The sequence below is a fragment of the Trichoplusia ni genome, chromosome 11 (genome assembly GCF_003590095.1).
Source record: "Trichoplusia ni isolate ovarian cell line Hi5 chromosome 11, tn1, whole genome shotgun sequence".
Taxonomy (NCBI): domain Eukaryota; kingdom Metazoa; phylum Arthropoda; class Insecta; order Lepidoptera; family Noctuidae; genus Trichoplusia; species Trichoplusia ni.
Genome location: NC_039488.1, coordinates 3,784,038 through 4,051,469, shown reverse-complemented (window position 1 = coordinate 4,051,469; position 267,432 = coordinate 3,784,038). Strand labels below are relative to the sequence as shown.

Genomic DNA, 267,432 nt, shown 5'->3' with positions numbered 1-267,432 from the left:
AGTGTTAGTTAAATTAGAAGTAAATTCTCAAATTTTATAGCCAGTTTCTACGTTATCTAGTACTGATAAATATCATCATACATTTAGTGAATGGTTGTAGATTTTACGCGGAAAACGTTCACGTATTAAACCCACATCATATCAGTAAGAATTGCGATTACACGAGCGATCTTGTACCAGATGCTGGCGCCGTTTAATAATTGCTAGCAAAAAAAACGAATTGATATATTGTCCACACCCACACCCTAACCACTACGTTCGATGTTTTATTAACGAAATTAAATAAATTTATGCGTTGACTCGGTAATTTGAACCCGGTATTTATTTTAAAAAGAAACAATTATGTGATGACCCTGTGTTCAAAGCCGAGAAAAGAGTTCCAATTTCAAGTTTATGAGATCATCAAATCATTTGTACCTAAATTCTACCAAAATGGCCGAACCTAGATAAAAAACTTGGATAAAATTGTATAGAGCCTGAAGTTTAAACAGCATACCCGTAATTAAGATAACTTAATTATACCGCGGTAATTAATGAAAAATATTATTTCGTTACGTTTTTCCCACAACCTGCGTAAATTTTAAAGTTCTGTTTTTCGTTGGAATTAAATGGAAATATGTAATTTAATAATCAAATTGTTAGTCTTTAGACTACGAGGCTATGGCCATGAGGTATGCTTCGGAGAGCGTGCGGTGTGGAGCGGCCGGCACAGTCATTAGGGAGAGAGCGTTCGTCAGGCGCCAAACCGACAATTACGACGAGCGACACACCGTGATATAAATATTAAAGAAAAATACCCCACTGTTAATAAAGATGAGGTGTTCGTGCCTCGCATACACGCGGACACTCAAAGACTTGCAAATGTTGCCAAAATAACACCAAGTGACCGCCGCCGATGTAAAATATACAAATTTCACACGAACTGTCGCTTAATTTTATACGTGATAGATTAGGGAGCAGCAAAAATGCTAAACACAGCGTTATAATTGCTTGTGACGTAGAATACAAACTGTACACAGGGTTCTTGTCAACATTCTATTTTTCTATGTTGTAAGTAAATACAAATAAAGCGATGGAAATGTTTCTCTATGTTGTGTTACAACTTAGCTTTTGTTTGTAGATAGATTGGAAGCTATGATTGAAAATTATAGTAAAACAAACTTTGCTTGTGGTTTTGCCCGTCTGCTGTCGATTATAGCTGCAAGAACATTGCGCGCCTTAGCTTAACTTTAACGAAATCGGATAAAATTGGCCTATGTGAATTCCCGTTTAGGCGAGAAGAGGTAACAAAACACACAAGCACACACATACACACACACTTTCGCATGCAACAAAAAATTGTATTATTGGAATAAGTTATAAATAAACTTTTTTTATAAATATAACATGCAGAAATAGATTTATACATAGTTCTTTATGTGACATTTACAATGTTTGTCACAAAGTTAGATGGCACGGTGGGCAACACGAAGGACACATTGTATTTGTTCATTTAAAGTCGAATCCTTTAACTGGAAACGGAAATGTTGGTAGTGAAAAAGCTTTTACGAGACCATCCTTATTTACTTTGCGTTATAGTAGACATAATTGTAAATAGATAGAGTATTCTATTTTGCACACCATATGACTGATTTAACAAACATTTTATATAGGTATAACAAATGTAGGTATATGGTGCAACAATGGGCGGTTTTAACCCTATTATAAATCATGTAATGACAATCTTTGGATGGACTTCATATGTGTACAGCGATTCTACTTCATAGAGCAATATTTGTCCATGTGGTCCGCGGTGCAGAGTTATAATTTATGTTAAAGAAAGAGTAAACATGAGATATTGCAATATGACTGGCAGGTTGACAAAAGTTCCATAAATTAATGGAATATTAAATAAAATATAGAATACATGATAAAGGCCAACTGCAAAAGCCGTTAATTAAAAAAAAACACTTAAAAATTGAATGCTCCGTGTTTCTTATTAAACTAAACCATACTCCGAACGACGTTCTTTTGTTAAAAAAGAATGTTAAGAAAAGACGTCCTGACCTTTGTAAACAGTTCGAAGGTTTTGAAATATATTTTCGTTTTATCTGTAATTTTGTAAAACGAGACCACTGGGGATACAATACTTTGCAAGAACATTACATAATAACGATTAGATAGTACTTTATGGTACTTAGCTTAACAAAATATGCCTTATGACACACGGGTACTGACTTTGTTGGCAGACTTTAAACTGCGGACATATTATGCAGAAATGTTATGTCCTATGATATTATTCAGGCATCAAAAGGATGAAATTGCTTTGAATAAATGACTACGCTCTATGTACATACATAAAAAGCTAAGAAGTTTATGTCTAACTTGTATTGTGACAAGGATTTCTACCCTTTTTGATGGTAAGTTCAAAAACAGAGCCATAGAGTTTTTATTTCAGTAATTTATGATTTTTTGGCATGTCAATAATGTTATAAAAGTACCGAGCTCAAAATAATGCAACATGGTTGATACGAAAAATGTAACTAGGTATAATCTTTTCTTTTAGGTTCTTTAGACGTGAATTTTACTATAAATATTAAGTACCTAAATAGTAATTCTCAATCAACTAAGGTACATCTGTAGCCTATCACAATAAACATAATTTATTGAATACTCCCTAGACCCTAAAAGTTTCACAAAAAGTACTCCTGAAAAAATAACTCAAACATTTAAAATGTTCTCGATCGCCGATCCTTACCGCAAATAAAATTTATTACAACTTTTGAATAACTAAGTTAATTTATATCTACTGAAATAACGTACTACATGAATAATGTAATGTAAAGAAAATAATATTCATTCTCCTTTGACATGATAAAGTAAAAAAGCCTGAATTAGACATATTCAACTGAAATGTCGTAATATTTAGGGCCTTCACCAAACCTTGATACACTCATAGATGTTATATTAAAACTTAAGACCAATATCGAAACAAGATACCTCATAAATAAAACATTTTATTAGGTACTCAAAGGTAGGGTTTCACAGTACGTTTTTACTGGTAGACTTCCCATGTACTCAAAGTATGCAAGCCTAGCCTTTTCCAAACTACGGTGGTGTCGTTTTCTAGTCCAACTGGATACTCCTAAGTACCAGTGTTTTACAAGGAGCAACTGCCAATCTGACCTCTTCGACCCAGTTACCTACAACAAGATACCTATTAATAAGAACCAATCGGGTTGAGACTTTTAGGTCTCTAACTACCCGTAGCGACTGACAAAATTGTGTTAATAACAGCCGGAAACTATAACTTAACGTGCCTTCCGAAACACGAAACTCTGTAATATGATATACGAACTCATAATTGATAAACTCTTTCGATCAGTATTTGTATTGTTTAATTTTCATACAAATCATGAGTCACACGTTACATTTATTGCTTGGGTATACGCAGTATATGGTACCAATTTGTATCTAGTCCTCCCGAAGACTGTCACATCATCTTAAATTGAGAATTAATTCAAAAAGCTTACCGGCCAGTGTCACATTTTACAGAATAAAGTTCCTCTTTAGTAACCTAACTCTGGCAAGAATTACCGGTAATAGCCGACTACAGTAAAGGCAGACAAAGTTTCCTTCAACTTGTCCATTGTAAAAATGTCTTTACATACTACTAAATTCAATTGAACTGTATAAACTTTAAGTCTGAAACGCTAAGACCGTTTCTTGCCTGCTTAATGTCTGACCTTATCTGCGTGACTTGTTAGCGGGTGTAATACTTTTCTCGTGGACATAAAATAGAGGAAAATAGTCAATGAGTTTCCTGTGGAATCCACTAGTCGCAGTTGGTTAAAAGATAATGACGAAAGAGGCCTGAGAGTGATGACGGGTGACGGCTGGGTGATCCTTTTATGATCCTGTACAACTCATACATGTTCTTAGTTTTATATTATCACATAATATGTATGGAAGTTATAATTATAACCGATGGAAAGCGATTCAACGATTAGTAGACGTTATTATAATCAAGTTACCAAGTTTGATTTTGCCTTTCAATTCAAGATAATTAGTATAGCCGTGAAACGCTACAAATAGTGAAACAGACTTCAACATATTATAAATGGGAGTTTTTATTGTTCTGAGCTTCAAGATCGAAAATTGTTGTTTCATACCTCGGAAACATTTTATAATCATCATTCGAGCAACAGCACACCAGGACTTTTTAATTAATGAGGCCGACGCTCTTTACACGTCGACCTCGAAACATCACGAGAAATGACCCACCGGCACACACTACTGGCTGGTGGAAGCCCGCGGTCGGTGTATGAGGGATTGCAACGCTTTGCCGTACACCGACACAGAAACGCGGATGCCGTAGGACGGCGGTTCAGGTTTAGTCAGTCAGAGACTGACACTACCCATTTCCTAGTGGCTGTCCATGCGGATTCCCCCGCCTTAACAAAAGAAAAAAAGGACTTTTTAATTAATGCCCCAAGACACTTTTTAATTTTGATTTACAAGTTTTTTTCGTTGTATCAGCTTCGTTAAACAACGGACTGACCGTTGATAATGAGGTTGATGTCGACAGGAAAAGTTAATTCACAAGCATTATTTAATATTTTCAAATGTTGTATTTCCCTATGTTGCATAATTTTGCAAGGAAACATGTACTATTATATTTTAAAATGACATCACTTTTATATTAATTATGAATATTTAAAGCCAAGAGCGCGACACGCATTCGATAGGTATTTGTTTCATGGCTTTAATTAAAAATATTTTCAGTACATTGCTCTCTAAATATCAAATAGGGTGAACTATTATACCAACATTCAGATCTATACCACCACATCTGACTGTATGATACCAACATATAGTCAAGGAAATGAGTATAATAAAACAATGCCTCACAAGTTCCTGGGTTAGTTAAACAACATAAATAAAAATTAACTATCTTTGCGCCCAAAATAGATGTGACATGAAAAAAGAAAATTGGAAACAAATGAATAAATATATTCAATTGGTATTTCACAACAACTTCAGGTAGTAATGACAACAGAAAACTAAATTTCAAATGTAAGTTATTAATTAAGCTTTAAGCATTCAATCTTCCATCATTAAGTCGTTTTTCATTGTGAAAGAATGCGTTAGGACGGAAACGGAAGTTTTAGGGAATCGAATACCTGGGTAAAACCGGCCAGAGAGACTATGTTCTGTAATAATTTCCGCTTGAAACAAATACAGTGAATCATACTCAAAATTGACACAAGTATGATTTTCCCTAAACATTGTTTTGCAATTTGACCTCAACATCCCACGTTTTTCCCCATGGATAATAGTGGTCTTATTTGTGCTAGCTAAGGAATGAATGACACGTAATTCGTGTTCCCGAATTGTACTCAACTTGGACCCGTTCACCCGGTTAAGCTGAGGGCCGGCAGTAATCTTTGTGGAGACAATATTATTGGGCAGTCATGATAGAATATTGAAACTTTAATATGTAATATTTCTGTATGAACCGTGGTTACGTTCTTTATAAAGGCATTTTGTTTAAATATCCTTGTTTCTGTTGTGACGTAACATTTCTTCTTCTTTTCCAAAAACGTTTCCAGTACTAACGCTGTTGAATCCCTCCAATAAGTACTGAACTGACACGTCACTTGTCGAATAATAAAATATCAATTCTATTCTACTGCTCAAAGCGGCAAAAAGTCCTCTGATTATAACAAGCCAATTTTAAAACTAGTTCTTTACACAAATAAACACATACTGAATCCAAAACACGTAACAGACCATTTTCTCCCCTCTAGGGCAAATAAAAACAGTTAAAAAGTCTACAAGCCCACACGATTCGATGTACTTGTCAGAAACCGCTTAGTTCAAAGGAAGTGATCGTTCGATTGGCAAAGGAACGTTAACTTATACATGATAAGTCAGATACCCTTACCTGATGCGAATGCCAACTTAACTCTACCCTCAGTAATCAAGTTTTCCACCCTTACGATCCACGCATTACTCTAAGCTCTAAAAGGAGTTGCCGTTGTTAGAGCGAGATGCTACCACGTGCTGTATTGTGCGTCTGTCTTACACGATGGAAACTGTCCAACTTATCATATTTTTAGTACAAGCACTGTAGCTCACGAATAATTATCTTTTAATGTGTCAATCATAGTGCTAGTAGGGTCGTATAAACAGTTTCATATATTAAATATATTGTATAGTAGCTGTTGCTCACGGGAACATAAAATCTAGTTAAAACAATTGCTTTAACTCTGGTAATAAACTACCTGTGTACCAACTTTCGTCAAAATCCGTCCAGTGGTTTTTGCGTGAAAGAAGAACAAAAATTCATTCAAACTTTTGCGTTTGTAATATTAGTAGGATGTACTTGTATTCAATTCATGTACAAAATTGTATTTTTTTACAAATGAAGTCATTATACATGTGAATAGATTATACAAATAGGACAATGTAGAAAATAATGAACACCTATAAAAGAAGAGACAGAGTTTCGTTTTACAATTCTTAATTGCAAGAATATTAATAAAACTGGTCCTATCCTTGCAGGACCATACTCTGTATCGCAAATCTTAAAGCAGATTAAGTTAAATCCAGAAAAGAAAACGAGTCAAAATGGATAAAGTACATTGCATTAAGTCTAAGCCTGCGCTAAGAGTAACTGTATAGATCTGGTTTAAAAGCTGGAATTTCCAAACACTTTTTCATAAGCCCCCTATAATAAAATTAAGGTACTGAAAAATCATTGAAAATAAACAATTAAGTAAGTTTTAACTTCGAAGATGTTTGGCTCATAACCTTTCAGAAGTATGTGACTATTTTATTTAACATATAAGTAGGGGTAAATAGCACATTATCCTATTTGGTTAACCTTTACAAGTTTTGGATGTAAATTAAATATAAACCTTAAATACCATAGGTAGGCTTTAGCCACATTACTGCATATTTGTAGTTACTTATGTTAAAGGTGGACAGTTATTGCAGCGCTCCGCCCGCCCGCCCATCGGCCGCCCAGAAGGCTCTCGCGGGTATATAAAGCTCGCGCGCGCCTTCAGCGGCACATCGCAACACAACCACCGTCGATCACGAGCTCTCCCATCCCCCGAAGATATCACAGGTTCGTAATTCTAAATTTTTTATATTATATTATTTCATACATTTTCTTCATTAGGTAATTTTTTTCTGTGTTTTTCATTAAAATATTTTACTGCTTTTTTTTGTGACTTTTGGTCAGTTCTATATTATTAAAACATCTATTATATTTACAAGGTATAACCCTAGATATGCAATCAAAATACATTCTAACTGTATAAAAATCCTAATACTTTTATCATTTAAAAACATTAAAAAAGTTTGAGGTCCTATTTAAACTTTCAGACCTGATAAAGTGCACGAATATAATTTTAAAAGTAACTGTAGTATCTCTAACTGAAATTATTATTAACAGTTTTATCATGGTTCTTGTACTTAACAGCCGTGTATTGAAATAAGTTTTTTTTTTAAATCGGGTTATATTAAAAAAAATATCATCGAAAGTAGTAGAAAATCTCACATACCGACTAACCAAATCACTAAAATTAATTCTATTTATTTCACTAAAAAAATCTTATTTTATTTACTAATACACCTTTGAACATAATTCGCATGTAAATAAAATTTATCTATTTTCGTATTTCTAAAATATTGTGCTTTTCTAAAGCTACACCGCAATAGGTACCTGAATAAACAGTGCAATATCAGTAATACTCGTTACATATATCAATGATTCTTTCCACATCGTTAGACTATCACTCGTGTAGAAATTGCTCTCATATCCGTTGCTTTATGGCATTCGGTCCATTTTATAATAACACTCCTTTCTCATTTCAAACTTCTATGCGATAATATAAATACTGCGATGGAAATATTGCATTTTATATTATATTTAAATTCGAAAGCAAATGATGAATAATTGTGTGAAATAAAATATACATTTGCTTCTAAAAGTATACGTCACTTCCTAATTTGAAAGTTAATCAATAAAATATGCTGCCTATCTTGAAACAAATAACAATTGACGGGGATGATCAAGGGAATTGCAAAGATCACCATTTAATTTAGGTCTCGACGTATTTATTTTATACTTTAAATTGATAAACAAAGACACTTTGTTCTTTACAAAATTAAATGTTATTTACTTTTGTAATTTGATTAAAACCTCTTTACAGACAGTTCCTACTTTTAAACTCCGTAAAAAACTCGTCAGTAGGATTCGAACTAAATTCAATATTTTCAATTTGAGAATCGGATTACCAGCACTTTAATTTAGCTTACCCATATAGCAACTAATGAGAACATAGCTGTGAAAATATTGTTAATCTTTCCTAGGTTCCTAATAACTAATATCGGTTTTATACTCGGCATCATTTCTCTTAATACGTCTTTCACTTTAACCTCATGAATGGCTCCTGAGGCGGTCAAAGAAGGTGTTATCTTCCGTTTTGTTTAAGTCTCTCGGGTACGCCCGGTTGATACCTGTCTTAGAATTGTGCAAAGCCAACGTGCCATGCTCCCTTTCAAGAAAAATATAAGCTTCCATTATATTGGATAATACATAGCTATTCATTAAGAGCTTAAAATGGTCTAAAAAGTCGTACGTACGGGTACATCATATTTGTGAGCTCTTTTAAATCAACATTTGTATTTAAAACAAAAGAAAAACGAAAGTTGATTATCACTTTTACCATAAAAAACATCAGCTAAATAATAATATAAATGAAAGCTAAATAATATTATTAAGTATCTCGTCTAATAATACAACGCTTTTATATCAAACCCGAAAAGAATGCGGCTATAATTCCTACACATTTCTATATTTGGATTAAAAATTGGTTTAACCCAATCGAGGGCCTGATTACTTGCACGTGTAACAAATTCCCACAACATACCGTGACCAGCTTAAGCGAGAACCGATCAAAACTCATGCGGAATTAAATGAAAGACAGTATGATTGATTCTGGTCTTTTCATAGCCTCTGTGTGACGTGATGAAGATACATTCACGCAATAAAAACTGACAGTTTCGCGTGTATCGAGTATGGACTGTCAGTTTAGTTTTGTCATACATTTTATATGCCGTCAGGGCGTCAGAAAACAGTCGACTATCGATTATACGAGCACTTCTTACATCTGATAATACACTTTATATGATTAGTAGGCCGTGCGTTGATGTCTTTAAAATAACGATGTTTTAAATTTACTTATCATCTGATAATCGATATAATGAGGATAAAAGACTAGTAATTAAAAGTTTTATAATTAATTTCGGGAGACAATAGTAGGGATGCAAACTCAAAAGTTTATTAAAGACCTCTTACCCACAAAAGTATTAAAAATATTTTAGATATAATATTAATTAAGTTTACAAGATAAGCATAAATGTTTTCGGCACGCAACGAAAAAGATATCACGCAAGAGAAACATATATTGTCTGTACAATTTCATAAAGCCGCTACCTTTTCCAGCTTTAATTAAGTACGTAATTTAAATTAACCGCCTTCATTTATATTATTTAGATAAAAGAAAACCGTTACGTATAGATATACTCAGCTTATAAAAAGGTTTAATCACAGTTTAACGGGCTAATCCAATGAATGAAAATGGTTTCAAAGCGCCGTTTAATGCTTTTTTATGTATTGTGATGCAATTTTAAATAACTAGCTGGGATATTGAACATAATATTTGAACTTTATACAAGTCGTAGTATATTTCTATAAATCCCGTTATAAAATATTTATTCTCCCCTAAAGCAATTTGAACGCGAACGGAGACTAATATATTTCAACCTTCGCCTTATGTGAAAACTACAAGTATATTCCTTAAGATACAGTATTGCCGTATGACGTCTTAGAAGTACAAAATAACAGGAAGACACAACATTATTTGAACTCATCAACATTAAACAATTCCATAAACTTTATGAAATATTACATAAAATAAAACCTTCTGAACTTCGAACTGAACATTTCGTACATAATTGTCGGTATACTGGTGTGCTATACATATATAAACACATTGAGGAACAAGTAATATATTAAGAGGATATTTTCCTTTACGAAATATTGGTTCTTCATATAACCGTTTGAGCGCTACTGTCCAGTAACGTCAATCGAAATAGGTTATATCATCAATATCGCGTATAGGTTGCTTAACTCACATTTATACTCGCATTTTAATTTTGGTATGTTTTAAATAGTTAACGTACAAAAACGTTCAAAGCTCTAAAAAGGTTTAATGCCTGCTTAATTGATCGATAGTTTTAACAGTTTGCAATTGTTGTAGATCAATTGCAATGATGCGTGGTGCTGGAGGAGCGTTGGCTGTTGCTGTCGCAGCCCTACTTGTCTGCTGCAGTGCTGATCCCCACCAGGTAAGTCCAATTCAACCCGTAAATTCCTCTTTTCAACCTCTATTTACCCCAAACAACGGTTTTTCACCACTCTAACACTAATGAGCTCTCTGCTGTAACAACACATATCTTTTAAGTGTACATTTACGCGACGCAAGCTAATTTATCCCAGAATGACGTCACTACTTACCCGTGTTGACCCGTCGCCATCATTGAAAGTGTTCCCCACATTGACTCAGTACGAAAGGTTTATTTTAAAAGGCTCACGAATCGAATAAACACGCAATAAATAGAATACAAAGAGGATTTATTTATAAATTTTCGTGACACAATCCTATCGAAATTGGCGATCGGTTTGAAACAATCTCTCTGTGGACAACACATGGAAGAGATAAGGATTGGTCCCGGGTGTAACAATAAATGATAACATAATATACTCTCAATTTTTCCAATCATGCTTTCAATTCGCCGTATTGTACTTATTATTTCCTGACAGTTGCCCAAAAACACAATAGAAAATTATTGGTTATTTATTTCGTTTGGATATTTATACTTTATTCGGACACATTGCCTTTGACCCACTGTCGTACAGACGTACCTTATTGTGAATCATTTCAATATTAATAAACAGCCTTGTAATTAGTACACCACCTATTTATTTGTCTACACTAAAACCTATTTCTTTGATGATAACGAATACAGAAAAAAAAGCTTGTAATAAATTCAAATTATATCCAGCTTTTACTATTTCATAAAATTTGAAGGCTTGTGAAGTTTAATTACTGTTGTACTTATTTTGTTTATCCATTTCTAATTTCAAAAAAGAGTTTTACAGTCTAAAAATACGTTTTACTCATTAAAGAAAATATGAAATACATTTTCTTTTTAAAGAATCGAAAGTGACATTACTGATGGTCTTAAAGATTTTTGAAGCTGTTACTTAAGGCAGTCATTTAGTCCAGTGACCCGTTATAAATATCACAATTTATCGAAATTACACAAAATTGTTAAAATCGAAATGACTCTCGCTTATTTTGTTGGTAGCACGAAATTCTGGACTTAAACGCAGATTTTAACTTTATCCCACAATCATAGCGATGGAATATAAATTGAGAAGATCTGATTGGCTGTTTCGTAGGAAATGTAATAACTACTAAAGCTTCCAATTATACAATTATAATCCCTTAATCAGTCACCTCGAAATGTCTTCTCAAATTTAGAATTCAATTGTTTATTGTCAGTGACTGAAGCTAAGTTCTATTTAATCACTTTAAGATATGAACGAAAGAAGAGGACTGCGCTTTATTTTCAAATCCATAACTTTAGTTTATTCTTTTCTAAAGCCACGTTCTATCATTAATAACGATCAATAATAGTAGTAGATATTTAAAATCCGAACTGTCATTTGTCATAACATCTATACCTATTGATGTTAATGAAAAAATGATGTAGGGAAAATCCCTCGACCACCTTCAAAATGTTAACTTTATATTACGTTTATATTATCATAATATATGTACCGACTCCGGTAATGGAAATGTGTGTTTAACATTCCAAAATAATCACTCTATTCCAACGAAGTTGATGGCTTTATATGCAAAGTTTACTCAAGGTATAATCACTGTTGAATCTTCAGCTGGCCCAGAAGTGGCATTCATGTTGGAATAATGATCAACCATACAAACCCCTTGTTAATATTTCCTTTGAATATCTTTGATTTAAATTCTTACTATGTTGACTACAATAGTTTCAAGAATCTTATTCAAATTCAAACGTCTTAATTTCTCATTGCCAATTTATTACAACGTAACAGTCATAGCCTCTGGTTAAATAAACAGAATACAAGGCTCTGTTGATTTTATACTCGGGTGCGATCTCAACGTTCAGACCTCAATTCACATGAACACAATATTTCTTAGTAATTCTGGGTGATGTAACAAGTTCTATTCCAACAGGATCAGGATGTAAGTGGCACCGATCACAATTCTGCTGAACGTTACGACGCCAACGGTAAGTCAGCACTTAAATATCATTCAATATTCAATTTGTACGCACACGGTATGCTAACACGGTGATTCAATACTTTACCTGGCACTAGAGCAAACTTGAACAACCACAAGAGACTTGAGAGAAACACAATCAATGTTGGATCGACATTCGTAATTTGTAAATTAAATTGACAAATGAGAATCAAGCTACGTTTGTTCGAAATTGCATGTGATCCATTTATTGATTGTGTTAGCACACCCAATATTCACACACCAATTTGTGCACTATCATCAGACTGCAATTTAAAAACCACATGATGTTCAGATTTACCACACCTTTCTGATTAATTATTTTATTTTAAACCCTACGTCAGATTTGATATGACCGGATTAGAACCCTAATCAAAAGACGTTTCACATGCACCGAAAATCCCTGCACAGTTACGTATATAAACCACCCAGAGTACTATTTTGTACAGTACGTCGAAATGCACTTAGTTTGTAAATAAACCCCTTTGTGCACCAGTACCATTCAGGTGATGGGACACAGCACCATCCACTAAATTGTCTGCACAACGTTGATCACGACGCTTTTGTACACGGTGCATACTTGTTAATGCACATTACTGGTAAGTACATTTTTTTGTAAATGCACATAATCGAATGTTTTTATTCATTAGCAATACACGATTGCCTATCGTTTACATTGCTTGACATTGTTACAGAATTTAAACAAAAAGAAGATTTCGAAGATTACATCCGCTTTCTGATGCAATATGAAAACAGTTTCGCGGATCGCAATGGTCTGAATGGTCTCGGAGGCCACTCTATGCTTGGCAGGAACACCAACACCAACGGACTCGGTGGTAGCTCCCTGTTGGGTAGAAACCTTGGCAACCTCGGTGGCAGCTCCTTAATTGGTAGAGAATTAAGGTTTGGAGGCCAAGGCAGGAACACCCATGGATTAGGAGGATCAACTCTCCTGGGCAGGAGCACCCTTAACGGTATTGGTGGTTCTACACTTCTGGGCCGAAACATCGAAGAAAGTAAAAGATTCGTCGACTCCCTTGGCGGCAGCAACTTTGTTCGTAACTTGGATTCTATCGGTGGAGGTAATTTTGTAAGGAACTTGGACTCCATCGGAGGTAGCAACTTCGTGAAGAAGAACCTTGACCAGCTGGGTGGCCCGAACTTAGTCAAGAGGAACCTCGACTCCTTGGGCGGAGGCAACTTCGTGCGTAACCTCGACTCCATCGGAGGGGGGAACTTTGTCCGTGAGCTGGACTCCATAGGAGGCTCTAACTTTGTCTAAATGCCTATCAATCACTATCTTAGTCATTCTACCCCTGTAATGTTTTCTCATACAACGTATAAATTGTGATACCTCTAAGTAAATTTTATTTATTGAAAAATTGTCATGGTTTATCATTCGGTGTTGATGTTTTCAAATAAATACTTTGCAACTTATAACTCGTATTTATTACCCGCGTATTGATATCGGCGACATTTTCGGGAACTATAGATTCGATAGATAGGAAAAAAAGTACAATGAAACACTGTGCATACTCGGGCGTATCATTAGTATTGAGCAGGTAAGATTATCGACTAGTCCATATTGCGTTTTGTCATTTTCTATAACATGATTTCTGCTTCCATAATGTTGGGTCACATACGAATAGCCCACAAGAGCGCTGCGCTAGATGCGCTGGGCAGCGGGAACTTAGTCCGCGAGGTGCGAGAGATTCGGCACACTGGCTACATGCCGTACCTCATCTCCAGGAGATTCGACTACGCCAGGTCAGTAACAATACTCATTTATATTGTCTCGTATCATTATCATATTCTCATTGTAGTAAAAAGGACTTGTTGAACATAACTTGTTGGACTTTCCTAGGTTACGCCAAATTTATGATTCGAACAATATCTGTTTTTGCCAATTTTTTCCTCCGCTTCTGTGCATTGTAATAATCCGTCATCCGCCATCAAATACAAACATCCTATATTACTTATTTTCATCTCAATTTATAGAAAATTCATTATAATTAAAAAGATGACATCATAAGATGAATATACCATGTTATGTAACAAACTACGCAGTCATTATCTGAGTCAATCGCCAATTAAGTGGGAAACAGCACGGGCCGCCCCGTCGCGATGCATAGTACAACGTGATGGGGTGCACGAGAATAAGAACTTCATTATGGCGTAACTACATCGTTTCTATAACATAATTATACGCCTACAACATAATTTTCTGAATTCGCAGATAATTTGAGTACAGTAAGAATATCATATGAACATGAGTTTCATAACAGAAGATGCATTTCGATTAACTTGATATAACTCTATCTAATTTGTGTCAGAATTTCACACGGCTGCTAAAACAAGCAGTTTTTTTTTTACATTTAAACAATATTATATTTAATAACGTTACACTCCGCAACATTTAGACGCCGTCTAGTCTTAAACTTGCACAGCTTGTATTTTGAGTACAAAATAACTCATGAACGTACATATAAATACCTAAATGCAATACATAATATAAATAAATTACACAAATGTGTGTGCTTATCCCACGACCTCCGGGTCAGCAGTCAGGGCAACTAACTACTAGACCAACAGGCTGTCGCAATATGACCATTGCATCTGTACATTTGGAACATAAACTATTATTGTGACATTTACTTTCATTCATTGATCACTGTCAGGGAAATAGGGAGACAAAAAGTTGTAGAACGTCACGAAGCAACATGTTGGTGTTGAAAACTTCAATATTATTGAAGGATGTGTATTAATACTGGAATAACAAGACTTAAGTAAGTGTATGATGCAACGGTTTACTCACGAGTATTTATCGGGATTACCCGACAAGTTCGGATCCAAGCGGAGCCTTTAATCACGAACCCCACGGTGTCGGGGTATACCGTTGCATCATTCAAATATGATTCATCAAAGTCGTAAAGTTAGTTCCTATTTGCAGAAAAAATTATTTCATTTCATTTCACTGTAAATGCTTAATGAAGTGTTTGGTCTCAGCCCGTACGGCGGCAAGCGCGAGCCCTGGCCGGTGGCTCCCATCGAGTACGCCGGATATTACGGAGATGGCCTCCCTAAGCGCAATTTCGATGAAATCGACCGGTGAGGCAGACATTCCTACATTTATTACTCTTATACTTTTTGTAAACAAGTCCAAGATAAACTTTAGTTTCGTCAGAAGGTTACTTATCCTACAAATATGTATTATAAATGCGAAAGTTTGTTTGTATGTATGTGTAGATGTGTGTAGGTTTGTTCCTTTTTCCTTCCTGTTCCTGTTCCTCCTCTTTCACCCAAAAACCACTGAACGGCTTTAGACGAAACGACACTTGGAACACAAATAGTTTATAACCAGGATTAACACAGGATAGTTTTTATCCCAATTTTATGTTACCGTGTTATCATTTTTGATCTGCAACGGGCGGGAACGTTACCGCAACAACTAGTTAAAACTAAATCCGGATGTGTTTATGTTTGCGCGGTTACCCGACTTAATCTCTAATTGTTTCATTATGTCTAGCTTGAAATATTTCAGCATTAGATCCTTCTTAAACAGTTACTTGAAATTACACGTTTAATATGTTCTCAACTTGTTAGCATAGTGTAACATAACATTCATACATTCTTTATGAAGCTTAGGGCTTTTATTCGTTGGCTTTTGTCTGTGACTGGACTACAGGCAAAATCCCTCACATTAATTTACCTCTCACGAGGGTGCCGTATGTGGATATAGCTTAATCATTTTAAGCAGTACTTAATTTAAATCTTTGGTGATGTAACAACGCGAGGAGATCACAAGATTAAAATGCAGTAATTCGCATGAAAAAAATAATACAATTTCTGCTACGATCGTAATCTAGAAGTTAACTAAAAAATTCGTGTTCTCGCCTTGTATTATACATATTCTATTTAATACTATCCCTTAATTCTTTCCAATAAAGCCAAGCTTATTTATCTTTAATTATTTTTCAGGATAATTTCCTTTAACATCCGACGAACAAATTAATTTACATCACTAAATATTTACGTTAAACACAAGATAATATGTTCAAGCACTGACCGCTTTTATTTCACGTACTTGGTTTTTTAAAACGAGATAAAGTGGGGCTGTTGTAGACATTTCATTTCGTACAAGACTCAAAAGCAGGCTTTATAATTACAACCGCAATCGTGCGTAGGTACTTTTCCATGTAAATACACCAATTTTTGTTTTCTAAGCTGATGAAATTTATATTTTTTCTTGAAAATAGCGAAGTCTCGAGAAACGTACGTTGACGTTTTAGTAATATACGAGGATCAAAGCACATTTTAATGACTAAGAGTTCTGACTAAGTGTGTTCTACGATTCTTAGAAAAAGTAGTTTCGTGAATTTCAAAGGTTCACTGAAAGTAAAATATTTTGACAGGAAGAAAACTTTGCACCTTGAAAATTGCGAACGATTTATTCATTTATCTCAAAATTACATTTATTATTAAACATGACATGTCTAAGGTTTGTTTACCTCGTCAGGTCTGGCCTGGACACGTTCGTGAAGAAGCGCAACTTCGACGAGATCGACCGCTCCTCCATGCCGTTCCCCTTCGCCACGAAGCGCTTCTACCACCTGTACGGAACCAACTACCTAGACCTTGATACCCCTGTGTAAGCAGTGATCACAGACTACTCACTGAGTCTCACTGTACTAAAACAACTCAAAGCTCTTTTCTACTTTGCTATTGTTAGAGCCATGTTAACCTAAACCAACACAGATTTCAAAAGTAAATTCGTTCAATCCTACGAAAGTTCCTGAGAATAGAATGGATGCTAATGTATGTCTCATTTCAGTTCGAGCTTGGATAAGAAGAGGTACAGGCAAGACTACCCCATGGACGAGATCGACCTGTCCCACCTGCCCCTCGGCTCCAAGCGGTCTCAGGACAGCTACCCTCTCGTTCCCCGCAATCTATTTTAAACAACTGAATCTCACCGTCCGAACAAATAACAATCTCATGTAATAGAATACTCCGGAACTCTGTGATTAACTAATAAAACATTCTAGTCAATGTTACAGTAATTGTCTTCTCTTTAACTTTCCACAAGTCTTTAGTTATTTTTTGTCTAAAAAAAGTTTTAACGAGATCACGAAGACTTTTAACAAAAGTTCCCTTGACCAAACTTGATAACGCTTGCTAAAGTCTCATGCTAGTAGACATCTCATAAATTATGTTCCGAGGATAAACCGTTTATTAAATTATTTGATATTATACATTTCTCGAATGTTATATACTCTTAGATACTAAATATTAAAATTTAAGGAGGGAGAGGTTTAGATCCTTATCTAAATGTTATATCAGTCTTAAATTGAAAATCTTTTAGAATATAAAGTTAATAAAATTTTACCTGTGAATTGTTTCTTATTGATATCGTATCATGTACTAACTTTCGTTTTAGTTTGTCTTGAGTATTTATGATTATAGAAGAAATAAAAATATTATGAATGTTAAACACGGTTTCTTTTTATTATTTTATCATAAATAAAAATAAAATCTGGAAAGTAAGTTCTTGATTACACAGTTCGTTATGTATTGAAAAAATAAATAATAAAAGTGTAATATTGAAATGGAAGTAAAACTAATTATTTCAATATGTAGCAAGGTCGTCAGATGGACTCGCTATGGAACAACAATAATTATTTTACTTCGGGATCATCTTAAAACTCCTAAGATATTATACTTAAATGATTTTAGAGCCACTTGGTTTGAAATTGAATACTTGTAACGTTTAAAGTATTTGTTTTGATTAGCAACTACCATCTATACTTACTAATATATAAAGCTGAAGAGTTTGTTTGTTTGAAAACGCTAGTCTCAGGAACTACTGATCCAAATTGAAAAATATTTTTGTGTTGAATAGACCATTCATCGAGTAAGGCTTTAGGCTATAAACCATCACGCTGCGACTAATAGGAGCGAAGATACAAAGAAAAATGTGAAAAAAATAGGGCAGGTATAAATCATAACTTATGTCTCCTACCCACGGGGACGAAGTCGCGGGCAACAGCTAGTTTTAAATAAAGATCGAAAGTAAACGCTACTTTATAACAATATACCTACATTTCCGTTAAAAATCATTATAGCGAGTCAACCTTAAAAGAAAGACATGAAATCGCTGACTTTCTTTTAAAATGTTATAAGACTACAATTCCGTTATACTTTTAGGGATTATTGTTTTACATTTTTTGCGTAACTCTAAGACTTAGTGATAATTTCTGCCCGTTTTTTTTCTCTTTTGATGATATCCTTCAGATTTATGTTCCTTCAAAAGAATGTAGCTTTATATAGGTGAAAGCAAAAGACGTTAAAAAGCCTACGAAGATAACAAAAGTCCAAACTTACCCTCTTGACGATACCTATTTAGTAAAATAAATGGTATAGATATTTTCAAAAAGTCGAACGTAGACGAAGTGTGGCAAAGTTGAATTTAGGACGAACAATTAAAATGTTTTAATAAACATTCACTGTGCCTGAACGTTCTAAACTTACTTATCATGAAACTAGCGTACGTAAGTGTATTATATTTCACTTCGACGCTACCTTACACGGCGGGAAATTAGATTCTTGTAGAGAGACTAAACTTCTTATTAAACGGTTGATGTACAAGCTGATGACACAGCTCAACCTCTGACGTGACACAACCTTAAAAAAATATTTGGTGGACTAGTTCGTCATGAGCAAGACTAACCTTCCTTCCCTTCACTCTGCAGCAAGTTTTATTTACCTTCTTATATTGACATGAGTTAGAAAAGACACACCTGGATGAAAACCAATTTAATTCAATTGCTGGACATAGGCCTCCCGTGAAGTTAAATCACATCACCCGATTCTCCGCCTCATTCAGTCCATGCGAGCTACCTTTTTTAAGGCATCAGTCGGTTGGGAGCGTCCTACACTGCGTCTTTCGACTACTTACCGTCTCCACTCAAGGTCTCGTCGGCTCCAGCAGCCCTCGGTCCTTCGACAGACATGGCCAGGCTACTGGCACTATAGCCGTGATCACTCAAACCGTGATTAATCTGTAACCTGAATGGGTCGATATCTATATAATATTCTTTACCCAATTCACAATACTTAGTAAAGAGAAGATTTGAAGACGGAAAATAGATAAATAGACATAGGTGTGTACGTGAGTTTCATGTATGGGAGTTTTAACTGAAACAACAAGCTTCACAGCTTTTCAAAGCATGTCTTTAAACCATTTCATATTTTGGTATTAACCTGTACCTGATAATATTGACTGCACGGATAGCCGAGTGGATGAAGTCACCACGTTGAACCGACTATGTCGCATCCCCGCATCAAGTTTTTGTGTGATCTACTAATGCTTTTCCTGAGTTTGGATGTCTTTGTGCTTGTGACTTGAATGTTAGTGAAACTCCCTGCGATATAAGGATTAAATTCCTTACTGCAGGAGTAGTTTAAAAAAGCCCTTAATGTCTGTCCATACAATGAGATACTCGTCCAAACAGTAACGGAAGTAGATTAAGTGAATCGAAGCTCATAAAGGGAGGTGCGGCGAGATTACGACTACGAATAGCTGATGACTAACGTTTCTAAGTAATTAAAGTTGTGATGTGCTGAAAGACAATCCAACTAAAGAATCTAAACGGTGACAAACAACCACTATGGCCTCATTCGATTTTAAATGGGAGATCGAGAATTAAGTCGACACAACCCGCACATATGCATGTGTAGGTATTGTTGGATGTTACTGTGCTTACTATTTTACGATATGGGTAAGGTTTATAGCAGTGATAGCCGCATGGTTTGACGAAGACCTACCAAGACCATGGTCGCAGGTTTGCATCAGTTTCTTTTTGAATTCAACACTGTGTTACTGTGTAACACGCACATGAAAAGCAATAATTGAAAAATCGAGAGGAAACAGCACAACTGAGGTTTTTTCAGTATCTTAAGGTACATCAGAAGCGAGTGACTTTAACTCTGACACCAGGTAAACTAACATTAACTAGCAAAGAAAGAAAGGGATATTATGTAATCAAATCAATCTATAATTCTTCTTTTTCAATTTAAAAATAAACACATTATTTTTGCTTTTTCTTAGAGTAAAAGTCTAGAGTCGTTCTTTACAAAAGATTGGTAAATATGGTTGTAAGTGGGAAGTTGGGATGGCCACTGACTTAAGACATACGAATCTGTTATTATAAGTATAGTCGCAAGTGTACTCGTTAATTTAATAAGCAAAATCTGGTAATAACCGTAAAATGTTCCACCTTTAGCTGTGAAAACGGTAAGATTTGTCATAGTTTCTTACTAACTGATTACGTTAAAATTCTATGTATATATAAATGAGTTTATTTCTGCTACGATATTCACAATAGTGTTTGCTATTTGTTTCAAAGCCGCTAGAATGAAGGGCCTGACTATCGCAATCGCTGTGACTATCTTTAGTCTAGTAGAGTGTACGCCAATTAAATTTAATACTCCGCCGCCGGTAAGTCTGTCTTTACATCTCTATAACTCCACGGGCCTATCTAAGATTATACGTTTATGGCGCAGAGAGGTGTCTCGTTGCCGCAAATAGGTATTTTAGGCAAAGCGGAAGGAGTGGTTGGATGATTGCCCGACCGACAAAACGCACTATCACTCCCATGCCTATCACACGGGCGACATTTAGCTAGTTAGATGTTTGTACTGAACCTAAGGCGGAGCGCTAGGGTTTCTGATATTTCTATCATCTGACACATTCTACCAATGACATTTCGTATCGATTCGAATGCACTTGCCGGGCAGACTGGCTGTTTTATTTACATTGTTTATTTTAGCTGCTTTTTATATGGTGGGTATTTTTTTGACAGATTTTTTACGAATACGATGACGAAGGCGACGAACCCAAGAAGCCAGGTAAACTGATTTAATAAGCTCAAAATGTCAAATTATTTCACTATGAACTTCCATGTTTAATTTTTAGCAACAAATGTAATAGGCAGTATATAATGTTGTTTCTTTTTTAATTCCGTAGATGAAAACACTCTTTGGTATCAACAATATCCGAAACCGGGAGAGCATCCCTTCGATGAAATAGACTTGTCATCGATGCCTGGACTTGATGGCCAGCATAGAAGACAGATGCTCAACTCCCACATAAAAACGTAATTACATTGTTTGCATGTTCTGAGCTCGGGTGTCTTTATGCATGTGATTATAAATCATATGAAATCTTTTGCGCCAGAGGAACCAAAACCTTGGTGCAGCAGTGACTGCACGGATAGCCGAGTGGTTGAGGTCACCAAGCCAAACCCACTATGCGCGTCGTGTCGCGGGTTCGATCCCCGCGTAAATCAAGCATTTGTGTGATCTGAGTGTGGGTGTCATTGTGCATGTGATTTGTAAGTCTGTGAAACCCCCCGCGACACAAGGATTCAATTCCTTAGGGCGAGAGTCGTTTTAAAAAAAAAGAAAAAAAATGTGGTCTTTTTATTGAATAAGCTAAGAAAAAAACAATTTGCAAAAAAACACTCATTAAATTTATGATTGTACTAACGTTGCCTTATATTTCTCGTATACTATCTAGCTATCACCGTTGACGAGATACAACCTGGTGACCTCATCCAACATATGAATCGGTACAGACGTGCATGTGTAGCAATACATACGTGATGCAAACGCGCGTGTGTTTCGATACATACGCGCTGGCATTTTGCGTTTCTAGGCGAAACCACGTCATCATGCAAGATAGCGTCTGTCGAGACCGCATTGATTGTTTGCGCTTTGTTATTAATTTTAAAAAAGGATTAAGAAAAATCAACACAGGCCCTAAGTGTTGCGAGTCCGACTCTCGCTAGACCCTTTTCCTATGGCACCCTCAAAATACGGTTTTTAATTGTCTTATAATACCCATACTATACTAAAGGCCGATTTTTCAATCGCCAGATAACTTTTATTCGACGAACATGTTTGACGTTTTGACAGCTTTCGCATAGAAAATATGTCAAACAGCCATATTTATTCCTCAGATAAAAGTTATCAGACGATTGAAAAATCGGGCCTAAGACACATTTTTTTTGTTGCAGGATCTGGTCGGGAAAAATACCATATAGGAACCAAGGTTTATTGTGATGTAATGTTCTAAATAAATCAATAATTTATCTTATAAAATCGTTTATAATAAAGACGTTTCAAATTGAATACTTGTTTCTTTATAAAACATGTTCATTTTATCACTAAAACACTGGTATTATAATTTAACTACTCGACTAATTGAGAATTCGAGAAATTAATGATTGAATTAATTACTAACTACTTAATAAAAAGGGATAATTATAAGATCCCTGTTGTTCTGGCCCGCGCTATGGTCTACTCTCAGTGCATCAAACTAAAACAATCAAAGGTATTTAACATGGCAGCGGTCACTTTGGGCTTTCAAAAGCAAGTAAATAGACGCTTAATGTTAAATTTAAAGTTTTAACTTAAATATGATTTTACCTGAGATGTGGAGCTTCTTTTGAGTACGATAAAGTAAGTATATGTACCAATTTTAGTCGCGTTGAGTACGAATGGTTAAGGAATAAATAAATTTCACGAATGTTATCTTACTTTCCTTATCATTGTGTTATCAACAAGAATCCGGAACGAATATAATAAGCATTGTGGTTCATTGTAAAAAAATTCTAGAGATTAACGTCGCTAGTCTGGCGACAGAGAATAGAAGACTTAGTAAAATCGACTTTTACACATACTTTTTTTTAAAACTGCCTTGCTAACTATTGATTATAATTCGAAGAACTTACAATAAAATGAAGACCGTCCTTTTTGATTAATCCACTCTAAACGTCCGGCGTACATTACGGGATCAAAAATTTCTCACTGAATTTAATTAATTCTCATTTTAGTGATAGGTTCACCGGACTACGTGTGAAACTAGGGGTACCCTTGGGTTCAATACTCGGCCCATTTTTGTTTTTCGTTTATACTTACCATTCTTGTTAAAAGGCATGTGTGACGTTGTGCTGTTTGCAGACGACATTTCTTTAATATTTACAGTAAACAGAAATAGAAATGACTTCAACGAAGTATTTGGTGCACTCACTTGGGTTACACATTGGTTTTCAGTTAACAATTTAGTTTTAAATGCCAAAAAAAAACAAATGTACCAAATGATGGCAAATATTGAGAATCTTGAGCTAAATATTGTTACAGAGTAGTAGTAGAGTTTACATACTAATGTTTCATGCCGGACGCAATCGAATGCCTTTGAAAGGTCACAGAACACCCCAATAGTATTCTGAGAGCTATCCTCAGCTTTGGAGACGTGTTTCAGTAAAGCTACACCGGCGTCGGTGGTCGAACGTCCCTTTGTAAACCCGTATTGCGCGCTATGTAAGAGGGTCTTGCGATTAAAATAATGTAGGAGTTCTTTTAATATCAATTTTACAAAAATCTTGCTGAACGCAGGTAAAATGCAAATAAATATATGAATATGAATACGAATATGAAAAAATTGTCCAACCGTAACTTCTACTATCTGTTTTAAATAACGGTATGACTTTACTGTGCTTCAAGTCCGCGAAGTCACCTACGTCCACGCATATATAAAAGACTAGCTGTCGCCCGCGACTTCGTCCCCGTGGGTAGAAGATAATAATATGTCAGTTATGATTTATACCTGCCCTGTTTTTTTCACATTTTCCATTGTATCTTCGCTCCTATTAGTCGCAGCGTGATGGTTTATAGCCTAAAGCCTTCCTCGATGAATGATCTATTCAACACAAAAATATTTTTTCCATTTGGACCAGTAGTTCCTGAGATTAGCGCGTTCAAACAAACAAACAAACAAACTCTTCAGCTTTATATATTAAGTAGAGAAGTATAGATAACAGCTCAAGAGGGTGCTACAATATTTATTATGTTACAAAGGAGTTTTACAGAGAAGCCCCAAAGATCTTCGGTTTTCTTTTGACTAAGGCCCGATTTTTCAATCGTCAGATAACTTTTATTTGAGGAATAAATATGGCCGTTTGATATATTTTCTATACAAAAGCTGTCAAAATGTCAAACGTATTCGTCGAATAAAAGTTATCTGGCGATTGAAAAATCGGCCCTTAGTGATTTAAAAGCATTGGTTCTATCTAATGGGGTCCCAAAGTCGAAACTGAAAGTAGAATCACAACTGGTCACACAATATATAACGTAATAAGTTTTCTGCGGGAATATCCGCGAAAAAGTTATTGAAAATAACGGCGATTTTATTAGCTTCAGTAACTAATTCGTTGTTTCATAATATCTCTAAGCTATTGTCTCGTTTCGTAGCCTTAACAGTTTCTCGATTAATTATATTACACGTGGCTTTTAATTTATTTCAAGAGTTTGAGTCTTTTACCTATCAGTCTAGGAACTCTACATTTTTTTCTTATTATCCCACTGCAGTTCTAAGACCTCCCGCAGATGCTTTCCACTCTGTCCGGTCTATTGCTTTTCGCTTCCATTTTTTGTGGTTTGTATCCAGTTCACCAGTTTCCAGTTAACAAATTGCAATGGATAAAAACGCAAGTGTATTTGCCCAGACAATAATTGTAATTGAAGCAATCGATTAATTAGAACAATCTAGTAAGTAACCATAAAAATTTTCATCATTAGCTATGGAAACAAAATCATAACATTTGTCATACTTTATTAGTTACTGATTAAGATTAATATAAATTAGCCTCTTCGTGCCAGAGGAGTCACAACCGTGCTTTGCTCTATTAGTTGTACATACATTCGCAATCATGAAGGGTTATATGATCGTGGTTCTTGTCATCGCAGCACTCGCAGCACAAGTCAACTGCCACCTCCTGCACGCGGTAAGTAAGACCCCATCAACAAGAGTCTTCATTTTTCTATTCCTTCTTTTACAAAATTAATGCCTTCTCTTACGAAAGTGAGTGCTGCAATATTAATACTTTGTACTTTACTGAATCAAGTAATTTCATTTTCAGAAAAAAATCAAGGAAGCTCTGAAGAAAGCCAAGGGTAAGAAGAGTCCTTCTTTAATAATGTTATTTATTTAACTTCCCTTGTATTTTCAGCGTTGTTTCAAACTACATATTTAAGTGGACAAAATGTTAACACGCTAACAGTAAGAAACCAGCCTACGAGTGACTCACGGCTGGGCACAGGCTTCTTACCTTGTGACAAGGTTTTAGTGTTGATCAGTACGCTAGCTCACCGCGCTTTGGCTTGTTCCTATCTTATTGGTGTTTACTAATAATTAAGAAAATATACATAGTTTTGAAAACCATGGTAGAGGTACGAGGAACAAATCCGCACATAGAAACGCAAAGCCACCCCGATAAATTTCTATTGCTAATAGTCACACACTAATAAGTATTGTATAGGTTATAAAATTATATGTACAAAAACATAATGTTTTTTTTCGTTTCAGACCTAAAACCCGAACCTATTAAAAGGTGAGATAAACGTTCAGAAGTTCATTATAATCATTCCTAAGTACCTGAAATATCAAAATCGTGAGAAAGAGTTGACGCTACACACCGTGAAGCTATCTCTGTCTTCTATAACTGCAGTGGTCGTGCTATTTCAGTTCATTATTGTCTATAGTACCTGTATTATTAATGGACACTCATATCTATGCTTTACTTGAGTTGGATATGCTTGTTCGTGGTAGCTTAATTTGCAGCTCGCATTCGACCGCTGTCGATTTTCCAAAGTCGACTTGTCCAAATAAAGCATTAAGCGTGCGGAATTAAACTAAAAAGAGGTTACAGCTGTTATAGACGATAGACGTTGTGTATTGATCATCTTTTTTCCACAAACAAATTGGTCTTACCTTCTTCAACTGGGAGTAGTATGTTCATTTGTAATGACAGTAGCCAAATTGTTTCAGCTTGAACGCTACCGCCGAGGAACTAACTGCTGAGGCTCTAACCAAAGAGGCTCTGACCTCCGAAGATTTTACGTCTGAAGATTTTACTTCCGAAGATTTTACCTCCGAGGCTTTCACCTCCGAAAATTTTACCTCCGAGGATCAAAAAACCGACGATCTTGACCTGGCTAAAAAACTTGAAGAATTACTAAAAAAGTGAGTCATTATGCTGGGGTCCTGCCATCGGTAAGCCTGTTGCATTTGTAAAAAAAGGAGAAGACTGGTCTACTTCTGTCTTCTACAACTGCAACAATCTTACTTAAAGGTTTTGACTGCACAGATGGCCGAGTGGTTGAGGTCACCACGCCAAACTTACACGCAACGTGTCGCGGGTTCGATCCCCGCTTGTCCTGTGTTTGGTTGTCCTTGTATATGCGACTCGAATGGTTGTGAGACCCACCGTGACACAAGGATAGTGTTGTATGGTGTATGATAGTGATAGGCCTTGCTTTGTTTGTACAGAAACCAAGATTTGTATACAAACATACATTATTAAATGATGTAACGGTTTACTCACGCGTATTTATCGGGGTAGCCCGACTAGTTTCGGACCCAACCGGAGTCCTTAATCATGAGCAGACGCGGCGGGATCGCGCCGCGTCTGCTCTGGGTCCGAAACTAAAACATTTAATAATGAATCAGTCTCACGATAGTTATTATAAAAAAAAACATACATTATCCAAATACTTGTTTGTTTTACTATAAAAAATATAATTGCAGGTTGAAAGATGCCAAAACTAAACTGGACCTTGACTGGAAGACATTATCTAAGGAATTACTTAAAATGTGAGTCAAAGTACAGAAGTTTTACTACCACTACTTAAGTACGGCTGTTGGAAGCCCTGTGTAATTTATTATTTTTGCATGGATAACTTCTTAGTAGAGTAAACCTGAAGCTTTATTCAGATATAAATAAATTTTAATATACTTCCATATAACTGTTCCACTCTGATAACTTGTTAATGAGATAACTTATTACTTATGTCGAGAGTCTTAAAGTAATAAGTAATAATACTAACAATATATTAAATAGGAACAAAATTTATTTAACAGTTCTACTCCTTCGCAATACTATTTAAACATTGTTACAGGTTAAAAGATGCCGCAAAGGATCTGAATCTGGACTGGCTAAAACTACTAGAGGAATTACTAAAGAAGTGAGTCAAATAACAAAAAACCTGTAATCACCAAATAAAGAACGACGTACTACGTTAAACTTATTCCAAACTAGCTGTCCGGCGAAAAACGTACCGCCTAACAGTTGATGATAACAATGCAGCACATGCATTTTGTTGTTAATTCCTCATTTCTTTATCGTTTAAAAATTCCCCGGACTTAAATAAAATTAGACTAAAATAAGCAAAATCCGTTCAGCCGTTCTCGAGTTTTAGCGAGACTAACGAACAACAATTCATTGATATATGTATATAAGAAGATTTAAATTAGTTTTCTATTCCTTTATAAGCATAGAGAAAGTATTGAATCGCTATGCACCTTTGTAATACCATAATCAATATTTTTCAGATTGAAACCCATCTTAGGTAACTAAAGACCAAGCTCTTCTAGAAACAACATGTCATCTTTACTGGACTTGACAAGAGCGGCGACATTGGAAACTACACCATACCCTAAAAAATATATTATTAAACATTGCAATGAAAATTAACTAGTTTTTCATTTTCTCGAATAAAACATCAAAAATATCCTACGAGATCATTCAGCGCATAAGTTACCACTTAGATAACTTACACTCAATATAAATCACGATCCGCGATCAAAATCCATCAAAATTAAATGATCTCGCAAGATCAGACAATAGACCAACAAACATTCTATTATTTGACGTTTGACGTTATGATAACGACCCAAAGACGTTAAGATCAATGGCTTAATAACATAAATCCCACTGAAAACCAAGACTTTTGGTCAATTACATATATCAGTCAGTCGTCAGTTATAGTATAGACGGTGAAGTAAAGAATTACTACAAAGTTTTTTTAAAGCTCGTAGTTCGTAGTTTTTATATTTACATTGGTTACGCATCGGTTTTACTCAAGAGATATGGGCACAGAGGTAATCATTGAAATGCCTCTTTATCTTAGTCCAACTTATAAATCGAGTTAATTTATAAAACTTATAAATTAACTCGATCACATATCAACTTGCACAAAGGAACGGACGGCACAATCCAACCAGGACACTCGTGAATCTCAACCTCTATAGTAAAACCTCTTTACTTTAGTATAGAATTTAAGAACTAATATTTTTTAGAACTAATAATTGTCATTCATTCATAGGCTATTATAAATATAGATTCAGAATCGGAGCCCTGTGCGTCATCTTGAAATTCTCATTCCCGGGTGATTCTCCAGAAAAAATAACACAAATTAACATCGTCATTATCCTCACCAACTGGTATAAGTAACTGTAGTACTAAATTGTTTAAATTTTTAAGTCATCTATTAGTAGCCTGAGTACTTTACGAACTTGGATAAAAATAATATAGATTACATCAATCTGCAGTATCAAAAGTGTGGTGAGGACGATGACGTTTTTAACTTGTTTTACTTTTTTCCGGAGAATCACCCTCCCATCCTTTACTACTTTATCATTATAATAAAACTGTTGGGTTGAATTGTTGATTGCAAGAATGCGTTGATTGCTCATACTCATGCAATTTATCTACAGTACTCTGAAAACTGGAAGGAAAACAAGGCAATAACGTGACATGATTTTTTTAGAGATCCCAAACATGATTTACGAACGTATTCCAGATTCCTTTATTATCAAATAAATATGAAACGCGAGTCTTGACAAATTGCTAGATTACGAGTATTATCTATACTTATTACTTTATTTTTTATTCGTTTATGGTAAACTCATTTTCAATACGCCATAATAACAGACTGAAAAGGCTTACTCTTGTATTTTAGATTTCATATGTTTAGAAATAAATACTTTTACTGACTCGCTTTTGAGATGCCAGAGATGTACGAAATGATATTTATAAACAATTGAAATGAATGTTTTTAAAACCTCCGAATATAATATTGTTTATAGTTGATCAACACGACAAAATAACGGTTCACAACCCAAGCTACTTAATATGCATCTTAAATTCAAAGTTGTTTCAAAAGACTGGCGATATGATCTTTCGCTATCAATCATAAATTCAACGGATAGATTGGATTTAGGCCCGCATAAATAAAGTCGACAAATTGCCAAGCTCTCGAGTTTACTAAACTTTATTTAACAATACATGAGCCTCCAACTTTCAATGGAAATGTCGAATGCAAACGCGAAAATTAGAAGTGAAGCGACACGAGTAGTCTCAAGATATGGCTCGATATAAACGGATAAATTTAATTGGTTTTTGATTATAAAACTACGAAGTATTTTTGCTTAGCGATAAGTTTAATGCCCACTATTACATTATTTCGGTACATGGGTTTTGTTTATGAGTTAATTTGATTGTTTACGTTACATGTCATCCTCTTCAAGTATTCGGTTAACACTCAAGAAATTAGACACGTGTAAGATAGCGTCAAAAAGCAGAATTTCGAATTTGAAAACAAACCATTCTTTTTTACAATCATTCTTACTTTCTACAAGCTTTCATAACTAACCTAGTTGTAGGAATATGTTTCTAATTCCTGAAAACTCGAAATCAATTGAAATTAAATCAAAATTAATTTATTAAATATAGGCTACTAAGTTGCAATTTAAATGCGTCACGAAAGAAAACAAATGGACTTACAATTGAACCTTAACCGTTTCCTAAGTTCTCTATCGGTGCAGAATAAAAGGTGCAACAAACTCAACAACAGCTTAAAAACAAAAAAGTCTTAAACGAATTTCACAATGACGTTTATTCTGATAGTTAATGTTACCACCAATTTCTGTTATACTATGTGCCCAGTTCAGTTACTACTCCGGTATTTCTACCGGGAATAACTGTTGTTCCTTGCGCAAACGTTTTGCACTTTCTATTACCCACGTTTGCTCTGAAAAGTGCTTTTTGTTTTGAGCCAATATGAATCACTAAAATACACTTACTCGAAAGTTGCATTGTTTGGAAAACCTTTTTGATTCCGTAAGTCTTTGTATAAAATACATGGTACAAAACATTCTGGTTCTCTTAAGTTTCCTTGACATGTTTTGTTGTTATATATTTCTAGCTAAGTATTTTTTATCGCAACTGAGTAGGCCATGGCCTTTCTTGAATGTTCAAGGTTTTCCCATTAAATAGTCATAAAGCTATATGCCATTTTTTTATTTATTTAATTTAAAACATTACATAGTTGGTGATTCAATACAATAGCCCACAAAACCAGTTCAGCATCCCTCCAGACAGATTAACTTTTACATTAAATATTGGTATGGATCTGATCAGATTTTACAATTAATGCATAAAGCTAAATTTGAAATGAAAAGAAACTAGAAGAATATATCATAACTTTTACATTCCCCAAATACAATTAGTTTATTCGAACTCTGACTGTCAAACTCTGACTACCCTGAGAAGAAATGTCGATACAATCAATCTCTAAAGTCAAAATAATTGTCTTTAAGAGCTGTGTAAACAAATACATTTATTTATTTTATAAGGCACCTTGTATGTGCTATCTAGGAGACAAGCGAGGAGCTGTGCCGCCGTTCTATTCTTAACAAGCACATTACGCGCATGGATAGACATTTGTGCCAGCGTCACCTGCATCCTTCACCTTTTTTTGTAACTTTATCCTTCTTACTATAATCAGACAAAAAAGCAATGTAAGATAACAAGATTTGTCGTTTTTTTGGGCTAAATGCTTCGAAAAGATAATTCAAACAAACCTAAAGTCGGTGTTATAACTATAAGCGGAGAAGGCAATCTTCTAGTTCTTCCAAAAGATTAGCTTTATGTTCTAATACGTATTGCATTATCAATATAGTACGAGTTCATATAAAATTTTATCTTAATTAGAAACCCGGTAAGGGACCAAAGAGTAGCAATATTTGATTGCAGACGGAGAATGGGACAGGAGAAACTAAATATTTCTGGAAAAACCTTATCTTATATGAGTTCAAGGGATGAATAGAAAACTCAGGGAGTTTTCGGGAGTTGCATGCGTTTGCCTACATAAAAATTCTTTAACACAATTAGTTAATGAATCTTAAGAATTTTAATGTAATCTTTATATTTTGTCTTGTTAAACATCTAAATCTTAATAAAAAGTCTGTTTCTATTCACCCCTAAAATATCTCTATTCACCCCGTTTTACCGCAGTTGTAATTGCATTTGTGGTAGCAATTGTTTACGAAATGTTACTCCATGCATTCCTATTCCTCTAGAAAAATGTATACATGAGATGATTTTTAATAATGAGATGACTTTTATTAAATCCAAACTATCCAGAAAACGATATTACAAAATATCAGATTATTTAAATGATAAAAATGCTTGGGATTGAACTGCTCGCTTATACAGCTATCATTGTTTGTGTAAATAATTATTGACATGTTTTGTGTTTTTGCATATAATCTTATACAGTTGTGATATTTTTTGTGCTTTTGCGTGAATTTATTTTTGCTAATATTAATTATTATTTAATTTAATAATATGCAACTCATTTGCGTTTTTTTTTAATCTTTTTTAAAACATTTGTCTGGACTTTAAAAGAGACCCCGACCCCTGAGTTTGTTTCGACATTTCTTCTCAGGGTAGTCAGCTAGGAAATGTCGGCTCCATCGTTTTAAAAAAAGACGTAAAAGTGATAAAATATCCTATTTGCAAAATAAAATCATTTCATTTCATTTCGTTCCAAGGAGAAAAAATAGTAGTTTTTCATAATAAACGAAGGAATGTAATGTACTTAGTTAATAACCAGTAATCTGATTCGATTCGCTAATATTTCACACTCCAAACGTTATCAGTAAATGAAAATCTTAATCTTAGATGTAATGTACTAATCGCGACATTTCTCTATTAATAGGCAATAGAGCTAGGTATTATATAACAACAATTCTCGCTTTTTTGTAGCTGTTATGGTTGAGCAGACTTGTACGGATAACAAGTCCCATATTGGCAGGTTGAATATGAAATAAACTAAGTTATATAGAGATGATAGCCGTTTTATTTGATTAAACTTGAGTGTGCATAAATTAGCATTACATCAGTCCTTAATAAAATGTTAATCGAAAGGCCTATCAGTCTGATTGGATGTTTGAAAAAAACTTTAGTCAGTTAATTTGTTTTTCTTTATAATAATAACCACGCATAAAAAAAGACGCGGCAGAAAAGAAGCAGAAATTTCAACGTAGAGAGGAACGTGGATTTCAAACGATAAATAGTTCAATTAGGATAAAGTTTTGTTTATAAGTTCTTACTTTTTTAATAACAATACTCTCCGGCTCGCCATTGGTTTGCGTTTGGGTGTACAATGTGTCGCATCTCATCTTTGCCAATGCGGTGAAAGAGTCGATTGCCTTGGTCATCATGGCCTGTCCTGCGGCAGGAGCGCGGGGCGTATACCGCGTCATGCAAATATTAATGACATCATTCGTCGTGCTCTTGTCACTGCTGGTGTACCTGCCGTTTTAGAACCCAATGGTTTGGTACGCAACGATGGTAAGAGACCTGACGGAATGTCATTGCTGCCTTGGAAATTGGGTCGGCCTTTGGTGTGGGACGCGACATGCGTCGACACCCTCGCGCCATCCCATGTTCTAAGTTCAGCGGTCTCGCCGGGCGCTGCTGCTGGAGCCGCGGAAGCCCTAAAACGGCGGAAATATAATAACCTTGTTGGTAATTATATTTTTGAGCCGTTTGGGGTCGAAACGTTCGGGACATGGGGACCAGGTGCACGAGTTCTTTATAAAGAACTCGCAAAGCGTTTGGTCGACTCTACACGTGATCAGAAGGCTGGTCTATATTTTGCCCAAAGAATTAGCATTGCCATACAACGTGGCAATGCAGCCAGCCTTCTGGGCACGTTTCCCGACTTTGGCAGGGATTTTTTTTTTTTTTTTTTTTTAATTTATTTAAGAACTTTGTCGCTTGGCGACAACACCGTTCTAATTGTTACAAGGAGCTTAAATCTACGACACAAAAATAAAATAAAAAAGAACAAATACCTACGACACGAAAATAAAAAATAAAAAAAACAACAATTAACTTCTACCTAACGCCCTGTCCAATATCTTATATAAAGTTTTTGACTCTTCGGAGAATGGACAAGCCAAAACACTATTTACAAAGCCCACACAGCAACCAAAGTTATTTCGCCTATAGGCTTCACCCCGGACACATTCCACCAAGATGTGTTGCACATCCTCTACTGTGCCACAGTCAGGACAGTTGGGCGACGGGACCTTTTTCATGAGGTGTGCAAACTTTCTCGATGGAACATGTCCAGAACGAAGCCTAAGGGCAGTCGTCACTATTCTCCTGGTAACCAGATCGGAGTCAAACCACGGAAAGGAAGATATCCGTGGATTAACAGTCCGATACCAAATGCCCTTATATTTAGAGCGGTCCTCGAAGTATTCCTGCCATAAACGTAAACATGCTAATCTAAGGGTAGCAAAAAAATCAGAATATAGCGGAAGAATATTCAAAAGAATACCTTCCGTTATAGCTTGTTTTGCCAAAAAATCAACCTCCTCATTGCCCCTCACACAAACATGCGACGGAATCCACTGTAGCCGGATTTCGATAAAAGGCTGCAGATCCAAAATTAACTTATAAATATCATACGCTACAGGTAAACCACCAGCATGCGATGTATGGCGAAGCAAATGCTGCAAGGCACTCTTAGAATCAGTCAGAATGACCACCTTACTAAGCTGACAGGATTTAATGTATGAAAGAGCTTCCGCTATTGCAACTAATTCAATATGCATTATCGAAACATTTGAACTAATTTTGAATTTAGCACCAATTCTGACCATTGAATCTAAAAATGCCGCGCCACCTATAGACTGCTCCTTAGATCCATCAGTAAAAATTTTGTAAAAATCAGAATAATTATTATTTATAAAAGACACACAAATACTGTTTAGATGATATTGATTATAACTACGCTTAGGACGATCTATGGCAGGAATACTTGGGTGGATTACATCTAGTAAGTCTATATTACTTACCCAAGTATCTAAGGAAAACATTTGGACTTGGTTACTAGAATAAACATAAATATCACGATAATGTGATACAAAGGAGGATGTAAGTAAAGGTGGTTTTTTATTCGCCCAGTAACTAGACTGACAGTGTGCAGTAAGGTCATTTATAATACAAATAGTTTTGTTATTAGTCACTGATTTAGTCTTTAGAACAAACTTTGATGCTAGGTACCTACGGCGAATAAATAAAGGCGGGATACACAATTCACTTTCCATAACATGTATGGGGGTACTTCGTATAAATCCACCAACAACGCGTAACAACTGATTTTGTATCTTGTCCAACTTACTCAAATTACTATTACTAGAATTATCATACAAAAAACTACCGTAATCAATTCTGCTACGGATAATAGAAATATATAATCGCCTTAAATGCTTTTGATGGAGCCCCCACCCTGGACCAGCTAACACTTTGAAGATATTAACATACTGAAGAATCTTTTGCACTGTTTCATTAATATGTTTACCCCATTTTAAAGACCTATCTAACCACATGCCTAAATACTTGACATGATCAACAAGGCCAATTCTTTGATTGTTTATTGAAAGACTAATATTTTCCGTGAATCGACCTTTTTTAAAAACACAAACTTTAGTTTTTGTAGGTGAAATAGAAAGGCCCAAATCATTAACGAGATTATTAAATACGACTAATGCTGACTGCAATTCATTTGCAGCTGAATGAATATTTCCATTAGACGAATACAATACAAAGTCATCTGCATATTGGGAAATATTAACATTATGAGAAGTTTTGCATATTTTAATCGTAAGTATATTAAATAAAAGCGGAGATAAGGGATCGCCTTGAGCTAAGCCACGATCAGTAGACCGACATAATTCACCCGCATAGGTAGAGACTTTTAAATTTCGTTGCCCAAGAAACGACCACAAATAGGTGCAAAATTTTGAACCAGCTCCCATTTCATCCAAAATACGAAGTAAACAAGATACATCGACGTTGTTATAAGCACCATCGATGTCAATAAAACTAGCAACTGTACTCATATTTTTAGAAAACCCGAGCTGTATGTGAGACACAAGCCTAACCAAATTATCAAGGCAGGACTGCCCTTTACGAAAACCCACAACATCATCTGAAAACATACGGTTTTTCTCAAAATACCATTCAAGCCTTTTGTTCAAGATTGTATGAAATATTTTACAAATGCAAGAAATAAGAGATATTGGACGTAGGGACGAACGTCCACTACCTCCAAGCTTTGGGATAGGGATAACCTTAATATCACGCCATTGTGCTGGAACAAAACCTAAAGAAAAACATTGATTATAAATAGAGAGTAAAAGTTGTTTGGCATTTGAGGGAAGATGAAAAACCATAGAGAAGGATATTTCATCACATCCAGGAGCAGTATCCTTTTTTTTCAAAGAATTTTCAAACTCCTGCATAGTAATGTCAGCCTCCAACTGCCTATTACTAGATAAAAACATAGGGCGAGGTAAACTAACAGAATCAGGAGTAAGAGATTGAAGGAGGGTCTCAACCATATCTCTATCCGCAGTAAAATTCCGATTCCGCTGACCTTTCAACCACCGCATCTTCCGCCACATTTCTGAAGAGGTAGTCGTCTCATCTATAGATAAGCAGAATTCTTGCCAGGACTTACATTTTGCAGCCCGAATGAGTTTTTGAGCAACACGAATTTTTTCTTTAAGAATTATTAAATTTGAAGCTGAAGGGCACCGCCGCAAATTTGCCAAAGCTAATCTCCGCTCAGCCACAGCCTTAGATAAATCTGCTGACCAGTAGGGTTTAGGAGAAAAATTAACACAGATACCCTTCGGAGTTTTTACAAATGGAATGTGACTATCTGCAGCTTTTTGTATGGAGTCCAGAAAGACGTCATACTTTCCCTGGGGGCTATCAGGAATACAGTGATCAGATAAATAATTACTGATGAAATTTGTATAAGAAGGCCAATTTGCTTTTTTGAAATTTCTTTTCTTAGAAAACTCTTTATCTGAAGAAAACTTGCACGATAATTTAACTATTAAATGGTCACTACCTAAGGACTCATTCGTCGTATTCCACGTAAATAACAAGGCTAAATCAGAGGAAACAAAGGAAATGTCTGGGGAAGACTGCTGTAAGCACCCATCAACCATCTTAACCCTAGTAGGTCTGCCATCATTAAGATATATAAAACTGTGTTCTAACATGGAATCATAAATTTGACTTCCCCTTATGTCGGTTTTGTACGACCAGCTATTGTGATGGCCATTAAAATCTCCTAATATAATGGACTTTGATTGAGCTGAAGAAAAAATAAAATCCCAGTCACTCTGAGTTGTTTGAACACTAGAAGGACAATAAACGGAAAAAACGTTTTCTATATGACGACAATTTAAAATCTTTATGTGCAAAAGCTCGATTCCAGGATTGGAACTTCGAGTAGAACAAAAAATAGCCTGAACAGAATTATGTACTAATATGGCTACACCACCATACCCGTCAATTCTATCATTGCGAAATGTCTGGTAACCACGAATTCTAAAAGCAGAATCGGGCTCCAGCCACGTTTCTGAAAGGACGGCTATGTGAACTTTTTCGAGAGCAAGAAGTGCATCTAAAGAGGTTACTTTAGGCCTCAAACTTTGACAGTTCCATTGAATTAAGGACAGATTATTAAGAACTCTATCCATTATTTACAAAAAGGTCGTTAAACGAAAACTCGGAGAAAAAACTTATTAGCTTCGGAAACCATTCTAAACACACTAGAAACAATGAATTGATTTTAACAGATAAAGATTCTTTGCCTAAGAAAATATCCTTTAACTTAATAATTAATTGCATTAAACCCGAAGAGTCTTTCTTTTGCCTCTTAGGTGGCGCCTTCGGAGGAGGAGGAGCAACCGAGCACTCTGACTGCGATGTCAAAAAATTATCCCAATTTATTTTTGGCTCTTCTGGAAGTCCCCGCTTAGGGCCTTTCTGAACAGGCTTTTTCCGCTTCGGCTCCTTATTGGATGAAGGTCCAGATCGAGCTACTTCACTATAAGACTTTTTGGATTTTGTCAGAGAGCTACTTTGGTCTTTATCTACCGGTATAACCGACGTAGGCTCACAATATTGTGTTTCCACAAAACCACCATTCAAATCCTCTGAATCTTCGAGTTTTATTATGTCCCTTTGTTGCGGCTCGGCCTGGGCTAGAATAGCAATTGCCTTGCTGAAGGTGCAATTCTCCTGTGACATTATCTCCCTGATCCTATTTTCTCTGCTGTAAGCAGGGCATAATCTGTCGAGTGCCATATGATTTCCACTGCAATTCACACATTTGTACGACTCAGCAGAACAATTTTCATGATTGCCAGAACACTTTGGGCAAACAATACTCTTAGCCTGACACATTCTCATTAAATGCCCAAACTTCCAACATCTTGAACATTGGGTCACAGGAAACTTAAAACGGTCAACTCTTACTTTTAGGTCATAAATCGATATATACTCTGGTATTTGATTTCCTTTAAAAGTTATCCGAATTGACTCACTTGGAACCCACTGCGCCTCTGTCTTGTCATTCACATTTTTTCGTCTGTTAAGCCTTTTAACAAAAATAATTTCAAAATTACCATCACATGACAATTTTTTCTTTAATTCTTCCTCCGTTATATCCAGTTCAATGCCTTTTATTATGCCAAAAGACAGCCCCACTTCCGAAGTCTTCTGGCAAAACCAATCCTTCTTCAATAAAGCTGCACAATTGATGAAAAAGTCTGCACTAGGTTCGTCTTGGAACGTAACCAACATTTTGTAGCTGTTGATATACTTCACCTGCTCAACATGGGCTACCTTATTCTCCAAGAACCATCGTGCTAAGCCAAATTGTTTTGGCAAGGGAGTTTTACTGGAAACGCTTACTTTCTTATTGTCAGTCTGCACCGCTTTTCGACCAACCTTACTGCGTCTAATTGTCTTCCAACTGTCTTCCGACGAACATTCTTCCCGAATCCTTTTCCTTCCTTTCATGCTTTCTGTCTCTTCCATTGCAATAATTCTCTCTTCTTCCTCCTCTTCTAAGAAATTGCTGCTGGAGGCATATTGTTCGGTTTCGTTGAGTGACATTCTCAAAATTTGTTAGCGGACGCAGAACTAACCAGGCGGTCAGTTCTGCGCCAAAGGTAAATCTCGGCAATAACTGCTCGAGGCAGCAATCGCCACTAAACAATTCACCTGTTTCCAATAAAATTATAATAAATACGAAAAAACATTCACAGAAACGTCCGCCCTTGTCAACAACGACACCTGTCAATGTTGGCAGGGATGAGGATATCTTTTTTGACGCTTTGTAAATAATGCATATTTTTCTTTTTATATTATATAGCTTTCAAAATGTAAATATTAGTTTAGTTTAGTTCATAGTTATGAAGAATAATATCTTAAATAGTTTGTGCACAGTTCTTACTTAAGTGTACGTATTTCGGTTGTAAATGTTTTAGTTATAGTAACTTATAGATATATGTAATTGGGCTTCGGATATAAAAATAAATAAATAATTTGACGTTAAAAAATAGGTTAACATAAATCTTATTCATATACAAGATATCTTTAATGCAAGATGCAGTAGTTTCGTATTCCTTTTCAATTCATGGAGATCAGCTGATTTCGTGGATGGAGATGGAGAGCGAGAGCGGCGTGTCTCTCTTATGACTGCATTGACATTACTTTGAAAGCCTATGGAGTAAATAAAAGCGCTGTTAGAGGAAATCAAGTTACGGCGAGGGACCTTTCATGCACGTATGCGATGAGTGGCGGTTATTAGATCTGCAACACATACCACCATAAGAGGTTAAGAGGTCTTCAGTCAATGTTTCTGATCCTCTTACTTTTTCTTCTCGGCAACAGGATCAGTCTACCGTCCTGTCTAGTATACACAAATTTTGATATTAAAAGTTCATTTTTGAATAACAGCTGCATATTAGCGATTTTCATGTCTTAAATTTTCGTATCGATTAATCCCCAGTCATGATACTAAGAGATTACTGTTTCCGATCGTCTATTGTTATTTTGATAATAAAAAATATTCTCTCATCTTCATAAAATTATTCTCAGAATAAAATGTGTTCGTTCAAGAAAAATACAGGCACTGACCTTTATATAGCACTTACATCTACAAATAGTGATTACCAATTAAATATTTTCCATAAAACTAAAAGAACTCTAGATTTTACCTTCCTTTTCACTAGATCCACTAAACCACCACTTCCATAAAATTGACGTCTGGGTATTTTGCTTATAATACTATAACTTCAACGCCATTTCAGTTATCTTTAAAAGATATCTGAGTCTGTATACATCAGAGCAATACTAAGAGCCTGCGAACATTAATGAACAGTTGAAAAGCGTTTCATAACAGCGCCTATCTATTGTACTTTACAAAACATAAAATAAGTAGGTATTCATCTAAAATTTGACGTCTTCATACTTCTTCAGGCCACGGCTTGTTAAGAAAGAGCTTTACTACGTAAATCACAATGGATTATGATTCAGTCTGCTGAGATTTCAATGTTTCCATTTTCATTTAAAATGTTTACGTCGAAATGTTTGTAACGCTCTAAGAATTCATATAAAATTCTCTCAGTTTAAACGTTTCCTTTAAATTGGTGCTTCCCTTCTTAACTGAAGAGAAAATATCAAAACATGAAAGTTTTGGGTCCGTTAATCAATAAATATTTTTAATATTTCAATAATTCTTTAAAAAACAATGTACACGTTGTAGAACGATCTACATTACACATATGTAATGTGTAATGTATTTTTGCGTGTAATGTGTTTAAAACTTTATGTCTTCGAAGTCGATCAAATAATAAACTTGAAAATCCTTCCCGGACACTGAGACCTTCGCAGCAAAAAACAATGTCGCCCCACAAATTTATGATCGTATCAGACGTAGCTCGACATTAATCTTTACTTTTAATTAATCAACGAAAAAAATATTTGATACCGGCGAATGGTGATAAACGGATGGACACATCACTACGAGTTCAATAGGATTCTATTACTGAATAGGTTCGGAACTCTAAAACCAGACACAAAGCCTTCACCTGTACCATACATACCTACATTCCATTGAATATTAACAATATAACTAAAACAGATGAATATTAATACCTTACATCAAACAATTAATTTTCACGGTCAAATTACAGGATTATCTGAAGCGAGCCCTTTGTTCGCTGTAATCGAACGTTACTCAATTGTTTTCAATTATATGCATCAGCAATTGGATACAAACGTCCTTATATAGGTAGCCGGGTATAGCCAATGCATTGTCATTGTAACGCACTGACGTATTGATCGCTAAATCGTCTATTATCTGCAGAATAATTAATCGATGCGATCTTAATCGAATCGAATTTAATGAGTTTACGCCATTTGGACTGTTACAATTATCTCTCTCGCTTTAGTGATTCGTCTTTTGCGCTAATATTAGAATTACTTTAACATATACAACCTCATTTATTACATTTGAAACCTATACATACATTACGTTTAATATTAGGTTCCGGATTTAATAGGAGCTGATTTTTTTAGATCAGTTTCTATTGTAACTTTAACTAAAATTTATATAAAACAAATGAGTGAGTTTAATAAAGGTTTTATAACATGGAAAATACTGTATTATTTAAAATAAAAAAAAAACGAAAGGAAACGCTTTAACACATTTAACCTAATAACTACCTATAACTGAAGAGGTCTATCACTGTTCCAATAATTTTTTGGCAATGCTCACATTAAAGCAATAAAAAATAAAAAAACAAAACTGTTACTGATGTTCTAATAAGATATCGACACTGATCGACACGCTAGAAGAAGAACCCCAAAAAAAAACTAAACACAATCAAACCGCCATGAATGTTCACGATCCCTCAATTATAAGCGTAATTATACTTTTAATGAGGCTCTTGTTACCGCGTTCAACAGGCAGCTTTATAACGGAGAGATCTTAGTGTGGTTTTAATTACAGCTCACAAGAAAATGTTTATGTTAGCACCTTGGGGCCTACCAACATGTTTCAAAGTAATAATGGTGCAGGTGTGAAAAAGAGACGCCGCTGTACGAAGTGTAGTACGCTGTCTCGTTTCCGCAAATGCAAAATGATCATCTCTATCAAATCGTGAGGAATCTTGTATTTTAGAGAACTTAATGCTATCGTAATTAAACGATTTCGAATATTGAGATAATCATCTTGTGCAATGAAGGATCTTGTAGGATTACTGAATTAATTATTTGGCAAATAATTGCGTGATTAGAGATTGTTATCTTATCTGTATCAATTGTACCTAGTTATTATCGCTTACAACCATGTTATTGTAGATTGTAGTTATAACAGCTGTGTAATAGTGACAGCACATTGTATGCTGGGGTGCCACATCACGTTTCCACAATTGCAATATTATGACTTTATTAGGTGGTCAGTCTTAAGGTAACCTTGAGGCTGGTGCCAAGTTGACCCAGACAGTGATTTGAGATACGAATAAAATGTATGAAATAGAGTCTCAACAGTAATATACACACTTGTTTTTATTAATATTAAGACCAATTGCGTTGTACAAGAAGAAAAGTAATTTTAGACATCTGACTTTGTACGGTCGAATTCTCACAAGTTTTTCGCTAGCGTAGATGTTTGTAATTAACTTTTCTTGAGTATAAAGATATGTTTCTGAATTCATACAAGCCAAATAGTAAGTATACTCATTTAATTAAGTAGGGTTCCGTACGTAAAGGTTAAAAATGGAACCTGATTTCAAAAGTTCCTCTTTCGGTACCTTTGTCCGTTGGTCTATTATCAGACCGTATTTCAGTAAGCGTCATAGCTAGATCGTTGTATTTTTACATGGTGTTTTTCTGTTGCCGCTATAACGAAACATAGAAAGAAACATAGGCACATATTAAGACTTTAAAACACATATACAGGGATCAAACTAATAATACTCCTCTTTAAAAAAATAACATTATATTAAGCATCAGTCGCTACGCCTACGATCAGAAGGGTGATCGTTTTGTCTTCTTTATGCCTGTATGAACTACCGTACATCCTTCTGTGTACCAGTTATTTATATGTATATTCAAGTAAATCCCTATATGAAGATTCATATTGTGGGTCGATACTCGACAACCTTATTGTGGAAAGTATTAAGATTGTTTTCGCTATTCAAAGTTCAAGCAACAAATGACGTTCAAAGTCAACAAAAAAAATGTGGATTTATGAACTCCGGCCAGATGCAACTTATGGTTTGTTTATATTCCAGGACTATACCAGAGCCGTATTGTTAAATGTATTAAGTTTTTGCCTGTCTATACATATCATGACACAGACTAATTAGGTGAATCACGACTTCAGTATGTTTGTCAAAATTTATTCAGTTCATCAAGCAATTGAAATTGCTACAAACTTTTTCTAGAACATTATAATAGCTTTGATTCTAATCGGGTATTTGACTAAATCTAATAATATAACTCGTTTTAGACCATCACACAGATTTTATAGCATAATTTGTCGCATTTTTTTTTCTATCAAGTCATTCAAAATTAGAGAACATTAAGATAATGAAAATAAATGACATTAGGGCTAAAAACATAACTTGCTAGTAAAAATTTTACTGGTAAGTGACGTCACACGCGATTTTAAATGACTACATCACATTATCTTTTGTTTATATCTTGATATATTTTTTATAATAATATTATTTTTGTAAATACTCTACTCATTTCATAATTTAATTTACAGATAAAGCCAGGAACTAAAAGCTTTGCAAGTACCTCGACATATGAAGACAAGTGTCCTAATTCTTGGTATTCCAAGGATCCCGCATCCAACTGCAGAATAAACTTGTACGTAATACAGCAAGGGATTCCAAGTTCTTAGTAAGTTTTGAGTAGTCGTACAACTTACTTACCAGTGTCCACATTACATATTAAAGCACAAGGGAGACTAACTGGAGGAGCATTGACCTACATTTTGCAACTCATTAGACAAATGCAAAGACAACTAAGTCACTCTTCGTGTCGTTGTCTTGTGACTTGTGGTTTTATTTGTTCTTATATTACAAAGCTGAAGAGTTTGTTTGTTTGTACGCGTAAATACTGGAACTATTGGTCCGATTTGAAAAAATCTTTCAGTGTTTGATAAGCCATTTATTGAGAAAGGCTAAACGATGTATACGATCACGCATTAATTGGAGCAGAGCAATAATGAAATACATATATGTTCAACAATAGGGAGAAGATGTATGCACTCTAATCCAGTAAACCCGATTTAGAAAAATCCTTAAAAATAATGACCACACGGACGAAGTAGCGTGCAACAGCTAGTATTTTTAATGATGTATGCATCTTTCCATGTTAAACATGCATAGTAGGTACATAAAAAATGATAGGGCTTTCTCTTAGACACGTTTAAATTGACCATTGTGTTGCTATCTAGGAGAACGAACACTGGACTTCCCTGGGCCCTGGCTAACACGCTCTGCCTTCACCTCATCGAACTCTTTTCTAAGCTATTTTTTCAGCCTAGTATTGTCAATATAATAGAAAAAACAGAGCTTCAGATCATTCCTCAAGTTTACGATAATTTTAAGGTAGTTTTCCACATATTTTTCAGCTATTCCTTGTTCAAGGTCCTAAATTAAAAATTATTCAATCAAGGTTTTCGTCACGTTCAAGTGTATTGGATTGGAAAGGTAAGTATTGTACATTTCAAAAGGTTTACCTTTGTACAAAATTTTAATTAATTTTCTTTACAAAGTTTACATTTTGTTACAAGAAAATTAAAGCGTTCAGGGTTATAGGTAACTCGACGCAGTGGCAGAAGAGCTAAAATTAGATAAACACAAATCAAAGTGTGCGGATATAGCGATAGCCCTCAATCCTTCCTCTTTTGTTTAAACTTCGAATTGTCTTTAGTTCTATAATAAAAAAAAAACACTTTTCAATTGGATTTTTGTTAACACAGCCGTGAAGAGCCAGAAAAAAGCATTATTCAATGTCACGTCTCAAATGTTGCCAACGGAAAATCCACATACGTTTCGATGTGAAAATTTGACATTTTACAGATGAAAAATGCACGGAAATTTCATCACGTAGTAATCTATCTTCACCTGGTCAGTGTGACGTACGTTCACGCTATCTCGGACACGTACAGTGACATACAGAAATGTTCCACACGAAGACAAAACAAAAAAAAATGCATTTTTTAATGCGTCAACTGCAGGCAATGCTTGTTACCTTGTTGCGACTGTAGCAATGTACAGAGATGTAAAATAACAAGATGTGAAAGAATAGACTTGACAAATAATAAGTAGTTAGTAACATTTTGTTATACTTTTAAATAAAAGAAGTGCAACGTTTCCATGCGTTCAAGAATGCATCCGGGAGTTTCTTTATTTTAATGTAACTCTGAATGCCAAAAAACGAAGAGTGATCGTCATCTTTGCGAGCGACATCGACTATTTATTTCCAAAGAAAAACAATTGCAAGTGAAAGCTGGTAAGTATTTAAAGAGCAGCATTTAAATGAGCTTTGCATCAGAGCCGTGCCTTTTCTAGTGTCTATATTTCTGCTTGAAAGGATTCAACCACTTGTAACTTGTTGTTCCGGACAAGTGCGGAGATGCGAATAGAACATGCTATAAACCCACGGGCTAAAACGTCATTTTTTTCCAACCCAACGAATTCAATCGAACAAGTCCACTTTAAACTGTATTTTTATTCAAATACTCATTCCTTAGCGATCGAATCTTGAATGTTACCATAAGAATGTGTTTTAAAACCAATAAAGATGTGTTTTTTATTTTTGTTTTTGTCATTCAAATAATACCAAACTTTTTCTTTTAAACAGTCAATAAGTAAGGGATAAACGTAAGTAAATACACACTTACAGTCAGTTTTAAATATTCACGTGTCAATAAAATATGGACACGGCAACAAACAACCGAATAAGACGCGAATTTATTATGTTAAAGTATTCCTTAGAGTCGCAAACACCCTTAATTTTATTTATTAGGTTTCGACTCACTCATGGCAGGGAAACTCCGATCCTTTAAGTTTAGTATACGTGAGAGGGATATACGAATAATGTTTTCAAATTCAAGGGACAAAATGCCAATCAAGTTGTTATCCCTGTACGTCGTAATACTGCAATTTACATGGTTATTTTATCAGGAAATGGCAAAGAGAACATATTCGTTACCGTTCTAAATTTTTAAATAAAAAAGGAGTGGCAAACTTATTTCATTATTTTTTTCTTTTACATACCATATGGAAAAATCTAAGAGAGGCCTTTGCCCTGCAGTGGGACAGCAATGGCTGAAGAAAAACATATATATCATATGACATGCGTAACTTTATTATGCCAATAACATGTCATTTAAAAAATATATCGATCTTTGACAGAGCGATTTCGGAGCGATTAGGATTCCAGAATTATGGACAAACTACTTTACTCTTTCCCACATTACAGGAGCGTTAAGTCTAGCACAGTGGTTCCCAAACTTATTTTGTGAATAAATATTTTTTTAGCGCCCCCATTTTTTCACCTGTTTAAAAACCACTATAACTTGAAGTTAAGTTAATTAATTATTGGGACCTATATAATATGCATATTAACGGAGAATTCTAAACGAAACTTTTATTATAACCCGCAACTTGAAACCTGACCGCAGTTGGTAACATACAATCACAACGTCCCCATTTTCTTTCTGGGTCTCTTACCGCCCCGCATGAGACCTGCAGCGCCCACAAGGGGGCGTTATCGCCCACTTTGGGAAAGACTGGTCTAGCACATCAGAATATGTACAATTTTTCATAAAATAAATTATAAGGCATTATTAAGAATTTCGTAAATATTAGCACTTTACAGATTAAGTAATTGAATCGGAGTAAACTCGGTTTACTTTAATATAAACTACATGAAGACATGGTTTCCAATACACGCGCTAAGTTAATTCTACGGTCGCATACTGAGTAAAGTTTGCTTGATATCAACTCAGTGATAACTTGATTATGTATCGACAGGATGTGGCTCTACGTTCAAGGAATTTAAGGCTAATGCAAGGCAGGCTTTAATAATTTGCATCGGAAAATAGAATTAGTATAGCGATAAAAGATGCGATGATCCAATATAACTTTTATTTTTCTTTGAAATTATTTCGAACGGCGATTTATATGAAATGCGACTTCGTCCAAGTGGTTAGAAGATCTTGAACCGTTTTCGCAGCTCACGCAATGGAAGCCATCAAAGATGAATAATTTTCCCATTTTTTCCACATTTTAGATTGTATCTCCGCTCCTATTATTCGCAGCGTGATGTTATATAGGTAGCCTATAGCCGTCCTTGATAAATGATCTATTCAACACATAATTTTTCAATTCGAACCAGTAGTTCCTGAGATTAACGCGTTCAAACAAACAAACTCTTCAGCTTTATATATTAGTAAGTATAAGTATATATAGATTAGTATAGATATATAGATATAGATCAATAGGCAAAAGGTAAGTACTAGGTTAGCTAGCTAGGTTAGGCTATTACGTACAAAAGGCCATTTAGTTTTATGATCATGTGTTTACACAAACGTACGTAAGTCAATCAAAGTGAAATAATATTAAACTTAAGAAACCGTAAAATGAATGACGAATAAAAGCATCGAATAAACATCATCAATTGATTTTGAAATGGCCATATTGCAGGCGGTGTACAATAAACAATCAAATTGACCAATAAAGCCAGCCAATATAGCAGTAATAGACATTCAGCATCAAACAACATTATTAAAAAAGTTTACTGTGCACCCCACAGTATAACAAGAACGCAAAAGGAAAATATTCCCTTGAAGGTCAAGAAACTTGAACACATGTGTGACACTTCCTAAATAATTGAACAGCCGGCGAACTAAACTAACAGTTAAATTGATTATAGGCAACGAACCCTACAAGTTCATGTAATCACTCAGAATAATTTCAACTCAGAGCTCCCCCTATTTACCTGTTATAATTAATTGTCGAAATTTAACCACTTTCAGTTTTCGTTGGCGATGTCAACAATACGGTGCCTGTATTGTGTACTCTTAGGTACCTAATTAGCTACCTCTATATAGTTTAAGGTGGGTCTAAGGACTAGAGTAGAGTAGCTATGCTTAGATGAAGCACGGAACCTGACATATGACGTCATAAAGCCTGACTCCAGATGTGGGACTCGTACATACATATAGCACAATAGGTTAATACACCGACATATAAGCTTCATATTTGTTTACGTTTTTTACTTCTTCACCCGCAACATCTGGACTAATTTTGAAAATATTTGTTTTGGATGTCAAAAAAGCTATTCAGGCTGCACTTAATATTTTAAGACGTTAGTAAGATTAAAATATTTTTTTTAAATAACAAAGTATATAAATTTAAGGCACAGATGAGTTGCAAATTTAGGAAAAGAAGCTGAAGAAGAAAGTAGGTGACCGACATTAATTCTACACTACTTTAACTCCCTAAATAAAATACGTAAGTGCCCAAAACAATTTTTCGCAATGCCTGCACAATGTAAGAGTCATTCTAATTCTTTGTTTCTCGTCGATATTTTTACAACAAAGAATACAGAATGAATCGCTGGCAAAAAAAACCTTAAAAATGTGTCCTGAAAGCAGTAAAAACACACTAATGCCCTATAGAAAAATGAAGTTAATATGTTTTTTCCTAACAGAAAAGACATCTCCTGGTCAAAACATGAACTTAATAGCGAAAGGTTTTGATACTAGATGGCAATAGTAGCGTGTAAATAATGTGTAAACCTTCCTTTCAACTATTTCCGAACGCAAACAAAGTTGGCATTGGCATTTAACAGTGTAAACCAACTTATTTTCGAAGCTTATAAAAGCAACATTAAACATTTGGTCATCTCTGTCTAACCGACGGCAAATAGAACTCCAGTAGCGACACTGCATTCTGAAACTCATGCCAAGTTTCTAATACCTCATTGGTTGAATTTAGTAGGGTTATAGCAAATGGCATCGCGTGAAAATGACAGCTTGTTCTGTGAACGATAAAATTATTTTTATTGAAATAATATAGGTTGCTGCTCCATAATTTTATAAATATTATTTAAACCAATAATAGTTAAAAACGATTAAAATAAAGTGTTTATTAATTTCATGCTAAATAAGAAAATAAGCTATTTTTCTCATCTATCAGATGTTCAGTGACTGATCTTGTGTTATCATTATTTTGTGTATATTGTTGTAAGTGCTGCAAAAAAGTGCAAAAATGACGGAAAGTAATCCAGTAGTCATGGCTTCTGCTAATGGTTTAATAGACAAATCCAAAGAACTCCAAAAGGAGATTCTTATGGAAAAGCTGAGGTCCAAAACATCACAGTTCAAAAACTTAACAGAGACGTCTAAAGGCGTGCGGCTAGCTTTGCTGGTTTGTAACTTTTTTAATAACAATATAATTATTATGTAAATCACATCAGTAATCAGGAATTTCATATGCAGTGTTTTGAGTGTTTTCCAAACAACTTGAAAATTAGAAGAACAACAATTTGATAGAAAATTCTTTGATTAAAAGTCTTATAACAGGTTTGGAGTTGGTAAAAAAAAGATTATAAAACAAATATTCTTATAAACAACAGTCAACTGCTATTCCACTAAGCTTTTAATTACAAGCAGAATTTATTATTCTCCACCTATGTGTGTTAAACCAAATTTGCATAGATTCAAGTATGATTTTCTAAAAAGTACTTTCTGCAAATCATGACCCGTGACTAATATTCAATTTGAATACAGCCATTATTTACTATTCAAATTATGTCAAGAAACCAATACCTAATAATGTTTTGCTTCAATGAAATCATATCCTTCTAATATGTATGCACAACAAGCCCTCTGCCCTAACTAAAATCAGGCCGAGGCACAGTCCTGCATGCTGCTGAAAAGTTCATATTGCATGAAGCTCCTCATTAATTAATACTTTATACCTGCAACATCCTAACAGATGATATTTTATAATTAATAACAGTATACTGCCATGGTGTAACTAAAATACTATTATGCCAAGGAAATAAAAATCGATCGATCTGTTGTGAATTTTTAATATCTTGAATAGTTTTGGAAATTCGCAAACACAGATTTTTTATTTTTGTTTGTAGTACATTTTAGGAGTACAGATACATAAAATGTAATTATTACTACTTACATTTACTTTTTATATACAAACACATAACATGTTACCAATTTTATGATTAGGAATGAAATGAATTGATTAATAACTTATTCCAATCATTGACTATTAAAAACTAGCCAGAAGTAGAAAAAATAATGTGCTAATAACATGTGCAGGTACATAACCCTATTCAAAAATGTATACATCCACCTGTGCCAACAAATTTATACAACACAGAAAGGATTCCAATATTGCTTTCTCTCTTTTATCTTCTTAGTCCTACTACTTCCTCCTTTAAAAATCTACAATAACTACACCAGATACTCAATAGCTTTCCTTGTTCATAAACAAAAAGAACTCTTTAAAATATAATTCCATAGAATATTCAACTATAAATGGCATTTCAATATTATCAAAAAAAAGTAATTAAATCTCAATAGTTTATAAGAGTAGAACTTGTTGAAATGACAGTATCAGCAGAATATTTACATAATAACACCACACCACCATAATTTCTCCATGAGCTCCAATAAATTTCATTAAAAAATGGATAGACTACACAGATAGAAAGCTTTTGAAACAAAAAATTCATAATATTATGTGTTATCTATTTTAAGGAAATACCATATAGTAACATTATATTTAATTTTATAAAACACCATTTTTCGCTTTTCCAGGACAAAAGATGGGGTATAGATAGTGCTGATCGAATGATATTACAGAAGTGCCTTGACAGTTTACAGCACTGTATTAAAGTTAGTTCCCTACAGAGTCTGATTGAAAGGCTGGAGTGCTTGTCCCGACAACTGGGGTTTGTATGCTTTATTTATGTTATGTTGGTAACTCTGAACTTATTTACATTGAATATTATATAACAATTAATGTTAAGAAGCTCTAGACAGCGCTGTTTGAAGTCAAACCCGGTGGCCATTGACTAATAAACACTTCTACCAAAAAAATTAGGAAACTTATATCTTATTCCTAAAATTGTAACAGAAAGTAGTTAATCATACTAAAGGCGAAATGTCATTTTATTTTTATTTTTACTTACTTTAGTTACAATATTTATATCACCAAAGGTAAAACCCACATTCTTTGTTTACTGATATAAATATATTGTAATTACATTTCTGTCTATTATATTAATGAAGACATCTTGTGTGTTATTCTTATGAATTACAGTCAACCTGGAACTTCATAGCATAATATTGAATTATAACAAAAATCTTTGGAAATCGATTGCTTATAATAATAGCATAATATTTATATGTTTTGTTGAAAAACATCCAAGGAATCCAAATTTTAGAAATAGATTGTAATTATTTTTGGTATTGTTAAAATGTGCTTCTATCTATCTCCTTAAACCTCAAAAATTTGAGCATGCAGAACAAGCAATGAATTCAATTGATTTCCTTTTTATATTTCAAAACTTTGTGAAATATTTAGTTAAATTAAAAATATGTATACAGGGTGAGTCTGGTTTGAATGAAGGTATCTTTAAATGTCTAGATCTGTAGTTCCTTGAAGCTATTTTATTATTATTTTCAAGCTTAATTTATGTTGAAAGTTCTAGCTGATTATGTATTATATAAACTTAATTACTGTAACAGGTTGTTTTCAAACTTTAAAAGAGCAGTATTTTATTTATTTCAGACTGAAATTCGTAGTGGGCACATCAGGAGTAAACCTATTCATATCATCGGATATGTTTTATTTAGAAATTTTAGTTGAATCATCTGGGTCTGTAAAAGATGTTAAAATTCACCATGAAGGAAAAGTGAGTACAAATAAAAATTTATGGGAGAAGGTATCGGTTTTATTTCCTTTATTCTTCATTAAATACTTATTATTTAATATGTTTATTACCTGTTTAACAGATTGAGCAACAGAGTTGTGAGGAGCTGGTGGCTTGTATATCTCGCGGGGACTTTGCCGACTTTACAGCTCAGCTCGAAGGCTTGACCGCTGTGTATCAACTTAATGCTGAAAAAAAAGTATCCACTCCATCAATTCCTGTTATCGGTGACGTCCGCAGGGTGTGTAGAGTGAGCACTGCCTGGGCAATGTTGTTCCCTAATTCTTTTTTTTTTTGTTATTTTTTGGTTACTTATTTTTTTACTTTTTTTCTAAATCCAACATTGCCTTGGCAGTGCTGACCTTAGACACCCTGTTGGCAGTTTATTACATACGTAACTTAATTAGTCTTTACAAGATGTTTTTATATTCAAATTATCTTACAGATTAAATGCAAAGCATTCAGTGCTTTGCAGAGCTTAGAAGAGGACTTGTGTACTATGAGGCAACTACAAAGCTTCATTAAAGATCCGTGGGCACAAGTCCACAAAAGTCCTATTGGGTTCTTACAGAAGCGGAGAGGAGGTCAGTACTCTTTTAGTCTTCTGATTATTAAAAAAAGAAAGGCAAGCAAAAAAAAAATCTGTAGTAGAGTCCACACCAACTAAATACACATTAACTCATTTCAGGCCACGCAATGCGACTCACATACTTCGTATCACCATACGAACTCTTGGATAAAGACAAAGGACTACAGCCACTGACAGTAGAACTGCTAACATTAGGCAAGCCATCAGCGTCTAGCGGTCTTGCTTCACTGGTTACCCCTTCTTACACACCAATCGGTCATTCAGCAACCGTACTTCTAGAAGGTTCTACGCCTAATAAGCTGCAATTATCGCCTATTATAACTGGTGGACAACGGCCTGGGAAGGGGTAAGTCTTGAAACAAAATGTGCACTTTCGGCCCAAATATTACATTTATGTGGTATTGTTCACCTCGGAGATCAGACATGTTCTGTATTAGAATCGGCTAGCGAGACACTTTAGGATATATCTTACAATATGTGTGTGCATGAAAAGCAAAGCGTCTTTCTTCCTGCAAACTGCATAGTTTTACCATGTCACTCACAGTTTGACTATAAAGATTCAATATTGTGAGATATACAGCCACGTGAGCTAAGCTCTATATGTATAGCTCAAAAATTAAAAGATATGACTCACATGACTATAATGTATTTTTTTGTCTAAACAGAAATCCTGTGTATGCTCAACTGGTACCTCAAAACAGTGCAATGCTGCCAGCCTGCTTTACGCTAAAGCTATCACAACCCACACCGCTGTGCGCCGGTCTTGCGAAACTCATACAAGCCACTACCGATGTATGTACAATTTCCTGAACCACATAGATCCTAATCAGTATTGTAATAATCCCGCTATTCAAAATAATATTTACATATTTACGTAGTTGACTGCCCTAAAATAACTTCCAAGTTACATTACAAAACAAACTGTCTTAATTTTAGAACCTTTGAATATCCAATTATTATATAAACTTATAATATTTGTATTGCTTGAGATACAAATCCCATACAGTGTGCCATATATATCATTGTATGGATCTTTTAAATATAAACAACATAGTATGCAAATGAACTAGGAATAGCCCTAATGAATATTAGTCTTTCAAGAAGGAACACTAGGCAAGAAGAACATTCTCTTTCCATTTAAGGTCTAGCTTCTGTCGCTATTATAGTCTTGATCTTTTCAGGTGGAAGTAGCGGGTGACTGGGCGAACGCTAAGCCTATGTTGGGATTAGTTGCTCAACAAGCTTATAATAAATTAACCCCTGGCAAAGTAATAGAATTGAACCTCAGCAAAGGACTGTTTGTGGTGAGTTATTCAGTTTGTGATATCATGTATGTAGGTGGCAAACATTACATTACATATCTATTGCATGTTGCTGAATTAATGTTTAAAAGATATTGTGATTGTGACAAGATCCTAAGATGTTCTTCCAGAATTAGTCTATATGGAGATAAAACTACCCCATAAAAGTATAATCAGCCGATAAGTCAGCTCAATTTTCTTTCTGAGAAATTGTACGGCGTTCTAGAAAAAGCCATGCTCAGAACAGGTTAGGCTTTTCCAAAATACTTTGTACAGTCAGCAACAAAAGCAATTACCTACACAAGTTACGTTTGGAAAGTAATACAGGGTGGTTTCCTAACACGCTGTGTATTGTTTGATGCAGTACCTACCAGAGCAGACGCAGTGCTACTTCCCGTGCGAGACTCGCGGGCTGGAGGGCTGCCTGGTCACCAGCATTCCCTTCTCGCACCCGTCGCACGTGGCGCCGCTGCTCGCCTGTCTGCGACAACAGGCGCTCTTCAACACGCTTATAGCTAGCTGTGTTCGCATGCAGTCTAAGCAATGTCAGTTTTTTATTTATATTTTTCGACTGTTCATTTTAGGGTATGTGAAAACTAATACTCGTATCAACTTAATCAAGGGTTCAATGTTTTCTTTTAACTTGTTCTGAAACTTATTAATTCAAAGTGACATCAAAAATGAATAACTTATATTTAGTATCACTATGAACCTTGAACCGTTTTTAGCGTATGCTAATTAAATATGTGTGGTACTTGTGTAGTCGTGGAGCTGGAGAGCGTGCTGATGTTCGAGGTGAGCGCGTTGTCATGGCAACACATCTCGATCTCGCTGGAGCACCCGGGCGACGAGAGCATGGCCACGGTGGAGCTGGAGCTGGGCGAGCCGGCCGCGCCGCGCGCCGCGCTGTGCACGCTGGCCGCGCCCGCCAGCGAACACGTCGACGAGTACATCACGCGCGTGCTGCAGAAGACGCACTCCATACCCATCACGCTGAGGTCATACATATTACATGTATAACAAAATATCTTAGTCATAGCTGTTCTAAAGCCGGTCTGAACTGTTCCTCAGAAAATGTTAGAAGCTCTCCCTTGGTTTTAATCGGTAAAAGACCTTACTTTTACAAGACTGGAACATGTCAAAGAAGATTTACCAAGTTCAAAAAATGTTAATTCTTCAAAAATCCAACTTTACAGTCAATCTTACACAGAGACCTTCTTTTAAGTAAATAATGTCGAAGAAAATCTTAATACCGAAAAAAACAAAAACTCCTTGCACTTAACTTGTAGATTAAATTGGATATTACCGGCAAATGTTATGACAATATTTTCAAATGCAGGGCACTCATCAAGATATGGGAACGCGAAGCAGCCAGCAAACAATTAAATGGCGGTTACTCAGCTCTGGAGCCAAATTTTAGCTGTGGCCTCGGAGGGCTCGACCCGGGTGGTGACCATGTGAAGCAAGAGCCGGGCTCCATGCACTCGCGGCCTATGTTCCCCTCCAGCGTCAACCATCCGCACCAAGGCGGTAAGATCAGCTACTCAAGATCTGAAATGCTATTTCATTTCTGTATTTATATCTCTTATCCCCTGTATTTTGACGGACTTGTTGGTCTATTGGTTAGTGATCCTGAATGCTATACTGGAGGTGGTGGGTTCGATTCCCACCCAGGATAAATGTTTATGTGATGAGCATGATCATTTGTTCTGTGTCTGAGTGTAATTTATCTATATTATGTGTGTATTTAGAAATATAAAAGTATGTTTATCAGTTGTCTAGTACTCAATACAAGCTCTGCTTAGTTTGAGACTAGATGGCGTTGTGTGAAAGTTGTGGAATATTATTATATAATTTCTTCTTAAATCTTCATTCAAAAAATCTTAATAAATGTCATATGTTGTATCATCCGTACAGGGGCATATCTTTCTGAGCAACAACATCATCTATCAGTCATGTGCCAAGATCCAAACGCGAGCGAAGTAAAACCGCAACAAGAAGAGCGAAAATCTAAAAAAAGAAAATCTGACGATGTTTGGTCTTCGAGTCAGAAAAAAGGCAAGCAGGGTATCACGGAAATGATGGACACTGATAGCGAGAGTGAAAATTCCGATGAATATGTTAACGAGGATGAGAATACTGTTAATAGTAATTCTACGAACGATGATATCGAAGGGCGGGAGTCGTCGGTGTCACAAAACGAGTTCGCCTCGGACATGGAGCTGTCGGCTATGGACGCGACGGACGCGCTCGGAACCAACGACAACAGGACGTCGTCCGATATGGACAACTCGAACGATGGAGACGTCGACGATATTATCCGGTAAGTCATTTTTATAGATATCAACTACAAATAGAGAATTTACCTACCGGCCTTAGAGTACAATGATAACTCTCAATTAATTTTGCTCTACTTTGAACGAATATACTGTAACCTTTCTTTTTGCCTTGTTACAGGAATTCTTTTCAGAAGTCTGATCACAAAAGGCAAAAACTTAAAAATAAAGATTCAGAATTACGAACGGGCAGGAGCTCGTCCCTCCTATTGGACCTAACCGAAGGGAAGGCTTATATGCCGTCATCGGTAAGCATTACTCCAATAGGTAGTACAGCGAACCCTCCGAATGCAGGTACCGGCTCAAGTATTACTTCGATGCTATGCCTGGACAGGCGGCCGGGTATTGAAATAATACCCATTACTTCAGCTGCACCCGCTGCTTTACCCAGCTCCATTACAATAACTCCGATTACGTCAACCCAAATGAAGAGCTTAGATGACAGAATCAGGTCTGAGAAGAAGTCAAGCAAGTCGGGGGAAGAGCGCAGCAAGGAGAAGAAAAAAAAGCGAAGGAGAGACGATTCAATGGGCCCCCCTGAAAAAGTCCCACCCAAACAAGATCCCCTCACCAAACCAGTTTCAGTCAGTATTAAGCCCACTGATGGGTCCCCTTTACGCTCAACTTCCCCAAACTCGCTTATTAGGAAATTTAGCCCAAGTCCAACACATGGTAGGTCGGTATCAATTACCAAATCACCGAGTCCTAGCACTGTAAAAGGTATGGGTAAGCCGTCGGGGACATCTAGTCACCACAGTAGCCCAAGGCATTCACCAGTTCAAAATAGTCCTAAACATTTACCTGGTTACTCGAGTCCAAAAAACCACAGCATCTCGTCCCCTAAGCATAGTTCTTCGGGGTCGGGAAAGCCTAGCATGTCAGCACTCAAATCAGCAACTAGCGGATCCCCCTCAGGTAAATCGGGAACGACAGGGTACGATCTTACAAAAAAGATATCGAAAGATAGCTATGGTTCTAGCTCAATGACTTCTAGAGATAAAGAAAAGAAACATTCCAGCTTGTCTTTTTCTAGTTCCGATAGGAGTAGTCCGAAGTTAAAAAACCCAATCAAACTTAAACAGTTAGAAATTACTCCCATTTCTTGTGATAGTCCCGTTACTGAGCCATTAATATCCCCTCCGAATATAGAAGTAAACAAGTCGAATGCTCCCAGTCAAGCTCGTAACAGAAAAGGTTCTCTTAGCGCTGTGATAGATAAACTAAAGTCTGCCCAGCACTGCGGCACAGATTCCGAAATAAGTTCGAAATCTAGTAGCTCTTCCAGTAATGCTAAGTTTTCAGATCCAAAACAAAGTATGACCGGCAGCAGTGGAAAACTTAACGATAGCAAAAATCAAGAATATATGGTCAAGCCGAGCTCCGACGGCATGAAGATAACAATTAATAAGACCAGAACAAAAGACTCTTCGAGCAGTAGTTCCAAACTGAATTATAGTAGCTCAAGCTCGAAACAATCGTCGCCACAGCTCACTCCACCGAGCCAGGGCTCTCCCAAAACCCACACCGGTTTAAAACCAGGCGTCATAAGTGGACCTGCTTCTAAAAAAACTCAAGTTATGCAATCTTCCAAGTCAAGCAATGCTACGTCAGGTTCGACACCCCCTAAAGCAAATATGAGCCCTTCCGATTCGTCCGGCTCTAGTAATCCAAATATGCCGAAAGTGCCTTATTCTAAATCATCAAGCACAAGTAGTACAGGTATCAATTTATCCAAATCAGCTTCTAAATCTAGTTCTGGGTCTCCTAAAAGCAGCAGCACGGACCTAGCTAAAATAATGAGAGATAGGGAACGAGAAAAAGCCAGAACTAAACTAATGAGTAATTCAGAGAAGTCCATTTTTTCTTCTAAATCAGAACGTCACTCTAGTCCTAGCGGGTCTAGAGACGAAGTAGACGGTGACAGGTTCAAGACATCCAAGGATGCAAACTTTCTTGTAGAAGGCCTAATCAAACCTCTGGATACTAGCAAGTTTCAAATTCCCAAGCTAAAAAATCAAAACACCCCTGATAAAAACAGTCCTGCGGCTCAATACGACAATCGATCTTTGGTCAATGATTTTGCTCGGTCTCTGGAGCAAAGCAAATACCAGTTTCAACACTTTGATAATCCAAGTGCCAGACCGGGCGATTCCCTACAAAAGTCAGCATACCCTTTAAACGTGCCTAAACCATTACTAAATATGGGCAGCATGAGTCCCAAAACAATCCCTCCTGTTAAAAATGAACAGTCTGATAGGCCCTTAGAATTTTCCAAAGCAATGGCCGACAGTATATCGAAAGGGGAAAGCCCACAACGAAATAAGGATGACTTAAAAGATGGTTACCCAGCATCATACCCAATCTTGCCCCTGGACTTTAAAACTGAAATGGCAAAGGGATTTGCCGCTCCAAAAGGCAGCTCTGAAGACAGAAAAGGCGCCGACTCTTGTATGAAGCCTCCGGCGAGCGGGTCTGTGGCGCGCAGTGGGGCCACAACGCCGCAGGAAGCGGCTGAGATGTTACTGGATTTTTCATCGTCGTCGGGCAGCAAAGTGTCGGGCATGGTGGCCGTGCGGCCCGTGTATCCGTCCTCGCCCGCGCTCGCGCTGCAGCTGGCCAAAAGCCCCGCGCCATCGCCGCTAGTAGCGCCCTCACCACACTCTAACTCGCCCTGCATCACCGACGATGAACTTATGGACGAAGCGCTCGTTGGCCCGGGAAAATAAATACAACCAGACTCACACCGGGGCCTCGCCGTGCCCGCGTCGATGGCTGCTGTTAGAGCGACAATTCTATAACAGCCTACAAATTATATATTCAACGAACCAAGTTATTATACGACTTCTTGTGTAATTTTTTCATCAATAATTATTTATCAAGTAAATTATTCTTAAACTTTCTCTCTATTTGTATTTTATTGTAAAACTAGTTTCTAATTTAAAATGAGTTTTTATTATAATTAATGACCTCAGATATTAATTTAATAAGTAAGAAGTTTGTGATTAAATATATTTCAATATCATATTTGTGTCATACTTTACATATTGATGTAAAAAGATGATTTACGATTCCATCTATTGTTGTTAACGAAAATAACACTTAAAACAATGGCCATGAATATAATACAATTTAGTGTACAATATTTGTTTCCTAATTTAAGTAAATAACCAGATTACAGTTATTGTAAATAATTAAATTAATGTCTAAAATGATACTGAATTAATCTTGTTGGTAAGGCATTTGTGCTTATAGATTTTGTAGAAATAAATTGAAAATCGATCAGTATTTTCGTATTTTTATTTAATAAATAATATAAATAAATTACAATAAGTTACACATAATGTATCAAAATTAATATCTATAGAATCTAAGAGAGCTTGGGCGATAATATGAGTAGTAGGGGTAAAAGTTTTGATATCTCCTGTACGGCGAGAAGGGGTACCTTTGATATTGTCTTCGGATAGTAAACCGTCGCCTCGGGGGCATCCTTTGTCTCTTCCTAAACACGAGTGGAATTGGGGCGAATCCTGCGGCGGTCTCCATAATTTCATCTTTAATCCTGTCACCTAGGATGTTGTCAACATATCTGTCGCCAGATAGATAGTCTTCATCGTCAGTTTTGATTGCGTTCTGGGAGTCTAAGGTGTCTTCGTCTAACGGCGTTAATTCTTCTTCAATAAGTAAGTCAATTTCACCATCGCCATAGCTTTTTATGTTATTACCAGTGCCAATTATGGGCATAAACTCTTCATTCGTTTCCACTTCACTTTCAAGTAGTCCAGTTTGGGTTGTATTTTCTTCTGGCTTAATGTCCTTATTTTCCGGTAAAGATTTTTCATTTTCCCCCGTAATTATATCTTGTAGAACGGATTTTGCAGTAACACAACTTATGCCTAATATTAGAGATAAAATTACAGACGCCTTCATTTTTTTCTGAAACAATATTTTGTATTTTAGAATGTCTACTAAACAAGTTCAAATGAGAAATAATGTTAGTAACGAAGACTTATATTATAGAAAATCCAGGTCAAAGAAAGGTGTATGGTGAGGCACTAATAACGTTTGTCAATAAAATATTATGAGACAAACTTTCGGAATTCCTAAAAATACCCAAAATCTAAACAAGATTGTTCCTATTTAAATTTCCAAGAAAGCATGACTCCAACGGATTAGCACTTGAAGTGGGTAATGATCAGTAAACTTTTTTCAGCTGGAAAAACCTATTCATAAATGTAATTAACTTTTACGCTGCGGCAAGTAAAACCACACCTCACCTCACTTCTTTAGACTTATGAATATCAACCTCAATTATAGACAATTAATTTAAAAGTTAGACCACTTACCTAATATCTTTGACGACATGGTTTCCATAGCGGCCTATGCACTCTAGTTTCCTCTGGGTTCTTTCTTCTCTGAGCTCTTAGTTCGTTGCGCTTTCTCAGTGCCTTCATGGCGAATCGTGGTAAAAATGGATTTTGAGCTTCCGCTGTTTCCATCATTTCATCAGCACCTGCAGCAGCCGCGGTTATCTCATTTCGAATATCCTTTGGACCTTCCAAAGACTTTGAATCAGTGACGATAATTAAAGTAACAGTGAATAATAGAATTAAAAAGATCCTGCAACTGAACATCTTGATGCCAGTTAAACTTGTCGTGTCAGGTAAATTCGGAGGCTGACTGTTGCAGTGATGGCTAATCCCTCTATATCCAATGCTGAGCGCGTGTTCATGTTTTATAGGGACGGTAATTAACATCGGATGACACACATCTGGTGCATCTGTTTACCCTATGGCGTTATTTTAGGAAATGTAACGGATCATTTGGCCGCTTCCAATTATCGCGTCCTCGACTCACATTCATAGGCTGGTACCCAACAGTAAGACCTACATTATCGTTACGGATATACAACCTGCGTAGTCAATGATTCACTTCTTTCCCCCCACGTTAACGTAACATGTTTATTTTAATACATTCACATATTCAGTGTAAACAAATAAGAAAGCCGGCCAGAATTTGTCATATTACAAACACCCATCACAATGGGTTATCAGCGCTTGACACAGTTTTATAATTCAACAATGATTTAAGTATTGTTGTCATTGCGAATTTAATAACAGAAAAGTAAGAATCGAAAAATATTATGTAAATATCTGAATAATTCATTCAATTTCAATTAATGTAGGTACATACTTAAGTAGTAATTTAAAACCGTAAACACGTTTAACGTCATATGGGAGTGGTTACTGGTATCAATAGGTGTGGATCCAGTAATCATTACGTAGGTATTCATTTAACAGGCCAACACCGTGAACTTCCCGTCGGTAACGCTACTGCGTAACACAATGACGTAGCTGTCAACACTGCAACAAAATAGTTAAATACCAACTGATTGTAGGTATTAGATTCTGTGGCAAACGATCTCAAGTCGTACCCTTTAATTAAAGGGAAGATTGTTTTTTTTTTGTATAGTCAAGCTAATAATTATTCATAATAAAAATCGTATGTTCGCTGGGAACTTAATAGATCTGGACATGGGAGTTAAATATTAGGCACGCAAGGCAATCTGCATTCATGTCTCTTTTAAAATAAAATAATGAAACTGATGTAACACTATGAATTTGAACATTGGTTTACATATCAGTCATTGTCAAGGTGGCCATGATTCATTAGGTCATGACGCAGTATCAACAATTTTAAAACACAAACAACATGCTAAAGGCCTGTACACACGGCGTAAGTTAAACGCGGCGACGCACGCGTGAATTTATCTCGTTTGTTTATCTAATACTAGTACGTAAGCATGCGTCTTCGGCCCGTGTGCATAGGACTTAATGAATAGACCTATTTTAATAAACTTTCAATTAAAGTTGTTGATCTGAAACTTTGAGATGTTTACACTTAGTAGGCAACTAAGTAGGTACTCACTGCATACAAACATAATTATAATAGTAGGTAATTTGTACAATTCTAGCAAAAATATTGCGCAAGCATTTAAATATAGTATTATGACATATTAAAATGCCTAATAATAAACAACAGGAAAAACCCCTCGGGGCTAGTCGTTCTCTCTCTCCATGGGAATAACGCATGACCAGAGGGTACATTAGTATGCTTTTTCAAACCTTGATATAAATAAAAAATGTGTCTGAAGGTATATGTAGGAGCATACAGCCGCAGGGCAGCTTGTGGTGAGCTGTTTGTGAGTAGCGACTCAATGGACGCCCCCGTGCACGCCTTTAAAAAGGACCGGGTCTCTTCTCATGACGTTAACCCGTGTATGGAAAGAGAACAACAGGAAAATAAAGCTTAATGTGTATCATTCAGAGCTATGCGATGCTAACTTTGGTATTGTAATTTGAGCACCCGTTGTAAATGTAACAGACTCATTGAACTAAATTGTACGTGGCATGAAAGACGTCAGGCGTAGACGTAGACCAACCTACCAACAGGATTGTGCGAAAGTGTTACCGCCGCCATCTGGGTTTTAGTAAGTAAAACTGACACTCCCTTCCGCTCGACCCAAAGCGTGAGGAGTTATTTGACAAATTCCCATCCGAAAGAAATCCCCCAAAGGTCCATCACTTCACCTTCATTATAGAAAATATAAGACGTATAATGAACGTATCGAAATGAAAAGGACGAAAAATGAGGACAAAGGCGACCAGGTAATAGCTGATTTGATTTAAATTAAAATTCGTAGCGAAGATCCAAAAAATCACTTTAAAACGTCTTTAGGTCAATTTTATTAAAAAGTTAGTCTTTTACTATGGTGACTAGTAGGTACGGTGGGACAATCTCAGTCCGATATTTTGTAGTTTATCTACGGACAAGATGGTAGGCCTTGTAAGCTTGTAATCTTTACAAACCCGCCAACTATATGTGAGGATAAATGGCTAACTACACTGTGATAAGCGAAAACTAACATTAAAATGAGGTCGTTTACTCCATTTGCTTAAACGTTTTGTCCGATTTTTTTGCACTTTAAAAAGGAAGGAAAATGATTCGACCTTAACACTCTAGGCCTTGTCCTTAGGTAGGTACCTAAATAAATGCTCTTTTATTTTAAATTTATGTTTATCCAAAAAGTAGGTTTCAAGTCGGCAAGTTTAGTCAATTCTGCGAATACTTGTCTATTAAATATTTTAAGTCAGGATTTTTTTTAAAGACTCCCGCTGTAAGTAATTTATTCATTACGAGGCGAGGGTTTTAAAAACATTCAAATCACATGCACAAACACAACCAGACTCAAGACAAGCATTTGAGGATCTAACAAATGCTTGTCCTACGTGAGGATCGAACCCGCGACAAGTCGCACTCAGCGGATTTGGCGTAGTGAACTCAACCACTCGGTTACCGTGCGTTTTCTTCATCTATACGCAACTTAAGTAATAAATACATAAGCACTAAGCTCCTACTCCGCTCTTTATATTTTCCTACGAATTTTCTATTCTGCCAACACAGTAATCGGAAATCCACCTTCAATACAATGAATTTCCAATTTTTCAATTAAAAGAACTGCTAAAAAGAATACGAATAGTCTCAAATTCAATCCAATTTCCATTCATTCGGATTATTGCGGTGTAAATGAAAATACCGAACATATTTTTTCCTACGCAGGGATCGAAGCTACAACATGTCACGTAGTAGTAATATGAAAGAATTAAAAAAATTAAGAGAAAATTTGAAGGCATTCAAGTTACGCTCATTTAACCCTTATCCTTATCTTTATAAAGCGCATGACAAAATTTCGTCACAATGATGATTCACCCATCAAATGAAAAATTGCACAATAATTTGGTACAATTACCTACTGTCACAGGAGAACTTTGACAAAAACGGCTAATTTAATATTACTTTATTTTTTACTAAGTATAAATAGTAAAATTGTAGAACTTAGTTTTACGTAGTAAAGTAATTTTTAGCAGGCTGAAATTTTCAGAGTAGCTTCAAACCCGATGACAATGTTATTCACTACTATAAAAAAGGCTGGACCGATTTTGATAAAATTTTAATGGAGTGACATTTAAAAGCGAGGGCTTTTCGATTTTTTATTATTTAATGTGAATTACCGTCCTAATAGCACCTTTTTTATTAAATGTATTATCCTTTAATGCTAATGATTTTATTCAGGGCGTTTTATTGTAGTGCAAAGACCTCCACAAGTACAATAACTCGAACGCTCTTTGTTGAATCGTGTATCAGGCCAGTTTTTTAGTGAACCATTTTTTTGTTTTTATTATTCTTGGATGAAAGAGAGATTCCACTCTACGCCTTTTGTTGAGTCGTCAATCTGCCACAAACATAATCATTATTACATCAAGACGTGTCGTGACGTGACGTGACGTGTGACGTGACGTGACGTGACGTGTGAAATTGAAAATAATTAACACAGAAATCCGGATAAAACCTAAACTATGTGTTAATCCAAGTTAAACTGTGTACTAAATTATTTGAAAGAGTAACACACATCCGTATTATAGCATATTATTATATACGCTACGCGCCTTTAGTAGGTAAGTAGTATTATGTAGCTTTGATAACCATTCAAGAGAGACATTCAAAGTTTCAATATACAACTTGAAACTACATTTTGTTGTAGTTGCAAAAAGCATTTTAATTTGTATTCTTCGTTACCTTTATGTCTAACTAATGATAAATACCTAAGCTATCCCCGGTATCAAAGGTTTCCTTAATGTCAGCAGTTACTTAAATGTAGAGGCTATATAGCTAGGTCATTGCAAAACAAAACTCTATAAAAGTATTAAAACCTTTTAATCAAATAAAAAATTTCTTATTGAATTAATATATCAACTCTTCATTTTGCTAAGAATGATGAAAATTATTAAATTGTGGTGTCTTCTTATTTTAGCGTTTTTATAATAAAAGCAGGATAAGATCACATGTTCCCTACTATTTTTTTTCTTTTATTAATTATCGATCATATATTATTTAAAACAAGTGTTTTATAATTAAATTAAGTAATATAATATAACTTTATACTTTTATAACCATTTCGACAAGGGTTTTTTTTCTAAATATTATTATAAAGTCTTTCGTCCATCTCAAAAATATATATCTAATTATTTTCTTTGTTCTTTAGTAAAACAATAGTGATAAAAATAATAAGCTGAGAGAAAGTTCGAATATATTTACATGACCTAGTTATTCACTAGTGCACAATACTAACTAGGTTTGTAGACTGTGAACAGCAAATAAAAGCATTAATAAATTAAACAAAAGCCTTCGCGAATTGGTCTCCCTCCAAAGCTTCCACTAGCGACATCTATTATAGGAGGAGATGAACTAAAATAAACCTAATAGACGTACTCTCACATTTTCACTTTCCTTTCATAGTCTCTGATAGGAGATGTCGCTAGCTTACGATTCTTAACATTAGATTGCCGAACTTTTTTACCGGACTACCTTATAAAGAATACAAAAAAGTTGCGAAGTTATATTAAACTTATGCCATAAGTTGCCTTAATTGTTCTCGCTGTATGTAGAGTTCAGGAACTGCTACAGATATCTGAAAACTTTAAATCTCTTATCTAATTTAGCAAAGATTGTAATTCAGGCAAAAAAATGTTAGTTATTGCATTCAAAGTTGAAATAAAAGAAAAGTATGAAAAAGTGTCCAATTAATACTAAAAATTCGATGAAAATAAATTTTTGATAGGTATTTTTCGTCAGCTCATAGCTGCTGGTATTCAGATTCCCTTCATTAAGGCTTCTGTAAGTCGAGCGCCTATTCAAGGCTTTTGTCGCTCATTGATTGATGTTGACGTAAGTGTCGGGCTGAAGGGGCAAGCAGCGCTCGCCACTCGAGCTCTCTGGACGGCCGCCTGCCGACCGAGCACGCAGCACACATCAGTCGGTCGGCGCTTCGCCCGCTAGGCACAGGTCTTCGTCGCGCCCACACCGCCAACGCTTCCACAGTTACGCACGAATTGATATTGATCGCTTTCATTCACAATGTTATGAACCAAGAACCAACACAAGTATTCATAACTTCACGAAACAAACTGGCCTTATTGGTGCTAAACTTTTAACGCAATATGTTTTTAAGAGACATTAAATATATTTATTAATAAAATCATCTCATTTCAAGTGATAAATTAAGGAACATTTTAGAACAATATTATTTTATAGCAGTTTTTTGTTGTTTGTGAATACAATTTCAACATGAAGGATAAGAAAAAAAGGTAAGTTTTGCATTCGGACTCTTTAGTGGTTACTTTAGTATGGTTAGGTTGAGTGAAAGTGGGAGTTGAAGAGTTTTATTTGTATTTCAAAGAATGTGGTAATTTAACCTAAAAAGCTGTTAGCGGCATAATTATACGCTATAAGTTTAAAAGCAAAGGCTCCGGAGGTTTTGCAAGTGATATTGAATGTTGACAAAAAAAAGAGAAACACGGTTGCCAACATTAAGTCGTAAAACTTTCATCACAATAACACTGTCGTTGTTCGGCTCTTTCTTAATTCATATTCAAGTCAAAGCGCTTAATTAGTTTTATTAATTGAAAAGGTCTCTTGGTATCTACATAAGTACTTTCTACGCGTATATTTAAGTGAATTTCGTTTGTAAAAGTAAAAGATCTAAACTCAATTCTGACAAAATATTTCTAGTAGACAAAATATTAAAAAAAAATAAAAATATGAGATTTTGTAAAGAAATATCTGTCGGTAACAAGTAATTCGTGAAAAGAATTCGTTATAATCAATGAAAAAACTGATCTGAACAAAATAGAGCAATATGTGAAATTCATAAAAACATTTCAGTAGGTACCAGTACATTTCAGTAGTTTGTTAAGGCCTTACGATTTGTCATAATGGCCTTACCTTATACTATTTGCTTACCGAAGCCTTTTTACACTTTGCAGTTGCAATTAATGTCAAATAATAATAAATAAGCACGCGACACACGCGCTCTTACTTTTTCTTTTCTAAAGTAGAGTCTTTAGAAATCTTGAAAAAGTATTATTCTGTTCATAACGTAATAGAACATGCAAGGCTTTCAATTGTTGAACTAAACTTGCTCTACAACTTCTTCAAAACATTTCCAGCCAGGACAAAAGAAAATCATAGTCGTTTATTGCGAATATATGTGCAAAGTAAATGTAGAGTCTTTTCATTGACTCGAGAAACAATAGCTAGTTGTCCCTATTAACATAGTTATGAGTGATGGAACTCGATACTTCTTTTGTTTTGCATCGTTTAATGATCGATAAACTTGATTCGAAAAATCCGACCTTTGTACGAGTGTTTGAAACAAACAGTCGAAATTTATACCAATTAATTAAACGAGTTTTTACCACCTTTCCAAAATGTTTCCATTAAGTAATCGCTCATAAAAAAGCTTAATCATATTTTTAAATTAATTCGATAATATTGGGTATTAAACTACGTAAAACTTCAAAATTGTATTTATTGCACGAATGGTTCCAAGAAAAATATTTTTGAATGATTAATTCGCAATATTAAAACCGGTAGCACGGTCTGGTGACCAGATTCTGGTTCCAGAGTGGTTCGTGACTCCGTGCAGGTAGATTTTTAACCAAACAATGATCCCAGACATCCATTGTGTGTTGTTTAACATGGGTTATGTGAACACACATGTATAGTTACATATAGGTATGGTTCTATGGGGTGTTATGAAAGAAAAAAGTTGATTCCACTTGTTTATAAATTTATTTTAAAATTAAATCATCCCGTAATCGCAAAAAATAAACTGAATGACAAATCATATTATCATATCAGTTAGGTACAGACTACAGTCGACGCCAAATCAAATTTTCCTGGTTGGTATATGACTAAATATATTATTTTTAAGATTTTTTTTTGGTATTTTAAGACTTAACTACGACTTCATTTAGTAACTAGCTGATATGACAAAGAATCCTTTTCTAAATCATTTTATGTCGACCTCCCAAGTCTCAGCATAGAAACTAGACATGATTTATGTTCGCTAGTTACTCAGAATAATAAGTAGTTAGGCATGAGTGTAAGTATGTATAAGTGGTAACATTATTGTAACACAGCACTTAGAACGAGTTACGATGACTATTGTTCTGTGTGTTGGTTTTTTTTTTCATATAGGTACAAGTCAGGACAAGTTGGAATATAAATGCGAATACAACAGATCAGATTCATAGATATACCTTACCAATTAAAATTAATAATAATGAACTAAGAATAATAAAAATGAGGTTATCCCTGAATTGCTTAGCGAATATAAATCTATGCTTCTTTTAGGAATTAGAATCCATTTTATATGTTTTCGTCAGGCATTCCTTCTTGTTTTTAGAATTCCTACCTACCACTTTCTTTTAAAGCAAGACTGTTGTTGAACAGAAATGGAGCTCTATAATACTCTACAAAATGTAGACTGTCTCACTTTAAGTTACGCCTCAATGAAATGGACCTAAAACAACGCAACAACAGGGTTATATGTTTGACGTGTCTCTCCGTCTGTTTGTCTGTTTGTATGTAGCTGCATAACTCCCAAATGGATTAAACTTCCTCAATTTAGCTTGTTTCGTACTAAAGGTAAATTTTTGAGCGATGTTAGACAACAAAAATTAAAAGGTTTTTAAAAATTATACGGGCTGAAGGTGGGGTCCCAATTGGGTCATTCTTATAACCGAATGGCGACTCAAATGAAATCTTAATGAAATAGATTATTGATGACTTAATCAATTGCGTTCTTAGCTGCATTTGTTGATAAATTGTGCTAAGAAAATGGGATACAGAAACCAATTGTCAAGTGAGAGGATCAATTAGTAGATACATCTGAGTTTTTGATTTCTTTCTAAAAAATATTTTATTTGTCACGTCTGTTATCATCAGGGTTTTTTTTGTTAAATGATCTTGCCAGTTGGACAAAACTGAATTGTAATAGAGAGCAATACCAATCAATACGTCATCTAGGAGATAGGATTCGTCCAGTATGTAATAAACTAACATGTTGCACACCACACGTGAAATATCTAACGTTTCATGAGTATCACATTCTTGAGTGTAATCTTGAATTCCGTTTTAATAGTCCGATTTTATAAATCCGTGCGTACCTTATCTTGATAGTGATTTCAAAGAATTTTATCATTACGTATTAAGTTAGTCGTCATTTCCGCAAATCGGGATTTCAAGGACAGTTACCTTACAATCTAATTATTGTCGAGTATCTGTCATCTATCGAGTATTTTCCGTAATATTATCAGATAATCTGTTGCAGTAGATTTACCATTTTTTTAAATAGGTAAGATAGCGTTTTCTTATGTTTTTAATTTTAGGGTTCCTTACCAAATGAGTAAAAACGGAATCGTATTACTAAGTCCACTGTCTGTCACCACCACCAGACATAGACGGCTGAAATTTTCACAGATGATTTATTTCTGTTGCTACTATAACAGCAAGAAATTTAAATAATGTACGTTGGTAATGCCATAAATGTTGTGAATAACCAATTTTTATTGGAAATTTTCTTTCGGCATCCCATTTGTACAGAACCATCAGTATCGCGACTCGCACTTGATCGGTTTTCTTCTGTATACTTATTCATGTCTTTTGTGTACGACAGAATTATTTTCGCGACATCGGCGTCGGCACCACATTGACCTAAATATATTTCCTATGTCGAATATTTTTGTCCTTGAGTTAGGTCAAACGAAAACATCGATTATGGAAATCACACACTTCATCCTCAAGATAACAGTTATCAGAATATATAAATTTAACTAGCTGTTCCCCGACTTGTAGCTGACTTCGTCCGCGTGGTTAGAATATATAAGTTAGGAATTTTTGAACGAAAGCCCTCGAAGATTAATATTTTTCCCCGTTTTTGCAACATTTTCCATTGTATCTTTGCTCCTATTAGTTGCAGCATGATGTTATATAGCCTAAAACCTTCCTCGATTAATGGTCTATTGAACACAAAAATATTTTTTCAATTTGAACCAAAAGTTCCTGAGATTAGCGCGTTCAAACAAACAAACAAACTCTTCAGCTTTATATATTAGTATAGATATGAGACTGATGCCCTTTTGATACATAGAGGTTGGACATCTTTTATTTATTTAATAACGGTTTACTCGCGCGTATTTCTTGGGATAGCAAGACTAGTTTCGGACGATCCCGATATCCAAAGACCTTAATCATTATTATATTATATTACTAGTTGTTGCCCGCGACTTCGTCTGCGTGGTTAGAAGATATAAGTTATGACTTTTTCTTCTCTCCTATTGGTCGCAGCGTGATGATATATAGCCTAAAACCTTCCTCGATGAATGGTCTATTCAACACAAAAATATTTTTTCAATTTGGACCAGTAGTTCCTAAGATTAGCGCGTTCAAACAATCAAACAAACAAACAAACTCTTCAGCTTTATATATTAGTATATAGATGCCAACGATATCTTGGCTACATTTCATCGATTTTTAATTTCTCGCGCGGAGATTTTAATATTACAATAACTCATTACCTATTAACTTTTTTGGTGTAGTGTAAAAGGCAATTTTGTTCTATATTACACGCATAATATATCTAACTTGGATTAGGACTTATTTATTTGGATAAGGATTAATACTGTATTGTTAAAAATAGGTTCGTGAATAACCCATAATTTTACTGTATTAAGAAAACACATAAAAATGGTTATTGTGGGTTATCCTTGGAAGATAGACATATACCACCGCGGACTTTTTTGTAGATCTATTAAAGAGGTACAAACCCGCCATACATTGTTTTGTTGTAACTCAAAAGGTTTTGGCAGCGTTCTCGAGGAAAGCTCTCGAATGGCTTAATTTTTTCCGACATGTTTAACTAATATCGTCAGTTTACACAAAACCTAAACTTATACACTAAAACCTTCCTCAAGAATTGCTCTATCTATTGTTGAAAACCGCATAAAAATCCGTTCAGTACTTTTCTAGTTTATCGCGAACAGACAGACAGACAGACGCGGCGGGGGACTTTGTTTTATAATATGTAAGGATAAGGATATTAACCTGAGTCAGTGGCGTGGTTGCGAGTCGAACTGTAAATAATAGGGATAATTAGCGTTTTTTGATATTAGACAAAAAAAATATAACGCAATTTTACTGTGATATCTTCTGCGTATTCACGAGTTCACTTATGCGGAAGGGAGAAGACCGGGTTTTGGTGCGTCATTTCCGATAGACGTATGTTTGCAGCGAATCGCGATAGGCTGCGTTGATTGAGGATAAGATAATATATAGGTACTAGGTACTATTCCTTGAACTTGTCGTAACTTGTAAGGAAGCTTTCCTAAACATAAAAACTAAAAAGAGAGTTCTATCATACTACAGAGTAAATGCCTCTTAATTCTCCCTGCTCTTCTTTCGTAATCTCTTTAAAGATCTTTAATCTTTATTAAATGATGCTTCATCATCACTATTGATGATATTGGGACGTAATCATTAAGCCATGATTTGCAAATATGTAATACGTCTAGGTAATACAGGATCGATCTAGCTCGAGCATAAAAATCCAAGCAGAAAGGCATGAAACAGTCTTATTAGTAGGTACTTAGAAAACTGTTTAGTGATGCCTTTGCCTTGAGCAAGTTTTTAGTTATTATTCTATTCATGAATTGGTGTTCCCAAATTTATTTATTGTATTAAATATGACCCTTTTAAAACATTTTAAATTTATAGAAATCGTACCTTCTTAAATACAAATTTGTTTTTTTTAAACATTGAGGAAAAATAAAGCACATCCTTATAACCATTTTACTGGCCGTTGCCACAGCAACAAAAATATTATGATTAAAAAACCTCGCACTGCTTTAACCTTGTGAAGACGACAAAAAGTTAAGCGAGAACATACTCGGAAATTATTTGTAAACGTTTTTTGTCTAAAGCGTCTTTAATATAACATGTGATTATACGAAACAAGAGGGATGACGACATCTTTTACGAGACACAAGGTATACAATATTACCTAGGTACAGACACAACATTAACATATGAATACAACTTCATACAAAATACTTATAATAAGCAAAATTAATCGCGAAATTAAACGTGACAGTCATTTAGATTAAAGGTCATAAATGGCGCTTATCAAAGTTTCCGGGTGTCGTGTTTCAAACCGACCCAATAAATTAAGTAGATCATCACTCGACTATATAAATGGATGTGAATTTAGTTTCATACAGTACAGCAAGAACGAAAATCTACTAACCGGTTTTAAATCATAACATACTTTTTAGTCGCTAATGTTAGTATTTTTTTTCAATTTGCTTTTTAACTTTCGAACATTGAAATTCGAAATATGTTTTTTCTTTGGAATCCACGTTTTCACACAATTCCCTCCTTTATCTGTCAGTGTTGTCTTAGAATAATAAAAAAAAATACTTTTAAAAAGTCACATTGACACATTGCTTGCGATGCACGATGGGAATTAACCTCAAAATATTTTTCCTTATTTTTTATGGAGTCTGATTGTTATATTCATGTCGTTAAATCAGTGATGAAATATTATATTTTTTTTGACCTCTTGCTAATTTATTTTCACTTGCCAAATCAGGACTATTAACTTATCGATGCGTGGGATGTACATAAACAATCTAATCATAAATTACAATAGATTATTGTCACCATAGAGTCATAGGCGTCTGTACTGTTATTGTAAACCTCTGTACACAATTACGTCAGCCAGCGATCAGACTTCACACAATGGTTTGGTAGTATTCAAATTAAATGAATCCGACAATGTGGTTACAGTTGCGAAACCCAAACCCTACCTATATGTAATATGTTGTTACAGCTCATATAAAAGTTAATGAGAAAATTTTATTGCGCGGTTTGGCGGCAAAATCGATAGCACTGCCGCGGCCGCTTATATCACGTTTTCCAAGCAATCATATGATAAACATTAATCTTAGTATACATAATATATTGTATATCTACTGCATTTATTATTGATTCTACATAGAATTCAAATAACTTCGTTCGTAGCGGTCCTTTCCTTAGGTTTGTTCATTAAACTTTCATGGCATAATTTTGGCTTTCATGATACCTACCTGAATAGGTGAATAATCGCGCAGACAAACATAATTAGTTCTCTAGAAAACTTATTTAAGTACTTCAATATCGACTTTTCGTATAAATATTAAATACGGTTACGTTTTTTGTCATAAATTTCTTCGTATTTCACAAATTGCATGTGAAAACTGTTTGCTATCTAAAGGTCAGCTTAAGCGTGACGTCAGACATTTTAGCTCTTACGTCACTACTTATCCTACTACATCTATCCGTTTAAAATAATCTTTAACAAGTTCAAGTATACTCTTTAATACTAAATATTTTCAAGAGTATAAAATTCACTCAGACTCTGAAAAAATAATTTCACATAATTGCATAAGTTACTGAATGGCTTGAGTTTGTGCATGAAGCATGGTGTAATTATAACAAAAACTTCTACTTTCACAAAGTATTTAAACCATTAATTTCTAAATTTTTGCATATTCTTTCCACCAGGAATACTGAATTTGTATTATATCATTTCAATATGTATCTATATTCTTCTTATCGATCCCAATTAAACTATATCAACTCAAAATTTCGATATAAATCAAAAGATTAATACCCATCTTTTGATTAATGGTAATCCGTCTATTAATCACAACGCACTCTTCAAGGCAATACTAACTTGCCTCATAATTATGAAAAAGTTTAAGATAAACCTCGATTACAGTAATGCCTAACAATAATAAATCATTCACAATTAGGTAAGGTAAACAATAAACCCCGTTTGGATACGCGGCAAAGTAATAAATTAAAAAAAAAAAACTATTATCCATTGCAGCGTACATACACACTGTTACACAATGATAAATATGAAATAAATAAGACATTGTTCTTTTATACTCTTTTCTGACTTAATATTTAATTACTTTTATAATTATTTTAATCATTCAAACACAATGCAAACATAAACTCTTTAGAGTTTTACAGGCCATCGCTATCATCGACTGCACTGGTAATAAAACACATCTTAAACTAAAAGAAGAAAATGTATTGTTCTTTTGTTTTTAATTGCCTACTAACAGGTAACGATTAACGAAACACGATAGAAACTTAGATATAGTAAACCATAACACATTATTTCCCAAGCATGTAATATATAGGAAGACTTAACAGGCAATTATACGTAACTGTCTATATCAATGCAGTTATTATTTTACTACGTCCAATACAGACACGTCACCATACAAACATAACTAACTCAGTGCAGTTAGCAACGAACAAGGTTAAGGGTTACATAGATTACAATGTATTTATTTACATCGCGCCAGTCTCAACACAGTCCAACGGGACTAAGACGTGACTATCCCTAGTGTCAAGTAAATGGCTATCACCATTTGTGGATATGCCATCCATTATAAACGAAAATTCAGAATCGTTAAAATACAAAGGTGAGTCCATGTGGCAATTCTATTTTCGAATTCTGTATCGATCTTCTGTCATAGCAGTGTGATGCCGTTGGGCACAAATAAGGTGGTTTATTCATCGAGTGATATTAACTCGTAATATATGAAAGCTTTGATAAATAAGTTGTAAACAGCATTGATTCCGAATGTCCCCGTTCAATTTGATTATTATTGGTCGCAAGAAAGACTTCGCTTGTAATACATTGAAACTGGTCTTGTCTATAGATGTTCTGTTGTGTAGTATAAGGATATTGTTATTAGGAGTCATCGGTTCAATCACATGTTTGTATCAATGACTAGGATACATTTTGTATAACAACGGATTTTGTTCGAACTTCGACCAAATCAGTTCGTATTAAGGTAGGGTTTTCACTAAACAAACTAAAAGGTAGAGAATACTTTTTTTCTCTTAAATTTATAATTTTATTCAAAAATATTCAAACAAGAAATTTAGAAATGTTCTGCCTCCGTCTACGCCATTAGAATTTTGCTTAGATGGGATAGAAGTAATTCTACGTAACGGCCTTTAACAAATTCGCTTGTGTTTGTGAAGTTTTAACAATCCATACCATAACTATTATTATACATTTAAAAGAATCTATGTATGTACGCTTTCAAGGCTAAACGGCTATGTAAATAACAAAAAAGAAGAAAGGGTAGATTTCCATTCGCTGCGATGTAATAAGCTTGATCTATGCGGGCGGGTCCGCGGGCAAAGTCTAGCTAATTATGTGCCTTATAATTACTGCGAAGAATAAAAATATAGTTAGAGGCGTATCAAAAACATCGTTAACCATTAAGTACTGTAATCAATTGGCTTCAAATGTTTTGTTCGCTACTGAGAGTGATAAATTGATTTATTTCATTTGTAGCTATATTTCAACATATTTGAATAGATCATTACGTTGTTTTTTATATAATAAATAAATACAAAAAAAAACAACTAAGTTCTTAATTTTTTTTTTCTGAAAATACTATTTGAGTAAGGGTAGATAAATTACGTTTTCTACAATCAACAATCATTAGATATCATCATAATCATTTAATTGCTAATGTGGAAAATTACATAAAGATTGAAAAATCATTTAATTGCTAATGTGGAAAATTACATAAAGATTGAAAATCATATCAAATTGAAACTTTAATATTATCAAAATGAGACAATACTAACGTTACACACCTTTAGAAAATAAAGTTTTCTCAATTCCCTATCATAATAAGTATCGCGAGTGGAGACACCGACATACAAACAGCTGCTGCTGATGCTTTCGCATTTATAATATTAGTGCGATGTACTGAATGATTTTAATCAGCACGCTTTTGTTTTGTACGATGATTTGCATACAATAGCGACATTAAAAACTCTTTCTAAAACGAATGACACTTCCAATGATTTAAAACAATAAAAACGTTTTAAAATACTTAAGTTACTTTAATGCTAGTCTCATAAACTACCTAAATTAGTAATCGTTTATTACTGTATCCATGGGGAATGTCAAATATTTGTTAAACATGCTAAATTAGTTAGAGTTACAAACGAGGCGTAAAATTCAACTTTAATGAAAGTAAGTGAAACTAATTGCGTCTTAATGAGTAAAAGTAGAGATTGAAGAATGATTTTTGATAAGCGTAGATGGATAAAGTAAATATTTCACAATAATTACCCCTTTTTATCTAGCCTTATGTGCCCCTCAGCTGGGCAAAAACCTCCCCAAAATTAATATAACAAGTATGTTATTAACTCCTTGTCGTACTTCGTACGCACGAATTGCTTGTGTTTGTTATGTTAGTAACTTATAATTTAATTTTGTGCATCATATTTATAAAGACACCTCTCATTATTAAAAAGTTTTCAAAGTGTCAGATGAACAGTCATTTACTTAGCTGTTAGGCTTTGGAGCAACCAGTGAATTTAAAATCTATTTCTTCTTCTTTTTCTTGTTCTTCCCTCCTTTACGATAATTACGATTCTTATCACGATCGACTTGCTAAGATTTTTCAATTTTGTTATTACAGTGATGGAGCCCACGAGGCTATGTTGGCCGAGGGCCAGGTGCCCCAGATCGTCAGCAAGGAGAGCAAGAAGCAGGACGAGTACGAAGCCCTGCAGAGCTTCCTGCGCAGCATCAGCTCCACAGCCACGCTGCCACCCTACGTGAAGGGCGAGACCTACTCTTCCACTAAAGGAGTATTCAATCAGGTCAGAACTTTATATTAACACTAAACATTGAACTCAAAAAAGACGATACTGAGGCAGACACAGGCAGCGGTGGCGATAATGCGTTACATCAGGGGATCCAAAGAGGGCTTACGTTATGGCTTTGAAATGAAGACTTAAAGTTGCGATGAGCGACGCACTCTTCATAATTAAATGTGGTGTCTTAAGCTAATATCCATGACTGGTATTTTATTTATTTTACTTTTTAGAAGCAGTGGTAAGACCTCTGGATCCATTATTACCAACTAGTCATCCGCGGATCATGAGAGAGAGAGCATGTTGTATTGATTGTCCAATAGATTGCAGTAAAAACTCTTTTAAAGAAATAAAAAAGTTTAAGTTTTATCTGAAATATTAATTGACAACTGCAATTGAGCTTATTATGTATTCCACACTGACTCTAGAAAAAAATGTCTATTCACCGAAAACCGGATAAAATGTGTCCTTGGCACACATTACTACTACGTACAAATTAGAACATTATTTTAAACTTTAGGAATAAAAGCGAGTAGTGGATTGCTTGACCTTTTCCTCCTTTTACTGCTACATTGCTTTTATTTGCCAACTATGAGAACACTCAGCTTTGATACACAACATAGTATCACGCGCTAAAAAAGTGTATTCAAGTTGTATTCGGACTTTAATGCGTGATAATCACTGATTACTATTTAACTTCGGACCAATGTCCAAAGTCTCAATCAGATACTCCTTGTTTAAAAACTTTTCAACGGACGATATAACCGTTGATCCAGGTTCAAAGTCCAGAGCTGTCAAAATAAAGGCCACCAACAATGTTGCCACACTCACTATGCAAATTCTAATTACAATCTGTCGGCTGACCTCTGGACGAGTGACCTTACAGTTGCTTTATTTGCATATCCACACAGAACTATCCCAACATATCAGACATTACAACACCAGCTAATATTAACCAGTTTTTTGACACTGGCCTTAAGTATGTCAGTGCCAAAAACTAGTTAACATAATAAAACAATAGAACGTCGTGATAGATACCAAGGGATATAAAAAACCGTTTACATAAATGAATGACTAAAGGATAATCGGCATTTATATCGCTATAAAAGTCGGATGTAAATAGATTCCAACATGGCGCAATTGCTTTACGAAAACAAGGAGAAATCCGTATCATCCATCCATTTGCAACACTGCATCACTATGCTGAACCTGTGAACGGTGGGTCTACTACCAATTCTTAAAGATTGTTCTTGGCATCAGGACGCATAGAGCTCTATCTTATTTCCACACTAGACCAGTTTTACTTTTCAGTTCATAGTTGACCCACAGAAACGTGAAATACGTGAAAATAATTCAGTGGAACCAAACTTTAATTTAGTAATGCGGGGGATTCCTCATGGGCACTTAGGGTGAAGGAGCGGGTAGCATCAAACTCTCTCTGACAAAAGCTAAACCATGCCTCCGGATTTTGGTGTCGGCAAAGCACCGACACCAAAATACGGAGAGTGCACTTTAAATCACAAAACTTAAGCAATCTAATAACTTATGCAATCTCTATTTATTTATGTACGCACAAAAAACCGAGAAGGCACTTTGATTGAAGATTTGAAAGAACGTAGTAGATTTCTTTAATTAAATTAAAAATTATCATGAATCAAGATGATTTTCATGAATTTTGATTGAACACGAATAGATGTTTTTATTGTCTATTTAATACTAAGAATCAGGGCCGGATTAACCACCTCGGGGCCCCTAGGCACAGTTCATTTCGGGCCCCCCTTTTTTATACCACAGCAACGCAATTTTGGAATTTTTACAATCCCCCTTTTTTCATTTTTTAATCGGGAGTGCTGGGCACTGGCCTAAAGTACCTTATGGATAATACGGCACTGCTAAGAATCACGATGAAAAGATTCTTTTACGAATTTTCACTGTTTTTACCTACGGGTAAAAGAATTGACCGGATAAGCTAATATAGAAGATATATCTCTGTACGTTTGCATATTAGAAAATAGGCACTTTAACATTTCGAGATGGAACTATTAAAAATAATCTTTGATGTTACAAACTGGTGTTACATAATTATATCAAACGGATTTTTAAGACTTCAAAACCTACTAATTTATATTACAAGTACTTGTTTCTTTTATACAAGACGCAGATATCTCGTGACTAAAGAATAGTGACCTACATTTTAATAGTTTGGATCGATAGGCTACGGACGACTTATACGTGAAATGTTTACAAAAGCTTGCAGTCCTCGATCAATAAAGGTTATTTAAATAAATAACTTATGATGGTGGTAGATTAAAGGTATCGACTGGTTATATAGGTCCTTAGGGGACCTACTACCAACACTAAACGTAATATTGTATTTATGGAAGAGAGACGCCTTTCTACACAGTTTAAAGCACTGTCGCCGATCCACTATGGACTTAGTAATAGGACCCCAATTCTTCCTTCCTTAACAAAAAAAAAAACAAATTAAGGAAACTCTACCAATCTAATCCAACTAAGTTTTTAATTCGACTTTATTCAAGGAAACTGACCTATAAATACCATTCCTCTTTTTTAATGGCCGTGGCTTGTGGTGCTATGCGGATAAATTCGCTTAATACTTCCCGCCAACGACACAGCGGTTGACATTCAACGAGAATGTGTCCATAGACTAAACAATTCGCACTAAGCACGCGTAGCGAACGAGACTTTAAACCATGTCAATTCTTAAAACCCGTGTATAATCACAATTTCTGAACATCTGTACAAATATCACGTGACCGAATTTAAGTTGGTATTATTTATCTTCGGAGTTTTATGTCTGTTTTGCACAATCTTGTGCAATTTTTTGTTCCCATGAATAATATAAATACGTGTCTCCCGTCATAAAATATATAAGTAAGATATCAACATTATGATTGATGTGATTTTATACTGACTTAAGTAAGTCTTATGGCAATTTTTATATTTTACTAGGAAAATGTTTATTTTCATAATGAGGTATAAAAAAAATATCGTTCCTTGTGCATATATCTACGTAAGTACACAATCCCAACAGAATTTCTAGAAGTTGTGAAGTTTGTAGGGCAGGCACACACTGGAAGCGTGTTGACTGACAGGCGACCCACATTCAAGCCATTAAGTCATTAGTTTAATTAGAAAACCTTCTTCTACTTTTGTCGTATATCGACGACGCTGCAAATGTTAGGAAACTCCATTTTCTCCCCAATTAAATAAATTGCTTGTTACGAGGAAATAATTTACCTATACTACCTACTATTAGTGTAGCAAGATCAGAACCGGATCTTAAGGAATTACTGAAAGTTGAAGAGAGATGGCGCTCTACGCTGTCACTCTCCCACAACCATCATAATATTACCTGAAGACGTGGTGGTAGACCCTCTGAAAGTATCAAATATGTTTACGTACCATCACATTATACTATTACCTTGCCATGTAAAAGGCCCCGTAATTGGCAACATTACATGTATCATATTATAGGTCATTATGTGCGGAACATAGTCGCAGACAAGGGCATGCGTAGCAGACTAAGGCTTTGTAATACGTTACAAGAGAACGATACACATTACGCTCCAAGCTGAAATTGGTATTTCAGTTTTCACACAAATATTTTGGCGACTCTCATCGTTAACCGTCACGAACTAGTAATATCAATTTTGGACGTTTTTTCATACATATTTAGCATTGACGGCTGAACAAGCTATATTTAGACGAGGCAAATTACTAGCTCGTAAATTTCTTATCATGTAAACTAAACCAATAGATGTTAATGATTTAGATAAAGGGGGTCAATAACAATTCTTTGCAATGAAAAACTCGGTTTAATCCATGTTTAATCTCTAATAGCGTGACATTGCAAACACGGGCTTAAGTTCCGACATGACAATGCTAATGTTTATATCCGCGGTAGCATAAAATTTCTTACGTAGGTTTCCTTATGCAGTGATTTGTTCATCGCGGTAATTTCTGTAGCGTCTGAGGTCCTTGGTACAGAGTACGAAGAAGAACTACGGTGGTTTTATCCGGTAGGAGTCCATTCCACCTCATTGAAGCCTAATGTCCTTTCTACACCCTGTGGTCAAGCCGGGGAAGTCCAAGAGGATTTTTCCGTGTTAAAATGTTGTAGTTGCAGTTCCAGTAGTCTGTTCTCGCCTGAAAACTGTCGAAGTAGTGTGAATCGCCTTGCTTCCACAACTACAGAGGTGGTGATAGTATTTCTGACCTGATAATAAGGGAACAGGGGTCCTGTCCAAAAGTAATATTATGATGGATGTGCAAGAGAAATACCACTCTACGCTGAGTATAATAAAATAGAATATTCCTTATTGCACACCACATAAGAAGGAAAGAATCCGTCATGCACTTCTACTTTTCTTCGAGTGCCGATAGCTCCAAGAACAAATTGAAATGAAAAACACTTTCTTACATAACGTACCTTTGTTTTACACCATTATGATATAACTGAAGAGAATTAAAAACACCACATACCAATATGTCTTTATTCCCTATATTTGTAAATACGCTGCGATGACAAGAGTTACATGACATGCTTTCTCATATCATTACAATCAAAACCTTTATCAGAAACTTATCAGTCCTTCAGACGTAAGAGAGAAGAAACGTTCTTCACACGATAGACAAGAAATGCATGATTATAACAATATAAGAAGTCATTCATATCTGTTTGATCAAAAATCTGAATGGTAGATAAAACAGGACTTGTGGAGAGTCCGCAAGATAAAGATAACAATAAATGATGGAATCAATCTTGTTACGGACATGGGGACACGTGATTAGACTACGTTTAGATTAAGACTATACATACGTATCTAAATTGATAAACGAATGACGTAGAGTGTGACGTTCGCATCCTACCTACCCATCGTAATATGGACATACAGAAACCTGTTTTTTTGCTGTATTGGTCTTGGATCACGTTTGATCCCTATTTTGTTCAGGAAAACACTATCATTGATGAAACACCTACAGGTACAACTCAAGAATTCTCTCATGTTATATTGGTGGAGGCATTAAAGACTCCAAAATGTCGGCAAAAACTAATAAAATGAAAAAAATGATTTCGGCTTTGCTCGTCACCGCTTGCAAAGTACTAATTAAAAATTATTGTTAGGTAACTGGTGGAACATAACATAGCTCGTTAAATTGCGGGCCCCGGCTGTTATTCATATATCTTTGATAGTCGTTACCGAAGAAGCTAGAAAGTCTGACAAACAGTCCAAGTAGTATGGTGTTGCCCAGGTAACTGGGTTGAGGAGGTCAGATAGGCAGTCGCTCCTTATAAAACACTGGTAGTTAGCTGAAGCCGGTTAAACTGGAAGCCGTCCCCAACATAGTTGGGAAAAGGCTAGGCCGATGATGATGGTGAAACATAACAAATTAAATAATCATATTTAAGATTCTAATTTATTCCTAAGTATTTATAGATTGTGTCACAAAAAATACTGTAAAACTCAGTCCTTGAAACCGACGTGAATATTTTTGGACCACAGCAAATAATATACGAGTTTACAATTCACATTTATTGATTTTTAACAATACCTACTTAATCAAAACTTCAGACCAACGTGAAAAAAATGTTAATATACATAGCACGGTCTTTGCACGATCTAAACTTGATGAAATTAACTATCAATGTTTGTTTAGTAAACTTCTAAAAACTTTAAAATTCGATAAAAAATTATATAATAATTAAGCATCAAAGAGTCTTCTTATCTTTTATAGAATTCACATATATTTTCTGTATCGTTTGTAAAATGGTCTTTCAAAATTCTAATGTCAAGCACCACAACGTATTTAAACGTATCGTTTTTTCCTTGGTTTATTGTGTAATTTTAAAGCACAATTTAAACTAGGCCCATCCGCCAAAGTGTTAAATAACATGCAAAATATGATAACCAGCTAATGGAAATTAGTATTAAGCTGGGAGGTCCAAAACATTTTGGCAATAAACCATTACTGCCTTGCTGAGGAATTCGTTCTCATCTGAGATCTAAAGTTGCTGTCACTACCAGCAAGGCTTTTTTACATATTATAAAACTGCGTCATTCTGTAACTTGGGTAAATATGTAATAAATGTACTTTTTAGATACCGCTTGTTAGATACTTACCTTCGATAAATTCATTTATTTGTTACTTACATCCACTCTTCTCCTTTTGCTGTGCCTTATAAGGTCTACAATCGTTACCCACTCAATTTTAACACCATCAATCAATCAAGAACTTTATTGCATTCCATTATGTTACAAGGCTGGTGGGTAAAATTAAGAGAAACAATTATGGACCCTGTCGGGAACAGCAAAATTAGTTTATATAGAGGACGAAGAGCGCTTTCTAATTAATATAGAAATAAAGGAAGAGAATCAATCATTATACATTGTGGAGTGCAAACCAGTTTAAAAATCACGCAAGTTTTGGAAACAAGATCTGTGAATAACATGGTCTATTTGTTGCAGTGCCTAATAACATGTGCGGTGCTAATCCTGGCGGCGGGGGCTGGTCACCCCATCGGCTTCTCCGCCGTCGCTCTACCCCAACTCAGGGTCGAGAACAGCTCCATGAGAATAGATGATGAAATGGGATCATGGATCGGTAAGTTTCATGTCTTTGGCCTTCTTAGAACATAACGTATTGTGTTAGTCTGAACTTGATACGAAGATTGAACGGTATTTTTCGGCATTAGCATAATAACGTATGAATGTATAGGTGTGAACGAAAAAGTGAGTGGACGAAATGCGATATACAATTTGTATGTTTGATTTCAGCATAGCCGCTAGACTAATACAGTTTTTATTTTAGCTCAAAAATGTAGAACATGATTCGGTGTACCTTTTGTTTCTTAAAACACTTCACAAGAGAACAATAATTCAATAGAGTTTAGGTACAAATAAATCTTATAGTGTTCACGTTGTCACGTGTTTTAATCTCTTGGACAGGCTGTCACGTGAGGTTTATATAATATGTGACACTTTTGCATGTGCGATTATATGTAGATTTATACATTAAATCTATTTTTAGCCTTGAAATTGCTGCGATCTATACGCATAAAAAGTGATTACTGGCCTTTACTACTAGTTATTCTGAATAAGCGTAGCCATCTTGGAATCGTTAATAAAATAGGTACACTTGTAATTATGACGCAATATATGAAATCTGTTTCACATAACCTAGGCTGTCATATATTTATATTAGTAATTAATCTACACAATGTCATCATGGGAATAAATATTCACTCACATATTCATAAATTACATGTTGACGTAATGAACAATATGCAACCTTCTCATAACATGAAAACTAACTAAACGTGATGACTAAAAAATTAAAGTTCAATAATAATCACGTATAACCAGAAATGTTCTGAGGCACCACCTCCATTTAAAATAATAATATACAAATTGTTCAACAGCATTGCTTACAAGAATATTCTCCTATACAACGAGTGTATGATACCCAAGTAAAGTCCTCATAAACGCAGTCGTGGCAAAACCATTATATTTTATAACAACGTTTCATAAGCTAAATAGGTAGAAATCTGTATCATCTGTAGAATAGGTATATTATGTTGATAAAGCAAGCAAAATAATAAAAACCATATCTAACACATTTATAAATAAATTTTCTAAAGACACAGTGACCGACGCCGACGCTACATTTGCAAGTCATCGTCACATCCTGTTCTCCTCACAGATTACGATTAGTGGTTATGTGACCAAGTTATGGCGTAATTCTCGTCATGTTTTAATAAGTTACTAATCATTGTCCACTTAGGCTATCTGTATCAGCTATGAATAGTACTTTTCGCCAGCTGACAGTCATGACTAAGCGTCATTCAGAAAATGTGATAGAGTATCATGATTTAGTGATAAGAGCGAAGATTTTACGATATCTGTAAATTTGATCAATTATGACATGTCAAAATATTGTGATATCATGTTTAGTAAGGAGTTCAGGACTGAATCGCAATACCTACCTACTCAATGACAAGACATGATCTGAGTTTTATCACCATATGAAATCGATAAATAATTAGTTGGGATTACTAATCTTTTTGATTTTATAGCCTGATGTGTGGTCGTACGTATGGTCTTCGTTCAATTCTAAGATAACAAGATCCTGCATAATTCTTCTAACAAGAAATCTAGGAAATACAAATTCGTTTTTCATATTCCTAGCTTTTTATGTCTTTACAACTGTTAGTTGAGATACGAAACAGTTTGCTGTTTTCATTGCATAACCATTTACGTAATTCTCACTATCGAATCTGCCAATTTTTCTAAGTACGATTTTAAAGTATAAATAGAAAGCAACGTAGTAATTTTTTTTTCCACATGACGTCTTTACATGTCAGTCTAGAAAGATTTTGGCAGAGAAACTACAAAATATGTGACGAATACATGTCATGATGTACTTATATATATATTGTTCTAAAAACAGAATTGTTAGAAGACTCAAAAACAAAACTAGTAAACTAATTCGATTTTCCAACTAGTTTACCTACAAAAGATGATACATCACTGGGATATTTGGATGCGTGTCCAACTACCCACCTATAGACTGAAATAGAGTTCTAAATGTTTCTATTCCACTGAGTAGAGTCGGTCACCAGTAATCCATTCCTAATTAATTAGTTCCTCACAAAATCGATTAAGTCCGTTAGGGTCATTTAATTTAAATCAAAGAACCTGAATTTATAGAGCAAAAAATTCGGTGCCAAGGGCAAACCCACTCGACCTTACTAGGTAAATTTTGCACGCTTTGCATTTATAACTAATTATAAATTTAATGTTCTTAATTTACCTCATATGTCTATAAAAAGTCCTCATGTTCAGAGGAATTAATTATTCCAAAGAAGGCATTCTCAATAAAAAATCCTAGCTATGATGTGGTAGATTATTATCTACCAATAAATTTCCATAAATTTTAATTTTACTATGAAAACATCAAAACTATTCGTGGTCAGAACCAAAAGAATAATTATTAATAAAAATGCAATGAAACAACGGTTGTTGATAACTAAGTATTTTTCCACACATGGATATTAACGTGAACACTCCTTAGACGTAAAGTTATTTAAAAAGACAATACATATAGACACGTACGTTCGATAACTTTTAAAAGACAACTTAAAATACAGAATTATCCCACACTTTCCATGATATCTTAATATCTTATTTAATTAATTTTAAAATGTATTATCCTTATATCTCTTTGTAACAAATATTGTGTCAGATGGTTTTCCTGACATCATCAAATTTCAAACCGTACAGGAACAAACAGAAAAGTGCGTGCGCTCTTAAAATCAATTTCGTGAAAGTCCATTTAGCATATTACCGAATAAAACGTCGATAAAAACAATAGTTGTTCAGACAAACAATGATTTGGCGGGAAATGCGCCAATGCCTGAAACGGTACCACATCGCGTGCATATTTCAGGCACGTGCTAAATGTTAACACAAACAAAACCAAGTGCGGCAAATTTTATTGACTCGTAAAACCACTTACCTCAATACAGTGATGAACTCGTATTGAAAAATGTATATCAAGACGCGAAGTACAAACATTCAATATTTAAATATCGAAAACAGGAGTTATAAATACACTTTAGCTTACTTCGCTGACAGTGTCACAATTTTGTAATTGAATATTTAAATTACATTGTTGAAACAATGAGTCTTCATCTGCTACATTTTGTACAAAGTATGTTTCCAATATTGAGATTACGTGTGAAGTAATTACCAACTTCAAGACGTTTTAAGCAAGGCTTTCCATATTCTACATATTCTAATTTCTAATGCTCTCGTTATATAATTAAGCATAATATTAGATATTTAATGTTTTCATCTAGAAAATCGAAGCGAACAATTGAAAAAAACGTACTACATTAAAATTTACGTCATATAGTTTTGTACACGTAAATAGGGATTCGCCGGGGAGTGCATTGGGGCCATCATTCGTTTGATGACCATAAAATATATTAAAATATACAGGATGGAAGAGACATGTTTATTTATACACGAAATCAGAACAAGTCTTATTGAAAAAATGAACGAACTTACTTTAAACATAGTTGTAAACTGCTAAATCGTATTCGAAGCAAGTCCACGTCTAAATAATTAACAGTAATATTAAAACAAATACTATTTAAATTGGTGTGGACACTTAACAATTAACAGTCATTAAAAACAATCAACTAAGAATAATTATATTGAAAAAACGTGTGGACTGTAGCAGTGATGTACCTATCGACAATATGTAATATGATACAGACACATGGTAACTACAGGCACATAAAACTGTAGATATTGATGTCATTTGATGTAGGATGTGTGCTAACTAGGTGTGGTCAAAAATGATCCCTCAGGAACATAAATACGGATAAAGATAGTCTTGTGTTTTGATCTTGGGCCCTGCTTCTGCTATCTTACAATGGCCGATGAATTGTTTTACGTGAAAGAGAAACATCTATACATACACGCGTTAACAATTGTCAATGCTTCAGCTAAAGTTTTCAGGAGTACCATTGAGTTTGGTATCATTTATTATTTAAATCAATCAACATTACATGAAATCACTTTTGTAGCAAACATAAAAAAGCAACTACAACAACGAGGTCCGACGCCAGTGGTCACCTAGCAGACTGCAACTATTACATACAATATTTTGTAGAATCTTTCTGAATAAACCAACACGCTATTTCTATTTGATACTTAATAGAGACTGGACTATTCTTTAAGTAGTGCTTATCAACATCACGTTGGAGACCTAGGTCGCCTAAGTGAAATGATCTGCTTACTACTGGAGAGTTTTATCTGTTCAGTTCACAGCACCATTGACCCTAAACGTATGCTGACTCTCTCCACCTGCCACATGAACTTTAATCTTCACATAGATAAATAAAATGCAATGTCAACAAACTATAAGTTGTTTATTACGTTGATCATCTCAACTAAATTGTGGGTCCCGGCTGTTATTCCTACATCTTTGACAGTCGTTACAGGTAGTCAGAAGCTTGAAAAAGTCTGACAGCCAGTCTAACCAAGGGGTATCGTGTTGCCCAGGTAACTGGGTTAAGGAGGTCAGATAGGCAGTCGCTCCTTGTAAAACACTGGTACTTAGCTGAAACCGGTTGGACTGGTAGCCGACCCCAAAATAGTTGGGAAAAGGCTAGGCCAGGCATCTCTACTGAATAGGTTAAACATTCTGTAATGGTGTACGTTTATTAGAATAATGATCTCATGATTGCATTTCAACTAAATTACTATCAACTTTGTTAATACTTACTGCACAAACTGATGATTACGAAAAGCATTAATTTACATGCAAAGTACTAACTGCTATATTTAATTGCCTAAGTTATCTCCCAACACGATGTACGGCAGACGGTTGTTGGTGACAGTATAAATGAAGATGCATCGCAACCTTGCTTCGAATTACAGCCCCGGTAGCAATAAGACGATCAATTTTCATTAACTATTGCCACGTGGGTATTTTCCGATAAGTTGAGCAATAAAAATTCTCAAATCAAAACAACAATCAATCACTGCAAAGCGCTTAAATAAGCGACGGTGTGTCGGTCGTATGATTTGAATTTCAATTCGAATGCCGTTGCATTCGAAACGCTCTTGTTTTTTCCTCCGCAAGAATGATTGATAAGGATACGGTATTCAGCAATTTGAGATGTTTTATGTACACTCGACGCGCGACAAAGCAAGAAAACATTAAACGAACACTGCAATTGTTGATACTCGGGCGGACGTCACGAGTATTCAATGGAGTTTCAACATTTAAACGAGACGTGACGGACAAAGGCGTTCGCAATAAATATAGTCCTACAAGACTGTGCGAAGAAGTGCAACATGCGCGTCAAATGTAACCAACGATCGTAAATTAATCGTTCAGTAGAACCCCAAACATCATCATTTCAGTTTATAAGACCCACGCGTTTTGAAAACAAATAGTTACGAATAGGAGAACGAGTAAATATTGTGCAAGACGAGTGCTAATCTTAGATTGAACACATGTGCATTAAAACCCAAAAACATGTGCTCATAGTTTAATGGTTAAGTAGGTAATACAATAAGCTCCTACCGTTAGATTAGTTGATAGTTCATTTTCGCTCTCGCTGTGAGGTAATCAATCTTGAAAGATTGATTGATTTAACAACAAATACCTAGATTGGTTAAATCAATACGTTATACTTAGATAAAGACACTTAATAATTCTATCATTCTCTCATTAATTCTATCACTCTATAATTTAATATTTTTTTACCCGCAGACATCCATTGTAAAATCCGTTCAAGAATTCTATATATAATTATGTATTTACGTTTTATAAGTCTCAATGATTTTATCTACAATCAGACCAGACCCTCCGTGTTTAGAAGATGAGTCAAGTACCATACAATTCTTACACAAGTTTCTTCACTGTTGTGTAATATGTATTCAAATTAAAAACTCTACACTCTAAAACTATATTCACATGGGTATAAATTGAAAGGCGTTTTGTTACTAATGTGATTTGACTACATCAGGGAATTAAAGAGCAAAGTTCAACATTGCGACCTCTAAAGCCATTCGAGTGCGGTGTGCGCATATGTTTATTTATTATGTAAACACTATGTTTATGTATTAAGCATTTAAGATGTAAGGTTTTGTAAAATATCGCATCGAGGCATTTTTGGATCAACATGGAAACTGAGCTGGAAAATGTTGTATTAGGCATTGACCTGACGAGAAGGAAACGACAAGGAAATTTCTATTCTTCCCTAATATCATACGACGTATCATTGAGGAAGACTCAATACTCAATACTCAATACATTTATTGCATTCCACAATGTGAACTTAGGTGGTAGGTACACAAGATACATTAGGTTTGGAGCATTGTGGGCCCTGTCGGGCATAACAAAAATAAGAATTTGGAGGAGGGCTATTAATAACATTTTCAGTTTTACAAATTAATAATAATATAGGTAAAGTATTTCTACAATTCTTATCTACATTTGGTTTTGGTATTCATATCTACATTTCTATGAATTTAAATTATAAATATATTTTATTATTATTCTATATAAATTAACACTATTTATTTATTTCTGTTTTAATTATTTACTTTATCACTTAAATATTCTTTTTGGGTTTATATTATTATATGGTATATATTTTATATTCTTTTTAGGTTTTGTATGTGAACATATTTATGTGCCAATATTAAAAGTTCGGCATTCTCACACCTAACATTTATTGTATGTTTCTCGCAGCAAGTATCCACTCCGCCGCCACTCCCCTGGGCTCAATGCTGTCGGGGCCAATCATGGAGGCTATAGGAAGGAGGCGCACTCTACAAGCCTGCACCCTGCCGCTCATCGTCGGCTGGATAATAATAGGCACAGCAACACATCACGCTTTACTTCTACTCGGTAGAATTGTGTGTGGCTTCGCCGTAGGCATCATGGCGGCTCCTTCACAGGTATTTCAAATACACTCAGATTTTATATTATCATCATTACAAGCTTAAGTGGAGCCTTCATAGCTTCACGTTTCGTTCGTTACACAACTGAGATATAGGATTTATAATGGTCTAGACACTTTGCAACTCCTGTCATACTGGCACTATTGACCATGATCACAAAAAAATGATATTAAGATTAAATCGAATAGACATTTATCTGTAGCATCAATATAACCTTAGTGTAAAGATGTAATGCTGAAGTACAGGATCGTAAACTATGTGATGTTTAAAGTACTATTCAGTTAAGAAGACTTTCGTAATAAGTGTTGCATTTTCTTGTAGGTTTATTTGGGTGAAATTTCGGAGCCAAGATTACGAGGTTTGCTGATAGGCACACCGTTCGTGGCGTACTCTCTGGGCGTGCTGTACGTGTACGCGCTGGGCGGGGCGCTGCCGTGGCGGTCCGTCGCCCACCTGTCCACAGTGCTACCAGCCCTAGCATTTGTCGCCCTGTGCCTATCACCAGAGAGCCCCACGTGGCTGGCACGGCGGGGCCGCTTCCACGACGCTATGGCTGCGATGGCACGGCTGCGGGGTGACCCTGACACTGTAAGCAACTACCACCATATTTTTAACCGTTGAGATATCCTTGTTGACTACTGTCACTTGGTAGAAAGTGTATGTGCATTGAAGCTCACGCCCTTAAATCACACGTCAAGCCCAGAAGCCCTAACCCTATTGCATGGAAAAATCCAAAGAAGGGAAAGGAAGTAGGGAAATGCCGACCTTTATGGTACTTTTTGCTGGACTCTAGAAAAGCTTGCACAATCTATTCTGCTATCTGAAAACCTGACTCTCCTATCTTACATATCTCTACGTTATAAATGACACGTCAATATGAAGGATAAGCAGCGCATTTTTACGCGTAGGTATGGTACGATTCTGTCTGGATTAATCAAGATTAGTGCTTTGGATAAGACAGTCTAGTCCCGTCTATCGTACTCGTAGCATGACATTTAATAATATTATACTCCATCGTTTTATAATTGATAACCAAGTTATCGAGGGTGATATGTGGTGACGAAATACGCCGAAATATGTGAACACGCAAGTCACGTCATTGTAGATTACAGACATGTTATGTTGTACTTATGGCGTATCGTCAATCAATTATCGCTGGTTTACTCCACTTTGCTTTCGTCATTCGTCTGAACAATGGAATTATTTATCTCGTTGTAATTTTTTGTAAATAATCCTGTTAATTCTAATGATTATCAAATATGTTAAGTAATATTACGGAAGTTTTTTTTTCATTAAATGTGTCGTGCAACTACGCCTAGCTTTGTTCATGTAGTTCTAAATGTTAAACGATGTTGTTTATTAATTAATAGGGTAGATGACGGTTTAAAACATTAGTATGCGAAGTTACGAGTCCATCTTAAAAAGGCATCATGTCATCTCCGGGCGGATGACATGTCAGTAAAACCATCAACAAATTGTTCAACATGACGAATGAGGGACAAAATCACAACATCGAGAGGATATTTATCGTAAATCAGAATCGTTTCAATGGTTCAAAGGAAATATTGACAATTTTAAATTTAAAATGTTACACTTTAGTGAAATGTAAAGGTCATTCCTTATAAGGATGGAGTATGCAAAACAATGGCATATATAGACAAAACCAAGGTTCCCCCGCTTCTGATTGGTCAACACGATGATATTTCGATTTGAGACAAGGTTTATAGCTTAAATCTGTGATTTTGAAACTGATCATTTGGTTTGCTAAAGTGAACTACTTAGGCAAACGAACACAATTTAGAGTTTTGGCCAGTCGATGTTTCTTTGGAACGGTACATCAGTTGTACCTTTTAATACCGTAAAAAAATCAACGCGTATATAACATACATATAACTGACACCATATAAAAACAAGTACCTTTTCCTTAGTTCTTCTCCAAGGACAATTTGAAACAAATGCCCGTCTACTCTCATCAACTATGCAAACTAAAAACACAACAAAAGCTGGACAGACTCACCTAAGAGAACAACACGAAAACAGTTTCATTTAAAATTAATAGCTAGCGGAATAGTTCATTGACCAGCTTCTGAAGTTAAAAACGGAATATATTTAAATTCCGTGAGGATCGTCATAATAACTGCTGAGCACGATCTGCCTCAGTTTGATTTGCCCGCGGCTAGATACACATCTGAGTGTTCGAGAAGTTTTTTGTTCAACTGATGAACAAATGAAGATTCTTGGTAATTTTTGATAGGTATAAGTAGGTAGGTAATTAATGTATATCTGTTTTTCACTTTGTAAAGCTTTGCTAGCTGAGCGGCTTAACCAATTTTTATGATATTTGGCATGACTAAGCTGGAACTTTTTTATCCAGCTATTTACTTGGGCAACTCAGCATGGAAAATAATAGATATTGCAAAACCGCAGAACTAGTATTCGGTAATTCCACTTATCCGAAAATATATACTTAGTTATTAAGTTTTAACCGTCCTCTGTAAACATCGATACATTGCAGATACGCGGAGTTTGCCTACGTATGGTAATCTACCACACGCAATGTCCGCCTACCGTGGATTAGCAACATCTTAAGATATTTATTATGAGATACATAAGTATTAAACATTTCGGTTCTTTTATTTCAAAATAACACAAACAAGCAACAAGGAATCCAGGTTTAAAACAGCTTTTTATTTCCAAATTATCTAAACCTTTAATAGAATTGAAACTCGCCTTTAAATTACACAACGAGCGTGTTTATAATGTTGTTGTCAAAAGCTTCGTACATGTGATGCCCGTTCCTTTAAAATGGCCCCTTAATGAGCTCAACGAGGAAGGAGGCATACGACAATTGATATGTCATTTTCTCGAACATGTGCTACACAAACAAATTCAAGCAATAAGCCCGCTGTATGCCTTGTTAAAATCTGTTAATTGTTGTTGTGCCGCTAATTTATTGCTCCGACTTCAGTTAATTATTAAGTGGGTGTTATTAATAACGCGAGGAGCTCGTGGCTAAGCTATCAAATCGTTAACAGTATAAGCTGTATTGATAATGTAGGTCCGGGTGACCAACTGTCATAACGAGTTATGTGTTTCGGAAGGCACGTTAAAGGGGCCTGACTGTTAGTTTTACATCTTGTCCGTCGTTAATAAAAAGTAGTTACTAGCTAGAAAGTGTGACAACCAGCCTTACCTACAAAAGGTAGGTGCTGATGTTCAGTAAACAATGCGATAAAATACTTCATCTTAAATCCACTTCACGTGTCGTTCGTGTCACTCCTTTATGATCAAGACTTAACCTGACTGTAAGTTGTTACTGGCCCACAACTGGTCAAATACCCGTTTCGTACCTAACGACTTTTTTCAATCGCTTTTTAAAATATCCATAGTTTTCCCATCTGTAATTTTTAGGTGTAAGTATAATGTCAAAAACTAATGAGCCTATATTTACAGGCACAACGTGAACTGCATGAGCTGATATCAGCGCGGGAGAAGGAAAAGGCACGCGGTGAAGAGAAAATCAACTTCTTAGAGACCGTGACGCGGGCACCAGTATTAAAACCTCTTTTGTTGATCAACGCATTTAATATACTACAGATATTATCCGGCAGCTATGTAGTCATATTCTATGCTGTAGATATTGTGAGGGATTCAGGAGGCTCACTTCAACCAACGGTGAGTGTTCTTCTAACTTGCAATTTTTTTTCAGCAGGTATAGCCAGCAACAGAATTCAGTCCGAGCAAGTGACATATATAGCATGTTCACTATATAGGGTGAAACTTATTTCATAACCTAACAGTATAACAGCAGCTCATATAATTTTTTAAGATTCGTCTGTGTTAACCAACTTCTCATGTTGACTGTACTGTTGTATTAATGTAAGTACAACTAAAAATTTGTCTATGCTCATTTAATTTTACATAAATGACAATAACTTTAAATGAACTAAAGCCCGGAAAAGACTGAGGGACAAAATTTCCCACAACATGAACCTGTAGACTGATTCTACGTAACACTGCAAAACTTGAAATGAAATTTATTCTGCAAATAGGATATATCATCATGATTATATGTATTTTTTTGAGAACGCTGGAGTCGACATTTCCCATCTAACCATCCCTGAGAAGAAATGTGCGGCTCTCTTGTGTTGTGTATCAGAGCCTGTCCTTGTATTGTCGGTATCGTGAGGTGCGTGTTGTGTGTCAGATGGCGGCGAACGCGAGCGCGCTGGTGCGGCTGTGCGTGACGGTGGTGGCGTGCATGCTGCTGCTGCGCGTGACGCGGCGCGCGCTGGTGCTGGTGTCGGGCGCGGGCACGGCGCTGTGCACGCTGGCGCTGGCGGCGCTGCTGAGCGGCGGGCCCGGCGCCGGCCTCGCGCCGCCCGCGCTCGTGCTCGGCTACGTCGCCTTCAACACGCTCGGCTTCTTCCTCCTCCCCGGACTCATGATCGGGGAACTCCTCCCCACTAAGGTCCGCGGCCTCTGCGGCGGGTACATCTTCTGCCTCTTCAACGCCGTGCTCTTCGGTTTCACGAAACTTTACCCGGTCATGAAAAACAGCATAGGCATCGCTGGAGTTTTTGCGCTTTTTGGTTGCTCTTCCCTACTAGCGACTATAGTTCTGTTCCTCCTACTTCCCGAGACTAAAGGCAAGTCTCTTCTTCAAATAGAACAGTATTATCAAAAACCGAATATATTATGGATATCGCGCAAGAAAAACTCAACGGAGAGCCAAAGGGTTTGAAGCGCATTATAAATTATTTTGTTGTACTTAAGCGCGCGTCTGACTAACAGTTTAGCGGACGCTATGTTGCTATACAGATGTATACAAGTTGGCACTACGCACTATTTTCATAAGTACTACTATTATATAAATATGACCACTGCATGTTATTGGAAATATGTATAGAAATATTTAAATTTGTTTAATATCTGTGATAAATAATCATTTCAATACACCAAAAACGAGAATTTTAAGATATAAGCAAGTATTCATGTCCAAAAACAATAAGCAATCGATTTGAGTAATAAATCCATGAGGACAAATAAAACAACTAAAAAGTTTGTACGATATTTTATAATAAAATTAAATTGCTGTTATGAGTATACACTATTGTTACAAGTAAATACATATATACATTTATTATACATAATATAATTAAGACTCGGTAATGGTGTCTGAGAGGCGCGAAGTAACTTATCTCAACAAAACAAATACAATAAAAACAAGTAGCTGTAAGTAAATCTCATTAAAACGGCTATTCCGTATACAAAACGATTGCCTTTTATTATATTTTTATAAACTTGTAGTGAAACCAAAAACAACAGCGGTTGGTATTAAATACCATTTTAATATAGCAATGAGAGATTTTTATCTGTGATCTTTGTAATGGACCGCTTATGAGATGTACTCGCAAACGTTTATAGAATTAGTAATGTTCAATATTCAACATGATACTATATGTACAATAGGCTCGAAGGTAAACAATAGAATTACTTTAATGCCACCATCAAATACAAATTGTCGTAACGTCTGCGAGATATGTTAATTTACTATAGTATAGACTAAGGTCTGTTATTTTTCTATCACCATGTAGAAAATTCCAAATTGTGATATAAATAAACCAATTACGTAATAATTATTATTTTTTTATTACTTCCTTTATAAATCCGCCCTGTAATTAAATTATAGGAAACACTCGAATGTTTTGAGATGAGGTAAGTCACGCGACCTTTCCAAACGAAATGTCAATATAACGATATATAAGTAATAATCATTGTATATAGAAAATAATCAGTTGGCTAGAAGGGCAGGTGAGGTTAGGTAATCCAAATAAAGACCATTATAAAAACAAAACACCGAACACTATAATTAGACAGGGTCTATAATACTTGTCTGCTTACTGCAAGAGATAGCCGGAACGAAGATATTTAAAACATTAGTCAGAATCAGAGTCTGTGGTGAAATTCATTGACGCATTTGTTTTTTACAAAAAAAATGATAAATCGTTGTTTGTTGATCTACATCTACTAAAAACTGGTTCAAACTCAAATTTTTTTTTTTTATTATTAATACTACACTATTGATTCATTTTTGTTGCTGCCAGTACCTGGCTCTACCGTGTCTAGTCTATGGTGTTCACGAGGCTTCCGGCAGTCGCTGGTACAGGTGTGGTCTCGACGCGCAGCCCGGACACACGTGCAGTGTTGTAGAGACCACGCTCTCGCACTCCCAGCAGTAAAACTCATGACAGCGAGTACAACGATATACCTGGAAATTAAAAAATATACATATTTTCTTAGTCTGTACTCACAATTTAGTTAAATGCCTGTTAAGCGCCATTTCGAAGTAGACCAAAGAGGTTTATATTGTGTGCAATTAACATAGTAGGATGTAGGATTAGGAACTAGGAGGTAGTTTGAAATTTTATCGTTATTATAGCTCGTTTTAAATGTAATAACATACTTAACCAAACCAAATTACTTGTAAGTTGTGGATGACAGTAGACATATTTTTTAAATAAATAAATCTTTTTGAAAACTTACCTGTTTATCTAGGTCTGTGAAGTTTCTTAAGCAAGCAAAACAGTATTGTGCTTGACCCTCGTTTGGCATTTCTTCATAGGGATCGACAGGAAACAAGTGATGATATGATCTAAAATGAACAAATATTTATTTTTTATATAAATTTATAACATCAACTTAATGCTTGATCTATGTTCGGTAAAACGATTGGAATACTATGACGCAGACATATTGCGCACTGATGAGATGGACTCTTTACCTGGCTAGATGCGGGGCCGATGCTAAGGTGAGGCCACACGTGCGGCACTGCGCGGGCAGCGAGCAGTACTTGCTGCGACACTGAGGACACAGGTGACCCTCACCGCCGACACCCTCGCCTTCCTCTAAATGACTGGAAATAAACAAATGTAAGAGTAAGCAGAAAATATTGAAATTTGGGTATGAAACTCTTTAAACCCACTGAACGCGACGTGTCGCGGGTTCGATCCTCGCGTAGGACAAGCATTTGTGTGATCCTCAAATGCTGGACCCGAGTCTGGGTATCTTTGCGCATGTGACCCCAAGTGACACAAGGATTGAATACATAAATGCGGGAGACGCATTCTTAAAAAAGCATCTTGTATCTTCGCCTTGTATCGCGACTATCGTTTATAGTTTTAACTACTGAGTAGTGTGTCCCATGGGCATTGAACCTAAAATTCGAATTATTTCTGATTGGGATGTGCTGGCTTTTTTAATATCATATACTTTATCAAATATATTTAAAGTACATACCACATGCAGACGGTGATGGGTGGGTCAGCGTTAGTCCCGGGGTCGGTCTGGTTGGTCGGCGGCGCGGAGTGCGGAAAGCCCATCTTGACGAGGCCGGCGTCCAACGCGCGCGCCCGCGGCGGCGGACTGGTCGAGTCCAGTAACAGGGAGCGGTAGTGCACGTCGTCTAGTACCACCTTATTGGCAAAACATTATTTTAATACATCAATTTACTTTCAATAGCAGAAAAGTTTATGCAGTATTTGTCAGGACCTACAGTCAGCTCTTATAGCTTACCCCATATTCTCCACCCGTGTCTTGACATAATTTCTTACAAATTCTTACTTCTGCTGCTAGACCAATTACAGAACAACGAATTCCTTCAGTTTTTAGTGCCTGCAAGAACAATATGAACTTTATTATATAAAAGTTCTTTCATATTTTAATTTTATTTATACTTATTGATTGCTGCTTACCTGTATGGTGGTAGTAATATCGCTGGGATCACAAGTAGTAAGAGAGGCAAATAATACAAGAAGTTCCCTTGAGGCATGTGCAGGTAGGGGTTTAAGGATACGATTGGCCAACTCCAGAGTGTTTTGTAAAGATGGCTCCCCACTCAGAGCCATTTCTGTCAATCTTAAAAAGAAATCCGAACAGAAATTTTTAAGTAAATACCTACTTATTAATTATTTTTTTAATTAATTCATATTTTATACATACCCTTGTAATGACTTAATATGCTTTCTTACATTGCCTGAAAGCTCAGTCAATTTTTCTGCTCTTTTATTTTTCATTAATAGTAAACCAAGTTGACTTAAAGGGTTCTGATCAAAATATTCTTCAACAAACTTTTCTAGAAGCTGAAATTAAGAAATGTATCAAAGCATTTACTCTCATATCAAGCCAAAACCTCTAAAAACAATATACATAATCTTCAAAGGTCTCATCACTCAATAAAAAATGTAAGATGATGATGAAAGAAGGTTATCAAAAACATGTTTGGACATGTTGGATGATGTCAGTATCATTAAACTGGTACTATCTTGCAGCATGAGGAATGAATATCATAAGAAATTTGAATCTGTCAAATTATACTCATTAGTGTCATTCTATCAAAAGCTGGCCCATTGTAGAAATGTAAACAATGGATTTTATAAACATTTTAAAATCAGATTTAGACACAGACATACTTGCTGGCTTATACAAATTTAAGTCGAAATTGTTTCTTTTAGCATAAGTGCTTTTCATGAGAGTCTTTATTTTTGTTATTGGGTAATTGATTGTACAGACATTTGACTAGCATCAACTACTTTCAACCCTTACCTTCAGTGTACAGAGAAACCTCGATGGTTTAAGATCCTGCGAGTTCATAGCCTCAGAACAATCTACAGCGACAAGTACGTGCCTCATCATGCCCAGCCTCACTGGACCTCGACGAGGCACCACAGCCTTCCGCGCCGCCTTCTGTGCGAACTCCGCCACCAGTCCTTCCACCAAACCATCTTCATCTTCTTTGATAGCTTCCCTGATTACATTAATATTTATATGTAAGGGAGTTTCGGCGCAGGCTATTATACTTTTATAATAAAATTCAAAACTTACCAAGTCTTTTCATAACCTGTTTCCCACCGGTATTCTTTAGCATCCTGCTCGTCGTCAGCCATTTTATTTTTATAACTTTAAAGAGCTTCTTTAAAACTGGCTTTATTCACTAAGCTGAAATAGTTTCAATGTTTATATCGATCAAGTTTTATGTTATATTTACTTTCTTTCAATCTGCAACAGTCCAGCAGATGCACTCACAGATTGTTGACAAAACAACTGTCATGTGTCATGAGTGTCATGTTACTGTCAGTGTGACAACAAAACATGTCATAGTGAAGCTTACCATAGCCTATACTATTGGTCCATGGTCAAGCTAGCCGAAAAGTGCGTATATTGTCGATGGCTCATAAAGGTAACCATACCACATCATACATGTTTTTATGTTTGCTCATTAACAATCAGAACACAATCTTGAATATTTGATACAATCAAAATGGCCTCTTGGGCAATATATAATCATAATTTTAATAACGATCTTTTAAGTGTATCAAAAAGGTTTAATATTTAGTTTTTTTTTAATTATTAAGTTTTTACAAATCCATTTCATGTACATACATTGAATTCAGTTTAATCATAAAATTAGCATTTCATAATTACAAAGCACATACCTATTAGTATTGTCGCACTACGCTAGACAAATTAATAAAATAATAGGAAAAACATGACGCCCATTCACAGCGCTAGTAAGCCTTTGGAGTTTTTAAAACAATTCTGATTAATTTACTCGTCGTAATAGTCTATTCGTACATTTTATCTTTACATGAAAGGCAAATTACCTTTTCCTACAAAATTTATGAACCAATCGCAAATATTTTCTTTATGTAACCTTCTGTAGGGGCACCAAGCTATCACGAAACAAGAAATCCACGAATATCACGAAAAGAAATTTTAGAACTAGTTAGCTCGTATAGTTGTGAAATTGTTCAAATTATGGCGTTCAGTTGATGACTTTCATGTCCTAAATGTATTAATAAAGGTCGTATATTCTGCATTGCCTTGATTCCTGAACAGTCTGACAAATGGTCAAAATTAAATAATCTTTTTTAATTTTTATCTTAGCTCTATTCCATTGTTTCCATTAAAACAATTTGTAGAGAAGTCTTTAGTTCCCTTGTTTTCACAGATCATTTAATACTTACGTATGATACGTCTCAAACTCGTCACAAACCTGTTGTGACAAGTTTTATATTAGTGCTCCTATTTATTGTACCTTAATTTAAATGTATCTTTTATTTATGTTCTGGCCAGTGATGAAACAAACAATACTGAATGGATGTAAATAAGCAATAAAATAATTTGAAAATTGATTTATAAACAAATGTACAAAATCTTTGATCCTAGTTTGTTCATAAAAATATGACATGAAGATAATGCAGAAGTACAATGATACTTCAATGATTACAAGGTTATTATAGAACTCTTGAAATTACACATTCATTTAAGAAATTTATTACTGGATCTTACTAACATAAACATGCAAAAATATTTGAAAGTATAGTGTAAGTTCTTACAATATCTTCTAGTTGCAAAATAATCATGAGATTTTCATACAAGATGGCCGACACTCACTTAATTAAGCATAAAATTATCATTCATTTAGTATTCTGTTTAGATAATGCTGATATTTTACAAATAAATAAAATGAGACTTACGAGTTACCATTAATTCTAGTATGTAAACAGCAATTAGAACAAATGGCTTAATGTTTATTGGAATCTCTATATTAATAAAATCAAATGTACTGTTGAATCATTCATACTCAATTCATAGGTAATACTAGACGAAAATGAATATTTCAACAATAGCACTTCATGAACTAGCTCCATAGCAATGTTGCAGAAAGCTATTGCATACCAATGGCAGCATATGAAATAACTCAGTCCATTTTCACAAGTACCAATCTTGATTGCACGTTTCTGAATTACATCCAATTCTAATAGAGACTGCTGCAAATACAAAGTGTTCACATGTAGCTTTCTGCAACATAGCATGTTGATAGCAAATAGTCCAATTGTGTATTGATGTTAAACAGTGTCACTCAGTGGCAGCCATCGCACGTGCCTGCGCTCGAACTCTTTTGTCATATTCTAATCGATTTTGACTGAAAAGAAAAACAAACTTGAGGTTAAAAGTTTGCTATTTGAAAATATATACCTATTAATTCTCTTCAAACAGCAAAGTAGATCATTTTAAAATAATTATAGCTACAAACCAGTAGATTGTGTAAGCCTCAGCCTGTGCTGGATCTTTTACATTTGGTTCATTGAGTAGATCTTGAATTCCAAGGAGAATCTGTTTTATTGTGATTGCTGGACGCCAATCTTTTTCTTCATCTAATAGTGAAAGGCAGACCGTCCCAGAAGGATACACATTGGGATGGAAAAGTGGAGGTTCAAATTTGCATTTCGGTGGACTTGAAGGGTAGTCATCTTTGAAAATCATACGCAGTTTATATAAACCTCCTTCCCAGGGCGTCTGTAAATCATATACAATATGTAAAAAATAAGTTGGCTCCAGCTAAAAAATTAAGTTCAAAGAGAAAGACATAGATTTCAACAGCAACTAGAAATTAAAACATTTGCTAAAAAGTTCTAGAAATACTAACCCCCTTCTTTCCAGGAATCGCACATTCCCAGGTCATGAGATTTAACGATCCATCAGGATTTTTCATAGGTCGAGCGACGAAACCCTGCAACACGTAATATTTTCTGTCACATACTTTACTTTGAATAAACAACGGTGAAATCCATAACAAAAGTCATGTCGCTTACAAAGGGATGGTCCTTGCGCCAGGCTTTTCTTTCCTCAGCCAAACGTGCACTTGCTATACCAGACATTGTCTCGAACTAAAGCGCGAAATTTGTGAGAAACTGGTTGATGTTTACACTTGGCCCACAACCACGAAATTTCCTCACTTATTAGTGATAAATATAAAGAAATAATACGAAAAAATAAATTATACGGCGCGAAGCGTCCCACGAAGTGATTAAGTTCACAGATAAAATAGAATTTAATAGAATACTAAAAACTAGAGAGCAAAAGTGTTTCTTCTAAGTTCGTTAGTCGATGTTACCGTTGTGCACAAACGAAGTTGTTATTATCGTTTTGAAGCCTTAACTACATTTTAGAAGATCCATATCATATTCTTCAAACAATCGATTTTGGGCGATCGCATTAAGAGAACAAAATGTATCATAGAATTCATTTTTTTACGCACAAAAATCGATCATTCAAAGCGAGACATACTATTATCAGAGTCAAATCTAGTCGATAAGATCGACTAGGATTGACTCTATTAGTTAGTTTAACTACTCTATCCAATTTTATTTAATATCTTTTGATGCTTTAATAATTTAAAACATATTGTCGATACAGTAAATATGTTCGATAATAGGTATTTAAATAAATCAAAAGCTATCGATCGTGTTGCAAAATATTGAGTATTGAATAATAGCAGCTGGTACAGCCCGTAACTGGTTGGGATACCAAAACTCACCAACTGGCGACACCATTCATGTCTAGCCGCTCCCTAATTAACCAACGTCAACTTATCTACCTTGTTAAATTGTCTTTTCTCATTAAATATTGTCTATTGTCTTCATTAAATATTGTTTTATTATAGAAACACACATCTATACGTTTCCGCATGATCGGTCTCCTTCTGTATGCTCTTAAAAATGTTTCTGATAGTAGCTTTCTCCGATCTGTAGTTCAATATAGGAAAATAATAATAATTTTATTGAAGTTTATCATCTCCAGAGTACCTAAGGTCTAGCAATAGTAGGTGGGGAACCGTTTTATTTTGCAGGTAATAGCAGTTTGTCTGCAGCACTGGGTTACGTATACTTTAATGTCCATATAAAGGGGAAAAGTCAGGGGATACCTATCTCTTACATCATCAAACTAGGAAAGGTAACATCACTTTATAACAAACTGGACTGTTGTTATCTCGAATCCATTTTTTTAGGTTTCTAAAGCTCAGGCCACTGTCTAGTAATGGTGCTGATTTCAGCATTCACTTGTAACAGAACATCGAGCATTCGCCGTGTTTTTAAGTGTCGAACAGAACAACGAGCCGTTGTCAATTCAGACATCTTCATTCATCTGATGATCTGACTCCTCAGGATGCTCATGAAAACGTTTATAGATTGCTATGAACGTTTTTATGAGCATTCTAGATCATCAGCTCGAAGCAATGCTCACTTAAAGATTCTCGTATTTTTATATGACGTAACGTTCACACAAATGCTCATCACAAGTGAATTCTCAAGTTTATCAGCATCTTAAGAAAAGTATGCTTGTACTTGACCCACCGGGATTGTTTAGAATCATAACAATAGGGATGTGCTTAATAAAAAAGTTAAGTTTGTCGGACAGATTTCCCAAAATATTGGATTTAATACGTATTTTTAACTCGACTATTTATTTTACCTCACAGAAAATTAAAGTAATGCAGTGATTTAAAATGTCGTGTGACGTCACTTACCAGTACGCTTTTTCCTAGTAAGTGATGTTACTAGCCCCCACCATATATTTTCATCATCATAAGTGGTTTTATTCCTTCCTTAATTTTAATGATGTGATTAAGTGTTTTTTTTTTCTGATATTTAGATAATTTCAAGTTTAGAAAAATGACTCAAACGAGTCCCAGTCACAGCTATTATTTTAATTTGTCATTTATTTTATAATTGTGTTTTTTTTTCTTCAAATGGAAGGCGTTGAGCATGATTGTGGATGACCAAAGAAACTATGGATGGATTGTGTAAAAGACGATAATATTGCTTACCTAACAGTGCTTCTTGTGAGATGACGTCAGATAGAAAGGTATAAAAAAATACTTGTTGCGCCGACTCCAAATGAAACAGTTGGGATAAGGGCAGGGGAATGATCAATTATTATGTATCTTATTAAAAAATGGTCCAGCATAGGACCAGCGTAGGGTATGAAATGGATGCATAACAACATATGCATCCATTTCATACCCTACCTGCGTATACTCAGCCTCTGAGCAGATTGCAATACACAGGTTTTAGATTAATACAGTACCTATTGCAGATTGCAGTCAGCCCCTAATGGCTATAAATGAATATAATTGTTATTAAACGTTATTGCTTTACAAAAAATATGTTTCCTATAAAACCAAGTAAGGATGGTTTACGGTGGGGTATCTACGAATAAGTGGTTCCGCTGAACAAATATTTTTTAGCTCATTTTCGAATATAGCACGTTCTAAATCAAAGTAGAGTATAATATAGGTACAACTGCAAGGGCGATCGCAAGGTTAATCGATCGAGGTGCGCTGGGCCCCAGATAGGCACTTATATTTTATACATGCAGAAGGAAATAAGACAGGCCTTAATAATTTGTGAACTGATTTAAATCATCGATAGGGAAAACATGCGGTAGTAACTTGATCGCTCGATCGGTACCTAAATTTAAGAACATTTATATTTACCATCATGTAAACGAAAGCACACCGTAAATGTATTTCGAGTTTGTAAGGTACACGGTACATTAAATATAAATATTAGAAAACTTAGAACTTTGAAAACTTTAGGGGCCATTTAGAACACCCATGCTGGTCTTGTAGCAGAATCCTCAAATAAAAAATATATCTATATCAGAAGACCTGAAAATACCCCGTTCTTTGAATATTATAAACATTCTTACATTAGGAAATACAAGCGTAAGGGTGCGTATATCGTATAAATTAAGAAAAGTAAACAAATAACTGAAAATTACTCCGAAATGAAAAATGTCGGTGAAATTTGGTGGTAAAGCATGATTGTCGGCCAAACGGAGGGCAAACTACAAAACTGCTAGTATGTTATAGTTTGCTGTATTCGGTAAAACTTTGTGATTGGTCCGTATTAAAAAATGCTATTCTGTGATTGGTTGTATTATAGAATGTAGACAAAGAAAACAGGAATTGTCGGCGAACGCTAGGTGGCAGCCCATGCGTGTCGGCGAAAGGTTTTTTATCCTCATTAAACATTCGATTGTTGATGTGATTTGTTCCGTTTTGCGTTGTATTCTCTGAAAAGTTTCATTATTTTTAGAAAAAAATATTGTTTTGGTGAGTGACATTGTCTTGATTCATAATTTATTATAAATAGTGTTGAATTTAATATTAATAAAATCATAAGTTATTGCTTGTTTACTTATTTAATAGGCCACAAGCGTCTATATTTATCGCTACGATGGCTGTGTAATTCAATGAGCGTTGATTTGTGTCATCAGTCATGGGAGTTCAGATAAACTATTTTAGATAGAAAATTTACCCCCTATCGTAATCTTTTAATAGTGAAAGTTTGTTCTGTGTCTATCAATAAACAGAGACGTACAATAAAAGTGAATACATATTTTAATGATTATGTAGATTGTGAGTTGGCGGGAATATTGCCGGTGTACTAATATTAAGGTTATCTAAGATTGATTATTGGTTTATGAGTATGTATTCTCAAAATAATGTGATGCATTAGTAACTGTAGCGTGCATGTTGTATGTTTAACAGTTGACGCATCACCAAAAGCACTATGACTTCCGTGGAAGAAGGCGAGACGCCGCCTGAAGAGGTCCCGGCGGGAAACCCAGAAGAATTGGCTAAAAACCCAACAGCTCTTAAAGGTAAGCCTATTTTTGCGATACTTAAAGTCCCTAGTATTTATATAATTATAACCTCGAAAGTATAGATAGTAAGCATTTTCGGGCATTGTTTGTTTATATCGCCTGTCTCATGATAACCTTTTTCTAATCCATAATGGTAATTTTAATGTGTCATTGGTTATTGTTTCCGTCACTAAAATAATTATACATATTTGGCATTATTCGTAAATCATAGAATTTTGAAACATGCATCATAATAATGTGAAACTAAAAGCCATGTTTTTAATATTGCAAGGAATTGCAGTAACAATTTCCAAATATTAAGTTGTTAATTGCTCCGTCCCATATTTTCCTTCAAATTGACAAATTAACTTCTTATTACTCCATTAAACCAAACTTAATATGAAATGCTTCTTCTTCATTCATCTTTGGGTTAGCCTTGGAACACTCATTGCTGATATTGGCATATATCTTATTTAGGAAAATTAAAATATTAAGTGTCAAGTAAATTGATTCCGTAGCAAATAGGTTATTTATGAAATTGATGTGACTAATTGTTGTTTTAATGTAAATTGCAGTGTTGCACAACCTTAAAATATTATGGACCTTTTGTTTGTATTTACTTGAACACTTGTTTTGCAGAGGCTCATGAGAAAATGGCAGCCCTGGATGTTTTGGTATGTGGCCAGTGTCACTCAGCATTCCATTTTGTTGAAGAATTTAAAGAACATAAAGATGCCAATAATTGCACTGGGAAGTCTCCAGTTAGAGATAGTGTAAGTACGACTTAACATCTTGTTTTTTTAAGCTTGATAAGATGAGTATTCTTCTTGGATCCCAGAATATGAATGGTAGATTTCTGAAGAGTGCAGAAAAATTTGATTGCTCAGACATCCTAATTCCTATCCCAATACCTTGTTATATAAATTAGAACCTACTACAGCTCAGTATTGTAGTGTAATTCAAGCAGCAAATGATGATGTTATGTCTTGTTACAGAATGAAAGTAAAGCCCAAGTCTGGGCCTTTCTCCTATGGAAGTGTTCATCAGTTCGTGATGGATCTACAGTGAATACTGACAATAGTTGGAAGCTGTACCAGCAGTGGTGTCGCATGGCGGAAGCGCAGCGGACAGCCTGGATCACAGCTGGGTCAAATGTCCAGTCCCTGTCTAAATTTGCTCATGCTAAAGTGGTCAGTATTACTTTTCCCTACATGATAAAACCAGCGCGTCAAGTTATGATCAATAAAACCATTCACCTTTCAAATACAGATGGAAGTAAAAACTGAAGATCAACTTGTTCCCATTCAAACACCAGTTCCACAGGAAGTCAAGAGACGTGGCAGGCCAAGGAAAACACCTAAACCTGTAAGTCATTTCAGCATTGTAACAATCATTGGTGACTGACTTGACCCCATCACTCGAAGCACTCATTACTAACTCATCTTACAGGAGGATTCTGAAACTCAGCCCTCTGGGGAAGAAAGTGATGATATTGTTAAAGCTAGCCCTGGGCTGAAGAGCTTAAATAAAGTACCAATACCAAACCAAAACATAACCAAAACTAAGGTACTCTCACTCTGTATAAGTCTACTGTATATAAGCTTTTTAGAACTTCTATTTTAATATTATAATTCAATTGGTTTATTTATCCTGAATCCACCTGAAGTTATCACTAGTTTTGTTAGTCATTGTCGCATGCATTAATATATTTGTTGTGTCGTAGAGTGTTACGCCTTGCTCCTTTATTTTCTATGCTTGCAGCTCATGGATGTCAGAAATTGAATTACATAAGTTAAAAAAAAAATATCTAACAGAATAAGGCCCGATTTTTCAATCGTCAGATACTTTTATCTGAGGATTAAATATGGCCGTTTGAAATATTTTCTATACAAAATCTGTCAAAACGTCAAACTTATTCGTCAAATAAAAGTTATCTGGCGATTGAAAAATCGGCCCTTATTTATGAATATTTATTTTTAGGAGTCAAATGATAATGTACGGAATGCTCAAGAGCGTGTGCCGCCTGAAGAGCGTATCGCGAGACGTACAGAACGGCAAGGCGACTCTACAGAGGCTGGCGAGTATGTCGTGGAGAAGATCTTGGCCAAGCGATTCAACCCTCGCAAGAAACAATACGAATATTTGCTGAAGTGGGAGGGTTATCCACAGTGAGTTATTTAAAAATTAAAAATACTACTCCCGCATTGAAGAATTTAATCCTTGTGTCACGTCATTCACAAACATTTATATCACATGCACAAAGACACCCAGACTGAGGAAAAGCATTCTTAAATCAAAAAAATGGTTGTGATACGCGGTGATCGAACCTGCTATATGTCCCGCTCAGTGGGTTTCACGTTCAATTTTTTCTAGAATATTTGCTGGAATTCAAAGTAATTAACGAAGAAATTCTTCACTAACTAGTAAAATAACCATTAGTCTGGTTTGTATCCCATTTATGGATCAATAAAATGTTTTTATTAACTTTTGCAGTGAACAGAATACATGGGAGCCAGTAGAAAATATGGAAACTTGTAAACATCTTTTGGATGCATTTGAGAGGCAGCTCGCACGACAGAAGGAATTGAAGGCACTCCGCGCACAGCAGCAACAGCAACATCCTGTACAAGTAATTATAGACCTTAATTCCCCTGGTTTAAATCAAAATGCCAAGCAACTGTTCTTCTAAAAATATCTTCGGAAATACTAATGATGCAAAGGTTTATCCATGCGTATTTATCATATGTCCTTAAGGGCTTAGCCCAGAAATTAGTCGGGCAGAGCCGACAAAGCGCGTGAGCAATCAGCTGTTTCATTTGATGGTAAATCTAAAGTCACTATAAAATATTCAGAACTATTGCATATCAAGTCTTGCAAACAAATGATTATGTTCCATCTTCATTCTACAATACTGAAATATGAGATATTTATTAGGATTATTTATTTATTTTGATGGATCCCCATTTCGGAGTTTCTACTGTGTGTCACAGTTGAAATAACAACAATACCACAAATAAATATCAAGATTAGGCAAAGGTAGTTATAATTATTTTGTGCTGTATGTGTATCTTTGTGGTCTAACCCAATATAAACCAATTAGTTTTCTTCATCCTACTTCTACAGAACCCTGTGTATCGCGATTCCGACTCTCTTGAATAGTTTTACCTTTTTATCTATGACATGAGAATTTTATTTGCTAGGTGAACCAAATAAGTACACCATTGCCACAGGTCGTCAAGCAGGTGGTCAAGAAGGAGAGTCCTGCTATCACACCATCTGGGTAAGAGAACTTATCTATTTATTTAATTAATATGTTTATAAAAATTATTAATTCCTAGTCCCTCAGTACATCGGTCATATTGTATCTATTGAAGAAACATTAATTATTTTCATCTCAGTCGTCAAATCTTAGAACAATTAAACTATAATAGTCCAAACTGCTGTATAATTGTTATCATCAAACTGAGGCTTAATTTTAAACTTAACATATTTTTGAGTTTTAGCTTGAATGCACGCATATGCGTTCGATTAAAGTTATTAATGATTAATGTTGGTTTATGGGTCTAGAAAAGACCTAAACAGTCATATAAACTTGCGAACTCTGTTTTTGTAGTCGCCTTCAACGCACGAGTAAGGTTCGAGCGCTAGACCAGGTGAAGGCCTGGTGTGGAGCTGACGACGGCGAACCGGCTGCCAAGAAAGTCAAGAAGGAGCTCTCCAGTGAAGACGAAGACTACTCCGACCCTGACTCCACCAAAGGTAACCGGTAATCTTTGGAAACAGCTAGCACAGCCATTGTTACATGTCATTATTTATTACTTTTGATGTTGTTGTATTTAAAAGATTTGCTCTACATTTGGGTTGACTGATCATAGTAATTGGGAATGTTTAGGTGCTTCTTATTCTGTTTTTGTTTCAATAGATTTTTAGAAAAAAAATTTTTAAGTAATGAAGTATTTAAATCACATAGCAAGGCCCAGTACTAATAATAATAAATATCGTAAGTAAATATTTCAGCCGACAGGAAAGTGCTGAATGGACAATCATCACCCAAGTCCACTCTGGACCCTGAGCTGGTGAAATCACTCGGCCTCGGTGGGAAAGGCATGCCGAACATTAAGGGTGTCATTAAAGTTGACCCTAAACATATGCCTAACCTTACTACAGGTATTTGATTGTTTGGTATGATGAGATAATCACTAACGTGTGCCGCGATGTATGTGCTGGCTTTGCTGCTAACAATAACTAGTAGTAAATTGTATCTCTTTCTAACAGGTGTCTATATCATGTCGAAGAGTTCAGGGATTATGAAGATTGATTCGCCGGGCAAATTAGGACCGGGTCTAAACATAGATCAGGATGTCATTCGGAAACAAATTTTAGCTGCCAAGCAGGTATTATTATTGAAATTCATTATGTTCTTATTACGATTGTTTGATTGCTAAACCTAATAATTTTAATTGCAGAAAAAGTTGGAGGAAACCAAGAAGACTTCCCCTGTGCGTACGCCAATGACGTCACAGGTAAGATCAACTAGCTATGAGTTAATAAACCCTGTGTTGTTTAGCATATTATAACCTGTAAAATATCATTTAGATCAAAAAGACTTATGGCTCTGGAGGACAACAAGTGACGGAGAAGACCATAATAACGCCTTCTGGACAAAAGATAATTCAGCGCACCATACAAAGACCATCAGGACATGGTGTTGAAGGGAAATCACCTGTTACAATACTTAACAAGAAACTTGCTCAGGTATGAGACAACTACTTTACTTGCAATTGTATTATTTGATTTATGGGCTTAATAGATTAGAATTATAGATGACAGCAGTAAATCATAGGTATGCGAGTGCGACGGTTACTTTACTTGCATCAATATCTTTTTTGATGAAACAGGTCAGGGGAGATCATAATTTTTTTTTTCTTGATTTTCTCAAGTCTTTGTATAAAATTACGCTTGAACGGGTTAAAGGTTGAACAATTATTTTTCTGGCTCTGCATATGTTTAGCTTAAGTGAATAATTAGAAACATTTTTACTCATGAGACACGCAAACCTATTCCGCCTAATGGGAGAAATTGTTTACATCCTGCGCACGACATTTTCATACAAAACTTTGCATTAAACCAAACATGTTAATAAAATTACTAACCATAAATAGCTTTGCTATATATATATGTACAGCTTTCACTAACATACTTGACTAAATAATGGTGAATATTAAACGACATATTGACTGTACAGGGCGACAGTTTACTGCGGCGTGGCGGGTCGGGGCGGGGTCGCGGTCGCGGAGGGTATTCCGTCGCCACTGCCGCTGGCAACATCGTTCGCATCCGGGACAAAGTGCCCGTCGCTTTAGAGTTTGACCAGGTTAGAAATATGTTCTTTCGCTATTTTGGGCTACGTAACCTGCTTTGTAGGTAAAGAAAAGGAAACAATATTTTGAATGTTATGAAATATAAATTAATACTTTAAACAGATAAGCATAAAGATTATAGTGCTTATTTTTTATTAAGGTCAAGCTGTGTAAGAATAACATGATTGTAAGGGCAATATTTATTTATTTATTTTTTTACTTGGAATTACTGATACATTGTCTGAATTGAGAAATTGACCTATGCACATGAAGTTATTTAATGCTCACAATAATATACGCGTCGCCGCGCCGCAGAAAACGATCGCCATAAAAGTACTGACTTTTATAGGGTCCGTTAGTGCCGAGGCAAAAAAACATTTATATTCGCACCAAGAGCAATCTGTAGGTTGAATTAGAGATGTGCGAGCGACGCGCAGATTATAGTGTAGCGAGATAGAGCTGAGCGGTAACGCTGGTGGTCCCGCAGTCGGACGCGTCGTCGGACACGTCGGACGGCATCGAGGACCCGTTCCCGGACCCGGCGTCGCTGGGCCCGCTGCCCACGCCGTCGCCGCCGCGCGAGCTCACGCTGTGCCCGCGCTCGGGCAAGCGCCTGGCGCGCGCGGAGGGCGAGCCCACGCCGCCGCCCACGCCCTCGCCGCCGCCCACGCCGCCGCCGCAGCCCGAGCCGCCGCAGGAGCCGCTCGCCACCATGCTCATGAAGGTACGTACTCGAGGGCTGATGCGAGTGACCTATTGTAGATAATCCTGTTTCGTAATTTTTTATGCTGTTAGAGAACACCTTACAAAATTTTCCGACTGACTTTATAATTAGGTAATTATATTTATTCTGTTTGTCAGGTGGAAATGTCCCCTGGAGGTACAACAGGTATGCTGGTTCAAGGTGATGGTGCTCAACCCTCACTTCCGGTGCTCACCGATGAGGACGGCGTAAGTGTTATTTAATTATTTCATTTGCCTTTAAATAATTATAATACTTTTTATAACGTTGTTCCCTCGTTGTTATAGACGGAAGTGAAGGTAGAAGCCAGCGCCGTGAAACAGTTGCTAGAAGGAGGCGTAGGCGTGGACGACGGCGAAGAGGTCGGTCTGCTACATGCCGGACATACACCCATCATGATCCGAGGAGAGGATGGTGTTTTATATCAGGTAAATGTTATTTTAGTTACATTAAAGTTTTTGAAAGACTTCAAGCTATAATTAATTTAATTTTTAGTTTCCAATGTACCCTTGTAGATTTTTAATTAAGTACACATTTATTTCTAAAAGGTCGCTGGTGAGAACGAGGCAGGCCAAACATTGCTCGTGGCAGCTGAAGGAGTGGAGGGCGCCGTGGAAGGCGTAGAAGGCGCTGTTGAAGGAGACGGAGATGTTATGTATGTCACCAGGGAGGATGGTCAGGTCAGACATCACCTCAATATTCGAGGTTTTTCTAATTTAATAAAATACTGAATCCCACACGAAAACAATGCGGAAGGAACGAGCCGCGTGTTTGTTTTTCTTTTCGTAATAAATTAACAACAAGATATTGAAACTGGGACAAGTTTATAAATGGAGGAATAGCGTGTGCGTGCTCATATTAGTATAGCTCGCTGTGTGTGTGTGCTGCAGGTGCTGGCCATCGACCCGGCGCAGCTGGCGCAGCTCATGCCGGGCGGCGAGCCCGCGCCCGCGCTGCAGCAGGTGGCCGTGCAGGTGGAGGGCGAGCCCGGCGAGGACGCCACGCAGGTCATCGCGCAGCTGCTGCAGGCCGACCTGCCCTCGCCAGGTACTGCTGCACACCAACCATCCTACTTACTTATCACCTGGAAACCCAATCTTATAACATTCTCAATAATATATTTCCATTATTTTATGGTTACATCAACCCTTTCTTCATAAATCTTTTTTCAAAAGACATGTCGTGACATGTTTGCCATAGGAATATTCTCAAAATCAAAGAAGAAGGTTTTAAATGTGTTTTTTTTTAAACATCATCTTTAAATATACATATATTTTTTAATAACTAGTATACAATTCCTTAGACGAATTTTAATTATCTGTCAGCTATACTACAAAGGAGCATCTAATGTTGTCCCGAAACTACTTTACAAATTCAAATTATTTATATTGTGTCTATTGCAGGTGGAACAAGAAGAGTAGTACTTATGTTGCCTGATGGCAGTTTGACTATGACTGAACTTGATAAGGAGCAGTATGAATCAATAACGGAGGCCAGCAAAGCTCAAGAGTAATTAATATAATATAATAAAAATAACACTATGAGATGTTTTTAGAAGAGTCTATCATGTATAGATCAAATCTTAGGTTTCCAAAATGTCTGTCAAATAACTCTGTTCTGGTAGCCTGGCTTACAATATCTATGGGTATTGTAAAATGTGCTTCTTCGTTTTACTTAATGATTATACTGTTTTAGCAACATACATATATTTAATTTATAATAATGTTTGTGTGAACGAGAAATGTAAATAGTAGCAGGTTGGGATGAGTGATAAAGCATTATAATTGTAATGTACAATAAATTGATATGCAGACCATCTTATTGAAAGTGTTTTAACCCCTGGCCGAAAAAGAGATGTTTGAAAAGGCCTTAATTACTAAAATTTTCAGCTATAAAGAAATTTCAGCTATTGAAGCACCTCTTGTTGACACTATTATAAAGGTTTTTATTTATATCGTAAAAGGAATAATTTTGTAATCTTCTGGCGTTAGACAGCAGCACTACTGTAAATCGATAACATTTTTATTTTCAAGTCATTAAGATACGAAAATTATTGTAGCTGCATATTTGTGATGTGATGAATAGAAACATCCTATAGACTGACTTAAGCCAGAAAAAAAATGTTTCGAATATTTCAAATGTAAAGATGAACAAACAAAGTGAGTTTTCGACTGTTAAGTTTTGAAGCTAGTTTCGCCTGTTGTTCTTAATTTTATAATAAAAGTTCTTCGTGCGATTGTAGATATATAATAATGAAAAAATAAGTTATTGGATATTGTCAACCTGCTGTGGGGTTAATCTGTTCCATTGTATAAATATTTTGCGTATGATAGGTTCAGGTATCTCAGCCTAAAAGAAGACTGTTGCAACACTGTAAATATTATAATTACACTATGTGATGTTCATTATAGAATATAATTTAAAGATTTATGATAACCTCAATTTTGACTGAAAGTATCATCGAAACAGGTTCCATAAAGCATTTCATACATTACTTTAAACTTTTTCGCAAGTGTTTTCTTCCATTACACGTAAAAAAAATGTATTCGTAATTAGAATAACTATTATGATTCATTGAATTACAAACACAAAGCACCTGATTTTATAAATAAAATTCAAGAAATACACTCAAGTGATTCATACATCCATAAGGATTTTGTATGGTTGTTGTCTTGCTATGAATAACAACAAATAATAAACCGACGACTTTAGTGTTTTGTGATTGTAATACATGATATAATTAGGTACCAAAATATTGGTAATAATTATGAAAATCTATTGAATAGATAATTTAGGAGGCACCTAATCAAATGTGTCCTTTTTATGACAATTTAAAGAAATTCTTTGCATGACCTAATCCTACTCAAGTGGTCGATTGAAATCCAAAATTATTAAACTACTCATTTGGTCCTACAGAACAGTTCAGAATTCTATTACTAGGATGAAACAACGACATATTGATAAATTTAGTCTCTTATTCTTTCTCTACAATTCTCAGAATTCAATCAGACTGTCTCAATGCATACTTCTTTTTTAATAATGACGACAAATTTTAATGTCATAAAAATTAATTTTCAAGCTGCTATGCTGCCTAAAGAACTTGTAAATAGTAAATATGTTTAAAACCGAATGACGAAAGTTTTATTTTGAAATTAAACTGTTGATGAAGTATTGTTACGGTTCTCTATACGCGCAGGCATAAACGTTAATAGAGACATTATTATATATACGCAATAGAATGAGGCTGTGTTTCCTCAAACGAAGCGTAGCTTGGAATTTTTTTAGGAACCATTAGAATCACATCTAAACAAAGGATTCTTATGGTTTCGTACATAACCTCACAAAATGCCATTGATGATACAATCCAATTGCTTTTAAAAAAACATCCCAGGTTCAACATAAAACTCAGTCTAATGCTGAAATTGCTAGGATTGACAACATGAAATTTAATTAATATGTACAATACTACACGGTCTTAGTAAATTTAGACGTAATAATGCACCTTCATTGTAAATAGAATAATCTTTACGGGACTTCACTTATAAAAAATAAACTCTTGTTATCAGTATCGATGCATGTAAAAAAAAATTGATGTGTTAAATATACAACCCCTATGATCAAATTAGGTCAAAAAATTCAACTGAAGCGAAGTGACTGAACAAGCCTACTTAAAGACTACTCAGCCAAGTTGTTTAATTTTCACTATTTTAGCTTATATTATTATGATAAATTAAATAGTCTTAAACATATGGCATTTATATTATTTCAATACCCTATCTTCCATTTAATAATAAACTGTATGGACTGTCCAATATCATATTCAGATTCAGGAACTGCTGTAAATTATGTTGCACATTTTTGATTGTACAGAGCGCGACGAGTCGCTGATTCTGTCCCCGCGCAAAACAAGTATTTGTGTGATCCACGAATGCCTGTCCTGACTCAAGACTCCCGCGTAAGGGTGTCTGTGCATGTAAATCCACCCGCCGAGGGAGTCGTTTTTGTTTTATTCAAATATCGGATACCTTTTAATTCGAATCACAGCCGCAATAATTCCGACGCCGACGCATCTAAATGAGAAAATAAACAAAAATTGTTTATTTTATGTCTATCAATGCATGCCACCCTCCTCCCTTACTTTTACCAATTGAATTAAACCGTTATTCGTCATAGGAGCTATAATAATAATGGTATCCCTCCCCGTAACTAGTAGGCATAGATTCAGAATTACATTGATTGAATTAGAATTACATGTGATTCTTTATCTAAGCTAGTAGGTATTTCAGAATGTACTCTGTGCCGTAACTGTCAGAATGACAATAACTAAACGTCAATGACGTCAGGTCGAAGTAAACTAAAGTTGTTGTCAAAATACTCTGAACTTTCTTAAAGAAAACATTTCACAACAGCAATTAAACCACAGAATAGTTTTATGAGTTTTATAATATAAAACTACTCTGTCGATATATTATGTAAAACCAAGTTCTCAAGAGTATAAGTAAATACTGCACAGAATTTTTAAATTACCCAAAGAAAATATTGCTAATAAAATGATATTGGAGTAAAAATGGAAAGTAATATTAATTGTATTTTCCATTTCGAAGATTCGAATGCCAACCGCAAAATACTTTTTGAAGAGGCTTTATTAAATGCTAAGAATGGAAAAGTTTTGTACATATTATCTGAAGAACTAAATGAACTACCAGAATTATCTCAAGATTTGACTTCTCTCAACAAACACTTTATGAAGATGATCACATTTATGTACGTGAAAAGTTTAGATTTATTGTTAGAGAGTGTTTCGTCTTTACACAACTGGCAAAGTGTACCTACAACTATCATACTGGATGATTTAAGTGCTTACTGTAATAAAAGTAATTTACAAAATGCTAGTGGCATTGTTGCTTTGTTAATAAATACATCAGAAGTGTGTTCTAAGGTACTGAGCACCTCTTGTAAGCTACATATTGCAGTATCAAAAGCTAAAGTAGGTGAAGAATATTGTAACACATTGTATGACTTGTACAGTTGAAGTCATAGAATAAACATTGCTTTTGTATACCTGCCGCAGTGAGAGTTTTATTTCAATTGTATAAGCAACTGTTTTCTCCCAACACAATTAATTTATTGGCAATGTTTAAGGTCTTGTGAGGCAGAGCTGTTAAACTGCAAACCAGTAGGTTTATTCTCCATTTGTTTACATATTGAAGTGAAGATAAACAAACTTGTTATTTTGCTTAATAAAAACAACCAGTCTAAAACAACAATAAAAACTTAAACATACCACTATCCCAATTTTATCGGTCTTTTATGTAAGAAAACTACAGAATAGCATATTCGATGGAAACCATAATAGCGAAAAAGGAAACTTGGATTTTCCACATTATTAAAAATACTCACTCATCATGCCTAAACTATAAATCATATATCATTAATTCAATAAAACATCAATTATACAAATAATCTATAGGATAAAGATCTTTATTTACAAGGGAAGAATGTTTCACATAAATACACAGGAATGAATAGTTTATGAATAGTACAAATATATTATCACATCACCTAAATTTAAGTACAATGTAAAGCAAAAAGAATACGAAAATTGCAAATAGAAATAAATAAAATATGTAATAATTGTGATTTCCTTTGCCCAGTCTCAGAACACGGCCCATTGTTTTGCCAAGGAAGCCTGAACTCCTGTCCACATCATCATCAAGTCCACGCAGCAGTTTCTCTTGATACCGCACTTCATTGCCCAGCTCAATAGATATATCTTTTAGAGAAGATATCTTTCCACTCAGCTCTTCCGCCATACGTTCATTTTCGTATTCCAGGGCATCTTCTGTGGCCACTCTTGGAACTGGTTGATAGTTATACCCGTCTCGGGCGCGCCTCATGTTGCTTCGTCCCGCCGTTTTGATGATTTTTTATAATTAATTTGTATATATTCGATTAAGAACAAGTTAAGTAATAATGTACACTAACTCTTGTCACTTGCGTTTTCGAGATTTTATTACAAATATATGTAGAATTGACTCTTTGACGTCACTGTTACTGATTTTTTATAAAAAATAAACTCCGTTTGTTCTTTTATACAAAGGGTATTTCCTATTTCATCAGAAAATCCAAAATTAGTTGAATTACTGTATGGATTCGTTGGACTTGTAAAACATGAACTGACATTGACAGTTGACAAATCATCAATATGCGTTCAGTAATACGCGTTTATGCTGGAAGCAGAAATCTCATAATAATAGCACACTATAAAATCGAGACTTTTGGACTGTGATAAAAGGAAAAAAAAGTGAATGTATGCATCTCATTGCTCACTAAAAGATTGAAATTAAAAACATGCATATTAATAATTATGATATTGGCCCTCTGAGCAAGTTGTTGTCTCGTCATGGTCGTACGGGAACGGGAATGAGGCAAAACCCGAGGGCACAGTTTAGCTGAACCAAATCTGCTGTTTCGTACCTGGAAATATAATTAAGAAATTTATCTGGTAGTCTATGTAGGAGCGCATTGCAGCCACAGGACAGCTTATGGCAAGCTACTTGCGAGTGGCGATACAATGGAATCTGAATTCCCAGGGGGTCGCTCTTGAGGTGACACCCTAGTCTTTCTTGCTTTTAATGGCTGGCTAGAGGGTAGCTAGTACTATATGCTCAGGGGTGAGTGTCTTATCGCGTAAATGCGAGAAACGCAGCTACTCGTCTGTGACCCACAAAATTAAATTGAAATCCGCTATGACTTAGCCTATCATGGTGGAAACTTAGGGCCCATTTTTGAGCCGGCGAATCATTACTTGGCAATTAAATTATACTTTTTAATAGACTACTTTCTTGTGTCAGAAACATAGTCTGTTAAAATTTCGATGGTATCTTTTAGTGATATGGAAGAGTAGCTGCAAAGTATTAATGCATGGATGGACTATTTATTATAATTTGCTTTATCCTCAGGCTAACACGCTATCTCATTTATGCTAAAGGCGGTTATTCTAAAAGGTTAAATAAATATCCCAAAGTACATAAACATTTTATTCAGTAGGTATATGTACAATTTTATGATCTTCATTTTAAAACAAAGATAATCTTACATAAATTTCAGAAAGGCATACAGACTACCATGTATTTTGGGGAATGTATTGCACAACATTTTAAATACTAGCTTAATTGTAACTTCACATCTACGAAATTATCTGTATTAACATAATATTTTTAATTTAAGATCAATGAATATAATATTTGATAAACTTCAGATTCAAAATGAGTTGCCTTTTTACAGGACAATGCATGAAACCATTTCATAACCATCACATGGCACAAATCTACAATAATGTGTTATGTCTACGATATCACAATAAATGGATATAAACCGTAAAAACCCCAAAACATACAGTGTTTGTACTAAACAATGAAAAACGTCAAAACTGTCACAAATGTTATCCATTACATACACATTTTATGTACATAATTTTACACTAGCATAATAAAACTGTACATTGAACTAATCAATAAATCAGTCAATTAGTATAATACAACAATACACTCGATACCTAACACACCTCGGTAATGTAACAAAACAGTCATTTATCTTCAGATATAGATACAGTCTAGCTAAACAACATGTATGGGATCAACATTAAGAATGCAATTATGTGTTACTGTAACAGGATATATTTATTTACTTGTAATAATATTAAGTATCAGCTCTAACTTCATTGTCTAATGATCACTTAAATTCCAAGCCATTTTGTCGTTTATGATTCTTGTGTAAATGTGAAAAAGTACTGAAAATAATATGAACAATACGGGGAAACCTACATGTATTAAAGTTTTTATTTTATTTAGCCTCTAAGCACAGCTTGGAATATAATATTATTACCTTAATATTATACAGAATTGAAAGTTTACTTTGTCAACAGGGATCCTTAATTGATAACTGTTCTGAAGAAATGAGCAATATAGATTTTTATCATAAAAATTATACAACTATCACAAGTGTACAAAGACAGCTATGTAACTATAATAAACATTAAACAATGGCTTCACATTAATATTAATACAATAATGACGTTCAGTGATTTTTTGATAAAAAAAGGCTTTTCATGAAGAGTCACAGACTACGGGGAAAAGTCAAAAACGTTTCGTTCACCAGTAATAACGATCGTGCGGAGTGACCGGCGCGGTCCGCGGAGATTCATCCGGCGCGGAGGCGGCGCCCGGCGCGGACACAGTGACGCCCGGCGCGGACACAGCGGCGCCTGGCGCGGCGGCGCCTAGCGCGCGCGGCGTCAGATGTGCACGGGCACGTGCAGCAGCAGCGCGTCGCGGCGCGGGAACTCCAGCGCGCACATCTCGCACTTGTAGACGGCGGGCTCGGGCGCGGGCTGGATGGCGCGCAGGTCGTCGGCCGGGCGGCGCGGCGGGCGGCGCACGCGCGCGCTGGCCCGCTCGGCCGCGTGCAGCGCGCGGGGCCGCGCCGCCGAGCGCCGCCGCCGCCGCCGCCGCGCCGCCACGCGCGCCGCCTCCGCCTCCGACGCGCCCGAGCCCGAGCCGCGCGAGGCGGGCGACGCGGGCGAGGCGCGCGAGGCGGGCGAGGCGCGCGACGCGGGCGAGGCGGAGCGCGAGCCGCCGGCCGGGGAGGGGGACGCCTGCTCCCACTCGCGCGGAGTGCTCGGTGACTGCTCGCTCTTCAGTTTCCGCCGCCGCTTATACTTTCGTGGACCCGTCTGAAATTGTATGATAATGTCAATACTTTACCAACGCACACGGCAGTACGAGAAATCTAATTATTTGCTTTATAATACAAGCTACCAAGAACAATGAACACTTACTTGTGGCTGTCTTTTGAGCGCCGTATTAGCGTCACAATGCTGTATTAAATGTTGCACCAGTTCAGCACTGGAATGCAGGGTACGGCCGCAAACGACGCAACAATAAGCAGGCCCACCTGTTACACAATTTCAAAATTAAACGGTATAATATAAATGAACGCAGACCCAAGTTTCATTGTTGGGCTTATTAATCAAAACATAAAAATTGCATGTATGAACATAACATACCATTGGCCCGTCTGTCGGGCGCAGAATGGTGAGAACGAACGTGTTCTCGAAGCACTACACGCTGGTTAAACGCGCGAGGACACACAGCGCATGCGTATGGCTTCTCTCCTGTTACAATAATAGATAAGAAATAAACTCTTGCTTAGACTATGCACTAATTTATATTAGAACAAAATAGTAAAGTTATTATGATCAAGTGTATTTGTTACCTGTATGTATCCGCTCATGCTTCCGCAGCGTCCCGCCGTCAGCGAAGGCTTTCCAACAAAACCGACACGCATAAGGTCGCTCACCGGTGTGGATCCGGATGTGAATCTGCTGAGAGCTTCGCGATCCAAACACTTTGCCTAAGCAACAGTTAGAATCACGTTTAATATAGATAATAATTAGCGTATATAATTAAAATTTATGATAAAACGGGACCTCTTGTCACGTTATCTTGAAAAACTTGTAAAGGCTCGGCTCTCGAATATTCGAAAGATTTAAAGACAAAACCGAGAGTCGCTTTGCATATGAAGAGCATTTGTTTGAAAAACTAACATTAAACGCTATGAATAAAGTATGTATATATACTCTTTCTTTCCATCCATGCATAAGATATAATATGAACACTCACCGCAGACTCTACAGGGAAATTGTCGCAAATTATTTGAAGATGCAGTGTTGTTTCTACCTCTTGCCATTCTTTTTAACCTGCAATCAAAAGTAAGTTGTAATGTTAAATATTAGTCGAATAAAATACCTGAAAACTAACAAGTGCTTATGTTGTTTGATGGACTAACAATTGTTTTTAATTCAGATACCGAAGTGACTTTCTTTTTTGGTTAAATTTTTCACATAGCAAATAAAGCACACTGCCCACGGAGGCGTAGCTTCTTAGACGCGTATTCGTCATTTTACGTGCGCTATTAGTGTGCGCTTGCTTGCCGCTTCCAAACAAAACTTGTCCCGCTCGCGTGCAGTGACCGGGACGTACATCAAGTGGGAGCACGTGTGTGCACGTACACGTTTATAAACAATGTATAGTTTAGAAACATAAATATAAGCGAAATACCCTAGTTTTTAAGTATCACAATTATTAAAAACGGCTGAGATTTTATAGTTGTAAATTGCATTGTCTGCCTGTTTGAAGCTACCTTGAAAATTTCAGCCTTGCTAGCATATCGGGAAGTTCCGCAAAATTCAATCGGAATGACAAACAACGAACAAATTGAGTGTATAAAAACGTTGGAAAATGGCGATAACGGCTACGAAATTTGTACCAACTATTAGAAAAGGTATGCATATGGCTCAGTAGGACGTGGAGCGGTACCTGGCGGCGGCGGGCGCGCGCGGGCGCTCGGCGTGGCCCTCGGCGTGCGCCAGCAGCTGCAGCGCGTCCGTGAAGCTGTCGCCGCACACCTCGCAAGTGTGCTCCGCCCACGTGCTGCTGCTGCTGTCGTGCCGCTTGTAACTGCCCACACAAACGACATATTAGTAAACTAAATTTACATACTCGTCGATCTTTCAGTATCTTGCGGTTAGCCTGAGCGCAGGCTTTGACTTGTTCACTGGACTTATTGAATACAAGACGTTGTTTTTATAGAAGCATTTCTGTTTGAGTCTGAGCCCAGAAACCAGGGCCAAAATTCCGATATTTAAAATTCCCGTTTAATTAATAGAAATTGGATTAAAATGACACTATTGGGGTTCCTCTCAGCATTTTGTCAACACAATAATTCGAAATTCCAATGATTATGTTTGTTTGGGGCTGGATATGACACATGATTTCGTTCAGCGTGTGTACCTGTGCGCGGCGGCCACATGCCTGCGCAGCAGGTCGGCCCGCTGGAAGGCCACGCCGCAGTCCTGGCAGAACAGCTCGGGCCCGCGCATGGTGTCGTACACGGCGCGCTCGCCGCCGCCCGCGCCGCCCGACAGCGGCGACAGGCGGAACTCCATGTCGTCACCTGACACAAAGATACCAACATCAAATACATGCAGAATCGGATATTTTATTAACAGTGTGTGTTTTGGATTATACTTTCAGGATATTTGTAAAAAGAAATAAGATGGACTTTGATATGTAGTGTGAAAAAAACTTATTGACCATGAATAACATAATAAACGATTTCGGGAAAATAGTAAAATAGCTCATCATACTTCTATCTACATAATAGTAAACATCATTTGATCGGCCTTTTGGTATAGTGGTTAAATTCCCATGTATATTGTATTTTTAAGTCATGGGTTCAATTCCCACCCAGGATAGATGTTTGTTGTGACTATGATGATCATTTGTTCTGTGTCTCGCTGGGTATCACTATCTATATTTTGATAAATATACAAGTATATTTATCTGTTATCAAGTACTCCTAACACAAGTTTGGCGTTATTAGATGGCGTTATGTGAAAGTAGTGGAACATTGCAATGCTAGTTACCGGAGTCGGAGTCGTCGTATCGCACGGGCGGGTCGGGCTGGTCGCCGCGCGGCGGCAGGTGCGGGTGTCGCTGCAGCATGTGCGCGGCCAGCGCCTCGCGCGACCAGCACAGCTCGCTGCACGAGCTGCACTCCACCGGGGAGTCGCCGCCGTGGACCTACATACCAATTTACTATTATAGACTAGACTAGTACATTTTAGGGACCATTTTTTTCGTTATCTGTATGAACAAAATATTTTTTGCTAACTTAAAATTGAAAGCATATGTTACAAATGTTAATCAATCTTATGCTGCTATTGTCATTAGAAGTGAATTATGTTTGATATTTTAAACTAATTTTTTTTTTCTATTTGTCTATGAGGTAAACATAAATATGTATGTATTTTAACCAGCCAACACTAGTAACAAGAAACTCCAGTATGTTGTAAATTAAAATTATATCTTGATTGCACAGTTAGGTTATAAATAAAAAAAGGACATTTAGATTGGCTAACCCTGGCGTGTGACTGTAGCGCCTTCTCCCTGGCGAAGCCGACGCCGCAGTGCCTGCAGACGAAGGGCCGGCTGGGGTCGGCGGGCGGCGGCGGCGGCTCGGGCGGGCTGGGCGCGGACGCGGGCGACGGCGAGCGCGCGCGGGCCGGCCGCGCGGGGCTGCGTGCGCGCCGCGACCACTGCTGCGTGCGGGCTGACGTCATGTTCTCCCACATGCCGTTCTAGCACATACAGAACATGAAGAACATCTCTTATATATAAAAATGAATTGCTCAATACTCAATACTTTATTGTAGTTACAGGTGGTAATTCTAGGTATGAACAATTATGGACCCTGTAGAGAGCATTATGGTAGGAGAGAGGAAGAGCTCTGTTTGTTAGTCTCGCTAAAACTTGAGAACGGCTGAAATAATTAGGCTTATTTTAGTCTTGAAATATTCGTAGCAGTCCAGGGAAGTTTTAAACGGTGAGAAAATATGGAAAAATATTTAGACAAAAAAGAACAAAAGCTACGTAATAAAAGTGAATAATAATAACCACGAGAGCCGCGGGAAACGGCTACGATTGGAAAAAGTTAAAACATTAACTGATAAATAAAATTTCAGAACTATTCAGGATAATATCGAAAATAATAACTTTATTAATGGAAGAATACAAGTATTTACCTCTTCAACAGGCTCAGGATTCTTTTTCCGTCGACCTCGCTTCTTCTTTGGTTTTACAATTTGGTTATTGTCTAAAACGTCTTCTGTAACAATAAGGAAGAGGTGGAGGATTATTCCTCAATTCAACTGTAAAATACTAGCTAAGGCATAAATTTGTCATCATCTTCCATACCTTTCTATCGGCCGTCTTCTCACAAGAAACTCTCTTTACAGCCATATCGTCTTTCACACAATCCATCCATCGTTTCTTTGGTCAATCAAAGGCATAAATTAATATTAGGTACTAATCAGCATTAAGTTCTAACAACTCACCATAGTCTATGGAATCAGGATTGTCTGGCACATATGCATGGACTTTGAGATGGTTCATGAGATCACACTTGCGCACGTACCGCACGCCGCAGAGGTTGCACGCGTGCGGCCGGTCGTTCTGGTGAGCCACCATATGGTTCATAAGCGCTGCTTTCTTACGGAAACGCCGTGAACAGAAGTCGCAAGGCCATGGTCGCATTGCAGTGTATTCATCCTAATGATTAAAAAAGGTATTTCAGTATAAAGCTGAAATGCTTTAATGAAACAAGCAATATTGTAATTGGTGCTCATCCTTCTGCATATAAGCCTACCTAATTGTGTAATAATTATATTTATTTAACAAAAACATCAAATTCAAAGGTAGTTTTAAAGTTTTACTAGATATATTTTGAATACTAACTTGATCTGTTGGTAATGGAACATCAACATCATTTTCTTCTTTTAAGACCAAATCTGGATATGTTAGCTGTTCCATAGGAACTTCCACCCTGAAATTGCTAATAATTAAATTGTGTATTGCACGTATTAATAAACAAGATAATTTACACATACATCATAAAATGAAAGAACATAATTTTGCATTGATTGATTGATTATTAGCCTCGATTGCAGACAAACTAACGATCATAGCCATTGGTTGTCAATAATGCAGATCAAAACACCAAGAAGAGAAGTTGTCAATTGATATACATCAATTTATACATATTAAGATCACATATTTCTACTAAACTGTCACAAGCATACAATGTCTTAGTATTTAAAAAGTCTCTATCTCACCTTTCCTGGCCACCAGGAATCACCCAGTCATCAGTGATCACCTCTTCCGTGACACACTCCACATTAGGATCATCTGCTAGTTCAGCTGTCTCCGTGTAACTCACTACATCTTGTGCTAAGAACATTAAGTTTTCTGCGGCCATTTGATCTGTACTCGTCATCATTTCCTCTGAAGTCTGTGTGTAGATTTGATTCTCAACCTTAAGCTAACAAACAAATTTTAATATAATAAGAAGCATAATTTATTGAAATTAATTCTAATTATTTTTCATAATATGTTATAATTCTACTTTCTAATACTATTTCATCAGCAAACAGTGAACAATTGACTAATTATTTTTTTCTTTATAACTAAGTATGGCAGATAGAGCATATCATTACAACTAATTACTAAATTTTTTTTTTTTTATATAAGTTGCAGTTATTCTACAACTATATTAAAATGTTTCAATGTCTACTGTCTATTCTACTCTTCTGAGATCTGTGTAATATGTAGACAGAATACTCATGTCCCAAATGATCATCTCACCATGTTGGAATAAGATGTGACCTGTGCATTATCTAAGCCTGATATCTCCTCCTCCGTTTCAGCTGTTGGACTGTGCTGAAAACCAAATATTTTCTTCAGTATTGAAGAAAACAAAAGAAATATGTAAGAAGAAAATAAAAGATAGTATGTAACTACTCTTAACTTAAGAATTATGAAAATAAAAATAAACATTAGTGTGGACTTTCATAAGAATATTATTCATGCATCACCATTCCAAGAACCCCAAAAGAGTTAAAAGACAAAAAAAGAGTTAGAAAACAAATATTTCAGCTACACTAAAAGTAGAATTCTCAATTCATGCTGAATTAACCATCAACCCAATTTATTTAGATAATCATACTACAATGCATTACTAGCATCTTCAAGTGTCTTATGTCCCAGCAGGTAACACACTAAAGACATCAGTGTAGTATAGGTGATAAACATGCAACCAATTAAAATATAATAGTCTATAAGCCATTGCTAGATATGGACTTAATTATTGGGTATTAAAAAAGAACTAGTTTTACCTTCACTTCTACTTCTTCCTCCCACTGGAGGTTGAAGTCTTCTGCTTCGGTATCCATGATCTATTGCCGTTTTTCAATCCATTGAGACATGAAAAGTTATCCAGGAGACCTGAGCAAAAACAACATTATATAAATTTATTTATAAAGACTTTGGCAACAACTAGCATTTTTTGTCTATTAGATGCACATATTTGAGTTTTTTATCCTTGTATGGACTTTGTAAGATATGCAATTAACAGGTACTTAATAATTTTTAATGTCATAATCTCATACATTCATATCTATTTACTAATATGAGTGATTAAACCCGTACAAAACATATATAGTAAAACAAGTAAAACAACATGCGGGTACAGGGAACAGAATTAGACATTCCTGTCATTATTTCTAGGTACATCATAAAACAGCCTTGAATCAAAACATCAACATAACCTTATCATCGATTAACATATTTCTATTAAAGTATTTAACGAAATGACCAACCATAATTATAAAATATGCCACAATGCTAAAGTCGATCTAATAATAAAATACTGAAAGCCGAAACAAAAATGGTGTCAAGTTGGGAGTAAATATATGTAAAAAAAAGATTAGGTTATACTGTCAAATTAGAAGGTTATACACAAGAATCATTAAAAAATAGCATTATTTATACTTCGATAAAGAAAATTAACACTTAAACAGCTAGAAACATCACGTTCGACACTATAATCATAGCTATTTTACATATCTATACGTTTACATGACGCAATCATAGAACTTATCGATAGTTCATCATCGATGAAAACAATAATATAACCAAAGTCATTACAATTTTTTGAAAAGAGCTCACCTGGGATATGATCCGCATTTATAGATTTAATATTTTAAGCTATAAATTACACTCATAAGGCAAATATTTTCTATTGTTTGGTTATCAGACAAATGGCTATCTTCCATTTCCTTCCATTCCAACCACACCATAGACAAACAAACGCTCCCCGTCCAATTTACCCCAAAAAAATTAATTAAAATTTGGAAATCACCGTCAATGAATTATTTACTCCTTTTTTAATTTATGTATTGCTTTCGTTTAATTAGCCTAAAACTAAATGAAAAGTTTGGTCAATTGTAAAATAAAGCACCTTGGCAACACCATTTACTGGAACAGTGCAGCATTGCATTGCAGCATTGCAATCAGAAGGTAAGAAAAAAAACCTTCGCTTTTTGTTTAATTAATTTAATTGTTTAGTTAATTATCAACAAGTCGTTGAAGTCTTTATAACATTGTTAACTTGTTAATGTACAACTATACCCACATAGAAGTTTAGAACGCATCTGCCATGATGTCAACACAAGAGTAGAATTTTGTTTGACAGTGCTGTGACACTTATATCTTGCTTGTTGTTATCAATTTGTGCTTTCGTGTACATCATTAAAATATTCTTATTACCTATTTTTAAGCTGTTAATATACGGGATAAATAGACGAAAAATATGGCTCAAGAACTAAAAGAACTCTGTCAGCTCTTATTTCCTGATTCAACTGAAGGTATGTTATTGATATGTATTTCAACTGCCGGGCCCGGCATACCTTAAACATAAATTAGGTTCTAAAATGAAAATATAGGGAAATCTATCTTGAATAATTTAATGTTTCATGAAAACCAGGCCAACTTTTCCAAAGTAAAAATGACTAAACAAAATGCTCTATAAAATTGCACGTCTGAAGATTTTTTTCATGTTATTTGATTTCATAGAATATTTAATTATAAGACATTAATGCCAAATTAATTATTGCATGGCAAATATCACAATTATATTATCGCAAATGTCATATTTATACACTTTCAGAAACGGCAGAATATTTCAGTGACATTACTGACTACATTAAGAACTTGGGCGCCCAGAATTGGGAACATATTCGTAAAGAGCCAGAAAGGCTAACTGAAGAGATGAAACAGTTAACTGAACAGACACAGGAGCTAGCCTTCACTAACTATAAGACATTTGTTGAGACTGCAGAGATTTCACATACTATAATCAATGATTTAGCAAAATCTAAAGAATCCCTTTCATTATTCCTTGAAAACACACCACTGTTCTTACAAGAATGTGAAAAATTCTCACAAATTGCTGGCAACATTGTCAAAGAGAAGAGGTAAATAACTTTTTGAATCTCAGTAAAATATATCCAGCACTGCCAACAGAGCAAAATTTTAAAATTCTTTAATGATGATTTCCACTATTTATAATATGAATGGAATATCATCAATGAGCTCTTGTAATATCATATCAAGACTACCATTTTCTTAAACTGAATGAGTGAGAATTTTTAACTGAAGGTTTAAAATTATTTTTATATTGTTTCAGCCGTTACAGTTCTATCCGCAATCAAAGTGATAAACTGTTGGAGCTACTGGAATTGCCTTCTCTAATGAGAGAGGCGTTGAACGCTGAAGACTATGAAAGTGCATTAGATATCTTCACCTTTGTCCGTAATTTGTCCAAACGATATTCTGAAATACCAATAGTTCAGGTACTGATTTTCTATATTGTAATTTCAAGATTCTTAAGAAATTATTGAATAATAATGAATTTAAGAAACCAATAAAATAATTTAATTGTGCATGGAAAACTCCATGGTCGGCCTAGAAGTGGTGGCAGGATGATCTAAATACTTAACTCATTGGCTAGTTCCAAGAAACCTGGGAAACAGAATTGTGGAAGGATTGGCCAGCAGTGGGACACAGTAGGCAAGATAAAAAGTGTAAGACATCAATTTAAAATTTAAAATCAACCACCAATAGTCATCATCTGTCTGGTCTAACCAGATGCTAATAAGTACCAGTTTTTTATGAAGAGCAGCAGCCTATCTGTCCTGCTCATCACAGTTACTTGGGCAGCAGGAAACCCCTCAATAAGCATTTTTTGTTTCAGAACACCACTGCAGAAATAATGACATTGTGGTTTGAAACTTTATATCATCTTTTCAATCAATTGCGATATGATTTGCCTCTACCTCAGTGTTTACAAGTTAGTAATACTTGAAAAAGGTTACAAACAAATAAGTTTTTATTAGAAATTAAGTAGACTTTTTTGATTATATCTTTTTCTGACAGATTTTAGGCTATCTCCGTAGAGCAAATACAGTATATAGGTCAACAGATGATGATGAAGGCAGTATATACAATGTTGGTGGAAAAATAAATAGTTCACAATCTGCAAATGATGGCCTGCATGTGCACTTTCTAAAAGCAAGAAATGCTTGGTTTGAAAAAGCTTTAGAGGATGCGAAAAATGCAGAAAGTATGTATACCAACTACTAACAAGGTTAATTATGTCTTTTATACTCATGTTCCATAATAACTATACATATACCCTATATATTTTTCTTCTAGCACCGGAGAGAATATTAAGAAGAATTGTCGAATTACACAGAATTCATTTATTCAATGTTTTGACTCAACACAAGTCAATTTTTCTGTCTGATTCTCAAGAGTCGAAAACTAAAGATGACGAATTAAGTGGGACTAGCGCATTGTCGTGCTGGTTGAAGTTGAAGGTAAATAAAGTAAATTTAAATTAATTGTGATCACACATTGTCAGCCTTAGTTCAGCACACCTGGACATGCCTTCCTTGTTTTCCTCTGTCTCTGGTCTTAATCTAAACTTTTCTACATTAAAAAGCTATGATAATATATATCTTTATATTTTATTTCTCAGGTTGAAATGTTGGCTCAAATATTAAACCAAGATTTGCCCAAAGAAGACGAGGCTAGTTTCGAGTCTCTTCTTAATCAGTGTATGTACCTTTGCCTTTCATTTGGAAGAGTTGGAGCAGACATGAGATGTGTGCTGACACCATTGTTCAGAAATAATATCCTTAACCAGTTTCACAGTGGACTTGAGAAAGCAGACTCTCAATTTGAAAACCAAATGCGGTCATATAAAGTCCCCAGCATTAAGAATGTTCCAAGACCAATAAATGAAAGTGTATCAACGGGGCCGCCGGAAAACCTATTGGATTACTATCCTTTAGCTGAGTACTGCAATGGTTTACTGACTGTCCTCAACTCCATGAGAGTGACTGCCCCATTAAATATTGTGAAGGAAGTATATAATGCCTTCAGAGAATCACTCAATAAAGCTGTTCAAGTACTTCTGGCATTCTACTACAGAGAGCAACAGAGCTTTACTGATATTGAAAAACAGAACTTTGTTTCGCTATGCGTTTGTTTTACTGAAGACTTGGTCCCTTATATAGCGAAGTGTCTATCTCAATCATTCCCATCCACACAAGTAGCTGAACTGCTAGGTGTAACATTAACTGTTTTACAAGAGAGTAATATTTTACATGTAGACCAAACTATTGTTTGCGAACCACTTAGTTGCATAACGGGTGTAACTGTTAATTAGTATGTTATCAGTATTTTATTTTAGTGTAAATATATTTATGTAAATTGTATAACAAATAAAATAAACATGTTACAAAATTATAAAAATGTTTATTTTTATAAAAAAAGTGATTACACTGTATAAAAGAAATTAAGGCGTGGCCTTCTTAACAACTACGTAACTAACTAACAAGAACAATAAAGTGGAGTGGCAAAAAGGAATGGTTAATTATATTATCGTAAGTAATAACAAATATTTATTAACAAAACTTAACTCGCTTAACCCTAGATTTGCCTTCATCATTCCGAGATACCTCAAAGAAATGCGTGACCTTATCAATCTGACCTAGTGACTCAATAAATTCTCTATCGTGTGTAATTATAATGAACATGAAGTTTTTCTGCATCATTCGTTCTTGTACGATTTCACCGAGAGCCATACATAGACTTTTAATGTTGTCTTGATCTAAATTTGTTGTTGGCTCATCTAAAGCCAGGACACCAAACCTGAAACATATAAATAGTATTGTTTGTGAAACTTGAAAAGAACGGAATGACTCGCAAGCTTTCCTTATTCCCACGTAGCGTCATGTGTTAAGCGATACCACACGTTATAATGACGAAGATACGGTTTTGAATCATATGACACTAAAACTAGTCTGTCAACCACTGCAATCTCGATGTCAATGGGCTTTAAGAAATAGTATCTACTGGCTAACAATATCGCAATCTCATTTTAAATCTGTTACACGCATTTTAAATGGAGTACTTTTTCAAAGTAGTATCCGATTCAATAAAAGTGAGCAACATTTGTTTTCCTCACCTGGAACTAAACGTTTCTGCCAGAGCCAGTCTTATTATGAGACAAGCTAGAACTTTCTGACCTGCACTGCACCTTCCCCGCATGTCAATTTCAATTCCATTTTTACATTGGACAACTCTGCAAATATTTTTAGTTTGAGTTTAATTAGAATAAAGCACTTACTTTATTATTGCAGTAGAGGAAGCGTGTAGGCCGCGTATTGTATCGTCACGCGTCTACATCTGTAGAATGTTTGAATCTAATGTTGCGGTAGGTCCCCAGTACTTGATAATGAAGAGGCACAATAAATATTACCTGTATTCATATTTCCTCCTTTCTGATTCCATACTCATGCTGCCTTCAGCCTTAATAGCTATATAATCTATGTCGTTACCACTGTAGATTTTACTCCAAAGTTCCCTAGAAAATAAAAAAAAAACAAGTTTAAAAATAGAGATGCCTCTTGGAGTTTATAATAATAATATAATAATATATCCTGGGACAACTCACACACGGTTATCTGATCCCAAGCTAAGCAGAGCTTGTGTTATGGTAACCAGACAACTGATAAACTTACTTACATATTTCTAAATACATACATATTATAGATAAATTACACCCAGACACCAGAACAAATGATCATGCTCATCACACAACATTTGTCCTGGGCGGGAATCGAACCCACGACCTCCGGTATAGCAGCCAGGGTCACTAACCACTAGACAAACAGGCCCGTCGAAGTTTGTTTAAGTTTTTATAATATTTATCACACAAACAAATATTCCTCATTTTTAAAGAAACAATTGATACATTAAATTATCTTTTACTTACTTTATGATAAGGTTAATGCTTTCCATTTTCTTTTTGTGATACTCCATAAGACATTTCTCTAATGCAACAGAGTAGTCTTTTACGTCCTTGTCTAACATTTTTGTGACTTGCAGCTCATAGTACTTTTCTTTATATTTTTTTTCTGTATCTTTACCAAGAGCAGTCTTCAGATCCATTTTGTATTTCTTCAAAATTTCCTATAATTCAAAATTGAAACTCATTTCAATCTCAGTTGATACTCCTCAGTAAATATTAGATATTGTACCTTATGGGTTTTAAAATGTGCAATTTTAATGATATAATAAATTGGTCACGCCTGTAGGGATTAATGAACTAATTCAATTATAACAGTGTTTTACTCTCTTGATTAGGGCACTGGTCCTTCTATAAATGTATGCAGTAAAACATATAACCTTTTTGAAGTTAAAAAAAACTAGCTAAGTAAACTTACGTGTAGTTCATCTAATATACCATCGGTTTTAGCTTTCTCATTGGAAAGTTTCCTGTGCTTCACCAGCAACGAATCCTTCTCACTCAGATCATCTCTGTTAAGTGTACTTAATTTTTCATTTATTACCGCTTCTTCTTTCTTAAAATCAGCTATATTCTTTTGTACTTCTCTTAGTCTGACAGTGTCGTCCAATTCGCGTTTATAAATCTGAAATTTAGAAATATTATTCCTATTGGTTCGATGTTATAGAACAGTAGTTTATAGATAGGCTGAGAATAGACAGTAACTGCTACAATGAACAATATCTCCAGGCCTGTGCTGAAGCCTAAAAACTAGTCCTGAACAAACTTTAAAGTGCTCTATGATGTGGTCTAAAACGGTACTTTTATTCAGTAGTGGAACTCGGTTGAAATCATAATTCGACTCATGACCCCGCCGCTGCGCCGCTTCTTGCTTAGGAACGGTTGGGCCAAAACTAGTCAGACAATCCCGACAAATACGTGTGAGTAATCCGGTATCAAAACTGAATTTGTAAATTATGGGTTGATTTCAATATATTTACTAATTTAAATACACAAAATTAGTAAATTTTAATGCAATACTGTGTGAGTTTTTGCTCGAGATAAGCAGAACTAACGCAATTGACAATTTGAAATTGAATTTGTAAGAAACGATTTAGAGTTGACCCATTTTCAATCCCAATCGATATTTTTTTAGGGTCAAGACTGTTAATTTGTTTACTAAAACAATTAATCAGTATACAATGTTATAAAAACATTGCAGAAGAGAGCTGTTTTGTGATTGTATATTAGAAATATTGTACTTAATTTATTTTACCTACCTTTTCCTTACTAATCTCATCTTTCAAACATTCGATTCTCTTCGACGTCGCCTGTCTGTCGCTCTGTATTTGTTTAAGTTTCTCCTCACATTCCTTTATTGCCTCTTCCTTTTTAGTTTTCTCAAGTGGAATGTTTTTATCAATATGTTGTTTGATTTCGTGATTGATTGACTTAACTTTGTCGAACGCGATCGATACTTTCATAATTTCATTATTTTTTATTTCTATACTAGCCCTGGAACCAAAATAAAATTGTTGAACAGTTTTTGTACAATTATGTGCTTTATAGACGCCTCGTAAGAGAGACCGAAGACCCCTCTATTCGGGTGCCATTTTTTGTGATTCTTACCTTTGTGAGTGGTCAGTATTACTAAGGATCAATACAGACCAAATTTTTCGTAGGTTTTTAACAGTTACCTATCTACTGGTTACTGGCAAGAGTTGGTTTGATGTGATCTAATTAACAATCTGCCCTATTAAATAATAGTAATAAAAAATCAAAACAATACCTATTATTTTTTACAACCTCTGCTTTGGCCTGCACTTTCTCTTTAAGAGCCTCTTCGAGTGGTGCAATACCAACTTTCAACTCATTAATTTCCTCAATTAACTTCTCCCTGTCTGATTCCAACTGTTTCTTTGTCTCTTGAAGGTTGTAAATTTCTTGAACCTGCGGATATGAGTTGTTGAAATGATGGGCTTACAAACTGTTGGGACACCGTTCAACGCCGTGTAGTGCGTTGTCACTCTTTAACTACAACAATATTACTTTGCGATGTCGCTGTAGGCAGTCTGGCCGTTTACCTTACCTTTTTCTGTAGATTAAGACACTCTTCTTTGAGTGTGTTCTTCTTTGTACTTAGATCTTGTACCTTCTTATTGTGCACATTGAGTTTTTTCTGAGCTTCCTTGATTTTTGCTCTTAATGTTGATATTTTTTGTTTGAGATCAGCTTGCCGAGTGGAAGCTTCATCCAAAGTGATGTCTGACTCTACCTCTGAACACTGTTCTTTGATTGTTTCGAACTGCGAAGTACAGAATTATAATTTAACGGAAATTATGTCTTTAACCAAGCTTTTTTTCTTCTCAATGGTTTAGGATGATAAAGTTCTGATAAGTTACAACAATTAAAAAAAATGTTAGTTGTGAATGTAACCTGTATCTTACCTCTTTGGTTAATGTTCTAACTTCTTGGTTGTATCTGTCTAATAGAGGCATGTCTCCTTGTATTTGCTTTACTGTTAACAGTTTTTGTTCAGGTTCTAATAAAGACATTGATAGTCCATCAATTTCTTCTGTGAGTTTATTGATTTTCTGAAATGTTATATTAAAATAATAAATAAATAAATATAAATAAATAAATAAATGCGGACAATATCACATACATTGTTCTGAACCCAAAGTAAGTTGCTAAAGCACTTGTGTTATGGAATTCAGATACAACGAAGGTACCACAAACACCCAGACCCGAGACAATGTAGAAATGTGAATTTTTACATTGACCCGACCGGGGATCGAACCCGGGACCTCAGAGCTAGCGACACCTTGAAACCGGTGCATACGCCACTCGACCACGGAGGTCGTCTTATATTAAATATTGGTATCTCTTGTATTGTCATGGGTCAATAGCAGTTGAAGTCATAATTTTGTTTAACATACCGTTTCAACATCAACAAGGCGCTTTTCCAATTGTGGTTTCTCATTTTCCTTGAAGGTTTTAATTTTTTCATTCAATGATTTCATACTTAGCAGGTCCTCTTTCTTTGCTGACTCTCTTTGAAGCTGTTCAGATACTTTCTCTAGTTGACTAGGCACATTCATGACTTTTGTATTGAGTTGGCTTATTAAATCTGAAACCTACAAATTAGCAGACAATATTCAGTAAACATACAATTGCATTTCATTCTATTTCAAAGTAATCACACCCATATTGGCATCAAAAGGAAGTCTAATAGTAAAACATACCTCAGTTTCACTATCAAATCCACGGTTACATAAGGGACAACAACTATTCGATTTAAGTTGTGATTCGTATTTCTTGATGACGAACATTGATGACTGTAGAACATTACGATCATCCTGTAATTAATACATGTTAGGTATATTATACCGATAGACCATAAGACATTGATTTGTTCGTACTTTACGATTTTTAATTGCAGTTGTTGGGACTGCACAGCTATGTCCCCATTCGCTTCTGCCACCAAAGCCAACAATACGAACTTGCGCACTAATATTTCTTATATAATTATAAGGTATTAGGACAAGCATTGGCAGATCGCAAATTTGGTTGTCCTATGCAGGAATAGAACCCTCAACACACTGTCGTGTCACATACAGTAACCAGTATGTCACTCTGCTAGCGCGTTTTTTTTCTAAGCGTGTAACTTTATTTATATTATTACGATTATAAATGTTAAAGTATCTTTTTCTGTTTCGCTTTCACGCCAAAACAACTGAAGCGATTGTAATGAAATTTAGTACACAGATAGTCTGGTGCCTAGGCTACCGTTTAACTGAAAAAAATTGTTTTAAAGGGGCTTTTTTTTTAGGCCACTCCAGACTACTAATGAAATATTATGTGCATTGTGCACAATGGTTTTCGGTATCCATGATTTTAAGGGAAGGGAACCGAAACCACGGCGCGCTGTAAATTGAATTCCAAGCGGACGGAATCGCGGGACAAATCTAGTCACACATACTTTTAACCTTAAAGATGGAGGGATAAGCAGTATTGAAAAGTAGTTACTTGTAGTTTTTCCACAGTTGTGTTGATCTTAGCTAGAGTGTTTTCATAAGATTGCGTGCCACAAGCCTCGTACAACTTTTCTTCATCTTTCTCTTGTTGTTTGCTGCGTTCCATTAACGTACTACGAACATGCTTTCGTTCCTCTTCAAGCTTTGTTACCTAAATAAAAGAAAGGCTATACTTTATTTGTGTGACGATAGTTATTTTTTAATTAAATAAATAAAACATAAAAGCAGGCTACATAGTAATCTTTAGGCGAGACAGTTGATATTTGAATAGTATATAACTGGACTAAGAATGGAACCTTGTGGAAATCCAACCAACCAATACAATAATAATGATGAATGATCAATTGGTTATGAGTACAAGACAATTTATTTATGTTAATCCCGTTAATTCAAATATACAAAGGCAGGAACCCTTGCTGTTTCAAAAAATATCATAAATATTTTGCTTATTGTATTTACTGTATTGCGTCGTGATCACCTGAATCGAAAGCTTTCGATACGTCTTATTATATATTATACAATTTAATAATAACAATGATAATTGCGCCAGTAATATTAATAAAATATTATAACTTACAGAAGTCTTCTTGTCATTTAGGTCTTGTTTTAACGTATTCACTTCCGAATTTAACGCAACTTCTAGTTTGTTAAGAGAAAGAGCGTAATCTTTTTCAGGCATGTTTCCTAAGAGTTCAGTCAGTGTCGATCTATGCTTGTTTTTTAATAATGTAAACTGTTTTTCCTTCTGTTTAAGCATTTCTTCTTTTACCTCACGCTCCTTTAATTTAGTACTCTGTTTTTGTAACTTAGCAATCTGGGAAACAAAACATTAATGTTAAGATTTTGTAAAATAAGTTAACTATTTCACGTATACAAGACTTGGACGTATAATGACAGGTAGTGGATATAAAAGTAATATTATTACTAATTTTATTAATTTTCTTATATTTATTTAAATACTTATTTTCTATAATACCTTTTTGTCGATCTCATCCAGTTCATGTTCGTGTTTTTCTAGAACTTTTTCTTCTTCGTTAATTTGGTGTTGACATTCCTCAGTGTTTAATTCCTTCTCAGCTTTTTCCAATTCCCTGTATTTAGTAATTATTAGTATTTTAAACTTTTGTACACATAAAGAGGTACCTTCATATGAAAACACGCCGGCAGGCTACTTACTCTTCTGCCACTTTGTATTTTTTTTCTGCAGCTTCCAATCGAACTTTCGACTCATTGGCTGCAACAATTTCCTTCTCCAATTTTACAACTTCCCTTTTATTTTTGACCACATCAGCTTCTTTGCTGGATATTTGTTGATTATGACGAGACTGAAACCAAAACAAAATATAATGGATTGCAGATTGGGTTAACATTAATTGGCAGTTTAGCAAAACAATACTTTAAGTATGATTATTATAAAAAATATGAAATTATGATTATTAATATGGATAATGATTCTAAATATAATTTAGTAAAAAGTAGTACTTACGAGAGCTACGCGGCTTTCGTCAATTAACTGTTGTTTCTGTATCTCTTCTTTGTCAGCTAATGCCTTGAGCTCACTGCGTTCTTGTTCCAGATTTTTTATTGTTTTTGTTACTGCACTCATTGCTACCTCAGCTTCTTTCTGGGAGGCAACTGTAGATATATCTTCAACTCCTGAAGATATAAGGAAGATTATTTTGCATACTTTCTACAACTGAACCAATTTTAACAGATTTTGCAACTAGAAAATACAATCGGGCAGAGCCGCGTGCAAAAGCTAATCTTTGACTTACCGGCTAATTTAGCGACATCCACAATCATCTTATTCCTTTCCACAATTTTCTTTTCATTCTGACTCTCCAACAAAGCAAACTTTTCAAGTTTCAGTTTGAAGGCATCTTTTTCATTTGCAACAGTTTCTTCTTCTGTATTGAAATAAGATATTTTGGTGCATGACTCCTCAAGCTCCTTTTGTTTGGCCTTTACTGTACTCTCATAGTTACCTGTAATTCAAATGGATTAGTTTTTAATCCAATTTTTGAGCAATAGAATTAAAAATCGTTATAGTAAAATCTTACGAATCTTTTCCTTCAGTTCCGGCAAAGAACCTTCGAAAATATTTTTAATTTCTTTCTTTAATTCTTGTTCTCGTAATTGTCCTTGTTCTAATCTGGGAAAAAGTAGCTTGTATGTATTAGCGATTCGCATTGTCACTCACATGTTACCAGTTGTGTATCGAAATACCCATGCGCGTATTTGAAGTAATGAAAGTCGTTAGGGATTGCGTAAAAAACCCTGAATGCCCTGATCTAAATCCTGAACTCCCGCCAGTACGCGTGTAGATGCTTCGACGCACAACAATCACTGTTGTGAGTAGCAGTCGCAAAAGCAATTACAATTTTAAGTCTCTTTGTATAACCTACCTTACTTTTAATTTCTCTAGTTTTAAATCATATGTTGTGAGTTCACTTTCCAATGTTTTTATCTTCATTAGTTTATCTTCAACAGGTTTCAGATCCTTCTTAATTTCACACAGTTTAATTTCAGTTTCTGATATCTTTGTTTCAGTATTAATGACATCCATTTTCTTGTTCTCTAAATCTTTCTTTAGTTCTTCAAGATGACTAACTCTATCTTCTACAAATCAAGAAATCTTATATGTATTTAAGAAATTATACAAAAAATATATAAGACCAAATCAAAATCATCATCCAATATGATAAGACTTACCAAGTTTATCAATTTCTACAGCATATCCCTTTCTGATCTTTTTTAGTTTGTCAAAACAATTACTATATTTGTCTGAATCAAAGATTTCATCAAATCGTTCTTTGACTTTCTTGCCTTCATCTAGCGGCCAGCCAGATTCTTCTTGATGGCAAAATATAACAGCATTTAATATGGCTCTAGATACACCTAAAAGTTAATTTATAATGTTATATCAATTTTTTGGTATTTGCATGGGCTCTGGTTTACACCAGGACATTTTAAAGCAGTACTTCTGCAGTTGTTTATTCGAGATTGCATACAAATAAATGTGGAGCTAAAACTCTCTTCCACAATAAAAACAGTTTTACTTTAAAAAGGTGATGCAAGGCTCAAGGTTATTAAAGGTTGCAAGTTTATTAACAATTTGCAGATGTTTGACATCTGCAAATTGTTAATGAAACTGTGGTTCTGTCTTTTTGATGAACTACATAGACAGAGATCTAATGTCATGAATGAATGTAACATAAGGTTCCAGTCATTAAACTATTTTTATTTAACTGTGATGATTAGGATGAAAACAATCATTGGCCTAGCCTTTTCCCAACTATGTTGGGGTCGGCTACCAGTCTAACCGGTTTCAGCTAAGTACCAGTGTTTTACAAGGAGCAACTGCCTATCTGACCTCCTCAACCCAGTTACCTGGGCGACAAGATAATTAGGGTGAAAACAATATGATATGTAAATGATTTGTGGATTAAAAATGTATGAGTTACCTGTCCTAAGCCTTCTTCTTTAAGCAGATATCAAGTTAAACTTGGTCTGATGCCAGAAGAGTTGAAGACATGGTTATGCATGTGATGAATGAAGCATTTAAAAAGAAACATGAATGTTAATGTACTGATAAATTTATGTAATTATTAATATTGAAAAAGTAATACAAATACATATTTGTTATTTAATATTACACTGTTTGCGGCATGAGAAATATTTGGATTTTTTGTTTGATTCTGGTTAGTAATGATATTCAATAATGTGAAAAAAAACTAAGTAGAGAGATAAGATTATTTTATTTTAACTATTATTATTTTGGATTATGTTATTTTATTAATATTATGTATTTGTCAGATAAAATCATTTTCTTTTCATTCACGGGCTAACTTCATGAGAAGAGACCCGGTCCTTTTTAAAGGCGTGAATGGGGACACAGGTCCAACGCACAGAGGCCTTCTTGAGAACTTTAATATACAATGTGATGGGGCATCTACTAGGGATAATTCACCTCCGCTCTATGGAAGAACAGAGATGAAGAATCCAAAGTAGATGCAAAACTATTGCAATATGTATGTAAAACTAAATAGGCTATTATATAAATGAGACATGTTAAGTGGACCAGATAAAATCATTATTATTACTATTTCTTATTGATTTATGAGTATCATTAAAATTATACTGATTTAGGGAAAATAAGATATTCTACACAACTAAGTCTAGTTTTAGTTTCAATATTAGACTAAATATTATTTATTATACTGAAAGAATGATTGTATTAGTGATATTATAATTACAAAAAAAATAATGTAAGAACATACCAAGTTCATCATGAAGTACTGCATCCAAATCAGCGCATCTTTTAGATATATCCTTGGTTTTACCATTTTCATCAGTAATGGACAGCAAGGAGTCTAGTGTCCGGAAGGAAGCCTTCTTCTTTTGTAATACAACCTTCATAGACCTTGTTACTTCCATGTTCCTGCTTTTGGAATTTAGGAGCTGAAAGAAAAATATTATTAAAAAGTAAAATACTTGTTATATTACATTTAAAATACTTTGCAAAGTAAAAATAATCATTTATATTATTTGTATAATGTTTTGGGTTCCCATTTAAATTAGTAGATACTCTGTATTTATTTATAGGGCGTAATCGGGTGAAGTAACACAGAGAAGTTTTCGAGATAAGTTTCCATAAATTGATGTCATTACCTTAAGCTTTATTTGCGCCAAAACTTCAGTCGTTCTGTTTACTTTAGGGTCATGTACAAAACAGTCGTTGTGTCCCATTCCCGGTGGCATTTGTGACGTGATGGCATAACGCAGAGCTTCTATGATAGTGGTTTTACCACATCCATTCTGCCCCAATATTAAAGTTAGAGGACTTTCAAAAGATATCCCCTGTTCATCACTATCATCCGGGCCAAAACTTCGAATGCCGCGTATCTTCAGAGATTTAACAACTGCCATTGTTGCTAATCAATTCTACTTATGCTAGAAACAGTATCTTTCGCGCCTTGAAAAATATAGATCTTGCCAAGCGGCGAATAGTTTATTTCTCAGTATATGACAGGTTAGAACTCAGTATCGCCCTCAGTAACCGTAAATTTTAGATTTAGAATGACATTTCGTTCAAAAGTCCTAGTGTTGTCAAAATATTTAGATCGTGTTGAGTATGACCACCCTACATCCAAGTTTATCGATGCATTTGATACCAGTCGGTGGTTTTTTATTTCATGAATAAAATTCACCGTCTCTAAGTAGTCAAACCATTTTATTCACTCTCTTGGTGAGAAAAGTTAAACCCTAATACAACATTTTGAAGTTCTCCACCGCATTTCTCTCTGTTATGTCCATGGGCCTTTTTGCATGTTTCTTATTTAAGCCGTGTGAAATGGTTGCAATGTTTTATTCAAATCATGTTAGCTATATGACATTTCGATACATGAGATAATTAATACAAGCATGTAAAAAACGCATTGTCTGACAATCTTTTCCTTTTTGCATAATTATTTCAAAATCATGTGAATTAAAACATGCTGTTCAGTGTTATCCTATAAAACAAACCAAATAAATCACATCGCAGTTAAATTCATCATTACGTCATAAATAATAATTGAATTTAAATTTAACCGTACCAAAATTAATTAAATTTAAAATTTCTCAATGTCTCGATTTTCGGGTTATCTCGATTGCCGAAATGTAAAATCGATTTTAATTTCACGCCGCGGCTACACGCTCTGCTGTCAGCTTCTCTTGTGGTTGTGAGATCTGTCATTGACTCATTGTTTGTCAAGAGCGTTTTATTTATTTTCTATTTTGTATTGTCCTGCGAAATATAATCCCGTTTTTAATATAATCCTTTTGGAATATTGAGTGTTTTCTTTTTATTTATTAGTTGAGACGGACAATTTAGTGTTTTTAAGACAGCTTGCATTCACAGTGCATCAAGGAGAAATCGTGAATTCACACATTGATTCCCACTTTGTGCGCTTATTTGTGTAGAATTAGTTCATGTAAGTATACTTGTACAATACTTATATGTTGATCAGTTGTGATGATCATTGATGTTTTATTTATATAAGAGGTTTGTTTTAATGATAGTAAGAGTCAAGTGTCACCATGTCACTATAATATAAAGTTTGCATAACTCGCGTCCTTGTTGTCAATAAACAGTTACAATAGCCTTGTAATCCCAGCTATGTATAAATGACCATATTGATGTACAAGACCACAAAAGGCATTGCTATACATTGTAATATTTTTTTGACCTTGTTGATAGTTTCCTACTTATGCTGATGAATCATTCGTAAACCAGTCATTTCTTGGTCAATGTTTTATATAAAACTATGTATATTTATATTAAAATAGATAATTATACACACTCTTAAGGTATGTATTTATGACACAAATATATGCATTCCTGTTCACTGTTGTGTTAGGTATGCAAATCCCTTGTTTATATTTTTATTTACTATGTAAATAACTTACATAATAAGTAATTATAAACAATCACACAACATACCTTTCAAAAAATGTATATAAATGCTGTATCAATGTTCCAAAGTATTTTTTTAATAAAAGTTAAACTTTCAGGAAGATTATCATCATTCAACATGGCATCGACTACAGTTATTGAAACTGTGACTATAACAAGACCACTAAAGGTAAGAAATGAACCTAATTTTTAATTTTTCCATATCTGTTTTATAAAACCAGCAGCAAGGTAAATAAAATAAAAACTTCTTTTAAACCATACTTGCTGTGAATGAGACCTTCACAGCCCCAACTTTATTCAACTAAAAACAGTGATAACATAATTGGAATTGTTAGAATTATAGTTTTGTTGTTTTGACATGAACTTGTCATGATAACCTGCAACCTCATTGACAGATATGTTTGCAGCTTAATTTGTTTTTAATGACTATAGTAGTATGGCATAGGTCTATTCCCACGAAGATACCTTGAGCAGTCTTAGCAACTGCAAAGATCTCTGCTGCTCCAAAGCTGCTCTAATTTATAAAAACCCAGGTGTTCCATTAGTAAATAAAGTCTTAGAATTATAAACAGAAGGAAGTAAGAGAACAAGTTGCATTGGTACTTGCCTGTATTGCGATAGAACTTCCACCTAATGCATGGAAATACATTCATAAAGATTAAGTACTTAAGTAGGCAATAGTCTTTATAAATATTGTAAATAGTTCATGTTTGTATTAAACAAAAAACATGAATATTAATAGGCTGCATTTATTACAACCATAGCCCTATAATAATTAGAAAAAAAGAAAAATAGTCAAATGAATGTCTATTGTTTATGGTGTGGTTTAGTAGTCAAAGTTCTTTTCGTTGGTATAGTAAATGAAATACACCTATATTTAATAATATTAATATATTGATTCACTTTGTTTTGAGAAACCGTATTACATAATAAATTATACAATGCTTGTGGTTCTTTCATGGCTCTAGTAATTCAGTGATATTATATTTCCTTCTTTATAACCATGACACACTTACACATATTATTTTAAAACTTCTAGACATATTATGCATTAAACAAAGTAAGTAAATAAGTAACATTATATAAACAAACTATAAGCCAATCAAAACATAAACATTTTTATGCCCTGACTCATAAAATTATAGCAGTCATTGCTTCAATTCTGGTGTTACAACACCACCCACAAAAATAATTACATATAATGTTATTATTAAAATCTATATCTGAATTCCATTTCGCATTATGAACAAATAGTATTTCAGTATAGTGCATCCTACCTTTTATTCCTTTTTGTTCTATTGAAAATATTCTACATGGGCCAAATGATACATTGGACTCTCCCTGTATGCTGTATGATTTTCTTTGCCACCTCAGTATGCAGAATTACAGATTCAGGGCCTTAAAACAGAAAAACGATTGTTTAAAAGTGTTAAGGATTAAAAAAACTTTACTCTCAATAAAAATATTTACTTTACACATTGCTCGTATCTCAATAGATCTTTTATTAAGTAGTTGTTTATTTAACTTCACGGTTCTGCACGAAATAGAACATAAAATCCTATATACATGTTACGTAAATAACAGTTTGTTGTGCATTGCAATATTGCAAAGTGGATTATTCGCTGGTGCCGAGCTCTTATTAAATATTTATCATCCTTGATCCAATTTAAAATGCTTATACTCTACATATCTATGCGAAAGCCGACAAGTGCACGAAGCCTAGAATTGGATTAGCGAACGTAGTTTGTACTGTTAGTGAAGATTGGTATCGTGATGCAAACGCACGGCAACTTGACAGCGAGCTACCTGTGGCAGCCAGGTGAATTCGCTCGCCGTATGTTAGGAGAACGACCCTCGCCGGTACCACCGACGAGAGAACTGTGGCCTCCTCCGCAGCAACCTTTAAGCATCAGTACTCTCCAACTTGCTTACTTACAAGATGAGCCCTTACCGCGACGAGCAGCGACGCTTCCTTGTCAAATATACTCTGGACCAACTACAGCCGACACAGAGTACAGTAAACCACGAGTGTGTACCGTTGGAACTAATACTGAACCGCCGCCTACGATACTCAACAGGCTGAGACAATTAATGAAACGCCAACAGACGGAGACAGACAAGACAATCTCTGCGACTTGCCCTCCAACTGGACGATTAACTGCCGTGCCTAGGGAAACTACTTTCGATGTAAAAGAAGAAGAAAATTCAGCACGACGCGCTTACAATGGTTTAAAAAAGGCGATATCAGGAGTGAAATATCGAGTCGCTCCTGGTTCTGAAGCCGTGGACAGTCCAAAAATCGTTTATCATGTTCCTAAGCCGGGGGATCGAATGACTTCAACCTTTGGGGCCGAAGAGAAGAAAAGCAGATGGTGCAAAGTTCCGTCTCGCACATCGTGTTCTCGTAGATTACGAGCATTTAGCGAATGGTGCAGGCGTCGTCCACGGCGGCCACCCCGGCGGCAGCCGCAGCCGCCTCGACTACAAATCACTCAGGTGTGATGAAGAACACTCGTAGTCGGATTAAAGGCATAATACGCTAAGTGCTTTGTTACATTAATCGTGGAAAAATAAAAATACAACTACTGAAAAATATAATAAAACGATAGAATTGAGCGCTAAGCGATAATTGTGAACGTTTTGTAGAATGATAGTGTTTTAAGTAGAGTTTTTGGCTAATAAATGTTTTTCCATTATCTGTGTTTTGTTGGCGCACGAGCGGGCGGTGGACGCAAGGGGTAGCAAGGGAAGGCCGGGCGGGCGGCAGTCCCGTGTTAGGCGCCGCACCGCCCGGTCTTGCCGCCCAAGTACCGAATCCCGCCCTCATAGTGTCCCACGTTTATAGTCGATTATATCTCAAAGCAAACCCCGCTTTAATGTTAAAAGTGATTCATTATTTATATTAAAAAGAGGTTTTGTGGTAAATATATACAAAGTGATGTTTTTGTGCGAGGCACGAAACCGGCGCGACCCAATGCGCAAACCTCACAAATGATACCGAAAACTGGGACGATTTTTTTTACGTTTTATGTATTTAATGAGTTTTCCATCGGTTGTGTGTTTGTTAAAAAATGCTCACCGACCCATACTCTATTTTTTAGGCTGCCTATTTAATAAATCATAAATATTAGTTTATTTTGGATAGCTGGTCTCACATGCACTGCCTATATTTACATAAAAACCCCATATGCCTAATATATAATGCCTACATTTTATCGATCTAAAGAATATTATAAAGCCAATTAACAATGACAATATCTTTAATTGACTTATATTTTCAAGGTCTATTCAGGTAGCTTACAACCACGTTCTTCTTATCGCATGATATTTTAATTAAACTAATGAATAAATTTATCATCAAATATTGATTAGCAATTTCAACTTTCAATTTCAAATTCACTAATTTTTTATTATTAAAAGTAGAATTTGTTGATGGCGAAAAATCTCTAAATCGTTGACCAAACTTGGTAACTATGGCAATATTCCAGATATACATACTTTTGTAGCTAGTGCGTAGTTAATATTAGACGTATCATATAAATAAAACTAGCTGTTGCCCGCGACTTCGTCCGCGTGGTTAAAAGATATAAGTTATGATTTATACTTGCCCTGTTTTTTTATCTTTTTTTATTGTATCTTCGCTCCTATTAGTCGCACCGCCATGGTATATAGCCTAAAACTTCCTCAATGAATGGTCTATTCAATACTGTAATATTTTATCAGTTTGAACCAGTAGCTCCAGAGATTAGCGCCTTGAAACAAACAAACTCTTCAGCTTTATTTATTAGTATAGAGTATAGATATAAAATTCTTGTGAGACAGTGTTAGTTACTATACTTCTGCTAAATAGCTTGACCAATTGTCATTAAGATTTATAAGCATTATGTAGTAGGTGTGAAATTGGCTACTATCTATTGTCTTTGCCCTAAAGATAAGGCTAACATACAATTTATCCCTAGCTAGTTTTTTTAGACCAAGAATGTCCTAGAATATTCTATGGCCAAATAATATTTGCAGGGTCATCTAGTACCGTTATAAAAAGCTTTTTATCTACCTCTAAAACGATTTTTCTAAAGCATAATTTTAATCACATAACGATTTACTTTTCAACTGCTTCAAATTAGTAAAACCACGTATGTATTTGTAAATTGGCTAGAAACTCTACGCCGAATACTAGGTGGCTTGCAAGAACTTTAAGAATTCGTACAGAGAATGACATTAAGGCAAGCATTTGTAATTGGTAGAGAAGTCTTTACAATCACTATAAACAGTATTACAGCGTATACAAAAACTAATCGTTTATATGCCAATGTAGGTGTATAGCAATAGATAGTAGATATTATGTATCAAATTTGCCACATTTATAATGAGAAAGAACATCAGCAGAAGTCAAATTCTCATGGTATATTTTTATGAATCGAATGCTTTGTGACTCATCAATAACGTTGTTACAAAACAGTAATGGTTGGAAGTAAAATACACAAATCATAACTTTATTTTTGTTCGAAGAATCTTTCGGCCCAACTTGCTTCCGGAGAAACCTAAAAAAACAAACATGTTCCTTAGATAATCATTATTTATTTCCTATTGTTTGGCTTAACGAATCTAAATAGACCGCTAGCATGCATTTCTTGTAATATTTGAGTTTATTTTATCGCTATTTATAGCTGACGAGCCACCTGTTTCATTTGTCTTTATCTATTTCATATGAATACCACAGTCCAAACGAAAACAAAGATATTTAATATGATCATTGAATACGTGTAAGGTAATCGGTTACACTTCCGTGTCCAATGACATTTGTTCTTGGTTCGGAATGACGACATCTTTGATGCCACAACATTAATTATAAACCGTATTTATCGTATGATTTTCGTAGTAATCCCGCTTTTTTATATAAATTATTTAGTCGCCATTAAGTTAGCTGGAAAAGAAAAATGCATTATAATCTTGTTGACAAAAAGGATTATTTTGTCAAGCATCATGCAATGAATTTGGTGTATAATCTTTTTGGTTATTATTTTTCATAAATTGAAATACCACTGTTTGCATTTGAATTAAAAAAATAGAGATACAATAGGCATTAGCATTGTTTTATAGTCAGTGTCAGCACAGTTAAGTAACGACAAAAAGCCATTGTATTAACAAGCACAGAACCAAAATGTCTAAAACAGAACAAACTGTCATCAACAAAGCATTTAAATGTTTTAAAGAAAAAAATAAGGACTTTGCAACAACAAATGGGAACACTGCCATCATTATTAAACTTAGCAGAAGCTTTTCTTGCCGATTCTTCTCCTGTGGAGAGACATTTTGAAACCGAGCATCTAGACTTACTGTTATGACGTTTTAAAAAAGTGCCTGTAGAATGGCCTATTTGAAGAAAGAACTTTTTGATGTTGCTTCCCGATTACAGTCCATAGTACCTCTCACTGTATAGTCTAAAATATTTACTCTCTACTCGGAGCCAAAGATTACTTTGCTCTTCCTTTATCTCACCGTCATCGCGTCAGTATTTGTCGTACTCAATTATGTAGATCAGAAAATTGGAAAAAAAATATTTTTCAAATTTACTTGAAAAGTAACTTAATAATGAGGCGAGGAATGTACAAAAAATCTTCGTAAATTTGTGCTGAATCTTATCCATCATAATTTTGTATTGGTTGCCGTAAGATCCATGACCGAAACTATAATAGCGATCCAAGATATGAGCAATCGCTTATGAAGGGCAATACGTAAAAAAAACCTGTTTTAGTTAAGTTACACAATAGTTGTAAAATTTGACGATAACTGAGGCTACATGACACAGTGCCTATATTATTTGTAAATATTTATTACTGTATGACAAAGTATACGAATGTTATTGTCCTGCGTCACTGACGTTTACTAGCGACCCCCTTCACCTCTCTCTTCCCTCTAAAACGGGCTGTGGGTGTTCTGACCTATATACAGACAAAGCAATGAGGAAGGACTATCATTTGCACTGTATGCACAATGTTAATGAAGATGACGTGTGAATTCCAACATATTTTTTCTTAATATGTTTTCGAATCCCAAATACGTATTCTATTTTGTGAATTGAGACAGGGACGACCACAAGGGGTAGTTCCCGGCCTCCGTCCGCTTGAACCCATTAATCAGAAGTTAGGCGGGCGATCGTACCCGATCCCTTTCAATTCTTTCCTTTGACACAATCAATCAATTGTTTACTTAACCGCAGGGACTGAGACCATTTTCCCGCGTACTGTCTGCTACTCAATAACCAGAGATTTATGGGTATTTCCTATTTGTCAACGATTTAATTGCCTATAGAAAAAATTGGTGGATTTTCGTGAAAAAAAAGCAGACGAATATTCAGAACGTGATCTTTTTGGAGTTTATTGAAACGAAGTATCATATAATACAATACTAGTTTAAAGTCGGAAGTTATAAAAATACTAGCACAGTGTGTTATTGAAGTGAACGTAATTCGACTTGTGAAGCGAAGAACCTCTGTGATTACTGGAAGAAGTGTTATGTGTTGAGTTGTGCGCGGTATCGCGTGCTGTGGTGGCGGGCCGGTAGCGAGCGCATGCAGGGGCGCGCGGGCGCAGGCCCGGGCGGGCTCCGCTCAAACCCGCGCGCCCTCCCGCCGCCTGTCCTACCACCACCACCCCAGTTTGCCACTGAGCAAGACGAGATGCCTGCCAATCAGATTGCACAGGTTTGAAGAATATACACCGCTATGAACGTACTGGTAGTGAAACTTTCTAATTTACGAACCGCAAAATAAGCAGCAGCTAAGTGCCACCTATCACATTAGAGACAGACTCTAATGTGATAGGTGGCAATGAAATTTTATCTTCAGACATGAAAAGTTAGATGATTTTTATCAGAAACTATACAGGAAGCTGTTCTCCTTAATTTACAAATATCAGTGACGTAATATTTCACAATACCGAAAAGACTTTAATAACCATTACCATATATAGTAGTCACCAAATAAACACATACATATTTAAGTTGAACTTTCGATGTGAACCCTGACCCAGATGCAAAGGACTTGATGCAGTTATTTGTTACGTATGCACTGATACCAAACTATTTTAAACAAAATGTCGACAATTGGCTTGATTTGCGCTTTTGATAGCACTTACATTAATGAACGCAACCGCAACGCAAATAAAATTTTATGACAAGTATAATACATTTTGCTCTTGTTGCTGTTTTGGCATCTCCCTATTACCTCGCCATAACTTAAAACTCGCTAATGCTGTCAATACTATTGCTGAAGGGTTAAAGAAAGCAAAAGCAGATATTCTTCTTGCCATATCCGTGTCCGAACACCCACCTAATATTTAACGTAGTTTCTACGGATTGTGCTTGAAGTATAGTCGTCAGTCAGTACCAAACCAAACATTGGTTTTGTTCTTTTCCCCTTTGCTTGGGACGGAAGTACCGTATGTACTTATAGCATTATAAATGAATGAATGAAATCCCTCTTGATGACAAATGCTTCCGTTTGGTTTGAACAGTTGATTAATAGGACATGTTGACCCTTTTCATTTGTAATCGCTTTCGTTAATACGGGGAACACGTGTAAAGGTTTCACGTTTAATTGTACTTAGGTTAGGGGTTAAGATACATATTTTTTTTTTAAGCATAACTACAAGTTTTTGGCAACGATTTCTTTGCCGCTCTTTTACTTTCAAATGTTTCGATCATTTTTGTATCCGAAAATAGAATTTTCCAAAAAACGCCTGACACCTTAAAGGGCATTTGAATCAAACAGAATTAGGTAGCTCCCTACATCAGTATCGCATGCGATAGGTACTTAGGTTTAAAATGCTTGAGGCAATAGAGGAGTTATAAGAGCGTCGCGTGAAGTGTGCTTAGGGAGTCCGAGAGGCGGATCGACGCCGTGTCTAACAGCTGATGGCGGTCCCCGCGGCCCCGAGCGCCGTCGGGGATTGCGATCGATGACCGCACCCCGCGCCTCCTCACGCTCCCCTCACCTCTAGACACCGTCAGACGGGTGCGTCTCACTTTCCCGCTTTTCTTTCCTTCAAATAGGTACACATAGACATACGTAGGCTAGGTAACTACGTCGCCGCTCACCCATGCCGCGTGTTTTGACTTCTACTTATAGCGTTTCATTTCGACGCGCCGCGCTTCTTCCATTGAGTTCTTTTGAGGCGATGTCTTTAGATGAAGGAGTAAAAAAACAGTATTTTTTAACTTCATTTAGGGAATATACAGAAAAGAATTTTCGCTTACCATGTCGTTGACATTTTTTGCACACTTTTTTTAGGTATTGTTTTTTTGTTATATCTATTTATTTTCATTACATATTGGTGAGCTACATTGAAAACAGTTCTTAATAAGCTCACGTTAAAAGAAAACGTTTGCTTTATCTGGTGAAAGACTGGATGATGTATCCAAACTACCAGAGAAAGCTGCTGGTTTTACACGAGTTTAGCTTAAAACCGTTCGCTTAAATTGAGGTTGATTTCTATAATAAATAATTAAGAAATGCCCTATAGGTACCTTACCTTAGCGTATGACAGTAAGTCGTACAAATCAAATAAATAAACACGTAGACGAAAATGTCTTCAATAAATCAAGTCCGTGTATAGTCCCCTCTTAAAGACATTCGTTCCCCTAATACAAAGGCGGTGCTTTTGTCTGTTCTCTCCACGTTTGACGTATATATGTGCATTGTGCATGCTGTCTCTGTGAGGGTGCAGCGTCATATGTAGGTGTATTAGGTATGACACTCTTGTCATATTTATAAGGATCTATTTGCTTATAGCACTTGCCAACAAGTTTAAGGATAGGGAAACCAAACTAGAGAACTTAACCTAACTTAAAAAGATAGACATTGTATACAATGCTATAAATATTTGTCAGATATACCAAATAATCGTCCGCTCCTTGTAAAACACTGGTACTTAGCTAAATCCGGTTAGACCAGAAGCTAACCCCGACATAGTTGGAAAAGGACTTATTTCCTAAAACAAAAAATCTATCTTTACAGGTGATCGCGTTAATATGCGGGTTATTGGTGGTAATACTGATGGTGTTGGGGCTGGCGTCGGCGGACTGGCTGATGGCGGCCGGCTGGCGGCAGGGGCTCTTCATGCACTGTATAGACCCCGAGGCCCCCACGCCGCTGCCCTTCGATATCACTGCTCAACCCGGCTGCTATGCCGCTAGGCCCGCACCTTATATTAAGTAAGTCTATACTTTTATAAACAACTAGCGACCTGCCCCGGCTTCGCACGGGTGGACATTTATTTTTTAGGCTTATTTTCCGGCATAAAATATAGCCTATACGGATTCGGAAGAATCGCTCTAAATAATCTTCTAATATATAAAATTCCCGTGTCACGATGTTAGTTACCGTACTCCTCCGAAACGGCTTAACCGATTTTTATGAATTTTTTTATACATATTGGGTAGGTCTGAGAATCGAACAACATCTATTTTTCATACCCCTAAGTGACAAGGGTTGCCCACACAAAATTTTTATTTTTTATATTTTGGATGAAATTTTTTGTTTTTATTTTTTTATAATGTACCCTCAAAAAATACATACAAATAAAATTAATTTATTAGGCAAAACAACGTTTGCTGGGTCAGCTAGTGGTAAAAGAAATTTTTGTAATTGGTCCAGTAGTTTTTGAGCCTATTGAGTACAAACATACAAAAATAAAAAGGTTTGATCTTTATAATATTAGTATAGATGACAATCATCTGTTCCTAATACCTTTTGCTTATTGGTTATTGATTGTTGCTGTTTATGTGGAATGATGCCGCTCAAGGCTTTGTAGTGAAACGGTCTTATTTTCAGGTGCTGGTGTGAAAGTTTTGATTTGAGAGTAAATATTGATATAACTGTTTTATGATTACGCACTGAAAAAGAAATGTTCTAGTAATCTCACTAGCGAAGCTGTTTGTAACAATAAATATACCGGGGTTTAAACCATACTTAGCATGTTAACAGAAAATAAGATATAGAAACATTGAAATCGTTCTACGATTAGCCGAAATCCTGCTGACGTCGGCTAATAAAATACATGAAACAAAAGCAAGACATAACCTCAACCTGAAACTCCCAAGTATGGTTAACCTCAAATACGCGCAAAATTTGGTGAACCATTTGAGTTCATACAATCTAAAATTTAATATAGTTTACCTTTGAGCTATATCGTGCCCATCGTCAATAGAATTAAAATTCATTGATTGTAGTTTTCGTCTGAAACGTATAATGTAGAATTATGGTGTAATTGAAACGAAAACATTTAGGTAAGCACATAAACATTTCTGAATCATTTATAGCTTGTTGACAGGCAAACTTAATGGTTAAGGTAGTTAGTTTCTTTGTATAAATATTGTAGTTAATAATTCACGAACGTTTTGGATGTAAACGACCTTTAAAGGTACCTTAATTTGTAACTGTTACTGCATCAATAAAACATCGTAAACATGTCGCTGGTAAATGAAAGTTATAAGTAAAGTGGACAATTATCATCTGTTTGTCTTATTCTTATTGGATCTTTCAGAAATTGGAGTTAAGACTCTCTGATAAACATATACGCGGTATAATATATATCTTTTCCTTACTTAGTGCTGTTGTTAAACGATTCTAATGGATTGCATCCCTTCATATCAACAAGAACTCAGCAACTTCATCATCATTTGTTTATACTTTATAGCACATAAATACATACTCGTACAATATGCTCTTCAGCCTTCATTATCATCTTCCTATATTTACTTAGCTTAGCAGTAACTAAGCATACAAGATTCAAAATGCTGAGTTCCAGTAAAGATGTTTTTTGTTCAGGGCGGCGGCTGGTCTGTGCGTGGCGACGCTGGCGGCGGACGTGTGCGGCGCGCTGCTGACGGGGCTCGGTCTGCGCTCCGCTGACCACCGCACCAAGTTCCGTTACTACCGGTTCGCAGTGCTCGCCATGTCGCTAGCCCGTACGTCAATACATCATGCTTATTTAACAGTTTTTTTAAGGGAATGTAAGAGGGCGTTTCCTCTGACGCTGAACTAGGTGGAGTGAAGGAAAGAGAATTGTGAATTGACCAATGACAGAGTTCGATTTCTTCACTCGACTTCTCCTTCCTTGGAAACACCCACTAAGCCGACTTAACGACTAATGATTATTGTTTTGTTTTTCCAGTAATGTGCATTTTAATAGCACTCGTCATCTACCCAGTTTGCTTCGCAGCTGAGTTAAACCTGGGTGAGTGGAATTTCGATTTTTGCTATATGTTATGTTGTTGTTAATTATGACGAGACGAGAGCTTTTTTTAAACGAGTCCCGCACTAAGCCATTTAATTCTTATGTCGCGGGGGTTTCTGTCTAGTCCACCTTCTCGATAATTTGAATAATTCTGATTGTGCATTTGTCTGTAGTATTTACGTGAGAGTAAATGTATATAATTATTTTTTACAGGTAATAGGTCAGTATGGGAGTTTGGTTGGGCATACGGCGTAGGTTGGGGCGCAGCTATCTTTCTGTTCGGCGCTGTGGTGTTGCTGCTGTGTGACAAGGAGAGCGAGGAGCTCTACTACAAGGAGCGAAAAGTAAGTTTTGTTGTCTTTAATTCAAAATATAAGTATACTGAAACTTCTCTCTTATCATTATTCAAGACAATTGCCTTTGATTTCTTGGTATATACTCCACTGGTATATGACATTGGATGTTGACGAATGAGCACGTAGTAAAGCGGCGTGTGTGCAGGTGGTGAGTGCGGAGGGCGGGGCGCGCCCCTAGGGCCGCTCGCGCCTGCCCGACCTGGTGCCGTGAGGCGCCGGCGCTGGCGCGGGCTAGCGCGCCGCGCGCCCCCCGCGCCCCCGCGCCCCTCGTGCGCGCCCGCTGGATCTAAAGCCCCGCGCGCCCTGACGCGCCCCTAGCGCCGCCTAGCTGCCGCGGCCCCACGTGCTCCGCTTTAAACCCGTCTTAGTTCCCGTGTCAGTGTATGATGTACCGCTGTCTGTCGATAGCTTCATCTACCCTCGGCACTGGAACAATCATGGTCCTAGAACTTCAGTATACAACCTACGTTATGCGACTACTAAGACAGGACTAAGAGCGATCTATTTCATCATATCGATATTTTATCTAGCACGTCAATGCCAATTTCTGACACACAATAAAATTGACAGAATCATTATCGACGATCGGTTTTTCTACTGTCTTCATAGCCGCCGTAACGTTTGCGATGTGTGTACTGAGTACAGGCGGCCCGCGGTGGGGACTGCGGCGAGCGACCTGTTGATGCATTTTGGACATTTCGCAACATTAGCGACGGTCCGGTTGTTTTGTTGTTCGAAAATATCATAGTACTTGGGCTGAACTAAATTATAATTATAGTATCTCGATAAATGCGAGTCGTACTGAAATTTACTATAATGTTAAATGTATGTGCAAAAATATTAGGACGTACCTATAGTTTTGGCTGTATCCAGTGTAAGTGCTATGATTCTTTTGGTAGATATGAATTTGATTTAAGTTAGGTTTATGATTTTGCAAGACCCTTACCTCGGTAATGTATTATTTTATATTAATTTACATTCTCTTATTATTATTATTTCATTAGGAAATCTCAACGCTAAATCGAGTAGTGTGACTTGAAGTTGAATCTCCCTTAAAGATCTTATATCGCCTGTAAATGTGAAATCTTGTGATTTTATTAGTTAAGTAGAATCGGGTGATACTATGCTTTACCAGCTGGCGCCTCGCACTCGCGAAGAGCGGAACACATTTAGATATCTGTGTACTGGCGTACCTCAAATACTAACAATCCGTTCCAAAGAGCGTTACTATTATTTATTCGCTTTAATTTATTTGTGTGTTATTTGTGGGTGTAAATATCGGTTAGACTATGTTGTACGGCTTCTGTTGCATCCGGGGGGCGCGCGTGAGGCGCGGGAGAGGCGGGCGGGCGCGGGTCGGCGCGGGTCGGCGCGAGTCCAGCGCGGGGGGGGGGGCAGGCAGGCGGCTAGCCGCCGGGCAGGCGACACACTCCGCACACCGCCAGCAGCTGTGCTAGTGTAGTGCACGATACTGTGACACAAGTGACTGTGCGACACTGACCACTGACCAGTGACGTCAGCGACCGAGTGCGGACTGTCGGCACTCGAGTCCTACCGACCACGAGATTATCGGGCTATGACTACTGAGATATTTAAAGGAATTAAATAAGTATATGTTTTGATTAAAGTTACCCCTTAGTATGATATACTTCATATTATTGAAAAACTATTTTATTAATAATTATATTCAACATAGTTATGATGTCTGTCTATGTACACAGATTAATTGTATTCGAGAATAAATTTGATTTGATTAGTCACGTTCTAGAATCTCGTATTGATTTTTCTATTTTGTGAATCTCATAAAGATTTGGAATTGAAAATTATTTCAAAGTTATATTTTCTTAATATTTATGTAAACTTAAAGAACAATTGATTTATAAACATCGTAATCATTAATAGTGATAGAATGTGTAATTGTAATATTTGTGGATGTTGTTTCAATGACATCTGTTGTGTTGATCTGAAACTGTGAAATTATACCTAGCATTGTTTATTATTATTAATTATTCTTGGTCACGGCTTTAATTTGTGTAACACATTATGATTGAACATTTGTATTGAATATTTTTTCAATAGAAACACAGTTCATCTGTGCTGGTTCATGTATTTTAAACCTCGTATATTGGAAGTTATGATTTGATATGCTTATATTAACTCTACCTGTTAATTGTGATATTGTGGCAGCTATTTGTACTCGCTGATAATGAACGATTGGAGCTTCGCAGAACGCGGGCCGTGTATTGTGAGCTATTCCGCTTGCACGCTGGCGTCATATCAAGTTGTAATTACGTATGCACAGCTTCAATCGGTTAATTTTGTTTGTAAATTGTATCAATCAAATCTCTATTGCTTCATTTTAAAACACTAACTCGTCCTTAGTCATTACATTTAAGTTGCAAACAAATAATTCATGTGAAGATGACTACATTAATTACTTTTGTTATCCATCTCATATAAACATTATTTTCTATAATTCATTTCCCAATGTCTGTATGAACTAAGCTTTACTTTAGATTTATTTTTGATATTTATTTAAGTACAAGGCTAAATTAGGTTTAAGTTTTTGATGTAAGGGCAACTGGTGTTGCCATCATTAGTCCTATAAATAAAAATAAATCACACTGCCATGTATCTAACTTACATTTTCTTTGTAAGACATTTAATTTAATGTAGTCGTATTGAATAACATTAAATTATTGAATTTTCCTAATGTTAGTATTTTACATAGTAATGATAACCTCGTAATTGATATTGAACGATAGCTACTTAATTTTATGCACCTCAAACGGTACTTGGACACTCCTAACTCGAACTAACGTACAAATGCATCCATATTACCCGCATCATGTGTTTTAAGAGGGACTTTTTACACTCTACTAATATTATACCAATAACTTATTTATAAAATCCGCGACTAGCAGTTGTCCAAGTACATCCGTATAAATTTATATTTCCCTAGCCAAATTATGGGTCATATCAAATGAGATTGAATAAAGTAACTAGTAAAAGTTTGTCTTTTATTTGTGTTTAATTAGCTTACCCCTTTACTCTATATTCTGGTAACTGGTGTTTACAGGGCCTTACCGCTACTGCTATAGGTTTATTAGGGTAAATAAGAATAAGAAAAAATGTAGTACAAAATAACAGATTTATTACTGAAAATACAGCATTCGGATTTGGTATTGTATGCCAGCATAATTATAATACTAATATCAATTATTACATGATCAATTTTATCAATCATAATTATTTTTATTAATTGGTTTTAAGAATCTGTATTAGAATAACAATAACAGTATCTTTAAAATAAGAGAAATACTAAGGATAAGGCACAGTGAGATGTGAAACAGAAGACAAATATATTGTGCAGCTAATAAAGATTATGTTTGCCAATCTCTCAAAAATCTTGGTAGGAGCTGTTATAGTCAAGCCCAGTTGTAAAGTACCCATAACATTACAATATTTATAGTTCAGAACAGAAATTCCAAAAAAAATAACAATGGTAAGTTTCTCACTACAGTACTTTTGTCTTCACCATCAGCTGGTCTCGGAGTAAAGCTAAAACCGAGCTCAGTTGTTTGCTGATGACTTATAACCTATCGGTATAAAATAATACAAATACAACTAATTATACTTCTATGCCTGTAAGGGTCTTTATGCTTGCAAGTAATCTCTTGTTGGCATCCTTGAAGTCTACTGGTTGAACGCTTACGACAGTGGTTTTGAGACGAGCCTCATCCTGTAACATGATAAAAAAACATCTTTAGTGAGTTAATACGAAAGTTGAGTACTAAACGAGATATTGCAAACTACTGCGCCATTTCTAAATCAGACAGTGCGTACAAGAGTACGTATTTGTGAGAACTACAATTGTGACTACATTCTATTATTGAATGAAAATCGATTGAATACGAGCTAGAAATAAACGGGTATTGGGTATTTTATGACTACTTCCAATTCTATGACATTTAAAGCTGAGAAAAGATATTCAAATGTCTGCTCTGTATGTAGCCTGGAGTCACTTACTGCTGGATAAGAAATCTTACTTACGTTGTAAGTTTCCATCTTAGTTCGGAACTTGAACACGAAGGTCTTGAACTTGACTTCCTCGAACATTTGCGTGTACGCCGTCTTGTCATACTCGAACATCTGGCCGATGTCGGCCACGTTCTTGCCGAGCATGGCCTCCGCCGCTTCATTGAATGCCGTTATGCGCTGGTCACCCGTGGGATCTGATACATTAGCCTGATGAAGGAAATAAAATTCACGCAATTTAATGAGGAGTGCAGTACATGCTATTCGAATTTTTTTTATTCGAGTCTTGATTTTAAATTTCCACTACTGAAACAGAACAGGTTCTACATAAATACATTAAATAAAAGCTTATATTTGGGAACATAACCCTGAAAACTATCTACTAGAAATGTGACTGTTATTGTTAAATTAACATATTTACCGCCAAAAGAAGTCTATATTTATAATTAGGATATTCTCTGTTGCATTTTTCGCATCGATACAGTCCGTTCTCTTGGTCGACAAGTTTCTTGTTGCACTGTTCTTGAGGGCAGGCTTTATACACTGCGTTGTCGGCGAAGGTGAAGGTGAGGACTCCGAGCAGGCTGTAGTAGTCTCCCTTCTCGCCGGCGCCCAGCTGGCGCGCCTCCGCGTCCGCGAAGCTGATCCACTCGCTGCTGCCGCCGGAATAGCCTCCAGCCCTGACCAGGTGGAATGCATACAGGTAGAGGTTTGTTCAAGCAATTACAAAAGCAAAAATTGTTATAGACAATGGAAGGAATTCGACACATAAATGAAGACCTGAACATACGATGAATTTAAACGAGTAGACGACAGTTGTTTATGCACTTGTACAGAAGTCACGTATCTCTTTTGTATTAGCATTAGTCATCGCGCCTCGTGCTTATGTACGCATCGCTTACGGCTTCCGGAAACGATTACTTATCACAATTATTTCTATTTCAGTATTGAAACTAGCAAATGAGCACAAACCTGGCTGAGATATTGACGATTTCCATGTCGGCACCGCCGTTGTCGTACCAGCCCCTTAACTTGTGGGCTTCGGGAAGATCCGGGTTCTGGCGGATCATGGTACTCGCCAAGCAAGATAGAGACTTGCTACCGTTAAATTCGGTGAGACGGGCACCCTTAACAAAAAAAAAAACATTTTAATGCACATATAGATGAGAGGTAAAGGTCACCTATGACATAAAACAAACAACTATTATACTTTGTGATTTGATGGCTGAGTACTACTATTACCTTCTCTGCAGCGATGCTTTTTTAATGCAGGAGTGTACTTACTTTTATTGCTAAAATTGGGTTAGTGGAGCCATCAAAGTTTTCAGCCTCTTTACCCCACAATGTCAGTCCAACCTGAAAAAGTAATAAATATTAAATAGGTATTCTAACTTCAATCTTTTATATAGGTACTCTCTTTTTCAATCATCATCAAAATAGGCTTTTCCTTTTTCATAAAAATCATTATTATACGTGATTACAAAATTACTTTCGAATTGAGTATATTCCCAACGCTTCCAGTTTATGATATGGGACTCGTGTAAGACTGCGTCTGAGATTAATATTTGTCAAGTAAAGGATTAAAGATAAATAATAATTATAAAATGAACTTAGATAACTTACAGCGCCACCAGAGTTGTCGACAAGTGTGACCTCCCTTTTCTTCAGTAGTTTGCCTGAACTCTTAGCAGTAAGCTCTTGGAGATCGGCGGCGGACTTGCAGACGCCAACAATGTCTAAATAAAGTACATTTCTTATATTTACTATGAATAAAATAGTCAATATTGGGCATCGTCAATTACAAAACATATGTAGGTATTTGTTATTGAGACTAGGAAACTAGAAACACGAGTAAAAATTTGCTGTAGGCTTACTCCCAACAAAATCGAGTTACGTTATCGCGTTATAACCAAATTAAAATCGAGTTGGTATCTTCTACAGAAACCGCGACTAGCGCCAATTCGTTTAGTGGCACGAGTTGGAACTACGGTCAATCGGGAGCTGACGACGCTGATACCACGGGATCGCTACGTGGTTTTGGTTTGATTCGAGAGTGCAATTTCAGGACTGAATCAACCATATTGACTGATGTGGGCTGTGGCACTATACTATAGCGCTTGAATGAGTGAATCCATTTTGGTTGAACCTGCTGCTACAATCACTTATCACACTTTCCAGTTTTGTCAGATAAAGTCCTGAAAAATTCTTAAGAAAAGGACATATGTAATAAAATTGATGATTTTTTCTATATCTTACCGAGTAATGTGTCTGGAGTCTTGCTGGCGATGTCATTGATTGGTAGGAAGTCGTATTTAACAGAGGGAACCGTTGACGAGTCTTCCATACACTCGGCGACCACTGTATTCGGTGTGAAAGTCATCTCATAATCGTTTTTAATACTAGTGTACTGTTTATTTGCTGTTTTAAGTGTGCAGCGGCTTATATAGTATACTTTGTCGATCTGAAACAAAAGGAGTTGGCTAAATATTTTTATGACAACCGACATCGGTTTGGTTAAATGCTAGCAATTTTTACGAGTAAGTGGAAGGATGTACTTTCTTATCACTCTAAATATCATAGTACCGATTTGGCAGAAGAATACTTTTCAGTAAAACTACTAGGTCCAGCTAAATAAATATAGATTAATAAATTTCTTATTTAATCGCCGTTTCATTAAAACAATTAACTACAACAATTTTATTATCAGCAGCGTAGCATTAATGAGGTCATCCAACAAACGGTGTAAGATCACAAAGGACAAGATAAAACCTGAAAGTATATTGCAGTTATTGACTCTTCGATAGCACTTTGCAATGACGCTTTATGATATTATTATGACAGATTATACACCACATGTCGTGTTAGAAAAGATTTATGCAATCATTTCAGAGACTAATATATTTTTTTAAACGACTCCCTCAGTAATTAATTCAATTCCTTGTGTCGCGGGGAGTTTCACAAACATACAAATCACATGCACAATGACACCCAGACTCAGGACAAGAGTTAGTGGATCACACAAATGGTTGTCCTACGCGGGGATCGAACCCACGACACGACGCGCTCAGTGGGTTTGGCTTGGTGACCTCAACCACTTTGCTATCCGTGTAATGTATGCTTGCTATGTGGCTTTGTAGGTCTAAGCGAATGTAACGATTATGAGGCATTTTTAATTTTCATTTAATAAAAGAGGGATAGAGGTGAGGATAACTGACAAATCATTATTTTGGAATTCAAATTCCATCCTCCCCTCTTTACTTCTTCTGTAAAATTATGGCGAGTACTTTTATTTACCTGAATCATATCATAAAATTTATCACATTCGTTTTTGAAGGCCGTGGCTCTTATTTCTCCACTTTCATCGCACAGGTCCATGCTAAACAATTTTCCTTCTCCGCGGGCATTGTTCCATGTCTTTATGTCCGACTTATTCATCACACGAGCCTTAACCACCCATCTGTAACAAGGCAGGATACAGGTGCAGTCTATTGTATTAGTTGGCCATGTCTTTAATAAAACATATTTAATATTTTAAATTGCTGAGAAAAGTAGTGGGTTACAATAAAAGAATTGAGTATTAAAATATTACACGGATGTAAAATAAGTTTTACATAAGTAGTTAGTATATGTAGTACTTATATCGTGGCCACTCCAGCGATTAGATAGCAAAACGTGTCCGGAATTATAAACATATTGCAATTGCTTGTTAGTTACGTCAATCATTTTTGCCGCAGTCTGGCTTCTGAGCTCGAAGCATCAGGACGCTTTTAATCAGAAAGCCCCCACACCGAACAATATCTTTTAAATTTGATTATCGTAAGCGATATTAATTATTGTCATTTTAATAAAAAATCGGTAACTTAAAATACGCATAAATTGTTATAAATAAACGCAAGGGTTTGGCAATACAATCATTGTGCAACAACGACTGAAGCTAGCGATGAGTTTAGATTTTTTAGATGACATTATTAGTAACAAATAAAAAACTAGATTCAATTTTTGTCCACAACGGACTTTATTAATTTATTCAACTCTTTGAGTTCACCCAGTATACCCTCAAGCACTTTCTTTTTCTCTTTCTCTATATTGATGGACTGCCTCCAAAATGGTTCCATTTCAGGGCCTGAAGCCGGTTCTGTTTGACTAAGGGTCCTCAGCTGCGGGACTGCAAGAGATACAGAAATGGTAAAATAAAACGGAAAGAATATGATGGATCTGCCAAATGATTGTGGAAATTCTTACTCAATTGTAATATTGAATTTTACGAAATTTTCAGGATCAGAAGTATTATTTTCAATGAATGACGACACACGCAAATAAAAAAATTGACTGTTCCTGACTTCACGTAGGAGGATGCGGTACAGTCAGTTTGTTTCGAATTAATTCACACTCTCCAAGTTTAAATATATACGGTGCCATGAAATGCTCAATATATATTTTGGAAAACCTTCAGATCTAAAGTATATACATATGTGACTACTTCTATTGTATATATTCTTATATTATAAATATAATAATTTGTTATACTGTGCTTTAATATTGTCACGACATATTCTTCGATCATCAAATCTTGATCACAATTTAATGATATATTATCAACGTTTTTGGCGGTATCTTTTATGACTGATACCAATATATATTGCAAGTTGATTTTAATGCGTTTTCATTCAGAGAACTACGACATACTAACAGGATCCACAATTACCTGTCGAGGTGCAACGTCAGTCAGATCACGGTGCAATTTCGGGCAGTTAATAATCTAATTCTGTTTATCGAATTATGTTGATAACGGGGCTTCGATTCTGCTATTTTACAATGGCCGATGAATGAATAGCAATTGAATTAAACTTGAAATGATTCCTATTATCTTTAGATTTATCGCATTTTGCCAATACAATAATTGGAACTTAATTGTATTGACCTTGAGTTGCGTCCTACACTGAATTTCCAATTATTGTGTAGAAAAGTGATGAAGATAAAACGGAAAATTGACATTATAAGCCAAATTCATCGGCCATTTTAAATAGCAGAATTGGGGCCCTGTACGTTTGTATGATTACCTGAATTGGCGTCATAATCAGGGCTTTCTGGTATAACATCGGAGAAAGCGTCTATCGAGGCATTGGAAGCACCCTCGAGCATATGTTGATCCCAATCCGGCCAATCTAATTCATCATTCTCTTGAGCTTCATTTTGATCATCCTTTTCCTGGTTCTCATTTTCATCAACATTCTCTAGAGATGCATCTTGATCGGAAACCTGCAGTTTGATACAGTTTAAAAATACTTCAAGCATTGTGGCAAAGAATCAACTGTTGGATGAAAGTTAGCAGTTTACTGCTAAAGTTTTCATGCAATTCTCAACTCTTACTTTAGTGCCATAAAGGTGGTGTTTGCGTATCGGTCGTACGACCAGCGATATCCACATTTTCCGTAATTTCGTGTGAAAAGGACCAGTGTGCGTGCAAACGTAAACGAAATTTCAAAAAAGGAATATAAGTAAAGAGGGAAGCGGGTCATTTTGAAGAATAGATTATAGACAAAACACACAGTTACAGAATAAATAAAAACTTGTAGAACAAATGAAATACCTCTGCAACAGGATCAGTAATAGATGATCCTATAATAGCCTTGATTTTCTTGTCATTATCACTTAGATGGTTTTCATAATTCATGTTGTGGGTTGATTGCAAATATGAAATACGTTTTATGGCCACATGTCTTCTATGCGACCAAACCTAAATAGATATAAAAAGTTTTAACATTCAGTTCAGTTTTCTGTGATTGACAAGTATCCAGAATGTAATATTATATTAATGCAACCATTGCTGACGACCAATTAATGAGTTTTCATTTAATTTAAAGGCATATTAATAACACATAGCAGGGCAAAGATCGTCTATAATAAAAAAAACAAGTATTTATTGGTAGCTGCTTAGGTTTTCGATTTTTGTTTATATTTTTCTTTGTCCATTTGTCTTTCGTAGGTAAGATTTAACATTATTTGTAATTTTTCGCCACGCAGTCCACGACCGCTTTTCTAATACGAACTAGGATTAGAATAATAAATAAATAAAGCTACAGAATGGGCAGCAGCGTTCTCTGAGTACTTTAACAGCCATACTGCGATTGCCAACCCGCCTGCCAATCGTGGGGATTATGGCACTCTCCTTCTTGGGGGAGGCCTATGTCCAGCAGAGGACGTCTTTCGGCTGAATGATGTTGAATAATGTTTAGCAAAGTGATCAAAGCCCTTATTTTTATAATTGCAATGATTTGTATCTACCCTTTTCCATTGCGTAACAGTCTTCTTAGCGCCCCCAAGATTATTGAGCATTTCAGTGAGTTGTGACCATAGTATGTTATCTGCGCTGCGCCCGAGAACACTGTGCGCGATACCAGAAACCATCTCCGAATGTTCTGATACAAAGTCTATCAAAGCATTAACCTGCGCATTTGTGGCGGTAGTCCTTGATTTTCTGTAATACAATTACACATAATATTATACAAGGCATTTAAAGATAACCTTTACATAACAAAGCATTGGGGATTCGACTAGAAATAATTTTACCATTTTCTTATTTAAGTTATTAGGGATACTATCTTCGTATCTATAAATCTAATACCCTATTCTTTCTTAGAAAACTATAAGCTTCACAAACAACTTTTAATTTTGTCTGCTTAGCTCAGGCTTAACATACAATATACTGATATGATGCTTATAACATAATAATGAAAATTTTGGATACTACATTGAAATGAGTTAAATATAATGATATTAAAATTTTAATACACTCAACAGTAACTTACCTTTATTTAACAGCACTGTCAGTTAAATTAATTTATAATATTATGATTTACCTACAATAAATCACTTTACACAAATTGTTGTCATCCTTGTTCTATAATTTATATCAAAAAAATATGCCATTACACCATTGCAAAAATACAATCTTGAAAATTTTCTTTAGATATTCTTCGGAACCTACGTCGTCTTCGAACAGTCAGGTTCGTAACTGGTCGTCATCACGAGCAGTAATACAAAAAATAATTACGAACTATATGAAACGTGACAATTTTTTCACAGATTACTCACTTATTCTGGTAGGGGCTTAGGCTTGAGATAGGATGTGTCATCTGTGCAGACAGTAAGCTGGAGTCCAAGTTAGGTGCCTGCGTAGGTTGCGGCTTGAGCTGCGGTGACGGCGCGGCGGGCGCGGGGCGAGGCGCCGCCGACGTGCTCGCCTGCGCCGCCGCCGCTGACTCCTCCGTCCACGTCTCGGGGTTACCCAGCTTTTTACCCACTTCACTCCCAGGGGAAAGAATTGTAATATCTAATATTATCATAACACGCCTGTAAAAAAAACTTTGATATCTAATGTTTGTGTATAGTGTTACAATATGTATTTAAATAATTGTTCATTTCATTTAACAGGCGGGATTAAAGTTTACTTGAGAAAAGTCCAAAGTTTACAAAAGAGTTGCTCATCATATATTTTTTTAATTGAAATTCTGTTTATTGTCTCCTATACCTCGATTGCACCTATAAAAGTAGAGGGGCAACAAAGCACAAAAAATAAGAAAAACCAACATACTTCTCTCCCTTGCCAGTATTTTTCAGCAGTGACGTCACAAAGCGATCAATCTGAACAACCGAGTAATCAGACAGTTCACCGGAGATCAGCTTATCATTAAGTTGCGTGGCAAGCATAGCAAAGCTGTGAGAATGCTTGCCGTCAGACACAAGTAATCGGAACCTCTCATTTGCACCGCTTCCTTGAATCTTTTTACTGCCTAGTACTTGCATGACTGGCCTATCGTAATGTCCACCATTCATTATCACCTACAATAAATACAACAAACATGATTTTAGTATGTATGACAGGCTTTTCTCTTATTAGTTGGCTAGTTGGTACAATAATCGTCATCATCATCCACAGCTTTAATCCTCCCACTGCACAGGCCTCCCCTTTCTCATGCCAAATGCTATGGTTCTGTGCCAGTCTCAGCCAGACTCAACCCGAGACCTTTACTATGTCATCGACCCATCTTGCTCCTGAATGACCAATGCTTCTTTTGCCTTGTCATGATAATATCATGTATTTATTAATTAGGTGTACTTAAGTACTTGAGAAGAATATATTCTAATAATTACGGTGCAATTGTGCTTCTGTTCATGTCATTTGTTGCCACAGGTCTAAGAACTTGTGTTGTGTTGAAGAAGAGTTTAGCCGCATAAGCTGACATTAATGTCAAGATAGATAACAGAGTGGATTAACAATATAGAAGATTGTTTAGTAAGTTACTGTTTACTAAGTTTTGACTAAGAGTATTTACATGAGTATTGACTGAGTCTGTTATACAGGATTTATTATTAATCCATTTTTTAAGTACTTATGAAATACAATTTGTTTCTAACAACTTAGTTTGAACATAAATGTTTCTAAATCCCAATTTAGAGCAACAATCAAGATACCCAAAACAAATATACTAAAAGTATTATAATATAGAAGTAATTTACTCATGCATTAGTTTGTAAGGCAATATGATCTCCTTATATAATCAGCTTTTATCCATTTTTGTAGGTTCACTCACTCAATGAACTTTTCATAATTATTATACTTATTGTGGTGATCAGTCAACACTTCCAGATCAAAAGGTAAATAATTTTATAAGGACTTTAATACTTTTTTAACAATTTATTTAGCTCAACCTGTTTGTTTTATTCATTTTTTTTTAAAGAATGTAATTTGATGGCAAAGGAATATAAAACAAAATTAATGATTATCAAATCAAACTCAAATGCACTAGTTCGTTAATTATTTATTTTAGTAAAGTTCACATCAAGACTGTTTACTCTTCGTGAAGTACCGTATCAAATGGAGATCGGTCCATTCCTGTTTGAACTTGTTTTGAGTAAAGAAATCATAAGTTTGAAGGTAGGTTTGGTCAGTACCTTATGGTAAGAAGCAAATTAGCTCTTACAAAATCTTCCTAGAACTCATTAAATATTAAACTAAATAATAAAAACTATTAACTATCAATAATTTTATTCTACTTGAAAAGATAGTAAAGAACATCTTACCTCCAGAGATCCTTCGGAAAGTTTGTGACTCATTATGAAGCCGGTCTTACCACTGTCAATTTGAACACTATATTACTGCTGGTGTGCTAGTCGCAATCCTCAATAGAAATTAACGTTTAAATACAATGAAATACACAAATTATTATATGTGTCGGACAAAGCAACCGCAATCTGCAAACATACCGCGAAAATTGACAAGTGTCAGTTTCATGGAGAATGTTTATAACTGTCACATTAATTCAAGTGTTACAACGTAATTCTTGTAAATCTATGATAAGATTGTTTTGAATAAGTGTTTTTGAAGCCTTTTAGTAGGTACGTAAATTAAATTAGACGTTTGTGGTAGGTAGAAGAACTTCAAATTTTAGAATTTTGTATAACGTTTGCTAAAGGCGTAACCTCATGGTCGCTCGTCGCTCGCGATCTGATCAGTTGACCCCATTTTTAAATATCCCGCGTCTCGAAAAAGCGACAAAATATGGTCGCAGGAAAGGTAGAGACAAAGCTGAAAATGTTGAGCTACGGCCTTTGCAGTCACTGCGACAAATCTGGTCATGTGATATATAGTGATAAAGCTCAGGATGTTGAGCTTTGTCGCTGGGAAAAAATAGTATGGACACAATGTACGTTTAAACAATAATTTTGTTTCCTTATTGTACAGTTTTATCGAGTTTAATTTTTTTTTATTTTATTTTTATTTATTTATCAAATAACATACACAACATAACAGTTTACACCAAATCGTTGGGCAGTCAGATAATACAATTACAACAGAAACTTAAACACTAAAAAAGGGGACAAAAGTCTACAAATTATAAAATTTACACATAAACAAGAATTAAACAACAATAAACAAACACATAAGAAACAGTAAACAATCACCTTTCGTTCCTCAACTCACAGAATTTCAAACACATATAACAAAAATCCACCCATTTCGTCGTCGCAAACAGATCGCATTCAGGTTCTGACTTCAAGAGAGCGTTGAGCAGAGTGAGCGCACGGATGAGCGGAGAGTTAGTGTGTGAGACAGTGCGAGCTTCAGGTACGGCCAGCAAAGGATAGGTGCGTGGTCTGAGCTGCATTTTGGGTACCATGGGAACATAAAGACGGACTACCTGGGACACCAACTCAGGGCAGTCAGATTCACCACGTAACATCTTACAGACGAATGAAATTAAATGGTTATTGCGCCTTACTTCCAGAGAATTGAATGTTTAATTAAAAAATGTACCTTTATAACTTTTAATCACACTTGTATCTACATAATAGCCAGTTCACAATTAGATTATAGATATTAATGTTTTGTTTTTCGGGAAATTTAAAATGGGGTCGCTCGACTAGATTGTCGCTGCAATCGAGCGACGAGCGACTCCATGAGAGTCCTGCATGAAGCAGCGACTTTTCGAGTCGCGGGAAATTTATAAAATAGGGTCACGTGATCGGGTTTGTCGCTGTAAACGAACGACGAGCGATAGCGTGCGGTTACGCCTTAATGCTCCTCTAAATCCTCACGAATTTAATAACAAGGAGCGTGAGTATGATTAACTTTTACGATACTATAATAACACAGTTTTGCATCTTTATTCGGATTCAATTTAGTGTTTACTTAAAGGTATTTTTTAACAAAAAAATGAGAGGTTTCACATTTGAATATAGTAAAATCTTCGATAAAATAACTATTAAAATAACAATTTAAAAAACAAGCTTTTATTTAAATGCTCTAAAAGGACAAAATAAACTTTAAATTAAATCAAATATATAACTTTAACATATAATCTAAAAGCTTGTTGCGAGATTTACCTGTGTAAAGTATGTTATATGACATTTTGTCCTTACATTTAAACTTTCGCGTTGCATAATTATATTAACATAGAAGAATACGGGGATTAACGCGAATTTTACCTTGATAAGCCGGACGTTTTGACCAGGTTACAACGTGCGTTAATCCCCGTATTATTCTATGTTAATGCATTTTGTCGTTGAATTATTTGTTTCAAATTAAAAATTTATATTTAATTTTTTACACAAGTAAATATTTATTTATTTTGTCCTTTTTAGAGCATTTGAGCAAAAGCTTGTTTTTAAAATTGTTTTTTTTTACACTTATTTTATTTTAAATTTTTTATTTTTCCTTGGACATATTTCACAGTCGTTCCATTTCATTTAGTGCGTCACTGTTGCGTGGTCGTTTACCTATTAATTTCGTACAGTCAGATTCTTAAATAAGGAAACCTTCTAGCGATTTGACTCTTCTTAAGGCGTAACGTAAAAACCCTTATGCATTGTATATTATTGCATTGTTATCTGGTTTCCAAGTTTTAGTTGTGTACTATTGACCATTGAGGAGTTCTCTCGGGGGCAGACGATCCTGGCTGCACCACCAGATCGCTGTCACCATATTATTGCATTGTCATCGGGGTTCTATATTAACACCAAGTTTCAGATCGATTGAGTAATTGGAAGTGGTTCTAATTTGACTGGCAAGATTTGATCTAAACAAACATACAAACATGGCAATTTGCAAGTTAAATAAAAGCTTGTAAAATGGGTGGACGGCTATAATATATACTTACTTATAGCAGTCAAATCCCCTGAATCATAACTATACTTTGTGCCATTCAACATTTTCAACCGACTTAAAAAAGGGGGAGGTTAAAATAATTAGTTTATAAATATTTTAAATGTTTCATACCTCAGAACTACGGTCTGGAAAAATCATTTTAGTTGATTACTTTTTTATTAAACGGCTCATTTCAGCTGTCATTTAGTCACTCACCACTTTGTATGAACCCGTCCGTCAATTATTGAAGGGTAGAGACGTATCCCATGAGTATAATTTATAGTCATGGGAAGTAAAAGTTTAAGTTATAGTTTTATAGAAAAGGAAACTTAACAATGAACTAAATTTTGCTGAAGCTTACAATGTTGGTACATAAGTATACCTACAAATTATAGGTATTACACGAAAAAAGAGAAAAGCAATAATAATTATATCTGTAATATGCTGTAATAATAATATAATATATTACAGCATAAGAATTTTACATGCACTACATAAGCATTCTACTTTTACTACTCAACAGGAATGCCAAGGCATGTCAAATCCCGCTATTTTAACTCAAAAGAACAAAAGTCCCGACTTGTCAAAAAAAAAAAATCTGGCAACGCTGTTGTAACCGTTGACAAACAAAAACGTGATTATATCTCCCTATTATTGTAACATTTCTCATTGCTGCTTTACGAATGTGGTCCCAGAATGAGACGAGGTAGCCATGAAGATTTCTCCGCCTTACGAAAAAAGGGGTAGAACCTCTGGTTTAGTTGAAAAATGGATATTTTTAATAATATCTAGAAACAACAATAATCAACTAGGCGCTTATAACACAAATAAATAAAAACGACATGTTTTTACCATCAAAACCATTTATTTCACGAATAATAATACATTAAACATCACAGCAACTTAATTACAAATCTATAACAAAATAATACTTACAACCAGAAAGTAACCACCTCTATAAATATAGTATCACAATCGATTTTGGATTCAATCCAACTTATGAACAAAAATATAAGTAGGTTTGTGTTGATGGTGTAGAAACCTACGGCATTGAAGTTTATTTACCTATATATTTCTGTTTGCCAATTTTTTTGATTAGCAAAGTTATATTTAAGGCTGTTTATAACTTTGCCGAGTTTTAAATGACTATGAGTGTAACTTTTAAATTTAGAATCCGTCAATACTGCCAACTCTTCTGTGGTCTGTTTGCGGGATTAAGTAGCCTGAGGAGTCTCGCGAGGCGGCCACCATTGCTGCGAACCCAGCGGTGGGGCCCAGTTCTGTTGTGGCGTGGCCCCGCGCCTGAAGTGACGCAATTATTGCCTGCAAATAAAACAGACGTAAGACGATGACCAGGGGTGTTGACTAGAACGAGCGTCTTAAACGGGTTAGCGTAAAGGGAATGAGGAAATAAAACAATGGTAAAATTACATAAATTAAGCAATGTATAGTATAAAACAGAAAACAATCATGATTAGGCACGGCAATATCTTCATCCATTTTTGTTAAAGGGAAATTCGATGCGGAGAGAATGATTCAAAGAAACAGCTTTGAATAGAAGAAAATGAAAATTGCTACTTTGACAAGTGCCTGAGGCCGAAACGGCTTTACATATTTTAGTAGGACTGAGAATCGGCTTCTGTTTTTTTCTTCATACCCATAAGTGTCATTTTTATAATAATGACTTCTCTACACCAGATAACAACGTTTGCCGGGTCTGGTTTTGCTTCTACTTTTAATTTAAAAGAGGTTGTCTCGTAATTGCTACTATTACAAACAAATTACTACTTTACTAAAAATAAAGATCGTGGTTAAGCAACGCTGTTACGGTCATAAATGTTTTGGTGGCTGACAAATCAATTTGAGGATGGTTTTGGCACATTTCAAATCGGAGCCCTCAGTGTCGCGAGTCCTGCGCGAATCATAACATTACTTATTTTTATTTATAGTTATAAGTATATATATATATTCTATCCTGGGACAACTCGCACACGGTTATCTGATCCCAAGCTAAGCAGAGCTTGTGTTATGGTAACCAGACAACTGATAAACTTACTTATATATTTCTAAATACATACGTATTATTATAGATAAATTACACCCAGACACAGAACAAATGATCGTGCTCATCACACAACTTTTGTCCTGGGCGGGAATCGAACCCACGACCTCCGGTTGAGCAGTCAGGGTCACTAACCACTAGACCAACAGGCCAGTCAACACAAAACATTATTACCTATTACCTACCTAATTATATTAACCCATTATTACCTATTACTAATGCCCCGATGTTTTTGTCCTCTTCAGCGACAAAATAAACCGGTTGACACTACATTTGAAAACGTTCGAACAATAGTTGATATGAATAGTGCAATGAGACATGCGGGCAAGTTATTGTTAACCTTTTCAAACACCTGTCAGTCACGGCCGGATACGTAATAAGCGATAACAGACCAACGAGCTCTTCTTTATTCTGTAATAAAACTGCGACCTAAATGAATAACCCATACGTAGTTATTGCAATAGGGTATTTTACTAAATCCGATAATATGAATCTGTACGTATTTTTCATATTTAAAAAGGAAGGAAGATAAAAAGCACTTAAATATGGCAATGGGGGTTAGTACCATACCATCACTTGCTAGTAAAAAGCGTACTGGTAAGTGACGTCACAGGTAAGAGACTTTAGGTCACTAAATCGGCCTGACTAAATCTGTTTAAATATAAAACAGGACTAACAGGACTAATCAGGTAACTTAAATATAACATGAGCTTACTTTATCTGTTTGTATATGTAACATAACACATACAATCGAAAATGATCACACCGGAAGATAAAACCATCCTGTGTTAATACTGGATATAAACAATCTGTGTACCAAATGTCGTTTAAATCCGTCCAGTGGTTTTTGAGTGAACGAGAAAGAAACATCCATACATATAAACTTTGGCGTTTACAATATTAGCAGGATCTAAGTAATGTCCGAAGCTAATTTAATAGCAAATCATCTAAATCGCTTTAAAATTTCATTGACACGTGTAATTGCAAGTAACTCGTGTTTTATTTTTTGCCACCAAGGCCACCCGTTGACTAAGTTCATGGGATCATTACTTTACTGACATAGTTTATGTAAACGCTGTTTAAAAATGTAAGAAGGTACTTTGCAGGTTGTTATATTAATGTAACAAATCATTTCGAAACAAAGTACAACCTTTATAGAAATGGGCTTAGCTAGCTACGTAATTCCTAAATTAAGTCTTTTTTCTTTAGCATTAAAGTTCCTTTTAGACTAAAAAGCTATGATTAGCAACGTACCGGGTTGAAGTCGGCTTCGTGTTGCACTTCCATTGGTAACAGTTGATGGTGAAGACGTGGTCTCTGTACAGCGTCGGGCAGATCGCTTCCTTCCAATATCGTATGTCTAGCCATCTGAAAAACATAAAAAAATGAGTTTAAATAATATTTCGTAATCTAAATGAAATTGTCCTTTTTTTAACTTTGCAACGTGCATGTGAACTTATTTCGAAATTAAAAAAAATACGTTTGAATACTACATACAGTATGTTAATTTACAGGCAAAAAATTAAACACGCTTAGGAAATAAATAAAAAATTAAAATGACGTCCGCAATTTGTTTTAGAGGAAGTGGAAAGGAGGTTTTTGGAGGCATATCTATCTATATAGATAATTATCTATAATTATCCCATATAGTCTGGGTGTCTTTATGCAGGTGGATTGTATGTTTATGAAACCCCCCGTGACACAATATTAAATTACAAAAAGCGAACCCGTTTTTTTAAAGAAAGAAAAAAGCATATCTCGAATAAAAGCAACAAAAAAGGTCTATCCCTTAATAACGCATATTTAGTAAAATATAAAGGTTGACTGGTAGATATTGTCTTGCGGCAAAGTAAATGTATAATATTTACCAGTGCGACTTGCGTGGTAATTTTGGTCCCGCCCGCGGCCCCGAGCACCAAGTCGACGCGGCCGCCCCTCGTCATGACGATGCTGGGCACCATGGAGCTGAGCGGCTGCAGGCCCGGCGCCAACATGTTCGCGGGGGACGGCGGCAGTCCGTACGCCGACTCGCGGTGCGGGATCGCGAAGTCATCCATCTCATTGTTCAACATGAACCCAAGCGACGTCGAGCGTCTCTGAGAGCCCCAACTGTAATAAATAAAACATGTACAATGTTCAAATTTGTAGTCAGCTTCGAATGATACTACAATCCCTATTCAACTTTCAATATGTTTCGATATTGAAATGAAACTACTTTTACGGATTTTATCGCGGTTTAATTTTAGATTTTAGTTCCCGACGTTTCGAAACCTTTGCAGGTATCATGGTCACGGGCAGACTGAGATGGCGTTCGTCTTGACAGAAGATGTTGCTCGTTCTACCTTCATATTTTAATTAATTATTTGTGGTCCGACCTACGCAGTATGAGCTCACTGTGTCTTGATGTCTTGCAGCGCTGCTCTTGGGTTTGGCCTTGAGTTTATTTATTATTGGATCCCAAGTAGGTGATATCTTCCAGCCATCTTGTCTATTGAAATTAGGGTGTTTTCAAATCTCAATAGCCCCGCGAAACATCCTTGGTAGGAATTTGAACTCTTTAGCGAGGATCTGTGGTTGATCAAAACTAATATAATGACTGCAGCCTTCAGCATGTTCGGCGACTGCAAACTTCGTTGAGCGGCGTCAGCTATGTGTTCTTTAACACATAGCTAGCACATAGGTTCCAGCCATTATATTAGATTTGACCAACCACAGATCCTCGCTAAAGAATCCAAATTCCTACCTAGGATGTTTCGCGAGGCTATTGAGATTAAAAAACACCCTAATTTCAATAGAGAAGATGGCTGGAAGATATCACCTACTTGGGATCCAATAATAAATAAACTCAAGACCAAACCCAAGAGCAGCGCTGCAAGACATCAAGACACAGTGAGCTCATACTGCGTAGGTCGGACCACAAATAATTAATTAAAATATGAAGGTAGAACGAGCAACATCTTCTGTCAAGACGAACGCCATCTCAGTCTGCCCGTGACCATGATACCTGCAAAGGTTTCGAAACGTCGGGAACTAAAATCTAAAATTAAACCGCGATAAAATCCGTAAAAGTAGTTTCATTTCAATGTCTAACATTCGCGTAAACCTAAGAAACCACTATGTTTCGATATGTTAATGTTTTATGTGAATGGCACATTCAAACCAACTATATTCCTTCCCTTTCGGATAGTCTCGCTGATTAGGCATGGCCTAGTGCAGATATTTATGAATCAGACAAATATTTGTCTTTACGAGTACGAAAACGATTCCGCGGACCTCGCTATCGGCGCAGTCACGGCTGAACAGTGTTAACTACGTTAATACGTTAAACGTGCGATATTCTTATCATTATTTGAATAATAATGATTAAAAACCAAATGAAAGATGGAAGTTAGATTGAAAACCGCTCGACCACAACAAAGGCGTAATAACATTATTGTGTATAGACATTGGACAATACAGAAACTGTTAAGTACCCATAGGTATACCTATATATGAACAGCTAACTTTTTTTTCTTTATTACTTTGTTCTCTAATCTTAGGATATTGACTTAATTAGAGGGTTAGCAAAAGGGTCATAAGAGAGACTCCAGAAAAGGATCATTGCGACAGACAGACAGAAATGGCGAAATCACAGCGGTAAGTTTTATGAGGTGATATGACAAAGACATGAAGAGCTCCTGGCTAAGCTATAACCGCATAAGTGATTCGATCACAGGTTAAGCTATGCTTGACGCGGTTGGTCCGTAGATGAGTACCATCTTTGTCATAACGAGTTCCTCCGTGTTTCGGAAGCCACGTTAAATTGTGGGTCCCGGCTGTTATTCCTACATCTTTGACAGTCGTTACAGGTAGTCAGAAGCTTGAAAAAGTCTGACAGCCAGTCTAACCAAGGGGTATCGTGTTGCCCAGGTAACTGGGTTGAGGAGGTCAGACAGGCAGTCGCTCCTTGTAAAACACTGGTACTTAGCTGAAACCGGTTGGACTGGTAGCCGACCCCAACATAGTTGGAAAAAAGGCTAGGCCAATGATGATGACAAAGACATAAAGTAAAAATAGTATAGTTTAGGTACATATAATTAATAGTGCTGGTGGCTGAGACCACGCTGCCGTCGGGGGCGACAACCACGATGTGGGCAGTGCCGTGGTCGTCCGCGCCCTCGAATAGCGCGCCGTAGTGCTCCCAGTCCGAGTATGTCTTGGTATCGTTCACCAGGTCACGGAACGACTGCGCCCAACCGGCATTCGATAGATTACGCTCCAGCTGAAATATACATAGTTTATTGTTACAATAAGTAGAATATTAGTTAGGAAAACGTAATAGAAAAAGGGAGAGGCAAATAGAGCTGAATCCTATATTGTGGAAAGATCGTGGAAGCTGTAGCTTGAAAAAATCAGCTATTGGCAAATAATGTATATTTTTTTGCGAAGCATCTTGAAATGTACACTTAGTCCGAGCTAAGATTTTGAATATGAACTCATAAAAAGCCTTCTTGCACCATTAAATAAAGTGATCAACTGTGGGTAACTTTACACTAGTAGGTAGAACCTGTAGCATAAAACATCGATTTTACCATTTCCTGAGTTACAATTTTCTAATCATAGGTTAGCAGAGCAGTTTTTTTAAAATCACACGTTTCTATAATAAGAGTTAGTTATAACACAGCGTTTACCGGAGGCGTACTTATACTAAACTATGATTTCCTCAATCTGTATAAAACGTGTATTCATAAAATTACCGTAAACGCAATGGTTGTTTTTTTTCTATTCTAATATCAAACTTTTTAGCTATTTGTCTGATTATTATTTGGTTTCATGCGAGAATATGGTGTGAACGGAACAACAATTGCACTCTTGAATTGTGATAAACGATCAGCCTAACATTTTTTTACAACAAAAGACAAAAAGCTTTTCATGTGCATTAATTTTTTCTTCGGGAAAACCGTTCTCAAATTAGACCATTTATTTGAGCACTAATCAGTGTTACTATTTATTTGTGATCATATTAAAAGTGGCAATACTGGTTATTAACCATAAAGCTAACGTTCTTAAATGTCTATTTGACTGGGCCCCAATTAAGCTAAGCATTTAGCTGGGCCCCAATTAAGCTAAGCATTTAGCCGTAAAGAAAACCTTGGGAGAATACGAATAGTGCCAATTTAATCCAATTTCCATTTATTCATCGGCCATTTTAAATAGCGGAGTTCAAGTCAGTGTCTACTTTAATCCAGTCGAAAATATACCGTTTTCCACTCTTGGGTTTTCGATACACGACGCGGACTAAAATTAGTAATTAATCAATAAAGAAAAAAAAGCTTCGTTTGTTTCTTGAGTAGAGTCGCAAAAAATGGTTCCTTACCTCTCGTATATCATGAAGCGTGGGGTTAAAGCGTGAAGGGTCTCCGAGGCCGGTTCGCTTTGCGTACGCGTATTTGAACGTTTCGACGACGCGATGCCAGTACAGGTTGGAGCCGGTCGGCGCGTCCGTTCCGTCGCCCACCCAGCCGCGCAGCATGTTCAGTATGAAGGCCAGCACCGACCCGGAGCCCGGCAGCGGCACCGAGTATAGCGTGTACTCCTCCGTCAGGGGGACGGCGATCGGCTCTTGCCATACCACCCTACAATGTTATTTCGTTACGCTCTTTCTACCACAACACCCAAGATTTACATATAGATTTAACTTGTTCCGCAGTTAAACATAGTAATCTCACCTGTAATTCCTGAGGTCGTCTTCTGAAATAATGCCACCGAAGTTCCGGATATCTTGTACGAGCAGTTTCGTGAGGGAGCCGTTGTGTATCGCCAGTGGGCCCTCCTCCGCGATTATATCCAAGGTATGCGCCAACGTCGGTTCTGGTATTAGGTCGCCCTCGTTCCACACCTCGCCAGTCGCCGCGTTCACGTACACCTCCCTAAGTTCCACACAAGTTCAAAAGTAATGATTCAATGTTTTCAATAATGAATTTAATCTATATGTATTGATGTGTAAGACATTGTATATTGTATGTTTACCGCATAGAGGGCTCGGCTTTGATTCTGTCGCTGTATGATCTGAGCACCCGAGCCATGTATGCGTTGACGCGGTGGCCGCGGCGGCACAAGTCTGCCGTGGGCTTCACGAGCTCGCGCCACGGCAGGCGGCCGTACACCCGATGGAGTTCGCCGTAGCCTCGCAGTTCCCCGGGCACGGCGATTGCGAGGCCGCCGACGGTCGATGAATCGTTGACGAACATGTTCTCGTGCGTCTGGGCGGGCGCCCTCTCGCGGGCGTTGATGACGCGCACCCGACCCGACGCCGCGTCGTACACCGTGGCTAGGAATCCACCGCCGAGTCCCATGCATTGTGCGCATGCGATTCCCTCACAGAATAATGTTGCTATCGCCGCATCCACAGCTGAACCATTTCGTTCCAGGATTTCCCTAAAACATTCATGTTAAAAAAACTAATTTTCATTTCATATCTTTCGACTATAATTATTGAGAAATTCTTTCACCAACACGATATGAAAATGAAGAAAGATAAAAATCTGGTTTTACACAGATAGAGATAATGGTGTTATGGTAGATACCGGTTTGGAGTAGATAAAAATCAAATTGCGGTAAATAAATATTTGTAGATGCGAAGGAAGATAATCGTTAAATATTACCGTATGCAATGTAGTAAAAACTATAATTAATTGGATATGAGGTATAAACTATAATGTATTAAACACAAAACGAAATCAAAGCACAAAAGTTTTCTGATGTCCAAGTGAAGAAGAAGTCTAAATCGATTTGATGCAAGTTTGACCTTAAGGAAATAAAAAATAAAATTGATGGTGATGATAATTTAAAAGGTTTGTTAATAAAACAAACAGCGACAGGAAATATGGGTAATAATAGGTATAAGATAATTATGTATCTAACATTGTAGGCTTACCGTCCAACGGAGGCACATTCGTAGCCATTGGCGGCAACAACAGCGCGCGGGAAGCGCGGGATATCGGGCCCGGCCCACGGCTGTAGTACCAGCAATGCCACCAGCGCGCCCGCGACTAGCGCCGCCAACACGCTGCCCAGCAAACACAACCGCCGTGACTTGCAAGTCCTGTACAACAATCAACATTTGTCTAAGAGTGCCCAAGTGGTCGTTGCTTACGGTTTATATACGGAATTGTATCAATTGTATTCTCGCGTTTTAATCCTAACGCTGGCGTAGTAGAAATTCGGCGGGACGAGTAGCAATGCTATGCGTGTATTCCACGTGTTGTGGCAACAAAACGTAGCTGACGCACTCAGTTTGACACTACCAGTTCTCTCCCACGAGGGGGCGGGTGCCTGCGAGGATTTCCTAGCCTTACAAAAAAAAGTGTAGAACCAATTAGACTTTTTCAAAGTAATAAGTACAGACATTTTCCAAGAGACCAAATACATTAGTTCAATGTCTGGGTTTTCTGACTTTAAAGGGGTTTTTAAAGGGTATGGTCGAACAATATATTTTTCTGAACTTCATAGTCGTTAATAGGTTCCATGACATCTATACTCATAGCATGACAGAGGTAGCAAAGTTGGCAACAATAGCCTTTAACACACTGATGAAGCGCGAAGAATATTGTGGTTAAACAAAGCCTTAGAACAAGGCAAAACCTGGCTGTGTCATATCAATTGAGTAAATAAATGTTTTGCTGTGTTAGGTTCATTAAACTACTCCGTAACTGTGTTGTAATGAATAGATAAAGCGTCAACAGTGATAAATATTTCAAACATAATCTGCTAATGAGCTACTGAAACGACTGACGTTTTATTGACAAAGAGCGCCGAAATGTTTAACTAATGGCATAGCGTGAATGTCTTGCGTAAAGGGTCTTTAGATAAATGATACACGAACAGTAACGAATCATACACGATACGAAGAGTCAAGACATTTGAGACCAATTTCTGATAGCAAACGATCACGCCCAGTGCCTACTGCAAGGTTTGTGGTGGAGGACACATCTAAGAACGTAATGGTTCCGAAAAGTGAAAACCTTTAGGATAATTAAAGTGGGGATTCCACGGATTTTTCATCACGGATTTCAGTGCTTGAACGAGTTATACCTGAAGGTGGGACTAATCTTGGCTTAGTTTCGTGCAAGTAAATGGAGATTTAAAAAAAGTAACCCATTGAAAAGAAAGGAATTATTACCTTAGAAGGTACCAGCAATAAAAGTATTAACGCATTCAACAACGTACGTCGATTCGCATCTTTATAAACTTTACTTTAAACATATAATTTTGAACGCCAAATATAAATTTGTAAGTTGCTGTAATTTAATAATATTGTTTAAATTTTACAGTATTTTGCCAATAGAACACAACTGAATTGTCTGTTCAAAATGACAGTTGTGTTTGTCAAACAAGATTATTTTTTTTATTTAATTTGCACCAAAAAGTTTTATTGAACTGAGAATTACTTTGGCTTACAAATATTTAAAGGATTAGTTTATATCAGTAGCTGTCATGCCAACTTGGTAGAATGGTCTGAATTTGTACAAACAGTGTATCGACACAAAAAAAAATTCGTCATTTATTTAAGTAATCAGTATCCAAATAAAGAAAAGATATGAATATAAACAATGTACTTAATGAAAAGTTAACGTATCTGTCTAATCACCATGCAAGGCCATTATGACGAAATATTTATTTGACAAATTAAAATTTGCAAATTAATGAACTTAGGTTGTAATTTTTTTTACAAGGTTAAGACAAGCAAACTTTTGGCAGATGGTCAGAATAGTATCCTAAGCACCGATAGTTAGAAATAAGTAAAAAATATGATGTATGGAATTCTAAATTCAAAATATTGATTTTATATTATAGCAATTTTCTTTCCATTTGAACCAGGAAAAGGTAAACATTTTTTTGATATGCAAACACTTCTGTTCGATTCCTGCATGTGATATATCATGTTTGTAAACGTTCTCGGAAAGAATTCCAACCTTTGTTGAATGTTCATGAAGATAGGCGCCATTATCTCCAGCCTATCTATTGTTCAAGAATAAGTAATAAAATTCTTTAGGTATAACATTAATTTAAGTAGTTCCTTCCTCAACCTTCTGAAACTTCTAAACCTTGTTGAAAAAATGTAAAAATGTGATAGAGCATAATTATAATCGGCTAGTTAAAGAGGTTATAAATTTATAATCTACTTAGGAAAATCCTTAAAGAATTTTGATAAAACATTTGCCATCTGAGATTGTACGACTAAATTGGAAGTCACGCACGCCCATTACATACGTTATGTACATTTTATTATTAACCCAGAATATCCCGCAGCTGGGCAAGCCTTACTCCTCTTTACGGACGTTTACACATATGTACAATAGGGTACTGCAGCCATCAAAGGGCGCATAGAAGAGCTGAACACCTTAGATCCTCTGTTAACAATAATTAAAATCAGTCACCATAGCCGAAATCGCCTGGGAAGTATATAAATTATTATACTATATAAACGATTAACTAATCTTTCTTAGGGCCGCGAGTGACCAGTTCGATACGAAGGAATCCAGGTCATCGGCCGCCATCTCCGCCTGGGCTTGCCTCGCTAACGTCGGTTTTGTGTTAACGATGATTCGGTGGTAATTTTGGTTAATTGTCATACAACAAAAGTGCTCATTTTGTACTTAGTACCACTTTATTTTAGTGCCTGCCGAAAGCATTTACAAAACGTTAGTGATTATTTTTGCTTGGTTCCGAAATGGAGACTTTGGAGGCGAAGCGGCAACGAATTATCATCATAAAATTTAATTGTTCAGTAAACATTAAATGTTAAATTTGTTACAAATTCAAACGTCTAAGTTGCTTTTCATCATTTTCCCGTTTTCATCTAAAGGAAGGAATAATCAAGATGGGTGACGAACTCTGTCATAGCGCGTTCCTCCGTGTTTCGGAAGGCATGTTAAATTGTGGGTAATGGCTGTTACTCCTACATCTTTGACAGTGGTCATAGAAACTTGAAAGTCTAATAACCAGTCTAAACAAGGTGTATTGTGTTGCCATGGTATCTGGATTGAGGAGGTCAGATAGGCAATCGCTCCTTGTAAAACTCTGGTACTTAGCTGAATCCGGTTAGACTGGAAGCTAACCCTAACATAGTTGGGAAAAGGCTAGGCCGATGATGATTTGATACTTATATGTACATATCTTGAAAGAACAAAATTATCGATAGAAGTTTATTGCAGTTAATAAATAAATAATCTTTGGCTCACATCGTTACTTGATTACAAACAAACGCATCATTAATCCACACAACCGAATATTTTTCCCTTAATATTTAAAATTGCAAAAGTAATTTTCCTGATACAAACACACACACACAATCATATTCACATTGACACCCAGACTCGTAACAAGTATTTGTGGATCACATACGTTTGTCCTTTGTGAAGTTTGAGCTCATCGCGGCGTGTCGCTTAGTTATCATTGTAATGGCCACTCAGCCGTGTCGACTGTAGATTAAAAGTAAGTTTGTGTTTCTGTTTGTCCGATTCGTGCGACGTTTTTTTTTTAAACAAAACGACTCTAGGGTTAAGCTATTTAATCTTTGTATCACGGGGGGTTCACAATCATACAAATCACATGTACAAAGACACCCAGACTCAGAAAAAGCATTCGTGGATCACACAAAATGCTTGTACTACGCGGGGATCGAAACCGCGACACGACGCGCCCAGTGGGTTTGGCGTGAAGATCTCAAATTCTCAAACACTCGGCTCTCCGTGCAGTCAGTTTTCGAGGATGCCATGCTGAACAGAATTTAATTTGGGCTTGGAATAGTAAAGCCGCTTGCAGAATTTACAGGAAAGATTTTTACGTAGAAATCCGAAGAAATGTAAACGTATGCAATGCGTTTATAGCACTGCATCTACCACGAATTCTTGGGTAGAATTGATGACCTTTTTAGCAGATAGTGGCCGAGTTTAGCGGCAAGCACACCTTCCATTAATTATTTTTCACAAACAACACTCATACCCATGTTTCACTTAAAATTAATACCTCACGTGCGTAGCAACATGTAATAAATCAATAATTCCCAACATTTACAAAGAAACAAAAGCCATCCAGAATAAAATTAATTTAATTAAAAATTTAATTCCGTGTACAACGTAATCAGTGATTTTTTTCAATTGAAAATTAGTAAAGGTTGATGTTACGTAATGAACTATTGTGCTGTCCGAATGATTTTTAACTGGCCTACCTTAGCCAGAGGTCAATGATAAACTGTTTTAACAAGGAGGAAAACAATATACACAAGCACCTAGATATCTACCTATAAAATCACATCAACTATGACTCACGTATCAAACTCTAAACCTAGGAATAGCGTTCTGGTACCTACAGTTTAACTGAAAATGTGTATGTTTTCGCAAAACTATAAATTTCCTGCCTCGGCTGGCTGCCTAGTGCGCAATTATTTTTAAAATAGGTTAGGATGTTTGAGTTTGCATTTCAAAATTTATGCAGTGTTTTGAAACGAAATGCTGCACCGGGATTAACAAAGCTGTTAGAAACTACTTCCAAAAAATTATAAATTTTTGCGCTCAAAATACTTCAATCAACAATAAAACAACTTTGTCAAAACGTTGTGTGTTTGTTGTTAACTGCCAATATCAACCACTTTTCCTACAGCGGGCCTAGGCGTGCCTTTGTATATTTTTTCTTTTATGTCATTTTGTTTTATCTACAAGTCAACTATTAAATAAATATAATAAAAGAATACGTAGTAATGAGTGTGACGTTCATATCAAGGTTAAGGTGAGATGAAGGAACGTAGCACGCTGGCTTGACTCAGTAATGGTTTGTCGTTACGAAGCTAGGTCAAGGGTCTTTCGACACATCATGCGCTTTATGAATACTTTAATTTTATGCATTTTGCCGCTAATCTTATAAAGATCTAGTATAAGAAATTCTCTTTGAAATTTTCTTGGAAATTGTTACTTGTTTTCAGTAGATCTATTAAGTATGTTTAGGTTGTCACTCAAATGTGACTTTTATTTATTAATTTGAGCAGTAATTACCGAATTAACTTAGCAGTTAAAATGAAGCTTTCGTTTAAATGAAAATCTGACATCGAAGTATTTATACCAATTACATAAGAAGTACCTACCTTAAAGAATAATACACAAAAATAGGGAAAAATACAATTAATTAATATTCAAGACGTTAGGACCTTATAATTCAATTATGCAAGCTATTGTAGTACGCGAACAAAAATATTTAGGACAAGGTCGCCAAACATTACTGAGTCGCGAACAGTGAACTATTGAACTTTTGACCAAATCGCCAACAATTAGAGCATTGTCGGGTTTTTAGACTACTAACTAGACATCCATTGTTAGGTCATTTTTACTTAGCCTATAAAGAAAATTAGTCCGAGGAAGTTGGCAAATTGGCCTTATTGTGAGGCAGGTCATTAACGACGTTCGATTGTTTTGTGTTACCAGTTACCAGGGCGCCGATTCTGCTATTTACAACGACCGATAAAATAATGGCAATTGGATGACCGTGAGTGAATTTCCAATTATTGTGTAGAAAAATGCTTAAGAAAAATACGAAAATTATAATTTTAAGCCAAATTTCATTAATTCATCGGACATAGTAAATAGCAGAACTGGGGCCCAGGGCACCGATTCTGCTATTTACAACGACCGATGAATGAATGGCAATTGGATTAAATTTGAGAGTATTCTTTCTGATAAGCATTTTGCAAACACAATAATTGGAAGTATTGGCCGTGAGTGCCCCGTACTGAATTTCCAATAATTGTGTTAGAAAAAAAGAATACAATGGAATAGTGCGAATTTAATCATATTGCCATTCATTCATCCGCCATTGTAAATAGCAGAATTGGGGCCCACGGAACTTTTTGTCATGGAAAGAAGACTGTTTTGCAGTTTTGGCACTGATACCGTTTACAATGCAGTGAAGAAAGGTTGTGCAATGAACAATTACTAAATAATACAGAAATCCATATCTTTATGGCCATGTTAGAGTGTAAGACCTGTGAGGTAAATATTATTTAGTTGTGTTGAAGATATATGTAGATAAAAATTACAACTTGTACCTAATAAATACTACCTACATTGTATAGATAAAACACGCAAGAAACAGAACGACGGTTCTCTTTATGTATATATAGGTATTCTAACAGTATGTAACACAGTTCACATAGGTGTGGGATTCACAAGATACTTTTCTAGTTTAGAAAGTATGCTATCTTGGTCTTAGCGCCAATAATATGGTCTCTGAGAAAAACTACTTGACACAAGTCATTTGGTTTCTAAAGTAATAGTAATGTCCAGTTTTCTTTAGGTTTTCCCTTGAAATAAACGCAGTTTGTGGTCAGTCTTCATTTGCTTAGCTTCTGAGTCAAATAAAAATGACGTAAAATTGTAATAAAATTATGTAGGTAAATGTTGAAGGTCGAGGTAGGCCTTTTATAATAATTATACCTAGCATTTATAGATCTACTAGTTATTTTTGGTCACGACTTCTTTAAGTCGGATAAAACCTATGTTCTAATTTAAGGAATCGGCTGCCTTCGTGTGAAATTGGTGCAGCCTTTGGCGTGAAGTGGTGACAAAAATACACACTCACATACTTTCGCATTTATAATATTAGTGTGATTTTAAAACCGGTTTTTTCATTCGGGTGATTGATTGATTGAAAGTTGTTTTTGAGCAACGACATTCTAAAGTGCGTAAAACTACGAACAAGTAGGTGTGTTTGTAAACATTGCTGTATTAAATTACGCTACAAGGAATCTATTGCGTGGAAATCTTGTTAAATTAATGGATAGTTAAGTAACTACAGATTCAAATGAAGTAGGCAAAATAAAATAAAAAAATAATATTTAGATAACATTTTACATTTTAAATAAGTGTTTCTGAAACGCCGGTATCCAGTATTGAAATATCTACCGCTTCTGTTCAACCCATTGATGATCTTACTTCAAAAAAGCATTTCAAAAGTTATCGCCTTGCATTATCCATGGGACATTCAGAAAAACATTTCGTTTTATCTAAATTTTGACTTTGATAATTTTATACGGAAAGCATTTTTTTCCATGGATTTTTACGGAATCAAAAGGACTTTAACGTACTATGGGTGTTCGTTTTCAAATATAGGAGCGGGGTATGAAATATGGCCGATCTTGAGCACGTTGCATAGACTATATTAGCAGGACAATAGATCATATAGACCCCATTGCCGCTTCAGCTCGTGATTAAGTTTGGTTGGATTCGGAACTAGTCAGATCATCCCGATAAATATGTGTGATTAACGGATATTAAATAAATAATAATGAATCTGCTCACGAAAGTTATTATAAAACTACCTAGATTATTATTCGCTCGCAACTATAGCGGTTATTTATGAGTTTTATTGAGAGGGATTAATGTGAATTGTTCATAAGATATAAGTGAACTAATAATTGTGGTTGAGTTCACCACGCGGGTTCAATCCCGTGGGACAAACGTTTGTGTGATCCGTGATGCTTGTATTGTGTCTGGGTGTCTTTGTACATGTGATTAAAAATGTTTATGAAACCCCCGCGACACAAGTATTAAATTCAATAAGGCGGGAGACGTTATTTAAAAAAAAACATGAATCCTTTTTACGAAGGAGTTGTTTACAAACATCGACAACGCTAATTGTAAAACTAATCTTCAAAAAGAATTATTGATTAAAATATTTAATATCTATTTTGTAGTCATTCTGAAAATCCTGCAAAATCATGCTTAGAATATATTATTTAATAGATAAAATTATTTATACTTGTTAACTAGGTATCATTAAAAAACTTATCAAGCTTAAAATCTTGAATGCGTGTTTGTCTGTTGCCTATGCGTAGTGCCTATACACAGGGTTGTCAGGTCGCCAAACCTGATCATCGGCGGCACTCCTGGCAGACCAGCCAGTTCGGCAAAAAAGCCGAACTCGCATTTGGGGGTTTTGTGTTCAGTGTTAGGCAATGGGCAAAAGTTTGTGCAGTGCAGCAGTTTTGATTAATACCTTAAATCCTGTTAAAATTTCGTGAAATGCAAATAAGATCGAATGCCAGGCTTGTCTAACAAAATCAGACACGCAATCAAAAAGACTTACTATGCCCGGCTTTATTCGGAACCTGGAAACTTAAGTACAAACTTTTCTTTTTAAAATTTCTCCTAACTCTTATGTCACTGCACTACACATACATATATGTTACGATAAATATATTGATTGGTATATTTGGTATACTATAATTAATTCATTAAACTGGTTATGTGCCTTAACTAAATTGTTTTAAGCTTTCTAAACTATTTATATAGTATAGTTACACAATAAGGTTTCTTATTAGGTACCTGATAGGAGGATCCCATATCTTACGGTAGGAAAATAAATACGGAATTATTTAATGATTTTGTAAAAAAAAAAATATTTAGAAGTTATGCGTATAAAAAATACTAAGCTAAATATTTCATTGCTTTGGATAAATTAAAATAAAAGTATTATTATACTTTGTAGAGCATTGAGAAATACAAAATAAATAGTAATTTATAAAAAGCGTATGCATTATATTTTTGCAGGGAATTTATACATTTCAAACAAATACAATGAAGTATGAACGCAAAAAATCGCACCATAATTATAGATTGAGAGAAAGTTGGTCATAAAAAGGTGGTATTTCATTGAAAACGGTTTTTTCATTGAACATTTACGAGTATACTGCACTGTATTATTATTTATGCAATCACTTCACATTTTTACGTGTTATTTTATATGGTTAAAGTACGATTTATCTCACCACATGGTCACTAGAAGCGGCGATCCGTTAACACAGTCACACACAGACTGTCAGCTGCGCGCAGATTGCAGAATTGTTTGTATTTAAGGTCGGTCGTTTCCTTTTCTATTGCGTACCTACGTGAATTGCCGATCTTACACCTAAGTAGCGTGGCTTACCTACAGTTGATAAAACAGATGATTGCCATAGATTATGAATGATTAGTTATCAACGGTCGCGACTACGTACGAGATGATGTTCTTTGATTTTACAAGTTATTTGACCTCATTTTAGGGTGATGGTGGGTTGTGTAGTACATTACCCAATTAAGTTCCTACTTCGATGTAAATTAAAGTATCTTCATAATTTAATTCAAAGAAAGCGCTGCGTACCTTCGTAAGTACATAAATTACTAAGAAGCAGGGCCCCAATTCGGCTATTTATAATGGCCAATGAATGAATGGCAATTGGATTAAATTTGAAAATATTCCTATTCTCTTAAGAATTTTGCCAATACTATAATTGAAAGTTAATTGTATTGACCTTGAGCATACCACCTCGTACTGAATTTGAAATTATGGTGTGGGAAAAATGCTTTAGAGAACACGAAAAGTGTTATTTTAAGCTAATTTTCATCCTTTCATCGGCCATTGTAAATAGCAGAATTGGGGTCCTGGTTCGAGTTCTATCTCACGTTTGAATGTTTTCATTGAAGTATCATTTATATTCAATAGCAAATAGAAAATTATTTTAAAAGCAGCTGTTCAATGTTTTGATAACATTGCGCAGTAGCCCCTGATTTATTTAGTTGTCCAGAGATTCTCTGGACACGTTTAACAAGATCAAAAGATTTTATTTCAAAGTGTAGATACTTATTGGTATTACCATAATTATACAAACAGGACGTATCTAGTTAAACACCAGTAGTAGTCATTGTGTCGTATGTGAACTTACACGCATATGTAATTACTTTTCTACGTAACAGAATATCCCATTAGCATAAAATCACGTTTCAATCCAAAGAGAGCATACTTTGGTTTGGCCCATTTACCCTTCCATTTAACCTAAGTATAAAACATAGAGACATATTTGTAATAAATAACTGGACTAAAGTTATGTAAATCCTTACATCTATCTTATTTAATATTAATATAGTACATTGTTATCTGATAGTCTACCTGTTCTACACTTAGCCGTGACTGAAGAAACACGGTTCTGTTAGTTTGCCTTCGTACTAACCGTTAAGTGCATGTACGAAGTAATTAAATAAGCAACGCCCCCACACTGCAAACTATTGTGACACGTATTTATCTAGACATGTAGTTTAAGAATAGATAAAGTACCTACAAGTAATGATTGAATAGCTATGTTCTTTATGTCCAAAAGTTATAATGTTTTGGGCTGAAGTCATTTGTGGGACTAAAGGGCAATTATCGACGAAGTTATTCGCCAACAAACATAATAAAAGGATTTATAACAGTCGAAGCCATCCCTTTTTAGTAGCCCTTTTATAAGAGCTCCGGGCGGCCAGCCTGGCAAATTCCGAACGAAATGGTAGAGCAAGGTGTGAGCGTCGCGGACATCGAACGCAGTATGCATTCGTTGCGCGTGATTTTAAGTTACTGTCATGTTATTTTTTCCTCAGCTGTTATTTGTCGTTACAAGGGGCCTACAATTGTAACACTCTACGTTTTTAGTGATATTACCGCAGGAGAGGAACTGAGAAGGCGCTCTTGACCTTTGTAGTGTCGTCTCTTTTCTACACCAGCAAATTACGCAATTATATTTTAGTGATAGGCTCTCTGCACACCATAAAGTGGGGAGGCAGATCTCTTTCTAATTTTAACAGAACCATAACTGCATTACCTACAGCAACGTATATTATCCTATTTGCACCAATTTCTTAGTGGTATTTTATAAATTATTTAGAGATTGGAATTTAAGTCAATGTGACGTCATTGGTTAGGTCTTTCGTAGAGAAACTGCGAGAGGTCCAGGTACCAGTTGTTACCAGAGGATGAAAATACAAAAATAACTAAGTAATACATCATCATTTGAAACGAGAATAGTATTGTTACTATTCATGCATAATACCTATATCGTGATATGGTATAATAATGGTTTGAAAATGTGTATTTTATAAATAAGTAGTAGGTACCCATAAGGTTGTTATTACATTCCTCAACTCGGTTATGTCAAATCGGTACAAAAATGCTGATTTCTGATTATAGGGCCACGTACCTAGTAGGGTCTTAATTCCGCCATTTAGGTAAGTACAATGCCCATGAGTTAATGGATATTGGATTAAATTTGACACTATTCGATTCTCCTAAGAATTTTGCTAACAATTCTCTCAATTCATTCATTCCGACCCGTACTGAATTTCTATTTATTTTCATGGCATTTTGCTTAGGACAATGCGAATCGTGTCACTTTGATCAAATTTTGACTTTAAATAGTGGAATGTATTTACCTAATTCTATACTAAGAGTGACTGTAAGTGCAGAGTAGAACGAAACACGTATGTGAAATCGATTAAAAGATGATTTCTCGATTTGAAACCTATGATTTACTCGATTCGCCACGGAAAGGTAAACATAATATCGCCGTCACATGCGAAAATCGGCGTACAAGACTACAAAAACGATTCACATCGAAAATACCGAGTAAATAAAACACATGAATGTAAAAAAATATTTCTTATTTAGAATAGCTTCGATATAATACATAACAGTGTCATAATCTGTATCTGGTAACTAAAAACTATGAAAAACTGTTCAATACGATTTAGGTCCCATTATACTTGTTAGATTAAAATAATACATACAATAACAATACAATACAATTGTAAAATACATACTCTTTGAATATAACGTTGGTGTTATGAATTACAACACAGTACTAAAGCTATTATTGTAGTTATAAATAGAAGGTAGGATAGGTCACGGTAGGTTGGATTGACCAAACACCATATTGCCTTGAACAGTTGACCGAAAATCACCGATTCTCATTATAACTTGTATTATAATTATCGTTGATTTTTACACGTGTTGAAAGGCAGCGGCAGGTACCATAGTACTCTATATACCTACAGCTCAATAAGTTCATCTCCACAATATAATTTGCAATGATTTTGTCGCTACCTTGGGCTGTTCATGTCTGTTCTTCTATGGAACAAAAGGAGATGGTCCCTGGTAGGTGCGCCAGCTCATAGTTGGGGACGCCCTATTTTTATAGTTGATCAACAAGGCCTGTGCTTGTTGGACTAGTGTCCTCGTGTACGAATTCAAACAGAAGAAGAAATTTCAAACAGAGCCGGGTCTCTTCTTTTGAAGTACTTTACTTCGTGAATGACAAGAGATACAAATAATAATTATGCGCTTGGCACATAACACACAACTTTCTCACACTAGTAAGTAATACAAATAGTTTTGTATAATCACCGCTTTTTGATGACTTATAAGTACTAGCAGCAGAAATATTGTAAGGTGTTTTTCAATACTGCTTTTTTTATGTCATTTATTATCCCTTAATGAGAAAAAGTTCCAGTCTATTAGGAACATGCGAAGATTTTAACAGTATCCAAGAACACTTAGTAAGTAAGTAGGCATTTAGACCTTATTATTAAATAAAGTGTCTGCATAATTTGTAGTAAATTGACAGTTGTTCACCACACATACTGAAAATAGTAATTTATAGAAATTGTTTTGCACATCCTTAGTAGTTGTAGCTTGTTATCCAAATTTATACAGCTAAGAAGATAAATATGGACTTAGTAAATACTAGGTTTTATCTTCATATCATTTAAATGAAACTACTTTTACGGATTTTATCGCGGTTTAATTTTAGATTTTAGTTCCCGACGTTTCGAAACCTTTGCAGGTATCATGGTCACGGGCAGACTGCCCGTGACCATGATACCGTCGAAAAATCCGTAAAAGTAGTTTCATTTCAATGTCTAATATTCGCGTAAACCTAAGAAACCACTTCATATCATTTAGTTTAATAAAACCTATTGAGTAGCGGAAAATGCAAAGGTACATAATAAATAGGACTTCTGAGAACCATAATTATAATAGTGGTTGTGAACTGCGCACCCGCAGTGTAAAGCGTGAGCGTGTAAGCTGAGCAGAGCCAGGATCCTACAAAGAGGGCGCACATTTAAAAATCATACCCTGTAATGTTTTAATCGCTCTAGGTGAGGGAGGGAGGGGGCGTCACTTCTCGTGCATACCTTGCTACTCTCTTATATGCCAAGTGACTCGTATCGAGTTGTGAGGTTAAACATCACTTATTGAAGTAGGACTTTTGTCTTTGCGAAAGAGACAACGCTACGAGCAGTGTAAAGCGCTCGCTTCCACAATTTCAACTGTCCTACCGTCGAGTCATATGTTACACGCGACCACCACTTCTCAAAATAGAATTTGCAGTTGTGAAAGAGAAACATAAGCACGCAGTGTAGCCTCATCTCGCTTCCCCTCTAACAGTCTTAAGCATTTAAAGCAAGGAATAATTTAGTGCAAAATCCGAAGAAGTAAAAAAAAATTCTTACTAAGTTAAAGATAATTGACAATCGTACTTTAACCTGGCCGATTAATTTGGTCAGAGTGTAATATGACATCATGCTATTATGGAACAAAAGTCGACGAAGATAAAAAAGAGGTAATGTCGATTGACGCAAGCATTTGTTAGTTTAGTTAGCACGTCACTCGAGAGTAACAAAGATTAACTTTTATCAATTTCAATTTATCTTATCATGGAAGGAATTTAATTATTATCATTTTCGTAATAAACTGATTAGATTTAAAGCGATTTAGAACAAAATATTGGAAGAATTGAGGCCATATCGACCCGCACTCGAGATATAGTTTTTATCGTAAGGTGTCATCACCATAAAGCAGGGTCGATTTTCGTGATTCTTTTTTAACATTCAAAAACACGGTTGATCAATAATTACCGACCTCTTTACATTACAAAAAAAAACCTTTTAAAGATGATATTTTTTACTAATTCAAAACCTTAAGTGTTATTAAACCTACGGTACATTAATATTTATCAACAAATATGTCGTTGAAATACGTCATCTCACCAGATAAATTGGTACCGAATTCAAAGTCAGCTCAGTTTTCAGCCACCTTTAAGTTTGCTCTTACTCTTTCACTCTAAGGTGGAATGCTGGGATATGAGACCTACTGTCTCTTAGAATAAAATTTTTTGAAGTTGAGGAAGTGTGACGGCGGTCTTCAACTCCAATTGTGGTCTCTCTTCCACAACTGCACTTATATATTAATAATTGGTTGTAACATTATTCCGGATTTAGGTAGGTACATGGGTTATTTTAAAGCCCCACTATATTAATGATTTATTTATTATTAAATATTTTTGTAAAATCTGCATTTTGCGCTAACATTTATCGTTGTCATACCTTGTTGTGTTTTTATTTTAAAATATCGTCACGTCCTTGCTCACTGGTGTACATAATATATAATTAAATTAATTTATTGTTATTTAAAAAGAGTCGTAACACCATATGTTAACATCATAAACAATAATTGCTCTATGGCTTAAGTCATTGTTTAGATTCCACTCGAAATTATATTTACGTATAGTAGTACCATATAAGACCATAATAATATAATTTATATCAACGTATCTGCGAAACGTAAGCCAAAGGAGCGTAAAAACACATACAACATTATAATATAACATTCAACCTTTCACACTCGGCACATTAAAGCATTGACGGTTGACAGTTTGGGCCCCAATTCCGCTATTTACAATTAAACAATTATTGCCATTAGAATAATCGAAATCGTTCCAAAATTGACACTATCCGTGTTATCTTAGCATTTTGTCTACTAGAGCATTCATTGTTTTGAGATTTTTTGTTCTGCCCCGAACATCGATAACATTAATTTAGTCATTTATGTATTTTTCATCTGTGGCACGATAATTGAAATAGCAAAATTGGGCCACTGTTCGTTAAGCGACGTAATGCGGTTTTTATCAGGCGCGATATAAGCTCGTCTGCTATTGGTCGTTGCTTATGCGCCGTCTGACTAATATTATAAATGCGAAGGTTTTTAAGTATGGATGGATGGAGGTTTGATACTTTCAAGTAATAACTACTGAATAGATTTTAATGAAGCTTTGCAATAATATAGCTTATACATCAGATTAACAGATAGCATAGATTGATATGAAAAATGGCGATTTTGGTTTTTTGGTAATACTACTATGCGTGACTATATACTGTAGATGATTTATAAATTTATAATCCCTTTGTAGAGTTTCTTATGCATATCTGACATTCGCAGTACAAAAGAACATAGTTCTGAAATTAGTATAATAAAATTGAATATTAGATAATATGAATTTATAGCATTAACCATGTACAGTGTATGTTAACAATGCCTTAATACTCCAATTCAATACCTCCATGAAAAAACAATTAGTAAAATATGTATGATGTATTTTTTTAATATAACTATATTTCTTGAAGAGATGCACCATTCAATCTGATAATTCACATTTTCGTAACACGGAACGTGCATAAAATATCATTCAAACTATTTCATTATATCCTAACTATATTTCAATGAATATAAACGTAAAAAACATTACTAACTTATGCTACGAGGATTAGTATTTGCTAGTCGGGGGTCCTTGATCTCGGCAACTCGTCGCCGAAACAATGTTTGTTGATGGGATCCTTGTAGGAATTTTCGTGGAGGACGCTGTGTGAGCTGGTGCGACACTTCGTAAGGCACAGCTCGTAGTCGTCGCTCAGTGACCGGAACAACACGTTTTTCTCCGTCGACAGTTTAGATAAGACGACCTCTAGCATATCCCGCTGTGGACAGATAAATGAGAATTAATTTTAACTATTGTTCTTATTTTGTCCAGCAGTAGGAGGACAAAGGCTGTGGATGACGATGATGATTGCTTTTATGCGACTTCATAAGCGAACTTCGAAATTTATTAGACATACAAAAAAAAATTTAACAGACGACTCCCGCATTAATGTGTTTAATACTTGTGTCGCGGCGTGTTTTTCAAAAACTCACGATTACAAACTCAGAGTCAGTACAAGCCTCCGTCGACAACACCAAACGATTGCCCTACGTGGGGATCGAACTCGCGACACGTCGCACATTGTCCAGTAAACCACTCCGCTATCCGTGCAGTTGAAATTGATCAGTTCTTAATTTACAAATATGTTTCCGATATTGAACAGCAAAATGTTTTGCCCTAACTATGGAACAAACCTACTTTGCTTCATTCAATATTCAACAGACAAATAGCCCATTCGATTCTACAAATGTTATTCTCCATCGGTACAACAATCGTCTTTAGTAGAATGTCAACATTATGACTAAGTTAGGCAGCGGCGGCAGGGCGGAAGGTCTTAACAAAATGATCTGTGTACTGGCTACTTCAAAAAATGAACAAGCTTTTTTTTAGATATAGTCTTATTTATGAAATTAGTTTAGTAACTAACTTTATTTGAATTTGCAAATAAACAAGTGTTAAATAGACTTCAAAAATTTTAGAGGCGCGAGGCCAATGCAAGGGCAGTGCCCCGGGCGATTGCCCTGTTCGCCACCCCCTAAGGCCGCCACTGAAGTTAGGCCAGTCGAACTAAATTCCAGTTTAAGAACTTATAGGCATGATTGATAATCCCAAATGGAGTTTCCTGAATAACTTGATTTCAGATAAAAATTACTAAAATACAAAATTATGTACATTTTTTTGCAAATGGTTTCACTATACATTATTTATTAAAGTGAAAATTACTTCGGCACATTTTTTTATGAAAATGAGTAGTGCAGAAGCCAAAAGAAAAATGAGTAAGTAATAATTGTAGCCTAACTTAAAATCAGGAGGACAGAACGCTATTAGGCAATGAAGAAGTACAATAACTGGTTCTTGGGTGGAGATTGCGCATCTCCAAACGTAGTGTAGGGCGACCTGTAGCCAGGTGGGGTGATGGTATACGCAAGACGGCAGATATTGGAGAATAAGAGCTCAACTCTGAGGAGCGAGATTATTGGTGTGCCATGGGATTGGCCTATGTGGCTGCGGTCTAGCAGTGGTCAGAGACGGGCTGATGATGATGCACAAAAGATTTATACATACCTTACTGGGATCCAGACAACAGGAGACACAATATTCATATATGATACAGCAATTATTTTCAGAACAAGTTTCACAGCTATATCTGTCTGTAAAATCCGCTTCAGTATCACAGCAACCATTCTTTGTAACATCCATTCTTTGACATACGTAACCTGGAATAACATAATTTAAATCTTTATTAATTTTAATCAAAGACAGCTATTATGGAGGCCATTGTGCTTTTACTTCTCCACAGTTAGGGAGCAGTAAAGAGTGGGAGAAAAGACACAGATTAGTGTAATAGGTATAGATGTTGAACCATGCCAATTAGAAGAGAACTCTGAAGAATTTTTTTTCGTCTCCGTATTGTAGCATATTATCAATAAAAGATTAGTATTTGTTGATATTATTCTATGATCCCCATAGACGAATTTGAAACCATTATAGACGCATAAAGAACTGATTTAATTTACTTCATAATATTTGTTATCAATTCATAGCCAAGTTCGTAATTTTTTAGACGTGGGCTTATTTTCGTAAACAACTTCACGTCATGGTTTAAAAGGATGTATTGAAGAGATATCGACTTATCTGCTCAAAATATTCTTGTGAGTGGGAACTCATACAAATATTTTGTCATTATAAGTGTTTGACTCATCATAATATTATATGACTTTAATTTGCTTTTGTTGTTGACTCTTGATATTCAGATTTCAGAAAGGAATTAAGGATTACTAGAGAGTAAGAGAAACAATTGGAGATATGACTTATCTATATATATAAAAATGAAACCCGTTTCGCGTTGTCATGGCATCACGTGTGAACGGCTGAACCGATTTCGATAATTCTTTTTTTTTAATGTTTGTGGAAGTCCAAGGATGGTTCTTACGGAAAAAAATATTAAGAAAATCTCTCAGAAATATTGAAAAGTATACATTTAATTTTGCATATTTTAAAAAACGCGCGTTACGAATGTCATTTTTTTTTTTACGAATGTCAACGTCATTCACAGCCATAGACTATATTAAAAGAGCATCGTTTGTTCGGAAACGTGGTTACTTAATTAAGTTTGTTCGGAAACGTGGTTACTTAATTAAATTCTATTGCACTATTTTATAATTTTTTGAAAATAATACAAATAGTAAACCTATACAAATTTCGCATATCCTATTTAGTAATCTGTGGTAGTATCTGTTTCCCTAACTTGACATTGGCGTCATTGGCGAATGGCTGAACAGCCAAGCCAGTTAAAAAAAAAAAAACTGTGGTAATCTGTGGCATCACATCCATAACCGCTTTCTAAGTTTTTGTTTTGTTATAAAGACTAAGAAGTTTTTTGTTTGTTAATTACGGTAAGTTGACAGCTTCATATCGATTTTTGGTAACTTTTGGTGACTACATAATATTACAATTTGGTTGTACAGAAAATATATGAGAGCTTTTTATTTTCAGTTTTTAACCAGACGTACAAATTTAGGCCGCAGAACTCAAAATACGGCAAGTCAAAGAAATCTACGAGCAAATCAAACTGATGAGCAACGCGAAGCGCGAAATGAACTTCAACGGAATCGAAATCGACATAGAAATGTTGTGTTTAATCCCCACAGAGCTGCATTCAGTTATAATAGGATATGCGAAATTTGTATAGGTTTACTATTTGTATTATTTTCAAAAAATTATAAAATATGAAAGTTGAAACTGAACGATTGACATTTATCAGGTTGAACCGGGCAAAACTCCGTTCCGAGGAATACATTCATCTTCGGGATGCCATTACTGCTGATGGAAATGCACAGAATGTTGGCAGAACAACTATTCTCTAAACACTATTATGAAAATATATATTTTGTTTTGTATTTAATAAAATTAGGTCCTTTTCAGATATGGCGAGACCAGGGAAATAGGGATTAATTTATATATGCAGGATATTATAGATTCCAGTTTAAATTGAATAGGTACTCATACCTAAGATAGGTCAACTATACAAAATAAAGTAGTGCATCAAAGCTACGCTAAGGCGGTACGAAGTTCGCCGGGTCAGCTAGTAATTGATAACGGCAGCCAACTTTTTATGGGAGTCCAGATCCTAAAACTAGCAAGAGGATGCAGGAGCATCATAAAAACTTTTAATGTGATTGAGTATTCAGACCAGCCACCACCTGCTCTATAGCAGAACAAATAAGGATAATCCAAAGTAGATTCATTACATCATACTATGGTCAAAACAATGCATTGCTCAATGGTAACCCAAAACTATTAAGTACTACCTGTTGTGTGTGACTTGCTCCGTATGGCAATGAATAACTATGTTAAGAGGATTTTTTAAAATGGACTAATAGTTAAAAAGTGCCTGCATATCTACCTGCCTTCCTATTTTCATTTCATAGGGTGATGGTATATATCCTATAGTCAAAATATAAGGGCTTTTCATCATCAAAGAAAATCTCTAAAGGTACCAGTAATTAAGGAGATTAGCGTGTTCAAACAAACAAATGAGGTATAATATAAATTATTTTTTTTGCAGAATTTTATTGTTAAGCTTACCTCTATCATCTACAAGTAATTGCTTTCCTTGTACCGAGTTTCTGCATATTAAATTGTCTATTGTATCATTATGTTCCTGAAGTGTTCTCCATACAAAGGGCTTCCGTTCAAATGCTACATCTTGATAAATCATACCTCTGCTGCTACCCTGTAAATAACAACCTTTAAGCAAATATGGACTGGCATAAAATAGTGCCAGCTTAGACATGAAAACAAGAATTTGAAAAACTATAAACATTTTACAAGATGGTTCATAATACTGAAACAAACACAAACATTAAGTTAATTATAATTAAATATTTCAATTCATAATGAACACGTTGGTATTTGGTGTATGATAACTATATTATATTATTCTTACTTCCTATTTCAATTTTTTTAAATGATAACTTATCTAGATGTAATTGATAGCTGATGTAATCAGACTGTATAGCCTAAAGGGGTTTTGTATTTATCAAAAGGGGTGACGAGCCACTAGGTAATATCTGACAAAGAACACAATACATAATAAATAGTACTAACCTCTCTGAGAAAACTGACAATGCAATAAGTTAATGAAGACGCGAAAATTATGCCTAACACTAGTCGTCTTCGTATGAAGCGCACCAAGGCGGCATACCACATTTTATATTCGGAATTAGTACTCAAATTACGAAACCGATTACAATAATGCGGAAATAAATTGAAAAATAATAACATCTTCAAACGTATGAATGCAGTGTGCGAATCAACACTTTCTCTAATGACATCTTAACTGAAACTGTTTAACATTATAATTTAACTGAAGTCGTTTCGTTTGTTCTACTAATTCTTATTATAGCAATCACTTTTAGTTGATATATATAATAAGTCTTGAGTTTTCATTGCACATAAACATCGAGAATTATTGCGAGTTTCAAGAATAACACACTTTGCTTCTGCTCAAGCTCAGCACAATAATCCAACACAGTGAACTGAACACTAAACAAACTGACATTTGACAGCTGCCAATTTGCGATTTGACATTGACATAGTTGACAACAAAGCTTGTGCTGCCAAGTAAAAATTAGGATATAATATTTGTTCTAACGAGCTAAAGTTCAAATTCAAATTCAAAATGTTTATTTGCATGTTAAGGTTGTACAGTTGTTAAATACATATAATTGAAGTTCAGCTTAACGGCCTTTTTCAGGCGTTGCAAAAGAGTGAGAGCTTATATTCTACTTACTATAAAATGACTGTTTATTACTTAAATTCTAGACATAAAGGCGTAGCCTCATGGTCGCTCGTCGCTCGTTTGCAGCGATAAATCTGATCACGTGATCCCACTTTTAAATTGCCCGCGTCTCAAAAAAGCGACAAAATATGGTCGAAGGAAAAGTAGCGACAAAGCTGAAAATGATGAACTACGGCCTTTGCAGTTGCTCGTCGCTCGTTTGCAGCGACAAATCTGGTCATATGATATGTAGCGATAAAGCTCAAAATGTTGAGCTTTGTCGTTGTGTTTTTTTGCCTCTAATCTGTATCGATTCATTATTCAATAAAACACGATGACACACAAACCAGGTTCTTAACGCACTGTGCAGCGACTGCATGAGGCAGCGACTTTTCGAGTCGCGGGTAATTTGAAATGGAGTCACGTGACCATATTTGGCGCTGGAAACGAGCGACGAAGGACTCTATAAGGCTACGCCTTTAGCTCGTTAGAGCAAATATTATACTCCTTCAGCTATGGGTACTGCGTATTAACATGTTGAACTGGAGGAGTTGTCTGAATCCCAGTTTGGTTATAGGGCACGCCGGTCAACACTCGACGCTCTGGGTATCGTAAAGATGTTCGCCGCGAAGTCTGTGTCGTGTTGAGAAATAGCGTACTCGGTATCGCTCAACATCAGCGATGCTTTCAATTCGCTACCGCAAAAGGGCATTGAGGCGGCCCATATCATGGAGTACCGCTATATTTGCAGCATGATTTATCGCGTATTCCAGTGTATTCGGCTTTCACTGGCAACCATCGGTGCGGTGTTCTACAGGGTCATAGGATCTCTGCTGTGGAACATCGGGTACGACTGGGCCAATCGAGTCGCTGTACTCCCAGCAAAACAGGTCGAGTATTACGCAGATTACTCCAGTCTTCTCTATTACTCAGATTACTAGCTTTGGAAAAGACCGAAGCACTGGTGCTGTGCGGCCCTCGGAGCCGATTATACATTGGAGGACGCGACCATCCCACTTTCGGGCACGATGAAGTACCTGGGAGTTGGGATTGGTCCTCGACAGAGGATTGAGCTTTTTACAGCACTTAAAATGGCTAACGCTGAGACTACGGGCTGCCGCAGGTCTCGGGCGTCTCCTACCAAACATTATGGGCCCTGATATCGGGAGTCGTCTCCTGTAGGTCTCGGTCATTTGGTCTGACGCAATGACGGCCAAAAAGCGAGCAGTTTTGCTCAGCTTACAGCGCGCTGTCGTTAATAGAATCGTCCGCGTTTTTCGGACTGTCACTTATGAAGCTGGGTGTGTCTTGGCCGGCAATCAGCCCTGGGAATTAAGAGTTCATTCTAGCGAATCTGTCAGCGGGACGGGCTACGGTGGGGCAATCCAACCCATGCTTGTAATCGTGGGTGGAGAGGAAATCGGGATGAAAATGTGTTCATCAGGGGTTTTTTCGTGAAGGAGGAACAAACATCCATACGTACAAATTTTCGCGTATGTAATATTAGTAGGAAGTAGAATTTTGCATTGATGAATCAGTCATTAGAATGTAGTTGTATGTAGTTTGAATAGGTACATATTATGTAGATAAAAACAAACGATAATAAACGATAAATTATTTTTTATTTCGACTACATATTATTTAATATTTACAACGTCTTGTTTGGGAATTGTGCTTATGATACATTACGAGGGGCATTATGTATTCCTGCACCATCCGTCTAATTCCTGAAAGAAAAAGAAAATGGTCAGGACTTAAATTTTTAAGCTTTAATTTTTTGTTACACGATAACAGAATGCTCAAAATACAATTTTCAGAATTACATAGTTTAAGGGACTAGAGTAAACGAAAAAAAATGTATGTTGTATTAAGTTTTATTCCAGGGTCCCGATTCTGCTATATACAAAGGCCGATGAATAAATGGCAGTTGGATTAAATATATAATTTATCCCTATTCTCTTAATCATTAAGCCAACACAATAATTGAAAATTCATTGTATTTTCCTTGTGTGTACCGTCCCATTAAATTTCCAATAATTGTGTAGGAAAAATGCTTAAGAGAATACGAAAAGTGTAATTTTAAGCCAATTTTCATTCATCGGCTATTGTAGATAGCAGAATTGGGGCCACTCTAGAAACTGTCACACATATTACCTGGCACAGGAAGCTGCAATAAGAAGGGCTTCTGGATTTCGAACAGACTATGTTCGTTATTTTTCCACACACACAGCAGCTGCCGTTGCTGGTATTTTGGGCTTTTGGATTCAATGACATAACATTGGATATAAATGGCATTTGTGGAGCTACGTCTTCAGTCATTCTAGTTTGTAAGTTTAAATTAAGCTGTAAAAGAAAAACACAAGGTAAGCAATGTGTTTTTTCTCACAAATGAATCTATATGGTGTGCAGGGGAAATTAATTACACAGAATATACTACAGTGAAAATAGTCTTTATATATCTTTAAATTAAACATTAGGAAAGCTGGCTGGTGACAAACCTCTTAATCTTGGAACCATGTTCAACCTAAATTTGTGGGCTCTGTTCTGTGAATTGTGAAGTGATGGAAAGATATAAGAAAGTTTTTTAAATCAGTATAATGACAATGCGGGTAGTTCTACACTTACCATATTTTGAGGATTGATGTTTTCATTCATTGCGCTGACCCATCCAGAAGAGTGAATTTCATTGTTTGATTGCTTTTGTCTAAGTTGAAAGTCGGCTTGGCAATTCTTACGTAGATGTTCAATATTCCGAGAACCTTGAATTGGTCCCGCCTTATTTTTAATTGGATTGGTTCTAGAATTATGTGTCAAACTATATGGAGTTAGGCGACAATTCAATTTTAAATTATAGTTCTGTGAATTATTTGTTTGATTGTCACTCGCATGTGTCTTAATTCTATTCGTTGACCCAGTTTGGTAAGTGGCATATGCTTGGTTCTGGTTTTGAACTCCTTGACGTTCCACCGTGTTGTGATTTTGTGTTTTGAGACAATCTATGAATATTTCTCGATTAACATTCACTTTCACACCTGTACTTTTAGAAGAAAATACACACACGTTGTCAGTTTTTGGCTGCCTTTGGGTAGGAGTTGTTTCAGAAAATGGCCAGTTGTTTCTTAATGGTTTACTTAAACATTGTTCTTTATGTAAGCCTAAGTTCAAACCTTTTCGATCAATTATCGACTTTTTAAATTTTGACCATATCAGTAATTCAATAAAAATTGGTTCCAAGTGACCTCTATGACATGTTCCTAATCCAGGTTTATTATTGGCTATCGTAACAGTGTTTTGTAAAAATATATTTGTAAAATATTTGTTATGCTCTTGAGGAATTATTATCGATACCATAGTGTGGTATGACAATTCAAAGTAATGGTCTTTGAGTTGAATGAATGCTTCTTTTCTTTTCTGGTAGTCATCTCCATCTCTTTTATTTAGTCTATAGTGATAAAAAGAAACCATGACACTAATTAAATTTTCAGATAACGTATTTAGTAAATCACCTCCAAGAGATGATGGCGCTCTGGTAGTATGGTCATGATGATGCGCAGCGTACTGTTTAATCTGTATAGTTTCGTTTTGAGCTCCAAAAGTAAAACAGGTGGGTTGCTCGAAAGAAGCCTCAGAAGAAATTTTGCATTGGCATACAGGCTCATTGAAAATATTGCCTGGTTTCTCTATTTGAAGGTTTGGCATGGTTTTATCTAGCTCATTTTCTTTTGATTGGTTCCCAGTGCGGCAAGTTTTATTCAACAAGTCCTTTAGTGTAGCGTTCATAAGTTGTTTTAAGAGGGTTTCGTTTGAATCTTTAGAATTTTGTTGCGATTCCGTTTCAATTTGAAGATTCTTCGTTCTGCTATTTTCTTCTAGAGTTGTATTATCTTGCTTATTACTATCAGTCTCGAAATTACCTTCCTGATGATTTTCATTAACAATTTCTAGATCATCATCACTGTCTTCAAATAATAAAGTAATTTTAACTGGGGACTTAAAGTCAAATTTCGCCATTTGATCCAGTACATTTGCTATAACAAAACATGAATGCCTATTAGTATTGGCCTGAAGATAAACTGTTTTTAAAGTTTGACCCAAATAATTACTTGTTTTGCCAAAGTAAAAATATATGTAGGTGGGAAAATAATCTTACTTACCACTTGCCATTTTTCCAAAATTTTAATTCTATTGATGACTACGAATCTGTGGACAAATAATAAGATATACTGATTATGTGAATCAAAAATTATATTCCAATGTAATATAATAATCTACACATGTTTGTATAATTTGTGAAATATTTAGGAATTAAAGAAAGAAAGGAATGGATTTTTTTTTGCCATAATAAATTGGCATAAATTGGCCATTGATTCAAGCCCTTATCCTACTAATATTATAAATGCGAAAGTTTGTCCGTATGGATTTATGAGTTTGTTCCTCTTTCACGCAAAAACTACTAAATGGATTTAGAAGACTTGGTACACAGACAGTTTTTATACCGATTTTATGTTCCCGTGGGTTCAGCGGCTAGTTTGCTCCCCTCTTGCTGTTATATACGACTATTAGCCCTCCATGTACTTTAAGTCTCTTTATTCTTTATTATGTATCCTTTTTATACATGGAACAATCATTTACATAATTCTGTTGTGAACAACCATTACATAATTATATTGTAAATAGATATAAGCACCATGTTATTCATTTATGTTGTAATTGGTTAAGGACTTCATTGGTCCACGATAGTTATTGTCTTCACTAACTAATCATCATTAATTTAATTTAGTTTTCCCATAAGATTCTTACTACACAACCTTAGTTCCTTTCGTTGTCAAATCCTGTTTCCAACATTAAACTCGTAATTTATATCGCGACGATCGTTGCCGTTCCGACTTCAGTTATAGATATTAAGCAGTGATCGATAGCTGTTCCCTGGGGTTGTACTCAAATCCTTTGCCATTTGTTAGTTTGAATCATTGATACGCCTGGGCGAGAGGTTTGACATTTGAGCAGCTGATTTGGGTTGACAATTAATGTTATTCTTGCTTAACACGTTATTATAAGCTCGTTTATGAAATTCCGATATGACATGACCTGGTTTTATACCGTACGTACTTGCTTAAGTTAAAATTTTCATTTGTTTCAATTGGATTCGAATAAAGCGATAAAGATAAACTATTCTACGGTAGCTCATTGAGAAAGATACTTGAAGATGCGAAAGGTGGAAAAAGAAATGTTTTAGATACGGTATAAATCCTCATGAAGGTCCTTGGCACTGGGGAAGACGTAGAGGGGTGTCGTATTCTTGCGACGTACCCAGTAAAACCAGTCTGGAGTCGTGGGTTAAATGTCTATCGCTAAAATGTTGGAGAATATTAAAGTTATTTTTTGTTATTAAGAGCAAACAACAAGCTAGCCTTATGTTATCGGAGTTGTGGAAAAGGGACGCTGCTCTGCGTTGCTTCCAGAGATACATCAAGAACTAATTATTTTATGAAGATTGACTGATGAAAAAGGCCGCTTAACAAAACAAACTATCATAATTTTTATTAAATGATTCAACGATTTACGCACGCGTATTTATCGGGGTCGCCCGACTAGTATCGCGACCCGTAGCGTCGGCTCATGATTAAGAAATCAATTTTATGAGATACCAGCTGATCCGAGACAAACGTTTTTTGCGTCATTTCTAGCGGTTTTCGGTGAAGAAATGACATTACATATGAACAAAAGTTAGCGGTGGACAACCCTCATCAATTGGGGGTATAAAACACAAATAGAGCCGATACTCAGACTTGCAAAATGTGCCTAAAATATTCCATAGCAATCGTTCAAGCCGTTTCGGATGACTATGGTAACTAATATTGTGACGCGAGAATTTAATAAATAAATAAAGATTATCATAATATCGAAAATACTGACTAAAAAAATTCACTACACACCCACACACACTATTAATTTCATAAACTGTGTGATGGAGTATCTTTTTAAATAAACAGATTTATAAATTAAAAAAAAAGCGAATGTTTAGTAATTTTTGAAACTAATGTAATGTCAGCTATTCTTAAACAACTTCAAAACGTAAGTCTTCAATTCGCCAGTGAATTTTAATTTAACCACAGTATGTTCTTCACAATAAATCACATGTAGCAATGAAATGTAACATTATGTGAAGACCAAAATGTGTGTGAAACGAGCGTTTACAGTAAACAAGTTTACCTGAACATCTCGTTAGAGTGATGGTGCTAATAACATTGAGATAGCCGTGTGATGTTGCCGTTTATCGTTTTCAGGCTTTCAGTCGTCGCCAGGCCGCCGGGCGCGCCTTACGGTTTTCATGATTTAAGGAAAAGCGCGCGAATTTTCCGCAGCGCTACGTATTTTACGAAAAGTAATATCCAATTTAACTTCGCTTGCTAAGATGTGAAGTGATCAAAAGTATTTAGTGCTTTAATCAATCGGTAAATGCTTTCTTGACACGAAATTGTTGATTATTTGTGGAACTTTTCTTCGATTTGATTAACTAAAAAATATTTTGGGCTATAAGTTATTTAAAAGTACATTTTAAAACTTGCAAGAAAAGAAGAAAGGTTATAAACATTATCCAGAACAGAATTCAATAAGATCGAAGCGTAGTAATAAATTGTTTGTTAGATATTCAATTGGCATACAGTTTAATTATTCGGGAAGTGGAAAATAATAATAATGAAAGGTGAGTGTAGTCAGTAAGGTAATCAGATCATATTTACCTTCAACTTTCATTGTACGAGATTGTAAACATTTCGGAACCAAGAAAGCCTTATATCAATGCCGCCTCAAAGCCTTTTATCAATTCTAATTGAAGATCCTAATACGAGGACATTATTATTTTATGATTATATAATATCAGATTATATATTATATAATCAATATTAGATTATATATTATAAAATATCTATTGAAAACATCAAAATATTTAATAATCGGATGGTACACAGCAAAATATCGTTGCATTGTCGTACAGTTAATTCCTAGTCGCGCCTAAAGAAATTTTACTTAAAAACAAGGGCAAAAGAACAGATAGACAATCATACTAGACAAGACATGCTGTGATTATATAGAAGAACTGGCTGTTGCCCGCGACTTCGTCCGCGTAACGTTAGAAGATATAAGTTAGGAAATTTTGAACGTAAGTCCTCGAAAATGAATCATTTTCCCTGTTTTTTTCTACATTTTCCATTGTATCTTCGCTCCTATAAGTCGCAGCGTGATTATATATAGCCTTAAGCCTTCCTCGATGAATGGTCTATTTAACACACAAATAATTTTTCAATTTCAATAGTTCCTGAGATTAGCGCGTCCAAACAAAAAACAAACTCTTCAGCTTTAGACATATATATCAGTATAGATAACGCATGAAAATATGGATACACTATCCGTTCTCCGCTTCGACGTCAGTTCACGCTGTGAAGTATATTTATATCGAATAAAAGTACTCTGTGTGTGCACGCAACTTTTACCCGTTTTTGTAACATATTTCATTACGAGGAGCTCGTGGCTAAGCTATAACCGCATAAGTGATTCGATCACAGGTTAAGCTATGCTTGACGCGGTTGGTCCGTAGATGAATGACGATCTTTATCATAACGAGTTCCTCCGTGTTTCGGAAGACACGTTAAATTTTGGGTCCCGGCTGTTATTCCTACATCTTTCACAGTCGTTACAGGTAGTCAGAAGCTTGAAAAAGTGTGACAGCCAGTCTAACCAAGGGGTATCGTGTTGCCCAGTTAACTGGGTTAAGGAGGTCAGATAGGCAGTCGCTCCTTGTAAAACACTGGTACTTAGCTGAAACCGGTTGGACTGGTAGCCGACCCCAACATAGTTGGGAAAAGGCTAGGCCAATGATGAATGATTTCATTACTGATTTGCTGATATTAGTCAGAACGAAATGGTACCTATATCCTTCCGCAATAAATGGCCTAGCTAACACTGAAACTTTTTTCAATGGGATCAATAATTTCTGACTTTAGCTCGTCCAAACAAGCAAACAAACTCTTCAGCTTTATCATAACTGTTACAGCTATTGGTTAAGAATATTTTGCTATTCGTTAACAATTGCATCATTTGTTCCCGGATGGTAATAGACGTCCAATTAGATAGAATTTATATTTTAATAGACAGCGACGTAATAAATACTTATGCAAGTGTTTATGTATAAATATGTCATATTTAGCGATCTATATATAATTGGTAAATACTATGTACACACAAATTCGTGACTACTTTATTATTACAATTTATTGTGACCGGTAAAAAGATAATATTGATTCTGTTTGTTTACATACTTATTTATAAAGATATTGATAAGGTAGCAACAGACGCTGAACTGAACTGTTTACTGATATATTTATTCACATACATATCATATTGTTAAGTCATAATAAGTAAGTGGTTTATGTGTTTTGTTTTTTTGCTATCTTTGCTAGTTGTGTGTTAATTATTGGACCATTCATAGTACAAGTTTAAAGCCCAGTAGTTTTTGGTTGCTGTTACTTATTAATAGCTCTGGATTTTAATGCTTTACTGATTGAAAAAAAAATGTTTAATGCAGAAGGTTTAAGAAAACGAAGCATAGGGACCCGCGTAAAAGAACACATAGCTGACGTCAAACACCGCCGCTCAACGAAGTTTGCAGTCGCCGAACATGCTGAAGGCTCCAGTCATTATATTAGTTTTGATCAACCACAGTTCCTCGCTAAAGAGTTCAAATTCCTACCAAGGATGTTTCGCGGGGCTATTGAGATTTGAAAACACCCTAATTTCAATAGACAAGATGGCTGGAAAAAATCACCTACTTGGGACCCAATAATACAAAAACTCAAGGCTAAACCCAAGAGCACCACTGCAATAAATCACGACACAGTGAGCTCATACTGCGTAGGTCAGACCACAAATAATTTATTAAAATATGAAGATAGAACGAGCAACATCTTCTGTCAAGACGAACACCATCCCAGTCTGCCCGTGACCATGATCACGGGCAGACTGGACAGCAAAGGTGTCGAAACGTCGGGAACTAAAATCAAAAATTAAACCGCGTTAAAACCCGCAAAAGTAGTTTCATTTCAATGTCTAACATTCGCGTAAACCTAAGAAACGACTAAATAATTAAACAATTAATTTAACTTAAATTATAATGAATCGAAAATAATCCAATCCAAAATTGCAATGTACGCGCTGCACTGGGCCCCGATACAATGGCCGATGAATGAATGGCAATTGGATTCAATTTGAAATTATTCCTATTATCTCAAGCATTTTACTAATACAATATTTGGATGTTAATTGTATTGACCTTGAGTATACCGTCCCGCTCTGAATTTGCAATTACAATTTCTAATTATTGTGTAGAAAATGCTTAAGAGAATACGAAAATTGTCTTTTGAAAATTGAAAATTGAATTTAAGTCAATCATCATATTTCATTCATTCATCGGCCGTTGTAAATAGCAGAATTGGGGCAAAAAAATAGCATAAAATATATTGATTTTGAGTCGACAACATATATCCGCAAAATTCGGATTACGGAGAATTTAGTTAAATTCTGATGGCAGACAAACAAACCTCCGTCGCCAACTTTACCGTTGACGTTTTGCGAAAATATTGTTATAAACACTTTTTATGATTAAACTATTTTGAATGATATACTCTTCGTATATAACAAAGAGTATATAATAAAAAGTTTTATTAGCATAAAGAGTGAATGACGTGTGAATGATGGGCTAAATCTTGATTTAGTGAAATCGAACGTAATTTTAGGACGTGCAAGATAACACCGATGAGATTTAAGTTAAATGGGCTGAAGAGCGAAATCTAGCGTTAATAAAATCGAGATTTTAGAGAATTTGCTGCAAGTGGACCTAAATCAAAGAGCAAATTCGCACATGTATTAACTATGTCAGTCGTCGTAGAGTGATATTGAAGTAGATTATTAGTTTGTAACCGTGCTTGTGCACAAATTAATTCAATAGTTTTCAGATATTGCTTTAAAGTTCTGTGATAACTAAGTATTTTTAGACCAAGCAAAATGGTCTGACTCTGGTTAACAATTTCATTATTGATTGGCAAATTAATTTAAGGGTTTCGTATAACTAAATAAAATCATGTCAAAAATCCAGCGTTACTAAACAACAGAACAAACGTTTAAATTTAGTGATAGTATTAATTCAGTAGCCTACCTGAGATTCTCTCTCGAAAACCTTGCTAGCTCTTTATCACAAATGTCGTAACATGTAAATACAAGTTAAGAAACCACATGGAGACAACTAGACACAATTTTTGCATTAATAGGTCACTGGATATTGAACCCAAACTTTTTAGAGTTAGCACAAACAGCACAACACGCAACAGTGCTCTCCTGAGCGTAATAAGTATATGAATGAGGCGTGTTAAGGCTACGATATAGTGAAAACAAGCTTGACGGCGCGTGAGCAAGATAAAACATACATTATTAGCGAAAACAAACAGAGACAGCTATTAGTTTGTTGATACCAAGTTTCAAAACTTGTATTGAAAGTACGTAAACGGTTAGTGCACTGTACTATTATCCATAGTATATAATATATTTTTTTATACATATTATAAAGCTAAAAGTATCTGTCAGTCTCGCTTTCATGCCAAACTTAAAACAGATTGTAATGAATTTGGTACACAATATTTGATTTAAATACTGTTTGATCACAAAAAGTACTGAATGGATTTTGAGGAAACTTTGCAGTAATGTAGACTACGTTTTATCCCGGCATTATTTATTTGTTTATTTACTTATATGGATCACCAACAAAGAATACACCTTACATGCTATACAAGAGAAAAAGAAGTTACAGAGTTTTTGCGCTTTCTTAATTACAGGTGACCACATCATGCATAATAAGCCTTGTGAGCTTAAATAAAGAAAAAAACGTGGTAACACATACAAAAGATGACAATTAAAATAAAAATTGAATTAAAAACAAACATTTGAAATAAAAATATATACATATATACACTGTTGATATAATACGTAAGGAGGTACGTCAATAAGTCAATCAAAAAAATGGCTGACAATCATTTAGTTTTAATTTAATTGTTCAGTTATTAGTTTTCTGAATACATTATCATGGAAATGCGCGCTGTAAACAAAAGTGCACGTCCTATCTTTTATGAAACAAGTTAAAGATGGGTATGGTATTATTTTATATACATTAATACCATTAATTTGTTGTCTAATAACGTAGTTTAAAATCTAAATACATTATTACATTGTGAAGTATTTGATGCGAAGGTCACTTGTACTACATATTATAACTCTACTGTAAACTGTTTTGTCACGAAGTCCATGTTTAAATATAATATTTAAATTAGAAATTAAATTAAATTTGCGAGTAAACATTAGTCATTGGCTCTTCATTTATAATAAATGTGAACAAAATGAGGATGTAGTCTGTCTATTATTCGAAATAGGAGAATAATATTTAGATAAAGCCAATTATTTATGGGGAATTTGGTGAGTCACTGGCTTTTGTAATTTTAACAGCCTTTGTTTGTGTCATAATAAAGAATAAATAAAATGCTCAATAATTATTGCGGATGGATCAAACGATATTCCACGATAATCAAATGATATTAGTCAACATCCCGTTGACTAATATTTTTTGGTCTATCCGCCTATGCATACGTATCCCGTCCTGTGTGATAATATAAATACACACCTAAATATAGTTTAACGCCATAAAACGAATCAATTTCAAATCTTACTGTAGCTATTATTTCTCGTGTAAAAAAACTGCCACAGAGAACCGAATTAAATCTATGTTTACAAGAGATGTTACGATTTCCCTCGATCAAACGGCGCATGAGTTTCGCAAGAGCTTTGTTGCGGTATTGCTAGCGCAAAATGTTTAGGTCATTTAAAATTAAATAACCCAGTACTAAGGTTTAAAACTGCACATCCCAATCCGGCCAGCCGGTTAATAAAGATGAATGTTGGTAAGCTCATAATTAAAGAATGGATGGAGCATTTTGGCTAATAATTAATAAAAAAGAAAATTCGTCAAGGTGATGCGTCAAGGCTACATTTTATCTCTGCATTGCCACGGAAACAGGAACAGCCGCGCGATTGTCGAATCAGAAATAAGGAAGATACTGGTAAACAGCGGGTACATTACAGTAAAATGGATGTGGTGATCAGTTTAAAAACTGAATGTTACTTGCTCAGCAAACCCATTTCCCTATGCCGTGAGCCATTGTTGTTGTTTACTATGTAGTCACGTAACGACCACGCTTAGACCTTACTGGCCACGCAACATTGTATTCTTTAACTTACAATACTCCAACTGCATTTTTGTCACGTGCTGTTCAAATTACAAACTAGGCTACGGCTATGACTTCTTCAGATGTTGTAACGCTTAATTTTATTTCCCATTTCTCCATCTCCACACCACAGGGCGACCTTTCCACATGTGTGTTGATTAACTACATTGTCTAATGGCTAAACTAAAAGACAGACGGGAATGACTGGCTCTACCTTGTGTCTTTGATTGTCCTATTTTTGTATGTTATTAGCCTCAGTTTAGAGTCGTGACTTTGTTAGCTACTAAATTCTAACTACATCAGATATACATCGGAAATTCGGTTCATCAAGACCCATGTCCAAAAAAAAAACCTAGGTAGAACGTTCCTTATAAAAAAAACGGGAAAACTGTGTCTCGTACCACATCGGTAGTCATACCACGTTGTACGAACTCATTTTATTTTTTTAATTTAAAGTATCCTTATACACCGTGATTTTTTAGTCGTCTTACAAAAGCAGCCCAGTTCATGTATCCAATGACTAGGACACGTTCATGATAAAAAAATAGGTATTTATGAGATTTGAATAAATTTAAAATGCAATTTAATCGTGTATAATCGCCTCTTTGTTTTCAAGGCCACACAGTTTCATTATGATCTGTGGACACTATGGTGGAACAGTTTTAGGACCTTTTTGTGCATCTTGAGATTTTACACATATTATGTATATTGTTAATCCTCGTAATTTTGTTTGTTCTCAGTAATATCGGAGGTCTTGGTGCTCTTCAGCGTGGTGTCAGTCGTGACTCCCGGGTTCCAGTTCCGTAGCAGGAATATATCAGACACATCAGTGAGCAAGCACTGCTCACTCAGCGAGTTCACTTCAAAGGCCGAGTGTAAACTGCTTCAATACCAACTAAACTGTCGAATTGGCTTGGTCAGCACCTGGTTACGAGGAATCAAGTAAGGTTTTACTGCATCTTTTATATTTCTAAGGTCCGATTTTTCAATAGCCAGATAACTTTTATCTGATGTATATGGCCGTTTGACATATTTTCTATACAAAAGCTGTCAAAACGTTAAACTTATTCGTCAGATAAAAGTTATCTGACGATTGAAAAATCGGCTCTTAGTTTATTAAATTACTAATTCGCTGTATGCTAAATTAAAGGAGTGTGTGTTGTCTTACCGATAGGGTATTTGAAAAAAAAAAACTGTTAAGTCAGTCAGATAGATTTTCAAAAGTGATTAGACACGTGTTTTTTCTTTTCTCTAGAATCTAGAAACAAAAAAGGGGATGATTTAAAATCTCAGGCGTACTGGTAAGTGTGACGTCACTTACAAGTACGCCTTTACTAGCAAGTAATGTCATTAGCTAGTACTACCAAAATTAAGAGCTTTTTATATTTTCATTTTTTTCCTTACTTTTATTGATTTGATAAAATACGTTTTCTTCACTATTTTTTTGCAATTTGCCTGACGGATATATGTAGGCTTTTTATATCATTTGATTTAGTCAAATACCATATGTTCAGAGACTGAATAAATATTAAAGCACTCATATTAGATAATCGTGTTAATAATACGTAGATAATAAGAAAAAAAAAACAACATTAAGAGAGGAATTGCCCGAACTGATAAGGTCCACGCGAAATTCACAGAAAAACGCAAAACAATATAGCAACAAATTGATATGCTTTATTTTAATTGTAAACAATTAGGTCACTATAGTTGAAAATGTGATAAGCTTCTCTTAAATTGCTCTTATCGTTTTGAATTGACTCACCGAACTTCAAATTGCTATGAGGCTTTCAGATGTATAGAGTCACAGATACGAGTGACAACACAAAAAAGACCTGCTAAGTTCGAGTCGGATATGCACACCGAGATTCAATAAGGTGTTTTTGTATTTAAATTGTATGTTTCATAAAAAAATATTTCAATAAAATGATGAACTTAACTAAAAATAATCGGTTCCAGCAACAAGTCAACCTTGAAAGATAGACATATACTGTCTGTAAAACTTTTTTATACTAACTACTAGCTTTTAGCCCGCGGCTTCGCCCGCGTCGAGGTCGGTTATATCGCGTTTCCAAGAGAACTGTTCAAAAATTTGGGATAAAAACTACCTTATGTTCTTTCTCAAGGTCAACTCTATCTCTGTACCAAGTTTCATTAAAATCAGTTCAGTGGTTTAGAAGTGAAAGCGCAACAGACAAACAGAGTTACTTTCGCATTTATAATATTAGTAAGGATTAGTAGGGATTCGTAGAGATAACTATACTAAGTTTTTGTAATATACCTTTAGCATTTTTTTTTGTATAATGTAAGAGCTGATGTTCGCAATTCGGGACGTCGGGTATAGCTGTAAAAACATTAATCCCTTTGACGAAGAAGCCTATATGAAAATCCCAGGTGTCCGCAACCATCGAAACCGGTCCAGCGGTTTGAACGTGAAGATATACCAAGTATACACACAGATATATTTTGGCAATAATAATATTATTGTGATAAGACTCGGTATCCACACGCGGATAAAGTAGAGACTTGAGTCAGCTCTGACCGGAACTTTGATAAGTGTTCGTATATTGTGATAATGCTGATAACTTTTGTGACGGCCAAAATTATAATTATTTCCATTCATTCGAGTGTTTTCTATTGACGTTTAAGATTGCGGAAATGTCACTTGGCTTAATGGTTTAGAAAAGTACAATTAACGTTCAAACAGAAATAAGCTGTGTGCCTGTGGGTCTTTTTATTAATCGTTGTGATGTGGACTCAGATATCTGCAGAAATATTTTGCTACCCCAATAGAAAATACCTCAAAATGACCCCGTGACCTTTTCGATACTACGTCACATGTTTTAAGATGCAAATTCTATAAGCAGAGCCCATTAAAGAATAAGTATATTACGAAAGGATTTTTTTGATGCTCGTAACTGGGAGATAATTTTAGATTAATCCAAAAATAACAGCAATTTATTTATTCGAAAAGATTACATTTTGAGTTTTTTTTTTAAGTAATTTCATTTATTATTTGTATTTCTTTTTATACATTCAGATTTATCCCAAAAACTAATAAACCAACTCAAAAACTAATTTATATAAACATGTCATATTTGCCTCACGTATTGACACTTGTTAACATAGACGTACGATTATTTAAATATTAGCTGTTACCCGCGACTTTGTCTGCGTAATTTGCAAGTTGATTTGCAAAAAAAATAAAGTTTAATAATAACGATCATCGCAATAATGTAACGCAACTATGTATTATATATATATTACATCAATAACCACAAAATTTCACAAATGGGCACTGACTGAACAACTGTTTATGGTCTATGCTCATGCTTCTTTCAAATATTTTAAAGAGGCCGTTTTGCCAGTTTTTCCATCATCTCTTTGTTATAACAATAACTTACCGGTAAATTGATATGTGGAGATTTTAAAGTTGGTTTTGTAAAGAGTGGAAGATATAAATGAAAAAACGATCATTATGAACGATTTTCATATTTTACTCACGAGTGGACATGTTAAAAAATAACATAAAAAGTGTTATTAGTGGTCATCTGTAGAAAAAGATATCGTAGACGAGAGAAGAGAATATTTGAACATTTAGTGGCCAAGTCCAACTGGAAATTTTGTGACTGTTTGTGTTTAAATAAATACATAATTTACCAAATAATTTTGTAATTCTACAGAAGTTATACAAAATTTACATTTCGTAGAAATCGATAGGTACGGGCTGAACTTTAACCTTTGTTGGTAATATATTTTTCTAAATCCGAATTCCTTAAGATTGAAGACGTGGTTAGAATTGTATAATCAGTAATCTGCTAAAAAGATCTTCCAGACTTACATTACGCAATATTAGAAACTAAATTATTACTTAGCGACATTGACAGTTCTACACATTATAAGACAAAAAATATTTATTTGCATGATATGATTCTATTATCTACTCAGTCCCGAAACTGAAATCACATTGCAAAGAAAAAAAAAATGTCTTAAGTTAAAAAAATGTTAAGATATAATCATTAGATAATATTTTACAAGTTTTTATGTATGGATGTATGGATATGTTTGTTCGTCTTTGAAGCAAAAACCACTGAACGGATTAAGACGAAACTCGGTACAGAGAAAGTTTATAACCAGGATTAACACAAAATATAGTTTTTATCTCGATTTCAAGCCGGCGGCCAACAGCTAGTTTATCTAAAAAATTTATGTTTCTAGAAGTATAATCATCAGTTGTCTAGCACTCAAAGTTTGTACTTTTCTTAGTTTGAGGTGAGATGGTATTGTGTGAAAGTTGTTGAATATTGGTAGATTACTATAACTAGGTACTCCTAATTTTGCACATCATCAAACACATTTATATTAAGTCAGTCAGCAGTGTCGCATAAAATCCAACGCGAAAAGAGTATATTCTTCCTACATTGAGTAGATATTTTCTCTTCCTCATTGTCCTCATAATTGTTGTTATTTTTAGACGCGAGATAACACATCTTCGGTTGGTGGACTGGTCTGGCGAGTGCTTGAACGTCGCCCGCCTCCAATACCACTTCCCTGAGCTCGTCTTCTTAGAACTCATCAATTCCACAAGTCTGAGGAGCTTCAAGGGCCACTTCACGTCTCTGAACAAAATCGAGGTAAGGAACTACTATTGTTTTTACCTGCCTACCACCTCGCCTAAAAGTTAGATTGTTGAGTGTGCGAAAGAGAGGAAACTCTACACCGTGTAGTGTGCTGTCACACTTCTACGAATGCAATATTACTTTAAGACTTGGTGGTAAGGCGACGGACGAAGATTATTGTTAGTTCTCAAAGCGGTATCTTTTTGATCTTCGATTCAGTCGTGCGGACTTAGACAAGCAACTCAATATGCTCATACTTGTTTGGATATCAGTTTTACTATATTTATTATTTTGAATCTGATTTTAAAAAGTTCATATCGAAAATAATTAAATTATTTTAATTTAATTACTTTATAATTATGTGGATATTTTTTGTATCTTTTTTGTTAAGTAGACATTGGTTTTATAATACATACCTATCAAGATTATGTAAATTATATGCGGGAAAATTTTGGTTCAATATTTTGTGTTTCATTGTGCGGAAACTTGGATCTAGATATTTGAATCTGGTATCATCAACCCGCAATGAGCTATCTTTAGTTATATACCTAATAAGAAAATTACTGTATGTGTGCATGTCACCGTAGTTTTCCTAAACGGGCAGGCCAATATGAATGTTTTTTTTTGTATGACCTACAGGGTTTACATTAAAAAATCAGCGCGGATTGAGGTAACTGGACCAACTCTCTATTGCTTCAAAAGTTTCTTATTTTAACGCACAAATGCGTTATAAACATTTGGCTTTGCTTCGCAAAAACACATTGTATGCTGCCACAGTAGGAATAAACATTACAACGAACAATTTCGACTTTCACGCCAAATATTAGTTACACTTCAATATTCTAAGAATTAATTATTACTTCCAAAAGCTTGTATTTAGTTTGGACGAACGCTCTAATAATACTAGTGTTCATATCTAGTGCCTATTTTATGCCTACAGAATGTTAGAATAATCTTGTGTTATTGAAACAATTTAGGGCGGTTCACTTCAATTGAAAGCACAGAGGAACAAAGTTGGTCTTTATGAGAGATATTCAGGCAATGAATTTTACTTTTGAATAAACTCTGTGGTTGATGGGACAGTAGACATGTATGTATGTTTATCTATCTGTATAACATAGGCCTAACTCTTTTAAAACTTCAAGGCTTACCTGAAGCCGTGGAAACGAGATGAAGCTCTATCCATTGAAGTGTTCTGTCTTGCAATCACATTGGTTCAAGGTCCAGGATTTCATAATGGCTGGAGGTTTAATTCTTCCTTCAAATTCTGTAATTACATACTTACCTACCAAGAGTCTATGAAATCTAAATATGTTTTAACGTCGTCAAATTGAAATGTCAAATGAACGCTATAATTAGACCAGCGGTGACTTTGAAATTGTACCTCAGGAAAAATATGTATCTGGATTGATTGCCGTGGTTTCATTGATATCATATGAATCGTCAATTTTTTTATTTGAATAATTAAAAACACCCACAACGAGAATGCAAAGCTCGCGCGGCATCGGTACTTTCGCTTATCGATAACATATCACCAGTAAAGTGGTGATAAGATAAATAATTTTAATATTAAACTTGTAATAGCTTGGTCCACCTGTTCTGTTTTATCATTTGTTCTGATGTTATGAACGTGAAATTGGCTTGTAAGCGCTACACCATTTAACCAGCTGCCTTTCAGTCGCTTTTTTACGCGGAGCCCGCAAAACAATTTGGCAATATGTCTAGCATCTGAAACATTAGCAATATTTAATTGGACCTCCGAGCATTAAAAAAAAACTAATAGCAAATTAAAAAGTAATTAAATGTTGCATTTAATTATGTCTTTAATTAGATGGATTTACCTTTCTCTGTGCCCGTATTTCAATTAATTAAGTAAGTGTCTAAGCCGAATTTAATAAATTAAGATGACGTGAATTAAATAGTGTTCTTTACTTAATAAGCAATCTATCTTCTTCTAATATATAAAATTCCCGTGTCACGATGTTAGTTACCGTACTCCTCCGAAACGGTTCGAGCGATTTTTATGAAATTTTGTATACATATTGGATAGGTCTGAGGATAGAACAACATCTATTTTTCATACCCCTAAGTGATAAGGGTTGCTCACACAAAAAAAAATTGTTTTTATTTTTTTATAATGTGGCATTAAAAAATACATATAATTAGAAAAAAAAATCGGCAAAGCAACGTTTGCTGGGTCAGCTAGTTAATGAATAATAGAAGGATTTAATTTTAATCAAAATTCGATTTAGATTTTAGTGAAAGTTAGGGTGAAATAACAGGAGTTGGGATAGTTTAGTCTAGTGTAAACTGAGTATAAGTCGCTTCTACCAGTTTTAATTACTTTTCGTCTATATTTTAGGACGTAAGGGAATAAGGGATTTAACTTCCATAAATTATTATAATCATAGAACTTCTAGTGTAGGAGAACTAAGATATATAAATTTATTTATAAGTCGTTGATTTGTAGCATTATATTTTTGCAAATTTTGCACGCTTGTTATAATGATTACCAGCAGTGCTCCTTTGGAGGTCACATATACAACAAATTCTATTCAAAACATTCGAGTAGTTTAGGCCAGAAAACGGCCTGCGTCTGTATAGAAAAAAAATAAAAACCCGTCCAAATTGGTTTACCTTTTTAGGAGTTGCGGTGCCACAGAAATATAAAGCGCGATTCTTAACAACTGTCTTGGAAAAAGGCTAATGATCGGAAATGGCTGGCCCGATTATGGCAGAACATGATTTAGAAGCATCGTTAGAAAATTGTCCTTCAAATAAAAAAAGATCCGAATCAGTTTAGCGCTACGGTACTACAGAGAGACATACACATGGTGGCCAAACTTTTTCTTCTTTTTGCGTCGCATCTAACAAGAATTTAGCAAAACACTGTATAACCTCAAAGTTTAATAGGGTAACGTAAAATGATACTCTTACGAGGGCTAATTGACTCGCAACGGAATAATAACCGTGACCTGGGGTCATTGTCTCGGATAAAAACCAACCCTGAAGACTTATGTACTTGGATAAATATCTGTTACGAATGGAGTATTAAGTTTCAGATGTAATATATTGTCTGTGAATAAGTGGAAAAGAGATAGAGCTCTACAATGCGTATGGCGTCATCTTCCTTTTACAACTCCATCAGTTTTACTCTAATCGTTCTTGGTAGCATGCTTGTCATGGGAATTGACAAGAAACCTGTTAATCTGGTGGTTAGTGGCTCTGACTGTTATACCGGATTTCGTGGCTTTCGTCGGTTTGATTCCCACCCAAGACAAATATTTTTGTGATGCGCCGTTGTTCCATGTCTGAGTGCAATTAATCTTAATTATGTTTGTATTTAGAAATATACAAACATGTTTATTAGTTGTCTTGTACTCATAATACAAGTATGTTTAGTAAAGACCAGATGGCGTTGTGCGAAAGTTGTGGAATATATCTTAAAATAAGGGGGTCTTTGCAATAAAAAATAATTTTAAATACCATTGCAAATAAATATTATAGTCAATAGACGATATTTATTTTTATGTATGTGTGCGTAGGTGATCAAAATCACTAAGAAACATCGCAAACATAAATCAGTTGATCGTAAAACATTTATGTTACAAAGAAAAACCCACATCACAGCTTGATCGTGTTAATGACATAAACTTAATAGATTTGTTTAGCTCGAGGTTCTGTGATGTATTTTCACCAAAAATCAAAACAAACTGAGGTAAAATTTTGATAACTAACAAATTGATCCAATGATCCTTTTCCGTATGAGAAAAAGCTTGTCTTCAGTGTTTTACTAAAAGTGTTTAATAAATAAGTACCGATTTCTTATTAAAATTTTTAAATGTTACAAATGTACTGGAAAGCATTTTGATTCCCTCCATCCTTCGCCGCATCTTGTTAAGAAAAAGAAGCAGTCTTTATTTAATTTTAAAATAAGCTAAGATAGACAGACAATATGAATGCGAGGAGCCGGTTAAAAGAAATGAGATAATAGATAATGATAATCTTGTAATGTCTTTTTGTTATTTTTCGTTTCTCGAGGTGCGTAGCACGACTTAGGTCGGCGTAGCTCAGCGAAGCTCCAAAAGTCGATATTGCGGAAATCGCGATGTTTTAACGTTTTCCGTAGATTCAAACATAGCATAGCTCGGAATAGTTTCTATCGCGGTGATCTGTGAGTTTTGTTATTATTTGTTTCTCTTTTCGTGTAGCGCGACTTAAGTCAGCGAAGCTTCAAAAGTCGTATAGCGGTGATCTGTGAGTTTTGTTATTATTCGTTTCTCGAGGCGTGTAGCGCGACTTAAGTCAGCGAAGCTTCAAAAGTCGATAATGATTTTTAATGGCTTGGTAATCGAAAAAGTTCTTAACTTATTTTGATAATATTTTTTTTGCTAGGAAAATGAGACATCAAATTCCAGTTGTAGTATTAAGGTACTAGATCTCAGTCATTGCAATCCTGCTAAAAATGTTTTTTTGTGTCGTTTTTTTATGTACCTTAAAATAAATATAAACGTTTGTGTGATGTTCCGTAAAATAACCAGTTTCTACGAGATTTATTGATAGGTATTTTGGAAAGTCTTTACGGCTTGCCTATAACATGGTTCACAAGACAAGTGATTGATTTGTAGCCTAATGTTGTTTTAACGACCTTCGGTGTTTCTCAAACATACGCCAAACTTTAACGTTTAATGTCAAGATGCGTTCTTTTATAACAAGTTAATAGGTAAAAATACACTGTGAAAAGATATTCCTAAGCAGTTCTTATAAACATAAATGTATATAAATAGATACTAGTTGTTGCTTGTGGTAAATTAATAAAAATGCAATAAAATAATATTGCCACTATAAATTGAGATGTAGGCCCATCTTCCAAGTTTGATCAAGCTGCACACGGTGTGTAAATTTGATTGAAATCGGGAAATTAGATAAAGAGTCCATCGGGGACAAACAAAGTGCATACAATGCATATATACCTACCTAGTTTTGGTCAAGCCTATATTATCTTTAAAAAATTTGACACTAAGTGTTTTATTAATATATATTTTTTTCAACAGAAACTCGTGGTCCATGGATTGGAAGCACTTTGGGAGATACCACCAGAAGTGGTGGTCGAAATGCAAGCACTACGAGAGATGGATTTACGGGGAAACATGCTGAGACACATAAAGTCACCATTGTTGACCAAACTGAATAAATTGGAACGTATCTACTTAGCAGGTAATTATTCTGAGTCTCTGAACGTATAACAGAATTTTTGGATGGGTTGTCTGTTCTCTGAAGCGAAGCGCAGCTGCAGAGCGAGGAAACTGAGGGATGATCGAAACTGGGCCCCGATTCTGCTATTTACAATGGCCGGTGAATGACTGGCAATTGAATTAAATTCGCACTATTTGTATTATTCTAAGCATTTGTTTAATAATAGGTTTTTATTTTTCATAATAGGTTAGGTTAGGTTAGGATACACATTGTCGAAGCCTGGATTGCTCCAAGAGCTGTGTCCTCGGATGTCAATGAAGAGGCCCTTTGGCTCCGACACGCAATGTCGCGAATATGTGATGCGGCTATGCCCCGGTCCAGACCACTTCCACCGAGACGCCAGGTTTATTGGTGGTCTCAAGAGTTATCGAATTTGCGTTCGGCGTGCATAATAAAGAGGCGCGAGTATACTCGACAACGTAGAAGGAGAACCACTGATCGTGACCTTGAGGCTCGATTATATGAAAATTACCGCGAGGCGAAGATAGCCCTTCAAGCAGCCATTGGTCAGGCAAAGGATGCGGCTAGGAAGGAATTGCTGGCGTCGCTTGATCTGAATCCCTGGGGTCGTCCGTATCGTATGGTGCGTGGAAAGCTTCGGTCGTGGGCTCCTCCAATCACGCAGACGCTCGAGCCCCAATTCCTGGAGCGAGTGATCACTGCCCTTTTCCCAACTAGGTCCATTCACGTATCTCCTCTGATGTGTTCTCATAATGACCTTATTAATGACTCTGGCTCGATTGCGCCTGAGATAACCTGTGCAGAGCTTACTGCAGCTGAGGCGCGACTGAAAAAAAAGAGTACCGCTCCTGGCCCCGATGGAGTGCCTGGCCGAGTGCTGGCAATAGCACTTGGGACTCTGAGGCCACGAGTACGGAGATTGTTCGACGCGTGCCTGCAACGAGGTGAATTTCCGCAGCTGTGGAAAGAGGGTAAGCTGGTGTTACTTCGCAAAGATGGGCGACCCGTAGACTCTCCATCTGCGTACCGACCTATAGTGTTGCTGGATGAGATTGGGAAACTCTTTGAGCGGATTATCGCCGCTCGCCTTGTTGAGCACTTATCGAGAGTAGGACCCGATCTTTCCGATAACCAGTTTGGATTTCGAAAGAATCGCTCCACGATTGACGCTATCCAGCGTATAAAAGCACTTTCGGACGAGGCAGTATCGAGCGGTGGAGTGTTGTTGGCAGTGTCGTTAGATATAGTCAATGCTTTCAATACTCTACCGTGGAGTATCATTAAAGAAGCTCTCCTTTATCACGAAGTGCCTGCGTACCTCCGTCGTATAATAGCGGCGTACCTAGAAGGAAGAGCAGTATTATACGAAAGTAGAAGTGGACGTTCTTCACGGCAGATGTCCTGTGGAGTTCCTCAGGGTTCGGTGCTTGGTCCACTGCTATGGAATATAGGGTATGACTGGGTTTTGCGATGTCCTACTCTTCCAGGAGTAAGTGTAAACTGTTACGCTGATGATACACTTGTATTGTCGAAGGGTGTATCATTCCGTGAGGTGGTACATCTTGCAACGGCAGGAGTAGCACAGATTGTAAATCGCATTAAAATGCTGGGTCTGGACGTGGCTTTAGAGAAGTCAGAAGCCTTGGTCTTTCATGGACCCCGAAAGGCTCCTCCAGCAGGGTCCCACATCCTTGTGAGTGGGGTCAGAATAGAAATAGGTCGCACTATGCGACACCTGGGGCTAGTGCTCGATAGCAGGTGGACTTTCGACTCCCACTTTCAGCAGTTGGGACCCCGGGTTATGAAGACAGCGGCTGCTCTTGGACGGCTTCTACCCAACTTGGGTGGCCCAGGAACAAGTTGTCGTAGGCTTTTCTTGGGCGTGGTGCGTTCTATGGCACTATACGGGGCTCCCATTTGGGCGGAATGTATTACTTCGCGGGGTGCGGCTTTGCTCAGTCGACCGCAGAGAGCGTTAGCTATCCGCCTCATTCGTGGATACCGCACAGTATCTTGCGAAGCCGCGTGCCTTTTGGCAGGAACCCTCCCGTGGGACCTAGAATCTAGGGTCCTTTCTAGCGCCTATGAGTGGCGTAAGGAGCACCTTAGCTATGGTGAAAGACCTTCTCAGCAGGCTATCAAGGTCTTAATGAGGGAACTCCACGATGCCTTTTTGGACGTGTGGTCGGCTAGGCTGACATGTCCCGGAGCTGGTCTTAGGACCGTAGAAGCTATTCGACCTGCACTCCGGGAGTGGTACTACAGACAACACGGGTCCCTGACGTTTCGGATGACACAGGTACTGACCGGGCATGGATGCTTTGGAAGGTACCTGTTTCGAATACCACAAAAAGAGCCAACCCCCGGTTGTCACCACTGTAGCAGCAGCGAGGACACGGCGCAGCACACCCTCGAGCAATGTCCTGCTTGGGCTGAGCAGCGTCGGGCACTTGCTGTTACCATTGGTCAGGATATGTCGCTCTCAGCCGTAGTTGCCTCTATGAGTTCGAGCGAAGATTCTTGGCGCGCCGTCATGGATTTTTGCGAAGAAGTGATGGCGCTCAAAGAGAGCGCAGAGAGAACACGGGAGAGAAGTGACAATCCTCTACGCGCACGACGAGCAAGGGGCAGAAGAAGGGCACAATTTGCCCTTCTCCAGCCACCATGATTAGCCTCGGACAGCAGTCTTGGGGAAGATTGCTGTACTGTACCTAGGCAAGGACGGCGCGCGCGATGCTTCAGCGCGCCTCTTAAAGCGATGAGGAAGACACTGCTCTTCCTCTCAATGATGATGCAGCTCTTTTAGGAGCTCCCATGTCGGGGTTCGCGGTAGACTGCGAAAGCGTTCCCGCTTGGCCCCCGACTAAAGGAAGCGGGAAGCATTCCAGTGGTTTTAGCCGGTAGGAGTCCGGCACACCCCTTCGCCTTCCCCAGGGCGAAGGATGTCCATGAGGATTTCCACTGGACAAAAAAAAAAAAAAAAAAAAGGTTAGGATACACATTATTTTGCTGTCCGCCCGCAAAGAAGGGTAAAGTGCAGGCACCGGTGGGGCCTGCCGTTGCTGCCGCTACTGAAACCCCAGTTCCAGTGCCGGCCATCGAGGGGAATACGATGCTCACCGACTAATGGCTGGTCGTCGACGACATCGCTTTCTCCAAGCGAACATCAACCACTGCAGAGCGGCTCAAGACCTGCTGGTCCAAACCTTTGCAGAGTGGTTGATGGACGTGGCGGTTGTAGCCGAGCCATACTCCGTCCCTGGCAGCTGGCTGGGAGACGACAACGGCTCGGTTGCTTTGCTGACGCGGTCTTCCACGGACTCCCCTCCCCTTTCGCTCTTAGAGAGGGGACAAGGATACGTGGCCGCTGCGTGGGGAGACATAGCTCTAATAGGGGTATATTTCTCCCCAAACCGCCCTCTTGCGGACCTCGAGAGCTTTCTCGAGGTCCTCGCCAGGGTGGCAGACAGGGTGGCGCAGAGCTGGGTGTTGGTCGTGGGTGATTTCAACGCCAAGTCGGTGTTATGGGGAAGCCGGACCACTGATGCCCGAGGGCGGGAGGTGGAGACGTGGTCCATCTCGACCGGTCTGTCCCTCCTAAATAGAGGGTCAGTACAGACCTGCGTGCGGCGGCAGGGGGGCTCCATTGTGGACCTCGCCTTTGCCTCCCCCTCTTTGGCGGCCTGTGTGGTAGACTGGAGGGTGGAGCTGGTGGAGACGCTGTCGGACCACCGATACGTGCGGTTCGATGTCTCCGTCCAGGGCTCCCAGGAGGCTCGTACGGGTCGGTCCCATTTCCCGCGCTGGGCGTTATCCCGCCTGGACCGCGTGGCTGCAACGGAAGCGGCCTTTGTTCAGGATTGGCTGTCGCCTCCAGTTGACAACCGGGATGTGGACACCACAGCGGTCCAACTAAGGAACTCCCTTACTGAGGTGTGCAACTCTAGCATGCCTCGGTCTCACCGTCCGCCTCCTCGGCGTGCCGTTTACTGGTGGTCCGAGGAGCTGGGAAGATTACGGGCCGCCTGTGTAGTGGCCAGGCGAGCCTACACAAGGAGCCGGCGCCGGCGCTTCCGTAACCTGGAAAACGAGGGCCGCCTCTATGCGGTCTACATGGAGACCAAGGCGACCTTAATATCGAGGATGGGCGCAGCCCAGGATCGCGCAAGGGCGGAGATGTTGGAGGGTCTGGACAATGACCCCTTTGGGAGGCCGTACAAGGCGGCACGTAACAAACTGCGCCCGTATGGTCCTCCGATTGCCGAGACCCTCGACCCGACATTGTTGGACGGGGTGGTCCAGTCCCTGTTTCCGCGCAGGGAAAACTTCACCCCACCCGTGATGAACGTCCCGCGGGCTGCGGCTCCGTCAGCCGAGGCGGTCCCTCCAGTCACGGAGGAGGAAGTGGAGAAGGCAGTCTTCTGCCTCCGGGGGAAAAAGACGGCCCCTGGTCCGGACGGCGTCCCCGCAAGAGTTGTGGCCATCGCCGCCTCCCAGATGGGAGAAAGGCTTCGGGACCTCTTCAGTGCGTGTTTGACGTGTGAAAGGTTCCCAAAGACATGGAAGGAGGGTCAATTGTGCCTTCTTCGGAAGGAAGGGCGGCCAGTGGAATCCCCATCGGCATACCGACCCATCGTCTTACTGGATGAGGTCGGTAAAATGTTCGAAAGGATAATCGCCACCCGTGTCAACATGCACTTGCGCACAATTGGCCCGGACCTAGCGGACGCTCAGTTCGGTTTTCGAGCTGAGCGTTCTACAGTCGATGCCCTGTCCCGCCTCAAGGGTCAAGTGAGAGAGGCGATGGATGCTGGGGATGGGTTGCTGGCTGTGTCATTCGACATAGCTAACGCTTTCAACTCCCTTCCCCACTCCACCATACTAGAGGCGCTCCGCTTCCACGGCGTGCCTTCGTACTTGCGGGGTCTCTTGGCGGACTACCTTCGGGACCGCACAGTCGTCCTGGTGGACAAAGCGGGACGGATCCGACGGTACGGCGTCGAGTCCGGTGTTCCGCAGGGTTCTGTTCTAGGGCCACTAATGTGGAACATCGGATTCGACTGGCTCTTGCGGGGCAACCTCCCCCGTGGCACGTCTGTCATCTGCTATGCAGACGACACCCTTTTGACTGCCCGGGGAAGAAATTTTGGAGAGGCAGCCAGCTTGGCCTCGGCGGGGGGTTCGCTAGTGGTCGACCGCATCTCCCGCTTAGGGCTGACGGTCGCGCTGCACAAGACCGAGGCAGTGTTCTTCCATGGGCCTCGGCAGCGCCAACCACCTGACCCTCATATCCATGTCGCGGGTGTCCGCATTGGGGTGCAGGCCCAGATAAAATACCTGGGTCTAGTGCTCGACAGCAGGTGGCGCTTCAGTGCACACCTCAGTGGGCTGTCGACGCGCTTGCTGAAGACAGCGGGTGCCCTCTCATGGCTCCTCCCGAACATCGGGAGGCCCGGCGAAAAATGCCGACGTCTATACGCCGGCATACTCAAAAGTATGGCCCTTTACGGGGCCCCCATCTGGGCGGACTCACTGTGCAGACGGGAAAACGCTGCTGCTGTGCGCAGGCCACAAAGGGCCATTGCACAGCGGGTCGCAAGGGCCTATCGCACAGTGGGTTTCGCGGCGGCGTGCGCTCTGGCGGGAACCCCTCCTTGGGAGCTCGAGGCTTGGGTGCTCGCTAGGGTGTACGACTGGACGGCGGGGCAGAGGGCGCTCAACCAGCGCCCCGATCCGATAGAACGCGAGGAAGTGCGTGAGGAGGCGAGGGAGGCAATAACTCAGCACTGGGCCGATGATCTCGCCTCTGCAACGTTCGGCCGCCGGACGCTAGACGCCATCGGGCCCCTCCTCAAGGATTGGCTCGATCGGCGACATGGTTGCCTCTCCCTGCGTCTGGTGCAGGTGTTGTCCGGGCATGGTTGTTTCGGATCTTACCTGCACCGGATTGGGAGGGAGGAGACTCCGCAGTGCCACCACTGCGAAGCCGCGGTGGACACGGCCGAGCACACCTTGGAGGTGTGTCCATCGTGGGACGCACCCCGCCGCACCCTGATGGCAGCGGTCGGAGACGACCTCTCACTCCCCAGCGTGATTGCTGCCATGCTAGGGAGTGCGGAGGCATGGGAAGCGGTAGCCTCCTTCTGTGAGGTCGTCATGTCACAAAAGGAGGCAGCGGAGCGCATGCGGGAGGACGACCCTCTCGCGGCGCCGTTCCGCAGACGAAGAAGGGGCGGAAGACGGAGAGCACAGCGCCCGTCCTCATCTGCCCCAGGGGGTGATCAGCGGGCGACAGGCGCGGGGGCGCCACTGCCTGCATCACAACTATCACCCCCCATGCTCCGGCCATTATAAAGAACCCTCCCCTCTGGGGGGGAGCTTGAGGGGCTTGCCGCAAGGCAGGCAGTCGCCGGTGGGGGACTGGACGACATGGACTCCCAGGCCCCCTCCACTCAGGCGAGGTCGGAGTGCCGCTGGGTCTTTTTAGTGGGTATACCGGGAACGTCGTTTACCGGGGAGTCCCACATACCCCTCTCTCGCCCCCCGGCGGGAAGGGGATGCGTAATAGCATTTTTTCCCAGGGAAAAAAAAAAAAAAAAAAAAAAAAAAAGGATACACATTATTTATTATTTATATACCTCAAATGAATAATAAAGGATGACCTGTCAATGACCTGGATCTGAATAAATTAACATTATGACGAGACCCTATACTCCTTACCAATCACAACCTACAACCCATGTCTAGGGGTGAACCACATTGAACGATGACGTCATAATAAGTAAATATGATGCAATAGTAAGAGAATAAAAGACAACTGCGGCCCGACGCCATCACGGATGGCTGATCGGCCGCCAGAGTATAGAGGTGGATTTGCTTTACCGGGTTATAAATATTGGAGCCCGGAAACTCATTAAATACAGGTTTACCCGTAAAAGCGTTGAAGCATATCAAAATATCAAATAATAGATAACCCGGTCAAGATATGAATTAAACAATAAAGTAAATATGAAATTTACAAACAATGGTTAACCTATAGGTCGAGACATGAAATAATTATAAAATAATAAAGAAAGTTTCAATAACCAGTGACCGAGTAGTATATAAGGGGTCGACGCGACAGAAAATGTAAAGTAATGTCTAGTAAGCGCAACTACCTGTCATCATAACCTCCACGGACCTGAGTGAGTTGTTGTCAACCATATCCTGTTGTACATTTCAAATTTTTAAAACAAAATGCAGTCTCTATGAAGAAAGTGAAGCGGAATTCGGACGGGGAAACAAACTCACAAAAACGAGAAACTCCCCCCACCCGCTCACCTCGACAACAGATCCCTCCACCTCAGATAGACCAAGGAAAAAAAGCCGAAGGAAAATTGGGGGAAATTTAGGAGGGAAGAAATGCAGAATTATGTCCTGGACCAGATGGGATTATCGAATCTAAGGACGCAAGCGGATATAGAATCAGATGGCGAAACGGACGTTGTAGAAAGTATTCCCACGGGGGAGGAAATTGCGACAGAATTGACGATGGTCTTGAAGGTCTGGAACAGAGAATATGTGCAGTCAATAAGTATACAACAAGCGATGAAGGTAATCTTGAAAAGCTTTATAAGGGACCTTATAAGCTCATCACTATCCATTATAGATCAAGAAGACCACATTGGCCGACCTCATACACTTCAGTAGTAATTAACAATGGGGAATTAACTCTAAATTGGGAAGATTTATTCGACGAGGAGCCATCAAAAATAAATCAGTTGACTGCCTCGCTTGTGTACGCGAGTATCTTTATTCCTTCAATGGTCGTCAAGTACTACAAGACATTCTCGGCGAGGAACATATTGGAGCTTGTCAGTGCGCCGATCATAAATGTAGAATGGTCAGCCAAAATCAATGGAATAAACAAACATACGAAACTGATTGTATCGAAGGGAGATACAATATTTCTATATGAAGGCTTCTCATTACAAAAAGAACTCGACGGATTGGTGGGTCCAGCTGTTCAAGCCAACGACGGTCAGGAAGGAGTGCCCGGACATCAAGTTCCAAGCAAAAAAAGGAAATTTTTGATTGGTTGGAAAAACGGTAACAACGACAATGACTACCGAGAAAATCAGTCAATTGATAGTAGAAATACAGATATTATTGTGCTTTTATGCGCAAGAGGTGCTTTCATAGAATCTGAGGCTATGGGAGTATTTGCAAAGTCAGATAAAGGGATTAACCTGAAACACTACAATGAAAAAATCTACATTGCAAGAGTTTTGGTATTTCAAGAATCGTTAAAGCAGAGATTTCAACCAGCGAAATGAAAATTTGAATTAGAGAATGAAACTTTAATACACAGCGATATACAAGAAGAACATAAAATGATGTTGAAGGAAATATTAACAAGAAACAAAATCGATTTGAAAGAATTCTTCATAAACACGTATAGACACTACAAGAGGAAGTGAAAAGAAAAACAACTTATTTTTCCTTGGCCCCCCGTCAACTGGAAAGACTTATAATGAATAGTCTAGTGGAATGTCATTATAATTCTTCTAGACTGACTGGATTGATAAGCAATTCCAGTTTCAACTTTAGTGGTTTGCTGAATACTAATGCTTGCCTTATGGATGAGTGTAAACTGACGGATAATCAGTTTGAATAGTGGAAGCTATTAGCACGGGTCTAGGGGATAGGGATAGTTTCACATATAATCCAATGCCATTCATTCATCGGCCGTGGTAAATAGCAGAATCGGGGCTCTGGACCAGAGCAAAGATTACGTGCAATTCAATTGGTTAATAATTATCTATTGCTCTGCCACGCAATCCTGCTTCACCTTAGACAGGCGGAGTTAATTGATATTACCAGACTTGAAAACTCTGATTACACACACAGTATTGACCATACACACAATAACGTTAGTTTGATAAATCTTTTACCAAAAATAAGTTGCCAGAATTTCATTCGCAGCCATTCAAAAATAAAATCTTCTTAAAAACAAAGGATTGTTTTCATCAATTAACACTTATTTACCAACGCTCTCTTTCTTTTATCTGGCATGCGGGATACTCGTTAAAGGTTTTTGCGGCATTTGAAAATGTATTTTAAATTTTAGTTACTTTGGACGAGGTGCTCGTGGCCAAGCTACGTATCTGCTAGTTGATCGATCACAGATTAAGCTATGGTTCACTCGGTCGGTCCTTAGATTTGATACCATCTATTTTACCTATAACGAATTCGTCCGTGTTTCGGAAGACACCTCAAATTGCGTGTCCCGGCTGTTAGCTCTACATCGTTACCGGTAGTTAGAAGCTAGAAAGTCTAACAACCAGTCTTAGTCACGGGTATTACCTTACCCTGGTTACTGGCAAGGTCAGATAGGAAGTCTCTTCTTGTAAAACACCAATAATTAGCTGCATCCGGATTTTAAGCCAGGCCAATCCCATCATAGTTGTGAAAGGCTGGGATGATGATGATCTAGAAAATTCGCTAGACATTCTCTTACATTAGTTTTCAATCACTAGTTACTGCACCAGTTTTACAAAGTTTATTCTACTTAAACTTTGGCAGAGTTAGACTGATTGTTTTCTCAGGCGTAGAGCCTTTTTAAACAAACAGCGATTTATCCACTAAGGAATAAGTTCGACCGATCACTTCTTCAATAAGTGCCACTCCAATTACTGAACGTTGGCTGCCAGCTATTGGACTATTGTTTGCAAGCTCAATTTTTCTGCTAGGCAGAAACACCTGGTCATAGGAGCCTTCCGTAAAATTGTTATTTTAACCAAAGTTAACGGTGTGTACGGCATCCCTTCCGCAGCTGAAGCACTACAGTTTTGTTTAAAGAGCTGGTTGTAGGGTTTTATATTGTGCGTAATATACCTCAAATTGTTCGAACGACAATATTAAACTTCGACGTCGCAGCTAACGTAATTGCGTGTTTGTGTGTTTGTATAGATACATATTTTTTCTCTTATCGCGTAAACAACAAATAAAGATGACACAAGTTAAAATCTCGTGTGACCTCACTTATCTGTTTACCGACAAGCGACGTTACATTAACTTCCGATTATTTTACCATATTTGAAACTTAATTTTTATTATTTAATAAAATAAAATTCCTTTTTAATACGGGTTTCTTCTCTAAAAAATCCCATTCTGACTGCTGGGGAACATTGACCGTTTTCTGATGGATTGGTACAGAATGATTGCAGAGATTACATCCGCTTATCACATTAAGATAGTAACCTTATCTAAGCAAAAACGATGTGATATAATCCGATAGGAAACATACACATCTATTAACTAATAGATACTGTTGGTATTCGAATCAGTTTATTGGGGTATGACGTCAGAAATAATAATTTGCTTTATTTGTGGATTTTCAGCTTGTCGACTCGTTTTTATTCATTTTTCCTTAATGGTGGTTAGTGGCACATTATAAAATACCATGTCTTGTTCATATTCTGTTTATAGCTACGGACCTGTATACAATTTTAAAGTATGATTTTGGGAAAATAAAAATGCCTTCCCACCACATGAGTGCTAGGCTCAGACCTGCTTGGCATACTTAAAAAAAAAATCCATAATCCATAATATAAGTCATATCGATGAGCGATTTGCAATATATATAGGTATTAAAAAAAAAATGAAGTTATTCACGAAGAAATCGATCAGAAACAGTTCACGGACCAATAAAACAAAACAATGTTCTTAAAATTTGATAAAATTTGTCGTAATTGTTATTTAAATTAATGTATTAGAAAATATTAGCCAAAGTATTGAATCAATTCTAACAATAGTTCGTTTTATAAACGTAACTTATTTTTACATCAATATACATATAACTTGATAGATTTCTTTCGAAGTTCCAATATTAGAACTTAATATCACCTGTCTTCGTATTTATCAGGAACACTATTAACAGATGCTATTTCCCAGGAGAATTGTTTGACATATTCTTTGATATATACTTAATAAAGCTGGTTACACTCAGTTTGTCAGAATACTAGTCTGGGCTGACCCGGCAGGCTGGTCCGTTCAGGCAGAAATGGAGCTAGAGACCCCTTTTTTTGGTTTGGCATCCATAATGACAACATTCTCCTTGGGAGAGGAAACGGTTTGGGTCAGACTCTACATACTATTTTTTAGATAATACTCACTTTAAATATAAATATGTAATGAAGAAAACAATGTTCATAGGTAATTAAATATTTGAATCGAACGATAAAGGATTGTTGGGACGATTCAGCTAGTGTTGCTAGGAACAGTTTTCGAACCTTCATTTTGAATTCGTAGAAGTTGGCAGATACGATGTTCTACCGCATCACATATATGTTCTAAATACGGACATACAGACAGAGGTGAACCTGTTAGTACGGGCACAGGTACAGCTGTGAAACCAGCCTAATATGTTCCTCGTTACGGGAATGAAATGACATGTTCATTTGTGTTCTATGCATTGGTGTGTAATAATTACATATGATCTGTATTTCCTCCAATAAAACAAACAAATTATGTGGGAAGCTAAAGGAAGAAATCACACACATTAATATTTTATATATGTTTTTTTGATTATCGCGAGGCATTTACCTATTTAGACACCATTCCATTTTTAACACTTGAAAAACCTGCTATAATTTTTTTAGGTATTTTAGTCTATTTATTTATCGCGTATAAATTTTTGTTTGCGTATTTCCTACGCAGAACAGATAATATGTGACCTCACACAAACGTTTATGACGTGATCGCACAGTAAATTTAACGCATTTTTGCCCAAAGTCATTTGAGACTTGTACTTATGTACTTTAAACTGTGTTGGTGGAAATAGCCACTACAATACGTGTAGTATTTAAAAATGTAGAGGTGCTAGTGGACAAATTGATCCTGCTACGAAAGCTACGCTTGCTTGCTACGAAAGGCATTATGATATTTCTCTTGATTAACAAATAGAATTTAAAGAACTAAACAACAGAAATACACATACCGTATGGATCACGTTGTCTCTTACATAAGTCGTTAAAAGAATTCGACGAATTGATAATAAAGTCCAGGAATTTCTTTTTACAAAAGACAGACACTCTGAAACAGGAGCTCAGTAATGCATTCAAAGTGGAACTCAATTACCATAGTTCCTGCTTTTATTCTGTAAAAACATTAACTCCTAGCAATTCTAGTAATTCCTGCCTTTGAGCGTTTAATATCAAAGGTAGATATATCTACCTTGGCAAAATAAGCGGTAGCGGTATCTTTCAGTAGTAGTTTCTTAACACATTACATCGAATAGTGATTTGTAGTCAATTTTCAGGCTCTTGCATATTTAATTGCAATTTAACAACAAGGTTTTCAAATATTATTGCTGGTGTGGAAAAGAGACGTCTAAATGTTGTAGTGCGCTATCTCGCTTCTTACTGAAGAGACTTTGTGGGGTGGGGCTTATTATTAATTTTGTTTGTTTGCTATTGTCTTTTAAATTAACGGCATTATAAAACAAACAAAATTACTCTTCGTTCATCTCATCATCTACGAAAGCATGTGACTTGAATGTTTGTGAAAACCCTTGCTACACAAGGATTAAATTAATTTCCTTAGTGCGGAAAGCCCTATTAAAAAAAAAAGAAAAGTATTATCTAATACATCCTAGAAAATATATTATTAGAAAATCCGCTTACGGATAAGTACAAAGTTGCGACTTACACTACCCCCAAGAGTTGTAGAAGCAAAAAGTTTTTTAATAAAAACTTGCGGTTTGATATCTGAAGTACAATCTTTGATATTATGAGTCGAAAAACATCGAAAAATAACATTTAATACCGTTTGAAAATATGTACAGAGTTTTTAAAGTAGTTTGTTTATGTTTACGGAGCTTTCAGGAGCTCAGAGTAGCCCAAAACGAGTGGGTTGCCTTTTAGGATACTCTTTAATGTTTATTTGACAGTACGTCTTAAAGAAACATTTTAAGAGCTAACATTTCGTTAAATAAATACCACCAATATTATATTTATTTACCAAACAAAAGTAATGAAGTGGAATGTTTCGGAAGGGTGCACAAAATGCTTGTTAAAATAATTGTAAGCCACGTTTCTAAAACCTCAAAACATCCGTCTTGAATACTATTTCCCGTGAATAGAGGAAGGAGGTTAAATAGACGAGTGAATATTCTAGAAATTATATAATTATTCATAGTAAATGAATATATTTTGAGTTCAATATAATTCATGCATAACTTTTTGCAGGCAATAGCTGGGATTGCAGCGACGGCGGACTTGACTGGCTGGCGATGGAGCCGGAAAACGGAACAATCAGAAGAAAAATTATAGACTACGACGACCTTGTGTGTCATCAGCAACTGTACAGAGGGAAGCCGTTGAACAAAGTTATGGATATCATTCGGGTAATATGATTTGAAATACAGAAAAATAAAATTTGATATAGGTAGACTATATTTTGATAGTAACTATCGTGAACAACGATGCAATGGGTTTGCCCGACTAGTTTTGGACCTAGCCGGAGTTCTTAAGTCGTGAGTCGAACTAGTTTTACGAGAAAATTAGCTTTTCTCGTGATTTCCCCCACGTGAATATCGTTTTAGCTGAAAAAACATAACTCTCCTTCTAACGCTGCCCTGTGAAAGGTATTTAAATGGGATGACGTGATTGATTTATGTAGTTGTTTGATAGTAAAGAGATGACTTTACATAGGTACATACACAATAACAGTTTTTTCAACCGGTTTTTGAAACAATTTGTATTTATTTGTGGTGGGAAATCCTTAATAGTTGCCCGAATTTATGAGTATTATAAGATCGGGGAATACGGGAATCGTACCTCACTCAAGTCAGTCCGGAGATTATTACGCACAGAAAGGTTTCCTTTGAAAGACCATCTCAAAAACCTCTTCGGTAATGCTTGTTATGGCAGCTACCTGGGAAAAGATTATGAACGGCCTTCGCAGACCCTCAACGGCCTTCAGAATTTAGCTCTGGCAGTAGGATGGGCCCGGTTTGTATTAAGTCAGCGGGACCCTGAAATATAAATAAATAAATAATAATAAACAAATAAATAATAAATGGGGACAACATCACATACATTGTTCTGAACCCAAAGTAAGTTGCTTAAGCACTTGTGTTATGGAATTCAGATACAACGAAGGTACCACAAACAGCCAGGCCCGAGACAAGGTAGAAATGTGAATTTTTACATTGACTCGACCGGGGATCGAACCCGGGACCTCAGAGCTAGCGACACCTTGAAACCGGTGTGTACGCCACTCGACCACGGAGGTCGTCATATGCCCTCGGTAGAATTTAAGTAATTAAATTTACAACCGGGAAGGTGCGGCATTTACAGAATTGGTAACTGCTATCTTGTCTTCTGAGGCAACAAGTAAGCCAAATAACCGTAATGCAATATTGGACTCGTTAGGGGTGACACTTTAAACTAACAAAAGACAAAAGAAATCGAGATAAATATGAATAGAGTTTCAAGGGGCAAATAGAAAATATGTTTATTTAGGGGGTCGTATGCGTTTTTTTACATAAAAATATTTAAACACAATTATTTTATCAAATGCTTGAGAATTTTCATATAATCTTTTGTCTTGTGTAACGTCCAAATCTTAATAAAAACTCTGTTCCTATCCGCCCCGAAAACACTTCTTATATTTCTATTCCATTTTAATGTAAACAATTCAGAAGTTAATGTAAAGAGGTAATGCGTCATTTAAATTATAAGTCTTACATGATGCATATTCAAAATCGACTAATTTACGTTTACACACGCATATTTCGGGGCCGTCCGCCATGTTCGGTCCGATTATATTGCTTAATAGGTACGATTACTCGCTTCGTTCTATTATTAGACTTTATGAGATGACTCTGTTATCTCATAATCTGTCATTAAGTTTCTCAATCGTCTATTTTTTTATTGCTCACATGACAGGGAACAAACATTTGGTTGTCAGAGTTACAATTACGCCATTGACTCATTGACATTGACTTGTAACTGAATCATACTTTGTTTGTTTCATCATTTCATTGTCATTTTGCAACATTGAATTGAAATAGATTGTGAACATAGCGTTGAATGCGTTTAAGGCTAATTGTAAATTAAGTCAATTTGTATTATCTTAATACATTTACAATTTACTCAGAGAATAAAATGAGATGTTAACATATTAAAAGCAATGATATCCGAAAATGAGGTCTTGCCAAATAAACTGACAAGTCTAATTTTATTTCTAAAATTGAATAATAATCTTAAAGTTTGTTAACTTCCATTTACAGACTCAGTTTTTAAATCCTCTGTCTGTTTATCTCGTATCTTTCGGTTAATTATAAGATAAACCTGTCAACGGTCAAAGACAGTTTATAAAAACTTGTTAAATACGTTATGCAAGATACACTATATTTAGTAAAATATGAGCTAAAGGTAAACTTGTACTCTTTAGAGCGCTTGCAAAACAAACGACACGAAAATATCTTGTGTGTACGTTAATGAACAAAATCTGTGTTATAATGAAGCACATCACGTTTATATAAACCTGATAAATTTGATGCTATCTTGTTATTTCGCTCGTGTGTGATTTTTCCTGATAAGCAATATCAGGAAAAATCACAGTCGAATTGATTCGAAGCGATACCTATTTTTGTTGTCAATTCCTTTAAATTTTGAGAATTTTTTTTTTCCATAAAATAAGTGATTGTTTTTATACAGTGATTTCCTTTGTAGTTAGATTAATTATTATAACTTTCGTGAGGAAGATTCATAATTGTTTAAGAAAGGATTACTCACCCTTTTTTATCGGGATCGCCCGACTAGTTTTTGACCTAACCGTAATGACGCGATTCTTATAAGAAGGCTCATCACATCACTGTAACAGTTTCTTGTTTATTACTTTGATTTCTTCAAAGCAATCGATTCACGTCAAATATCATTTTACTATACAGGCGATAGGCTCACTTGATTTTTCTGGGTCATCTTCGCTATTATCCGTTTTCCACTAAACTGTGTTTACTTCTATGGGATAAGCGAACGCAGAAAATAAATTCATTTTACTTAGATTATTAGAAATAATCTTACAGAATACACTTCGATTAGGTTCTATTTGTGACTCTCATATCGCATCGCAGATACTTTTCTTACTTGCAAGATGATAAATTGAATTTGTCTTTGGAACATGACACAGAACATTAAAACACTTTTATACAATTTTTTGGCCAGAAAGTAAACCAAAATCTGTTACAAAGAAAATTATATGTATTTTTGGATGCAAAAATGCAACTGTCTTAATATAAAAGGGTTGTGATGACGAAGAGTCAGATCAAGAGTCTTTTTTCCGTCAAAAATGAAGTCATAAAATTATTGCTTTCGCTCGGATAGACAATTTAGTCCGTAACCTAATATCATAAATAGCGCCTTTACTGCACTCTGCTGCTTTATTAAAGCACTTCTTCAACTTTCCGTCCGACAAAAAGTAATAGTGCATTTATAGGAATTGTTGAGTTAATTATTAAAACATTCTTAGCATTGAAGCATTGCATTTTTCTACGGAACAGAAACTGCATTTCCTAGCTTAGTCAATTAACAGTTTTGCTTTATTCAAAGTACCTATAGTCAAGTTGTACGAGTCTCATCTCTTAGTGATAAAAAAATAGTTTATGGAATATTATTGTGTTTTTTGAGGATTGGGTTTTTGGATTATCTTTGACATTCAATATAGTCCACGTGTTATCTTAGGACAGTGATTTGTGATAACACGGTAATCTGATATTGTAATCTTGTATAACTGACAGTTTTGGCAAAACACATTAGGATTGATGGAAAAATCGGTCGAGAGTCCAAAACAGCCGAAGATCAACTGAGTATCACTTCCTATTCCTTTTTTAATTTGATTTTTTGCTGTAATGATACTATTTAAATACTGCTCGATTGCGGTGAGGTCAGTTAGAGCTAAACAATGCGATTCAATGTTAATGTTTGGTGCATATTATTATCAATCGGTCCATAAATAAAAAAAGGTATACTACCAATTTAGAGATCCAAGTTTAAAATATTTGGATTGGGTTTGGAAGGATTTGGGACAGGCCTTTGCTTAGAATTGGGACCCAGGTTAGTAGATAAAAAAACTTTAAGAAGAAAGAAGGTATTAAGAAGTCACTGGCATAGCTTATCAATGTATATTATCACAAATCACTACGTACAAATATAGGACATGACTCAATAACTTGACTCAACAGTTGACTAAATAGTTTTACATAATAAATCCGATCTGTTTTCTGTTATCCAACATATTATATAAAAATAGAAATAGACTTTTACGGACAGTTTTATCGTTCTAATTTTGGCGTTTCCCTTTGTTGGACTATTTTGTAAAGTTACGTCAATACAAGCGGACCTCAATAAACACAATAACATTGGTTCTGCGAGTGATCTCCGGTCAACAACGGATTAGGGTACAATTGTTGTCTTACTGACGCTCTAGTGGACTCGTGTGACCTTTATAGAAGACAAACGATCTAATATCGCGTCAAATGTGTCAACAGGTATATTGCTTACTCTTTCGTCAAGCAGGCATTGCCAGTAAACGTGTTTTCTTGTAGGTAATGTTTTTTTTGTGTTTGATTGTAGGTTTTTATTTATCAATAAAAAGGTATTGCAATTTGCATTTAAATACTTGCGTTTATTCCTTTGAGAGTTCAACGGAATTTTGTTTTATCTTTATTAAAAGTGCAGTTTTCTACTAGGATCCTTTTTAATCCCTCATGGACTATGCTATCGGATTTAGTCTAAAATTGCCAGTGCATTTACTTTATGCTTTACACTTTTTACAGTAACCCAAACTCTTTATAAAAACAAATGGATAAAATTCTTCTTCTTACAGTTATAAATATTGTTACAAATAAAATTCTTCTTTCAATCTTTACCTTACGGTTAATTTTGCAGACAATGCGTCAAACCTGTCCAGAGCCTTGTACTTGCACGATGACGCACGTGGTGTCAGATGCGGCTGGTGCTGTGATCCCCCTCATCACCGTCGACTGTTCCAACAAGGATCTGGAGATGCCACCACCGACGCTACCACCTGGCGCCACCACGCTCCGCCTTGAGGGCAACAAGGTAAAATGGTACGAACATTTTTGATGTTACATGTTGGCTTTTTGTATGGGATTATGCATGACTTGACCCATCATCAATCTTTTAAGCAGTTGAGAGAACATGATGGCGCATAGCGGTATCTTGTTTCCACAACTGCAATCTTGCTTTCCGAGGTAGTGGCTCTTTAAATGCTGTTCAAGAACTAACCATTTTCGTTCATTTTGTCATCGTCCATTATTAGTTTTTCCTCTTAGCCTAAATGGCGATCTGCGAAAACAAGTTGCATTTCGTCTAATTATTGGCACTTGCTTTATGTGTTGTTGGTATTATTTTTTTAATTTCAGCTTCATTTTTAGTAACTGAAAAGAAAATAGAACCACTAATTAATCGAACTAATAGCTATAAAAGTTTTTGTATAATTGCTTGATTTTATGCTCGTTTCAAAGTTAAACTCAAAAGTGTTTCTGACAGCAAACGTTTAAAAAAACAGAGCACAAAGTTTCGGGTGCTCATGTTACCTTCATTTTGACTCACTTTCAAAAATCCTTTGATTAAAAAGAAAACTTTGGTCAGTTGTTTTGATATAGTATCCTAAACGTTTTAAAGTTTTACCAAAATTTATTTGAGGCAAGTTTTCCTGGTATTACTAAAATAGGTAGGTAAGATGAATAACAAAACAGTGATTTTGTGGTTAATCCCAACCAGCGCCGTTTTCATACATAGAAATAAATAACTTTGTTATTATAATAACTGTTTTGAGACGGATTTATAATGATTTAATTAATAGCTGCTGTCTTGGCGACGGGGTTTATAAAAGAGGTCGTAAAAGTGATGATGTACAGACTACTTGCAGAATAAATGATTACATTTCATTTCGTTGAAGATCCGGGCCCCAATTCTGCTATTTAGAATAGCCGATTAATGAATGAAATTTCGCTAAAATTACCATTTTCGTATTCTTGTAAGCATTTTTCTACTCAATAATTAGAAATTCACTGCATGACGGTAAACTCAAGGTCAATACAATTAGCTTCCAATGATTGTATTGGCAAAATGCTTAAGAGAATAATTTCAAATTTAATCCAATTGCCATTCATTCATCGGGCATTGTAAAATAACAAAATCGGGGCCCAGACGCCATGACATGCGAGCAAACTGTGAAAAATGCACAAGTAATGCTTAAGGACAAGCAATTTATACTGACAATTAATGGTTCTCCTCGATCACGTCTTGACTTCCCATTAAAGTTCTATCGATCGTCAACGTAACGTTCGTTATTCAAGAGTTTAAAATGCCCTTAAGATTAAATTTCGTTGGCAGGTTCGCTGTACTTGGCACTTGGTATTTAATTATTATGGTCGACCCAGCTTTAGTGTTAACAGATTTTTAATTTTTATTTTATTTCTACGTCATGCGACTTCTAAAAGGAGGACTTTCTCTATTCGTCTATATTTTTTATTACTGCTCTTAGGACTTCGGACTTGATGAATGATTTTGGTGATTTTTTTTTATAAAACTTCTTTCCCATAAAAAATCATCAAGATTTTCTCAGTAGTTTTATATGAAGTCGGTAATATTTTTTTGCTGTTGTCATGGATGTGTTACCTCTTACACACTAGAATACTTTCACTTCACAAAGCATTTTTTTTTTTAAATTTGTTTTTTTTTTCTTCTAAATCTAAACCCTGATGTTCTAAGATTGCTCGTCTGGTGACTAGGATGTGAACGTCAATATATTATTTTAAAAAGTCTTACTAGACGTCCTAGCTTTTAAAACAAAAATATATAAAAAAAGTGGTTAAAAATATAATTGATTTCAAAGAATACTCCCGCTAATTACCCGCCGTACATAAGCCTGGCTGAGATTAATCATATCAAGGATGTCAAAGCACGCGGTCTGTTTATATAAGCAAAATAAGCGGAGGTAATTAGTTTCGGGTTTCATAGTAATTAGTCACATAAGGCTTCATAAACATGGCGACAAAACTTATAGTAATTTTACCTCGAGGTCAATTGATTGGAATTTATAAATTAAGTTTAATAACTTGTTAATTAAATTCTAGGAGTAGTGATCGACTTGTAATAAACTATCGGAGGGCTGATTGAAACTGAGAAACGGTAGCAGTCATAGTTTCGTTTGATTTCAATTAAAAAAGCACCAAGTTGGAATTAATGGACACGCTTATAAAGTTTCTAGGGTACATGAATGATAAAATCCTGTTAGTTGGCTTCGCAAACTGAGTTTTTCGTACAAAAGAGATTACCAATGAAGTCTATGTCAGTATGAAATGATCGATTTTCACCGGCAACCGTAATACGTCTTCTATGCAACTTCCAACTGTCTAACTTTTATGGTTTTTGAGATACAGGCTGGTGACAGACTGACAGACAGATGGAAAGACAGACGCTTTCTTAGAATAAATATCTCAATACTCCATACGTTTATTGCATTCCACAATGTGAACCTAGGTGGTAGGTGCGTAAGATACATTAGTTTTGGAGCATTGTGGGCACCTTGTTTTTTTAAGTTCCATCAAGCAAATTTCGAGGCAGAGTGCCGATCGCACTAAAGTAATACAATTACAGCTGTGACTGTAAGAGACAGCGCAATACACGAAGTTACAAGGCGTCTCCTTTCTACGAGTACAATAATTATTACTTCAAGATAATAAAAGACGATTTTTCTCCTTATTAGGTGCGAAAAAAGGTATTATGTTTTACGTTGTAAGGGTTCTTAAAATTTCCTCTTTGTTTTGGTTATTCTTTTACCCATAGATAGAGAAATCACAAATCCCAGCGAAAAATTAAACGAAATAAATGCCGTCAGGAACAAACATGGCACATTTCAAGTGGTCATAAATCTCATCTGCAAATGACACATTTGTTTTTGCGACCTGACACTTATGTTATGAAATTGCTTATACTTATGTACTTGGGAGCTTAACTCTCGGAATTGCCAACTTGAGATATCATAAACAACTTCGTCAAGTTACACTTAAATGCAGACACATGATATTGTTTTTGTTATGGAGTTTAGAAACTTCTTGTGTAATTTGAAACGAAGTCCTTTGGAGTTTTTTTATGGTGTATTGTTTAATGTTGGTACTTTTTTTATTAGGGTTTGTCATTAGCTATTATTGTTATTATTATAGCAAAGCAGATGATTAAAATGGATGAACGGAGCTCTCGTTAAAACAGTTTTTTCGGTTCTTTTAAGCTGGTCCGTTCACATACTTTTAAATTATTTCTGTTCTGACGCGAATTTCGTTCATTAGTATTCAATTTCAGATTTTTGATCATCTACTTTTGCTTCTCTTTAATGTTATGTTTTTTTTAATTCTTTGTGCACCTAAACTATTTAATATTTTCTGGTATTTTTTGTTGACTCGGTCCGACTTAAACACAAATAACATGGCTTTTAATTGGTTAAATAATTTCAAACATCAGTTCATGCAGTTGTTCTTGAGAGTACTTCCACACAACACAGAAACTTTACTTTTTATGACATTCCTATAGATTGTGTGAATTACCGTTTTGATATTTCACTATTTTTTTGAAAGTCCAGAAGTCATAATAGGGTCTTTGACAGAAAAAATAAACTATTAACTGTAAAATTTTGGATCGATTTTTTTATTTTATTTCGTAAAAAAATGAAGGACTCACAGAGATTCAAAATATCGTGTGACGTCACTCACCATTATATTATTTTTACAAACAAGTGATGTTACTAGCCCCCACTGACATACATTTCATCATCTTAAGTGCTTTTAATCTTCCTTACTTTTTAATGATGTCATAAAAATGAAAAATACGTTTTCAATATATTTTGGAAATCTGCCTGACGATCTAAACAGATTTTTATTATTAGATTAAGTCAAACACCATATTTTAATTTCGTATTGAAAATCCGTCTCATAAAAAATGAGTACCTCTGTAAAAAAGGAAAAAAAGTGTCGAAATTCCCCAAATAAGTATTTTCATACTTCAAAGTCAAGGCAAGACGAATACATCGTGAATGAAATCTCGCAGACATTAATATCGCCTTTTGTCAAATACAAGAATGTGCGTTTTTTTCTACGATACGTGTTTTTATCACTCAATTCTTTTATAGACACTTGAACAGCCCTCTTGAAATGACATATGATAGTTTATGTCATAATGTCTAGGAAGCCATTGACGTGTTAAAGTACACTGGGCCCCGATTCTGCTATTTAAAATGGCCGATGAATAGCATTTGAAATTATTCTTATATTCTTAAGCATTTTGACCACAAAACAAATGGAAATTCATTGCATTCACCGTGAGCGTAAATTCAGTACGGGACTGCCGTACTGAATTTCCAATTATTTGTTGTATTCCAATAATTATGTAATTTTAAGCCAATTTTCATTCATCGGCCATTGTAAATAGCAGAATTGGGGCCCCGGTAAGTTGAACCAAGACGCTGCTCAACACATTATAAACGCCATCCCGCTCTTACAACTGTATAATTCGTTTTGTTTTTTACGTTGGTACCTCTAAGAACTTCGAATTTGTGCGAAACAAATGACTTAGTTAAACGATTTCTACAATTTCGTAATTACCTGTTACACTTTGGTACTAATTATAATTTATGTTAACTTGTTATTCTGATGAAACACTTGAGCAACATTTAATCGTGTTTCGTTAAGGTTTGCTTGAAGTAAAATTTGACTTCGATGGCTAGGTCCGTACAAATGGGAACAAATTCATAAACTAAATGCTCATTTAATTAACCTTCAAAATTTCAACTGTCTATACGAACGTCTGTCACCAGGCTGGGTCTCGTTAGCCGTGATAGCTAAATGATTGAATTTTTCACAGATGATGCATTTTCATTGCCGCTGTTACAAACGTGGGGATAATAAGGTTTTTCTACGGTCATAAATTTGATTTGACCAATGTTTATGGAAAATTTGTTTCCTACAAAAATAAGACTCCAACTCGCCAACTTGACCAGTTTTGAACCTTTACGGTACGAAATGCAAAATATGGACCAAAATGGATTATTGTAATCACAATTCCTTTATCGAATTTATTGCCTGACTGTACCAAGAACGAGTGGATTGCAACTAATTTCTGTTTTATAACGTCACGTGTTTCGCCAGCAAATCGTTACCCAGCTAGTTCAATATGGCTACAAGTACCTTAATTAATTTAACAACGAACTTTTTGTTATGAACAGTTAAACTTTTTTATTTATTGGCAGACCTAAGGAGTGCCTTTGAATGAGGAAGGATTTCTTTGTTGTCACTGCCATGGAAAACTTTTGTTGAAGTACCTGCTAACACTTCTGTTTCTCCCAGTCCCTATTTCACTTGCCTTTTGATCCTTGTTAATTGTTCAGGAAACGAATTATCCGGTAAGTATCAGGGATTAATCGAAATTCGAAAATCCAATTTGCAAAGTTATTTTTGCACTTTCAAGTATTGGTTTTGCCTTTACCAATAATCGTTTCTAAATTGTTTTGCTGCACCAAACTTACCCAGTATATGTATTCTGCTGGTCTAGTACTTCCTCTGTTTCAGTGGGTTGTTTGTAGAGGTGTAAACTACGAATAAGTTTGTACTCCCATTGTTCCGAGATTTCAACTACGAGATCTGTTCAGTGATTTCCTTTGTTCTGATGTACTTTGTCATTTCCTTGACCTTTGTAGAGTAATGCAATTTGGCCACGTAAACAGGATAAGCGACAAGCTTACTATGAGCTTTCCTCTTTGAAATTGTGGCTGACTGCTGAGATTTTAGTCTAGCCATGATGGTTTGACCTTTGAAGTTTTCAATTAATTTTCTTAATTTCGTTTTAAAGACTGACTGGCACAGGTCAAGTAGTCTTTAAGTCTTCGTGCAAGTTTTTGAATATTTGTGAACATTGCGAAAAAAAAAGAAATGGGTATTTGATTGTATAATGAATTGAATAATGATTGTAATAGTGTAATATAATAAAAATATCGTATTTTTCTTTTTATCACATCATTAAAAAGTAAGAAAGATTGAAAGCACTTGAGATGATGAAATGTATGGTAGTGGATGCTAGTAACATCATTTGCTTATAAACATATATTGGTAAGTGACGTCACACGGGCTTTTAAATCAATGTATTCTCTTCATTTTTTGTTTACGGAATAAAAGATAAAATACGTATCCATTATTTTTGGAAATCTATCTGACGGACTTAACAATTTTTTTGTCAAACTTATCCATAATGCTTGAGTCTTTTGTTTTAAAAGGACATTAAATGAAAATGTTTCATGGTTTTCTTTTGTTTGTAGTTGAACACGATTCGCGCTATCGTCCACAACCCTCAGTACAGGGTGCTCACGGACTTGTACTTGGACAACAACAGCATTTCGGCAGTCAAAGAGCTGGAGGGAACGGAATGGTTCTCCAACTTTCGAGTTCTGAGCCTTCGAGGGAACTACCTAAAGCAGGTATTGTAGCAGCACTTTAATTAGAATATTTACGTAACTTTTCTACTTGTGTTAAATACTTTTTTGGCGTGAATTATTAAACTACATTTTGTGAAGCCGAACGAACACTAGACGCTAAATCATCACCATTGTTCATATAATTTTCTTACTTCTATTGAGATCTTTTTGTATTGACACAGAATTTTATTGCATTGACCTAACGAGTTTCATCTTTCAATTATAGCTTAAATAAAATCTAGTTTATCAGTCGGAATATAATTTGATATTTTTTTAAATGAGTTTAGCGATTGATTTAAAAAGACAGAGTGCCTTAGTCTGGAGGTAGTTGCGCCGTTTTTTACCGCTAGAGCACTTAGGAAGCTGGGAAAGAAAAGAAAGTGAGCTATACGGGGCGTTGTCTTTTTGTGCATTAGACGTTCAAAAAGTGCTACTTAATAGCCTTGAATAATTAATTCCAAGACGTTTTTAATAAACTGATACAAGTGATACTGTCAAATACTGTGCTTATGACGTCATCACGTATGCCATTTAAGAGTACCAATTTCAAACTGTTTGTAAGATCTTCACGTGTTGATAGATAGTTTAAGATATTGTAGTGTGGATAGCTTAAACTGTTAAACAGGTTATTGGAAGTTTAAACTTCGATGGAAGTCACTAGTTCAGTATTATAATACCTACGTATTATCTCTACTAGGAACTTGTCTTCCATCAATATATGATACTATACTATGTCGACTTGAATTATAAGCAGATAAGCGGAGCGTAGATATCAAGGCCCCGATTCTGCTATTTACAATGGCCGATGAATGAATGGCAAATGGATTAAATCTGAAACTATTCCTATTCTCTTATGCATTCAGCCAACACAATAATTGAAAATTCGTTGTATTGACTTTTAGTGAGCCGTCCCATACTAAAATTCCAATTATTGTGTAGAAAAAATGCTTAAGAGAATACGGAAATTGTCATTTTAAGACAATTTTCATTCATTCATGGGCCATTGTAAATAGCAGAATTGGGGCCCAGAGGGTTTTACAATGGTAGGCTAAGAAAATAATATAAAGGAGGAGTCGCGTTTTAATTTCTTTCCGAAACGCTGTAAGATTTATTTCTAAAACGAACATAACGTAACCTTATTACTAATTCCCGTGACCTTGTAACTCGTGAAGAACCCACAAACACAAATCGAAGCCAAACATCATCCTCCTTTCCAAAACCTATCAATAATAATCACGACTGCACGGATACCTGAGTAGTTGAGGTCACCACGCCAAACACACTGCATGCGTCGTGTCGCGGTTCGATCCCCGACAAGCATTTGTGTGATCCACGAATGCTTATTCTAAGTCTGGGTGACTTGGTGCATGTGATTTACCGCGACCCAAGAATTAAATTTCTTTTTTTTAAGTAAATAAATAAATAAAAAATACTTCTTGCAGATCCCCGTGTACGCCTTCGACAAAGCGTTCCAAGTAAACAACAATTTGATGCACGTGTTTCTGGGGGACAACCCGTGGCGCTGTGACTGCCATTACATACCCCGATTCCAGAGCTTGTTACTGAAGTATAGAAGGGTGATTCGCGACCTACCTGATATTAAGTGTTCGAAATCAACTGATAAAAAGACTTCATTAGCACAGGTGAGTAATTAGATGGAATGTTCTTTAGTGTAGGTACGTACTAAAAATAGATATAAACATGTATGACTTATGAATAATTATCTAAATTCTATTTTAAACACTAATGACTAATTAGTGTGTTTTAGCTATACCACAGTACTGGAACATTGTTTCAATTTGTTTCTGACGAATATGTACACAGAGTGTCCATTTCAGCTTGAATGGAATCAGCTTTTAACGGATTTTTAAAAACTCCAATATTTAGCCGGTAATTCTATGATTGCTTTTTTCTTTTTCAAAAGGTAACGTTCCAATGGCGTTTTTGAGATTGTAGCCTACTCTTAATCAAGTTATTCCTCTATAAGGAAACTGTTCGATTTTGTACTGTAGAGACGTATTCTTTTTTTAATAAGAAAGGCCACAAAAAAATATATATGTAACTAATAATTCAAGGTTTATTTGAGTCATAAGATAATTTATTCAAGTTTTTAAAACGAATGACAATCAAAGTTGTGTGCCTTCGAGGCTCGCAGAAAATTGGACCTGCGCAAAGTGCGTACCTTGTTAAGTTATGAAAATCTGTCTTTCTGCCACAATCTTATTATAAAAGTTACAATAGAATAAAGTACGACGCGCAATAAGGTTTAGAATAGAATAAACACTATACTGTGCCCGTACTAGGAAAAACCTTTTGACGGATAAGAAAATTGACACTTTAAGCTGGAAATATGTACGTTGCGAATTTCACTTGAGAACTTTGCAATATGCTACTCAACACTGGCTAATTTTATGGCTGTCAAAAATTTAAGAATTGAGTATATAAAAAAATATCCTGTTAACTTATAAAACCTCCTTGTTTCAGATCAGCACAATACCTTTAGGTAACATCTGTGGAGACGATGACGTCATGCCTATTAGTCCAATTAATATTGTTAATTTAGTTCTTTTAGCTTTAATACTATTAGTGGTTGGCAGGTTTCTTTATGATTGGCAGACTTTTAAGAACACAGGCCAATTGCCCTGGTTGTCTTCAATATTACCTTGAAAGACCAAAGTCAGTAAATTGCAAATCAGTGGTATAATAATAGTCTTGGCCTTTATATCAAAGGATTAAAGTTCATTTTTGTTTGTTTAGAACTATTTAGCACAGATAAAAATATTTATTCCGACTTGAATGCCTTTGTTGATGTAGTCCTCGAGGAAGAACACGAGATTGGGAATAGGAAGACTGAATTTTGGCATTTGCCATGACACAAAGGTGTGAAAAATTCGGGATCTATATATATATCTCCAAGTTCTTAAATTGTAGTCGTTTTTATACCACAGATGAGGTCTATCAAACAAAACGTATCGATGTAGCAAAAACATGAAATCAAAAATCCTGGAACTAACCTCTTCTTTACTCACTGTGTTCGTAGAGGGTGATTCCCAAGGGCAGGTCTTGCGACGGTTCAAATTGTACCGACGTGAAGGTTCATTATGAACAACGCCCCTTGCTGGAAACTTCCTCTATTTTACTTATATCTAGTCGTACTAAAATTAGTCAATAAATATATTTATTACATTTCTGTGTTTTAATTCATTAAAATATAACGTTGTATTCGTTGGAGTCGCATCAATTGGCGACGACACTCGTCAGAGAAAGTAAATAGAACAAAAGATTTTGTTTAATATCAAGGAAAGGATTAATTTAAGAGGCTGTCGCTAAGCAACAGGGTTAAAAAAATATATTTTTTTACGTGTATAAAATAAACTGAGGTAAATATTTGTTTGGTTTTTTGTTTCTTAGCTTTTAACATATTTCGAAAGCAGTCGGTACAAAGTCGAGAAAGTACACATACTTAGTTAATTACAAAACTCTATATAATTACCTATTAATCAAAATGAAAACAAGTTTCAAAGTAAGTCTTTGCTTTCATGTTTAAGAGCATTTAATGGAAGGATCGTCAAACCAAAGTTTACATAAGAAGATTTGATCTTTGTGTTATCAATTTCAAGGGTTTTAGGGTTGTCAAAGGCTGTTCTTACACGAGGCAAAATACGTACATACGGACCTGTATGTGTCCTATTGCAAAACTTTGATTAAAAGCCATTCTTAGGTATAAGCTATGAATATGGACTAAAGAAAGTATTTAAAGCGATAACCACGTGAAAAAGGTAAACTTGTCGTTTACGCGCATTATCGTGATTTCCTTGTCATGGTGTAGCGGTTGTATCAGCAGTTTGTACAACCGCTACACAATTAATCCCTTGATTTTAGGGCTTTTTCATAAGACGGCATTTTAAATTACTTATGAGTCTCACTCACTCATTGTGCCATTTTTTTTTCTCTAGCCCACTGTGTCCCACTGCTGGGCAAAGGCCTCCCCCAAATCCTTCCACGACTCCCTATTCTGGGCCGCATGGAACCAGCCTGCGCGGTAAGCGTTAAGGTCGACGCCGTCCATCCGTTGGCTCCCATAGTGTGGTGACTTTGGCCCAACGATTGCTTTCCATGCGGCTAACATGACCCGCCCGATCCCATTTTAACCTGGCAGCCTTTTTACCGACGTCTATAATCCCAGTTTAGGAACGCAGCGTGGTGTTCGGAATTCGGTCTTGTAACCTAACACCAAGAATGCTGCGTTCCATAGTTCTTTGGCAAACTCCAAGGTGGAATTTCTGCGAGTCGGTCAGCGACCAGGTCTGAGCACCGTAGGTTAAGGCACATTGTGCCATTATATTGAAGCAATTGATTGCAAAAGCTTTTTTATATTGCTGAATGTAACTGTCTTCAAATTTGCACAAATTTTCTAATCACTCCACTTATTGCATCAGTCGTTTTCTTTTCTTGTAAAAACATGTAAAAGCATCTTCATTCTGGCTAGGGAGAGCGGGACGTATAGTCACGTGGAGCATAAAAAAAAACATGTCTAGCGATCATGATAATCAGAAGTTTTGCTTATTAATTTCGTATGGCGGTGTCAAATTTTGGTAGGCTTAAGGCAGCCAACGTATCTCATCTGCTCCTTTGTACTCATCATTTGAAGTGAATTTAAGCCTTTCTATGTAAGGTAGCAAAGCGACAATTTTGCGTGTAGGCAGCACCGCACCTAAGTGCCTCTCATCGTTTCAGCCCTCCAATTAGCATATACAAACATCTACCGAGGTACTGACACTGGTAGCGTAATTAAATCTGTTTAAAGTCAGAGTACCACAAAGTGCATGTCACGTTGTTGTGTGTCGATGTCCTGTTTATTTTAGGAACTACTTGAAAATCTAAAAATGAAAGAAAGTTTTGGGATACAGAGTTTTTTTTATTGAACACAGGTTAACTATTGACAAAATCCGTTTTAGAACTCAGGTGGGTACTACATTGAATTAAAGTAAAAATATTCGAGACGAGTATTTCGTAAAAATAAGCTGTTCTTTAATACAGTTTTCTATCTATAAACTAAATTGAGGCCACAGTATCAACATTCTAATCGACTGCTTAATTGTCCTCTCGGCTTTACTAGCGGCGTTTCCTCGAAGGAAAACCGGGCCAATCGTGCCTTAATGCAAATTTTCCTACATGAAAATGTTTCTCGGAAGCCTGAAAAATAATAAACAGAGCACTGTTTCTTTTATATACGATATGTGGGAGCTAGACAGAGCTATATGGCGTGGAGTGTCATCCCTCTTCTACGACTGTTACGCTTCACTTTAAGAGTATGGTAAGAGCTCAGGCTTGGGACCATTAGTGCAAGAGTTATACCAGTCATTAAGTAACAACGTAGACGGTACCAATTAAAGCTCTGTTTTATGTTAGAAACCTCTTTGCCAGTACAATCAGCGTAAGACGAGACAGTTCTTGTGGTTTACCTCAAAGGATGCCAGTTATGAATATTGTTTTGACGGATTGTTACTTCATATTTTTAATTTTACGAACCGAGTTTTTTTTTAATTTTACGACCTTTTTGGCAACTCACTATTATTTCTAAGTGGTTTTATAATTGCTACATTTATCTTCTTAATATATTTAGATTAAAACCTCTTTTATTTAAATTGCTTTAAGGTATTTAGTTTTAATTATTCGTAATAAATCTGTAGGTGTTTGTTGCTTTATAAGTGGGAGTATTATTTACAAGTGCTGTATTTATGTCTCAGTCCTACACAATATAAGATCAACATTGGCGGTTTAAAACTTTAATCAATGCAAACATTTTTTTTTTGGATCACACAAATGCATGTCGTTCGTGGGGATCGAACCCATTACATGTCGCGCACAATGGGATTATCGTGGCCACTTGGTTATCCTTGCAGTCCATCTATTTTATATTTTAATGATAGTGTAAAACATTATTACTACGCGTATTCGCCTATCTCCGGAACTGGAAAATCGATAAATTCGCGGAAGTAAACCGTTACTTACTTTTTTGAGTGAATCAACCTCACGAAAATTATTGTAATAAATAATTGGACCTGTGTCCCCGTTCACGCCTTTAAAAAGGAGCGGGTCTCTTCTCATGAAGTTAGCCCGTGAATGAAAAGAGATAAAATAATGTAAATCATAGAAGACAATTTGTGTTATGGCCGTTGTGGCCTTACGGTCCTATGCATGGATTTGTAGGCACGAGGTGTAGGTTTGACGACAACTAGTATTTTTGAAAGCCATATGTACTTTCTTAATTATTCTAAGACACTACTGACAAACTCTGAAGGAATACGCCGTAAGGAAATCTGAATTCCAAATATTGGAATCTCAAATCGCCAACTTGCAGTGACTGGTGAACAATGTTCGAACCTTTCCTATACGGAAAGAGGCCTGTGCCCAGCAGTGGGACGTATATAGGCTGGTATATAGATATTATAATTTGTGTTAAATAACCTCTACAATTCTACAGACTGCGTACATTTCTTAGTAATAATAAACATTACATTTGATATTCCTTTTGCAGAAAACACAATTTTCGTTTATCAAAACAACTACTATTTGTATCTCTTTAGATTGACTTTTGATATTTGAATTATGATAGCTCTATTATGCATATTATAAAGAGGTTTTACTATCTTCTTAATAATATTATAGCTGTCGTGGGTGGAAGACGAGGCTCTACGCCTTGTCATATGCTGTCACGCTTATACAACTACAATAATGGACATAAAGGAAAGAGACATAAATAGTTCGCAGTAATACCCACGTCATTTAAAGACCTTCTTACTTGTCCGAATGAACATTATGTGGTGCATAAAGTTATTTTTTTGTCGTTAAAGCAGTGACACAGAATTACGGAGTTTTTATTCCTCTGAGCATTTGGGTGTAAATGCATTTGGTGAGTGTATCCTACTAATAAAAAGGGAAAGTTTGTATGGATGTGACCCCTTTGACACAAAAACCACTGAACGGATTTAGACGAAATTTTTACACAGATAGTTTATAAGCAGGATTAATATGGATAGATTTCTTTTATCCCGATTTTATGTTCCTGGCGGGCTTGCGAGAAACAGATAGCTTACAAAAATAATTTAATAAATTTGAAATTCAAGGACCGTCCAAAGTTAAATTTTCAGTAAGGATAGGTATACCTACTCCAAACCACTTGACACAGATTAAGCTTGAGGAAGGTAAAAAAGAGGTCAAATATAATAGACAGGTAGAGTAACAGCGAAAGGAATCTAAGTAACTTTAATTAAAAAAAGAAAGAGCGAATGACTGAGAATGTCGGTGAAGTTAAAAAGTATTCCAAGTGGCTTTGTTTCAGACTGAAATATTCTTTGTTGCTTATATTAAATTCTTTCTAGGGTATGAGTGTTTCTCGGGTCAGCGAGCCTGCTGTGACTTTTTAAATCAGGTCTCTAGCCGTTTAAAATCAAAAAAGATTTTATTTAAAATAGGCCGTTTTCCAGATACTTTTAAAACAGCAATGATTGAATGCAGTGTGCAGATTGGGAACGTGATGTCATTACTTTAAAGTATACTCTGTGTCTACGATCCGCATGACCTAAACTTGTTGGTATTCGAATTTGATTAAATTTACCAAAATGTTATTAAAGTTGACCACCAACATTACCGTGAGTATGATCAAACATTTTAGTCAAATAAAAACATTATAATTATCCAATGAATATTGGTAAACCACTCCGGTGTTCCAGAATTAATCAGATTAAATTCACAGTATTGAAATACAGCGAAGCCGAGTCATAGCTTTGAGCAAAGGATAATCTAGTCTCATCTGATGAGTAGCTTTAAGCAGAACATTCTATCGTGATAAGACTCTTGTCTATTAAGACTAATATATTTATCGATTTTATCTATTTAGAAATATACAAGCCTATTTACAGGTTGTCTAGTAATCATAATACAAGCTCTTACTCTGGGTGACGTTGATAGAAAATTGAAGAATATTTATATCAACGTATTAAATTAGGTAGTTCGGGTGAATGTGCTAAAATCAGATAATACATCGCGTTGTACATGAAACACGAAATTACTTTTTCCTCGATCTAATATATTTGTGATGGTTTTATAATATCGCGCTATGTTTGATATGCGTGGTAAGAAAGCGGGTAAAAATTGGGTCTAAGCTAGTAAGCTATCTAGCTATTACAACTGTTCATAAGATATAATCTGGTGATAATCGTACGGACAGACGGACAGACAGAAGTCTGAGTTCCGTTTTAAATCTTTTTTCGATTTTCTTAACCAGTTTTTTAATTGGTTCTTGTACCATTTAGTATAACGGTTTACTCACGCGTATTTATCGGGATCGCCTAAATAGTTTTGGACACCACCGCCGCTTCTGTTTATGATTCCGGTTTCGCTCTGATTGTAATAAGATGTTTTTGAATGTTAATATGAAAATACTTTTTTCCACACCTAATATTGTGACGAATTCTGAGCCAGCATCAAATTTTCATGAGTCATTGACACCCATGGAATCAGGAAAAATTATACTAAGGGGTTAAATTGGTTTGTTAAACCATCTAATACCTGCAAAGCCTCGAGTGACCATTACGGCAATTTCGCTCATAAGGCAGGAGAAACAGAAAAACTCTTTTGTGGATCAATATGTGTCTAAAAGGATAACCTTTCTTTTTTTCTAATTTGAGCTATTCAGGAACCGTGTTACTGAAAGGAAGTACACACCATCCGATCTCCAAAATTGGATTTTAATTAACGAGGGCATTGTTTGTTTTTTTTTCACATGTTGGTAGAATTGTAAAACATTTTAGCTGGCATGCGGGCGATGCTATTTGTTTGTGTTTCCTGTTTGTTAACGTTTTATTATTGAAAAAGTTTGGCAAAAACTGTAGGTGATTGAAGTGCGATGTGGCCAAAAACCAATTCCATTTTATGCGATGAAAGAATTGGTTCAGTGGACTAAATTTTAGTTATGTACTTGCTGACGCAGTTAAGGTTATTTTGTCGCTTATAGGTATGTTATTTGTAGTGCGCATGTCTTATGTTTAGTAGCCGTTTGTTTACAGGGTTCTGTAACCCGGTAAAAGCGGACACCTATGCACCGGACAAGTTAGACTGTTGAAATTTGCATTATTACAATAACCAACGGTTGCAACGGACATGAATGCGTTGGTGGGAGACAAAAGAAATAGGTGTTGGTATCCATAAATGAAACGCCCAAAGCCATATTTTTCGACACGTCTTTTTGTCATGAAGATATGTCTGCCAGTTAGGTAAGTAAACTTTTACTCTGCTTTAAGCTCCGATTACGACCTAAGGTAGGTCGTAATCTACCTGCCTAGACGAGTTGTCGAGAGACGACATTTCATAGTTTGTAGAGCGCCATCATGCTTCCACAGTTGCTATAGTCTTACAAGATGTAGCATCGTTTCCATAAAAGATCTCCAGCTATTCGTTTCTTGCTTTGAAGACTTTCCAAAGGCACGTCTAGTAAGTACATACTTATTAGACTATCTGAGAGAAATATTTCGTTTTATGTCAAAAGCTGAATTGTAAGCTTGATCTTTTATCATTAAAGCATCCATCTTTATATCTATAACAATCAGCTGATATTAAATGGCTTCTCATTCAATCCTGTATTGTAGTCTATTGAAATAGGTTCACTTTGTCGAAAAACGAAATCAAGGAGAACGCTTAGAAATATTGGATTTTTAATAAAGGGTTCTTTCCATATATTTAAAAACCGAAATAATAAATACTCAACAGAGTTTATTGACTCCTATTTCTTGAAAGTTTCATATTATCAACCCTAGTCAGAATTTCATGGTCATCAGTCCATTTATTAGCCCACAGAAGCGTTGCTTAACCTTTACTTTACCATACGGCTTGTATTCCACGAGTCTCTTATTAACAAAACTGTTTCAAATTCTTGCTTACCTCTTGTAATTTCGAAATACCTGTTATAATATTCTACGAAGAAATACTTTGTGTGCTAAGCAAAAAAATTGGTGTCAGATTAAACTCATGACTTCTTAGTAATTCAGTCTGTACCTAATAGTGTTTTGTTTTTGATATCAGCGTTTTGTAATGTCAACATCATGACGACGACATTAGATGTTATTTCATCATTCATTTTACCTACTTATGTACATGGTATAAGTAAATTAATTAGGTTTATAGGTGTAACTTTTATATAAATATCTTAAAGTGCTATTTTTACATTTCTGTGTGGAATTCTATTGGAGTTTATAATGAGTTTAGAATCTTTATTATCATTTTGCCGTCTGGTTAATAATATTTGGTAGGTATCTATACTATGTGTATGAAGGATTGCAACGCATTGCCATACACCGACACAAAAACGCGGATGACGTAGCCGTAGGTTCAGGTTTAGTCAGTAAAAGTCTGACACTACCCATTTCCTCCCCCAAGGGAGTGGGTGTCCAAGAGGATTCCCCCGCCTAAACAAAAAAAAAAAAAAAAGGTATCTATACTATGTAGTTTCGACACACGTTTTCTAAGCTTAAGGTTACATAATATTTAAATTTATGTACCTAAAGAGTATATAATATATAATTTGCACAGTAATACTAATTCTTCTCTGTCTGTCTGTCAGCCCGCCCGTTCGTAACACCAGTCTGTCGTATGGACCCTGATAGCTAGACAGTTTAAACTCTCGCAGATGATTCTTCTGTACCGTTATAACAACAAATAATAAAAATATCAATGGACGTACAGCAACGGTTGGCAAAACTTTAAGATAGTAAATATATTGCACAAAAATGATTATGTACTTACATATAATCGTATTCATACTATTAAATGCATAGGGTCTGTGATTGCCTGCAGGCGGTATTATAATTTTAGTAGCCAAAACAAAGGGTCTGTGTTCTAGATACATCCTTTGTAAGTTTATGCCTACAGGCAATGCCTGTTGCAGTCGTTATGACAAGAGAAATAACTTCTTATAACTTAATATCTGTTCATAATGTCTAGTAGTTACCCGCGACTTCATCCGCGTCATTATGAAGATTTAATCAGTTTCAGGGATGTAATATTTTATTGGAAAAAGCTTTTGCAAATTTGTCGTGATTAGTGTCACATAATATATAAATAATTTGTAATTAAGTAAGCTCTCGTTCAAGTTGGATTGAACTGTACAATATGTGCAAATTTGATTAAAATCGATTTAGTAGTTTAGGACTAATTTAATATATTGGGATTTTATAAGTTTTATGTTGATTTAGCATTTATAGGCGTGGAGAAGATACAGTTTTCAAATCAAATACATTTTATTACCCAAAATGTGGTATGAAATATGAAACTATTACAATAGTACCACATACTCCCTTGTAAGGTCACGACATGCAAATTTGAGTTATGTTTGAGTGTTTGTTGAAACATACCAGGAAGTAATTGTATATTTCAGCGGAATAACAAGAAATTACTGATGTTTGACTGGCCTAGTTAAGTATATACCATAGGCCTGTTGGACTAGTGGTTAGTGCTCTTGACTGCTGTACCAGAGGTCGCGAGTTCGATTCCCACATATGACAAATAAGTGTGTGATGTGCTCAGTTATTTTAATATGTATTTTATTTTAATGTATATAATTAGAAACAGATAAGTATGTTTCTCAAATGTCAAGTGGTTATAATACAAGCTTTTTATAGTTTGAAACCAAAAGGTGTTGTAGAATATTATTAGATTTTATTTCTAAATTAAAACATCTATCATTAGCACCTTAACTTAATCTAAATGCGCTGTAAAAGAGATACTTAACATTTTTACCTAGGTCTATTAGTAATTACCTTGCTAGTCCACACGTTAAGTAAAAAACCATATTCGAACATTATACCTAAACATTATTTTTATTTGTTTTCAAGGCCCTGTCCTGTCTCTGTCACATTTGGAGTGTCTTAATTACGATGAGTGTAAACAACTGTGCCTTTGTTAGCACCTGTAATGTATTCTTGTTAGAAACACTTAGCGTGGGCCTCTTGTTTAGCGAAGCCTCTGAATAATGAACTGTCCATACGCCTTGTAACAAAACTATTTTTGTTAATAATATAATTGGCTATGTTAAGTTTCGGGAACAGCGATGGACGATTTTAAATAAATAAAACGAGTTTTATAAACGACGGAGGTTTATTACAGACTCATGTTACAGGCTCACTACCGATTGAGGTGGCAAAGCCAAACCTAGCGATGTGTCGCGGGTTTTATTTCTGGGACAAGAATTTGTGTAATTCACGAATGCTTGTTCTGAGTGTGGGTGTCTTTGTACATGTGGCTTTAAAACCTCCCGCGATACAAGGATTAAATTCCTAAATGCTGGAGTAGTTTATATATGAAAAAAACTTCTCGAAGCTGAACGCAGAATTGTAACACCCTCATCTAAACGAATGAAAGCCAAAATATAAATGCGTCAAGTGCATGTTTATAACGACAACAGCGGCCGATAAGGAAAGCTTATCGAGTAAAAGTCCCGGAGGTAATAAAAAATATGTAAAAGAGACCTTATCATGAAGTATAACTGAAGAATTACGTCTTAGTCGTTGCATTTTAAAACTGGGTGACATGCTTTCGTGGTAATAATGAAATTGTTCACACTTATACCACATTTTTGATGCACCACCAAAGTATAATTCACTTAATCCCTAACAGTAATAAAACCAACGTTTGCTTTTGTTTGAAACCTCAATCCGCTAACGTGAAAAAGAATATGTAGGCTTAACAGTTTTGAAAACATGCTGTAGATGCCTATGCGACAAATAAGCATGTTATATGACACAAACATTACACATACTTATAAAGATACTGTCTACGTATGTTTTTTAATGTTTGGATACTAGCAACGTGTGAAAACATAAACAATAAGTAGGTTGCACGTGTAAATTCGTTTAGGTATGTGCTAACGGTCAAAGTTTTTTATAATAACTATCGTGAGACTGATTCATTATTAAATGATGTAACGGTTTACTCACGCGTATTTATCGGGGTAGCCCGACTAGTTTCGGACCCAACCGGAATCGGATCGCGAGTCGACTCGGTTGGGTCCGAAACTAGTCGGGCTACCCCGTGAGTAAACCGTTACATCATTTAATAACGATCAAAGTTTCTAAAGAAAATGTTTGGTATGAAGAAATTGTCATCTGTTGATGTACGAACTATAACAAAGGGTACAACCATAACAAAATAACATAACGAGCCCACTAATGGCTATGACAACCAAATAAAATAATCCCATCGGACTTAAGACAATTTAAAACATAGATAGCTTGAAATAGTTTACTTTTTTGTCTACTTAGAGAATTTGTATCATATTGTGGTGTGGTCTATGATCACGTACAGAATATATATAATTAGTTAAGAAAAGCTACGTGCTTATCTTAACTAATTACTATCTTATTAAATATCTTATTCTGTACGAGGCATTCCTATCGTCTACTTATCTTAACATTATCAATACTGACTAATCACTACGTGATCATAGACCACACCACAATATATCTATACTAATATATAAAGCTGAAGAGTTTGCTTGTTTGTTTGAACGCGCTAATCTCAGAAACTACAGGTTGAAATTGAAAAATTATTTTTGTGTTGAATAGACCATTCATCGAGGAAGGTAATAGGCTATATACCATGCTGCGACTAAAAGGAGCGAAGACACTGGAAAATGTGGAAAAAACAGGGCAGGTATAAATCATAACTTATATCTACCACGCGTACGAAGTCGCGTTCGACAGCTAGTTATTTTATATTTATTGAAATACCTACATATTAAGGCCAATAGAGTGAATACTGTTGGAAATGTATTCCTATTAAAAAATAAGTTATAACGATGAATTGAATTTAAAATTGGAAGCATGGCGCAAGTGAATTACAAAAAAAAAACAAAAGAAAAGTATTGTAATACTATTATTATTATTAGAGATGCGCCGAATAACTATTCGGTATTCGGCGTATTCGGCAATTTTTTCACTATTCGTATTCGGCCGAATTATTCGGTTTGGTGCCGAATATATTCGGTTCTTTTTTTTCCGCCACATTACCCGATGTAGAACTAAAAGATATAACTTATTCTGTTATGTCTATGGAATACCATGAAAAAAATGTTGAATTCAAAAAAACTTAACTCAGTGTTTATTTTTAACCAAAAATAAACATATTTATTTCTTAAACAACAACATTTTAGTTATAAACAACTTTCTAGTCAATATTTATTTTAATTTTAAAAACGCTTTAATCATAAATTATACTTTTAGACCTCCAAACAAAATATTTCAACCATAGAACAAGATAATAATCCCTACTATAATATTATAAATGCGAAAGTAACTCTGTTTGTCTATCTGTTACGCTTTCACGTCTAAACCACTGAACTGATTTAAATGAAATTTGGTACAGAGATAGAGTTGACCTTGAGAAAGAACATAGGATAGTTTTTATCCCGGACTTTTGAAAAGTTCTCTTGGAAACGCGATATAACCGACCTCGACGCGGGCAAAAAGCTAGTTATATTTATTTCTGAAACTAAACAGTTAAAACTTAAAAAATAACATTTTTTTAATGTTTGACATGTTGAAACCTATTTACGAGGCGAGGCAATAAATTTTTGAACCGAATAGTTCGGCCGAATATTCGGTTCGGTAAACTTTAAACCGAATAGTATTCGGCATTCGGTTATTCGGTGAAACCACTATTCGGCGCATCTCTAATTATTATATTATATGATAAAATGTTTTAAAGTTTAGATTGATGTTAGGTGCTCAGTCATGGCGTAAAAGTGTGTCTAACTATACATTATTACTTACTGCTATCCAAAGCAAGTATCTAATTTATCTTTTACTAGCTGTAGCCCGCGGACCCGCCCGCTACCAATCGTAAACAATACCCCAGGAATGTAAATTCGGGAAAAATTGTTTTCTTGTTAATCTTAGTTATAAACTACCTGTGTACCAAGTTTCGTCAAAATCTGTTCAGTGATTCTTACGTGAAAGGTTAAAGAGGAACAAAACATACAAACTATTGTGTTTATAATATTAGTGGGACATGGTGTCTTTATTCAAAGTTTTTTTACAATTTCCATGATTAAAATCGGTATGTAGCATATGTATAACAAGACTGTATTTTAGAAATGAAGTACATTTTCAATGCTTTAAAAGTAATGTCGTGTCTGACGTGACTGACAAATCACTACGTGATCATAGACCACACCACATAGGTATTTTACATTTACTGAAAACCTTTTTACGCTAAAAATCATTCGTAACGTACGTGTCTATTGAGTAAAATATTGATTTATTCAAATTGGTATATTATTTATTTCCACTTTTTACAACGTCGACGAAATAGACGGCACCGTGATCCGTCTAACCTACGCGGCTAATCCCTATTCCACTCATTTATTTAATACTGCAGTAAGTGCACAATACAGTATGCTAAAATAAAAGTTCAAGGAATGTGCATGTGATATTTAGTGGATGTGTTTTTCGTGGATTAGTGTCACAGTGCCAGGGCAAAGAACCTTAACAGGTTTAAAGAACACATGTCTATGTACTTGTCCTACTAATATTATAAATGTGAAAGTTTTGATGGATGTATGTTTACTCAATCACGAAAAAACTCAGGGTTTGGGCGGCTTAGCACACAAATAGTTTCCAATCTATATTCTACAGTACACTTTCCTTAAACAATATTAGTTTCTTATTTAATAAATGTGTGACGATAAGAACAAAGAAAAACTAATTTACAATTAGAATTGGTCACCCTAAATTTTTGTCTGTCTCAATCGTTGCAGATTCCCGATGTTTTATAGCTGTAGCAGAAATATAAAATCTGTAAAAAAATCAATTGTCTAACAAACGGACGGGCAGTGCCTCAGTTATAGAGTACGGCCTTTCGTAGGATTACGAAAGACTCAAATCGTAACATTCTATAAACATTTTCAAATACAATCTTAACGCGCGGGAAAATCTTATGCCTACGCAAACTCAACCTTAAAAGAGTAAATGTCTGTTGCTGACAGTCTTGGCATTATCTAGCTCGTAACATAAAATGTCTGCAACATTTATCCATTCAAAGTGTCTTTTGCAGTGGGTTTTCCAGTCTGTTATTTGTATTGACAAGTTTCGACCGTTGTATAATTTTACGTCATGAAATAATCGTATGTAATAAGTATTAATAGTTCATGGGGTAGGAGTATAAGGATTTTTGAAATATTTCGGTCGAAATAATAGTAAACGGCATGTTCTTATGATATTATATTTCTGGATACTAAGCACAATATTTAGACAGTGATACTTCAATTATATCTCCTCTACGATGTTGACTATACAACAATTCTAATTCCGCTATTTACAATGGCCAATGTATGTAATTAGACTCTGTTCGCATAGTCCGAAGAATTTTTTCAAAACAATTGAGAACTCAGTACGGGCCGGAACACTCATCGTCGATATGACAAATTAAAATCCGTTCTGTGGACCCCGATTCTACTATTTACAATAGCCGATGAATAAATGGCAAAAGGATTAAATTGGCATTTTTCTAACACAATAATTGGAACCGGTCGTTCACGGGAGTGTTCCTGTACACACAACATCTTCTGTCATCATTCAGGTGAAATGATTTATTATTATTTTAGAAAACATGGGACCGGAAAATTTTTTGTTAGCTGTCACTTAAGGTATAATTAAGTGTCATGAAATATTGCAAAAATGTGGTCAAGTGTTCTCTGGTGATAACTTTGGTGAACACCTGACAATTTTTATATAACAAGTTAAATGAAACGTTGGGCTTTATTTTTATTGGTCATTGACACTTGTATTTTACAAAGTAATCTGACTGGTGTCAGGACTGAATTCCCTCAGAATCTAGTCCATCCAAATATTGTCAGTAAAAGATGGATTTTAGCGATAAGACCACCGACATATCCAATCTTGTATTTATGTGATGTGCAATAAAGAATATTCTTTCTATGTGACAGCTCCTGTGGTAAAAGGGTAAACAGACTATGCTGTACAACAGGAAAATATACAAAAATAAATAAATTACATTATAAAGAACAGTGATGCTATGATACTCTGAAATCGATCGATATCCGAAATTGTAACTATAGAAAGAAACGATTTAAAGAAAATCCAACAGGAGCGATGATTCAATAATATATTTTACGATGTATGAATCAATCTAAATATCACATGCACATTCCTTGAACTTTTATTTTGGCATACTGTATTGTGCACTTACTGCAGTATTAAATAAATGAGGTGCGTGCTTTTTACTCCAAGTTGCTCACTTAACTTGGAGTGAAAAATACGCAGCTCATTTATTGTTTCCTAACAGTATAATCCTTGCCAGGATCCAATATCCCGTACGCTTCGCATTTTTAAATCCTCATTCAATCTTTCCCATTCAGAGCGAAATTTAAAAGCTTGTGTTCCCGTCAAATATTTGAATTGAATAGGGATTAGCCGCGTAGGTTAGACTGATCACGGTGCCGTCTATTTCGTCGACGTTGTAAAAAGTGGAAATAAATAATATACCAATTTGAATAAATCAATATTTTACTCAATAGACACGTACGTTACGAATGATTTTTAGCGTAAAAAGGTTTTCAGTAAATGTAAAATACCTATGTGATGTGGTCTATGATCACGTAGTGATTAGTCAGTATTGATAATGTTAAGATAAGTAGACGGTAGATAAGCACGTAGCTTTTCCTTTGTATAAATAGCGTAGTATATTCAATAAAGGTGTGCACTTCTTATTAGGTATTGGTTGCCTTGACTATACCTAGACATGTAGTTCTGTTGTTTTATTAACACGTCTACCCTCATCAGCACCTAAGGACCCTGCCTGTCGGAAGGTTGGCAAGCCCAACATCACATGTGGTGTGGTCTATGATCACGTAGTGATTAGTCAGTAAGAAAAGCTACGTGCTTATCTTAACTAATTACTATCTTATTAAATATCTTATTCTGTACGAGTCATTCCTATCGTCTACTTATCTTAACATTATCAATACTGACTAATCACTACGTGATCATAGACCACACCACAAATACATACTTGTTCACTATGTTGTTAAATGTTGAAATTGTCTATTTGTATCAATTTTATTTTATTGCAATTTTTTACATTTCACTTTTTCGTTTTTGTGATATTATCTTGCTTTAATACTCAGGCCATTAAATAACAAGCTTCAACATAATTCCGTAACCACAGTCGATTTAACGTAATGAAAATTGTTATTTTTCTCCTCACATAGTTATGAGAAGCTTAAATATCTAAGGTAATTCAATATTAAAATATCAAGGGTAGTAACATTTAATAACTTTTTAATGACAAGAGTCAGCATTTTACCAACGAAAATTCGTAATACCAACCCATCTCGCATATCATATCTTGTAAAGCAGCGCCATCTCTTGGCTGTGCTATAAACTAAACGATGTTGTGGTTCACTCTTGACGGGGATGGTTTCCGACGTCAGGTATGTTCTCAAGCTTTACGTAACTTCTTCTGTTGATTGCTAGATGTCGTGGTAACAGCAATGGCAAAAAATAAAGTTAAAAGATACCTATAAGAATATTATTCTTTCTCAGGAAGCAGCAATTTGTTAGTTCTTTTTTATATATTTATTTTGCTGTGTATGTCTATGAAAATAAATACTGATGTTTGTCTATACACAGTCCAGTCAATTCTCGTCAATATAATATCTTGTCACTCACATTTTTACATTTCTGTCACGCAGATAAGTTTCAATCTTTTTCATCGGTTTTATAATCATAATTTCATATGTTCGTTCATTAAATAATCTACAAAAGGCCTCAGATATTATTTCTGAGAGCTTTATTGAACAATGAAATGTGATTTCGTTTTTAACGATGTCGTACAGAACGTATGAAGCCGATGAAAAATGTTTGAACGTCTTGTTCACGAAACATAAACCTAGCGGACAGCGGAATATTCAGTCCGACTACAAAATCAGAGCTATTAAGCAATACAAGGAGGTTATAGCAGATGTAGCAAGAGAAACATTAAATCATGTCGCTGAGATCCGTGACGAGTTCAAACGAGCTAACGATGTAAGAAGGAGGCATTTGGAGGATATAGCGATGGTGGTGAAGGCACACCAGAAGGAGAACGTCATCATTGACAAATTCCTTGGCGACGTGGAGCGGTTTGTGTGTCGCTTTAAAGCAGAACTCGACAAGATGCAGGAACTCTTTGGCAACATTATAAAGAAGTTGCCGAATTCGACGCTGAAATCCTTTGCATAAGTCGACCTGATTGGCCCATCATTCCTGTATTGCACAGAGTCTGAACTACGCCACAGTATTTATGTGAAGCTAGCCTGCATTTTCAAACTTTGCCTTCCACATTTGCTACAAGGGAAAAAAATTAGGAATGAAGAATTTATGCGAAAATGAACAGAATTTTATTGAAAGCTGTGATCTCAGTAAAAGGACAGCTAAGCCTAACTCAATGTCCTAAAAAGAGGTTCCATTTAATAAATGCACCGACCAGTAAATAAAAATCGTAAAAGTAGAAAATTGTTAGTAAAATATTTTCCTTTTTAGTAATGTTCAGTGACAGTAAAATGTAATTGTTAATAAACATTTTCAATCAAAAAATAATGTTCTGTTATTTTAAATATAAGACTGCCTTGCCATAAATGGCAGAGAAGTTTTTGAACTCTATTTGCTTAAAAGGTGATAGTATAATATAACTTGATGTCTTTGAAAAAAAGGTTGAAGATATCTTGGGAGATTTTGGAGATACTATAATTTTGTAAATGGCAAAGTGGAACGGTTTAGTAATATCACACACCAAAATTATCATGAGGAACATATCTTAAACCGAGACTACTGTGGAAACCAGAGATTTGTGCAAATGTTGTGTGATGAGCATGATCATTTGTTCTGGTGTCTGGGTGTAATTTATCTATAATATGTATGTATTTAGAAATATTTAAGTAAGTTCATCAGTTGTCTGGTTACCATAACACAAGCTCTGCTTAGCTTGGGATCAGATAACCGTGTGTGAGTTGTCCCAGGATATATTATATTATATTATATTATATTTCTCTAGACGGTTTAGAGCGACGCCTAGCATCCACAATGGCAACAGTGTTTACCTAACTTAAGAGTTGGTAATAGGGGAAGGAACGTTCGAAAATGCACTGCAGACTTCCATGGAGTACGGTACATGTAAGTATATCTACAATGACTACAAATGTGCACTGTACACATATAAATAGAACCTTTTTGTTGAAGTTACGTAAAAATATTTATCGTTACTTTGTGTTCTGTTACGAAAAAGCTGTGTAATTTACTTTCACTTGCCCGACCCCGACCGGACCAATAATCGCGGCCCGGCTTTCTATTGTTCAAGCGACAACAAAGGTCGAATATTATACCTTTTTACCATCAAACCCTTCAGAAAAAATCCCTTTCACATCAACCAAAAAGGATAAATACTTATACTTGTGTATCTTTGTTTTTGATATCAAACGAATGCGCATTGTGTTTCGGGAGTTGTTGTAGCACCTGATATCTGATGAAACTGTTGCTACGGAAGAAGTCACAGGTTACGGTAAAGTTATCTAGGAATGAGATCCTGAAACTACACGTTCTGTCTGGGTGTAATTTATCTAAAATATTAATTGTTATTCAAACTACATGGCGTTGTGTGAACGTTGAAGAATATTATATTATATTAGTCAGACACAAAATTGCATAAGAAACGGTCAAGCCAGTTTTCTAGGAGTTCAATTACGTGCACTGTGACAGGGGAATTTTATGTATTACATTTCTTCTTATTACATAATTCTATGCAAAATACTATGAACTTCATAGTGCGCGTTGCATATGCGTCCTATGTACTAACGTATGCTTCTAACAAATTTGATAGCATGCTAACCGAATTTAGTATTGTAACGCAACATAAGTTGCATGTTCTGTACATACATATACATCAGGACCTGTTTGGTACTGCG

The 267,432-nt window shown here is 36.0% G+C and overlaps 19 protein-coding genes and 2 long non-coding RNA genes across 29 annotated transcripts; 10 read left to right on the top strand and 11 right to left on the bottom strand.

Annotated features, from left to right (window-relative positions):
* Positions 1-6,865: 6,865 nt before the first annotated feature.
* Positions 6,866-17,455, top strand: LOC113498767 (orcokinin peptides-like). The gene is made up of 8 exons (XM_026878910.1): positions 6,866-7,114; positions 10,317-10,404; positions 12,339-12,393; positions 13,097-13,641; positions 14,104-14,168; positions 15,408-15,509; positions 16,918-17,049; positions 17,233-17,455. The coding sequence occupies exons 2-8, from the start codon at positions 10,327-10,329 to the stop codon at positions 17,357-17,359; spliced, it is 1,104 nt and encodes a 367-aa protein (XP_026734711.1). The 5' UTR covers positions 6,866-7,114; positions 10,317-10,326; the 3' UTR covers positions 17,360-17,455.
* A 2,507-nt stretch (positions 17,456-19,962) lies between these two features.
* Positions 19,963-22,523, top strand: LOC113499047. Its single transcript, XM_026879378.1, has 4 exons — positions 19,963-20,898; positions 21,263-21,308; positions 21,427-21,556; positions 22,478-22,523. The coding sequence occupies exons 1-4, from the start codon at positions 20,815-20,817 to the stop codon at positions 22,521-22,523; spliced, it is 306 nt and encodes a 101-aa protein (XP_026735179.1). The 5' UTR covers positions 19,963-20,814.
* A 29-nt stretch (positions 22,524-22,552) lies between these two features.
* On the bottom strand, positions 22,553-23,287 carry LOC113499048. Its single transcript, XR_003401060.1, has 2 exons — positions 22,890-23,287; positions 22,553-22,779 (listed from the first exon to the last, which is right to left on the bottom strand). It is a non-coding gene; the product is annotated as an uncharacterized LOC113499048 (long non-coding RNA).
* Positions 23,288-26,139: 2,852 nt separating this feature from the next.
* Positions 26,140-27,977, top strand: LOC113498954. Of its 2 annotated transcripts, XR_003401053.1 has the most exons (4): positions 26,140-26,484; positions 27,049-27,114; positions 27,420-27,485; positions 27,853-27,977. It is a non-coding gene; the product is annotated as an uncharacterized LOC113498954 (long non-coding RNA). The 2 variants fall into 2 exon arrangements; XR_003401052.1 differs by lacking the exon at positions 27,853-27,977 and having other exon boundaries at positions 27,420-27,701.
* Positions 27,978-48,431: 20,454 nt separating this feature from the next.
* On the top strand, positions 48,432-58,613 carry LOC113498586 (mediator of RNA polymerase II transcription subunit 1). Of its 2 annotated transcripts, none has more exons than XM_026878652.1 (13): positions 48,432-48,930; positions 50,346-50,479; positions 51,322-51,445; positions 51,546-51,662; positions 51,909-52,047; positions 52,152-52,398; positions 52,718-52,844; positions 53,234-53,356; positions 53,718-53,898; positions 54,117-54,351; positions 54,693-54,883; positions 55,271-55,676; positions 55,811-58,613. In XM_026878652.1, exons 1-13 carry the CDS (start codon positions 48,772-48,774, stop codon positions 58,413-58,415), a joined length of 4,788 nt encoding a protein of 1,595 aa, XP_026734453.1. In that variant the 5' UTR covers positions 48,432-48,771; the 3' UTR covers positions 58,416-58,613. The 2 variants fall into 2 exon arrangements, with proteins under 2 accessions (XP_026734453.1, XP_026734451.1); XM_026878650.1 differs by having other exon boundaries at positions 51,546-51,704.
* Positions 58,614-58,681: 68 nt separating this feature from the next.
* On the bottom strand, positions 58,682-61,767 carry LOC113498585. Its single transcript, XM_026878649.1, has 2 exons — positions 60,033-61,767; positions 58,682-59,621 (listed from the first exon to the last, which is right to left on the bottom strand). Exons 1-2 carry the CDS (start codon positions 60,058-60,060, stop codon positions 59,041-59,043), a joined length of 609 nt encoding a protein of 202 aa, XP_026734450.1. The 5' UTR covers positions 60,061-61,767; the 3' UTR covers positions 58,682-59,040.
* A 3,611-nt stretch (positions 61,768-65,378) lies between these two features.
* Positions 65,379-95,485, top strand: LOC113498440 (facilitated trehalose transporter Tret1-like). Its single transcript, XM_026878419.1, has 7 exons — positions 65,379-65,891; positions 76,158-76,341; positions 82,827-82,962; positions 89,635-89,843; positions 90,168-90,434; positions 93,300-93,521; positions 94,054-95,485. The coding sequence occupies exons 1-7, from the start codon at positions 65,872-65,874 to the stop codon at positions 94,588-94,590; spliced, it is 1,575 nt and encodes a 524-aa protein (XP_026734220.1). The 5' UTR covers positions 65,379-65,871; the 3' UTR covers positions 94,591-95,485.
* A 228-nt stretch (positions 95,486-95,713) lies between these two features.
* On the bottom strand, positions 95,714-99,932 carry LOC113498441 (general transcription factor IIH subunit 2). The gene is made up of 9 exons (XM_026878420.1): positions 98,730-99,932; positions 98,451-98,652; positions 97,848-97,987; positions 97,601-97,763; positions 97,422-97,520; positions 97,146-97,321; positions 96,631-96,762; positions 96,393-96,501; positions 95,714-96,117 (listed from the first exon to the last, which is right to left on the bottom strand). The coding sequence occupies exons 1-9, from the start codon at positions 98,789-98,791 to the stop codon at positions 95,986-95,988; spliced, it is 1,215 nt and encodes a 404-aa protein (XP_026734221.1). The 5' UTR covers positions 98,792-99,932; the 3' UTR covers positions 95,714-95,985.
* A 450-nt stretch (positions 99,933-100,382) lies between these two features.
* Positions 100,383-101,735, bottom strand: LOC113498444 (SUMO-conjugating enzyme UBC9-A). Its single transcript, XM_026878424.1, has 4 exons — positions 101,504-101,735; positions 101,338-101,421; positions 100,945-101,207; positions 100,383-100,833 (listed from the first exon to the last, which is right to left on the bottom strand). Exons 1-4 carry the CDS (start codon positions 101,567-101,569, stop codon positions 100,767-100,769), a joined length of 480 nt encoding a protein of 159 aa, XP_026734225.1. The 5' UTR covers positions 101,570-101,735; the 3' UTR covers positions 100,383-100,766.
* Positions 101,736-104,706: 2,971 nt separating this feature from the next.
* Positions 104,707-115,192, top strand: LOC113498436. Of its 6 annotated transcripts, none has more exons than XM_026878411.1 (21): positions 104,707-104,808; positions 105,247-105,359; positions 105,981-106,114; positions 106,337-106,531; positions 106,611-106,706; positions 106,791-106,907; positions 107,322-107,509; positions 107,835-107,970; positions 108,572-108,621; positions 108,955-109,100; positions 109,359-109,508; positions 109,617-109,735; positions 109,808-109,864; positions 109,938-110,096; positions 110,587-110,715; positions 111,189-111,425; positions 111,563-111,652; positions 111,731-111,871; positions 111,992-112,123; positions 112,334-112,490; positions 112,847-115,192. In XM_026878411.1, exons 2-21 carry the CDS (start codon positions 105,269-105,271, stop codon positions 112,954-112,956), a joined length of 2,634 nt encoding a protein of 877 aa, XP_026734212.1. In that variant the 5' UTR covers positions 104,707-104,808; positions 105,247-105,268; the 3' UTR covers positions 112,957-115,192. The 6 variants fall into 6 exon arrangements, with proteins under 6 accessions (XP_026734212.1, XP_026734210.1, XP_026734213.1 ...); XM_026878409.1 differs by having other exon boundaries at positions 108,542-108,621; XM_026878410.1 differs by lacking the exon at positions 104,707-104,808 and adding an exon at positions 104,887-105,153 and having other exon boundaries at positions 108,542-108,621.
* A 1,702-nt stretch (positions 115,193-116,894) lies between these two features.
* LOC113498446 (BET1 homolog) lies at positions 116,895-117,362 on the bottom strand. The gene has a single exon (XM_026878425.1). The coding sequence runs from the start codon at positions 117,338-117,340 to the stop codon at positions 117,002-117,004; it is 339 nt and encodes a 112-aa protein (XP_026734226.1). The 5' UTR covers positions 117,341-117,362; the 3' UTR covers positions 116,895-117,001.
* Positions 116,909-127,189, bottom strand: LOC113498783 (replication initiator 1-like). The gene is made up of 16 exons (XM_026878927.1): positions 127,070-127,189; positions 126,238-126,346; positions 125,708-125,800; positions 125,179-125,384; positions 124,802-124,889; positions 124,402-124,615; positions 124,090-124,172; positions 123,427-123,645; positions 122,932-123,088; positions 122,297-122,459; positions 121,823-121,963; positions 121,127-121,203; positions 120,720-120,857; positions 120,511-120,618; positions 120,283-120,398; positions 116,909-120,177 (listed from the first exon to the last, which is right to left on the bottom strand). Exons 2-16 carry the CDS (start codon positions 126,292-126,294, stop codon positions 119,740-119,742), a joined length of 2,298 nt encoding a protein of 765 aa, XP_026734728.1. The 5' UTR covers positions 126,295-126,346; positions 127,070-127,189; the 3' UTR covers positions 116,909-119,739.
* Positions 127,190-127,277: 88 nt separating this feature from the next.
* Positions 127,278-130,710, top strand: LOC113498439 (conserved oligomeric Golgi complex subunit 8). Its single transcript, XM_026878418.1, has 8 exons — positions 127,278-127,420; positions 127,681-127,767; positions 128,070-128,376; positions 128,589-128,754; positions 129,156-129,251; positions 129,338-129,524; positions 129,617-129,780; positions 129,942-130,710. The coding sequence occupies exons 2-8, from the start codon at positions 127,713-127,715 to the stop codon at positions 130,632-130,634; spliced, it is 1,668 nt and encodes a 555-aa protein (XP_026734219.1). The 5' UTR covers positions 127,278-127,420; positions 127,681-127,712; the 3' UTR covers positions 130,635-130,710.
* LOC113498435 (DNA repair protein RAD50) lies at positions 130,704-141,366 on the bottom strand. Its single transcript, XM_026878408.1, has 22 exons — positions 140,966-141,366; positions 140,575-140,755; positions 139,007-139,192; positions 138,700-138,913; positions 138,355-138,446; positions 138,070-138,279; positions 137,781-137,950; positions 137,471-137,619; positions 137,271-137,385; positions 136,872-137,108; positions 136,287-136,445; positions 135,503-135,616; positions 135,197-135,394; positions 134,705-134,851; positions 134,347-134,562; positions 134,047-134,207; positions 133,538-133,772; positions 132,697-132,903; positions 132,246-132,442; positions 131,730-131,834; positions 131,436-131,552; positions 130,704-131,119 (listed from the first exon to the last, which is right to left on the bottom strand). The coding sequence occupies exons 1-22, from the start codon at positions 141,221-141,223 to the stop codon at positions 130,873-130,875; spliced, it is 3,915 nt and encodes a 1,304-aa protein (XP_026734209.1). The 5' UTR covers positions 141,224-141,366; the 3' UTR covers positions 130,704-130,872.
* Positions 141,367-142,004: 638 nt separating this feature from the next.
* LOC113498443 (transmembrane protein 47) lies at positions 142,005-157,355 on the top strand. 2 transcript variants are annotated; one of them, XM_026878423.1, is made up of 7 exons: positions 142,005-142,269; positions 142,850-142,920; positions 151,768-151,964; positions 153,580-153,719; positions 153,926-153,988; positions 154,202-154,332; positions 154,490-157,355. In XM_026878423.1, the coding sequence occupies exons 2-7, from the start codon at positions 142,870-142,872 to the stop codon at positions 154,520-154,522; spliced, it is 615 nt and encodes a 204-aa protein (XP_026734224.1). In that variant the 5' UTR covers positions 142,005-142,269; positions 142,850-142,869; the 3' UTR covers positions 154,523-157,355. The 2 variants fall into 2 exon arrangements, with proteins under 2 accessions (XP_026734224.1, XP_026734223.1); XM_026878422.1 differs by lacking the exons at positions 142,005-142,269; positions 142,850-142,920 and adding an exon at positions 149,236-149,454.
* LOC113498442 lies at positions 142,928-145,671 on the top strand. Its single transcript, XM_026878421.1, has one exon. It carries the CDS (start codon positions 144,525-144,527, stop codon positions 145,251-145,253), a length of 729 nt encoding a protein of 242 aa, XP_026734222.1. The 5' UTR covers positions 142,928-144,524; the 3' UTR covers positions 145,254-145,671.
* A 121-nt stretch (positions 157,356-157,476) lies between the features above and the next one.
* Positions 157,477-167,674, bottom strand: LOC113498438 (replication protein A 70 kDa DNA-binding subunit). Its single transcript, XM_026878415.1, has 11 exons — positions 167,467-167,674; positions 165,977-166,224; positions 165,478-165,735; positions 161,677-161,839; positions 160,639-160,843; positions 160,006-160,118; positions 159,667-159,738; positions 159,355-159,509; positions 158,804-159,062; positions 158,398-158,592; positions 157,477-158,086 (listed from the first exon to the last, which is right to left on the bottom strand). The coding sequence occupies exons 1-11, from the start codon at positions 167,497-167,499 to the stop codon at positions 157,976-157,978; spliced, it is 1,812 nt and encodes a 603-aa protein (XP_026734216.1). The 5' UTR covers positions 167,500-167,674; the 3' UTR covers positions 157,477-157,975.
* A 3,199-nt stretch (positions 167,675-170,873) lies between these two features.
* On the bottom strand, positions 170,874-187,993 carry LOC113498699 (glutathione hydrolase 1 proenzyme-like). Its single transcript, XM_026878816.1, has 9 exons — positions 187,891-187,993; positions 179,008-179,175; positions 178,101-178,508; positions 177,800-178,000; positions 177,448-177,706; positions 176,162-176,352; positions 173,960-174,200; positions 173,346-173,459; positions 170,874-171,352 (listed from the first exon to the last, which is right to left on the bottom strand). Exons 1-9 carry the CDS (start codon positions 187,893-187,895, stop codon positions 171,197-171,199), a joined length of 1,743 nt encoding a protein of 580 aa, XP_026734617.1. The 5' UTR covers positions 187,896-187,993; the 3' UTR covers positions 170,874-171,196.
* Positions 187,994-191,855: 3,862 nt separating this feature from the next.
* Positions 191,856-199,493, bottom strand: LOC113498489 (UPF0454 protein C12orf49 homolog). The gene is made up of 4 exons (XM_026878499.1): positions 199,054-199,493; positions 198,532-198,679; positions 196,009-196,160; positions 191,856-194,722 (listed from the first exon to the last, which is right to left on the bottom strand). The coding sequence occupies exons 1-4, from the start codon at positions 199,228-199,230 to the stop codon at positions 194,522-194,524; spliced, it is 678 nt and encodes a 225-aa protein (XP_026734300.1). The 5' UTR covers positions 199,231-199,493; the 3' UTR covers positions 191,856-194,521.
* A 1,838-nt stretch (positions 199,494-201,331) lies between these two features.
* On the bottom strand, positions 201,332-210,143 carry LOC113498487. Its single transcript, XM_026878497.1, has 5 exons — positions 209,937-210,143; positions 203,881-203,926; positions 202,352-203,754; positions 201,881-202,069; positions 201,332-201,453 (listed from the first exon to the last, which is right to left on the bottom strand). The coding sequence occupies exons 2-5, from the start codon at positions 203,888-203,890 to the stop codon at positions 201,424-201,426; spliced, it is 1,632 nt and encodes a 543-aa protein (XP_026734298.1). The 5' UTR covers positions 203,891-203,926; positions 209,937-210,143; the 3' UTR covers positions 201,332-201,423.
* LOC113498488 (protein singed wings 2) lies at positions 205,782-249,605 on the top strand. Its single transcript, XM_026878498.1, has 9 exons — positions 205,782-206,432; positions 212,790-212,991; positions 216,524-216,683; positions 221,723-221,885; positions 235,115-235,272; positions 239,822-239,995; positions 246,264-246,422; positions 247,862-248,062; positions 248,904-249,605. Exons 1-9 carry the CDS (start codon positions 206,426-206,428, stop codon positions 249,084-249,086), a joined length of 1,407 nt encoding a protein of 468 aa, XP_026734299.1. The 5' UTR covers positions 205,782-206,425; the 3' UTR covers positions 249,087-249,605.
* The last annotated feature ends 17,827 nt before the right edge of the window (positions 249,606-267,432 follow it).

What these genes read in the sequence shown, in the direction of transcription:
- LOC113498586 (XM_026878650.1), top strand. Translation starts at nt 48,772, where the DNA reads ATGACGGAAAGTAATCCAGTAGTCATGGCTTCTGCTAATGGTTTAATA. An exon ending in CTTACAGAAGCGGAGAGGAG is followed by an intron (nt 52,048 to 52,151) that starts GTCAGTACTCTT and finishes AACTCATTTCAG; the next exon opens with GCCACGCAATGCGACTCACA. An exon ending in TCGCATGCAGTCTAAGCAAT is followed by an intron (nt 53,899 to 54,116) that starts GTCAGTTTTTTA and finishes GTACTTGTGTAG; the next exon opens with TCGTGGAGCTGGAGAGCGTG.
- LOC113498446 (XM_026878425.1), bottom strand. Translation starts at nt 117,340, where the DNA reads ATGAGGCGCGCCCGAGACGGGTATAACTATCAACCAGTTCCAAGAGTG.
- LOC113498699 (XM_026878816.1), bottom strand. An exon ending in AAAGCCGAGCCCTCTATGCG is followed by an intron (nt 178,001 to 178,100) that starts GTAAACATACAA and finishes TGTGGAACTTAG; the next exon opens with GGAGGTGTACGTGAACGCGG. An exon ending in ACCAGCACTATTAATTATAT is followed by an intron (nt 174,201 to 176,161) that starts GTACCTAAACTA and finishes TATTTATTACAG; the next exon opens with TTGGGGCTCTCAGAGACGCT.
- LOC113498444 (XM_026878424.1), bottom strand. Translation starts at nt 101,569, where the DNA reads ATGTCTGGTATAGCAAGTGCACGTTTGGCTGAGGAAAGAAAAGCCTGG. An exon ending in GGCGCAAGGACCATCCCTTT is followed by an intron (nt 101,422 to 101,503) that starts GTAAGCGACATG and finishes TACGTGTTGCAG; the next exon opens with GGTTTCGTCGCTCGACCTAT. An exon ending in GAGGCTTACACAATCTACTG is followed by an intron (nt 100,834 to 100,944) that starts GTTTGTAGCTAT and finishes TTTTCTTTTCAG; the next exon opens with TCAAAATCGATTAGAATATG.
- LOC113498438 (XM_026878415.1), bottom strand. Translation starts at nt 167,499, where the DNA reads ATGAGTCACAAACTTTCCGAAGGATCTCTGGAG. An exon ending in TCGACAACTCTGGTGGCGCT is followed by an intron (nt 159,739 to 160,005) that starts GTAAGTTATCTA and finishes TTACTTTTTCAG; the next exon opens with GTTGGACTGACATTGTGGGG. An exon ending in ATCGTCAATATCTCAGCCAG is followed by an intron (nt 159,063 to 159,354) that starts GTTTGTGCTCAT and finishes CCACCTGGTCAG; the next exon opens with GGCTGGAGGCTATTCCGGCG.
- LOC113498585 (XM_026878649.1), bottom strand. Translation starts at nt 60,060, where the DNA reads ATGGAAACCATGTCGTCAAAGATATTAG. An exon ending in CATGTCGTCAAAGATATTAG is followed by an intron (nt 59,622 to 60,032) that starts GTAAGTGGTCTA and finishes TATTGTTTCAGA; the next exon opens with AAAAAATGAAGGCGTCTGTA.
- LOC113498783 (XM_026878927.1), bottom strand. Translation starts at nt 126,294, where the DNA reads ATGGATACCGAAGCAGAAGACTTCAACCTCCAGTGGGAGGAAGAAGTA. An exon ending in TCACATCTTATTCCAACATG is followed by an intron (nt 125,385 to 125,707) that starts GTGAGATGATCA and finishes TTTGTTTGTTAG; the next exon opens with CTTAAGGTTGAGAATCAAAT. An exon ending in ATCCTGAGCCTGTTGAAGAG is followed by an intron (nt 123,646 to 124,089) that starts GTAAATACTTGT and finishes TGTATGTGCTAG; the next exon opens with AACGGCATGTGGGAGAACAT.
- LOC113498443 (XM_026878422.1), top strand. Translation starts at nt 149,323, where the DNA reads ATGCAGGGGCGCGCGGGCGCAGGCCCGGGCGGGCTCCGCTCAAACCCG. An exon ending in AGGCCCGCACCTTATATTAA is followed by an intron (nt 151,965 to 153,579) that starts GTAAGTCTATAC and finishes TTTTTTGTTCAG; the next exon opens with GGCGGCGGCTGGTCTGTGCG. An exon ending in GCTCGCCATGTCGCTAGCCC is followed by an intron (nt 153,720 to 153,925) that starts GTACGTCAATAC and finishes TTGTTTTTCCAG; the next exon opens with TAATGTGCATTTTAATAGCA.
- LOC113498440 (XM_026878419.1), top strand. Translation starts at nt 65,872, where the DNA reads ATGAAGGATAAGAAAAAAAG. An exon ending in ATGAAGGATAAGAAAAAAAG is followed by an intron (nt 65,892 to 76,157) that starts GTAAGTTTTGCA and finishes TTGTTATTACAG; the next exon opens with TGATGGAGCCCACGAGGCTA. An exon ending in TGCGGGGTGACCCTGACACT is followed by an intron (nt 90,435 to 93,299) that starts GTAAGCAACTAC and finishes CTATATTTACAG; the next exon opens with GCACAACGTGAACTGCATGA.
- LOC113498488 (XM_026878498.1), top strand. An exon ending in GGAACGTATCTACTTAGCAG is followed by an intron (nt 221,886 to 235,114) that starts GTAATTATTCTG and finishes AACTTTTTGCAG; the next exon opens with GCAATAGCTGGGATTGCAGC. An exon ending in TCCGCCTTGAGGGCAACAAG is followed by an intron (nt 239,996 to 246,263) that starts GTAAAATGGTAC and finishes TTTTGTTTGTAG; the next exon opens with TTGAACACGATTCGCGCTAT.
- LOC113499047 (XM_026879378.1), top strand. Translation starts at nt 20,815, where the DNA reads ATGAAGGGCCTGACTATCGCAATCGCTGTGACTATCTTTAGTCTAGTA. An exon ending in AATTTAATACTCCGCCGCCG is followed by an intron (nt 20,899 to 21,262) that starts GTAAGTCTGTCT and finishes TTTTTTTGACAG; the next exon opens with ATTTTTTACGAATACGATGA. An exon ending in CTCAACTCCCACATAAAAAC is followed by an intron (nt 21,557 to 22,477) that starts GTAATTACATTG and finishes TTTTTGTTGCAG; the next exon opens with GATCTGGTCGGGAAAAATAC.
- LOC113498442 (XM_026878421.1), top strand. Translation starts at nt 144,525, where the DNA reads ATGCAAACGCACGGCAACTTGACAGCGAGCTACCTGTGGCAGCCAGGT.
- LOC113498767 (XM_026878910.1), top strand. Translation starts at nt 10,327, where the DNA reads ATGATGCGTGGTGCTGGAGGAGCGTTGGCTGTTGCTGTCGCAGCCCTA. An exon ending in TGAACGTTACGACGCCAACG is followed by an intron (nt 12,394 to 13,096) that starts GTAAGTCAGCAC and finishes ACATTGTTACAG; the next exon opens with AATTTAAACAAAAAGAAGAT. An exon ending in AATTTCGATGAAATCGACCG is followed by an intron (nt 15,510 to 16,917) that starts GTGAGGCAGACA and finishes TTACCTCGTCAG; the next exon opens with GTCTGGCCTGGACACGTTCG.
- LOC113498487 (XM_026878497.1), bottom strand. An exon ending in ACATCAATCCTCAAAATATG is followed by an intron (nt 202,070 to 202,351) that starts GTAAGTGTAGAA and finishes TTTCTTTTACAG; the next exon opens with CTTAATTTAAACTTACAAAC. An exon ending in ATTGCAGCTTCCTGTGCCAG is followed by an intron (nt 201,454 to 201,880) that starts GTAATATGTGTG and finishes TTTTTCTTTCAG; the next exon opens with GAATTAGACGGATGGTGCAG.
- LOC113498439 (XM_026878418.1), top strand. Translation starts at nt 127,713, where the DNA reads ATGGCTCAAGAACTAAAAGAACTCTGTCAGCTCTTATTTCCTGATTCA. An exon ending in ATTTCCTGATTCAACTGAAG is followed by an intron (nt 127,768 to 128,069) that starts GTATGTTATTGA and finishes ATACACTTTCAG; the next exon opens with AAACGGCAGAATATTTCAGT. An exon ending in AACATTGTCAAAGAGAAGAG is followed by an intron (nt 128,377 to 128,588) that starts GTAAATAACTTT and finishes ATATTGTTTCAG; the next exon opens with CCGTTACAGTTCTATCCGCA.
- LOC113498489 (XM_026878499.1), bottom strand. Translation starts at nt 199,230, where the DNA reads ATGTTATTATTTTTCAATTTATTTCCGCATTATTGTAATCGGTTTCGT. An exon ending in TTGTCAGTTTTCTCAGAGAG is followed by an intron (nt 198,680 to 199,053) that starts GTTAGTACTATT and finishes TGTTATTTACAG; the next exon opens with GGTAGCAGCAGAGGTATGAT. An exon ending in ATTACTTGTAGATGATAGAG is followed by an intron (nt 196,161 to 198,531) that starts GTAAGCTTAACA and finishes ATGTTATTCCAG; the next exon opens with GTTACGTATGTCAAAGAATG.
- LOC113498435 (XM_026878408.1), bottom strand. Translation starts at nt 141,223, where the DNA reads ATGGCAGTTGTTAAATCTCTGAAGATACGCGGCATTCGAAGTTTTGGC. An exon ending in GGATGTCGCTAAATTAGCCG is followed by an intron (nt 137,951 to 138,069) that starts GTAAGTCAAAGA and finishes TTATATCTTCAG; the next exon opens with GAGTTGAAGATATATCTACA. An exon ending in AGGAGGAAATATGAATACAG is followed by an intron (nt 131,553 to 131,729) that starts GTAATATTTATT and finishes AAATATTTGCAG; the next exon opens with AGTTGTCCAATGTAAAAATG.
- LOC113498436 (XM_026878409.1), top strand. Translation starts at nt 105,269, where the DNA reads ATGACTTCCGTGGAAGAAGGCGAGACGCCGCCTGAAGAGGTCCCGGCG. An exon ending in TCACCAGGGAGGATGGTCAG is followed by an intron (nt 112,124 to 112,333) that starts GTCAGACATCAC and finishes TGTGTGCTGCAG; the next exon opens with GTGCTGGCCATCGACCCGGC. An exon ending in GGCCGACCTGCCCTCGCCAG is followed by an intron (nt 112,491 to 112,846) that starts GTACTGCTGCAC and finishes TGTCTATTGCAG; the next exon opens with GTGGAACAAGAAGAGTAGTA.
- LOC113498441 (XM_026878420.1), bottom strand. Translation starts at nt 98,791, where the DNA reads ATGGCTGACGACGAGCAGGATGCTAAAGAATACCGGTGGGAAACAGGT. An exon ending in GGTTTCTCTGTACACTGAAG is followed by an intron (nt 97,988 to 98,450) that starts GTAAGGGTTGAA and finishes TCTTAATTTCAG; the next exon opens with CTTCTAGAAAAGTTTGTTGA. An exon ending in TCACAGACCTAGATAAACAG is followed by an intron (nt 96,118 to 96,392) that starts GTAAGTTTTCAA and finishes TTTAATTTCCAG; the next exon opens with GTATATCGTTGTACTCGCTG.